Genomic DNA, 243,793 nt, shown 5'->3' on the forward strand with positions numbered 1-243,793 from the left:
CGGTGTAGGCAGGCACAGGGGGAGCTTCTCGGGACAGCCACCACCTGGGATAGGCAGAGGGTCACCTGGGGGTCACTCCTGCGTTGAAGTTCAGTTCCTTCAAGTCCTGGGGGCTGCGGGTGCAGTGTTGGTTCCAGGCGTCGGGTCCCATGTTACAGGCAGTTGCGGTCAGGGGGAGCTTCTGGATTCTCTCTGCAGGCGTCGCTGTGGGGGCTCAGTGGAGTCATCTCTGGTTACTCACGGGCTCGCAGTCGCCGGGGAGTCCTCCCTGAGGTGTTTGTTTTCTGCAGGTCAAGCCGGGGGCGTCAGGTGCAGAGTGTGAAGTCTCACGCTTCCGGCGGGAAACGTGAAGTCTTTGGAAGTTACTTCTTTGTTGCAAAGAAGTTGCAGGTTTTGAACAGGGCAGCTGTTCATGGGAGTTTCTTGGTCCTGTAGTCCAGGGCAGTCCTCTGAGGCTTCAGAGGTCGCTGGTCCCTGTCGGATGCATTGCTGGAGCAGGTTTTCCAAGTCGGAGACAGGCCGGTAGGGCTGGGGCCAAAGTAGTTGTCGTCTTCCTCCTTCTCTGCAGGCTTGTAGGTCAGCAGTCCTTCTTCTTTCTTCAGGTTGTAGTATTCTGATTTCCTGGGTTCTGGGTGCCCCTAAATACTAAATGTAGGGGTGTGTTTAGGTCTGGGAGGGCAGTAGCCAATGGCTACTGTCCTTGAGAGTGGCTACACCCTCCTTGTGCCTCCTCCCTGAGGGGAGGGGGGCACATCCCTATTCCTAGTGGGGGAATCCTCCAAAACCAAGATGGAGGATTTCTAAAGGCAGGGGGTCACCTCAGCTCAGGGCACCTTAGGGGCTGTCCCGACTGGTGGGTGACTCCTCCTTGTTTTTCTCATTATCTCCCCTGGACTTGCCTCCAAAAGTGGGGGCTGTGTCCAGGGGGCGGGCATCTCCACTAGCTGGAGTGCCCTGGGGCATTGTAACACGAAGCTCGAGCCTTTGAGGCTCACTGCTAGGTGTTACAGTTCCTGCAGGGGAGAGGTGTTAAGAATCTCCACCCAGTGTAGGCTTTGTTTCTGGCCTCAGAGAGCACAAAGGCTCTCACCCTAGGGGGTCAGAAACTCATCTCTCAGCAGCAGGCTGGCACAGACCAGTCAGTCCTGCACTGAAGGATTGGGTAAAATACAGGGGGCATCTCTAAGATGCCCTCTGTGTGCATTTTTTAATAAATCCAACACTGGCATCAGTGTGGGTTTGTTATTCTGGGAAGTTTGATACCAAAATTCCCAGTATTCATTGTAGCCATTATGGAGCTGTGGAGTTCGTTTTGACAAACTCCCAGACCATATACTTAATATGGCCACACTGTACTTACAATGTCTAAGAATAGACTTAGACACTGTAGGGGCATATTGCTCATGCAGCTTTGCCCTCACCTGTGGTATAGTGCACTCTGCCTTAGGGCTGTAAGGCCTGCTAGAGGGGTGGCTTACCTATGCCACACGCAGTATTTTGTGGGCATGGCATCCTGAGGGGGATGCCATGTCGACTTTGCATTTTTCTCCCCACCAACACACACAATCTACAATGGTAGTGTGCATGTGTTAGGTGAGGGGTCCCTTAGGGTGGCACAATATATGCTGCAGCCCTTAGGGACCTTCCCTGGTCACAGGGCCCTTGGTACCACTGGTACCTTTTACAAGGGACTTATCTGTGTGCCAGGGGTGTGCCAATTGTGGAAACAATGGCACATTTTAGGTGAAAGAACACTGGTGCTGGGGCCTGGTTAGCAGGGTCCCAGCACACTTCTCAGTCAAGTCAGCATCAGTATCAGGCAAAAAGTGGGGGGTAACTGCAACAGGGAGCCATTTTCCTACACACGTTATGATATCCCTGACTGTACAAGCTCTTTAGAATGTTCCCTTCACTCCACAGGTAGCTGGAATACTTATGCAGTAGGTACGTGGACCTCAGGCAATAGTATTGTGCAGTGGTAGTGGATACTTACATCTTAAGAACTTTGTGTGGAGAGTCCGGTTAGCAATGTACTATCTTAATTGTATTTCCTAATGAAGAAATATATTGTAAGGGGTCAGTTAGGGGTGGGTAGCCTCTCTATTTGGTAGGCAATGGTTGGGGGGGTGGGTAGGCTAAGAGTCCTGAAAGCAAGAAGTCATTGGATTTTCAGTAGAAATGTTGTTATACTGTATATCCGGGGAGGACGGATTGTTTAAAGCCACTAAAGTTCAAGAGGCTTTGTTCGTCTTTGTGGTGGTGTGCGTACTAAAACAGTGGCAAATAGCCAAAGTTTGGGCCTAGTGGCAGATTTTGCAGAAGAGATAGCAGTGGATGCGGCAGTCGGAGCAGAGCATTACTATGTACATTGCTGAGAAATTTAATTTAATAACAAGAAATGTCAGAAGGCTTAGGGGATAAACTAAATGGTATTGAGTACATTCCTTTCCCAAATGACACATACTCCAAATTACATGCATACAAGAGGCGCATTTAGGAGTGGATGAGGCACAAAAATTTCATAGGAAATGGAGGGGACAGCTGTGCCCTTCCTCATATTCCTCATACGCCAGTGGGGTGATTACGTGGGTAGCACCTGGGGTCCTGTTCAAGCTTACTTATAGTGAAGCAGATGTGGAGGGTAGGTATGTCCTACTTCAGGGTGTATTGAACAGGAAAGAGATTATGCTCCTAAATTTGTATGCCTCAAACATTGACGACCGTGGGTTCTTTGCAAGATTGTAGGACTTGCTATTGGACAGTTTAGGGACCCCCATAAGCTGGGCTGGGGACTTCAATTTTGTGCTGGATAAAGAGAGGGTTTGTCATCCATCCATGGGTACGCACCAAGCCCCAGATGATATGAGCATTAAAGAGGGCAATGGAGAATCTGGGGCTTCTAGACGGCTGCTACACCCAGATCGCTGGGTATATACATGTTGTTCTGGAACACATAACACCTACAGCCGACTGGATCATTTTCTGATGGGAGGACTAGACTATGTTCAGATAGAGACGTTACTGCATATGGCAAGATTCCTCTTGGATCACACTCCTATCTTGTTGACTCTGGGTTGGAGGGAGAGGATGAGTGGGGTACATTCCTGGCATATGCCATCAGACTTGGTAACAGACGTAGCCTGCAGATCAGAGTTGGGAACTGCTATAGCAAACTACATGACTACGAATTGGGGAACTATGGATACTAGGACAGTGGAGTGGGAGGCTCTTAAAGCAGTTGTCGGGGGGGGAATGCATAGGTATGATCTGTAGAGCACACAGGAAACTCTTGGAAGAGCTGAAAAAAAAGAGGACCAGTTAGCTGAATTTCAGAGGAAGGAGCCTCCCTCAGCAGAAGTGTGTGGGGTGATCTTAGCGGCTCACAGAGAAATTCATACACTTTGGGATACACTGGACAAAACAGACCTTAAGGCATATCGTCAAATTTTGCATAGGGAAGGCGATAAATCAGACCGACTACTGGCCTGGCTTCTTCAATGGGAGAGGGAGATAACCCCTATCTTGATGTGCGTAATACGTAATGCACAGGGTCAACTCTTGACCCAGAGGCGCAACATCTTATTGGTGTTGCAGGACCATGGAAGGCAGTATTCGAGGCGGGCTGCAGGTTGGTGAGGCCAGACTGAAGGAATTCCTGGCTCGGGTGAGGCTCCCTGGATAACAAGAAGAGGTTGCCCAGGGAATAGAGAAGGACATCTCTCTGGTGAGCACCGCCATAAAAACACTCAATACGTCCAAGGTGCTTGGCAATGATGGTTTCCCGGTGGAGTTTTATAGGGCTTTCGTGCCTACACTGAGGGACAAATTGTTGGAGGTCTACCGAGAGGCAAGGCAGAGGGGTGTCCTTCGGCAGACCATGAGAGAAGGGGTGGTGTGCTTAATGCTGAACTCTGAGGGGGACTAAATGGATCCTACTGCATACAGGGCTCTCGCCACGCTTAATACTCATCTTAAAGTACTCCGTAAGATATTGGCGGGGAGGTTGGCTGGGGTGATTCAGGGATTGTTCAACGAAGACCAGTGTGGCTTTATGCCGACACACAGCACCGCACATATTCTCCAGAGGTTGAAGCATGTGTTACATTTTACGCTAGAGTGGCAAGGTGAGAAGGCCTTGGTCTCTCTAGATCTTGAAAGGGCATTTGACACAGTAGAGTGTGCCTTTATAATGGCAGTGCAGTGGGCCATGGGGTTCGGTCCTATTTTTTGCTCATGGATACGCCTCCTGTACATGACCCCTTCAGTATGCATTAAAGTATGGGGGAGACCTCAGATGCCTTGCCGGTGGGGCGTGGTACCAGACAGGGGTGCCCTCTTTCCCCCCTATTGTTTGCCTTGGCAATTGAGCTACTTGCATTATTACTAAGGGCGGAACTGGCACCATGGGAGATTAAGGTAGGCAATACAACCCATATTGTCTTGCTGTAGGCGCATGACACGCTGATTTATTTACAAACTCTCGGGGTGTCAGTACCTATCCTGATGCAGTCTCTGGGGGATTTTCGTGAGGTCTCCCGACTTTGGATTAACAAGCATAAGTTGCTGCTGTTTCCATTAGGTGACTTGGTGGGGAAACAAAGAAAGCAATTTCCAGATGTGGGGCTTTTCTGGGAGCTAGAGGGCTTTTGATACCTGGGGATCTAGTGAGGTACAACACAGGCAACAAAATGTAGACAGGGTGCTAAAGGGGCTACAGGGCTTAGTTAAATTCTGGAACAGACTCCCACTCTCAGTAATGGGCAGGGTGGCAGTGGCTAAAATGGTTTTCCTCCCTCGTTGCCTATACCTTGTACAAAACTCCCTGTTTCCCTTGGAGGATTGGTTCTCCCGCAAATTGAATAGTCTATTCATTTCTCTAATATGGGCAGACACACGCAGCCGTGTGGCGCAAATAATCTTGAAGAAGGATACGGAGGAGGGGTGATTGGCTGTCCTTGATATACACTTCTACTATTCTGCAGTGCACCTGCAACATGCTGCCAGATGGTTAGCCCCGTCGGAAAACTGGAAAAAGCGCCTGCTGGGGAATGGGTTTGGAGGAGACATGCTGCCCCAACTGTTAATGCAGGGAGGCAGATCAGAGGTCTGGTTCCATACCTGGTTACTCATACGGCCAGTATATCGGAGAAGGTGGTCCACAAGGTCATAAAAAGAGCTCCCTTCAGTAGGATACTGAGTATATCGGATTTGAGGCTTTTCTGGAATATATTCTCCATTATGTCCATGATGCAGTGTTGGAAGGAAAGTTGTGCGGAGGCAGGTGCTTTGTATCCAGGGGACACCGTTATTACCTTTCAGGAAGCACAAGAAACCTTTGGGGTAGGTCCGCACCATTTTGTACATTATGCAAAATTGGAAAGTGTAGCAAGGGAGATCTGGGTGGGCTTCCCTGCGACACCCTGAATCTCTGTGACCCTGGAGGGTCTCCTCGATTGAGGAGAAGGGAGACACTTAATCACTTTCTTCTACAAATCCCCTCAATCTTACATGACAATATGCCGGTATCTTGCATGGAAAACATGGGAGAGAGAAGTGGGTACACTTAGATTGAATTCAGAATGGGTGAGAGCATTGGGCTTAGTCTGTACTGTATCATGTAACAACAGGTTTAAACTTCTGCATTTTCACTATCTACATCGTACATATGTCACTCCACAAAGACTAAATAAAATAGACCCCACTAGGTTGGCCACCTGCCCACGCTGTGGAAAAGCCGAAGTTAATTTTGTGCACATGGCGTGGGATTGCTCGCCAGTCCAGGTTTACTGGGGGCAAGTTGTGACACGTATCGAGTCAGCCATAGGAATGCATGTCCCCTTGACACCACTTGTCTGTCTCCTGGGAGTGATGGCGTGTCCCAGATGATATAGGGTTCACTATAGAATGACCCAATTGGCCTTATTGTTGGCAAAAAGGAGAGTGGCCATAGGCTGGATGAGCACAAGGGTCCCACTGTTTACAGAATGGCTCCGAGACATTTTGGAATGGGGAGTAGCTGAGGAATCTCACATGAAAGTATCATGCACAGTTGAGGGGGCGACTACAGCTATCAAACTCTGGGCTTACTTACTGGGTAGGTTTCCAGAGGATGACATAACATCGGGGAGAGCTCTGAACGGTAGGGCTAATAATCCGTCGGGGCAAGGCCCACTCTCTATTTTTCAATAGCTGTATGGGAAATGCAGTACCCAGGAATTATATAAATGTTATGATGGTTAATGATCTGGACAGTACCAATGACCGGATAATATCCCGAAATATGTTGTTGTTTTTCTCAGTTGACAGACTGCCGTTGCTTGATGTCTTAAATAACTGTATTGGCCTCTGAACAGTAACTGTTAACGATAATAACTGCTAACGATAATATATTATAAATGATGCTGAGACTTGCACTACATGTATATGTTTTTTACTGTTTAAAACTAATAAAAACAGTTTTTTTAAAATGAATAAAGCCAGGATCAACCTGTTGCCTTTATAAGTAGAAGGTTGACCCCCAGAGAAAGTGTTGGTCAGACATTGAGAGGGAGGCCTTTGCTGTAGTCTGGGCCTTGAATAAGCTGAAGTCATACCTGTTTGCCACTCACTTCATTGTTCAGACAGACTACAAGCCCCTCCTATGGCTTTAGCAAATGAAAGGTGAAAATCCCAAACTGTTAAGGTGGTCCATCTCCTTACAGGATATGGACTATACAGCGGAACATACATCTGGGAGTAACCACTCCAATGCAGATGGACTCTCCAGATATTTCCACTTAGACAATGAAGACTCAGCTGGGCAAGGTTAGTCTTATTGTCCGTTTGGGGGAGGGGTTTGTGTAGGAAAGTCATTCTTTTTGGCATGGTTTTTGCCTGATGTCAGTGTGCTTAGACTGTTTTTACTGGGATCCTGCTAACCAGGACCCCAGTGATTGTGCTCTCTCCTCCAAATGTAGTTGCTTTGGTACTTCATACACCCCACAATTGGCATACTAGTGTACCCCTGTAAATCCCTAGTATATGGTACCTAGGTACCCTGGGCATTGGAATACCAGGGGTCCCCCAGGGGCTGCAGAATGTATTATGGCACTCATGAAAGCCTGTGCAAACCATCTGCAGTCCTGCCATTTGCAGCCTACGTGTAAAGGTGCATGCACCCTTTTACTGCTGGTCACTACACCAGCTCACTGTAAGTCACCCCTATGGTAGGCCCTTCCAGCCCAAAGGGCAGGCTACAGATCCCTGTGTGTGTGGGCACCCATGCATGAGCAGCGGTGCCCTTACGTACACCAGTTCCAATCTCCTGGACTTCAGAAGTGCGGGGAAGCCATTTTAGCTATGTACCGGCCACCGGTCACCACCTGTGGCCCAGCCACATAAAGGAAAATCAGAACCTAGGCATTTTTAGTATTAAACATGTCAGAATCATACCCCAATACTGATGCCAGTATTGGTGACATGATTCTATGCACTCTGGGGGCCCCTTAGAGGACCCCCAGTACTGCTCCTACTAGTCTTTTAGGGTCTGCGGGCAGCCCACACTGCATTCCCTGGGGTTCACTATAAACATACCGAAGTTACACCTGACTCCCTCTCAGATGCTCCCTTTCATCAGAGCTGTTCTGAACACAGCGAGTTTGGGCCTATCCTCCTGATCAGCGAGTCCAGAATATTCATGCTCTGATACCAATGTTTCGGCCTGTGTCCTGGATTTCAGTGAGAATGATTTTGAGACTGCTAGGCCTCAGGACCTCCTGCATCCTCCTGGTCACACATGCCAGATGGCATATGTGGGCTCTGCAGTGGGACCTGAAATTCCAGTGGGTGCAGTGTCTGTAGAATCTCTACCACATGGTCCAGATCTCAGAGGGAATAGTGCGAGACCTGCAGTGGCGGCTAACGAACCACAATCCGATCTCAGGCAGATCACTCTTTTTTTCCCTAACCACATCTGACAGTAGTGACAGATGTCACTCCTGGGATGGGAGAGGCGGAGATCAGAGGTGTCTGGTCTCCAGCAGAGTCCGTGCTCCATATCAATCTTTGGGAGCTCTATGCGATCAGGCTGGTATTGAAAGCATTCCTTCCCCTTTAAAGGGAAAGTGGTGCAGATGTTCACAGACAACAACACCGACATGTAGTATTGCAACAAGCAGGGCGGGTGGGGTCGTAGACCCTTTGTTAAGAAGGTCTCTGCCTCTGGACATGGCTGGAACAGCAGAGCATATCCGTGGTGGTTCAACATGTGGCGAGCTCTCTGAACGTCCTCAGCCAACAGTGCCTGGTCAATCACGAATGGTGCCTCCATCCGGAGGTGGCAAAAGGTCTCTTTCAGCAGTTAGGAGAGCCTTGGTTAGATCTGTTCACCTCCGTAAAGAACGCGCAATGTCAGCAGTTTTGGGCATTGGAGTTTCCACTTGCTCTGCGACGCTTTTTATCTCGAGTGAAGCTCAGGCCCATACCACTTCTGCCCAGAGTTCTCAAGAAGATGAGGATGACCGGGCCCAAGTAATTCTTGTGGCTCAGGATTGGGCATGAAGAGTCTAGTATTCAATGCTATTGAGCATGGCCATCAATCTTCTGATCAGACTACCCCTTCGGGAGGATCTTCAGTTGCAGCAGCAAGGGAGGGTTCTCCATTCAAACGTGTCCAGTCTCCGCCTTCTTGCCTGGAGATTGAGCAGCAGCAGTTGACAGCTTTTGACCTTCAGCCCAAAGTCTGTAACATTATCTTGGTAGCCAGGCTTCCCTCCACCAAAATGGTATATGCCTGTCGATTGAACAAAGTTGTGGCATGGTGTAAAGACAAGTCTGTTGACCCCCTCTCTGCCCCTCTTTCTGAAGTCCTTCTGTTGTTCTTTCTTTAGCAGGGCTCTACTCTGGGTGCCCTCAAGGGTTATTTGTGTGCCATCTAGGTTTTCCTGAAATTACCTGACCAACCCTTTTTGTTTAAATTTCTTATTGTTGTATGAGTCCTAAAGGGTCTTACCCATATGTTTCCTCCTTCTCCATTTATAATTCCCCAATGAGATTTTAACTTGTTTCTTACTTTATTGTTGGGTGCTCCCTTCAAGCCCCTTCATAACTGTCCACTTTGGATTCTTACTCTACAGGCAGCCTTCCTGGTCACCATCACTTCTGCTCGCAGAGTGAGGGAGATGCAGGCCCTTTCTTCAAAGCCTCCTTTCATTTCTAGCCATCTTGACAAGGTGTTGCTTCGTACCAGGGCTTTGTTTTTACCTAAAGTGGGCACGTCCTTTCTTGTAGGCCAATCCATCACCTTACCTACTTTTTACGCGCCCCCACGTCCTTCTAAAGAAGAGGACAGACTCCACTGCTTGGACCCAAAAAGAGCGATGGCATTCTAACGTGATCATAGCAGAGAATCCCGGGTGGACAATCAACTGATTGTGGGTTATGTGGGTGTGAAGAAAGGTCGGGCAGTGCATAAGAGAGAACCATCTCCAGGTGGGTTGTTCTCTGCATTAAAATGTACTACTGATTTGCTAAGAAGCAACCCCCGAGGGCTCACTCCACCAGAGCAACAACTGCAACAACTGCAACCACTGCGCTAGCACATGGAGTTCTAGTCCTGGACGTCTGCCAGACAGAAATGTGGGTGTCATTGCACAAATTCACCAAGCACTACTGCCTAGACAGTCAGGTTCGAAGGGATAGGTGCTATGCCTGTTCGGTCCTGCAGGACTTCCTAGTATGATCTTTGTTCGCAGACCCTAATCCGGGTTGGTATTGCATTGGTATCCATTCTAAGGTAAGGAATCTGCAACTAGAAGTCTCTATCAGATGAACAAGTTACTTACCTTCGGTAACAAATTATTTGGTAGAGACATTCTAGCTGCAGAATCCTTACTGACCCACCCATCCACTCTGGTCTGTGAACTGATTTATAGGCACAGGGTCTGCCCTGCCAGGGCACTAGTTCTGGTGTACCGGAGGCAGTGTTCTTCATGGCTTCGCGCTTTGGGTGTGGAAAGTCGTGAAAAGAAACTCATGTCATCGCACACGGGTGGAACCTATATGTGACCCACTACGTCATATTCGGCTACCACAATGCCAACGATGGGTGCAGAGTCGACCGACGCCATCTAACGACGTGCAGGGGTATTGCTCGAAGAAAAATCTCCAGATCCAGACTGATGCCTGGGGGAAATTCTAAGGTAAGGAATCTGCAACTAGAATATGGGGGTCATTCAGACCTTGGCGGACGGCGGAGGCCGTCCGCCAAGGTACCGCCGACAAATGACCGCACCGCGGTCAAAAGACCGCGGCGGCCATTCAAACATTTCCGCTGGGCCGGCGGGCGCTCTCCAAAAGAGCGCCCGCCGGCCCATCGGAAATGCCCCTGCAACGTGGACGCCGGCTCAGAATTGAGCCGGCGTAGTTGCAGGGGTGCGATGGGTGCAGTTGCACCCGTCGCGTATTTCAGTGTCTGCAAAGCAGACACTGAAATACTTTGTGGGGCCCTCTTACGGGGGCCCCTGCAGTGCCCATGCCATTGGCATGGGCACTGCAGGGGCCCCCAGGGGCCCCGCGGCACCCCCTACCGCCATCCTGTTCATGGCGGGTTTCCCGCCATGAACAGGATGGCGGTAGGGGGTGTCTGAATCCCCATGGCGGCGGAGCGCGCTCCGCCGCCATGGAGGATTCAATGGGGCAGCGGTAAACCGGCAGGAGACCGCCGGTTTACCCTTTCTGACCGCGGCTGAACCGCCGCGGTCAGAATGCCCTTGGGAGCACCGCCAGCCTTTTGGCGGTGCTCCCGTGGTCGGTGACCCTGGCGGTCACCGGCCGCCAGGGTCAGAATGACCCCCTATGTCTCTACCAGATAATTGGTACCAAAGGTAAGTAACTTGTTTGACAGGCACAAAAACACAGGTCACATTCAGGGAGGTCGAGACCTGTGACAAGGCAAACAGATCCTCGCCAAAGAAGTATGCCAAAGCTTCACTGGATTGCTATACAGTTGGGTATGATGCAAGTGCATTCATGTTTCTCATTTTTCCATCTGTGTTGCTTTTGATTCTTCACTATGAGAAAAGTAAGAATTGCACAGCTGACTATGAAAAGTAGCTTTGGTGTTCCATCAAGCAAACTAGAAAACAATGAACTGAAGAAAAAAGGAAATGAACCCAAAAATATTTGTCATCAAACCAGACCGAATAGTCTTAAAAATATGAATGATGTGAGTTGTGTCTGAAGCATGAATAATGGTGCGTAATAACTGAGCAAAGTGTATCTGGAATTGAGTCTGTAGAAGTTGATCAATCTCAGATGCAGAACAGGCTGTTTGCAGGTCAGGCATTTCTGTAGCAGGGATTAAAGGGACCTCTTTTTGTGTTAAAAGCACAATGAGCTTATTTCATTTATGAACACATGCCTTTATCATATCTACCTTTGGCCATGAATCACTTTCAAATATTTTTGTCAGAGGGAGGATAAAAGGTAATGCCTCAACACTACTGTTTTAGGTCTCGAGAGTGCATGCGCTGTCTTGGAGAGACTGTTCTATATACTTTGCGGGCTTCACCCAGCCCGTAGGCTTCTCATTTGCAGGCTCCTCGCTCTCAAATTTTTTCTCCTCATTTGACCATGGCATGCATGAATGCATCACGCCTCTTCCTGTGTTTAGCCCTACCCCAGACAATGGACCAATTACTACTTTCCATCCACTACTTCTTTCTTTGTTAAAGAGCACTTCAGATGAGCGCTTGTGTTTTTCAATCGCTCTCAACTCCTCTGTAAACAGGCCTGTAAATCTTGTTTTTATGTTGACTCATTTGCTGTGCGTTCAAAGGCCGAGATCACATGTCATGTTTTCTAAGGGTGTTTGTTTACTTTTCTTTCTCTGATTTCAAAGTGAGTGGGTTATTTTTGTTCATGTCCCGATGTTGCTTGCCCGTTCACCTACCTCCTCCCGCTTTGCTGCTTGAGTCATCCAAACACCCCCTCCCTCATCGCTGCTTGCCTCCTCCTTTCTTGCCCCCTCGGTCCATCATTGTTTGCCCAGTGCAATGAAACTTCCAAATGCCCCAAAGTCTGTTCTTTGAAAACAAAAATAATGCTAGCAGTGACCAGAATAATCATTCAAAGTACAACGTTTGAAATTGGCAGTGTAGACTCTGGGGGTGATTTTAACCTTGGCGGACGGCGGAGGCCGTCCGCCAAGGTACCGCCGCCAAATGACCGCACCGCGGTCAAAAGACCGCGGCGGCCATTCAAACATTTCCTCTGGGCCGGCGGGCGCTCTCCAAAAGAGCGCCCGCCGGCCCAGAGGAAATGCCCCTGCAACGAGGACGCCGGCTCGGCGTAGTTGCAGGGGTGCGACGGGTGCAGTTGCACCCGTCGCGTATTTTAGTGTCTGCAAAGCAGACACTGAAATACTTTTTGGGGCCCTCTTACGGGAGCCCCTGCAGGGCCCATGCCATTGGCATGGGCACTGCAGGGGCCCCTGCAGGGCCCCGCGGCACCCCCTACCGCCATCCTGTTCATGGCGGGTTTCCCGCCATGAACAGGATGGCGGTAGGGGGTGTCTGAATCCTCATGGCGGCGGAGCGCGCTCCGCCGCCATGGAGGATTCACTGGGGCAGCGGGAGACCGCCGGTTTACCCTTTCTGACCGCGGCTGAACCGCTGCGGTCAGAGTGCCCTCGGGAGCACCGCCAGCCTGTTGGCGGTGCTCCTGTGGTCGGTGACCCTGGCGGTCACCGGCCGCCAGGGTCAGAATGACCCCCTCTGTTCGGTATTAATCTCTGCGTCCTTCACAGCTGTGACAGCAGCTCCAGTCTGGATCTACTATGGTTTAATGAAGTGGACTGGGAAGGAGGTTGCCCAAATTCCTCTCCCTCCCCCAGGGTGCATTTTAAATGATAACGCCCATGATCCTGTTAAAGAGGTAGAGAGAGGTGTCCGCTGGATCAAATTGTTTCTTTAATTGGTCAAATTATTCCCAAATCGCTTGCCAGTGACACACTTCTCTCCTACTACCTCCCCCACCCCAGGCCTTAGCAATCTATTAAGAAGCTTGTAGACCTGCGAACCACGTCAATGGCATTCTAACAGAGCGTTCTGGAGGAGATGGGAATCAGGAGGGAGGGAAGGCTCGGTCTACTTAGTTATTCCAATTAGTCATTGTTAAGACCCTGCAGCTAGTGGAGAGCACGCAGTTCCTGCCTGCAGGCTAATTACATCTGCTCCTGGTCATTAAGGAAGACCAGAGTAAAGAACCAGGCTTTTGTGAGACAGAGAAACCGCTTGTCAGATTGGATATCCGTCTTGGGCTGTGTGTTTATTTGGAATTTCTGTAAAGGTCAGGGCTGCTTCAATGGGAGTTATCTGGCCACATTGTTTCTTCAGTTTATGCGCTAAACTGCGGTTCACGGTTTTAGTGCTGCACTGTTTTCAATGGGACTTTCAATATGGGCTCCTCGCGGTTATGAACTAGCTATTAGTCTGGTGTTGTGCTGTGCCAACCATTTATAATGTTAAGTTTAGAATATGTGTGCATTTTGTGAATTATTAAACCGGAACATAGTTCCTAAATTAAAACACTGTGGCACTGGCACCCTTCAGGTTTCTTTCAGTTTTAATTGTGCCTACAGTATACATTGTGGGTGGTGATATCTTTAAATTTAAAATGTGTTTTGAACAGTACACAACATTGGAAAGCGCCTTGCCTTCGCTTTCAGTTACTGCTCCTCATAGTCTTTATCCCCATTCAAGGCGCCGCAGATTTACTGGTGCGGACAAATGACAGTGACTGACGACAAATGCAGGCAAATATTTGCAGTGCAGCTGTATGGCAGTCACTTTAATGAATGAGCAAGTAGTGTGGAGCTCACCACCCCACTCGCCATCCCCACGGCTAAGGTCAGCTAGACATATCACACTATTAGTCTGTTTTTGGTGAAACGCACACACGTTTTTGGTGAACAATACTCCGTACAGTGCTGGAATTGGAAACATTTACTCCATAAATTGGAGATCAAGGTGTGGCAGAGTGAAGAAGTGGAGTCACAAGAGGAAGGGCTTGAAAAGCAAAGTTTGACAGTCATCTTATATATTTATTTAAAAAAAATCTGCTTCTAATAAATTGACGCAAAAACAAATGTGACAGCAAATCTGTTCTAGCTTACTTAATCGGTCACAAAGAGGCTGCATTAACTTTGTGTGCCCAGGAATTGTCTCACATTTTCAGAAACAGTAGCACTGCGGTTATGGTGTGTTTGCGCCCTCCTGTGTTACTTCAGGGAAAAAACTGAAGTGGCTGCCATATGCTTAGGATTTTTTCAAGGACTTTCAACCATGCTGAGCAGCAGCTGTGCTGCTATTTATCTTGCTAAAAGAAATTGACCATGCCACTAGCTCTCTGATTGCAGCGACCTATTGACTTTGCCAGTGCTTGTTTGAAAAAAAAAAATCCTGTTGTCCTACAACATGATTTATTTGTTCAAATTATGCAAGAACCATTTGCTAGAAGAGTATGATATGAAGGAAGCAGGTGTTGTGAGAAGTTTAGAAGCAAGGCCAGGATGCCAAGTGCTAAAAGCTCCATGAATAGTGATAGTCTTAAAGGAGTGAGTGCTGTAATGGATTAGTACATGCCCATTTGCTAAAAAAAAAAACGAAATTGTGTTTAGTACAACAAGTAAATTCAAAAAGAAATTCCCAGGCCTGTTTTAGGATAGTGTTGAGTATGCATTTATAGCAACCAAGAGATGTATGTTTGACAATCATAAAAATGAAAGGCAGTGATTGGCAAGAGTACTTCATGTAAGAGCCACATAAATTGTGGGATATCTTTAGCGGAATAAGGAGTATTTTCTTTCCGCTCACTTGACAGAAGATTATTTGATGATTCTTTTTTGGAGATTGTTCTATCTAGTTGTGAGATTATATTGGAGGAAGAGGGCTGTCTTTTTTTAATACCTCTATTGTAATGTTAGTTTATTAGTAGGTTAATAAAAATCATTACAATAAGGACACTTAAAATACATAGCTTTAAATTTTACCTTCCCCGTCTACAACAAACATTTAACTAAGAACAATGCACAGCTGTAAAAAACAGATTAGCAAAATCATTGATCGGTACTTAATGGCCCTTGTACTTAAGCCGCTCAATGAGGAGGTGGAACAATATGTTCAAAATCTCAGTCAGTATGTCAAGTGTCTTGTGCTTAGGTAACTCAATGGAGTAATGTTACAGTAAGTTCATGGGTAGAATGATAATAACTGGGCCGTTTAAAACACCCAGGAATTTCGGTTAAAAGTCAGTAAGGAAATGTAATGTATTAATCATTACTGAGCATCCATTGTAAAGTGCTTTGTGCTTGAAAGACTCGGCTTATTATCCACAAATTTTGGTCCGAAGCTCGATTAGTCGAGTGAGGGGGTGTAATTTTGCATGTGTTTATCTCATTGGGCGGATGCCACATCTAAAAATGTCAGTAGTCTTATCATAACCTGCACATCCATTCCACACAGGGGTTTGCCAAGCGCTGCCTTGATTGTTCTCACTCGCAGTCGAGTGAAGTATGGTCGCAAACGTTTCCTTCTGAGGGCCAATAGGAACGATCAGAGGCACGTTAAATGCAATAATGATTCAGGGCTGCTTCCACAGCTTCTGCAACAGGCACATTGATCCAGATTCTTCCAGGTTTAGATAGACTTTAGAGGTAAAAACAAAATCTGAATCTTATAAATTTGAGTTGTACCAATTGTTTGAGATTAATAAACAGATAAGGTTGCAGAGATGGTGAGGGAAAGGATGGTAATAGTAGTTGTGCTCTAAATAGCTTTGCGAGTGGATCCAAAGTGCTCCTAACAGAGAGGATCTCAGCCGCTTATTTAGCCAGTATTTTGAGGTGATTTTAATCTATTTTGTTTTTCCACTGGTTCCTCAACAGCAGGATGAGTTAATGCAGGAGAGTGATGTGTATGTGAGTCAATACCCCCTGCTTGTGTCTGGAGGCTATTTTTACAGGTGCCTGCTCTGACCTCCTTCTTTGTTTTGCCTGACAAGCGCTGTGCTCCTGCTGCTCCTCTACCCTAAGCCTTGGGCAGCTCGGTGGCGAGGTCGGTCCCTGGGAATCCCTGCTGAGCGGAGGCTCAGCGGGGAGAACAACAGGGGCGGGTCCACTCACCTGTTAGTCAGCGGGGCTGGTACCGGGGCAGAGTGTCTAAGTTTGGCTTTCTGCTCCCTCTGAAGGCGGTCTCCGGTGCAGCTTGCAGGTAAGCTGGGGCGGGGCAGAACATTATATATTGTATAGGAGAGTTTTCTCTCTGATTGAGGCAGCTTTTCTGGGAGCCAGAAGTTCACAGCCTACCCCAAAGTAGTGTGGTCAGCAACGCCCTCGCACTTGACCACAGAATTGGCCTCAGGCTTGATCTACAGTGAATGGTGGACTGGTTGTCTAAGCATTGTTTCATGCCTTTAGCTGGATCTGACCAAAAAAAAGTGGGCCCTACTTGTTGTTTTTGCTGTTTCGGGATGCACGCTGATAATAATCAGAGACCAAAGCAATGTAGACACACCACCAAAAGCTGCAGAAGAACTCCATCCATAGTGCTAAACAACTGCCACAAACTACAAACAAGCATTTGCAATGCAGTAGGTCTCACATTTGCTTGAGTTCAAGCTATTGGCATTGTAAATTTGTAACAGGACTTTTCTTGCCACATAAATTGGTCAAACCTGCCTCATAATTTTATCTTTTCCTGCCAAATGATTCCAGTGGCTCTGCTTATAACTAGATCACCTCCATTTACCTTCTTCCTCTATCTGCAGCAAAAAATGGAAAAGTTGCCATTTAGAATCCTAGTTTGAATCTGACATGCTAATTCCAATAGAATACCACTTTCACCACCCCACCATCAGAGTTGCTGGCTGGCTAACACAATTCCCACAAAATGACACAAGACAGCCACAGAGGAGAAATAAACTATAAGAGTAACCCAAACATATCAAGATTGTTCAAACAGTCATAGTGTAATAAGGATGTTAAATTGGTCTGAATAATGGTCGTAATTGTAATAAGGAGAAATTATTAAAACATAAAACAATATAATTTAAACCTTTATCAGAAATAAACTTTTGACATTAGACTTTAATGCCCAAAACCGCCCCCAGAAGGCACCATAACAAAAATATAATTTGTTAGAAACATGGTCATGTAGCCATACTGATAGTCCCTAGAGAGCATAACCCCAGGAAAAAAATACAGGAGAAAGTAATGCAGTGTAAGCATATACTTAGCCCCTAGAGGGCGTTTATAGGTGTAACATGTCTACTACAATGATATTGCAAACAAGGCTTTAAAACAAAACTTTTTCCAGCTGTATAACAAAAGTTCTATCCAAGAAAAAGCTTAAACCTAAAAAAACATTGAATGGTGGGAGGGGTTAATATTATTTTGGAGTCCCCATTAACATAGTGTAGGGACCCACAGATGATGTGGTCAATGTTTTGAAAGTGGTCCCATTGCCCTAGGACCACCACAAGCTGGGGTATGAGCAAAAATGTTTTGTAAAAGTAATGCCCTGTAAAGCATTATGAGGCGAGGTTCCTGAGCGCAGTGAATATTGTAGTATCTGCTCTCCCGCTGTGCCGGAAGAGCCGATTTTGCTTTGAGCATTTCTGTTTTACATAAAGCATTTACCAATTTAAAGTGTTTTAAGCGGAGAGCCACAAGAAAAGACTGTGATTAGGTAACTGTGAACCAAGTGACCAGGGCTACAATACCACCGATCAAGTTCAGGCTGTTGTGCCTGTTCGTGTGAGCGTTATGGCCGCCATGCAGCACAAAGAGGAGAGACAAAAAAAAAAGGTTCGCCCACGCTGAAGTATATTGGCAACCGTGCAATAATCCATGTAACAGGGGCAGTCTGCAAGGCATGACAAAAACAGCCTCATGGCGGGACAAATGTAAAGCAATTACCAATGACATCCGGGGATTTTTGAAAGGCAACTCCAAGAACGAATGAAAGAGATGGGCGTGAGATGAGCGTGGTTAAAAGCCCACAGTACTTAAATCAGGTCAAAGCGCTTATGCTCGACCTAAAAAACCCTGGGATCAGTTCAAGCTTAAATACCTTGTCCAGTCAGGAGGGGTCACATATATTGAGTACAGCACTGTTGCCAGAGGTTAGCTGGATTGAAAGGATCTCAGTGAGGTGGAGACAAGGAGCAACTCGAGTGAGCATTCAGCCTTTAAACTGCAATCGATTGTCACCAGTTTAAGTTAATTCAGGAGGTTGTCAACAGGGGGGGATCTCTGCTTAACACCTTCACAATAACTAACCGGTTTACAAAGCAATCCTGTTTGTCTGAAACAGAAAATAATCCGTTCTTGGCTTATCATGATGTCATCAAACTCCATTAATTTGAAGCTCGTACCCAACAGTGATAATGTATACTTGCCTAGGTTAATTGTTGGGGCAGGCATCCTTGAAGCCCCGAAAAACAAATGTATGTTTTAAAATCCCTCTGAAGAGCTATTTAGTATATCAAACACCAATATCTACCCTGGCTGAGGTCCACAGAGCGCCTTACATACCCGATGTCAACCTCTCTGGTTAAATGAGTGATTCAATTTGCGGGAAAGGAGACCCTGAAGAGCCTTTACATAGAGTCATATCGGCTCCATCCTTAAATCAAGAGCAAGATTATGTCCAAACTAAGCCAGTCAATATAGAAACTTTGAATCGTGTAATAAGTGAGCAAAATGAGCCAGCAAGCTCCCAGAACAATTCGAATTTACTAGATGAAATTAATGAAATTATTACGAATCCGACCATTCATCGTTCCCTCTGATAGAGGGAAAGAGAAAGAATCTCAAACTTGATAAACCAAGATCACTCATTGAAAAATGACTGACACACTCCTCCAGTATACCCTGCACGTTCAGCCATGGGCGCAATTTGTTCTTCTTTTACAAACATGGTTGAGGCTTTAGAATTTCAATCAGTGTTTATTGGCGACCACGTTACATTTCTGAAATCAATACAAGAACGTTCAACTATATGGAATCTTAAAGACCCTTGTAGGTGTGGAACAAAACTCACAACACTAATGGAGAGTCGTTCTAATTTGATCAGACACAAACATCATTTACTGTACAACAATCACAGTGTGATGCCGGTAAACAGCTTATACGGGACACGGCCTCCCTGAAAGCAGCTAAACCAAATGTAACATCTTGAGTTTTACTTCACAGTTAAAATTAGATACTGCACAATAAATACTGAGCAGTGCCACTGAACACCATAGATTAGAAGTAATCTCTCCCCAAGAGCACCAAAATGTAGACAATAGCGTGAGTGCAAATCTAATTCACAGAACCTTCCTACTGAACTAAACAGGTGTCAACACCATCCGTGATTGATATATTACACAATGTGGCAGACAGGTTCTTAATTTTGATCAACAAGATTTGCATTCAAAGTCAAATGACTAGTCAATCACTGATCTAGAATAGTGCACCTACTTCATTAAAATCAAGGACGTCAGACCATCTATTACTTTAGCCTACTGTAAAGTCTTTTTTAAATGATTCAATTTCTGAAGCCACTCCAGGGAACAAGATTCCAGGAAAACCAAGGCAATCTGATGGAGACATTTATCCGCAGATTCCTTACTTTTGAGTGTTCTCCAGGTGCAAGCCTGGATCTGGAAAAAAAATTCCCCAGCAGCTCGGCACATCGGAAGAGGGAGTCGCGCAACTCCGTATGCACGTCGTAAACCAGATGTGCCATCAGCGGAGTCCATATAACCCCCTTGCTGATGCACCGACTTAAGTTCCTTCTTTTCCACACATGCAACCCGAATCTGGAAACGGTTTTCGGGCCATTTTCGTCCTATTTCAACGTTTTGGAACATAGTGCTTTTTCCTGTCCATGTCTTCAGCGATCAAACCCTGTGGGTCCTGTGGATGACAAATGTTGGCTACCGACCCCCTCTCGATTTGTATGTGGTGCATGGATGAGCACCATGACGCAGAAGAGTGCGACTCCTGTCGTCAGCTTCGCCCGAAAGCTCTGCAGCAGCATAGTATGAAGCTTCTGGCGACGCGAATGTCAGAACCGTCCAGTACTTCTTGTCGACCACAGTCTCCTTCTCATACTGAGGTTCATTTGCAGCCCCATTCGAGTTATTCTCATGGACGTCATTCTCCATCGACTTCACTTGGTAAGTCACGGTGCAAGCGGTCGAAATCGCAGATGTTGCTGACTTCACGGCGTACGGCATCCCGCCATTCATCGGTTGAGGAGTTGAGGCCCGACTCTAACCCACGTCTCCCTCCCTTTCCAAGGGCCGGGGTACTCTAAACAAGATGTGTGAGTATTACGATTCCCTTAACGCTATTTTTGGGAAATCATCTTCATCTGGAGGGCCTATGGGCCCCAAGGAGGTTCAAAGTACCTTGAATGTGTCCATGCCGGTGGGTTCACCATCAGCTTCAGTCAGGCCTTCAGCTTCAGTTGCTGAAGCCGCAATGGCGCCAGTGCACAGCCCTTCAGAGTTTCCACTTTTGGCACCTGTATGTGATCAGCCGACTCCGGTGTCTCCACTGACAGCGCCAACGTTGCATCCCTTTTCCTGTCTGAAGTCGACATTGATTTTGAGGATTCACCTTCTCGGCACCGGTCAATGTTAGGTACGCCGCCAGTTTGTCCGATTGTCCCTGACCTCCCTCCACAATTGGGGTAGTCCCCTCATGTTTACCCTTCTGAGGGATGTAGTGAAAACGCTGTGGAGGATATAACACAAATTTCACATGTGAATCAGCCTCATATAGCTGACCTAGCTACGACTAGTGGTTTGGACTCTTCCCCAGCCTCAGGCCTACTTTCACTTTCTGGCCTTGCTGACATGCTGAGACTGGTTGCTGTTGTTTTGGATCTAACACTTTCTTCAGTAGAATTAATCTCTGATCCTCTGATTGGCGTTCTCCATCATAGCCAAACAGGAGTTGAGCCAGTGCTTCTTTACAGTGAAAACCCTACATGACATTGTGTTGGTGGCTTGGACTAAGCCTGATACGGGAGCCCCTGTTGATCAGGCTATATTTCATAGTCACTGACCTGCCCCGTGTGATCAGGCTTATCTCCTTAGACATCCTATTCATCGTAGATTGGTGGTACTGACTGCTTTAACCTCCCATGATATTGAGTCTCTCCCACATGTCCCATGTGACAGAGATTCCAGGAGTCTGGACATTTGTTGCAGGCATATTTTTTCCTCCACAAGTTCAGCTTCACGCTTTGTTAATACATGTTGCGTTCTTGGGCGTTTTTCACATTCATTATGGGACTCATTGGCAAGCATCTTGCCTACCCTACCAGATGATCTCCGGAACACTCTTGCCCCTATGATTCAAGATGGCCAGCAAGCAGCAAAATTATTCATTCACTGTGGTATGGATACTACTGATTCTGTGTGTCGGGCCATGGCTTTTTCAGTTGCCCTACGTCACCGTGCCTGGATATGTACCTCCAGATATTCGGAGGCAGTTCAAGCCACATTGGTTGACATGCCTTTTGATGGTGCCCATTTTTGTGGAGCACAGGCTGACTCTGCTTTGAGGTGTTTTCGTGATGATAGGAGTAGAACAGAGAACTAGCTTGGTTCCTCTTTGCCTAGTTAATACCTCCTGTAATGACTTGTAGGGAGTTATTTGTCTTTACTTATTTCACTGAGAAGCCATGGCTTAGCGGTGCCATGAGGGTTTTTCTGTTCTCTGTCTCTTCCAGCATATGGTGGCACCCGGTGGGGTGTTCCTGCATTTGGCAGATGTTATTTTTCCTTAAGTTGATTATTGGGGTGTATATTACCCTGGGACCCTATGGTGCTCTTCATGCCTGATATTTCAAGGCTACTTTCAATATTGATATTACTTGGGTAGAAGTGGTGGCTTTCCACTTCAAGTTTGTCAATGATAGCTTCTTAGCGGGTTATCTCTTTTTTTAATATACCTGATATGAAGGTGATACCGTGTACTTTACTCTGAAGAAGAGCTTGAGCTTAAGAGTTGATACCTTCATGGTATGTACCATACTCTGAGTGGACTATCTGCTTGTATGCCTGGTGAACATTGTATGCATAATATATATATATATATATATATATATATATATATATATATATGTGTATATATATATGTATATATATATGCACAGTTGGGAATCCGTAGCTTGTGGGATATTATAGCTTCATTGGGGGTATGTAGTGGCTCTCTCTGCAAAAAGCTAATTTTCTAACTTTTGAGTTCATGAATTTATAACATCTAGCACCCCTTAAAGGGACCTTGTCATATCAGCTCCATGGGAGTGTCAGTATATTGTTTAATTTTTATTCAAAGCCATTTCTTTATAAGAATTATACATCACTAAGTGTGTGCGTTTACTAAATCATTCTTGTATTGGCAAACAAGGCAGCTGTTGATCTACACTATTTGTTATGTACGTTCTACTTTTACCTATGATATGTTAGTGTCATTTTTCTACTTTTGGTAGATTGGATACATTAGAAGCCAAAAAGTATTAGCTTAGGGCCCTTACAACTTTCCTTGTTTTGGTCTGAAAGGTTTTATTCCAGATAGCCATCACAGATTAATGGATGTTCTACACTTTAGTGTAGACATTAGTATGGTGTCAACATGTTCTTTAAACATTATTCTTTATTTTACCTGGCTTATGTCAGGTTATTATGGGTCTTCATTGAGACGCATCTCTCTGTAGATTCTTTGCACTCTCTTGTATAGAATACTTAATATTATTGACTCTTTAAGAGTTGTTCTGTGCTTTTGCGTTTGCATTTAAGACTTCCTTCTTTTTCGCGAGGGTGATACCTTCTTTAGGGGTACTTTTTCCCTCTATGAATATGTTCATATCTGTTGTGCATGAGGAGGTTAGGTGTTTGCCTCATCTAGGTACAACTGTTTTCATCGTTACCTGACTCTAGTTGTTGTAGGCTGGGTTCACACTTAGAGAAGTGTTGTCATAAGACGGAATATACAAAATCAGATGTATTATTTTTATTTCAGAATCTTGTAAATTTCAATTTTTTTTGTAACTGTCCCCTTTTCTAGTTCATCTGCAGATGGCTCTTATTCATAAGAGTCACAGACTCACCTTGGTTTCCAACGCACTACCAAGGTTTCTTTTTCATATTTGCTGTTTTTTTCACCTTTTTCTTTAAAAAAAAATACACATATATATATATATATATATATATATATATATATATATATATATATATATATATAATTAATAATAATTAAATAAAATAGGCATTTGTTTATTATACTCCTATGTCAGTATGTATATCTTGGGAATATCTTGAAGATATTTTTATCATTTTTAGTTACTTTTCCTGGGGAAAAGTGTGTTTATATGCCAAATGGTCGCTATTGTCTTCATCTTCCTTTTAAAGAGGGTAATCGTATGTTTTCTCTGCAAGAGATAGACATTCTATGTGTGTCTTATAGAGTAGGTCTGGTTAGGATATATCTTTACATGACAAAAGGTGTTGCTCAATGGTATGATATGCTGCTCTCTGTTCCAACAGGGTAGAACATGCAGTTCGGGTCTACACATAAGAAAACAATAGTTTATCTTCATTTGCTCATTTGGCAGTACTGTCCTATGGTCATAGGTAGTGTTTCTTACCAATGTTTTCTTTGTCTTTATGATGTCATTGCTGTGGTCCTTTCCACATTATTGATGGGGTGCTCAGTACGGGTTTGGATCCCATTAAGGGAACACATAGCTTAATATTCATTTTGTTAGTTCACCTATAACATTGTCATATTAGCAGGGATTTTCTTTATGCCATGTTTTTTAATGTTTTATGACTTCTTATCCGTGGTTCCTTTCAAAAGTTTTATGTTGTGAAATATGTTAGGGCTCACCTACGTTATTATGAATGTCTGGCCTTTTTTTAAATTGTTCTAGACCGGTTTTGTTCTAGTGACAGATTTTTAATGATCTAATGATCTTGATCATGGGTGATGCTATCTCCATGCTCTCAACGTTTTTATGACTTTTTCTTACTGAGGTCCTTTACACAGTTATTTTGGTAAAAAGTATGTGATTACTCATAAATATTCTTATGAATGCACGGTCTATTTCTCTTGTACTAGACTGGTTTTCTTCTGGTTAGAGACTCTCAATATTGTTGGGTCGTGTCTGATACATATTTGACATACTAACATAGAGGAGCTTATCCCCATGTTTTTTTTATGTCTTATGGTTTTCTTTACTTGTGGTTCCTTCCATAGGATTTTATGTTGTAGAGTACATTATTACTCACCTAAATTATTATGATTGGCCTTTTTTCTCTTGTTCTAGACTGGTTTTGTTATACTCTGAGACTTTTTTTAAAGGTATCAGTTCGCAGTCCCTCCTCCAGAGAGAGTATGACTTTGGTATCTGATCCTAAAGTAAGGAATCTGCGGCTCAATGTCTATCAGATGAACAAGCTACTTACCTTCGGTGATGCATTATTTATTAGAGATGGGATCTAGCCGCAGATTCCTTAACAACTCTCCCATCCTCCCCGCTCTGGGAACTGAGTCCTCTTTGGTCCCAGAGATTTTGTTATGGAAATCTACACTTTGAGTTAAGAATCTGGTGATCGTTTGACATTCTTTTGTTCCAGCACACTGTTTCAATAGGCAGTTTCTATATGTGGCTCCACATTTTGAGCACAGAAAATAGTCACAGAAGAAACTGACATCGCCGAGGGGGTTATATGGACTTCGCTGACATCAAATCCTGTGGATGATGTTGATACAGAGTCGCGCAATGCCCTCTTCTGATGCGCTATGGGAAAAAAAGTTCCCGGATCCAGGCTCGCGTCTGGGCAAGATTCTAAAGTAAGGAATCTGCGGCTAGATCCTGTCTCTACCAGATAATGCATTACCGAAGGTAAGTAACTTGTCTGTCACAATCAAGATGCAGAAGATTCAAATGAAATACAAAAACCAGTGACAGTAGCCAGGCTTTAGACTTTAAACCACCTTATCACTCAAGAAGGCCAAAGATGTATTACTTACTAAAAGTAATATGATCCTTTCCAGAACTTAGTTCAATGACCTCAACTGACATTTTGCCCGTTCTTTCTTGCTGATAGAAATAGCACTGCTGAATCAACTCAAGCAATCTGGTCAACTGAGAAGATCATGTGCAAGATTTGAGCCAGATGAGCCAGGAAAAAAGAGTTGGGGGAATGGGACTTTCTACTATCACAAGGTGATAAAGCAAAATATCCGCCTATGTTTGCACAGCCGCAGGAAATTTAGTTGAGGAAGAGGAGTGTCAGCCTTAAAACAATAGATACAAGAGAACAACTTACCTAACACCAGCCGTTCATATAAAGATGATCAACTTCAATTCATACAGATTTGCTCATGGAACATCTCTGGTATCACTCGCCACTTGAAAAACTCAAAATGCGAGCTTGATCCTTTCCTAAAGAAGTTCCATGTGACATATCTGCAAGAGACTTGGGAAAATTACAGATTTAGACTATCCAACTTTAAAACCTTTGAGAAAAGTCTCCAAAGGCAAGATTTGGCCGTCCATTTGGAGTAGTACCCACACTAATTGAAAATCAGTTCAAACTTAGCTGCAAAGAGACTGACTAATCAAGTTTTGAACAAAAAGGCGAGTACCTCAAGTAAGGAACAGCTATACATCATAAATATTTATTTACCATCTTCCAGAACTTATCTGGCAAATGTTGTGAAAAGATTGGACGAGCTAGAATTTCTAACTGACCATTATATTGACTTCACATGTATCTTTACAAGAGATTTCAATGAAGACCTTTCTTGAAGTCTTTCTAGAAGTGAACACATCCAACGAAGGACCTGAAAAAGCTTTTCTAATTTCCCCGTCTATGTTTCAAAGAAAAATGCAAAGTCACTGAGATATTCAAACTTCTGAAAACATTTCAACTAACGTTTTCTGATTGATCAGCCTGAAAGAAAGACAGTCATTATGACAAACACACACTCTACTATAGATGTTACCATGATCCATTTCTCATATTTCTATATGTGTGAAAACTACGAAGTTATTTCAGGTTGGGAAAGAAATCACATCCCACAGGCGATTACCCTAAAATACTTGCTTTCATGTTTTCAGACACTACCATTTCTGACAGTCTCTCCTACTGTCACAAGCAACAAGAAGATTGCTTTGAACTTGAGACTATCAGATAAGAAAGCAACATAAGACGTCCGTCCAATGCTTGAAGATTAGCTGAATGAAGTCAGAAAACTCAATGGAATGAATGGCATGTGGAGAGTACTTTGGAGAAAAGAACAACAATTATCATTGACCATTTGTCATCACAAGACATCAGAATAAACCTACAGCCTTGAGGAAGGTGGTTTTATATATCGCCTAGCGAAATATTCATTATGAAAAAGAAATACAGGAGATCCTTAACCCAATTACTCACTTCCCCACCAAGATCTAGCATTCTCATGCCATCAAAAAACTCAAAGCAGCTTACAGAAATTTTGCTAAGAGAATAACAATGATGAAACCGATTTCAAAAATAGGCTGTATTACACAGAATAATTGAAACAAAAGATTCAAAAAAAAAATCTGGCACTTAGTGGGGACAGGGTCATCCTCACATAGGCTGGTCATGGATTATGGCATTTCGTTTGACATATAAGAAACATACCTTATGTCCCATTATGCTAGTCATGATTTCCCAACTTGCACATACATCTGTATGGTCATAAGGGGATGGAATCACACAGATTACCAGAGTAGGCAAGTATTTTGGCCCAATCTGACAAACCCTGGTAGCAGGAGAGTTGCATTTTGACAATCCTTGTTGCGACCTTTTAATATGGCTGTATTTTGTCTGGCCAGCTGAAATTTTATGTTTGTAAATGTGCGATTGTATGCCTAATGATTGCCTTGTGGGAAAGCTTGTGCTTACAGGCTTGAGTTGGTCATGGTGACAAGCCAGTGACAAAGTCTGTAGGCCCCATTGATTCATTGAGAAACGTTTTGTCCGATGAAATGGATGTGATCTGTTTATTATGAAAAGTGTGACAAAGGCAGTAGCCCTGACTTCTTTAGTGGGAAAAGCATTTGTTGAAGCTAGCAGGCCATTAAGGTTGGATATTTATTACATTATGATAATGGCTGTTTGTAACATGGATCCCCACATATTACCATATAAGGCTAGTGGGGGATAGAACATTTTCACTGCAGTAATTCTTGTTAACCATGATTTTATATATTTTGTAGTTTTATGACTGTATGGCTTACAGTTGTATTGCAGGAAAGATTGTGTTCAACACAGTAGGCCTGAGTTGGTTATGGCGGCAAGCCATTGATAAAAGCTTTAGGACTCATTGGCTGACTGGGAAAAATTATGTTCAGATGTTCTGTTTTATTAGGGCAGTACCCTTGATATGGTTAAAATCACTCCATCAAGGAGTTATCTGTGGGGTTATAATGGGTATTAGCCCGTATTTTTTGTCCTATTCCCCTAATGGTCTGTTCTGAGGAGGCGACTCCTGTAGTCACACTTACTTCAAGGAGAATCGCCCGTGAATCACATACCTCACCTCACAGAACAGCCGTTATGAGGGTCCGCTACTACTAAAATAACAGAATATGAAAGGTAGGTCCACCTCTCACATATATTTCACCTTCCTAGGATAAAGTGGGCATAATACCCACTGCAACACCGCAGATAACTCCTTTATGGAGTGATTTTAACCATATCAAGGATACCACCCTAATAAAACAGGACACTGTCCATGGTTTATCCTTAGATATTTTTATTGACATCTGGATCGGAGTTCCTGGTCCAGTTAGATAATTTCTAAAAACTCCCTCAGGATAGCCCCACTTGAGGTTGAGTTCGCCCTGGTAGTATTATCTTAACAGGGTGGGATGAGGTGGCCAATGTTGAAGCATGTCACATTATGTAAGTGAGCCCACCTCATTCATATCTTTGAGATCTCCAGGAATTACAGAATTGGAAGGGATACACCTGGAGCGATGTTGTGAAACACAAATTTTCAGGCGACAGTAGGAGTGCCATGCACTTTCAGGGTTGGTAATATGTGTTGAGGCTAGCATGGTATTCCGTTACACCTCATCTTTACTGGTGAGTCTTTCAGACATTACAGGACTACTGCAGAAACATCTGATTTTCTTTGGGCAGGTGCACCTGCAAGACAGTTACACACTTCTTTTTGTTTTTAAATTATATTGTTGAAAGTGTACATTTTCACATTTAAAGGAAATAGTGCAATCTTTCCCTCCTGTCAGAAATGCAGTTTTGTTGTCGAATACGGAACCACAAGATTTTGTCAAATCCAATTTTTCTGAAGTGAAGTGTGAGTAATCTTCATGCTCTCCTAGAAAGGGACGGCTGCTCTTAGAAGATTGCCCAGAATCCTGGGTGATATATAATTAAACTCAGTGTAGTCCAGGAAAAGCAGACTGGAAAGATCTTTGCACTTAACAGTCGACATCCCCTTACTAAGGCCTGGTTTACCAGGGAACTGGCCACAAAATATTTTAATTAATCGAGGCGCATGAATGGATGTAGTTGGCTTTCAAGACCTTTCATATGTAGGATAGCTGTCCCAAACTGTCAAGTACTGAAGCTTTTCTCAGAATATTTGTGAATCACTGATATCTATAGTAACACATTCTTCATTTGCTTCTGCTGTAAGAGGTTTAGGTAGAGTCTTAGTTTCATACACGTTTGAAAAAAAGTGTTGGTTTGTGAAAGAAAAATGAAAGGAAGAATGAATCTTCCAAGTGGGAGTTAACCTAGGTTGACCAGTAACTGGGCCTAATACTGTAGAAACTCTGAATGGATCCAAAACAAGGAAGTATTTTTGATCTATCAATTGCCATCATTAAACGAATAGTAGACAGCCAAACCTTATCTCATACCTTGTAGTTAAGAGCCTACCTTATATTCCTGTATGTTCTCTTAATGGGTCGGTCGACTTTTCTTGAAAGGTAATGTTAGCATGCCCTGAACCTTTACATATTTTATATTTAAGTCCTGAATGGTTGGAACAGAGGTGTCTGACTTATTTGGAAGCAGATAGATATGAGGACGAGAGCCGTAATTTGCAAAATATGGACTACATACCCTGGTATGATTAGTAGAATTAAGTAAACAAATTTGGCAAAACATAATCAAATCATCATTTTCAGTTGGGCTGTGTAGAATTGATAAAGCAAACAGCAAATGTTCTTCTAAAGTCTTGGTCAGACTCTCCGTTTGCCCATTAATCTGTGGGTGATATCCACAAGCAAGGCTTGATGCATTCTCAGATACTTGTGTAATAAGGACAAAAATAAACCAACGAGACAAATTAAGTACATCTGTCTAAGATAACTTTCTTTGGCAATCCATGCAAACTAACAACTTCAGAAAAAAATTAGACAGTCACTTAGTCTGCAGATGGACGACTAGATAGAGAAACAAAATGAGCCATCTTAGAACATGAATCAGTAACTATGATTATAGTAGAACATCCTTCAGAATCAGGCAGATCGACAATAAAATCAGTTAAAATAAATTCCCAAGTTCGAGCAGGATTTTCCATTGGTTGTCCTTGGCCTTTTGGGCACTGCACACTCTCTTTTGGTTGGGCACATGTATCAGGACTTATTAAACCTTCCTGACATCTTTATGTCTCGATGGCCACCAAAAATGTTCAAGTTACCAGATCTTACATAATTCTTTGGCCAACTTTGAGTCGTGACTAGCTTGTAAGATTGCCAATTGAAGACCAATAGATGGAATAAACAATATCTGGGTGAAAACTAGTGACCTATCACTCTCTTAAAAGCGCTTATTTCTTCTCCATGCATATTTCTTAATATCTTGCGTCTTAGCTCCTACTTGACTTAGAAAAGGTTTTACTTGCGTGATATGGAAATCATCTTTTTACGGCATACGTTCCTTGGTCAGGATGCATTCATGACAGGCAGTCTGCTACAGTATTATATGCTCCAGGTATGAAAGTGATGACAAAATGAAACCGCTGGAAAAAAACAAGGCCATCTACCTTGATGTTTTTATGGCCAGTAGAATATGGAGTTGCCAGGAAAAAATTTCTCAACGCCATGAACACAGCCTTGACAATTAACAATTCCTTTCTTGAGACCGAATAATTTCTCAGACAAAGTTTGTTTCTGGGAATAGTAGGCTACTGATGTTCTTCCTTTTCTGGCTCCTCCTAAAAGAGTGCCGCTCCAACTGCCTGATCAGAAGCATCGGGTTTAATGCTAAATTGCTTTCTGGAACCTTGTCTTGAGCTCCAAAAAAGACTAAAGATGCTTCTTTAAACCTCTTAAAATACAAACCCTTCTTTATCAGATCAGTAATAGGAAGAATTTCAGAAAAGTTCTTAAAAATGTCTGATGTAATTCATTAGTACAATTACACTTTGAGTTTCTTTGACAGAACATGAAACTAGCCATCGAAGAATATTCTAACCTTCTGGTCATCCACAGCAATTAGGCAGAAAAAAGAAACCCTACTGAATCCTGATCAACCAAGGCATTTCAGGTTGAAACTGTAAAATATTTTCCTTTAGGTGCACCAAGATTTCCTATAAATCTGTCATTTTTAGTGGAATCTTTGAAATACATGACTACTGAGTGAAGAAGGAGGTTGGAAAAAAGAGTGTCCATGTACCTTTGAAAATGGAAGGAACAAGGCACAGCTCGAAAGGTATAACCCTATACCCAGGATAACTCAAGAGTGTCGAGAATGCTGTTTTCCATTCATCGCCACTTCTAATTCTTGAAAAGACAATAGGCTCATCTTTAATTGAGGTTAGTAAAAATTGTAGCTTCTTGTGCCGCATCAAGTATATTAGTGATCAGGGGAAGAGGGTAGCGATCCTTAATAGTTGATTCAATCCTTGATAATTAATGCAAGACCACGATTCAGAAGAATTCTTTTTGGGCACAAAACAGAGACACGCCAGCAAGTGATTTGTGAGGAAACTATTAAGTCATTTTTAAATTCTTCTCTAGATATTCTCGAAGAGCATCCCTTTATAACACAACAGCAAACTTCCAAATAGAACCTTTGCATTAAGTTTTAGTTCAGTAGGCAGAGCAGTCACAAATTATATGAGGTGTTAGAGTTTTCTCACCAGATTGTCTAGGAATATTTGGTATTTAGTTGAAATGGAACTTATGTGATCAACAGTGTGATGCGAGTTGGTTGAATAGGTAGTTCAGGCATTGCATCCTTTCTTTCTTGGATACTTAGGCAAGACTGAACATAGAACTCTGAGACCATAAAAAGAGTTTGTGCAGACCAATTTAGGAAAGGATTGTGTTTGAAAAACCAACTTATTACCAGAATCAATGAACACCGAGGAGAAGTGATAAGGTCAATGGGGATTAGCTCCCAATGTTTACATATCTGAAGAACAATAAGTGTGTTTGTTCTGCCTATGGAACTATTAAAACTAGAGTAGCATCAACTCCTTCAAATATCAGTAACACATATTTTATGATTACAAGACTTGATACTGTTTTGCCCAATTCACATCTAGGTAATTTCCAGATGCTGCGCAATCAATTAACACTGGAAGGGCTATGCTCGTGTATTCAATATATTTGACAGCTTGAGCAATAATGAATCCAAAACTTTTCAAAATCTGATTAATTTGAAGCAAGATGAATAAGACTTTCCTTAGACCCTGCACCCTTTCATTGCATCCCAAATGCTGCTTAGGTCTGACTGGACAGTTATCCAACAGGTACCCTTCTAACCACAATATAGCAATGGACCTGGCCTTCTTCTTAACCTTTCCTCTTCAGATAGCAGAGTTCGGGTTACCCCTAACTGCTTAGGCTCTTCATTAGACATTCATGTCAGAGTTTTGAGAGGCAGTAGATTGACAAAAAGATTGGACAATAATTCTACTTCTAAAATGTCCTTTTCATGTCTCAAATCCTCCTTATCGGAGGTTTGTTTTAATTTGTATTGTAGGATATATTAAATCAGATATGGAAACTGGGTGTAACACTTGGTCTAAGAAATCTTTGAGCTCATATTTTAAGCCTTTACAGAAGATGGTAAACAGAGTGGAGTATGTCCAGTCCATTTCACAGGCTGAAGACATGAACTTGGTAACATAGGATTGTAAGACCGAAGTCCTTGATTTAGATTGAGCAATTAGTCTTGAGTAGAGGGTCTATGATCAAGGCTGTCATATGTGCTCTTAAAAGCTTCAAGAAAACCAGCATAATTATCTAGAAGTGAACTACACTGAGCCACAAAGGGTAGTTCCTGCTTGGGCACTTCCAATAGTATTGCTTACTGTGAAACCCACTTTGCTCACTCAGAAGCATAAATGTGAGATTTAAAAGTGAAGTGCACCCTACAAGTTTCCAGAAACTTTGTATTTCTGTAGGTTCCATCAAACATTTGCAGAAGGTACCAAAGCACACATGGAATGAAGTGTTTCCATAAACTCCTTGATAACTAAGTACCCATAGTCACAGGGTCAAGTTGCTCAAATTCATTTGTTTTTTCATACCAATCTTCTGTTATAATAAACATAGTATTCTCCATAGAAATGGCTTACGTGTTTTGTTCATAGGACATTTTCAAGGCTAATGATGCTACAGTTTCAAATGCAAGACTAGTTGAAGAGGCACCATCTGAAAGGTACATCGGGAGTCTTAATATTCAGGGTTAGTTTTGTGTATTTTTCTTCCCAGGACATTATTTCAAAGGCAATTTATTTTTAAATTGTGTTGTCACTTAATTTTAATTGTATATGTGTGTGTGTGTATATGTGTGTGTATATATATATATATATATATATATATATATATATATATATATATATATATATATATATATACCTATATATACACACACATACATACATACATGCATATTTATGTAATTACCTTCTGGAGGTCGCCAGTAGGTTGGTATAGTTAGGACATAGGGGGTCATTCTGACCTCGGCGGTAAAAGGCTCTTACCGCCGGTCAGAAGACCGCCATTCTACCGCCGCGGCCGCGGTAAACCGCCACGGTCATTCTGACCCACAACTGCCAAACCGCCAAAAACCCGACATCCACGGAAGGCCGCCTCATCAGCGGTCAGCGATAAACTGGAGATGACCAAACCTCCACCGTCACGCCAACACAAACACGCCCATGCCATTACGACCCACGAATCCACGCGGCGGTTTTTCAACCGCGGTATTCCATTGGCGGTACACACCGCCGCGCTCAAAATACACACACCCATACAAAACACAGCCACATTAGACAATTCAAAATACACACACCTGAGACACATACACACACCACTCCCACACACCCATCACCATATAAAACACACACCCACATCACCCACAAACCCCCCCAAATCGAAATTCTGAGACAAGGCGCAATACACAGAGAGAGAGCACAGGGAACGCAAACCACAACACACACAGGAACCCAACATCATCACCCACACCACATCCACGCACACATCACCACACACCACATCTCACATCACCACAAACACCACCCCACACCTCATCCACACCACCCCATGGCACCCCAAAGACACCCCAGGTTCTCGGACCAAGAACTCAGGGTCATGGTGGAGGAAATAATTAGGGTAGAGCCCCAGCTCTTCGGCACACAGGTGCAGCACACCACAATAGCCAGGAAGGCGGAGCTATGGCAAAGGATCGTCGACAGGGTCAACGCTGTGGGACAGCATCCCAGAAACCAGGAAGACATCCGAAAGCGCTGGAACGACCTACGGGGGAAGGTGCGGTCGATGGTGTCAAGACACAACATCGCTGTGCAGAAGACTGGCGGCGGACCCCCACCCACTCCACCCGAATTCACAGCATGGGAGCAAGAGGTCTTGAACATCCTGCATCCTGAGGGCCTAGCTGGAGTAGGCGGAGGAATGGACACTGGTAAGTCTAATCTCAACTACTTCACCCCCCCAACCACCAGCATGCCAACCCACACCCCCACCCTCACCCCCAACCCCCAGCACACATCCTCCCTGCCAATGTCTCACCAGCACAACCCACCCAACACAACACCAATCCCTGAATGCCAACACAAACCATGGACACCCATCACCTAAGCATGACCACTGCACATACCCATCCCCCCCCCCACAAACCACCCTCACAACTCCTCCCACAAGGGAATGCCAGCACTGGGGGACAAGGGCACCCACAAATCGCACGCCATGGCACACACAGAAGCAATAACCATACTCTTTTATCCCTGCAGGGCCCGAACGCCAACACACCGGCCAGGAGGGTCCAGATTTGTCCATCCCGCCCCCAGAACAGGCCCCCAGTGATGACAGCAGCTCTGTCGACCTAGAACCTGATGACCAGCCCGGACCATCGGGGACCTCTGGACAGTCGGTTCCCCACACACAGACACAGGCCACAGCAGACCCAACCCCCTCTGGGAATACCAGCACAGCTCCCACCCAGCGGGCCCATGCCTCTGTCTCCAGGACGCGTCAATCAGCGGTGTGTCCGCCACTACAGGGCACCCAGGCTGACCCACCACCCCAACAACAGGGACCTGGGGGCAGTGGTAGTGGGCACACCGTCCAGGGGACAGAGGCCCGGGGAAACAGGGGAACTGGGAGGGCTGCTGTGCGAGAGGGGGTGGACCGGGCCAGGGAACCCACTCTCCAAGAGGCCCTCACCACCATCATGGGAGCATACCACCACTCCCAGGAGACGATGGCGACGGTACTGGCCAGGTTCCAGGAGATCCAGGCACAGCAGGAGGAACGGTACATGGGGTTCAGAGACGAACTCAGGAACATCGGTTCCGCAATGGGGACCATCGTCCTGGCCCTCAACCAGATAGTCACCACATTGCGGGACCATGTGGCACCCCAAAGGGCCCCTGTCACTAGCCCGGACCACGAACAGCCTACCACCTCCGCCGGCGCTAGTGGACAGGAGGCCCCCACACAACGACAGGCCACCAGAACCCCACCTCCTGCTGAAGATCAACCACCCCGCAAGCGGAACCTGAGATCACACAAGAAGACAGAGTAGGATGCCAAGACCCCCGCCAGCATAAGATACCCCCTGATGTCATCCCACTGTCCCACATTGTCACCCTGTCAAACCTTAAACAGCCCCTGCTCCATCCTTCCACAGGCATATGGACTATGCACCTGTGAGACTGAGAACTGGACTCTGCCATGGACATTACTCCACCCCCACCCATCACCGTTTTACTATCATGGACCTGTATGCAGCACTTAAAATAAATCACCAATTGCACTTAAAAAATCAGGAGTCTGCTTGTATTCTTAACAAATGTATTACACATTACGGTGCAATAATGTTCAGTTACATTGTGATGACAACATACCAATGTCAATAAGCATTAGTCCATGGGCAAACAAAGCAGAAGTCACGCTGTGGGTCATACAGCTCTGAAAAGGGAAGGGAAAGTCAAAACTCAGTTAAAAGGAACTGGGGGGAAACACAGAAAGTAGAGATGCAGGAGGCCAGAAGTAAATGTAAAATGGCGTGGGTGATTCTTACCTGTGTGCTACTGAAAATACTGTTGTATAACTGTGTCCCTGTTGTCCGTGTCGTCCCCGTCGTCTTCCTCCTCTTCACTCTCCACAGGCTCCACAGCTGCTACAACACCACCATCTGGACCATCCCCCTGCAGGTAAGGCACCTGGCGTCGCAATGCAAGATTGTGAAGCATACAGCAGGCCACGATGATATGACACACCTTCTTTGGTGAGTACATTAGGGATCCACCTGTCATATGCAGGCACCTAAACCTGGCCTTCAGGACCCCGAAGGTCCGTTCTATAATCCTCCTAGTTCGCCCATGTGCCTCATTGTACCGTTCCTCTGCCCTGGTCCGGGGATTCCTCACTGGGGTCAATAGCCAAGGCAGGTTGGGGTAACCAGAGTCACCTATTAGCCACACACGGTGTCTCTGTAGCTGTTCCATCACATAAGGGATGCTGCTATTTCGCATGACATACGCGTCATGCACTGACCCAGGGAACTTGGCATTTAGATGGGAGATGTACTGGTCAGCCAAACAGACCACCTGGACATTCATCGAATGGTAATTTTTTCTATTTCTGTACACCTGCTCATTGTCTTTTGGGGGTACTAAAGCCACATGGGTACCATCAATGGCACCAATGATGTTGGGGATATGTCCAAGGGCATAGAAATCACCCTTCACAGTGGCCAAATCACCCTCCTCAGGGAAAACAATGTAGCTCCGCATGTATTTCATCAGGGCAGACAACACTCTGGACAAAACCTTAGAAAACATAGGCTGAGACATCCCTGATGACATGGCCACTGTTGTCTGAAAAGACCCACTTGCCAAAAAATGGAGTACTGACAGAAGCTGCACCAGAGGGGGAATTCCTGTGGGTTGGCGGATGGGGGACATCAGGTCTGGCTCCAGCTGGGCACACAGTTCATGTATAGTGGCTCGGTCAAGTCGGTATCGAAGTATAATATGTCGTTCTTCCATTGTCGACAGGTCCACCAGCGGTCGGTACACGGGAGGATTCATCCTTCTCCTCGCAAGTCCCAGCAGACGGTGCCTAGGAAGGACAACATGGAGTACAGAGTCAAGCAACCCAGAGGTACGTTCACCCAGCTTGCACAGTACACGAATCGCTATGCATTGAAAGGCTTGTATGAGTGGCAATGCAAGGCCTAGGCCTGTGTGACGCAGTAGTAATTAAGCCATGTGGGCCCTTGTAATGGCGGCTGCCTGACCTGAGAAGTGTGACAGTGGGATGTGAGGTCAACGAGCTGGTGTGGCACACCGTGGCGGCAGGCGGTCCAAGACCGCAGTGCGAAGGCGCATTGGTTAACATTGCACCCTATGGGTCTCAGGAGCCAATGACGATGTGCGCCGGCGGTCGCGGTACGCACCGCCGCGGGCGTGACCGCCATTTTCTATCTGCCTAATCACTCGAGACCTGATCATCCACAGGAGAGGACCTATACTGCAAGTGCTGCTGTGACCTCGGTCTGGAAGAGACAATGGCTGCTGCGACTGGGGAAAGGGCCCCTGCCTTCACTTCAGAAGAGTTGGAGAAACTTGTGGATGGGGTCCTGCCCCAGTATGCGCTACACTACGGTCCTCCAGACCAACAGGTAAGTACACTGGGTGCACGTTGAATGGGCTATGCTTGGGTTGTGTATGGTGGATGTAAGATGGTGGGGTGGGGAGCGAATGAGGAGTGCAAGGCACGACAGATGAGAGCATGTGCCACATGGCAGGGTTGGGGAGGGGGGGGCAATCACATCAAACATGCAGAAAAATGTTGAAATTTCCTTTCCCACCCTGTACATGTCAAATAGGTCAGTGCCCATCAGAAAGTCGACATTTGGCGTGCCATCGCCAAGGAAGTCCGGTCCCTGGGGGTCCACAACAGACGGGGCACCCACTGCCGAAAGAGGTGGGAGGACATCCGCCGCGGGACCAGGAAGACCGCCGAGTCACTGCTGGGGATGGCCTCCCAACGTAGGAGGGGTGCCAGTCGTATCTTGACCCCCCTGATGTCCCGGATCCTGGCGGTGGCCTACCCGGATTAGGATGGGCGCGTGAGGACATCACAGCAGACACAAGGGGGTGAGTACCAGCACATTCTGCTATCTTTACGCGCAGTGGAGGTGTCTGGGTGGGGGAGGAGGGCTGTGTGTGACATTAGGCCAGGGCGCTTTCTGTAGTGTAGTCCCCTCCTTTAGGCATGGCCCTGTGCCCCCGCGCCCCACCTCTGTAGGGTGCCAAGTACAGCAATCCATGGTCCAGCATCACCCATGTGTGCATTTGTTGTCCATAGACCTGTAGGCCTAGTCACAAGTACTGAGTAGTGTACCCCGATTGCGCGGCATAGGCGCTGGAGGCTCCTGTGTCTGTCCTCTCCGACAACGGTGTTGACAATGCATGCACTCAACCTGTCTTTATTTCTCCCCCCACCCTTTTTCTTTATCTTCTTGTGCATGTGTGCATTAGCATCATCAGGCGGAGGAGAACTGGCATCGGAGCACGAGGGAGCTGCAACTCACAAGGCCCCAGTGGGCCATGCTACAGACACCGAGGTCACCAGTGATACGGAGGGCGAGGGGAGCTCCACAACGGGGACCCGTGGTGACACCAGCGACACTGACACGTCCTCGGAAGGGAGCTCCCTAGCGGTGGCGGCAACATCCGTGCCCCCCGCCTCAACAGGTACAGCCGCCACCCAGCGCACCAGCTCCGCCCTCCCAGCAGCCCCTCAGCCTTTGCTCCGTGCCCGCTCGCCCAAGAAGGCGGGCATCTCCTTCGCCCCAGGCACCTCAGGCCCTGCCCCAGTTACCCCTGCTGCCCTCAGTGAGGAGGTCATTGACCTCCTACAGACCATCATTGTTGGGCAGTCTACCCTTTTGAATGCCATCCAGGGGGTAGAGAGGGAGGTGCATCGGAGCAATGCATAGCTGGAGGGCATTCATTCGGGTCAGGCTGCCCATCAACGATCGTTCAATGCTCTGGCCTCAGCACTGACGGCAGCCATTGTCCCTGTTTCCAGCCTCCCTCTTCTAACTGCCTCCACCGTCTCCCAGTCTCCTGTCCCTCAGCCGATCCCATCCACACCATCAGACCAGCCTGCACACACCTCAACACCCAAGGGCAGCTCATCCAGACATAAGCACCACAGATCCCACAAGCATTCACCCAAGCAACATCCAGATGCAGCCATGGCAACAGTCACTATCACCTCTGTGTCCCCCTCCTCCTCGTCTCCCTCCTCCCTCCCTGTGACGTCTCCACTCACACCTGCATGCACACCACCATCAGCCAGTACTTCCATCACCACCACACCCTCCAGTACAGTCCGCACACGTGCAGTCACTACCCCCACTGCCATTTACACGTCCCCTGTGTCCTCTCCCACTGTGTCTGTCACTCCCTCTTCCAAAACACACAAACGCAGGCAGCCACACACACAACAGCCAACCACCACACGACAGCCTACGTCACAAGCACCTGCACCCATAGACAGCACACCTGACTCTCCTACAACCACATCCTCTCCCTCCACTCCCATACCCACTGCACCTACCCTTCCCATTGCTCCTAAAAACCTTTTCCTCTCCAAACTTGACCTCTTTGCACCACCTGACCCACCCCCTCCATCTGGTAAGAGTCCGAAGAGCACCTCAGCCACCACCAGCCCTGCATCAAGTCTGACCATTGTGCACGGGTTTTGGAGTCCACCCTTTCCCAGCACAGATACATCGGCCAGCAGCAAGGGAACAGCCAGCCCCCCCCTGGAAAGAGAACCCGTAAAACCAAGGCCCACCGCGAGCAGGCTGACACGGCTGCCCCCAAGGAGCAAAGTCGTGGCCCGTCACCTGCCACAACATCAAGGGCAGGCAAGGGCCAGAGAGCCTCATCGAAGGAGGGCAAGGGCAGCAGGGCGGAGAAGTCAGCCAGCAGGGGCGCGGACCAGGAGGGCCCCACAAGCCCCATCCCGGGTGTGACGGAGGACACCCACGGGCCCAGGACTCCGTCACAGGAGGGTCCAGCAACTGCACGGTCGGAGGGCGACTAAGCAGGGAGTCCTGGCCAGGTCTGGCTCCCTTGATAGACAAGAAAGGCACCGCTGAACAGGGCCTCGCCGTGAAGACAGGCACCGCTGAACAGGGCCCCGCCGTGAAGACTGGCACCGCTGAACAGGGCCCTGCAGTGAAGACTGGCACCGCTGAACAGGGCCCCACCGTGAAGACAGGCACCGCTGAACAGGGCCCCGCCGTGAAGACAGGCACCCGCCATCTCAAGCACCGCTCCACTGGGCCGGGCCGTTCCTGTCAAGCACCGCTCCGCTGGGCCCTTCCTGTCAAGCACCGCTCCGCTGGGCCCCGCCGTCTCAAGCACTGCTCCGCTGGGCCCTTCCTGTCAAGCACCGCTCCGCTGGGCCCCGCCGTCTCAAGCACCGCTCCGCTGGGCCCTTCCTGTCAAGCACCGCTCCACTGGGCCCTTCCTGTCAAGCACCGCTCCGCTGGGCCCCGCCGTCTCAAGCACCGTTCCGCTGGGCCCTTCCTGTCAAGCACCACTCCGCTGGGCCCCGCCGTCTCAAGCACCGCTCCGCTGGGCCCTTCCTGTCAAGCACCGCTCCGCTGGGCCCCGCCGTCTCTGCACCGCTCCGCTGGGCCCCGCCGTCTCAAGCACCGCTCCGCTGGGCCCCGCCGTCTCAAGCACCGCTCCGCTGGGCCCTTCCTGTCAAGCTCCGCTGGCCCATTGACAGTGCCGGTTCTGTGTCGAGCTAGTGTTCACGCTGCACTCTGGGCACCCTGCCTCCTCCATGACCAGTGGAGTCTGTAATCCACCTGATGGACTGTGGCTTTGCACTCCCCAGGATGGCACAGTGGGCATGGTGGCCCCTTCGTGGTTCCGGCGTCGTGGACTCCTGTGGCTGAGGTGCCCCCCCTTCCCTTCCCCCTGAGGTGCCTGTAGTTTTGTCATCTGATGCCCCAGCAGTGTTCTCTCCAACGGACTCAGGTCTCCTGTGTGGGCTTTGCCCATGTGTTTGGTAGACATTGGCCCACGGACTGTGGATATTTGACACCCTGAGCAGGACTTATTGACTATGTACATAGCTTTCGCACTGTTCATGATTTTTGCTTTGATATTTGATAACGATAATTTTCCATGACTTCAATGAACCTAATTTATACATAAATTTAAATTAACATTTTATTATGTCTTTGCATTTTTCAGGGGGGTTTGGGGGGTGTCACTCAGTTGTTGCTCTGCATTGGTATGTTGATAGTTGGGGGGGGGCGTATGTGTGTGTGCCCGTAACCTTTCGTCCTCCCCCCTCCCCTGTGTCGTAGGTGCAGTACTCACCGCCGGAGTTCGTACTCGTGGTAGATGAGCAGGTAGACAAGAGCTGGTAGGATGTTTAATTCGGGTTCCATGCTGTCCTCCGTCCTCGTGGAGTGTATAGAGGTGAGCGTTTTCCCGTTCGTAGTCTGTTTCCGCTGTGTTTTTATCGGCGGGGCTCCCGCCCCGGAAAAGGTGGCGGATTGGTGAATTGTGATACTGTGGGCGGTACATTGTCTGCCGCCTGCCTGTTGGCGGTGACCGCCGCGCTGTTTGTCTGTCCCGCTGTGGCGGTCGGAGTGTTAAAGTGGCGGGCTGTGTTGGCGGTTCCCGCAAGGGTCAGAATTCCATTTTTTTGACCGCCAGCCTGTTGGCGGGTTGGCCGCCGCTTTATCACCGACCGCCAGGGTTGGAATGACCGCCATAGTTTCTTTAGAAAAATAGTTTTTTGACTTCCCTATATCTTTGGTGTAACGTAATGAATCTTAACGAAATTTCCCGCAATAAATCAATGCTCGTGTCACCTGCTGTCTGGAAAGTTTCAGGGTGATCTGTCAAGCGACGGCTGAGAAAAGGGGGTGGTGTCAAAACAGGTACGCTGCCAATGTTAATCCCCATAGGGGTATAGGGCTACAGCCCGAACCACTGGACGTAATGACACCTCATTTTGAAGAAAGGTAGCTCTTGGTCCAGGAAGCTCTTGTGTCCAGAAATCATCCTTTTTGTTATTTTGTGTAAATCCATTCAGTAGTTTTTTAAATCCTGGGAGCCGCCACCTCCCTGGGACTTCAATAAAATATAATCCCTGGGACTGCCACCTCCTCTGGGCTTCAACTAAATACAATGCAGAGGGCTGCACCCCTTCCCCCCCACTGGCCTTAGGACCGCCACCTCCCTGGGGCTCTAATCAATTGTAATGCTGGGGTCTGCCTGCTCTCCCCAACCCCGGGAACCGCCACCTCCCCTGGGCTTCAACTAAATACAGTACAGGGGTGGGCTGCCCCCCACAAGCCAGAGGGTCTGCCACCTCCGTGGGGCTCTAATAAAACGTAATGCACAGGGGTGCTCCGCTCCCCCGCTGCCCTGGGGACTGCCACCTCCCCTGGGCTTCAACTAAATACAATGCTGGGGGCAACACAGCTCCCCCGTTGCCCGGGGGACCACCACCTCCCTGGGGCTCTCATCGATTGTAATGCCGGGGCCATAACTCATGCCCTAAAATAACTATAACTTGCACCCTTGCCATGCACTGCTAATTACCCCACAAGTTACGGTACACATGACATCATTGATAATATCAATTATATGTGCAGTAAAAGTTTGGACGAAAAAACTGTGTATGGCGGGGGAGCAAGTTGTAGGTACCTTAGGGCACAAGTTATAGTTACTTGATATAACTCTAACAATAACAGGTGAATTTGTATGTTTAGAATGTGAGCCTAACTATAACATATATATATAAGAATTTATATTGCATCTGACTTACCCTGACTAGGATTGTGGTCCCTACTTGGACAGGGTGCCTACCCCGCCAACTAGGAGCCAATTTCTAACTATATCTAGATCTATATCTATATATATGTAGGAAGTTGGCTCTGTATATACTATCTCAAAGTGAGGGATAGTGTGCACAGAGTCCAAGGGTTCCCCATTGAGGTTGATAGTGGCAAAATTAGATAATACTAATGCTCTATTTTGTGGTTGTGTGGTAGAGCAGTAGGCTTATCAGAAGGTAGTGTTAAGCATTTGTTGTACACACACAGGCAATAAATGAGAACACACACTCAAAGACTTAACACCAGGCCAATAGGTTTTTATATAGAAAAATATTATTTTCTTAATTTATTTTAGAACCACAAGACTCAGAATTCAAGTAAATTGAATTGAATTAAAACAGTAATGTACACAGTTATGGCAATAAGCTATTTTACCATTTATGAGAATATAGATTGGAGAAACAAAGGTCCAGGTTTCAGTCCCAGTCAGTAGCAATGCGCTCTTCTGCACGTCACCCTGAAGAAAACCAATCAGAGAAACCTGCTCCACAGAAGAAGAACCCATGCAATAGATGTTGCACGTGGACCGTTATCTGAAGCAGAGCGAGAAAACAGACGACGCAAAGGCTTGTGTCTTTATTGTGGCAGTGCGGGTCATTTAATTCGAATGTGTCCAATCCGTCCCATCAGACCGTCGGGAAATGCCAACTCCTGTCCCCTGTGAGAAGGAAGGGGACGGGAGGCCTCAAGATACCTTCCATCTGCTCCTCCAGAGAAGAGACCACAGCTCTTTTTATATTTTCAGTAATTCTACAGAGCCCTAACCAGAAAGAACAAATATTCGCGTTATTGGATTGTGGAGCCAGTGGTATGTTCCTAGATGAGAAATGGGCTAAAGATAAAGGAATACCTTGGGCCATATTTATACTTTTTGACGCAAAACTGCGCTATCGCAGTTTTGCGCCAAAAAGATTAGCACCGGCTAACGCCATTCTGAAGCGCCATGCGGGCGCCGTATTTATTGAATGGCGTTAGCCGGCGCTAGCAGACCGGCGATGCCTGGTGTGCGTGGAAAAAAAACACGTACACCAGGCAGCACCGGCGTTGGGGAAAATGGCGTTAGGGCGTCTTAAAATGGGGCAAGTCAGGTAGAGGCAAAAAAATCGCCTCCACCCGATTTGCGCCATTTTTAACGACGCCCAGACGCCATTTACATGACTCCTGTCTTAGTAAAGACAGGAGTCATGCCCCCTTGCCCAATGGCCATGCCCAGGGGACTTATGTCCCCTGGGCATGGTCATTGGGCATTGTGGCATGTAGGGGGGCACAAATCAGGCCCCCCTATGCCAAAAAATAAATAAAAAAAAACAAAAAAATTATACTTACCTGAACTTACCTGAATGTCCCTGGGATGGGTCCCTCCATCCTTGGGTGTCCTCCTGGGGTGGGCAAGGGTGGCAGGGGGGGTCCCTGGGGGCATGGGAGGGCAGCTGTGGGCTCATTTTGAGCCCACAGGTCCCTTAACGCCTGCCCTGACCCAGGCGTTAAAAAGAGGCGCAAATGCGGGGTTTTTTGCCCCGCCCACTACAGGGCGTGATTTTTGCCCGGGAGTATAAATACGACGCATTTGCGTCGCAATCATTTTTTTTAGACGGGAACGCCTACCTTGCATCTCATTAACGCAAGGAAGGCGTTCACGCAAAAAAATGACGCTCATTCCTCATACTTTGGCGCTAGACGCGTCTAACGCCAAAGTATAAATATGGAGTTAGTTTTGCGTCGAATTTGCGTCGAAAAAAACGACGCAAATTCGGCGCAAACGGAGTATAAATATGCCCCCTTGTGTTCCTAAAGAGATCCCTGAACATGTTCAAACAGTGTTCCCAGGGGAATTTCACTTGTGTGTCCATGCTTGAAGCACAAAGGAGATGTGAAACAATACTAAGAATATAAAGATATATAATATTGGAAGGTAGGAGGGGTATTTAAAATTATAAATTTATGGACTAATGCTAACACACTTACTAAATTAGGATGGCTCCCACCTATTGAATAACAGTTAAGAAAATATAATGCACAAGTTTTATGGTTGGCACATATAGATATATTTTGGTGAGTAGACTGAAGAAATATATATATATATAAATAATGTATATTGTTGACAGCCATAGGAAGCCTTGAGGAAGTCGAGGGGAGATATAATCCAGATGAAACACATGTTGGCTTGGCTGGAGTGGAATGGAGAAGAAGCAATAAAGAAGAATATCTGGAATCAATCTGGGACTCATTTTTAATTTTGATTATTACATTTAGGACGGGTGCTTGGTGTAATAACAATTAGGGGAACAATCTTAGGATTTTCATTTTACCAGGTCTGTTTTGGGGAGTTACCTTGAAATAGCACCGTCAATTGGATATAAGAAGGGATTAATGAAAATATTGATATTTACAGTATAAAGGTGAGCGTCAATTCTCCTTCAAACTACCCCATTAGTAGTTTAGTCATGTTCAAACAGTGGATGGCTCTCCTCTAACCTCCGGACCAGTGGTGGATACTACTCCTACCCTTTGCCTGCAATTTGGAAGACGTTGCCTTTGACTTAACATCTTCCCCTAACCATACTGATTCTGGGAATTCCTTGGCTAACACAACATAATCCATATATAGATTGGGAGACACAAACTATTTCACTGTCACCCCACTTTTGTCAATTACACTGCTATTCAACAGATTCCTATTGGTCTCCGATAGGGTCAATTTTCTCTTCCAATGAAGCAAGCAGTACCATTAATATGATTCAAGAAGTACCCAGATGCTATCAAGAATACTCAGACGTGTTCCAGAAACCTCAAAAACCCATTTTGCCTCCACATCGGGATTATGACTGTGCTAATCCTTTGATACCTGGGGAAGTAGTTCTATTCGGAAGAATGTATTTCTTATCTGAGCAGGAAAGGAAAGTACTTAAGGAATACATAGATGAAAACTTGCAAAGTGGATTGATTGTTCCCTCTTCATCACCTGCTGGGGCTCCTCTTTTCTTTGTACCAAAGAAGACTAAAGATCTCCGTCCCTGTATTGACTTTCAAGAGTTGAATAAAATTACCATCAAGGATAGGTATCCCCTACCTCTTATAAAGGATATTTTGGAAGCAGTCCAAGGGGCCACTATATTTACCAAGTTAGATCTGCAGGGTGCCTATCATCTTTTACGAATTAAGGAAGGTGACAAATGGAAGACCCCTTTTTGTACTCTGTTAGGCCATTTTGAATACCGTGTCATGCTTTTGGTCTGACTAATGCACCGTCCATTTTCCAAAGATTTATGGATTCAGTTTCCTCTGATCTTTTTAACAAAAGTGTGGTAATCTATCTAGATAACTTTCTGGTATATTCTCGTTGTCCTGAACACCATACTAAGCATGTTCTTCAGGTACTGGAAATACTCTGACAAAACAATCTGTACTGTAAGCCTGAAAAGTGTGAGTTCAACAAGACTGAGGTTCAATATCTTGGTTTCCGTATCAACCAAGTTGGCATCGCCATGGACCCAGAAAAGGTACAAGCCATACTAGATTGGCCTTCTCCTGCTTCTGTTAAGGAGACACAGTGCTTTCTAGGGCTATCCAATTTCTACAGACAATTTATAAAGGACTTTGCCTAACAACAAGGTCAGATAACCCAGACCATCAAAAAAGAAAGCCTAAAGAAGGGTTTCATTTGGACAGAAGAAGCAGAAAGAGCCTTTCAGAGTCTAAAACGTACCTTTACACAAGCTCCGATATTACGTCATCCTGAAACTACAAAGAAATGTATAGTGGTCACTGATGCATCAGATAGAACTATTGGAGCTGTGTTACTACAAAGACATGACAATGATGGCCTCGAACATCCTGTCTTTTATCTATCCCATGTGTTGTCAGATGCAGAACAAAACTATTCCGTGTTCTAAAGGAAATTACTAGCATTAAAAGCTGCCTGCATAGAATGGAGGCATTTTCTAATGGGTTCACAGGAAACTTTTGAAGTTAGAACAGATCATTGCAATCTACAATGCCTCCGCAGTTTTCAGTGCTGGAATAGTCGGCAAGCCAGATGGGCTTTCTTTTTTAGCCAGTACGATTTTGTAGTAACATACATACCTGGATCCTAAAATGTTGTAGCAGATGCTTTATCCAGCCGATATCCGGAGAGCACAATCACTAATTTTCCACACATCATAGAGCCATGTCAAATAGTGGCAGTCGTTCAATCCTTTCTCGACCGTGTGAAAACAGATTATCAGAATTTACCCATGGAACAATGGAACGCTTTAAGTCCCCACTTACAGAAGCATCAGCAATATTACTATCATAAAAACACCTTATTTTTGCCTACAAGAAGGTGCAAATTGAAACCTTGCAAATGTGTCACGACTCCCCTATTGCTGGACATCGTGGAATTAGGAACACACAGGAACTGCTCCTCCACTCATTTTGATGGCCTATGTTAAAACCTGATGTTGAAACATATGTAAGATCTTGCCCAATAAGTGCCCAAACTAAGACACCACAGACTAAGGCAGCAGGTTTATTGATGCCCTTGCCTGTGCCATCTGTTCCATGGCATATGTTGATCACAGATTTTATATGTTCTTTGCCATCCTCTGCGGGTTATCAGGTCATAATGGTAACGGTTTTACTAAAATGGCTCATTTTTCTTCCCTAAAGAAATTACCCACCGCTAAAGAAATGAGTCAAGTCTTTCTACGAGATATATTTCGATTGCAGTGCCTCCATCAAGTAATCATTTCCAATCGAGGACCGCAATATGTGTCCCGTTTTGGAGAACATTTTGTACGTTTTTACATATTGGGGTGGCTCTATCGTCCGGATTCCATCCTCAGAAAAATGGCCAAAGAGAACGCCTAAATCAAGGATTACAACAATATCTACGCTACTTTTGTAGCAACTCAAAGTAATTGGTCTTCATATCTACCACTGGCTGAATTTTCCTATAATAATACAGTCCATAGTGCAACAAAGTCCACACCTTTTGTTTGTACTTATGGTTTTCACCCTACTGCTTTTCCTACCGTCACTAATAAGGATTCCTCTGTTCCAGCAGTTACCTCAGTTGTTCAAAATCTCCGTCAAGTTTAGGACCTGCTACGTATCAATCTCTTAGCTACAAAACTTTACATGAAGAAGGGAGCTGATACTCTGCGCAGTTCTGCACCATTTTACCAGCCTGGAAACAAGGTCTGGATTTCTTCTATGTTTTTGCCTTTTCGCCTGTGCCAGAATAAGTAAAAAAAAAAACTTTACTATGGACCTTTTAGAATCCTGCATGTATTAAATCCAGTCTCTGTTCGACTTCGTCTACCATTGACTTGGAAGGTTCATCCTGTTTTTCATGTGTCTCAACTCAAACGTTTTATTCCTGATCCCTACAAGAGAAATGCCCATTCTCCTCCTCCTCTTTTAGTTGATGGCCATCCTGAGTATGAAGTACAAGAGATATGTGATTCTCACCTTTTTTGGAATCGTCTCCAATTCTTGATTCACCGGAAGGATACCCCATTAGTGATTGTTCGTGGGAGGAGTCTTCCTCAATCCATGCTCCTCGCTTGGTCCACACATTTTTTTCAGCATTTTCCAGGCAATCAGGGGCTTTGGGGAGGGGACCTACTGTGACACCGCAAAGACAGGCAGCACCCCACTTGCGGGCCAGGGTCAGATCGGTGGTCCACACCTCGGACAGCCGTGTCTGTCGCGGGCCACTTTTCAGGTCACGACCTGTTTTTTGGGCTGCAGCGCAACCTGAAACTTTCCCTTTGGGCTCTGTTTCGCGCTGCGCCCATCTTTTGCCCCCCTAGTTTTTCTTACCTTTCTTTTGCTGTTTTTCGTCTTTTCTTCTTTTTTCTCCATTTCTTTTTGTTTCTTCTTTGGCCATATCTTCTCTTTCCTAGGAGCCTTTGTTTCCCTCTCTGCATGATTTGCTCCCTACTTTTTATACTACAGCTACTTTCCTATTTACTTTAATGTGGCTTTTCCCAATCCAAGATGATGTCTTCAATACTTCCTGCATATCACTTCCTGTTTGTCACTATATAAGCACAGTGGGTCTTCTGTTCCTTGCTTTGCAAACACTACAGTTCTGGTTGTGCTCCTCGCTCCTGTATCCTGTGATTTTGGACATCACCTGCTTTTCCCTGTCTGCAGTTTGTGTCCCAGACTTTTTGTGCCTCACTTTTTCTTTTCTTTAACATCTTTTTCAGGAGTTCCTTGATCTGAGGTTTTTCCCAGGTTCTGTTTTTTTCCTTTGGGACTCATTCTGGAGGTTATGGCCTGCTTGGTGTTCTATTATCAGCAGCACCGTGGCTACTGGAAAGGGTCGCCCCTATCTTGGTCAATCCAGAACAAGCAAGAAACCTGGTGGTGCCCAGAGATTGGCAGATTATAGTGGTAATAAGCATTCAGGTCGTGACACACAACTTCTGTAGTTGTTGGCTGGCCTCAAGGTTTTTGAATGCCTTTTCCATGTATTCAGCCATCCTAGAGCGGAGGCCAAGCACATAGTCCACCACATCTTGTTTAGGCTCATGGAGAGGCCTCTCCCAGCCTTCTTTAACAAGTGCCAGTGGCCCCCTTACAGGATGGCCAAACAGAAGCTCAAAGGGGGAAAACCCTACTCCCTTCTGTGGCACCTCACTGTAAGCGAAAAGCAGGCATGGCAGGAGTACATCCCATCTCCTTTTGGTTTTTTGGGGCAGCCCCATAATCATGCCCTTCAATGTCTTGTTGAATCGCTCAACAAGTTAATTGGTTTGTGGATGGAATGGTGTGGTGAATTTGTAAGTCATCCCACACTCATTCCACCTGTGTTTCAGGTAAGCTGACAGGAAGTTTGTAACTCTGTCAGAAAACACCTCCTTAGGGAAACACACTCTGGTAAAAATACCAATCAGGGCCTTGGCTACTGCAGGGGCAGTAGTAGACCTAGGGGGAATTGCTTCAGGGTATCTGGTAGCAGGATCCACTACTACCAATATGTACTGGTTCCTTGAGGCTGTGGGTAGTTCAAGTGGACCCACAATGTCCACACCAACCCTTTCAAAGGGTACCCCAACCACTGGAAGCAGAATAAGGGGGGCCTTTGGGTGGCCACCTGTCTTTCCACTGGCTTGACAGGTCACGCAGGAGCTATAAAACTCCTTCACTTTCTGGGACTTATTGGGCCAATAACAGTGGTTTTGCTCCACATTTTGGTCTGTCCCAAATGCCCAACTAGGGGGATGTCATGGGCTAAAGTGAGGATGAACTATCTAAACGCCTGAGGCACTACCACTCTCATAGTGGCACCAGATTTGGGGTCTCTGGCTACAGTGTTAAGAGTCTATCCTCCTAATAGACCCTGAGGGAGCCACTGACATCTCCCTTCTCCTGTGTAGCAGCTTGCTGCCTCAGGCCTTAAAGAGTGGGACAGATCCTTTGTCCTTGCCACAGCTATCCCCTTGAAGGTCCCCCTGGGCCCAAGAGCTCTACCTGATAAGGCTCCAGCACCATGGACTCAGTTCTCTCAGGGGATAAGACATCTTCCTGGGAAGAGAGGTCTTGTTTCTTTTGCTGCTCAGGGGCTAGTCCCCCAGTCCTCTTACCTTTTCTCTTGGAAGGTTGGGTCATTATTCCAGGCTCCAAGATTTCTTTTTCACCCTGTGCTCTGCTTTGTGCTCTTGTTTTCACACATACCAGTTCATGGATTCCCGCCATGGCTGCCTGGGTTTTGAGCTCTACCTCAGCCCAAGCTGAGGACTCCAGATCATTCCCTAGCAAGCATCCCACTGGAACTGCAGAAAAGACCACTACCTGTTTCAGGACAATAAGTCCTCCCCATTCTAAAGTCACCATAACCATGGGATGGACTTTAGTCAGATTGTCAGCATTGGTAACTGGATATGTTTGTCCAGCCAAATGCTGTCCTGGGGAATCCAGTTTCCCTGTCACCATGGTGACACTGGCACCTGCATCCCTCAGGGCTTCTACCCTTGTCCCAATAATTAAGAGTTGCTGCCTGTATTTTTGCATGTTAGGTGGCCAGGCAGCCAGTGTGGCTATATCCAACCCACCCTCAGAGACTAGAGTAGCTTCAGTGTGAACCCTGATTTGCTCTGGGCACACTGTTGATCCCACCTGGCGACTGGCTATTCCAGTACTAACTGGAGTAGTGCTAGTTTTCTTGGGACAGGCCATGTCTCCAGTTTGTTGCCCATGCCATTTACAGTTGTGACACCAGGCCTTCTTGGGATCAAAGTTTTTACCCTTATACCCATTTCTGGACTGTGAAGAGGCTCGGGCCCACCCTTGTGAGCATGTTTTTGGGACCCTTGTGAAGACTCTTTGATTTTGTCCTTAGGTGCCTCACCACCCTTCCCCTGGGGAGGCTTTGTGACCCCTTTCTTTTGGTCACCCCCTGTGGAAGTCTTGGTCACCCTAGTCTTGCCCCAATGGTCTGCCTTCGTTCCCAATTCTTGGGGAGAAATTGGACCTAGGTCTACCACATGTTGATGCAACTTGTCATTGAAGCAGTTACTTAACATGTGTTCCTTCATAAACAAATTATAAAGCCCATCATAGTCATGCACTCCACTGCCAGTTATCCACCCCTCTAGTGTTTTCACTGAGTAGTCAACAAAATCAACCAATGACTGGCTCGAGGTTTTGTGAGCCACCTTGAACTTAATTCTATACTCCTCATTGGAGAATCCAAACTCCTAAATCAGGATAGGCTTCATGTGGTCATAGGATTCTGCATCTTTACAAGTGAATGTGAGGAGTCTGTCCCTACACCTACCAGTGAACAGTTCCCAAATGAGAGCTTCCCAGGGAGATCTGTTTAACTTTCTGGCTGCACAGGCCCTCTCAAAGGCTGTGAACCACCTGGTGATATCATCACCCTCTGCATATTTTGAGACAAAACCTTTGGGGATTTTTAGGATGTCAGTATTCTCTCTGACCCTATTTGTATTGCTGCCATCATTAATGGGTGCTAAGCCATTTTTGCTCTCTCCCTTTCTGTAGCCAGGAGTTGTTGCTCCAAAGCTAACCTTTTGGCCATCCTTGCTAAAAAGATGCCCTTTTCATTGAGGCTGTCCTCAGTGTTCCCAGAGGAGCTGGGCTCCCCTGTGGAAAAACCAGATCCAGTGAATACTATCCTTGGAGACAGGGGTCTTGGGACCCTGGTCTCCCTAGTTGGGTGAGGAGGAGAGAGGTCATCCTCCTCATCTCTAACATCTTCCCTGTCTGAGTGGAGTTTTTCCTCCTCAGCAGGGTGGTCCCTGGTGTATTCTGCCAAGAGCTACTAGAGCTTGACCTTGGTAGGGTTGGAACCTGTTTTAATCTTTTTCATCTTACAGAGGGACCTTAACTCTGCCATCCCTAGATGGAGGTAAGGGGTGAGGTTGAGTTCCACAACCATTTCCTCTGAGCTGCTCATTATGTTACTAAAAGTTGGTATTACTTTTTAGAAACGAAAAACTCTTTCTGGTAACTAAATCGTAACTTAAAAATAACTTTTACGTCCAAAAATAGATGCTAAAGGGACTTACCAAGGCCATAGCATGACCCAATTTTTTTAAAAAAATAGGCCAAACTCAAAAATCGGTTTTCTAAAGGCACTTTTGGAAGTTAGTCGTGTGATGAGGTATTGGCTGAGTAGTCCAGCAAATTTAAAGTCATAGACCCCATCGCTGATCCACCAATGTAGGAAGCTGGCTCTGTATATACTATTTTAAAGTGAGATATAGTGTGCACAGAGTTCAGGGGTTCCCCAGGGGCTTAACAGAGGCTAAAGTAGATAATACTAATTCTCTCTTTTGTGGTAGTGTGGTCGAGAAGTTAGGCTTATCAGAGGCAAGTGCAAAGCATTTGTTGTACACACACCGACAATAGAAAAAGCACACACTCAATGACTTAACTCCAGACCAATGGTTTTTATATAGCAAAATTATATTTTATTTATTTTTAGAACCACAAGATTCAGGTTGCAGGTAAGTACTTCAATCGATTCGTATTTCACAGAGGTATTAACAGTACTTTGTTGGAAATCAATAAGTTATACAATGTTTGAAATATTGGCAATAATCTGTTTTAAAAATGACACTGTGCAAATTTTTCAGAATCAGTTCCTGGGGGGAAGAAAAGGGGTCTCCTCGGGAGTCCCTCTGCAGGCATCGTCGTGGAGGGATGGAGAGGCCAACCCAGGGTGGGCACTTGCTCGGAATCGCCTGGGGATCCTCTCTAGCTGGTTGGGCCACTTGGACATGGGCTGTGGGCGTCGGGTGCAGAGTGGTTAGGAATCATGCATTCAGCGTTAGGTTGGAGTCATTAGTTGTTGATTTTTTCTTAGACAGGGCCGCTGTCCACTGGACTTCTTGGGCCTTTTGGGTGCAGAGGTCACTGGTCCCACTGGATGCGTTGCTATTCTTTTGCAGGTTTTTTGAAGCAGGAGACAGGCTGGTAGGGCTGGGGCCAAACCAGTTGTTGTCTTCCTTCTTGTCTGCTGGTCGACAGGAATCTGGTGAGCTGGGTTCAGGGAGGCCCTTAAATCCTAGATTTAGGGGTGTTGTAGGGGTCAGAGGGCAGTAGCAATGGCTACTGTCCCTGAGGGTGGCTACACCCTCCTTGTGCCCACTCCATTTGGGGAGGGGAGCACAACCTTGATCCTATTGGTCCCTGTCCTCCAAACCAAGATGTAGGATTCTGCGGGGGGGTCACCTCAGCTCTGGATACCTTAGGGGTGGTCCTGGCTATGGTGGTCACACCTCCCTGTTTTCCCTAATATTCACACTGGACTTGCTGCCAAAAGAGGGGCTTTGTCTGGGGGTGGGCAACTCCACTAGCTGAAGTGCCTTGGGGCACTGTAATTTGAGGCTTGCCTCTTAAGGCTCACTGCCAGGTGTTACAATTCCTATAGGGGGAGGTGTGAAGCACCTCCACCCAGGACAGGCTTTGTTTCTGACCACCGAGAGCACAAAGGCTCTTATCCCATGTGGTCAGAAACTTGTCTGAAAGTGGCAGGCTGGCACAGACCGGTCAGTCCTGCCCTAGTAGTTGGGCAAACATACGGGGCATCTCTAAGATGCCCTCTATGTTCATTTTTCAATAAATCCCACACTGTCATCAGTGGGGGTTTATTGTGCTGAGAAGTTTGATACCAAACTTCCCATTATTCAGTGAAGCCATTATGGAGCTGTGGAGTTCGTAATGACAAACTCCTACACCATATACTCAATATGGCTACGCTGCACTTACAATGTCCAAGAATGGACTTAGACACTGTAGGGGCACATTGCTCATGCAGCTATGCCCTCACCTGTGGTATAGTGCACCCTGCCTTAGGGCTGAAAGGCCTGCTAGAGGGGTGACTTACCTATGCCACAGGCAGTGGTTTGTGGGCATGGCACCAAACCACGAGAGGGGCGCCATGTCGACTGCCTTTTTCTCCCTACCAGCACACACAAGCTGCAAGGGCAGTGTACATGTGCTTGTTGAGGGGTCTCCTAGGGTGGACATGCATACATGCTGCAGCCCTTGGGAACCTTCCTTGGCCACAGGGCCCTTGGTATCATGGGTACCTTTTACAAGCGACTTAACTGTGTGCTAAGGGTGTGCCAATTGTGGAAACAAAGGTACAGATTTTGGGAAAGAACACTGGTGTTGTGGCCTGGTTAGCTGCAACCCTGCAATCAAAGTTGGCATCAACACTAGGCAAAAAGTGGGGGGGGGGAGAACCATGCCAACAGTGGCACTTCCCTACACAATGGAATCCTTATCAAAAGATAAAGAGGCTGTTATACGTCCATCTGACAAGATTGGTAACGTGGTGGTAATGCCATGTACCTCAGGGAAGCGTCTACATAACTGAATGAACCAGGGTTCTATGAAAGCATTAGTCAGACAGAATAAAAGAACATGATCACAGATATTTGGGATCTGCTGAGCATGTGGAGAGACAAGGGGCTTATTAAGGTAGAGGAATACCAGTACCTTAAGAACAGTCATCCTATACGTCAGTTTCTTTATTTACTACCAAAAATACACAAATCAGTAGAAAATTCACCGGGAAATCCTATAGTGTCATCCGGGGGAATCTATTAGAGAATGCTTCATGATATATAGATTTCTTTCTGAGGCCTTTCGCGAATGCTCTCCCCTCACACATTAAGGACATCAAAGAGTTCTGTCAAAAATCGAAGGAATATTCCGGGAAGAGAACTTCCTCTTAATGACTATAGATGTCATGTCCCTATGTACTTGTATTAATCATGCAGATGGGATCAAAGCCACAGAACATTTCCTTAGGGAAAGGCCTATTTCATTGCTTGCCCCTACTCAGATGTTGTTGAAGATGATGGAGTTTTGCCTGCATAATAACATCTTTATGATTAATGGAGAGCTGTAGAGACAAACCCAGGGGAACTACAATGGGCATATGTTTCACCCCCAGCTGCGCCAATGTGTAAATGGGCTGGTGGGAGCAACAGGAATTCACCTCCCTTGAGTCTGAAGATGACACAGAGGGGATCATTATATGGGTAAAATTTATAGATGACTTCTTCTCGATCTGGAAGGGCAGTAATGAACAAGCTATGGACTTTGTCTGGTGACTGAACATATACAACTACAATCTTGAGTTCTTATGCCACATTAGTGACTCTAATATTGTCAACTTGGATGTTGAGATTGAGGAAGTTGAAGACAAGCTGACATCAAAACGTTTTAGAGAACCCACAGCAGTTAACACTTTACTCCAAGCCCTATGTAGTCACCCAGACCAACTTAAGTGGGGTATTCCCTACCAGGAACTTGTAACAGTGAGATGCAATTTTAGCAGTGAGACTGATTTTCAGACAGAAATGACCTGCATGTTGACCAGATTTGGGGAACATGGGTACCCTAAATGGGTGCTAAAGAGAGCAGTGATGAGGATTAAAACTAAGTCTAGAGAGGACATTATTTTGGCCCCCACTAAACCCACTCCTAATAATGAAAATACCACATGACTAATTATAACCTGCTACAGTACATCTGTGAGTCAGATTTTGACCAAAAATTGAAAAATAATCAAATTTGACAGTCATAATCTCAGTAGCAATAGTCCATTGATCACATATAGAAAGAGTAAACCCCTTAGAGATTACGGGCCAGATGTAGCATGCGTTTTGCATGGTGCAAACTGCGAAAATCGCAGTTTGCACCATGCTAAATGCAGATTGCAATGCTCATTCACAATTTGCGAGTCGGTACCGACTCGCAAATTGTGAATGCGACTCGCAAATAGGAAGGGGTGTTCCCTTCCTATTTGCAACTCGCATCCCTATGCTAAATTGCTTTGTGACCGCGAATGCGGTCGCGAAGCAATTCGCAGTTACCACCAGTGTCACACTGGTGGTAACCCATTCGCAAAAGGACCCCTTCCCCTTTGTGAATGTTGCCAAAAAGGGTTTTTCAGAGCAGGCAGTGGTCCAATGGACCACTGCCTACTCTGAAAAACCGAAACAAAATGGTTTCGTTATTTTTTTTATTTTGCAACTCGTTTTCCTTTAAGGAAAACGGGCTGCAAAATAAAAATAAAAAACTGCTTTATTTAAAAAGTAGTCACAGACATGGAGGTCTGCTGTCTTCAGCAGGCCACCATCCCTGTGAGTGCAGGGACTTGCTATGGGGTCACAAAATGCGACCCACCTCATTAATATTAATGAGGTGGGTCTTTGTGACTCCATAGCGACTCGCAGAAGGTGTCTGAGACACCATTTTGCATATGTCGCACCGAATCGCAATTTCTGAGCCGCAAAATCTAGTTTGCTACATCTGGCCCCTAGTGATGCATAGGCATATCACTAAGGTGACTCTTCAAGGTGAGGTGGGCAGTCAAGATTTCAGGGGCTTCCACATTTGTGGTAAATGTAAAGCATGTTCAAATTCACATAGTCGCAAGGAGTTTATGACAGTCAACAATCAAGTGAGGAGGATCACCCAGTGATACTACTTTTGTAGTTTACATACTGGAATGTCCCTGTGTTCTGAAGTACATGGGCAGTAGTCTCCATCCAGTATGGAAACGCATACTGGAATATAAATGTGTTACTAATAATAGTGACCCACACTACCCGGTGGCTAGACACTTTGAACAGTTGCATTACAGTGATTGGAAGCTTCTGAAATACTATGGTGTTGAGGGTATATGAATAAACCACAGTGGTGGAGACAGGGTACAACAATTGTGGAAGAGAGAATCATGTTGTATCATTGATGTTGACACTAAGGCTCTCAATGGCCTGAACCTTGGTGAGGAACTGTATGTACATCTTAAAAAGAGCTGTTGCTTTTTTAATAGGAAGTATCATATTGCCCTTTGTTTTAAGAGAACTTTTAATTTTAACATATTGTAGCTAATGAGATTTTAATAATTGTTTTTTTACCTCGCTTGTTCCATTTAGGAGGAGTGGATGTGACTTTCTATACCTCACCGCATGATGAGAGATTGTCTCGGCCTCTGCACCCTACCAATCTCTTTCTTAACTTTCCCTCCTAGTTTTTCACAAAGATTGCATTGAGCCTCACCCTCCACCTTACAAGGTTTTTAAAAAGGCTGAAAACACCTCAGTGGCTAACCAGAGTGTGTTTAGGAGACAGCTTAATCTGCTCTGTGGGTTAAACTGTGCTTACAAAGTGTGTGCAGCACCCATTTTTGGGTTGAAAAAGTGATTATTTTAAATGTGCGAAAAGCAGTATTTCAGTGGTTTCAAAATTGTCCCTTACCTGAAAAGTAGAATCTAGCAGCTAGAAATTGTGGATTGTGCATGTCTGTATTCAAGGAGATTCTGAATAAAGCAACACCTCCCTGCCCCTGCCCCAGGAGGGTGAGCTTGGTGATTGGTGCTCTAGCTCCCAGGCAACCTGAGCCCTCCAATCACACCTGCACTGGCTGTTTAAGTGTGTAGAAGGAACCCCAAGACAGCCACCTCTATTTTGTGAGCCCAGCTTCTCTGCGCCCTAAACAAGTGAGCAAGTGTCAAAGAAGGTGGTAAGATCATAGACTTTCTGTGCTTTCTTGTAATTTTTATAAAAAAGTACTTTTTCCCTTCTCGGGTCTGGTTACATATGGCTCTCTGTTTTTCTGCAAAGTTGGTATTTTAAGCTGATATTTTGCCCTACCCGTGTTTGTATGAATTTACATCTTGGTTTTCTGCAAACTTGTTCCTTTTAAACTGCTGTTTCTGTACTGCCTCTGACTGTCTGAATTTACCACTAGTCTATCTGTAAACGTGGTACCATTAAACTGCTGTTTTAGTGCTACCCATGACTGTATGAATTTCCTAGTTAGTTTTCACAGAGATTGCATTAAGCCTCACCTCCCTCCATTACAAGGTTTTTTACACAGGCTAAATACACCTCATTGGTTAACCAGAGGATGTTTAAGAGACTGTTTAATCTGCTTTATGGTTTAAACTGAGCTTGTAAGGTGTAATCAGCACTTGTTTTTGGCTTGAAAATGTGATTAGTTTAAGTGCGCGAAAAGCAGTATATCAGTGGTTTCAAAATTGTCCCTTACTTGAAAAGTAGAATCTGTTAGCTAGAAATTGTGGATTGTGCCTGTCTGTATCCAAGGAGATTCTGAATAGAGGAGCACCTCCCTGCCAACATCCCAGCAGCCTGAGCTTTTTGGTCACTTGTCCCTTATATAGGTTTCTATTGGTTGTAGCATCTGTTGCTGTGATTGGTTGATGGGGCTAGTATTTCTATTGAATTAAGGGTTTAGGGTTACTCTTCTGATAGGCTGTTCAGGCTAGGGTTCTGATTGGCTACAAGGGCTAGGGTTTCCACTGGACTAAGGGTTTATGGTTACAATTCTGATTGGATGTTTGGGCTAGGGTTCTGATTGGCTACTAGGGCTAGGGTTGCCACTGGACTAAGGGTTTAGGGTTACAGTTCTGATTGGCTGCCAGGGCTAGGGTTCTGATTGGTTAGTAGGGATTGGGTTCCTATTGGACTTACGGCTTAGGTTTTGATTGGCTGTTAGGGCTAGGGCTGTAATTGGTTAATAGAGCCAGGTCTCCCATTAGCTGTAGAGTTTAGGGTTAGGAATCTGATTAGTTAGGGTTAGGGCTAGGGTTCATTGGCCAATAGGGCTATTTAAGCCTAGGTTTCAAGGCATCTCAGCCTGGGCTTTGAGGCCAAGAGTTGAGAAGATAAGGGCAGCTGCCTGTTTGCTCCTGTTACGGGCCAGGTCGAGACTAGGGCCAGAGATGCTGCCCAATTTTTCACTTACCAGCTACTACCTTACGCTTTCCACATCCACAAACACCCAAGCACAATATCGGCAAAGGCATTCTACTCATACACCACAAAAAACCTCATACAGATATTTCAATTTCTTAACAACCACTAGAAAACACCACAGACTACACCTATACATAATTCTACTGCAACTACAACACTATGGTACCTTCACGCTCATACAAAACACAACTTTATCCTATACCATTAACAACACAACACAAAGCCATATTATACATCATTTTGATGTATCCAGATACATACTTCCTCTTCATAAAAAAAACACTAGCTGTATCTTTTACTTCCTCCTAACAGACCCCTTTTTTGCATGATGAAACGGATACTCAGCCTCCCATCAAATCATCCACCAACACCCTCCCCCTCTTTTACCAATTACACACAACCATACAATCCTTAAACTCCACTACACCACACATCTTACCTCTTCCAGTGATCAAATCTAACACAAACACTCATAACTCTTGTCCATCCCCTTACACACCACATACACTCTTTATCAAAACACATCACCACCCCTTGTACTTTTCAAATACCACTCTCCAGCAGTAACTGACATACAAATCCTTCACAGAAAACCACTACATCAATATGACCCCTCACTACTACACAAAAACAAAACACACACACACAAGCATATCAAATAACACATACTTTCATAATACTTCCCGTCAAACCCACTCCTGCCCTCATAACTACGCAAATAATACAAATCCTAAACCAACTTCACTCCTAAATTCTCAATCTTCACCAACATCCACCACAACAGAGCAACATTTATTCATCCGCCCCTTATCCAGTGCACAATTTAAAGCCTTAGAATATGAGCCACATGCTCCACCACTACCCCTAACCAAACTCACAATTTTGCATCCATGTCTATTACACAACAAGGCTACTCTACAAAAAGAGCACAACTCCCCATCTCACTCGCAACCACCATCTCCACCACAGACACACACAGTCCCAACGAAATGTCTTCTAAGCCTGCCTCCAGAGGAACACAATATGGAAAAACAACACTATTATGAACCTCATACTGTTAATATCAGCACTAATGACACCTGCTACAAATTCAACATATACTGATCTACAAAACAAAATGCCACCACCACCTAAACAAAATCTTTAAACTGCCTACTCCTAAATGCTCGATCACTCTCTAAAAACAAGCACCACATCTATGACCTACTCACTGACACACAACCTGACTTACTCTTCAAAACTTAAACATGGTTGGGAGATGACATGCCCCCAGTGTTGCATGAAGCCATTCCTCCACACGCACAAAACTGTATAGGCAAAGGAGGAGGTGGACTAGCTGTTATATTCAAACAAAAATAAATCTCAGCAAAACAGATGACATCTCCATACATGGCTGTGAGGCCCTCATCACCAGATGCATCAACTTCCTCCTGTACTTTTTTCCTCCTTTACAGACCACCACCTAGCAATTCAACATTCCCAGACACATTTCTAGACACAGTTTCAAACCTTATAACACTATACTCCAAACTATGCATTCTTGGGGACCAAAAATTTGGTTTGACAAATCCAATATGCCCCATCCAAAAGCTGTCATCACTGGCCTAGTCACATTGAACCTACATCAGATTGTACACAATTCCAAACACATCACTGGACACATCCTAGATGTCATTTTTGCAAACCCAGAACTACTGTTCAAAGCATCACACCAGTCACATGGTCAGGCCTCTATTTGGTAACTTTTAAACGCAACAAATCAACCCATCCAAGACCACCTTACATATGGCCACCTATTGACCATGGAACAAACTCAATTTTGAATACTTAGAAACACAACTAACATCCAACACAAATCTAGACACAATAAATTATGTTCAAAAACTTTACAAGTGGCTACAGGAAGCTTTTGATATCCTCACTCAGAAAAACAAAATAGTACAAAAGACAACAAGCACCTTGGAGAAATACAGAGCTAAAAAAGATAAAACAAAAAATCAGAAGGTTGCAACAAATCTGGCTCAAAACAAACAACATTCAAGACACTTCACCTACTCAAACTCAACAAAATATACAATTCATCAATCAAAAAAGCTAAAAAAAAAACAGAATTCAAAATGCTGTATCTGCAAATAAAGAATCTTATACATTTCTGAATTAATTTTGAAAACCTAAATGCATTGAAGGAACTCATCCTTATTACTCAAGAATTCACAGACAAACTGGTAAATCATTACACTACCAAGGCAGACACATTGGGCTCTTATTTAAAACAAATGAAAACCACCAACCTGTTTCCAAAAATCCCCTGCACGAGTAAGCCAACCCAGCCTCTGAACTCCGTCAAACAAATATCACAAAGTAAATGAATGGATCTGGTCAAAGCAAGCAGGTCCTTCGGCTGCCCATCTGACCCTTGTCCACCACACATCTTCAAAAACATTATTTTATCTACTTTTGCTGCCACACCAGTAAGAATGATCAATAATTCTTTAACTATAAGAATCTTTCCTGAAGACCTTAAAAAGGCATACATATGGCCATTATTAAAGAAAACAAACCTGGACCCACATGACCCCCAACAACTACAGACCGATTACAAATGGACCTTTCCTGGGCAAACTTCGCTCAGATGTCACAATTCACTGACGATAACTCCATACTTTCAGACTATCACACTGGATTCCGCCCTGGAAGAGGCAATGAATCTGCCCTCATCGCCATCTGGGATTGTAGTGTGGTTAGTTTTATGTATACTTTACGCATTAGCTTCAGGCTTTAGGCCTTTGTGCACTTTGCCCTGAATATATTTTATTAATTTGCTGACAGCTTAGAGCCTCTGTGCACTTTGCTCTACATGCTTTTTATCAGGCTTCCTACTGTTATTTTTCAAATAGCCAGTTCTTCGGTATTGTTTTTTATTCATATCACACTGTTTTGCCTACTTCAGCACTGGTGTTCTTCATAACATATTCACTCTGTTCTTCAGTCAAGGATACAGTCTGGTACATTGCCGATAGACGTGGTAGGAGTTTAGATTTGGCATTCCTGCGTAGGGACATTTTGTGATCACGATGACATGTTAGTTATAAAATCACTTCCTTGTCCCAATACATGCGAGAGGGAGATTCTGACCAGAGACCCACAGCTAGATGCTGACTGCCTCGTTGCAGATGCTGAATCAGATCACAGGCCTTTGCTCCGGTATGAGGGCGTATGTCTCCCCGGTGATTCGGAAAGGCAAGCTAGAAGCTTAACATGCTGTGCTCTAATATAGAACAAGCAGAGGGAGAGTAGAAACTGTTAGGAAATATGATAGCTTTATTCTTATGTTTTACTCTCCTGGTGACTATATCAATCCTACTATGTTGTATTGTTCTGGTTATTGCGGCTCACGCCTTATTATCTAAAATACAGTCGTTTTATTAAAACATTATATAAAATTTATACTGTCTTTGTCATTTGTATATGAGATCATATTGTAAATGAGAGAGTTGGTTCGGATCTGAGTGACCACGACTTCCCTGAGAAGTTCCAAAGATGTAATGCGCTCGGCTGCCTAATCATTTCTTCCCCGTGGGAGAAATGAGGCACTGCTAGTTAGCCGGAGCAAAAAACGGATTTAGGGTGACAGAGTTCCTTACACGTGGGTCAGACTCAGTCCCCCACACCGTTATCGATCCTGCTGCCTAGAAATCCAGTAGTCTCATTTAGGATAATGAGAACCCACGCGACATGGCGCCGCCAACGATTGGTCTGGCTCTAATGTTTAGGTCCGACTGACTCTCTCGGTCTCATATATATTTTGACTCCTCGGTTCCGTACGCGGAGACGTCCGTGGGGCTGAGGGTTTCCGCCACCACGGGATAGGTACGTCCTATTGCTTAGTGGTTGGTTGTTCAAGCTTGAACTTTGAAAGGAAAAACCCCGATATTGGTGTGCCTTCTCTGACCTAGAGCTATTTTTTTGCAAATGGCGAATCCTAATGTAGTGAATATAGCAATCAATATGCGTCACCTGCTCACAGGACATCTGATAGCACATGGACTAACAGTCCAGGGGGGTCCAGTCACTTTTGTGGTGGATGCCCATGCAGCCTATAGGACAGAACTTTTTTATTCTTGGGTCGCATTTCCAGCAGTTGATGGGGGTACAAATACTTTTCACGAATACACTGTTGCGAATGCCCCTGTACAAAACAGGGCTTACGCTTATTTAGAGATACCTCTATCTTATCAAGAACACCATAATTGGCTTGATGGAGCCCTCCCACATACAGTAGCACAAGTGAGGTTAGGTCCGTTGAGTAATGATGGTCCGACCTGGCCTTTATTGGCTACTTACACACCATATCCTGCGGTTGCAAATTTGGCAGTGGCTGATGTGCGTCGTTTATATATAGACTTAGCTACAACATACAGAAGACTGGTTCAGTTTGTGATGCAGACATTAAATACTAATGCAGCGCGTGCTGCTCCGGCGCACCCACAAGCAGTGGTTCCGGGAATCAATCCGGCCACTGTACACTCAGTTATGGGCAAGGTACCGGCTAAACGTGAGGAGACTCCATTTTGGCTGGCGCTAAAAATTAATACGCTGGAAGCAGTATTTCCCCATATGGGACCTCAGGATAAACATAGAATTTTGACGATGGGTTTGCCGTATGGGATGGTTCCTCCGGTGGACCTTTGTAATTCCTGGGGCACAGTGTTTGCCGCGCTCTACACTACAGCACACGGTACGCCGACTTTATCTAATTTACCGGACATGCTTAAACAAATTCAAGATGAATATGGGGCTGCCCCTGCCTTAGATTTGGGCATGCAGTTAATGGGCAATTTTGCCGCAGTTTCTTCTATTATTTTGAGTAATCTCAAGGGAGAGGCAGTAGCACTAGCCGTGCGAATGCGTCTTCGGGATGTTCCGCAGATTAATCAAGAGCGGGAACTTCCGCGAATAATAGCTGAGACATATTCTAGTATTGGTCGCGATAGCCTAGGGGCTAGACCGCAGAAACCCCAATTGCAGGGTAAAAATAATAAGGATAATGCTAAGCAACAGCAACCTGAGGGTACAAAAAAGCGCTGGGGAAAGAAACAGCAAACACCTAAAAAAGATGGGGGACAGTCTCCGCAACCGGAGACCCCGCAGAATAGGTATAATCTCAGAAATAGGGATAATTTGAAGACGCCTGATAGATATCAATATACTGATACACGCCAATCTCGTTCCTTTCAGGACTCCTCAGAGAAGAAAAGTGAGAGAGGTGGGCGGTCAGAGCGGAGGACGGAGTACGTGAAACCGAGACAGGATTCACAACGCTCGGCGGAGGTTTCTGTTAAACAAGAAGAGAAACCGCTGCAACAAAAACAGCAATTTAAAAAGAAAAAAGTGGCAGCAGTCTCAGTTAGACATGCCGCTCAAGAAGAGAGTTCTCTTGAGGAACAAGACATGGGTGTTAGCACTGTTAGACAGCGCGGCAGAGGTCACAATAGTTCGCCAGAGTCTTCTAGAGCACCTGGAGGTGAAAGCAACTGATGACTTCATACAAGTCGAAACGGCAGACATGCGAGTCTCTGATCCTGATAGAGTATATCAAGTGACTCTACGATTAGAAGGGGACATTGACCGCATTGTACACGCCATCTTTTGGGACCATGTGGTAAAATCATATGATGTTCTGTTGGCCGAACAGGATTGGCCACCTGACTTTGTTTGCGACTGTCCAGTTGGGGAGGATGTTATTGTACCTTCCTTCTCACCACTTGTTCCGAGAGAGCTAGCGGAGTCCTATGGTAAAACATGGGCTCTAGCACAGGCTCCCGCCCTATATAGAAATAATGTGGGGTGGGATAGACAATCACCTTATCATGTAATTCCAATAAAGGGCACACCTCAGCCACAGCCGCAGTATCCTATTAAATTTGAGGCAAGAGCATCGGTTCGGAAAATTCTTACGCAATTGGAGTACCAGGGTGTAATTGAGCCCTGTGTCTCGCCGATGAATAATCCCTTATTTCCGGTTGCTAAACCGGACCATTCATATAGGATAGTGGTGGATTACAGACATTTGAATAGTCACACACGCACATATGCAATACAGAATTCACATAGCGCAGCGCTTATGAACAATATAGTGCGTAAAAAATAGAAAACAACGTTGGATATCTCGAATGGATTTTTCTGCCAAAATATAGCGCCCGAAAGTCGGGACTATACCAGTTTCAGTGCGTTTGGCTCTCAGAAAGTTTTTTTTGTCATTTGCCTCAGGGGTATAAGAATAGCCCAGGACTGTTTTCGGCTCGTGTGACTGAACTGCTGCACGAGTTGGACCCTGAAGCGTTATCATATGTTGATGACATATATTTGACAGACAATGAGATTCTGCAACATCTAGGGCGCGTATCGCGCATTGTTGTGGGATTTGCTGATATTGGCTATAAGTTTAATTTTAAGAAATCAAAGATTGCCTTCCTCAGCGTCATTTTCCTGGGATATGAGTTATCGAGTGAGGGCAAGAGCCTAGCACCACATTTTTTGGAGAAATGTGCTTTATTGCAGCCTCCTAATACGGTTCGGAAGCTCCAGTCATTGTTGGGGTTTCTGAATTTTGGCAGAACTTACATTCCTGACTATGCTACACGTATAAAACCCTTATACGAACTGATTCGCCCGAATTTTTCGAGTAGATTTTGGACGATTGAGCATACACACATACTGCAAGAGTTACAGACTGATCTCTTAGCAGTTAAACACTTACACACACGGGACAATAAGACACATTTAGTCATAAGGGTAATACCTGGGGCTGTTGGGTTTACGTATGTCACCTTTAATGAGGGTGAGACAGTCCCGATTGCATACAAGTCCCACTTGTATTCTGCTGCAGAACAACGATTTGCACAGACTGAGAAAATACTCACTGCAGTACAGATGGCTGTAATTAAAGAAAGACCGCTTGCCCAGGGCCAACGCATCATTGTCGTTTCCCCGATTCCGGCCTTAGAGGCTGTTACAAAAGCGAGTGTTCCTAATTCGAAAGCTTTACACCCGCGATGGATACAATGGGCTACGTCTTTGACAGCCACTGATGTAGATTACATATTTGACCCTAAACTGCAGACTCAAGAATTTCTTCAATATGAAATAGAGTACCCAGTTCCTGCTGGCACATTGCCTATTGACCAATATCAAGTGGTCATGTATACCGATGGCTCTGCGCAACCAGCGGTTGGGACTAAACAGCAGTATTCTGCTGCATGTGCGGTGGTGAGTGGCACTATGGAGGGGGAAGTGTTCTGCCCCCGACATACTTATACTAAAACCTTGGGAGATTGCACGGCACAGCTGGCTGAGCTCAAAGCTCTATTGTTAGCGTTGGAGCACGCGGATCCGGCGATTTTGACCTTGCTGGTCTGTGACTCCTACTACTGTGTTCAGTCTTTCAATTAATATCTGCACTATTGGAAGTTGAATGGGTTCAGAGATTCTAAAGGCAACACCATTAAACATAAATTGTTGTGGGGTAAGGTTGCGGATCTGAAAGAAACGCTTCCTAAGGTCCATGTTGTGCATACACTTGGACACCAGCGCGTTGGAATACACGTTGCTGGGAATACTTTGGCTGATGAAGCCGCAAAGTCGGCAGTGGCTATCGCCACTGTGGCCGCAGTGACTCGTTCGAGTTCCAAACCAGACACAGAGATTTCGGCTGCCATAAAAGCTACGGCTGATGGCACACCGTTTCCTAAAGGATTTCCTTCTAAATATAGTTGCTGCTTGAGTAATGCGCTAAATGCTGTTGTTAATATTACAGGCATTGGTGTACGTGACATTCCCAATAGAATTGAGAGACCTCGATTAATTTCTGCAGCACATGAGGGGGTGGCATCTGCACATGCTGGTGTGGCTGCCACGATTTCACTTTTACAGGCTCGTTACTGGTGGCCTGGTCTCTATAAAGAGGCGAAGCAGTATGTCCTTTGTTGTGACGTCTGTCAACAAATTAAAGCATCGTCAGCTAGACGCCCGCAGCAGACGCCCCTCCTGATTTCAAACAAACCGTTACAGTGTGTGTACTTGGACCATTGTGGTCCGCTGACACCAGATAGTGCATACAAATATATATTGGTTGCTGTAGATTCGTGCTCCAGAGTTGTGTGGGTATGGCCTCAACGCTCGGCTGACGCTCGGACTGTTATTAAAGATTTGCGCATCTTTGTCGATACATTTGCAGTTGCGGCTTTTCGTTCGGACCAGGGCCCTGCTTTAGCCTCTAAGGCATTCAGGGACACCATGGCTTCGTTGGGGGTCCAACTCCAATTCTCGTCTCCATTTCATCCAGAGGGAAATTCTGTCGTGGAGCGTTTAAATCGTGATTTAAAGCAATCCTTAACTGCCAGGGTTATAGGTACGGGTCGTAGTTGGCTAGCCCCCCTCTATGGAGTACAGAGAGCACTTAATAACTTGCCTAGACGGTCACTGGGCGGGTCGTACTTCATATGAGTGCCTGTTTGGAACACGAATGTATGTTCCTGATCTAGATGGTCCTGGTGTGGAGGCGGCAGTTACGACCTTTGACATAAATGATCGTGTCACTGTTTTGCAGGATTTACAACAATTCTGTGAAGATAACTCTTCTGCAAGTGCTGCCTCCTCAGGAATTAAGGATGAGCCAGTAACACCTACTGGTTGGATACCCAGGATTGGGGATTTAGTGCGTGAAAAGGTCGCAGTAAAGAAAGAATTTGGTCCTTCTTATCGAGCACCTGTCCCTGTGTTAGGGGTGAGCGGCACGAGAACTGTGATTTTACCGCCGCTGCAAGGGGCCAAAGGAAATCGCTTTGTTTCTATTGATAATGTCAAGTTACAACATGTGGCCGATTCTGCACAGCAGACCAAGAGGGACACCCAGTAGTTCCGGCATCCCTCTCACTACTTGGGAAGAAGTCCCGCTGCAGGTGATTTACACCGACGCTGTTTCCTCTCCGAGCTTGGGGAGGGTGGAAGATGATCTTGCGATTGTTCCACAGACAACGATTAATATGGAATCTTTTGATCAAGTTGCTGTACGTTCTACTGATGTTTCTGAACATGTGGTTTATAGCGTGCCTCGGAGAGAGCCTCAATCTGCTTCTTTGTTCACAATTGCACCTTTTGCAAGAACTGCCTCTGGCTGCTTCAACGACGCTGATGAAGCAGTGTCCAGCTCCTCGTCCTCGATGTCTTCTGTCCGAGGTCCACGTAAGCTGCTGAGTTGGCTTAAACGCACATATTTTGTTTTTCCTTGGAACTATTTATGGCTTTTTATGGCTGTAATGACTCTTTTTTATGGTTGGGATTTGTAGTTACTTTTTTTCTAGGGATACATGGTCATTTTCTTCCCGATCGATCTGACATTGAGCACGTGGAGACTGTGTTGAGACCAAATTTTTCGTCTCATATGGTTCGAAGAGACTTGTCCAATGTAAACATTTCTGCAATACCGATTCCGGATGGGATTGTATGGGATAAAGTAATGTTTGATATATATGGTCCCACTGAATTGATTCAAATACCGTATGTCCTCAAGTTATCAATGAATGATATTGTTATACCAGGCATTGTTTCTGATGATTGGGATGTGAAGACAGTAGATTCTATGCTAATAGATTTGCAATATTATACTGTCTATGACGATGAAGATGCTTACCATTTTAGAGATAATCATGGTGACATGTTTTGCTACAACTATTATGGACACCACTTTATTCATAAAGCTAGTAGCCCTAAGTCCATATTTAATTATGTGCAATGGGAACATTGCTCGACTCCTCCACAAGGGAGTTCGAAAACGTATTATGATAAATTTGCATATTTTTCTGGGCATGATCAACGAAATGCTAGGTCTTACTATTTTAAAGTTACTCCGTATTCCAATAAGCAAATGTTACTGACCGATACTAAATTACTGTATTCAAATTTGTTTGTATCTAAACTTTCGGTCGAGGGGTATGAATACTGGTTTAAGACTGTTGACTTGAAAAGTGTTTGGGGTACGAAAAATTGGCAGATGCAAGGCAGGGATACATTATTTAGAGCATGTATTATCCCTGTACAGATGATTTTCCTCAATGACACAGTACAACAGACTAGCTGTTTGGGCTTAGCGACAATTAGAGAGTTGACTTTGCCTACTATACCTGTCCCTTCCAAATTAAACAACTGGCAGCACTATGTGAATGCTACTTTTAGTGAATTTACGCATTGGGTCCAGAATGGTACGCTTAACACTTCATCTTTTCATCCGGGCGGGTGGTTATTATGGCCTGTAGACACTAATCAGTGTCATCAACGTTTTGTCACCTCTTCAGGGGGGTTCAGGACTAGTAGGGCAGACCCTCGTTACATTTCACCAGAACATGCTGATATTATAACTGCGTACAGCGTGGGGAAGCTTTGTCAACAATGGTCGAAGTCATCCATGCTGGATGCAGTTAAGTCACATCTCAAGTTACTGTCTAATGGTACTGATTTACAAGATTTTTTGTCAGGTCCCAAGGTACCACGGAAGAAAAGGTTTTTATATGAAGTTTATAATGAGATTTGGAAACTTTCACAACAGGAGCTGCAGCCCGGTTGAGGCAGATTGATCAAGAAAATCTACTGCAGACTTTGTCTGTTGTTGATAATGGCATGCATACCCTTTCTGACTGTGTTTACACGATTGACAGCATTATTTCCTCTGCTATTGACATTATTAAATCAGACATGTCTTCTTTATATCATGGGCAGAGTCAGACACGGTCCATCATGCAGCTGGGTTGGACTCTTCAGACCTTGAAGGCGGGTCGCGTTCCATGGCAGCACATTCGTGCCAGAGAGATCTTTATCTCCTTTAATTTGACTCGTCAACAACAGTTGATGGCTAAAAAGGAAGCGACATATGTTATGTTGAATATTGAGAAATTGGAGAAACTGCCTTTCACAGTGGCTGAGATTCCGTCAGCTGAGTGGTTGATTCATGGGGTTATTAATTTGCCTATCTCCACTCTGCAATTTACTTCTTGTTTGAAGCACATTCCGGTGGGTAGATATGAACTATTGGGAGACAGTTACATACACGAGGTGTGGGAGCTTCCCTTTCAATACAGATGTGTTAATGGTTTGAGAGAGGTTTTTCTTAGCGGTAGCGAATGCAAAGCTTCTGTCAGCCATTCCATGGTTTGTAAACAGCGGTCCTTGCACGGAGCGTGTAACGCTTCGATTGCTAACTTAGCTTGTTATTTAAAGGGTGTTCCAGTCCCGGTTATTAAAAACACTTTCCAGGTGCTTTCTAACGGCAGTTACGTTGTTCTTAACAGCGAACGCTGCTGTGGCATGCGTGCCGGAATAGTTTACGTTGTCGTTGTCAACAAGGCCATTACGTGCTGCGGAAATGTGTTGTTTCCCCCCACTCAAATTAGGGAGGTAGCGGACATCTGGCCTCATATTGCTACTTCCAAGGTTGATTTCGACAAGTTGAGTCGGCTGAAAGCTTTATTGTTTCAAAAGCATGTGGCCCTTACATCTGCTAGCAAGACCTACGCACTTCAGGTGGCAAGGTCATCGGCGGAGATACAGTCCCTTTTGAATACTAACTTTCCAAGTCACTTCGGTGAACTTGTGGGACGTATATTTAATGCATCCAGCACTGCTGGTATTGCTCATTTTTTCAAAGCTGTTGGTGTTGGTTTCGCTCACACCTTCTCTTCCATATTCGGTTTGATACCTTCGGCTATACACTCTATTTTCTGAAGCATTTTTTGGGGTTTCCCGATTACTTTGGCTTTATTGGCTGGAGTCTTGCTATTGTTGCTATTTTTTCGCAATGGCTGTCCCGCCACGACGAGATCCTATATTGCTGCTCCCGTCAGCGCAGCTGTGTCGTGAACGCATGATGCAGCATTTTGGAGCTACACTCCTGGGACATTTGGAGTGTGACTAGTCTCTGTCATTCAGACCGGTTTTGGATTGTGTGCAACCCGTGTTTCGGTGCCTTTGGTGCTCATTTGAACATGCACTGGCTTTCTGTCTCTCACTGCAGCGCCCTCCAGTGGTCGATCCTGATCTGTTGATGTTCCCGATTAGGGCTCATTCCCAGACTAGTGCACTACGGTTGCGTTTGCTTCGTGAGGCGGTTTATGAGATTCCCTTCCTGGAGGAAGATGGTATTGTCTCTTTCATTGGCACTGCACGGGGTGCCGCCCTGAATGGTTTTGGGGCTTTGGAACACACCTGCTCCATGGTACTTTGTGGCGTGGATCTTCCGATATTAACATATATCGAAGTGGAGGAGCTCCTACGTTCTATTGCTTCTGTCTGACAATTGGATTTTTTTTTTTTTCCTTCGGCAAAATTTACACTATCGCTTTATCGTCACATGTTCCCTAAATTTATGACTTTGTTGTCTTCTTACCTTGTCGAAATATATTGTTTATGTTTGGGGCATGTTTTTATGTTATTGGAACCACTTGCTACTGACAAGAGGAGGGTGTAGTGTGGTTAGTTTTACGTATACTTTACGCATTAGCTTCAGGCTTTAGGCCTTTGTGCACTTTGCCCTGAATATATTTTATTCATTTGCTGACAGCTTAGAGCCTCTGTGCACTTTGCTCTACATGCTTTTTATCAGGCTTCGTACTGTTATTTTTCAAATAGCCAGTTCTACGGTATTGTTTTTTATTCATATCACACTGTTTTGCCTACTTCAGCACTGGTGTTCTTCATAACATATTCACTCTGTTCTTCAGTCAAGGATACAGTCTGGTACATTGCCGATAGACGTGGTAGGAGTTTAGATTTGGCATTCCTGCGTAGGGACATTTTGTGATCACGATGACATGTTAGTTATAAAATCACTTCCTTGTCCCAATACATGCGAGAGGGAGATTCCGACCAGAGACCCACAGCTAGACGCTGACTGCCTTGTTGCAGATGCTGAACCAGATCACAGGCCTTTGCTCAGGTATGAGGGCGTATGTCTCCCCGGTGATTCGGAAAGGCAAGCTAGAAGCTTAACATGCTGTTCTCTAATATAGAACAAGCAGAGGGAGAGTAGAAACTGTTAGGAAATATGATAGCTTTATTCTTATATTTTACTCTCCTGGTGACTATATCAATCCTACTATGTTGTATTGTTCTGGTTATTGCGGCTCACGCCTTATTATCTAAAATACAGTCGTTTTATTAAAACATTATATAAAACTTATACTGTCTTTGTCATTTGTATATGAGATCATATTGTAAATGAGAGAGTTGGTTCGGATCTGAGTGATCACAACTTCCATGAGAAGTTCCAAAGATGTCATGCGCTCGGCTGCCTAATCATTTCTTCCCCGTGGGAGAAATGAGGCACTGCTAGTTAGCCGGAGCAAAAACCGGATTTAGGGTGACAGAGTTCCTTACACGTGGGTCAGACTCAGTCCCCCACACCGTTATCGATCCTGCTGCCTAGAAATCCAGTAGTCTCATTTAGGATAATGAGAGCCCACGCGACAGGATGATCTTAAAAACACAATAGACCGCAATGGAGTTGCACCACTACATCTCCTGGACCTATCAGTTGCCTTTGACACAGTTGACCATGACATCCTAATACAAAGACTCTACGAAGCAGGCATGGAGGGGACTGTTCTCGACTGGATCACATCCTACCTTCAGAACAGAACAAATGTCATCCATTCTCCCCCTTTCTCATCCAAACCCTACTTCACAAAAGCAAGGGTCCCTCACAGCTCAATCATCTCATCAATGCTTTTCAACATCTACTAGATGTCATTACCGGCAATGATCAATGAATTTTAACTCACATGCTACAACTATGCAGATGACACACAAATACTCCTTAAACTGGAATACACCAAAGACATTGGAAACTCACAAATCTTCAATTTCCCCTGAGAAATTGATCTGTGGATGACATGGAGCCATCTCAAACTGAATGCTTCCAACACACAAATACACACAAATGTGGCGACTGGAAACATTATGACCCACTCTGCGCCTGGCCTAATGATCTGGGATCACCTCCAAAAGTATCTAAGGAAGTTCAAAACCTTGGAATTACCATGGACTCCAAGTTAACAATGAATGCTCAAGTGGACAAATTAGCAAGATCAAGCTTCATCACCATGAAACCGCTGCAACGCATCCTTCCCTACCTCGGGTTTCCGCACAAGGTCCAGGCTACTATCTCTCTTGTACTATCTAAACTGGATTACGTCAATAACCTCTACCATGGATCATCTCTATCTACTATGCAAAAACTACAACATATTCAGAACTCGCTGCCAGACTACCCCTACATGTAAAGCACACAAGCTCACATCTTCCCTGCCTTGAAGACCCTACAATGGTTACTGGTTGCCAGAAGATCCATCTTCAAGCTGTTTTGTGTCACCCACAAAGAAATACATGGAACAGGACTGCTTTTCATCAGGAATAAAATCACAAAAAACATTAAAAAATGAAACCTCTGCTCAAGATTGGCACCCGCCTCAAAACACCACCATACAAGAACAAAGCAATAGGTGGTACATCTTTCTCTGTTTAAGCAGCCAAAGTATGGAATTCATTAATCTCAAATATATGATCCATGGATAACTAGCTTATCTTTAGAAGACTACTTTAAGACTTGGCTCTTTCCTACATAAACCACCATACTCAAACAGCAATGTACTGCATATCCCTGTATATGTAAACATTTATAATTAAATTTTATATATATATATTTCAACCGTACCAAACCATAGAAGTTCACCAGTTAAAGTGTTATAGTTAGTTACCTCAAGTAATTATAACTCACTCCCCCGCCATGCACAGTTTTTTCGTCAAAATTTTTACTGCAAATATTACATTGATATTATGAATGATGTTATGAATTTTGACATTTGTGGGGTATTTGGCAGTGTATGGGCGCGAGTTATAGTTACCTTATGGCACGAGTTATAGTTACTTGAGGTAACTCTAACTATAACTGGTGAATTTCTATGGTTTGGTATGTTTAAAATCTGAGCCTAACTATAACATCCCTGTAACCTCTGCATTTCTATGTTTTTTTTTATTCTATTTCATAACTATAACATCCCTGTAACCTTTGGTTTTTTTTCAGTGAATTTATGTTTTTTTAACGTATATTAATTTTAATTACTATACCTTAATCCAACTACCACCGTGCACCAACTCCCTATAAGCACCAAACCTTGCACAGCCATCACCCATGCGCAGGTGAGGTTGCCCGCAAGACTTGGCCTGCAGCCAGACCCTACGGCTAACACTCCCTAACCATGCAAAACTAAAATGTGTGCAGTGCTTTGACCGTGCACGGTGGGAGTTGGCCACGCTCCCTGGGTGTGAGAATAGGTGTGAGAGGGTGTATCTGGGGGTGAGAGTGGCTGTCAAATTGTTTCTTTGGGTGTGAGAGTGTGTACATCAGTTTTTTACTGGGTGCGTCTGTGTGCGTGGGTCTGTGAGGGGGTGCATGAGGGTGTCAGTGGGTCTGTGAGTGGGTGCGTAAGTGTCTAAGTAGGCGAAGCTGATTGAAAGAGAAAAAGAAAGTGAGAGAGAAATAGATAGCTTTTTAAGGCTTTAATATCTCATACTTAGAATTAGATATTTGTGTTCAATTTAGAATACAAAATTTGTTTATCATTCTAAATAAAATATTTTTTTATAAAAAAAAGAAAAGGAAATGAGTCCAACTGGACTCAAACCCCCAAAGCTGAGCGTGAAAGTCTGTGACCTTCACACTTAGCTATGGAGGTTGTGTTAAAAAAATAAAAAAAAGCCCTTTCTGGGCTTTCTGGGACCACGAGGGAGCCTTCAAGGGCTCCCCTATAATATATATATATATATATATATATATATATATATATATATATATATATATATATATATATATATATATAAATATAAAAATAAAAAAAGTATTTTGTAATTAAAAGCTCTTACGGGCTACCTGACACTGCGAGGGAGTCCTCAAGGGCTCCTCCGCAGTCCCAACATATTATTTTATTCAATTATTTTTTTGTTTTAATAAAATGCCTTTTACAGTCTATCTGGCACTGAGGGGGAAACCTTAAGGCTTCCCCCACAGTGCAATTGCTTCAGCAAGCAAGGAGCTGCTTTGTTAGCAGCTCTTTGCTTGCTGAAGCATTTCATCTCTGTCCCCTGACAGACAGATAAAAGCTCTGCTGTTTGACACCAGGACCTGCTTTAAAGGTACCGCTGTCAAGCAGCACAGAGTTTGCTGTGCCTTGGCTGCAGCCAAGCCACAGCAAACAGCTGTGTCCTGGTGGGCACCCTGGGACATAGCAGGAGCCGCCCCTCCGGGTGGCGGTCCCCACGGCCATCAGAGGCTTCACGAGGGGCCATGTGCCCCCCCTGCAATGTTTACATAGCCCCGGGGGAGGCCACATAGTGACCTGCTTTATTTGTTTGAAGATTTGCCCCAGGGGTGGTGGTCCCCGGGGCAGCGAGGGGCCACGCAGCCCCCCTACAAATACAATGCAATTTGCCCTGTGGGGTGGTGGTTCCCAGGGTGTGGGGGGACCACAGGCCCCTGTACATAATATTAGCTCAATGCTCTGGGGAGGTGGTGGTCCCCAGGGCTGCGGGATAGGGCCAGGCACTCCCGTATGTTACATAAAAACCCTGGGGAGGTGGCGGTCCCCAGGGCAGGGGGGAGGCCACAGCTCTCCCTCCGCATACAAAAAAATAAGCCCCGTGGAGGTGGCGGTCCCCGGGGCTTCGGGAGGGGGCCAGGAGATCCCCCATTTTTGTTTTTGTTTTTAAAAAGCCCCCAGGACGTGGCCCACCCGGGGGCTTTAGACTAAAGAAGCGAGGGAGACAACGCTTTGTTTTAAAAAAAAACATTTTACGAGCGGAGTCACAGATCCACAGCGTCTTTGCTCGTAAAATCAAATAAAAAACAAAAGCTTTTTAGCCCTGGGGGAGTTCCCTTGGGACCCCCACCACCAGAGCTAAGGGGTCAGGGTGTTCGTACCCTGGCCCCTTTAAAAAAAAATTCTTTTTTTTTGGATGGCTGACAACACCTCAACGACTTCTGTTGTTTAAGTGTTATCAGCCAGTCAGAACTCTGCACGAGATCGGCAGGGGTCGCAAATCCTTTGTGTCCTTCGATATACAAATTTGTTTTTCCCTTAATTTTTCAAAAATTACTGAACGTAATTACACCAAAAAAAAGCACTTTTTCTGGCCCAGAACCTACCTCCCTGCCAAATTTGGTCAAATTTCGTCCAGTAGTTTTTGCACTATTGCTGTTCAAAATCCCTGTGGAAAAATGAATGGTGAAAATGTGTTTTGGGACCCCCCTTTTTTCTCCCCGCCCCCCCACCCCCTCAGACACATCACCCCGAAAATTTCCAGGCAGCAGCTGACGGGACTGGCAAATGTTTTTGGAAAGTTTCATGAAGATTCGTCAAGCGGTGCCAAAGATATAGGCAAGTAAAAAAAATGCTTTTTATATAGCAACTAGGTCCTAACTATAACTACCTAATGGCAACCGTCACTAGATAATATATTTAGATATGTGTATTTCTTTGTACAAATGTGTATAGTAACTATTTTTATCTCAAAATATATACTTAAGCTTTACACCTGTTTTAACAAATGTATATTTTACTTACAGTTAAATGTACATATGTATGTATAGATGTATGTATGAGTGTTTATATATATATATATATATATATTTACATATATAGATATATATAATAATGTATATGTGTATGTAGGTATAGCTTTTATTTGATCTATCACAGTAGGTAAATATTATCTTAACTATTCATCTACAAGCATTCCACTATTGAAATATTGAGGAAAGGTAAGATAATGTTATCAAAGTATAAAAAATAATTAACTTCAAATAGTGCAACTCTTTAAAGCATGTGTTTATATGATACAACTTAACTCTCAATATAATACATTCCTTACACATATATTCCTTTACTATGTAATCATGTATCTATATATCTATTACTTTGGTCCTCCTGTACAAGAGTGAAAAAAATTATTCTCGAAAGCTTTACTCTCTCACCTTCACCCTATACCTATATCAATCTAGCCTCTATCTCCACTCTGACTCATCCGAAACCCATTCTACTACTATAATCTCTAAAATAACCCTTCCTAGACTCTTCCCTACTCTATCCCCCCGGCTCACCCTAAACCTCAGTTTACTACAAAAATCTCCCAAACAACCCTACTAAATTCTCCCTCATTTATCTCTACTTTAACTCATCCCAAAACACATTTTGCTACTATGATCTTCCGAATCCCTTTCTACAGACTCTTCCTTCCCCATCTCTCCTTTACTCATTCCAAACCTCATCTTGCTACTATGATCTCCCAATTAACTAGGATTTCTCCCTCCTCTAAAACTCCTTTATTCTATTGAATCCAACTAACAGACTCACGTCCTCACTCAAAATAAATCATACCTCCTTATACTAATGAACAAGTTACATACTTTTGGTAACGCATTATCTGGTAGAGACTCTATCTAGCTGCAGATTCCTTACCTTTGAATTCTCTGGTGTCAGCTTCGAATACGGACTTTTTTGCTGAGCAATAATCTGCTCGAGCCGTCGGGTGGTGTCATTTGGATCTGCGTGCGTCGTTCAGCTCTGCGTAGTGTCATTGGAGCTGTCTGTGACGTCACGGTTGCCTACAAAGGCACCACCCCGGCGCGCCTACGCCAGTTCTTTTACCATAAACTTCCACGCCAGAAAAACAGTCATGGATAGAACCAACATTTTGGCTGTGCAAAACTAGGGCCCTGAAAAGCATAATCCCTAACTCTACTAGACATAACCAGAGAGTGGGGAGACATGGGTGGGTGTAGGGAATCTGCAGCTTGATAGTCTCTACTAGATAATGCCTTACTGAAGGTAAGTAACTTGTTCATCTGATAGAGATTTCTAGCTGCAGATTCCTTAACTTTGAATAGATACCCAAGCCATAACCTCCTGGCGGTGGGTTGCGGATACCTCCACTACACTAAAAAGTCCTGTAGGACTGAACGGGCAAAGTGTCCGTCTCTCCGTACCTGATGTCCAGGCAGTAATGTTTTGCAAACTTGTGCAAAGATGCCCATGTTGCCACCTAACAAGTCTCCAGGACTGGAACGCCCTGAGCTAGCACAGTAGTAGCAGCTTTGCCCCTGGTAGAATGAGCCCTCAGGAGGCTGCTTCCTGGCCAATGCGTAGCCGATCTTGATGCAGAGAATGATCCAGAGCGAAATGGTTCGCTTCTGCACTGCCCGACCCTTCTTTGCTCCAATGTACCCCACAAAGAGTTGGTCATCCACCCGGAACTCTTTTGTGTGGTCAAGGCAGAATGACAATGCTCTTTTTGGGTCCAGTCGGTGGAGATGCTCCTCTTCCTTAGAGAGATGCGTTGGAGAAAAGAAGGTGGGCAGAGTGATGTTCTGACCGAGATGAAATTGGGTCACCACCTTGTGGAGGAAAGAGGTACAAGTTCGGAGTACCACCTTGTCTGGATAGTGAAATACAATGGATTTGATGACAGAGCTTGCATCTCACCCTCCTGGCAGATGTTATAGCCACTAAGAAGGCTGTCTTAATATTGAACAGCTGGAGGGGACAGTTGTATAAAGGCTCGAAGGGAGCACACATAAGAAATGTGAGGGCCAGATTTAAGTCCCATTGGAGCATAACTAAGGGTATGGGGGGAACACGTACAAGCCCTTTGAGGAATCTATATACAATGGGGGATTTGAACAGAGAAGGCTGGTCAAGCAGCCGAAGAAATGCTGAAAAGGCAGAAAGATAGCCCTTGAGAGTACCCAAGGCAGAACACTGCTGGGCAAGGGAAAGTATAAAGAGACGCAGAAAGAGGGTCAATAGACCTTTCTGTACAATAATATACAAAGTGTTTCCAACGGCAGGCGTATACCGTTTTAGTGGAGGGACACCTGGTTGTCAAAATAACTTTACAGACTTCAGGAGAAAGGTCAAAAGCCATCAACTTCCGCCGCTCAATCTCCATGCATGAAGCCGCAGAGTTGACAGGTTTGGGTGGAGAACCCTTCCCTGCTGCTGCGACTGAAGATCCTCCCAAAGGGGCAGCTGTATCAGAGGATTGATGCTCATTTTGAGATTCTTGGGCTACCAGACTCTCCGTGCCCAATCCGGAATCACTAGAATGACTTGGGCCCGGACGTTCTTGATCTTCTTGAGAGCTCAGGGCAGGAGTGGTATGGGCAGAAAAGCATACACGAGGCCTGAACTCCACTCGCAACGAAGGCGTTGCCCATCGATTGCCACCTTGGAAACTCCAACATGCAATACTGCTTACATTGCGCTTTCTCTGCGGAGGCGAACAGATCTAACCAAGGCTCTCCCCACTACTGAGAGAGTCCTTGCGCCACCTCCGGATGGAGATACCATTGGTGATCTGCTAGGCATCAACGGCTGAGTTTGACTGCCCTGACGTTCACAGAACCTGCCGGGTGTTGGGCCACCAAGGTTATGCCCTGTTATTCCAGCCATGTCCAGAGACGCAGAGCCTCTTGACAAAGGGTCCACGACCCCACACCGCCCTGCTTGTTGCAGTACCACATTGCAGTGGTGTTGTCCGTGAACACCTGCACTATCTTCCCTTTCACAACGGGAAGAAATGCTTTCAATGCCAGTTGGATCGTCCAGAGCTCCAGTAAGTTGATATGGCTGCCCCATCCCAGAAGTGATGCATCTATCACTACTGTGAGATCTGGCTGGGGGAGGGAGAAAGAGTCTGCCTCTGACCCTGACCCAATCGCAGTTCACTAACCACCACTGCAAGTCTTTTGCAGTTCTCTCTGAGATCTGAACTGTGTCGGTAAGATTTCCCTGATGCTGTGCCAACTGGAACTTCAGGTCCCACTGCAGAGCCCTCATAAGCCATCTTGCATGTTTGACTAACAGGATACAGCAAGCAATGAGTCCCAACAGCCTCAGAGTCTGTCTCACCAAAATCCAGGAAACGTCGGTATCATACCCTGAATATCCTGGACTTGCTGCTCAGGAGGATAAACCTGAAACTGCACTGTGTCCAGAACAGCCCGATTAAAGGGAGCTTTTGAGAGGGAGTCAGGTGTGACTTTGGCACATTTATAGTGAACCCCAGTGAATGCAGGAGGTCCGCCGTAGTCTGAAGGTGGGTGACGAGAGCCCGGGGCGTAGGAGCCTTCAACAGCCAGTCGTCGAGGTAGGGGAAGACTGAAATCCCTAACCTGTGCAGATGAGCTGCTACCACCGCCATCACCTTGGTGAACATCTGAGGGGCACTGGTGAGACCGAAGGGGAGCACAGTAAACTGAAAGTGCTCGTGGCTCACCTTGAACTGCAAGTAACGCCTGTGGGCGGGCAGGATGGGGATGTGAAAATACGCATCCTGCAAGTCCAATGCTACCATCCAGTCTCCTTGGTCTAGGGCAGACAAGAACTGAGCAAGAATGAGCATCTTGAATTTCTCCTTTTTAGAGGAGGAGATTGAAGTCCCTTAAATCGAAGATAGGGCAAAGGCCCTTGTTCTTTTTTGGAATCGGAAAGTAGCCGGAATAACAACCACTGCCTACTTCTGACATAGGGACCCTTTCTATGGCACTCTTGGCCAAGAGAGCCGTACCTTCCTTGCACAGCAAGATTAGATGATCCTCCATCAGCTGTTCTTTCAATGCAGGGATAGAGGGAGGGAAAGACTGGAAGGGGAGGGAATAGCCCTTCTGTATGATCCGCAAGACCCATCTGTCCGATGTAATGGACCGCCAGTGAGGTAGATGAAATTGAATCCTCCCTCCAACTGGACGAATATGGTCTTGCAGAACCATACTAGAAGTTTTTGGGCATTGCAGAAGAGGGAGGCTGCGTGGTGGCCGACCTCTGGCTAGAACCTCTGGGTTTGAAGGTACCACAACCTCGTCTTCGCACTGGATGCTGTGATGATGGAGGTGGGTAGCGTGGTACCCCACCCCTTCTAAAGCCTCGAAAAGGGCGAAAGGCAGACTGCTGGCGAGCAGGCACCGAGAGGCCCATGGATCTGGCCGTAGCTCAAGAGCCCTTAAACCGCTCAAGCCCCTAGTCTGCCTTTTCTCCAAAAAGGCCTGAGCCATCGAAGGGCATGTCCATCAGCTTTGCCTGGACATCCCCCCATAAGCCAGTGGTATAAAGCCAGGCGTGGCGGCGAAGGGCCACTGTTGATAAAATCGCCCTGCCCCGCAAGTTGGTCATGTCCAAGCCACACTGAATCATAAACTTGGCTGCATCTCTACCATCCTTGACAGTCTGAATGAGTGTGTCCTGTACGTCCTCCGGGACCTGGGGCAGCACCTGTGCCACCGTATCCCATAAAGTATGGGAAAAATGGCCCAATAGGCATGAGGTGTTTACGGACCTCAATGCCAGGCTAAAGGAAGAAAACATCATTTTCCCAATTTGGTCCAGCCTCTTTGATTCCCTATCCGGGGAAGCGGAAGGGAAGTTACCATGGGAAGTGGAGGCTTGGACCACCAAGCTCTCTGGGGTGAGGTGTTGGGTGAGGAAACTAGGGTCAGTAGCAGTCGGTCGATGGAGAGGGCCGATTGTCCTATTTACAGGAGCCCCTATGCTGTTATTGGACCATGACCCCTGCAAGACATCAGTAAGGGCTTTGTTGAAGGGTAACATCGGCTCTGATGTAGCAACCCCCGGCTGAAGCACCTCTGCCAGGATGTTAGTCCTGACCGGCCCCATAGGCAACCATAGGTCCAAGACCTCCGCTGCTCTACGCACCACCATGGCATACGACTGTCCCTCCTCCACCAGCATTGAACCTGATGGGGCCCCTGCTGACCCCGTGGGGTCGGTTCACTCAAATACGAGGCGCATGGCTTCGTAAAAGTCTTTAGTTGGAGCGGGGGTCGCTCTGGCTCCCGGATAAGGAGGGAGACGCAAAGTCAGCCCTGGCATCGGCTCCCCGGAACTGTGTTCAGAAAGTCGACGTTCCTATGACTCCTCGTTGGCCGACGGGAGTGGCGAGGTCGAAGTCCACTTGGAATTCTTCTTCTTCTTGTGCCTCTTCCCGAGTGCCCGAGGACCTTGAGTGCAAAGAGGAGGACTTGGGTCTCCTGGAGCGGTCCCGTGACCTCCTCCTCGAGCGGGACCGTGACCTCCTAGGAGTCTCGCCAATCGACGTTGACTGCCGGGCCGCCATGAGCTTCAGAGACTTCTTTCTCAAAGCTTTTGGGGCCACGGCCTGCAGTCGAAGCACAACTTTGCGTGGTGGTCTCTGTCGAGGCACCAGAGGCATACCTGGTGGGGGTCCGTCATGGACACTGCTCGATGGCAGGGGCCACAAGGCTTGAACCCAGTCTTCCTCGATTACATCCTCGCACAGACACGAAAACTCTTTGACAAAAGGGTCGAAAATAGGCCTGCTAAAAAAGGGAGAGGATAGCTCGACCCTGGACCTGCGCTTAACCGGCTTGGAAGGAAAAGAGCTGACATACTTGCACCGGGGTGGTACCTTTATGGGCAACCGTGACGTCACACAAGGCTCCAATGACGCTGACGACGCCACGCGGAGCCGAACGACGCACCTGGATCCGAACGATGCCATCCGACAACGCACGCAGGGTATTACTCAGCAAAAAAATTGGGATTCTAGTAAAGTTTATAGTAATAAATATTAAGTAATTCTTTTTTGTTTTCAAAAATATAATTTAATATTAGGGTATATGCTTTCACATTTTTAAGTTTATAGAAGACTAGAAAGTAGTTTTTAGGGCTCAGGGATGGAAAATGTGTAGGGGTAGTAAGGAGTTTGTAGGGTACATGGCGTTTTTACGGTGCAGGGATGGGTAGTGTACGGAGTAATGAGTAGTTTTAGGTTTCAGGGATGGGTAGTGTATAAGGGTAGTAAGGAGTTTTTAGAATTCAGGGATGAGTGGTGTATGAGGTAATATCGAGTTTTTAGTGCTCATGGAGGGAAAGTGTATAGGGGTTTTAAGGTGTTTTTAAGGCTATATATATATACACATGCCTACCTACTAGCGGTTGCCAGTAGGTACTTATAGTTAGTATCATGTTTCCATAGAAAAAGCGTTTTTTGAATTGCCTATATCTTTGGCGCCGTTTGTCAACCTTAATGAAATAAAAAAAAAAAGTGTTCCAGAGAATCTTGTTGTACATTGGAAGTTTCAGGGTGATCCATCAAACGGGGATCAAGTAAAAGGGGGGGGCTGAAAAAAATGTGTGTTTCCCATTGTAAATCCCATTAGTGATTTTGAATACAACTACAGCCCGAACTGCTGGACGGAATTACACCAAATTTAGCAGAAAGGTAGCTTTTTGTTGTTTGGTGTAAATCCATGCAGTAGTTTGTTCGACATTAAAAGAAAAACAAATATAGATATTTGGAGGCATGAAGGCTTCATGAATATTCCCAATTTTATGCTGTGATCTGATGGGCTGCCAACACTGCAACTAGGAAGTGTTGGCAGCCATCTTGGGCCTCTGCTTCAGCCAAGTCCCAGAAAAAAACGTAAGAAAAAAAAGAAAAGGGGGCAGGGTAAGGACCAGTCGGGCCCCTTAGCTCTTGCGTTGGGGTCCTTATGGCAAAAAAGCATATCTTTTAAAAAGATTGCCAAAAATCACAGTGAAAATTAAAAAAAAAAAATACAAGCTTGGGATCCCGTGCTTATTTTGAATAGATCCCCAAGGAGGGCCAGGTCCCGGGGCAATTTTTTTTTTTAATAGAGGGGGCGCACAGGTGCCCCCCTCCTAAAGTTCATTGAGCCCAGAGGACCACCACCTCCCCGGGGCAATTATGCAAAAATATGAAGTGGGTAAGTGGCCCTCTCTGCACCCAGGGGACCACCACCTCCCCGGGGCAAAATTGTTATTTGCAATGGGGGAGGTTCATACGGCCTTCCCCCACAGCCACCTCCACAGGGCTAAATATCAAATGAATGTGGGGGGCCGTGTGGACTCCAGGGGATGGGGTCCACAGGCCCAAAATCGTCCCAGGAAGGGAGGCCCCCTTTCTCCATTTGTTTTTATGGTGGGCCATAGGGGATGGGGTCCCCAGGGCTGAAACTGGCCCTCAAAAAACAGCTCTCAAGCACTCATGCACACACATCAACTCACAGACCTACAGAGACAGTTACAGACTCACTTATAGACACTCACAGACAGAGACTCATGCACCCACTCACAGACCCACTCTACTCACTCACAGACCCACTCATAGACTCATGTACCCACTCACAGACCCACTCACACACCAACTCACGGACCCATGCAGCTACTCACACACCAACTCAGACCCACTCAGAGACTCATGCACCTACTCATAGACCCACTTAGACACTCATACACCCACTCAGACCCACACTCTCACAGACCCACCTACAGACCCTCTCATAAACTGATGCACCTACTCTCAGACCCAGAGAGACACTCTCATAGCCACTCTCAGTCCCAAAGACACCCTCTCACACCTATTCTCACACCCAGAGAGGTAGGCCGCAGCTAACTCCTGCCACTCAGGGCCAAAGGGCTGCATGCAGCGTGGGGTTGAGTGGTTGGCCGCAGGGTCTGTCCACCTGTCAGGCCCTGCGGCCCACCGCGGCCAAACATGGCCAAAGCCCGTGCACAGCAGTGACTGAATTAACGTACAGTAATGAAAATTACTTTACATTAAAATAACCATAGAAATTCACTGAAAAAACAAGGGTTACAGGGATGTTATAGTTAGGAAATAGAATTTATAAAAAACATACAAATTCACTTAAGTAACCAGGGTTACAGGCACGTTATAGTTAAGCTCACATTTTAAACGTACCAAACCATAGAAATTCACCAGTTAGAGTTAGCACAAGTAACTATAAATTGTGCCCTAAGGTAACTATAACTCGCACCCTCGCCAAATTCTATTTCCTAACTATAAAATCCCTGTAACCTTTGTTTTTTTCAGTAAATATATATATAGATATATATGTGCATGACGAACGAGTTACTTACCTTCGGTAACGACTTTTCTGGTGGATACATTAGCTACCTGTGGATTCCTCACCTAATGAATTCTCCCATGGCGCCAGCATTCGACGGAAATCTTCTTCCTAGTCTCTGCACGTCGACGAGGACGTCACTCTAGCCCACGCGACGCCGTCTGACGTCATACAGGCAATAAGAGGTCCTCGACGACGTGCCGACGTCAGTACCAATCATTTTTTACGTGCATGAGAACAACCAGGCAATGCAATGAAAGAGCAAGGCAACATCCCATAACATTGTAAAATACACAACATTGCATGAATAGCTGTAAATCTTTTATATATATATAACTCTCTCTTTTAAAAAAAATATATATACACATCAAGTATATACACAAAGATATATACATATATAAATATATTATACACAACATCTATTGCACCCTCGAAGACCAAGAGGAGCGCACTCAAGGATTACTTGGTAAGACCAGAAAGGCAACGGGGAGGCGGGTGGGACCGTGAGGAATCCACAGGTAGCTAATGTATCCACCAGAAAAGTCGTTACCGAAGGTAAGTAACTCGTTCTTCTGATGGATACAACTACCTGTGGATTCCTCACCTAATGAATAGAGTCCCAAAGCAGTACCACGCCTGGCGGTGGGTGCCTAAATGGTCAAACCAAGAAATCCTGCAGCACTGACCGTGCAAAATGGCCGTCCCTTCTAACCTCAGAATCCAAACAGTAATGTTTTGCAAAAGTGTGAAGGGACGACCAAGTTGCGGCCTTGCAGATGTCGACCACAGGAACACCTCTGGCCAAGGCCGAAGTGGCCGACTTAGCTCTGGTGGAATGAGCTCTAATGCCCTCAGGAGGATCCTTCTTTGCCAAAGAGTAACAGATTTTAATGCAAAGAACAACCCACCTGGATAGTGTTCTCTTGTGGACTGCCTTTCCTCTCCTCTTGCCCACGTATCCAATAAACAGCTGATCCTCCAGCCTGAAATCCTTTGTTCTATCAATAAAGAAGCTCAACGCCCTCTTTGGGTCCAGACGGTGCAGTCTTTCTTCCTCTTTGGAAGGATGAGGCAGAGGATAGAACTTGGACAAAGTAATTGCCTGAGCCAAATGGAAAGGTGAAACAACCTTCGGGAGGAAAGCAGCCTTGGTCCTCAACACCACCTTATCCCCATAAAAAGTTGTATAAGGGGGCTTTACTGATAAGGCCTGCAACTCACTCACTCTCCTTGCTGATGTTATAGCTATCAGGAAGACTGTTTTTAAAAACAAATACCTTAAGGGGCAAGAATGCATAGGTTCAAAAGGGGACCCCATAAGGAAAGTCAGGACCAAGGACAAATCCCATTGCGGCATAACGAATGGTTTTGGAGGATATTTATTTAGAAGACCTTTCAAGAATCTGATAACAATAGGGGATTTAAATAAAGATGGTTGGTCTGGAAGACATATGAAGGCTGACAAGGCCGATAAATAACCCTTAATGGTAGCCACTGCACAACCTTTCTGCGCTAGAGACAGAGCAAAAGACAAAACGTCCGATAGATGAGCATGTAAGGGATCAATCTGCCTCTCTCCACACCACGCAACAAATTTAGACCATCTATTAGTGTAGATAGATTTAGTGGAGTGTCGCCTGGCCGCTAATATAACATCCACTACCTCAGGCGGGAGAGAGAAAGAACTCAGGTTGCCCCGTTCAATCTCCAGGCATGTAGGTGCAGACTCTGGAGGTTGGGGTGTAAAACCTGCCCCTGCAACAGCGAGAGGAGGTCTGCCCTGAGAGGGAGACGGAGCGGAGGGCACATTGAGAGTTGGAGAAGGTATGAGTACCATACCCTCCTTGGCCAATCCGGAGCTATTAGGATGACTAGAGCCCGGTCCTGGCGAATCTTCCTCAATACTCGAGGAATCAAGGGTATGGGAGGAAACGCGTAAAGCAACTGGCCGCACCAGGTTATTTGAAACGCGTCCCCCAACGCTCCCTGCATCGGATACTGGAGGCTGCAGAATAACGGACAATGCGCGTTCTCTCGAGTGGCAAACAGATCTACCCGAGGAAACCCCCACCTCTGGAAGATTAAACGGACTTGATCTGGATGGAGACGCCACTCGTGGTCTGCCGAGAATTGGCGACTGAGACTGTCCGCACGCACGTTTAAGACTCCGGCCAGATGGTTTGCTATCAAGCAAATCTGATGGTCCTTTGCCCAGGACCATAGTCGAAGAGCATCTCTGCAGAGAAGGTACGACCCCACTCCTCCCTGCTTGTTTATGTACCAAATCGTGGTAGTATTGTCCGTTAGGACCTGTACCGATTGACCACGAAGGGAAGGGAGGAAGGCCTTGAGAGCCAGACGTACAGCCCGTAACTCTAACAGATTGATGTGAAACATCTGTTCCTCTGGAGACCAAAGGCCTTTGATCTCCAGATCCCCCAGATGAGCTCCCCACCCTAGAGTGGAAGCATCCGTTATGACTGTGGCCACTGGTGGCGACTGCTCGAACGGCTTTCCTTGTGAAAGATTGTTGCTTGCAATCCACCACTTCAAATCCACAGCAGCATCTCTGGAGATCTTGACAGTACTCTCTAGATCCCCTTTGTGTTGAGACCACTGCCTTCGGAGGCACCACTGAAGAGCCCTCATGTGCCAGCGAGCATGCGTGACCAACAGAATGCAGGAGGCAAACAGACCGAGCAGACGAAGGACCTTGAGGACTGGAACTACCGCTCCATTTCGAAACATTGGAACCAAATCCTGAATATCTTGAATCCGCTGAGGCGGAGGAAAGGCCCGACCCAATGTTGTATCCAGTACTGCCCCTATGAACAGGAGGCGCTGAGAGGGCTCTAGGTGAGATTTGGGCTCGTTCACCGAAAAACCCAGGTCGAACAACAACTGGGTTGTTGACTGCAGATGATGCGACACAAGCTCCGGGGACTTGGCTTTGATCAACCAGTCGTCCAAGTAAGGGAATACTGCTATCCCCTTCCTTCTGAGTTCTGCCGCAACCACCGACATCACCTTCGTGAAGACTCGAGGTGCTGAAGTAAGACCGAAAGGAAGGACCGCAAACTGATAGTGCGCGATCCCACCACAAACCGGAGATACTTCCTGTGTGACTTGAGTATCGGGATATGAAAGTAAGCATCCTGCAAGTCGACAGACACCATCCAGTCTTCCTTGTTCAACGCCAAAAGCACCTGTGCTAGGGTCAGCATCTTGAACTTTTCCTGCTTGAGGAACCAATTCAAGATCCTCAGGTCCAGGATTGGTCTCAAACGACCATCCTTCTTGGGAATCAGGAAATACCTTGAGTAACATCCTCGACCCCTTTCCTGCTCTGGGACCAACTAAACTGCGCCCTTTGAAAGGAGGGCTTGTACATCCTGTTCTAGCAACAGGAGGTGTTCTTCTGAACAATAAGAAGGGCGGGGCGGGATGAGGGGCGGGAACTCCCGAAAGGGAAGGGTGTAGCCTTTTCCCACAATACTGAGAACCCAAGTGTCCGTTGTAACAGTCTTCCATTTGTTGAGAAAATGCTGTAATCTTCCCCCTACAGGAGAGGAGTGAGTGGGAAATGGTGGAAGCCTAAGGCTGCTTCCCCTGCTGCACCCCGCCAGAGGATGAGGAAGAGGCAGAGTGCTGCTGAGAGGCTCCTCTGGTGCGGACCCTACCTCTCCCTCTAAAAGATCTATAGGGATGGGAAGAGGCAGGTTGCTGATATCTTCCCCGAAAGGAAGAGGAGGAAGAGCCACGCCCAAATCCACGAAACCTCCTGAAAAATCTGGAAGAGGCCGTGGAAGAAGGAGCTTGGAGCCCTAACGACTTAGCCGTGGCCCTGCTCTCCTTAAAACGTTCCAAGGCCGAATCAGCCTTGGCTCCAAACAGTTTGTCCCCATCAAACGGGAGATCCAACAATGTGGACTGTACATCCGCAGAAAAGCCCGAGTTACGGAGCCAGGCCTCCCTCCTTGCCACCACAGTTGTGCCCATTGCTCTGGCCACCGAGTCGGTCGTATCCAGTCCAGTCTGGATAATCTGGGTCGCAGCAGCCTGGGCATTTGAAACAACATCCAAAAGACCCTGGGGAAGCTCTGTAAATGATGAGGAAATGTCATCCATCAGAGCATGAATATACCTCCCCAGGATACAGGTTGCGTTGGTGGCCTTCAATGCCAGACTGCAGGACGAAAAAATCTTCTTGGACTGCGCCTCCAGTTTCTTTGAATCTCTGTCCCCAGGCACCGTCGGGAAAGAACCAGGCGCTGACTTGGAGGAACAGGAGGCCTGCACCACCAAGCTCTCCGGCGTAGGGTGCCTGGACAGAAAACCAGGGTCAGTTGGAGCCGCCCGATACCTCCTGGCCACGGCTCTGTGAACTGCTGGGGAAGATGCCGGCCTCTTCCACACCTCTAACACCGGATCCAGCAGAGCGTCATTAAATGGCAAAAGAGGCTCCGCCGCAGCTGAGGCCGGATGTAGCACCTCTGTTAGAAGGTTTTGTTTTGCCTCCACCACCGGCAAAGGCAGGTCCAAAAAACTAGCTGCCTTCCGTACCACTGCGTGAAAGGAAGCAGCCTCCTCAGTATATTCTCCCGGGGACGAAAGATCCCACTCAGGGGAAGTGTCCAGCCCACTGGCCGACTCCAGACCACGCAGCCCATCACCCGAGTCCTCTAGCTCTCCTTCCTCCAGGGCTCGTTGGTACTCCTGCTCCTCTAATACACGTAGAGCACGTCTCCTCGAATGAAGCCGTTGCTCAATACGCGGAGTCGACAATGCCTCCGCCGAAGTCGAAGATCGGCGCCGATCTTCAGAAGCCACCGACGCCGCGTCCGGCGCCACAGGTAACTTCGGCGCCGACGAAAGAGCAGTCGAAGCAGATGGACCCACCGGAGTCACAGGCCGAAATCCCGACGTCGACGGGATGGAAATCCCCGGGGCCAATCCCTCTGAAGCCACCGGAGCGGCCACCGGCGCCGACACCGGCGCCGAGCCCACGTTCCCAAAAGGGAGAAAGGGCATAAAGGGTGCCGGCCGAAGAGGCGCAGGATCACCCAAAGAAAAGGCCAAAGGCCCAGCCGGAGCACCCCCTGGAGCCATCTGTTGGAAGATGGCATACATCGCATTCAAGAATGCGGAACTATCGGCTCCAGGGGTGGGAAAAGCCGGATACTGGGGTGCCTGTCTCGGAGGCGACCCCGACGCCGGCCTCGACGTCTGCGACGCCGGAGATAACACCTGAGGCTCCAATACCTCAATCACCGACACCTGTCCAGGTGAAGTCGGAGACGCCGGGGAGGGCAACGGCGTCAAAGGATGCAGCGTAACCGTGGGACTGATCTCCCATGTCCTTCGGCGCCGATCCGAAGACCTGGAACGAGTCTCCTTGCTTGAATGACGCCGAGATTCTCTACGGCGCCGGGAGTCTCGATGACGCCGATGTCTTGGCGAAGAAGACTTCTTGTGATGCTTTTCTTTTTTCGATTTCGCCATAAACAGCTTCGCCTCACGTTCCTTGAGGGCCTTTGGATTCATGTGCTGGCATGAATCACAAGTCGAGACGTCGTGGTCGGAGCTCAAACACCAAAGGCAGTCGGAATGAGGATCCGTCACTGACATCTTGCCTCCACACTCACGACAAGGCTTGAATCCAGACTTTCTCTGCGACATTATTACCACAGCGAAAGACTACGCAGCAAAAATACACTGTAACCACAAAAGTAACAGTTGCTCCCTCGAAGATAACCGTTTCGAATGCACGGAAAAAAGGGAACTGACGTCGGCACGTCGTCGAGGACCTCTTATTGCCTGTATGACGTCAGACGGCGTCGCGTGGGCTAGAGTGACGTCCTCGTCGACGTGCAGAGACTAGGAAGAAGATTTCCGTCGAATGCTGGCGCCATGGGAGAATTCATTAGGTGAGGAATCCACAGGTAGTTGTATCCATCAGAAATGCATATATATAAATATATCTCAAAGCAATACCCTTAATATAAATTAAGCAGCAAAGAAAGAAGGGAACTCTAGGTACTTTCCAGGTAGTTTCCAAGTTTTAGGGCGTGAGCAGCTCCTTAATACAACACCTTCAAAACACAAAGGCCCTCATTACAACCCTGGAGGTCGGTGATAAAGCGGCGGTAATAACCGCCAACAGGCCGGCGGTAAAAAAAAATGGAATCACGACCATGGCGGAAACCGCCAACACAGACAGCCACTTTAACACTCTGACGGCCACGGCGGTAGAAACAAACTCAGCGGCGGTAACCATCAACAGTCAGGCGAAAGACAATGTGCCGCCCACACTATTAAAAGGCACCAATCCGCCAGCTTTTCCGGGGCGGTACCAACGCCATCAAAAGCACGGCAGAAACAGTGCACAGAAGGGAAACCACTCACCTCTCGACACCCAACGAGGAACCAGGACGCCATGGAGCCCGAGTTACAGGTCCTGCCCATGTTGATTTACCTCCTCATCTACCAGGAACATCAAAGACGGCGGCGACGACGACGGAGAGTACTGCACCTAGTACACAGGGGAGGGGGAGGAAAAAGAGAGTGACACACACACGCAATACGCAACACCACCACTCCCCACCCACAACAACATACACACACACACATCCAATAACATCACAGATACCCTCTGTCGCCCCCTGGAAGAACGCTAGGACCAAATGAAATGAGTTTAACAAGTGTAATAATCGAACAATCAAATAGCCCAAGGTAACTTTAAATCATCAGTATATACAAATATTTACACAAGTCCGTACACTGTCCCATTAAATGTCCGTGGACCGGTGGTCCCAAAAAGCATGAGCGAAGCCCTCACACGACACCTGCCTCAAAACGGAGAGAACACTGCAGGGGCATCAGGTCGAAAAAAAACAGGCACCTCAGGGGGAAGGGGAGGGGGGGCACCTCAGCCAGATGATGGGACGACGCCACTGCTCCTCGAGGGGGCTCCATGCCCACTGCCTGGTCCTGGGTAGTGCAAAGCCACAGTCTCTCAAGTGGGTGGGTTGCCCACTGCTTGGTCCTGGGGAGTGCAAAGCCACAGTCTCTCAAGTGGGTGGGTGGGTTGCCCACTGCTTGGTCCTAGGGAGTGCAAAGCCACAGTCTCACGAGTGGATGATGTTCTCCACTGGTTATGGAGGGGGCCTGGTGCCCAGAGTGCTTCATCCTGCCAAGGACTGGGTGAGTGGATGCTGTTATCCACTGGTTCTGGAGGGGGCTTGGTGCCCAGAATGCTTCATCCTGCCAAGGACTGGGTGAGTGGATGCTGTTCTCCACTGGTTCTGGAGGGGGCTTGGTGCCCAGAGTGCTTCATCCTGCCAAGGACTGGGTGAGTGGATGCTGTTGTCCACTGGTTCTGGAGGGGGCTTGGTGCCAAGTGATGCAGCACCAGGGGTGTGGCAGTTCCCATTCCCTCACATGGGTGTCTGAGCCACGAGATTTACCGGTAACAGGTAGCATGATACTCCATGGAGGCAGAGCCACACTCCTCCTTGTGACGACTGAGGCTGCAAACTGCTGGTAGTGCCAGTGCTGGTGGTGGTGCCTCATGTAGTGTGTGCAGGGTCCAGGAGGTCTCCTGCAGCCTCGGACGGCTGCCCACTGGGGATGATGCTGGTGACTGTAGTTGAGGCAGCTGCCGTGCAGGTGGCGGTGCAGATGGCAGTTGTTGCAGCGGTGCTCACAGCGGTACAGGTTGCCGGGCTGTCTTGCAAAAGGGGGGACACCAGTCCCTCACCCGGAGGCTCCGTGCCCTGAGGTGACTTCCCTTTGCTCTTGTGTCCCTTCCCCACCTTGGAAGTCGCTGCTGGGACCTTGGCACTGTCCTCTTTGGATCTGGATAAGGCATTGCTGGGTGGCTGGTGCAGCTTTTCTCTTCTGCATGCTGGCCCCTTCTTTACCTTGGCAGTTGGCAGAATAGGGTGGTCCTTGGCTTCACTAGGTGGCACACTGGCAGCCCTGATGGTGTCCCCTTCGATGTTCCCAGACTTGCAGGGACCACACTGGTCGAAGATGTGGTGGCTGAGGGCTGGTCAGGGCTACAGGCAACCTGGCCCTAGGGGAAGGACAGTGGTGGAGGTGTAGGAAAGAGGTCAATGGTAGCCAGGAAAAGTTTTTTAGACACACTGGGACGGGTAGATGGAGGGGGTTTGGGAGTGGAGGAAGAGGTAGTGGTTGTAGGAGGTGTACGTTTGCTGAGTTTGGATTAAGGTGCATGGGTTGGAGGCTGTTGTGGGGTGGATGGCTGTTGAGTGGGTGTTTGCCGGCGTTTGTGTACTTTGGCAGGAGGGCTTACAGACACACTGGGAGAGGACACAGGGGACGTGTGAATGGTAGTAGGGGTGGTGATTGCATGTGAGTGGTGTGTGGTGATGGGCGTGCTGGTGATGGAGGTAGTGGCTGAGGATGTAGTGCATGCAGGTGTGAGTGGAGACGAAACTCGGAGGGAGGTGGAGGACCTGGAGGAGGGGGACACAGTGGTGGCAGTGGATGTTGGTGTGTCTGCATGGGTATGGTGCTTCTGTGAGTGCCTGTGGGATGTGTGGTGCTTATGTTTGCCTAAGCCACTTTTATGTGTTGATGTGTGTGCATGCTGATCTGATGGTGTGCTTGGGATAGGCTGAGGTTGAAGGGATTGGGTAGGGGTAGTAGAGGTTGGAGGGGGAGGCTGGACATAGGGACAATGGCTGCCATCAGTGCTGAGGCCAGAGCCTGAAATGCTCTCTGTTGGGCCGCCACGCCAGAATGAATGCCCTCCATGTATGCATTTGTTTGCTGCAAATGCCTCTCGACACCCGGGATGGCATTCAAAATGGTTGACTGCCCAACAGTGAGGGATCTCAGGAGGTCAATAGCCTCCTCACTGAGGGCAGCAGGGCTGACTGGGGCAGGGCCTGAGGTGCCTGGGGCGAAGGAGATGACCACTCTCCTGGGTGAGCGGGCACGGGAAACACGCTGGGGGGTCTGCTGGGAGGGCGGTGCTGGTAGGGGGGTGGTGGCTGTACCTGGCCCCGTCGTGGAGCTCCCCTCGCCCTCCGTCCCACTGGTGCCTTCCGACTCTGTAAATTCACCCTCCTGGGCCATGTGGGTTACAGCTCCCTCCTGCTCCGGTGCCACTGCTCCGCCAGATGATGCTAATGCACACAAGGACAGGGTGACAAAACAAAAAGGGGGGGAAAGACAGAGGAGACACATGGTCAGTGCTAGCAACACCACTACCGTTGGCGGACACAACACACAGGGAGCAGCCCTATGCACTAGCCCATGCACTAACAGTTCTTAGGAAAATCACCTGCCCATGGGGGACTATGCCTAACCCCATTTGCTGCACACCTGGAACCCACAGGAGGCTGACTAGTTGTAGATTGCCACTACCACTATTGGGGTTGGAGTGCCACAGAGCCTGCCTAACAAGGGACCTACCTGTAGGAAGGTAGCCTCTTTCTAGCCTTGTTACCCCCACTTTTGGCCTGTTTGTGAGTATATGTCAGGGTGTTTTTACTGTCTCACTGGGATCCTGCTAGCGAGGGCCCAGTGCTCATAGTGGAAACCGTATGTTTTCAGTGTGTTTGATATGTGTCACTGGGATCCTGCTAGCCAGGACCCCAGTGCTCATAGGTTTGTGGCCTATATGTGTTCCCTGTGTGGTGCCTAACTGTATCACTGAGGCTCTACTAACCAGAACCTCTGTGTTTATGCTCTCTCTGCTTTTAAAATTGTCACTGCAGGCTAGTGACTAATTTTACCAATTCTTATTGGCACACTGGAACACCCTTATAATTCCCTAGTATATGGTACTGAGGTACCCAGGGTATTGTGGTTCCAGGAGATCCCTATGGGCTGCAGCATTTCTTTTGCCACCCATAGGGAGCTCAGACAATTCTTATACAGGACTGCCACTGCAGCCTGAGTGAAATAATGTCCATGTTATTTCACAGCCATTTTACACTGCACTTAAGTAACTTATAAGTCACCTATATGTCTAACCCTCACTTAGTGAAGGTTAGGTGCGAAGTTACTTAGTGTGAGGGCACCCTGGCACTAGCCAAAGTGCACCCACATTGTTCAGGGCAAATTCCCCGGACTTTGTGAGTGCCACCATTACACGTGTGCACTACATATAGGTCAATACCTACATGTAGCGTCACAATGGTAACTCCGACCATGGCCATGTAACATGTCTAGGATCATGGAATTACCATTCTGGTATTGGGGGAACAATTTCATGCATCCCCGGGTCTCCAGCATAGAGCCAGGGTACTGCCAAACTAACTTCCCGGGGTCTCCACTGCAGCTACTGCTGCTGCCAACCTCTCAGACAGGTTTCTGCCCCCATGGGGCCTGAGCAGCCTGGTCCCAGGAAGGCAGAACAAAGGATTGCACCCTCTCCCTTTGGAAAAAGGTGTGAAGAGCCTGGGAGGAGTAGCCTCTCCTGGCCTCTGGAAATGCTCTGAAGGGCACAGATGGTGCCCTCTCTGCATAAGCCAGTCTACACCGGTTCAGGGATCCCCAGCCCTGCTCTGGGGCAAAACTGGACAAAGGAAAGGGGAGTGACCACTCCCCTGACTAGCACCTCCCAGGGGAGGTGCCCAAAGCTCCTCCAGTGTGTCCCAGACCTCTGCCATCTTGGATGCAGAGGTGTGAGCGCACAATGGACAGCTCTGAGTGGCCAGTGCTAGCAGGTGACGTCAGAGACCCCTCCTGATAGGTGGTTACCTTTCTCAGTAGCCAATCCTCCTCTGTGGGCTATTTAGGGTCCCTCCTGTGGGCATCTCACCAGATAACAAATGCAAGAGCTCACCAGAGTTCCTCTGCACTTCCCTCTTCGACTTCTGCCAAGGATCGACCGTTGACTGCTCCAGGATGCCTGTAATACCGCAACAAAGTAGCAAGACGACTACCAGCAACATTGTAGCGCCTACTCCTGCCGGCTTTCTCAACTGTTTCCTGGTGGTGCATGCTCTGAGGGCTGTCTGCCTTCACCCTGCACTGGAAGCCAAGAAGAAATCTCCTGTGGGTTGACAGAATCTTCCCCCTGCCAACGCAGGCACCAAACGTCTGCATCACCGGTCCTCTGGGTCCCCTCTCATCCTGACGAGCATGGTCCCTGGAACACAGGAGCTGGGTCCAAGTGTCTCCCACAGTCCAGTGGCCCTTCTGTCCAAATTTGGTGGAGGTAAGTCCTTGCCTCCCCACGTCAGACAGTAATCCTGTGTACTGTGTGATCTGCAGCTGCTCTGGCTTCTGTGCACTTTTCCAAGACTTCCTTTGTGCACAGCCTAGCCTGGGTCCCCAGCACTCCGTCCTGCATTGCCCAACTCACTGAGTTGGACTTCGACGTTGTGGGACCCTCCTTTGTGACTCTGAGTCGAACGCAGTCCTCAGATCTTCTAAGTGCCTGTTCCGGCACTTCTGCAGGTGCTGCCTGCTTCTGTGGGGGCTCTCTGAGTTGCTGAGCACCCCCTCTGCCTCCTCCTCCAAGGGGCGACATCCTGGTCCTTCATGGTCCCCAGCAGCACCCAAAATCCTCAACCGCAACTCTTGCAGCTAGCAAGGCTTGTTTGCGGTCTTTCTGCATGGAAAGAACTCTGCATCCTCCAGCATGCCGTGGGACATCTTCTGACCAAAGGAGAAGTTCCTGGCACCTTCCGTTGTTGCAGAATCTTCGGATTCTTCCACCCGGAGGCAGCCCTTTTGTACCTTCATCCGGGGTTTAGTGGGCTCCTGCCCCCCCGGACACTTGCATGACACTTGGACTTGGTCCCCTTCCTTTACAGGTCCTCAGGTCCAGGAATCCGTCTTCAGGGTTTTGCTGGCAGTAGTTGTTCTTGCAGAATCCCCTATCTCGACTAAACTGTCTTTCTGGGGCAGTAGGGTAACTTTACTCCTACTTTTCAGGGTCTTGGGGTGGGATATCTTGGACACCCTTAGTTTTTTCTAACAGTCCCAGCGACCCTCTACAACCTACCATAGGCCTGGGGTCCATTCGTGATTCACATGCCACTTTTGGAGTGTATGGTTTGTGTTTCAACTAGGCCTATTTCTACCTATTGCATCATATTGTGATTCTACATTGTTTGCACTACTTTTCTAATTGTTACTTACCTGATTTTGGTTTGTGTACATATAATTTGTGTATATTACTTACCTCCTAAGTGAAGGTATCCTCTGAGATACTTTTGGCATATTGTCACTAAAATAAAGTACCTTTATTTTTAGTAACTCTGAGCATTGTGTTTTCTTGTGATATAGTGCTATATGATATAAGTGGTATAGTAGGAGCTTTGCATGTCTCCTAGTTCAGCCTAAGCTGCTCTGCTATAGCTACCTCTATCAGCCTAAGCTGCTAGAACACCTCTATTCTACTAATAAGGGATTATTGGACCTGGCACAAGGTGTAAGTACCACAAGGTACCCACTATAAGCCAGGCCAGCCTCCTACACTACCCTACCAAGTTCGCCCTGGCCTAGGGGAACCCACAGCCCACATCCCCCACCCAGACACCTCGTAAAGCGTGCAGAGTCAGCTGAATGAGACTGTACTCACCCCCTTGTGGCTGCTGTGATGCCCTCAAGCGCCCATCCAACTCCGGATATGCCACCGCTAGGATCCGGAACATCAGGGGGGTCATGGTGCGACAGGCACCCCTTCCACGTTGGGAGTCCATCCCCAGCTAGGCCTCCGCCGTCTTCTTGCTCCAGTGGCGCAGGTCCTCCTATTTCTTGTGGCAGTGGGTGCTCCGTCTATGATAGACCCCCAGGGTCCGCACTTCCTAGGCGATGGCATTCCAAATACCCTTCTTCTGGTGGGCGCTGACCTAGAGGAAAGGTAAAGTAAGAATGGAACTTACTCCCCCGTCCTGTTCTTCATACTCATTGGCCACCAGTTCCCACCCATGTCCTGAAACAAATACACTGACCATCATCACATGCAGGCCTCGCCCCCCCCCCCCCACAACATGTATCTTCCATCCAGACCACTCCATACATTCACGTCCCATGCATCATGCTCACAGTTTACTCACCTGGAGGACTGCAGAGTAGCGTGTACTGGGGAAGGACCCCATCGACTAGTCTCCCCAACATCTCCGAACTGAAGGCAAGGGCTCTTTCCCCAGACACTCGGGCCATTTTTGCTTCCAGACTGAGATCACAGCAGCACTTGCAGTGTAGGTCCTCTCCTGTTGAAGGTCAGGTATCAAGTGAGTGAACAGATAGAAAATGGCGGTCACGTCCGCGGTGGTGCGTACCGCCAGCGTACATCGTCATTGGCTCCTAGAACCCATAGGGCCCAATGATAACCAATGCTGAATTGTGCAGCGGTATTCGACCGCCTACTGCGACGCTGCACAACGCCAGCGCAGTTAACTAATTTCCCCTTGTCCCTCCTTACATGTCTGGCATCCGCCATTTCAGGTGGGCATATGGCAGGACACCTAACTGCATCACAGCACATTTGGGGAGGAATACGGGCAGACAGCGCCACACACCGAATAAATCACATTAGTGCAAATCACCATTGTCAAACCTATGTGGTACATGACCCTCTGCTCACCATTCTCCTCCATAGGGCACATCCGCTGGGGCAGATGATGAGATGGAGTCATCCTCCGGTGTACATACCCCTGGTGGACCTGTCGACAATGGAAGACAGACACATCATTATCACCTACAGACTTGATCGTGCCACAATCCAAGAACTGTGTGCCCAATTGGAGCCAGACCTGATGTCAGCTATCCGCCATCCCACAGGTACCCCCCCCCCCTCTAGTGCAGGTCCTGTCAGTGCTCCATTTCCTGGCCAGTGGTTCCTTTCAAACAACAGTGGCCATGGCATCAGGAATGTCACAGCTAATGTTCTCTAACGTGTTGTCCAGAGTGTTATCGGCCCTGCTGAAACACATGCACAGCTACATCGTTTTCCCCCAGGTGGAGGATTTGCCCACAGTGAAAGCTGACTTCTATGCCCTGGGACATATCCCCAAAATCATTGGTGCCATTGAAGGTACACATGTGGTATTTGTCCCCCACTGCAGGAATGAACAGGTGTACAGAAATCGTAAAAGCTACCATTCAATGAATGTGCAGATGGTTTGTTTGGCAGAGTATCCTGGCTCTGTGCATGACGCTTACATTTGGAGGAATGGCAGCATTCCTCATGTGATGGGGCAACTCCAGAGGCACTGTGTGTGGCTAATAGGTGAGCCCAAGGTCCCCACACAGTATGAATAGGTGTCTGGGTATGGGATAGTCCCTAAGGGTTGGTATATGTCTAACAGATATCCCTCAACATATGCAGGTGACTCTGGTTACCCCAACCTGTCATGGCTACTGACCCCAGTGAGGAATGCCAGGACAAGGGCAGAGGAACGCTACAATGAGGCACATGGGTGAACTAGGGGGATTATAGAGCGGACTTTCGGCCTCCTGAAGGCCAGAGTCCGATGCCTCCATCTAACAGGTGGCTCCCTATACTACTCACAGAAGAAGGTGTGCCATATCATCATGGCATGCTGTATGTTGCACAACCTGGCTTTGCGACGCCAGGTGCCTTTTCTGCAGGAGGATGGGCCTGATGTTGGTCTTGTGGCAGCTGTGGAGCCAGCGGACAGTGAGGAAGAGGAGGCAGAAGAGAAAGATATTGACAACCGAAACAACATCATCATGCAGTACTTTCAGTGACACACAAGTAAGAGGCACTGCTCATCATCATATCAGACTACTGTGGGACACTGTATAAGTCTCCCTTATTACCTCTGTGCATGGACCCTGACAGTTCACTTTGGCTTTCATTTTCACAGATCTGGGTACCACATTCTGCCTTCTGCTATGTTCACTACTGCCCAACATCTGTCATACTTTGGTATGTGCAAATTAACATTTACTATGTTATTTGTCAAAGAGGTTATAATAACACATTAGTGAAAGTACAGACTGACTCCAGATTGTTTTGTGATTCAAGGGTGTTTATTTAAGTGCTAATAAGTGGAGGGGCATGTGCAATGGGCTGGGGTGATGGTGGAGGAATATCCATGGTAGAGTCCAGTCTCTTTGGATCACGGGTGCATTGTCCAATGGGGCATAGGAAGTGGAGCAATGGCAGTTCAAGGTGGTCAGGGTGACATAGTGGGACAGAAGGGTGACAATCGGGAGAGTCTTATTTCCTGGCGGGGGTCTTGGCAATGTTCTCTGTCTTGTGCCTGGATCGCAGGGACCGTTTGCGGGGTGGTTCTCCTTCTGCAGGGGGTGGGGTGCTGGTGGCCTGTTGGTCCTGTGGCGGGACCTCCTGTCCACTAGCACCGGCAGATGTGGAGGGCTGTTCATCGTTCGGGCTGGTGTCAGTGGCCCGGTAGTATGCCACTGTCTCCCTCATGGTGTTGGCCATGTCTGCCAGCACCCCTGCAATGGTGACCAGGGTGGTGTTAATGGACTTCAAGTCCTCCCTGATCCCCATGTACTGTTCCTCCTGCAGTCGCTGGGTCTCCTGAAACTTGGCCAGTACCGTTCCCATGGTCTCCTGGGAATGGTGGTATGCTTCCATGATGTTGGAGAGTGCCTCGTGGAGAGTGGGTTCCCTGGGCCTGTCCTTCCCCTGTCGCACAGCAGTCCTCCCAGCTTCCCTGTTGTCCTGTGCCTCTGTCCCCTGAACCATGTGCCCACTGCCACTGACCTCAGGTCCCTGATCGTCCTGTGTTAGTGGGTTTGCCTGGGGTCCCTGTAGTGGTGGACACACTGCTGATTGACCTGTCCTGGGGACAGTGGCATCGGCCCGCTGGGTGGGTACTGTGGTGGTGTTTCTTGAGGGGGGAGATTCAGTGGTGGTTTGGAACTGTGGCATGGGAACCGACTGTCCAGAGGTCCCTGATGGGCCGGGCTGGTCATCTTGATCCAGGCGTGCAGAGCTGCTGTCGTCACTGTGGGCCTCTTCTGTGGGGGGACTGGATACGGCTGGCATCTCCTGTCCGGTGACGTTGGGTAGGGGTCCTGTTGGGGTGTAAATGCATAGTTATTGTATCTGTGTGCACCATCTTGTGCAATTGGTGAGTTTTCCTCTACTCCTGTGCTTGCATTATCGCCTTGTTCCTTGTGTGAGTGGTGATTGTGTGCCCTGACTGAGTCTCTCTACTGGACATGCTTTGGTGATCGGTGTCCATGCAGGTCAGTGATGGGTGTCCATGCATTGTTGTCACATGCAGGCCTTGGTATTGGGATGTGTGGGTTGTGATAGTGGGGTATCTGTGAGGTGTTGGGGTGATGGGTGTGAGGATAGGGGTAGAGGTTTGTGATGGCATGCAGGTAAGGTGTGGGGGATATAATAGTAAAGATATGACTTACCAGAGTCCAGTCCTCCTGCTACTCCTGAGAGGCCCTCAGGATGCATGATCGCCAAGACTTGCTCCTCCCCTGTCGACAATTCTCCACCATAGCTCCATCTTCCTAGCAATGGACGTCTGCAGCACCTGTGATCCGAATAGCTGTGGCTCTACCCGGATGATTTTCTCCACCATGACCCTGAGTTCCTCCTCAGAAAACCTGCGGTGTCTTTGAGGTGCCATGATGTGGTGCGGGTGATGTGTGAGGTGATGGTTGATGTGATGTGTGGAGTGATGTGTTGGGGTGTGTTCTTTGATGTGCGTGGATGGTGTATGAGTGATGGTGTTGTGTGCCTCTGGATGCTGGTGTTGTCTTTGCTTTTCTGTCTCTCTGCTTCTTCCAAAAATGTCATTGTAAGGGGTTGTGGGTAATGTGGGTGTGTGTTTTATAGTGGTGTGAGTGTGTGGCTGTGGTGTGTGTATGTGTATTCAGGTTTGTGTATTTTGATTTGTCCAATGTGGTTGTATTTTGTAAGTGTGTGTGCATTTTGAGCGTGGCGGTGTGTACCGCCAATGGATTACTGCGGTTGAATGACTGCCGCGTTGATTCTTGGGTCATGATAGTGTGGGCGTATTCCTGTTGGTGTAATGGTGTGGATTTTGTTATCGCCAGTTTATCAATGATCTTTGGTGTGGCGGATTTGTGTGGGTGTCTGTATTGTGGAGGATTTCTAAGTGTAGGTCATAATACCTGAAGCGGATTTCAGCCGCAGCCACGGTATGTTGGCGGCCGTCAGCACGGCGGTCAGCAGCCTTTACCGCCAGGGTTGTAATGAGGGCCCAAGTGTTCACTTCAAATGTCTTTTTTTTTTTTGCACAGTTTTAAGCATTGGATTAGCATAGTACCATTCATGCTGAGCTAGAAAAGTAACAAAGGGCCAGATTTATCACCATTTTATAGTCTCTAATTGCAAATCATTGTGAATCACAATTACAGACTCACAAAATGAAATGTACAAATGTGTCTCAGACACATGTAGCGATTCCCAATGGGTCGCAAAGGACCTACCTCATTAATATTCAAGGGGTAGGTCGCAATTTGCGACTCCATTGGGAATGGACGCACTAACAGGGATGGTGGCCTGCTGGGCTCAGCAAACCACCACGTCTGTGACTGTTTTTCAATAAAGCAGTTTTTTTTAAATGGAGCCCGTTTTCCTTAGAGGAAAACGGGATGCATTTCAAAAAGAAAATTGAAAAGTTCTCTTTTCAATTTTCAGAGTAGGCAGTGGCCCGTGGGACCACTACCTGCTCTGAAAAAATATTTTCGCATGCATTCACAGCAAAGCTGAGTCCAGACACAGGGGAGCATTCAGTATAAGTCAAAGAAATACCTTTTTCAGGTTACGAGTAGTGCATAAATTATTAATGATGAGGAAGTAGAGAACTCTGGGCCGTTCCCAATTTTAGGTGGAGAGAAGCTCCTTTAAATAGATCCCTCAACACCACTGACCCTCTAAATGTCTGTTTTTCTGGGAGAGTTTTTAACCACAAAATCAAATACTGGTCACAAACATGTGAAGCACAATTTGTGGCCACTTTTTGCAACCAGTGGCTTAGTACTTATGCCCCATTGTGCCTTCTGCTTTTAGTTCTCTCCTTTTACTCCAGTTGGGGTCTAGTATGTTTTAATAACTACCTGCTTAACAGTTCAAGTCTGCTATTTCTTTCATTTTTCTGATATATTTGTAAATTATTTTGCTTTTTCATGGACAGCTGATGCATGTGAATTTTATTTTATCTCATAGAGAATTTTGTTTTGCTGAATTGTAATTGCCTTTTATACATGTTCGCTCCTAATGTTCTAAATCGTATATACACTTGTAAATTAGTAGTGTCTTGCAAATTTGTTGAACATTTTCATATTTGTTTCATATAATATGATTGTAATGTTGTTAGGGTCAATTAAGCAAAACAAGCAAATGACGTACTATCTATTTTTCATTAAATGCTCACAAATGTTCAATCTTGATGGGGTCAGAATGGCACCTGCTCCAGTATTAAAAATGATCATTGTCCCTGGCAACACATAAGTCTTAAGATACTCCCTGAAACCATGCTAGTGAGTTTCACTGCACAGTTCAGGTAGGAGGCTGTTTCAAATCTTCATTCTGTATGTTTAAATGTGCATGGTAAGATTGCAAAGAATGTATTGTGCCATACATTATCATACATATTAAGTAATAGTCATTTCAGGCCATGGGATAGCTCTATAACAGGTATCAAACTTCCTTAATAGCTTAAAGAGAAATTGAAAGGCAAAGCCCCTTCCCCTCTGGTAAAATGAGCACCATATTTGGCAGTTTTAATTGAAAATCAGAAGCAAACCATAGAAATTCAAAGGCAAAAGGCAGAACTGAATTTACATGTCTTTTAATTTATATTTGTCAAAAAATAAGAATGGGAATCAGAAAAATAACATCGGTTACCACAAACTAAAGAGCCCCAAAATAGGTGAATATTTGCAACAAATAATAACATTTGAGCACATTCTAACTAAAGTTATATATGTCATCTGCACTGCAACGGTCTCAAAGAGCATCCCTTGCCACCACGGTCCTCTCATTTTAAACACTCTTTGTATTTTCACTGTTTTCTCCTGAGAATTATTTTGTTTTGTTTTATTTTTGCAACAAAAAATAGAAAATGTCTAAAAGAACTCTCCAGTGAGTGCGGTGTGTTTATCTTTGCATCAGGAGTGGATATGGACATGTTTATTTATGCCATGCCAGAGCGGACATTAAATAGTTTATTTATGTAATGCTAGTGGACAAACCTCTGACCAAAAATGTTATTGGCAACAGAGAAAGTAATAAACCTATAATGGCATTTATTATTCTAGTGCAGTGGTAAAATGTTATCTCATTGCCAAAGCACAGCCTAACTAGAGCAATCGCTGCCTACTATGTTCCAGGTTAACTAGTTTTGTGAAATTAATGGGGAGAGTATTCTCTCTTTTTTCTCCAGTTTGGAGCAAACAGGTGCGAAGTGTTAACCAGGTTGCAGCCCCAAAAAATGTTGGGAAACATCTGGGCTCACGGTCACAAAACATATTTAAGGAGATCTTTTTTTACTGAACAACTTTAACCCCAAGTGCTCTGATTAAATACTTTTCTAACTTCACACATGAAAAAGAGCATAGCATAACAACTCATTATAATCTGCCTCACCCGAGACATGGCACCTACCCACAGAGGTAACAGCATCTCACATGAAAAATCCTGTTTGTTATTGCACACATAAAGTGGTTTTAAAACCCATTAGTGATATGACATCATTATTGCAAACTGTGTATTTTCAACCCTGGGAAGCCAAATGTTTTCTTTGCATGAAATATAAAAAATACAACTTGGGTAATAAGGAGCAAGAATGTCATCCTAAAGACCTCGTAATGTTAATAAGGCACTCGCTTTTAGCCTTATGTCTTATTAATGCCCAGAGATGACTTTCCAAACTGTGAAGAAGTCTGTGGTCAGTAGAGTGAAAGGGGATGCATCTGTGCTGAGCGAGGCCCGGGGCTGTATACGTGGCCTTTACATGGAATATGTGTGGCATACCTGCAGGAAGCATCAGTACTATTGCATGCCTTAATAGCATGATAGCCTTTATGGGCCATATTGCACGCTTACACTTTATTTATTTCAGAGTTTTAGACAATGTCATGTATCTGATTGTTGGAGGCAGAGTCACAGCCCACAGAAGAAGCTCATGGTGTGCCCATTGTACGGCATAAAGTATTCCATGCAGTACATTTTAAAGATATTACAAGTCGCTATGGAGGTCTGTGACCATATAGAGGAACAAAGCTGAATTCCTTTATAGCGTCATGAACATTCTAAATGGTCTGCAATATCCTTTCAGATTATGGCAGAGAATATGTTATGGCTTAAAATAAATGTTCACACCATCACCTTTCCCACAAATCACTTAAATCCTTTGCGGCTTTCCCCTTCACATGAAAGAGGTAGTACGGTTGTGGACATGAAAAAGAAAAGTGAAATCTATAGTGCAAAAATACATGCACCAAAAAGCAGTAATTTTTGGCAAAAAGATATTAGAATCACTTTAATATATATCAGACTAAAAAAGGACTGTAGCTCATAATGAGCAGTAATATGCAGAGAAATGCCTTCTTACCTGTAAGAACTATGGGGCATATTTACAAGAAACTGGCGCATCAATGCTGATGCACCAGTTTTCTTGTGTCGCCCCTGCACCACATAACGACATCATGGGTGCGCCGTATTTACAATACAGTGCACCATGGCACGTTAGGCCAATAGCGTCAACATTTTTAACGCTATTGTGGTGCTTAGCTGCACTAGCGTCAAAGTATTGACGCTATTGCAGCACAGTGCAAGGCCCATTGAACAAAATGGGTACGTCACTTGAACACCTGCTTTGAGTAGGCGTTAAAAATTATGCCAAAAATGGTGCAGTGAAATCTTGTAGATTTCTCTCTCCATTTTGCGGGCCTCCTAACTCTGGAACGCCCCATTGCATACATTATGCCTGACGCAGGCATAATGTGGCGCAAGGGGTTGCAAGTGGCACAATGCATGCATTGCGCCACTTTGTAAATATGGTGCAGCAAAAAGTGCCTCCTTGAGCCACATTAGCGTAAAACAAATGACACTAGTGTGGTGCACGGAGGTGCTAGGGGCTTATAAGTCTGGCCCTGCGTGTCAAAAATAAACATGTTGACACAAATAACAAATTGTTGCTGGTCACTGTTCATTTTACGAAAACAGATCAGCGCAACAAAAAGCCAGTTCTTGTTTTTGTTGTTTAAACTGCTGCTGTAATTGGGGTCCGTGACCTCCCTCTCACTTTGAAAGCTGGCTTTGGCAGTCCGCATTATAGGATCAATTGAAATACGTTTTTTCAAAAGTTACGTAATTTTCTTATTACAGTAGAAGTGACTAGAGACCTCACTGCTTAACTATAATAAGGAAATTACAGACGTGTTTTTATACTGTGATTGAAGGCTCCCAGGGTAAAGCTGGCCTATGGGGCAATAAAACAATGGCTGACGAGCTAATCTGACCGGTCAGTGTGCGGCCCGATTTTTAGGGTCGAGCCTGCGTTGCATGCGCTCGCGCATGCGTTTCGCAGCGAGACTCTTTTGTATTTAGAAAAGGGCTCGGAGCCCTGTCAACTTCACGTCAGTGTTTTTTATTGGTTCGTGGGCTTCCCTAATAAAATCTGCTTGCTTTCATTAGTCGAAGGCACGCATATGGCATGCCTTTTCCAGTGGCTAGCCTCCTCCAGCGCAGCGACCAAGTACAGAAAACATGCGAGGCTCGCTGTTTTCCATCAGGCTCGTGGACTTTTTTTTCTCTAATTTACGAGCCCGATCTCGCTTGGCAGAAGTCGAGCGCTTTACATACTTGATTTCACTTTTTCGGGTTATGTACATAAATGCACTTTTGCCCGATAGGTGAAAAGTCGGGTTAGGAGTTTACAACGCGATCAGCTCTAACATGAGCAAACGCGAGACCCGTTGCATTGTAAATGCTTGTTGGTTGTTTGTTGACTGGTTTCATGGTCTCTGGGTCGGTTTTTACTGTTAATTTCCCTGATATAAAAAAAAAAACATTTACCGTAGGAAGCGCAAATCTAAGCAGTCTTCCATACCTTGCAAATTACTTATATAGTACGTCTTTACAAATTCAAAACTGCCCCAATTGGAAAACGTGGGCAACATTTGTAGCTATCTAATTTGTTTAAAGGGACCGCTTTTATTTTGGTACCCATGCCTACTTTGTGTCCCAGTCTAACCCTGCAGGTCCCTATGTAGTATATTCTTATATCTATGTAATTCTATCTGTACAGCTGAATATCTGTCAGTAAAAAGGAATCCAAAATTTGAATGATGTCTAAAGGGTCTAGCAATTAAAAGAAAATACTTCATTTGTTGTTCCCTAATCCTGCAACAGTACTAATAAGAATTAAAGATAGTTCCTTGTTAATGTCTAGTTGGATTTTGTGAACTATTGTGCCTTCATTTACCGAAAGAGCATTTATGAAAGGTGTTAGTCAAACATTGATTTCAGGAATCGGGGCATAAGCATTTTAAGGCATTGGAGGTTGGTCAGATCACCAAAAGCCAATTTTGGGGGTGTTGAAATTTGGAGGTTAGACTTCTGTAGAGCAATGACCAGGGATGAACTGGTGTGGAGAGATATTGGAAACACGTTCAACAGGTTGCTGTCTAGAGGTGCAGAGGTACAGTTTACACCCATTCTAGTCGTTTAAAGGCACCTGCCAGCCTAGTATTTACTTATAATCCACTGAACATGTTACCCAACATCGCTTGCACCCATTTATGAATCAACATAACAGTGCAGGTTACTGAGTTGCCAATTTGGCACTTATTAATGAAGGACACAATATACATACATTAAAAAAAGACTACCCACGCTTCTGCATTTAAAGGTACGCGCAGTCACATGGAACATGCTGAATGACATATTAATGAGGCGCTTGGCAGGGCGATGGTCTTTTTCAAAGCACCCACTGCTCATGGCACAGCTGGAGATCATTTCTGTGCTGCAAGTGCAGCATCCAAGGCGTCTGTCACTTCTTGTGGCACTCCACCATCTGCAGTCTTTGAGAAGCAAGAGGGAAAAGGGACATTAGCTGTGAAAAATGGGCTTACTTTAGCACTTGTTGCCTACTGTTTCCTATTTTAGATCAACATTTTTTTTTAAATACCCTTTGCCATTAGCCTGAGAAATCTGGCCACTTAAAAGAGAAACGTGGCAGTCCTCTTTTAGTGCGACAAAATCAGCTTAAGGGCACAGTGATGTCAGTCAAGATGCAAAAGACTCAATCCCAGATTATTAGCGTTATTAATAGCATAAAGTATCATACGTAATGACATACACATTTGTGCAGGAATCAGATGTGAGATGATGATTTGCATATGAATTGTCAAAGTTTCAATGCCAGAGAAACAGTTTTCATAAAACGTGTTATAGTAAGTAATGTGTTGTTCTCCAACACTAGATATTTTATGGAAGGGCGTGTTTTTGTGTAGATTAGCCATCAGTAAGGCTTTTAATTTTGTAGGATTGACGCTATATCATCTGCAAGGACAAGAGGTGCACTTGCCAGTATGCACATGCAGTAATGTTTTCAGAATGTAGGCAGCAAGATATACATCACTGCTATTCATCTGCCTTTCAGAGAGATGTTGCACGCCAGTACTGCCATCACCATGCTTCCATCATTGGAAAACATGGTGACCAACCCTAGAAATGGCCTATTAGCATTATCTTGGCACAATTTAAAGCACAATGCAATTCACCTGGCTATGACCTGAAGGTCAAAGGGGTCATTTGGGCATTGCTAAGATTCACGGGCCTTTGACGGCCCCACACACTCTTCCATGCTATAGCTGGTCACCATGACAATGAAAAATGTCTGTGAAGGGAGAAATTCATGCCAATTTGAACATCCATTCTTGAGTCCAATATCCCTCTTGTTCAGCGTGCTATGTTGTTGGGTGTTGCGATTCTCAACAATTTCACAGATAAACACATGAGATACTTAACATATTGATAGGAGAGCGTCTGCTATCCAGTAGTACCTGGGCACAAGGGTTGGGGGGGTCTCTGGATCACGTGTATACTCAAAGTTGAACAACTGTCACCCATGGGTATTCCTGTATGAAGAATAAGGTTGGTTTTTCAATGAGCAAGAAACGAGGATGAGATGCCAGAGGACGGGGTGAGAGGGGTTCTATACAATAGATGAGGTGGGCTAGGTGTGTCTTGCTCACTGTGCGGTGCTTGCACATGTTGACAGGCTATTAGTGGTACTGGCAGTATGTATCTGTTAGGTAAGTTTGTAAAGTGCTGTTTTCAGCAGTCTAATAGTAAAATATACATTTCACCGGAAATGTCTGGAAATACAATTGATGCATATATAATTTGTGAATCACTACTGGTAAACTCTTGAGCAAAGCCTGTCTCACTTGTCACACCAATACAATAATATTTTCTGAATTATACGTTGTATTGCAAAGCCTCTCTCTCTCATAGGTCCACTATTAAACATGAGTTTTTGGTCCTTCCCGAACTAAGAGCAGAGGGGCCACCGCAAAGCAATCAGCTTAGTTCAACCTAGGGTAAGGTATTAAGGAGTGAAACTGCCATTCAAGCCACACTAGACAAGGCGAGTGTGAGGACTTGGCCTTGAACACCCTGTGGAGGGTTCGTCTTCTAAACCTGACACCTCCTCAGAGGCTTGAGCACCCCATGCCTTCTGAAACTCCTTGGCTTCCCACTCCTGCCCTCTCTTGTTCCTTCCAGTCATCTCCTGCTCTACCACCCCAATACCTCTCCTGTTCCTTTCTTTCTGCCTAATGGCTAGGTGCCTAAATGCTGCTTCTCACAAAACAATATCTCTCTGCCCAGTGGGACGCTTGTTTTTTGGGAAACATTACTTCATCCACAAGACTTATTACTCATTCCCCCTAACTTGCCCCCCCCTTGCTTCTCTTTGGCTCTCTTTTCCATGCTTCCTTTCCTTTACACCCTCACCATCTTCAGTCAAATTCGAGGTGATTTATGTTTCTTAAGAAATAAGTGACATAACATTTGAGAGCACAATCATAAAGCAGGGCCCAATGCCTTATGATTTAGTATTAATAGACTGCGTTACTTTAAAACACATGATTTATAAAAAGGCAATTTTATTCTGGGAAAAGTGCACCATGTAGATACAGTTTTTCATGTAGCATGAATGAACAAGTTACTTGCTTCTGTAATGCTTTTTCTGATCAATATGCTATCTAACCGCAGGTTCCTCACCTTTAGAATATCCCTAGGTGCCAGCCTTGATCTGTAAGATTTAAACAGCAATGCTCCCATGTGTCTGTAGGTGGTGTCTTTTAGTTCTACACAGACTCTGTTTCACCCCAGAAATGACGAAGGAAGATGCATACATGTACCACCCCTGTGTGCTGAAGTCAGTTGCTTTCTTGCCTGTCTGTAACCTCAGACACGCAGCTTAACAATAATTGATTATACCAGCATGCTCATTCCTGGATTGGAACCTTTTTAGATTGGAAAAGAGACTATTCCATTGAATGGGGAGGCAGGAGGGCAGCAAGGCACTTGCTGTTAGATACAGTATCCACCAGAAAGAGTGTTACCAAATGTGAGTAACTAGTTCTTCTGATGACTACACCCAACCGCAGATTCCTCGAATTTAGAATAGATACCAAAGCAGTACCTCCCAAAGTGGTAGGTTTGTGGAATATCTCAGATCAGGAAGTCCTGCAAAACCAAGCAAACAAAATGTCCTTCCTGACAGACCCAGCTAGCAAGGTAGAAAAGCATCATGGACGTGTGCACTGACGCCCACGTCACAGCCTAGCAGATGTCAAGTACGACACTGCGCATCTCAACGCACCGGTAGCTGCCTTGGCTCTGGTGGAATGGGCCCCAAACCCTCTGGAGGCTGCTTCTTGGCCAATGAGTAGCAGGTTTTGATGCAGAGTATTATTCACCTTACACCAAAAGGGGTGCTGTTCCTATAGAAAGGGTGGAAAAGGAAAAAAGAGGCAGGTTGGAATATGAAATGTAATGGGGAACCATTGGAATCAGAGACTGGTACCCTCACATACCCAAATGGCTGTCATGCGCTGCAATGCCCAATGGACCCCACTAGAGGAAGGAGAGATTTTTTTGTAATCCGGCGTAATGATGAATGTGTGTGTGAGGGTATAAAGAGTGTAGGGTGAATTGGGGGAGAAAGAAAGTGGATTAAAACTATCTCAGGTATACTGGATTCATTGTAATGCAATGGTTCCCTGGACAGAGCTAAAACTGAGAAAACAATGATTGCTATCATGTGCCTAAATGTGCGTAGATAGCCTTAGTGTATGTTATTGAAGGGTCGACATGTTTAATGTCTAGAGGTCCTGCCAGATCCGTGGAGTTTCTAAATATTTAGGTTTCTCACTATGAAGGCAAAGGATATATGTGAGTTTCACTTCCAGTTTGTGGCACAAGACTGCATAAAAGACCCCCCCCCCCCCCTCGTTTCTAAGTAAAAAGGCTACATACATCTTGCAGAGTGTGTTTAGGTGACTGCTTAATCTGTTTCTGTGATTTAAATAGTGTTTAGAAACTGTCTGCATCCCCTGTTTTTTGCCTTAAAAAAGCCACATTTCAGACAGCGCAACAAGCAGTATTTCAGTGTTTTTTTAAACAATCCCTCCCTTACCTGGAAAATAGACTCTGCTAGCTTCGAAGTGTGGATTCAGCCTGTCTGTATCCAAGGAGATTCTGAAAAGAGCAGCAGCTGCCTCCTCCCTGCCCACAGGGGCTGGGCTTCAGTTAACTTGCCCCTTATATAAGTTCCTATTGGTTGTTGCATATGGTGTTATGATAGGTTGTTGGGGGCTGGTCTTTCTATTGGTTTAGGGGTTAGAGTTGGGCTTGTGATTGGTGGTAGGGCTGAGATTCTGACTGGTTCCTGGTTCTAGGGCTGGGGTTGTGATTGGTGGTAGGGCTGAGATTCTGACTGGTTCCTGGTTCTAGGGCTGGGGTTGTGATTGGTAGTAGGGCTGAGATTCTGACTGGTTCCTGGTTTTTAGGGTTGGGGTTGTGATTGGTTGTCAGGATTAGGGGTATGATTGGTGATTAGGGCTGGGTCTCCCATTGGTAGTGAGAATCAGGGTTACAAATCTGATTGATTAGGGTTAGGACTAGGTTTCTATTGGCCAGTAGGGCTATTTAAGCCTAGGGCTGAGGATGTCTCAGTTAAGGGCGGAGAGGACAAGGGCAGTTGCCTGTTTGGGCCTGTTCAGGGAACAGGTAGGGCCTGGGGCCAGAAATGCTGCCCAATTCTCTATTGACCTGAAAGGACTTTACTCCCTACACATCAATCAACAGGCAAACACATTATCTGCAAAGACATCCAACTCTTGCATCACAAACTGACTGCGGACAGATTGCAATGTCCCATTATCCAACAAGATACCCCTTATACAACACATATACATATATCCTCCACAACTACAAGTCAAACCCCTTCATTCTCACACCAAACACTACTCTGTCCACTCCCACTCACATAACCTGCCATCTCCCACACAACCCAAAACCACACTATACATTACTTTCAGCCTTCCAGATACACACTCCCTGTTTAGACAAACCAACAACACTACCCTCTGTTTGCTCCACACAGACCACCATTCATCATAACAATCCCCAAACACAGCCTTCCAACACACCATCTACAAACGCCCTTCCCCTCTCTTCACCAATTACACAATTACACACAACCATACAATCCTCACACTCCACTCCACCACACATATTACCTCTTCCACTCATCACAATTAACTCAAACTCCACTGACACACATCCATCCCCTCTTACACACCTCATACATTCATCTCCAAAACACAACACCCCCTGTAAGACTAATTCAACTCACCAGCACTAACTCACATACAAATTCCTCACCGAAAACAACTACATCAATATCCCCTCTCACTATTCCACAAAAACAATACAGACCACTCACATCAGCACAGCAAATCAACACAAACTTTCATTATACTTATTGTCACACCCACTCCCACCCTCATGACTACACAAAGAATGCAAATCCCATCCTATCTTTACCCCTACGTTCTCACTCTTCACAAACACCTACCACAAGCACCCCAACCCAGCAACTTTCATTCACTCGCCTCTCCTCCATTGCACAATTTAGAGCCTTACATCATGATCCACATGCTCCTCCACCACCCCTAACCCATACTCCATCCACACTAAACAGACGCAAACAAAATAAAAAACATGCCACTCTTAACAACTTCGCATCCCCTTGTCTATTACATATTAAGACTACCCTACAAAAAACAGTACACACTTCATGTCTCTCTTAGCCACCAAGTCCACTACCCACACACACAGACCCAACAAAATGCCTCCTAAACCTGCTGGAAGAGGAACACTATATTGAAAAACAGGACTATTGTGACCCTCACACAGTTATCACAACTAACACACCTGCTTCAAGCTCAAATTATACTGCTTACCCTTCTCTTAAGCAAAACAACACCGCCTCTAACACACTTTTTCTAAACTGCCAGCTCATAAATGCTTGGTCACTCTCAAAAAACAAGCACCACATCTACGACCTGCTCACAGACACACAACCTGACTTACTATTCATATCAGAATCATGGTTGGTAGATGACATGGCCCCAGTGTTGCACGAAGCCCTTCCTCCGGACTATCAAACCATCACACAAAACCGTATAGGCAGGAGAGGAGGTGGACTAGTTATTATATTCAAACAGGCAATAAATCGTAATAAAACAGACAACATTTCCATACAAGGTTGTGAAGCCCTCCTCACCAGATGCCACCCTACTCCAACTTCCTCCTGTAGCTTTTGCCTCCTTTACAGACTTCCACCTAACAACTCAACATTCCCTGACGCTTTGCTAGATACAGTCTCAAACCTTATTACATTATACTCAAACCTATGCATTTTTGGGGACCAAAAACATTTGGTTTGACAAACCCAAAATGCCCCATCCAAATGCTATCACCACTGGCCTAGTCGCATTGAACCTACATCAGATTGTACACAATCCTACACACATCACTGGACACATCCTAGATGTCATTTTTGCTAAGACTGAACTATTTACCGTTCATAGCATCATGCCAATCACATTGTCAGACCACCATTTGATAACTTTCCAACATAAAACCCCACAAATCAACACACCCTACAACTACTTACATACATGCACCTATCAACCTTGGAGCAAACTCAATTTTGATGACTTAGAAACACAACTAACAGCCAACACAGATCTAGATACAATTAATTATGTTCCAACACTTTATGAGTGGCTACAGGAAGCTTTTGATATCCTAATACCACTCAGAAAAACTAAACACAACAAAAGAAAACCAACATTTTGGAGAAACACAGAACTTAAAAAGATAAAGCAACAAATCAGAAAGTTGCAGCGGACTTGGCTCAAAACAAACAAGTCAAGACAAACTGCAGCTACACAAACTTAACAGAATATACAAATCATCAATCAAAAAAGCTAAAAAAAAGGTACTACTCAGACAGAATTCAAAATGCTAAATCTGCAACCAAAGAATTTTATACAATTCTCATTGAATTTCGAAAACCTACATGTATGGAAGGAAGTCATCCCACTACTCAAGATTTCACAAACAAACTGGCAACTCATTACACAACCCAGGCAGACACATTGGACTCCTATTTAAAACGGAAGAAAACCATCAGCACCAACCCCTTTCCTAAAATACCCTCTAAGAATAAACCAACCCAGCCTCTACAGTCTTTCAAACAAATATCCCAAGGTGAATTTATGGATTTGGTCAAAGCAAGCAGACCTTCTGGTTGCCCTTCTGACCCTTGTCCACCACACATCTTCAAGAGCATTCTTTTATCTACTTCTGCTGCCACGCCTGTAAGAAGAATCATCAACAACTCTTTAACTATAGGAACTTTTCCTGTAGACCTGAAAAAGGCATACATACGACCATTATTAAAGAAAACATACCTAGACCCGCAAGACCCCAACAACTGCAGACCAATCACAAATGGACCTTTCCTGGGCAAACTGATAGAAAGAGCAGCACACGCCCAGATGTCACAATTCATTGAAGACAATTCTATACTTTCAGACTTCCAAACTGGATTCCGCCCAAGAAGAGGCACTGAATCGGCACTCATAGCAATCTGGGATGATCTTAAAAACACAGATGATCGCAATGGAGTTGGTGCACTGCTTCTCTTGGACCGCTCGGCTGCCTTTGATACGGTTGACCATGAGGCCCTAATTCAAAGACTCCACGAAGCCGGCATGGAAGGGACTGCTCTCGACTGGATTACACCCTACCTTCAAAAAAGATCTAATATCATCTATTCTTCCCCCCCCCTTCTCATCCAAACCCTACCTCACAAAAGCAGGATTCCCCCAAGGATCAATCATCTCACCTTTGCTTTTCAACATCTACATGATATCATTACCAGAACTGATCAATGATTTTCATCTCACATGTTACAACTATGCAGATGATACACAAATACTACTTAAATTAGAATCCCTCAAAAACATTGAAAACTCAGAAATCTTCAGTTGCCTCAGAGCCGTTGATCAGTGGATGACCTCCAGTAAATGCCTCCAAAACAGAAATACTCATATGTGGTGACTGGAAAAGTTATGACCCACTGTGCGCCTGGCCTGATGATCTCGGACCACCTCCTCAATTATCCAAGGAAGTTAAAAACCTTGGAATCACCATGGACTCCAAGTTAACTATGAATGCCCAAGTGGACAAATTAGCATGAACAAGCTTCATCACCTTGAAGACTCTATGACGCATCTTCCTCCACCTCGGATTTCCACACAAGGTGCAAGCTACTATCTTGCTTTTACCATCCAAATTGGATTATACCAATGGCCTCTACCATGGATCATCTCTATCTATTATGAAAAAACCACAACGTATTCAGAACTCCGCTGCCAGGCTACTATTACATGTAAAGCCACAAGCCCACATCTCCCCTGCCTTGAGAGCACTACACTGGTTACCCGTTGCCGGAAGATGCACTTTCAAGCTGCTTTCTATCACCCACAAAGCTATACATAGAACAGGACTGCTTTTTATCAGAAACAACATAACCAAATACATTCAACAAAGAAACCTCCGCTCAAGATTGGCACCCTGCCTTAGAACACCACCATACAAGAAAAGACTATAGGTGGTACATCCTTCTCCGGACAAGCAGCCAAACTATGGAATTCATTACCCCCAACTATAAGAGCCACAGATAATTATCTTGTCTTCAGAAAACGACTCAAGAGTTGGCTCTTTCCTTCATAACCACCATATTCAAACACCTATGGACTGCATATGCCTATGTTGATAAATATTTTTTATCTGATTATGTGTGTATTCTAGTTATATATAGTTCTTTAGAAAATATGTATTGCTACTATGTCATAACAATAAACTACACACACACACTCTTTAAACCTGTTTAACTAATGTATATTTACTCATGGTTTAAACATGTATATGTATGTACATATATGTGTGCATATGTGTGTGTACTCATGTGTGTATGTGTGTGTGGGTGTCTGTGTGTGTTTATATATATATATATATATTTGTGTGTATGTTATTCTATGCTTAACATGTTAATAGGTCATTGCATAACTCCTAGATAAGTTGTTATAATAGATACTTATGAATCCCTGCTCTCATCTTATATCACACTTATCTACCCATCACCATATGGCATGTCTCTATCAATCTATCCTCCATTTCCACTCTGACTCATCTCAAATCCATTCTACTACTTTCATCTCCTAAATAACGCTGCCCAGCTCTTCCCCCACTTCCACATCTAACTCACCCAAACCTCACTTCACTACCATGATCTCCCAAACAACCCTATTATATTCTCCCTCATTTATCTCACCCTGCTACTATGATCTCCCTAACCCTTTCCACAGACTCTTCCCAGTTCCATCTCCCCTTTGCATATCCCAAGCCTAAATCCTATTACCATAAACTCCCAATTAACACTTCTGGATTCTTCCCTCCTCCACCCCTCCATTACTCCAGCCAATCTGGAGTAGCGTGCTACTCGCCGAAAAGTGCTTCGATGCCTCGTCAGGGGTAGTAAGCGCTATATAAATACTATTACAATACAATAGAATATTCAAGCAAAAATATGTCAAATTACAAATGATCCAACGGTTGAAAAATTAAAAATGTACATGACAGAAAAGAGGCAAGGCTGTATTCTCAGAATTGATTTCAGGTCCTAGTGTTTCAATTTAGTTGCAGGCCTTTCTTTTTTTTAACATCTTGCACCAGTTACACATACACCGTATAAACCATCTGTGCAACAATCATATCCTGATTACCCATTAATTCCCTAAGCCCAGAATGAACCTCAGAAGTGAGGGAAAAGAGAGGGGGTCAATACTTGTGAAGCAGCGCTGAACCACATTCTTCTTTCTTTCCTCAGTAGCCTTCACTTTGTATTTGCTATCTAGTGTGACCAATTTAGATTAATGCACTTAGATAACGCCCTCCTGGTTCAGTATCACTTTCTGTTGCACTATGAACAACATTTACTTCTGACTACGACACCTGCACAAGCAGATAAGTAATACATCACTTACGCCCCATTTCCATTTGCCTGGAATTCAGATGTTGGGGGAGGATATCGGACCTGTGTCTCCTGCCCCATACCCTCCATAAATCCAGGAATTAACTGTTAAAGTACACAGAATGGAAGCCTATAACCTAGTGTAGCTCATTTGATATTAGCCCCTCATTTAAAAAAAACAAGACACGGTGCTGCCTCCTTTCTGGCACGCTCAGCCAAAATATGGAATGTCCTTCCAGTTCAGGAACTTAGAAAGTGAATCTGTCTTTCGCAAATCCTTGAAGATGTATCTCTTTAGCCAGTAAACTTTTAATCTACTACGTTTTCAAGGTTGTAGCGCCGGGACACTCTTGAGTAGCTGTTAGTGCTCTACAAGTAACGTCATTCATTCATTCACAGAATGGGAAATAACATGCACTGAGTCCTTTACCAAAGAAAGAATCTAAATTTCAGGATATTTACCTCATACATTTTCGCCCACTCTTAGTAGGATGAAAATGCAAGCTGACACATGGGTTGTTTAACAACGTGCAGAAATGCACCTGGTTAAACCAGACCTGATGTTCCTGTACCCGGTAGGTCTGGGTGAGGAAAACATCATCCCACGGAAAATCAATCAGAATGTTATCACCCTTTCTGGGTACCTCTCCGACTGAGCTCTGAGGGCCTCTGTTTCTTTTTAATACATTTTTACAAATGGCTATGATTCATGCACCACGTACAACTAAACATGCACCTTTCTCAGACCTACAGCTTCCTGTTGCGCACCCATGATTCAGATGGCATAGTTAGTTATTCTTTCATCTCTACAATGCAGAGCATAGCCATAACACTTTTTCAATGAGAGCTCTCCACCTTGGAAACAGGAAATAGCAGCTGACTGAGGCGCTTCAACTCGCTCTTCTTCGACATGATGAGATTTTCCTTCCTGCAGCAAAAAGATACACTAATGAGAACCCATCCGATTTTCTCCGTCCATTGCTTAATATACTTTCTCTCAGGGGTAACAGTGAGCCCTCCCTTGCAATTGTGCGTTTCAAATGTGCAATTTAATAGTATTCCAAGATGGCTACCCTATTCTGATGCCAATCAGCGGCTCCTATTTTAGTGTTTCTTCTACTACTATGGTGTCCATTGCACCCATGTTGCCATACCAACTTGCGTACGTTGAATATATTGTTATTTATTCACAGTGTTAAAAAAGAATTGATACAAAAGCAAAAGAAAATGAATTGACCTCTGACTATCTTCAAAAAGGAGGTGGAACTTTACAGAAAATAAGCTGAATTCTGTGGGTTCAAAAAGACCACCCTCTGCAAGAGGCTACATTTATTATTTTACGAGATTATTTAACATAATAATGTGTATATAGAATTCCACACAAGTTCAATAGTAAATCTTCATGGAGCCTAGGTCTACACTGGTTTACCATCCGAGCCACACAGATGGGTGTCCACTCTGCTCCTTTACTTTGATTGGTGATCATGGGGTCTGGCCCTGTCACTTACTCAAATGGATGATGTGAAAGTAGTAGAGGGGTGCTAGCTTGCTCTGTATACCTGAGGAAGTCTTTCTTCGTGTCCAGCAGACTACGGCTGAAAGCAGCACTCTCCCGAGATCGCTTGTGGTACATGGCCTGGATCTTAATATCTGACTGTTGCAGGCGCCTGAAGCCTCGGTGGATCACGCTGGCGTAAGTTTCAGCGGAATGGGTAGGCTCTGAAAGTTAAGGATAATTGGTGAGGTTGTCTACCGCTAGCCCCTCACCAAGTTTGATTCATCCCTACTTTGTCTACCCGTGCACAACTCCATTTTAGTTAAAATGTGTGCAATTAATTGTGGAGGTGGGCTGGAATTCAATATAATCCCCAGGTGCTTCTGAATTCTTGCAAAGTGGCATTGTGTTAGGTCTCAACTCTGGGCATGGGGCACAGCTAAGGTAAATATAGGAAATGGAAGATTGGTGTATACGTTCACATGTAGGCTTGCTTTATTCTTTGGGAAAGAGCAACTGCTAAGATAAATGTAAGAATTGCCAAATAGGTGTAAAGGAATCATCATATGGCAGGTTAACCTTTAAGTGCGGTAATAGCAATAGTGCTACACAGGCAATATATGAATTTCAAGATTTTTAAAGTGACCAGTCCAACTTGACAACTGATGCATTTCAACTGAACAGTCCGGCTCAATCCCCAGGTGAATGCATAGGCCACATATGGTACCAGAATATTGTAAAACCAAAATATCAAGTGACAGAAATATTATGTCCTAAATACCATTTACAAAAATATTACCTATTAAACTTAATAATAGACAATCTACACCCAATAGGATGATATTTTTGTAAACAAAATATTCCGACATACAACCTGCAGAGCAATTGTCAGATGGTTCTCCACCCTCGGTACCACCCTACCAAGCTTGAATCTATAAAGGATATGAGAGAGGCTTCTGGATCTCTGTCCAAGGGACCAGTCTGTCATAGCCGGCCCTTTGCTGAGCATCCCGCTGCAGTAGATAATGCTGGACCAGTGGGCTGTGGCCTTTCACATTGAAAAGATTGTGTACAAAGTCCGGCCCAGGGCATGCTGGGTGAGACTGAAGCCAGTTGGGAGAAAAAACAGAAAATTAGAGATACTATCAAACAAAGAATGTATCTAGCTGTGCATTCTCTGGGGGACATATTTTACCTCTTTTGGCACCAAAATTGACCGCGACTCAAATAATTTCGGCTGTGGTGGAATTGCTGCCTTCAGTGGAACACCTTTGTCAGTCTGCAACTGGAGTTGTTTCTGTACAGTGCCTGAAAGGAAACTACTTCTAAGTGAGAACACACATTTTGTCCTTCCATGTAAATGTAAGGGGTCATTAAAGGTAACTCCAAGTTACTAATACTGGTGGGCTTAGTCGTGTATTTGAAGGTGAGCGCAAGTGCTCTTAGACATTAGGACGCTCTATTCCCTGTATTAGAGGTAAGGAATCAAATAGCCTAGAGCTGTAGAGTACTTGCGACTGGCAGGGTGGGCCCTGTTATTAAAGGTAGAGGGGGCACAGAGCTCCAGGGCGCTACATACAGGCTGATCCAGACCTAGTGTTAAAGGTAGAGGCTCAAAGGCACTAGCGAAAGACAGTCCAATCCTGGTATTAAAGGTATAGGGTCACAGAACCTTAGTTCACTATAGAAAGACTGCTACCAGAAGAAGGGGGGTATAGCCTTCCAGGTGACAAGAACAAGTAGGTCCAGCCCTGGTATTAGAGGCAGGGCTGTGGGGCTTTGGGTCCAGTCCTTTTATTAACAGTAGGGGACCACAGAGCTGCACATCAATAGGGGCAGATTGGAACAGTTCTGGTAATAAAGGTAAGGAAAACACAGAGCACTAGGTCACTAGATTAGTGCCAGAGAGGCAAGGGAGCACAGATCTATAGAGACCTAAAGGTAGGATTGTCAAGTCATGGTAATATATGTTGAGGGCACAGAGCTCTAGGTCACTGAAGCAGGCGGGCCCAGTCCTGGTACTATAGGTTGAGAGTACAGAGCTCAAGGTCACTGGAGCACGCTGGTCCAGGTGAGTATTTTAATGTAAGGGACAAAAGAGAGTTTGAACTCATGAGGAACAGGCCAATCTAGCACCATTTCTGTATGGGAATATTGAGGACATTGCAAAAGATCTGAGTGTATTCATCAACTCTGCCACCACACACATACCTGGCATGGTGGATGACCTGGACACACCTCGCTCTTCCCTGGAAGGGTCGCTCATTGAGTTAGTAAGGTTGGAGGAATCCTCACTTTGTTTCAGCTCATGTGATAATGAGCTCTGAGAAGTAATAAGAGATCTTATTTCAGTATGACAATTCCTTGACAGCAAACCAGTACTATTTCTATTCTGTTGCTAAAGTTGGAAACATTTCACTAGTTCCCTTGTCATAAGGGGCATCTTCCACACTAACTGATATAAGAAAGTGCTACTACCCACTCTGCAGATTAGTACAATATACCTTTAGCACCATGCCTTAGATATCTTCAATAGCAGAATGGTCGGAGTGCTTCCCAGGAGAGGCAATACCAAAGTATTGTAATACTGTGTTACACCCCATCCACTTTACTGCCGATGATGGAATTATTGCATTTTGCCACAACTGAGCTAAAGCTGCACTAGTATGGTACCTTTTTTAAACAATGAATGTCTTGTACTGACCATTAAGGGATGGTGCTAATATCTGACTTTAGAGTAGGAAACCATATCGCTATAATACATTCACGATATTTTTTGCTATGCCTGCGAATACCTGACACCGAAAATAAATAATTATGTCTCAAGACGAAGCACTATATTGGCACAGTACTTTTTTTCAACAATATATATCCTACACTGCCCTTGTTCACCTGATTAGATGTAAAGAGCGTGGTTTGATTATATTTTTTTCTCAAATTCGTTTTCCAATATTTACCTAAGTATTTTAAGTATTTTATCAGTATATATTCACATTTGTTTTGTATTCCATGAACATTTAAGTTGCACCTAATTTTTAAATATTTATACAAAAAGAGCACTTGTGCTAGGATACATAGGTAGGTTTTTTACACTGTGTTGCCAAGCTGTACGCATCAAGACAATACATTCTCATTATATTTTTGTTCAACTCTGATTTTTATAGCATGTCTATAGAGCATAGACATGTAAGAATCCAAAACCAGAAAATAATACTTTTAATAATACTACTGTGCCCAATGTCTTATTTACAAGGTAATCTTACTGTTAATTTTAGAAATGTTTTTAAATTGTTGATTAATTTTAGATTGGCACAAAATAGTTAGTGTATAATAACAGACTAGTTGATGGTGTGAAATGTGATGGCTGCGTACAATGGAAGCGGAAGTTCTGCACAGCAGTCTAGGGTAGCTGACACGTCCCATCAATATGCAGTGCATCTATTTCTGGGAGTGAGAAGGGAAATAAGTTGTTTCTATGCAACACTGTTGATCCGCCCAGTTCGTGCACGGATCACAAACAAGAGACCACTAAGAATGGTGGTTGCAGAGGAGGTGATGCGGCATAGATGACGAGGCGCAGTTCCTTATGACAAGGCGGGGTCGATGAATCCAGCAGGTTAAGATGCAAGGTGTCGACTTTGTGGTGTCGAGATAACACCACGGGACCACAGGTGCTGCCGCAGAGTCAGATGCCCTGGAAGACAGTGACACAGCACTCTGGACTCTAACGGTGGGGGGACTTAAGAAGTGCTGTGGTAGTGTCGGGCCAGCGTTGTAGGTCTGGGTCATTTCACTCAGCAGAGACCAAGGCTCCAGTGCAGGCAGCTGCGTGTGGTCAGAGAGCGGTGCTAGTTCCGAAATCGTTTTGGAAGTTGATGCACTAGTTTTTTTCTTGTTGCACCATAACTCACTCCCAAGGGGCCAGGAACTGGATTTGGCACAACTTGGCAAGTCCGGACTCTCAGCAAGAGAGTCCAGGTGCTGGCAGGTGAAGTCTTTGATGTCCCTGAGGTTTCTTAACAGGAAGGAAGCTCAATCTAAGCCCTTGGAGAACTTTTGGAAGCAGGATGTAGAAAGCCCTGTCCTTTCACTCCCAGATGCAGCAAGCAGCAGGCCAGCACAACAAAACAACAGACAGAGTGGCAGTCCATCCGACAGCATCCAGCTCTTCTTCCTGGCAGGATTTCCTCAGTCCTGAAGGATTCAAACTATATGGTGTCAGAGGTCCAGTACTTATACTCATTTCTGTCTTTCAAGTAGGCAGACGTCAAAGAGAAGTCTCCAGTCGATTGGGGACTGATTTCTGTGAGGACAGGCACAGACCTATCAAGGTGCGAGTGTCTGCTCCGCCCACCACTCTGACTCCGGTAGAGCTGTCTGCCTGGTGATGGGCCATTGGGATATGCAGGGCACACCTCAACTCCCTTTGTGCATTCACTCTAGACAGTCACACAAACAGCCCAACTGTCATCGTGAGCCAGAAGTGTATTCAGCAGAGAGGCAGAGGCACAGAATGGTTAAGCAAGCCACTTTCTAAAAGTGGCATTTTCAAATTACAATTCAAAAAACAACTTCACCAAAAGATGTATTTTTAAATTGTGAGTTCAGATACCCCAAAGTCCATATCTCTATCTGCTCCCAATGGGAAATTACACTTCAAGGCAATCCTCGTGTTACCCTAAGGGAGAGGTAAGCCTTGCAATAGTGAAAACCAAACGAAGCAGTATTTCACTATCAGGACATGTAAAACACACCAGTACACGTCTTACCTTTTAAATACACTGCACCCTGCCAATGGGGCTGCCTTAGGCCTACTTTGGGGGTGCCTTACATGTAGTAAAAGGGAAGGTTTGAGCCTGGCAAGTGGGTGCACTTGCCAGGTCTAAATGGCAGTTTAAAACTACACACACAGACAGTGCAGTGTCAGGTCTGAGACATGTTTACAGGGCTACTCGTGGGTGGTACAATCAGTGCTGCAGGTCCACTAGTAGCATTTAATTTACAGGTCCTAGGTACATATAGTGCACTTCACTAGGGACTTACTAGTAAATCAAATATGACAATCATGGGTAAACCAATCACCAATACAATTTAGACAGGCAGCAATTGTACTTCAGCATTGGGCAGCAGTAGTAAAGTGCCCCAGAGTCCTAAAGCCCTCTAGAACAAAATTCAGCCCAGGAACAAAAACAGGAGGTCAGAAGCAAAAAGACAGGGGAAACCATGCAAAGAACTGGCAGGTCTAAAATGTCACACCCACCAGCTGAAAGTGGGGAGAAATACACAAGCTCTTGGGACTTCTCATCACTAAGGCAGAAGAACCTGGAAAGACCACCAGCAATGGTATGTTCTGTTCCAGAGCAGTGTTTTTACCATAAAATCCATTCCATGTAAGGAGATGAACCACCTCAACAGTTTAGGATTCTCACCCTTCATCTGTATTAGCCATCTGAGGGGGCTGTGGTCTCTCTGAGCCCGGAAGTGAGTCTGAAACAAATAGGGTCTTAGCTTCTTCAGGTCCCAGACCACAGCAAAAGCTTCCCTTTCTATTGCGCTCCACCTCTGTTCCCTACTAATGAAGGCTACAGGTTGATCTAAGCCTTCTTTGTTTAGCTATGAAAGCACAGCTCACACACCATGCTCTGAGGCATCTGTTTGCACCACAAATTCCTAGGACAATTTAGGAGCTTTGAACATGGGGGCAGTGCACATGGCCTCCTTCAGAGCATCAAAAGCAGTCTGGCACGTCTCTGCCAAGATGACCTGGTGTGGCTGCTTCTTGGAAGTCAGCTCTGTCAAGGGGCAACAATGGTGCCATACTCCTTGACTTTTCTTTTGTAGTATCCGTTGAGGCCTAAAAAGGCCCCTGCCCTATCTGGCACTTACTGATCTTGGTACTGAGGCCTGCACTGTGCAGGGCCCTCGACACTTCCTGGAACTGGTGCATGTGGTCCTCCCAGCTAGAGCTGAAGGCAGCAATGCCGTCTAGGTAGGAGGCACCGACGTTCTCCAACCTAGCCATGACCTTGTTGACCAGCGTCTTGAATCTGGCAGGGGAGTTCTTCTACCCAAAGGGCATAACACGGAACTGATAATGCCCCTCTGTGTTGAGAACACAGACCTCTGTTTTGGTCCCTCAGTCAAGGCAATCTGCCAGTACCCAGATGTTAGATCAAACGTACTGAAGAACTTGGCAGCTCCCAGCCGGTCAATGAGCTCCTCAGCTTTGGGGATGGGGTTCACGTCAGTCTTGGTGACGGCACTGAGCCCACAGTAGTCATCGCAAAACCCCAGTTAAGATGTGACACTGGGTGGAGAATCCTTGGGGCCCAGAACCACTGGGCTGGACCAAGGACTGTTGCAGTGCTCAATGACCCCTAACTCCAACATCTTACAAACTTCCTCTTTGATGCTGTTCCTCACTCTGTCAGTTCACCTATAAGATTTGCGCTTAACAGGCAGGCTGTCCCCAGTGTCAATGTCATGGGTATACCATTGGGTGACTCCAGGGATGAGTGAGAACTTGGAGGTGAACTGTCTCAGTAACTGGCACCAGTCTCTCTGCTGTTCTAGGGTCAGAGTAGGCGAGAGGTTCACATCCTTCACTGATCCATCCTGCTCTTTAGAAGACAGGAGGTCGAGGAGAGGTTCACTCTCTTCTTCCACCCCATCATCCGTGACCAAGAACATGGTCAACTCAGACCTTTCAAAGTGTGGCTTGAGGCAGTTCACGTGTAGGACCCTCAAAGGGTTCCTAAGGGTCTTCATGTCCACCACATAGTTGACATCACTCTTGCAACCTTTCACCTCAAATGGCCCAGACCAACAGTCTTGGAGAGCACAGGGCTCTACCAGTGCCATCACTCACACTTTCTGACCAGGCTGAAACTTAACCAGAGTGGTATTCTGGTCATACCAGCATTTCATGCCCTCTTGGCTAGCTTCCAGTTTCTACTGGGCGAGTTCCTGGAAGTGGGCTGTCTGGTTCCTGAAGGCCAACATGTAACTGAATACATTCTGGGGTGACTTCTTAGGAGGTTGTTCTCAGCCCTCCTTCACCAAACTGAGAGGCCCTCTCACAGGGTGCCCATACAAAAGCTTAAAAGGGCTGAAGCCAACCCCTTCTGCAGCATCTCCCGGTAGGCAAACAACAGGCATGGCAAAAGGACGTCCCACTTACGCCTCATGGGTTCGGAGAGACCCATACTCATGCCCTTCAGGGTACCGTTGAATCTTTTAACCAACCCATTGCTTTGGTGGTGGTAAGGCATGGTGAACTTGTAGGTAACAGCACATGCCTCCCACATGGCTTTCATGCACAACAACATGAAACTGGTACCCCGTCAGATACCACCTCTTAGGGGAAACCCACGTGCGTGAAGATCCCCATAAGTGCCCTGGTCACGGTGGGCACAGTCACTGGCCTCAGAGGGATAGCTTCTGCATACCGGGTGGCATAGTCCAATAAGACCAGGATAAACCTATTGCCCATGAGTGCCTTGGGATCCAGAGGCCCCACAATGTCCATGCCCACCCACTCAAAAGGGGTGCCCACAACAGGAAACAGTTAAAGAATGGCCTTGCACCTCTTCCCAGATTTGTCACTCGCCTGGCAGGTTTGACAAATTCTCCGAAATGCATCTGAGGTCTTCCTCGTTTAGGGCCAATAAAAGTGGTTGTCAAGCCTGTCAAAGGTCTTCTCTTGCTCCAAATGACTTACCAGTGGCACATGATGAGTCAGACCTAGTAGGAAGGCTTTGAAGCACTGGGCTACCACCAGCACACTGGTTGCCAAGGCTCAGCAACCCTAGGCTTACTATACAGTAGATCATTCTAGTAAATCAGGTGAGGTCCAGAGGCGTCACCATGTTCCTGGCCCTCAGCCTGTTTGTGAAGACCCTCAAGAGTGGGGCACTCTTTGTGTGGGCCTGGTGAGACCTCCTTCCTGGTGCCAATGGGTCAGCTCGGGTATGTCCCCCAGTTCAGCCACTTCTACCTTTGTAGGTTTTGGGCACCCCCCTCATGTTCAGCCTCCTCCTGGACCGTGGGAATCTCAGGAGTGGAATTCCCATGGCCCTAACCGCCCCCCTGCTCCTGGCAGGCACTGAGCCACTTTTTCAGGCCCAGGTCCTTCTGTTTGCCCTCTCTGGTGGCCATTGACCATGTGGTCATGCACGCCCACTCTGGCAATCCTAACATTTGGAAGTGCGACCAGAGCTCCACCTCCTTCCAGGCAGTATACTCCAGGTCATTCCCTAGCAGAAAGTCAACAGGCATGGATGGACTCACAACTACCCTCAAGGAACCTGAGCCCCCTCCCCCAAACTCAAAGAGAACCTGAGCTACCAAACATTGGTGCTCACTGTTGTCTACTGCTACAACCTGGTGGACCACACTAGGGACTCCTGCTCCTCAAACAACAGATGACAGCGGACAGTTGTCATGCTGGATCCTATGTCTCTCAGAGCCTCCACCGCCTCTCGTTGATGGTCACCCACTGCCTGTACTTCTTAGTGTTGTCAGGCATGCTGGTTCTCTGGACCACCTCACCCAGGGAGACTAGGGTTAACTCAGCCGGCTCCCCACCACTAACTGGGGCCAACTGCTCCCCAAGCACTATGCTGGCCATCCCTAGTGACTGCCCACTGGTGGGGGGCTGTGCCCACTTGGGACACCTGGGACTCCCTCTGAAATGCACTTTCTGATTACAGGTGAAACACTTTAGGGGTCCCTTCCCTGCAGCAAAAGGAACCAACTCTTCTTTTCAACAGGGGGTTGGTAATCGTTACCCTGGGAACTTGTTTGGGGCCCTTTTGAGAGCTCCTTACGTTGGAGGGGCCCCTATAATTAGAATTAGAATTAGAATTAGAATTAGAACTGAAGTAACTTCCTGGAAAGTCCTATCACATATTAATCAATCACATGGTTCCCTTTCTGTGGAAGGATTTGGTTGACCCCCCTGCCTTTATATAACATGCATGAACTATGAAAGGACATAATTTAAAGACCATACAGCGTTACGATTCGGCCCTGTGGGATGGGATCCCTGGATATTTTTAAGTCTTGGGGAGGAAGGCTGCATGGCCGCCCTCCCCTTTTTAGTTCAATTTGGCTCAGGGAGGTGGGGTCCCGGGAGCTAGTAAGGCTTTGGGAGTGGGCTGCACGCCCTAACTCCCCTATATATATATATATATGTTTTGGCCTGGATTCCCTGCCTGTGCTTTTGGGGGTGATTTGGCCACAGGGCATGGCTGCAGTGTGGGATTGGATGCCTGCGACCAATCCCCCGCTGTTGCATGGCCGAAGGCCGTGCGTGGGGGGAGACTGACTTTACATATGGTAACAAAATACTACTTTACTTTTTTTTTTTTTTTAAACCTGGAAATTCACTGAAAAAGCCAAAGGTGAAAGTTATGTAATAGCTAGGTGAAATGTTCAGTAACACTGTAACGTTTTAAACAGAAAAAACACAGAAATTCACCAGTTATAGTTATCTCAAGAAACTATAACTTGTGCCCTAAGGTAACTATAACTCAAGCCCTCCCCGTGCACTGCTAACTACCCCACATATTACATCTCTCATGACATCTTCTATGCCATCACTGATAACAACACTGCAACATTTATAATTATTGATAATATAACTGTGCATGGCAGGGGCACGAGTTGTAGTTACCTTGGGGCATGGGTTATAGTTAACTGAGATTACTATAACTATAGCTGGTGAATTTCTGTGTTTTTTTTTTGTTTAAAAACGTAACATTGTTACTGTACATTTCACCTATCTATAACATTACTTTAACCTGTGTTTTTTTCAGTGAAAGTGTGTAAAGAAAATATCCTCAGTCATGCTCGTATGGACCCCTGTTCCCTTAGAGAGATGGAGTGCACGACCAGACGAGCACACTGGTCCAACAAATTGACAGTCCTGAAATTAACAGCACTCAGTCCTTCATGATGCATTTCGGCCGAACCGAGCAAGCTGTCGGTTCGGCCGAAACGCATCATGAAGGAGAATAAAATCTTTTCTTGATGATCTTATCTACACCTGAGCGAGTGCTGTTAATTTTGGGAGTGTCAATATATATGTGTGAGTGTGAGTGTGTGTGTGTAATCTTATGCATAGTATTTAGCTTTATATGCATTTATATAGTTATTAAAAGTAAAAATACTGAGCTGGGAAGGATTGAGTGTTATATGAGTGCTGACTTTCCAACCCTTATAACCTCCATGGAGAACCTTGGACTGTCCTGCTGTTATTAACTTGAGAGTCCAGTCCTAAAGATGTGTGCTTAGTTATGATTTTGGAGTGATAGTGGCACTGGGAACTCTGAATACCAGTGGTGAACAACCTCAATTGATACAGTTGAGACACAATATCCCTGGATGTCCTTGAGCCCTCTGCAAAAGGTCGACACAAGGGGTGTCAGCCTAGGTCCAGGAAAGCCAGAACCGTGTTGGATATTTAGGATATCCACAGTAAATACATTTAAATCCAGTTAATCAAACTTGAGCTGAATTACATAGTGGTTATCCTTAAAATTGGGCATCGATCCATTTCTTCTGGACTCACATTGGACATCCCAGGTCTACCCTCGAGTGTACAGCCCAGTGGAAGAGTTATGGTCTCTGAACCTTTCAGCTTTTTCTTAGTTGCAGGAATTCACATGTGACAGTCTCACTTCAGCTCTACCCATTTGTCAAAGACACTGGCTATGTGATAATTTCCAGATTTTTCCCATTGGATAGTGCTTTTGAGGCTAAATTCAAAACCATGAACATTATAAAAGACTGACTCACGTTACGGGCCATCCGCAGCAGGGGGACACACTTCAGTTTATGCCGGCGCATGGAGGGAAAACGGGAGGACACAGATGTGCCTGTGGGATCAAGGCGCAGTAAGGAAATGGAGGAATCTGGAACAAGGAACAAAAGATTCAGAAAGGTTACAACACAATGATAACTGGGTGCAATACTCCAGGTATCATCCACAGAATTGGATATAATACTCTCCAGATCTGGGCACAATACCACAGTGGTGGCTCGATACTTGGAAATAATGCTCCTGATGAAACATTAAGAACTGGAATCAATATCCTTAGCAAGGCTTCCAGAACTGGGTTCTACAATTATGTTCTCGGGAACTTGACACAACCATGCAGACCACACCCACAGAACTAGACACTGTACTATAGATGCAGCATCCACAACAGGGCCCCCTACTTTGAATGAGGTCCCCAAAACGGCCACGATGTAGCATCCAGACCTTGACGCAGCACTTCAGGTATGCTGTTCAGAACTCTACATAATACTGGAGACAAAGCAACTGGACTTGAACACAATACTGCATAAAACACAGAGCTTCGGGTGCAGATAACTGGACTCAGATGATTACATCCACTTCGGTCTCATGCCTGGATGAAACACAGGTGGCTAGCCCTAAGAAGATTCAAGACTGAAATCCTCATTACAGATTCTTCCCCACCCTGTCAGCAGAGATTCTCCTGGCCACCCTTCACCAATCAAATTCAAGATTATCAAGAACCTGAGGGTCACTATCAACAAGAGAGTCTATTTTTAGCAGTCACATCAGTCAATTCCCATCTGCACCTCACTCAGAATATCATTCCTATTCTTTCCATGAAAAATCAGCCATCACCCATAAAGACTGTAATCTTGTCACACTTTGGGTTATCAACAGTTCCTGGTCACAGGACATGAGTTTCCCATCCTTAAATTTCCTTTCACAAATTAATGTTTTGACGTTTGTCGGTCTCATCAGTTCAACTGAACAGAATCAGAACTACAACTCCCAAAAAACACTGATTTGTTAACAGAAAGCCAAATACTAGAAACAAGCTGCCTGGGTGACATGATCTCAAGCTAGTAACACTAGTTGTACCTGGAATAGGTACTGCCTCTCTACTTCCTACATCAATCAGGAATGATAAAAAAAATTAGACTGAACAAACTGAGCAACAGGGCTGCACAGACAGCACTAGCCACTAGGTAATCTGGAATAAATGTACCGTATACCTTTGCTCGCACTTCTCTGGGTACCACCCATCAGTTCGATTCATGTCATTTTGGTCCTGGCAGAAGGAGATTTAAGGATGGTGGAGAGAATTATTTTACTAGGCCCAAAGTCTTTGAACTCTCCACTAATCTGCATAAAGAGAATTTGAGATCATTTCTCCTACAGGTGTGCTGACCCGGAAGCAGTAACGAGAGCTGCAGCCAGGCCGCAGCCGCAGCCCCGAACTGAGCGAGCGAGCACCGCCAGCCATCCGTCAGTCATCCGCGCTCACCCGCGCCGCCTCTGTACCTCTGTGCCCTGCGGGAGTGCCGTGGTGCCGCAGACGGGACGGGACGGGACAGAGAGGAGGGGAGGTAAGGCTGGGCGCCGAAGGAGTGCGTGAGGCAGCGCGAGAGGAGAGGAGAGAAGGTGGAGATGGAGGAGGTTGACGTAGCAACGTGCAGTGTGGTGTGCAGGGGCAAGAGAAGTGTCTGGGTCAGGCTGGTTGGGCCAGGCTGTCACTGTGGACGCGGGGGGTGCTTGAGGCTTGTGGTTGACCACCCATTGCCTCCATCTCCTGGCTTGCCATCCAACTGCCATCAGCATCTGCACCCCTCCCCGCCCACCCAACCCCCTGGTTCCTCCCCCCGGCTTACCCCTCTTGGTTTTGCCCTCCCCATCCACCCTCACCAGCTCTCCCTCCCCTCCTGTCACCACCTTGCGGTTGGGGCCCTAACCCTCACCTATGCTCCGGGAACTTGCCTTGCACCTTGCCGCCTGCGCCCCCTTGGGCCCTAGTGCCCTCAGCTCCTGAGCACCTGACCTCCCGATCCTCCACCCCAGCACCCCCGCCCCAATCAGGCACCCAGTGGCACTGACAAGCAGGCGGGGCCAGGCAGAGGGGAGAGGGTGGCAAGGAGAGTCGGCACTGGCCAGACCCCACTGTGTGCTGGCGACAGGCAAGTGCAGTGACTGTACCCAGTCACCGCAAAGGGTGTGCCCCAGCATCTGCCGAAGTGGGCCTCCCAGGGTGGGTGTGGCTTGCGGACGGCCGGTGAGCCCCACTTGCCTAGTCAGCAACATCAGCATCGAGATCTCCATACTCTTCCTCTACCTCAGCGGAGCCCAGTGCCCTCACGAGTGGAAGTTCAACAGCTGACCATCAATTCATCCATGTCACCACTTCCACTTCCACTACCACAATCACCACCACAATCACGCGGAAACCCACGGGCTCCATAGGAGGAAAAAAAGGGAAGGAAGTGTTGGAAGGAAACCATATGACCATGCGGTCAGGCAAAATAAGAAAGACGCCCCCCACCCAACAAAATCAAAATGGGAAAAAGGAAGAGGAGACCTCAAGCTCCGGATTGCCAACATGAGGCACAGACTGCCTCACTCCTCATTGAGATCGAGTCAGAGCCACTCCAGGGAGGATCAGAAGAGCAACCCACCTCCAGACCTCATGCTGGGCACAGTCTGGAACCGAGAAACAGCCTGGAACAATCCAAAAAACGCCACACCTCCAACTCCCAAACGAAAATCTACACTAAGTTCTCCTTTTTTAAAAACGATAGACCTGTCCTCCTCTCCAAAGGGCAATGACACACAGGGGTTTCAATCACCACTAATCCTGTTGATCCTCACATATACAGCAGACAGCCTGCCATCAAGAAATTACTCTGCAACAACTCTCCAAGCCCAACCCCTGCTCAGCCTCCCGCAGCTAGTACAATCTTGACGCCTTTGGGGCACTCTGCAAACTTCCTCAGGGCAGAGGTGCACGAGGAGCCCAGACTACTCCAGTGAATTCACGGTTGACTTCCCCCCAACAGAGTGCAGCCCACCAAATTTACCTAGGACTCCGTGGACTGAAAGCGGCGCAGCCTGACTTTGTCAACAAGGTGGGACAGCTGCCCACAGACGCTCTGGCCACACCTTCACTGGCCCCTGATGATGCTCGTCTGGAAAGGGCAACAAATGATGGACCTCCGGCCCCCTCCCCTTCATCTTCTTCAGCAAATATGAAAACAGAGGGCCTCAACACAGGGGCCGACGTAGAAACTCTATCCTACCAAAACACTCAAGAGTGGGAAGATATGCTTGTTGCATACTCTCAAGACTCCCCTTCTGCCACTCGACTCATCTCAGAACCCAGCCAGCAGTCTCCAAATGAAGAAGCAAGGAACAACGTGGCCACTCCACTTCTCAGTCAACCGTCTCCTAGTGGCGGTGCAAGGACCAGAGCAAGCACGAACACAAGCGCCACATCAACAACTAGACAGGACCTTGCCTCAAACCGTCTCAATCTGCATACGGATGGCACCTGGGCTTCCCTGCTTAACACCAGGCATGCTCCTAGTTGAAACACTCCACTATCAATTGTACAAAATGGACGTACAGCTAACCCTGCTCAACACCTTGGCAGTATTCGTAGCAGGCATTGATTAGAAATTAAGGGACCTCAAATCCCTCTTCGTGCACTCACATGAAAACTCCATGAGCCTTCCCACAAACTGCTCATGTGGCCCCATAATAGACAAACTAGCCATACTACCTTTGATGCTAACCAACCTCTGTGCATCTCTAAAGATGGGAGCCTCCAGCCAGTCCGCACACTTGCATCCCTCAGCTGCCTTTCCACACAAGTCCTGGGAAAGATTCACTTGGATCCACTCGAGACCACAACCATCGGCCTGGGAACAAAAAGCGATGACAGAGCAAACTGCCCCATCCAGGAGACTCCAGCGATAGCATACTCTTGTAATCTGACCCCAATAGTAACCGTACCCGTACCTTTAAGGGATATACTCTCCACTGGCAGTCCTGGGGACGACAACGCCATGATGAATCTCAATGCCAAGCAAAGACGCACTCAGCGGAGGAGAGGCCGCAACAAGCGATTCGCAGGGAATGGAGCAATCCCAGAAGCAGCCCCCAAACTAACAATACCTGGCATCTGGGCCACCAATGAAGCTATGTCTCCCGGGCCACCTGCCCAAACAACAATCGCTGTGGTCCCATCCTCGAGTTTGGCCACCAAGCAGAAGAATGCTGCCAAAAGCGACAACCCCTGGTCTGTTGAAGGGGCGGGCATCACTGGGGAACTCCAATCTTCATCTTCCGGAAGTCACAGACAATCTACACAAGTAACTTCCCCCAATCCCTCCCCGGCCCAGCTAACGACCTGTCCTCCACAGGCCCTGGGAGCAACTATTATACCTCCTAGCCCTACATATCACGTACAAGTGGGAAACTCTACAACTAGCAGGTCAAACAATTGCTGGAATCTGGAGGATACCCCCCTCCCCCCAGGAATCCTCTGCATCTGCCACAGAAATTCAAAACTTGACCAGATTCCTCAACCACCACCTCACTAATTTTTCATCCTCACTACAAATCCAAGGGATCTGGTGATATCTTGAACAGGGAGAATGTTCTTTGGCTACTTTCACACATTCCCTCCACAGGCGGCCTCAACTCAACTGAGTAGTAAAATTTCTCCACCCAACTAACATCACTGCTCCCGAATCTACTAAAGCCACATGGAAGACAAGCCTAATTGCCCAAACAATCCTAGGAGAAAGCACAACCTTCGAACACTGGGGTATCAGTATTACCACGCACTGTGAGGTTGGCTACCCAACTCCTCAGCTATCACTGGATTCTGCTCTTGAATCAGGCCCCCAGTGCAGGAAACAAGCTCCTTACTCAGGAGCACTCAGTGTTGCTCTCCGATGTTCTCAAGTTCCTCCACAACTTCAAGGGGCAAATCTCGGCCCAACAAATCCATCACGTCAGCCAACATCTTTTCAAACAATAATGATTTAAGGTGGTTTTCAAAAACAATCAACAACTGCAATAGGCAAGGGTGACAAACCTCAAACAAAAAGATGGGCTCTATATTGTCAAAGGAGACCCTCCACATGTGCTCATGGAACTTAAATGGCCTCCTCTCCAAAGCTCTGGACTCCGACTTCATCCAATACATCAGCACTTTTGACATTATACTAATGCAGGAAATCTGGCTGGAAGAACCATTTCACTTGCAGGGCCATATGTGCTTCATCACTCCAGCAACCAGGAAGGCGAAGTATGGACACCCGCAAGGCGGCCTGGCCACTTATGTCTCTTTAGCGCTCTCGGCCAGGGTCACCCCTTTGCACCCCACCTCCTCCTCCTTCAATATTGTGTCAATTGCCGCCACGATGAGTACTCCCACAGCAGAGATAGTTCTCGTAAACACCTACCTTCGCCCCAAACTCAAACTCAGTGACGCCAATAATCTAGTGGCTCTACTCGAGAACTACATAAGCAGCGGCGTCATAACCGACATCATCGTCTCAGGCGACTTCAATTTGCATCTACTAGGATGAAACCACAACTGCCCTTTCAAGCGCTTGGGACCTTCCCATACAAGGGGCCAATAAACACAGCCGTCCCACAAAGATCAGCAGGGCTTTGCTCAATGGCTTAGAATTATTACAGCTAAGAGCCCTGAACGGCAGATTTAGTGAGGACTCGCCTCCGGCAGCATCATATTTTTCAACCACTGCCTCTACCACAATTGACTACACGTTTGTTTCCCTTCCACTATTTACGCAAGTAGCCTCTTTCCAGCTAGGCAACAGGATCGAGAGCGATCACTGCCCACAGGAATTATCCATCATCCTGGGGATAATCAAAATGGAGAAAATTAATACTGCACACATTACCACTTTCACCACAGACTGTAAACGTGCCAAATGTGGGTAATCAAACATTGATCGAGTCATCGAAACAGCTATGGATCTTGCACTCGAACTAGAAACACATGACAGTGAAGTGCAGAAACGGGTACAACTCACAACCAGGCTTAGTGGAATTTTTGCAGAACCAATCACTAACAGGCGACTGCCACCTCCTGCAGCCGTAACTCACCTGGCACAAGCCCACAGGACAGCACTACGAGATGCAAAGAGAAAAATTAATTCCAGTATAAGGCGACTTTGTGGCAGCCCGGGCAATCCAGACCTTCTGACAATCTAGGGCACCACAAACAGGCACTGAAGAAGCTAAAATGGGCTATCAATAGGAGCTGCAGTGAAGACTTGTGGGCCAGGCTACACTCGGATGCAAGGAGTAACACCAGCGCACGCTTCTGGCGTACAATATGCAACCTCACACGTCCACATCATGGTGCCATTACATCGCATATACCAGAAGCCGTCTGGGCCAAACATCTTGGGGTCCATTTCAACAGACTGATATCACTTAGCATGGTCACACAAAGCACGATCTCGCAAGGAAGTCTTCCCCCACAAAGTCCTCACTATAGACTATGCTCACATTACTCACTGACTCGGTCACTATAAAAAAATTAGATAGCCAAGGGCCAGAGAGAAGGGGCCCGGGACCAAATGGCCTCCCACCCGCAGTCTTCAAGCACAATAGTCCCTTCTGGAAAAAGATTCTCGAACGCCTCTACCTGGAAATAGGAAACAGGAATGGTTCTGCAGTCCTGGAAGGGGTCCATAATCTCCCCCATCTTTAAAACGGGAAACAGGACGCTCCCACTTAGCTATCGTCAGATTGCCTTAATTGACAATGACGCAAAGTACTTTGCAGGCCTGTTATTGGATCATCTGCTTGCATGGTCTACTGAAAAGGGAATAATCCCTACGACTCAAACAGAATTCTCCAAACATACCAAAACTATCACGAACATCATGGCCATTGCCCTTTTAACCGACAAAGCTATAACACTGAAACGTCATCTCCATCTATGCTTTGTTGACTTCAAGGCCGCATTTGACCATGTGGACAGGAATCTGCTGTGGAAGAAGCTTGAAACCTGGGGGCTTCCACATCCACTCCTACGCCTGATAATAGCCCTTCACACGGACACATGGGTCCAGATAAAATTGGGCGCAGGCACTCATCTCTCAAGGCGGAGCCCTATTACCAAAGGATTAAAACAGGGCTGTGTTCTGGCCCCTACACTGTTTAATCTATATCTAGCAGATTTAGCGGGTGTACTCACCCTCACATACTCGCACCCTCCAAAAATTGGGGACCTTGAACTACTATGCCTCATGTACGCCAACAACCTCGTACTGATCAGCCACACAGAAATAGGCTTTCAGAGACTACTGAACGCCACTCAGCACTACTCACCCACTAACGCCTTGACAGCAATCTTTACCAAAACACGCACACTGTCAATTAGATCAAAGGCACCCTCGAGAGCCTGGTATTGGGGTGAGACACAACTTGTTCAAACAGACAAGTATAAATATCTTGGAGTCGTTATTGACAAATCGGGGAGCTTCACGCACCAATGGAAAAGCCTAATGGGAAAAAGCCTAGCCATAGAACTATCTCTAAAAAGACTGCAAACCCTCCTGAATGGACCCTCGTACACCCCCCTCTTAAAAGTGCTAAAAGCCAAGCTCCTCCTCACAATAACATACAGGAGTGAAGTATAAAGAGGCAGGGACTCAGATATCTTAAACCATGCAGTCAGCAAGGGTTACCGGACGATCTTTAACATCCCCAGATACACCTCACCTGCCCAACTGAGACTGGAGTTTGGTCTGCTGAACCAATCCCTGGCTCGAAGTGTTGCCTACATAAACTTCTGGAGCAAAGCCCGTGGTGCCTCCCTCGGCACTCTTAACTACCATATGTGGCAAAATCTTGAAGGCAAGAACACTTCCCCGTTCAGAATCCACTTAGATGATTCACTTAAGACCGGGCTCACCGACTTGTGGAGGACCCCAATCCCGCACAAGGTCTTCAAGAAAGCAGCTGGGAAATCACTTAGGCTTCAGTCACTACTGGAGGCCAAAGCAGCCTTCTCACGAAGGTCTCATGGAGGTGCATGGATGACTTTGCACACCTACACGTCCATGACACCACAGTCATACCTAGGCCAGGGCTTCTCGAGACGAACAAAGGACCCATTCTTAAAGTATCAACTAGGTCTCCTACCACTTGCTTTAAATGCGGCCCCCTGGCTTAGGGACGTAACCAACTCTATCTGCCGCCTGTATGTTGAGAACACGGAAGACCTCCTCCATGTCCTCTGCTCATGAAACCATCTTGCACCAGAACGAAAATCCCTACTAAAGATCAAATTTAATGAAAAAGGCATATGGACACGGAAACAAGCAGTGATGGTGTGCTTTGCACCTGGGGACCTGTAGTTGAACTGTGCTTTGGTAAAGTTTCTAATGCAGATGTCACAAAAGCAAGATTTAATTAATCAGCACCACCTCCCGCCTGTGATCCACAGGAGGTTAGCTCACAGCTCAATGCCTGACAATGGACTATAATGGCATCAAGTGATGCTCTACTCACACTGGAGCAAGCAAAATCTTAAGTAGCAACACTCTATTAAGTTTGAAAACGATCTCCTAGGGAGCTCAAATTGAAACGACTGGACGATGTGTATAATCCCTCGATGGATACTTAGTAACATCAGAAATGTATTTTTCTTTTTTTTTTAAGTGTTTATCTCTTTTTTTCATTTTTGTTATGGTTTTAAGTAACCAAACAATAAATCTTACTATACTTTTACTTTTTTTTACCCTACAGGAAGTAGCTGAAGACTTAGGGCCTGATTTGGAACTGAGCAGGCAGGCTTCTTTGTTACAATGGTGATGGATATCCCATCTGCCAAAATCTAAATCACATTCTGTCCAAAGGGATTTAGATTTTGGCAACTTCCATATCCGTTGTGACGGAGTAACCCATCCATTGAGTTCTAAATCAGGCCTTTAATATTCTCAACAGTCTGTTTCCTTTGACATACAGTGGATGCCTGTCTTCCACCATGAAGTTCTGGTTTTAATCAGGATGTTCTCTTGACCGTAATTTCGGACTATGTTCACTCTAAAGCAACCATTTCCCCGTTAAACACAGAGAGCACAAGAGTAAAGATGGCAGTGGCTAGAGTAGAGGCTTGCATTTGAGAGCCTATCAATATGGTTACTTGTTGCAAACAGTATTCCCACAAGTCATAGTCGACGGTGGCCAAAAACAGCTGCAAAACGTTCAGGTATGACTCTACATGTGCATAAGCAAAATAATGACTTGATGTTACACCTAAGCCTAACAAAAACGGAAAAATGCAAAGTTTAGTATCAGCCAATTGTCCTGCTCAGACAGGTAGCCAGGGAGTTTATACTTGTCAGAAAATTGATGGAGGTGCTCTGGGCAGTCTTGAAGTTACCAAGGGAAGGCATCCAGGTCACTACGGTGTTCTTGTAGGGTTATAGAGAGCTCCCTTGGGTACCAAGACAGTTCATGTAGATGGCCAGAGAGCTCAACTCGGTGTCCAGAGTTTGCTTAGATGCCCTGTTTTGTTTATGCAGGAGTACAAGGTTCATGCAAATTCCAAGAGAGTTAGTGTAGGCGCACAAAGAGTCTATGCAGATGTCCAGACAACCTGTGCCCAAAGAATTTGTAAGAGTGCACTGCGTTTGTGCAGGTGCCCACAGGGTTTGTCCAGGGTCCCAGTCAGCTCCAATAGAAGCCCAGAGATTACATTAGTTGCCCAGGAAATACATATAGGTACTCAAAGAGTTGAGATGAGTGCTGGGCGAGGCTGTGCAAGTGCCCAGATAGTTCCTGCAGATGCACATAGAGGCTGTGCAGTTGTGCACCTGCCAGAAGTAAGGCAGGTGCCCAAATAATTTGTGCAAGTGTCAAGAGAGTTCATGAAGGTGCCCAGAGAGTTTATCCTGGTCGTAGACAGTTTATCTGCGCTCCTACAGAGTTCACAAAAGTGCCTATAGAGCTACTGCTGGGGCACAGATAGTTTGTGCAGATGACCATATAATTTATTCAGGTGTCAAAAGAGTTAACGGAGGTGCCCCGAGATTTCTTCAAAAACTGATAAAACAAGAAACATATGATAGAGTTGGATAGTAGTAAACACTGTAATTGGCGGTGCCATTAAGCAATAAATCTAGGTCCTTAAATCCTATGTAAAAACAAGCTCTAATGATTATCCAGAGACCACAGTGTTGACTCACCTTTCCTCTCTTTTTCGTTTTGTATGGTTTGGTCCTCAATCTCTTTCTTCTTATGTTCCAGTGAACTAAAATCCCAAGCATTGGAGATGTCCGAAGAAGTCCGGTGCCCTACAGGGTGAGGACATGGTGCTCAGCGGAAGAAGGTGATCGCAGTGGGACGTTCAAAGGAGAGACAGCGAAAGAGAAAAAGAGAAGAGGAGGGAGTGGAAGACAGACATATAGGTCTATGTGGATAGATGAAGAAGCAGAGGGGAAGGAAATAATGAAGTAAGGCAGGAGGAAGTGAATTACAGTAAAGGTCAGAGAAGATAGAAAGGGTGGAAACGCAAAAGGACAGCAGCGGTAGAAAAATACAGGGAATAATCAGACATGGCAAGAGAAAGAGAGCGCCAAGAGATAAGTATAGATATGAAGAGCACATTACAAAGGCAAGGACCACATAGCCCACCCTCTTCCCATGTTTGTGATAGCAATTGTAAGAAAACTGCATATAGTCCCAATAAGACTTATTTTACAAGCCTATTTCATGACCCATTGTTCTAGATTGACATCCTTGCTAAGATATGCCCACCTGCTACAGCGTTTCTGTGCCCCGAGCTACGAAATGTCTCTGGCATAGTTTTTCTCTCCCTCCACTACACAGTCCATACCAGAGACGTATTTAAATGTTTAACATCTCCATTCTTCCCTACAAATTATACAAATTTAAACACGTGCATCTCTTTGTAAAGTTTCTAATGCAGACTGCTGCCACTAAAACTGGACACAACGCTCCAGATATGGCTGACGACTCAGAGGCCAGCTGTCATTGGATTAGGCCTTCTAACTTGTTTATGGAGCTTGAGGGTAGCACTCAACAAGCTTAGCAGTGTTTCTTATGCTTCTTTGAGTCAGGTTTCTCAAAACGCTACCTCTTAAAATGGACATGATCCTTCAAATGTGTCTTCCAGATCTACTCTATTCTGAAGGTAGCCTCCACCTATGACAAGATACAACTGGTGAAAACTTCAAAAAGGGACATGACACGCAGGGTCTGACACCCGGAATTGGGCTGAATAGTCCGAATCTTACTGTTTTCAACTAAGCTGAGAAATAACGGGAGTTTTTACACAATTTACCTGTGATCCTATGTGTAGAGGTTTGAGCTAACACTGAATTTCTTCTCACATTCACTAAAGGGGCGCCTTGGCTCTCTGGCTCAATTTCTCCGAGTTGTCCCAACTTCCTTACCTGCGATCCACTCCCAGAAGGTATTACAGATCAGAGTCCGGAAATCATCAGAACGGAACTGGAAACTAGAGTCGGGGAAAGACAAGCAAAAGCAGCTGTAGACTGCTTGGCTCATCAGAGAAGGGAAATGCTGCAAGACAAGGGGAAAGAGGTAATGAAAAATACATCCTTAATGCTGCAGCACGTCTGTATGCAAGTGCTGTGGGGGTCTCAAACACATAGAAACAAGCGCACTGGGGACAACTCCTTGTGTGTATGTAGGAGAACTGCAGAAACTGTATAAAAGCACTGAGGGGTACTTCTGTTTGTGTATAGGTACACCAAAGAGACCTCATACATATATGTATAGGAGCACTCAGGAGACTTCTGACATCTGGATACGAGCAGAGGAGACCTTGTGTGAAAAGGAACACTCAGGAAACCGATTATATATGTTTAGAAACGGTGAGGAGACCTTACACATACATACAGCAGAAATTAGGAAAACGTATATATCAGTGTAATAATACTATTAAGGTGCCTTGGTAGGGGGGTGGGGGTGTTACATGTTACGAACCTGACTAGCAATCCGAACATAAGGGAAATATTCCACCCACAAATGTAATTATGAATATGCAATATATATATATCCTTTTGCTAACTCCACATTAATGTTAGTTATCAGTATACTGTACTTGTACATGTTCACATGACCAATAAAAGTTTTTGTTAAAAAAATCAGTATAATAATACTGAGGAGACCTCTTATATATGTGTATAGAAGCACCGAGGAGACCCTGAATAGGTGTGTGTAAAGAAAAAAAATGAGGAAATATGGGTGCATATGGGGCACTGAGGAGACCTTTTGTGTGTGTAGGAGCACTTTGGAGACCTCATATCTGCGTATAGGAACACAGTGGAGACCCCTTATCTGTGTCAAATATGTACACAGGGAAGACTGTATATGTGTATATAGGTGCACTGGGAGACTTTCATTATATGTATATGAGGTTTTTGTTACGTAACTACCTAATTTCATTGAACTTATCTCAGGATGGAACTCGCACTCACCCTCATGAAGGAGTACCAGCTGTGCCATTTGCTGCCTTGGTGAAGGAGGTTCATGTAACTTTCTGCAACTCGATCAAACAACTGAGTCTGTATCTTTTGGTCTGGCTGCAGGAGAGGAGAGTGAAGTAGATGTGCAAAAATGGGAATCAGAATGTTTCCAACATCTTACAAGAAGGCTGTGAATCTTACATTCACCAAGAGGGCCTAGAGTCTTGATGACACACGACAAGCCCAAAAACGTAAACCTCACACAGGTCAACCCAGTTTTTCATTTTGAGGAATACAACCATTCCCACCTCAAATGTAACCTATACATCCCAACATTTGACCTTACACAGGGAGTTAGTGTAGGATCCTCACTCGAGAAGTCCGAGCATCTTCCCTTCACACAGGTGCTAAGTGTCTCATCCACCCATGCAAGCCAAAGAGCCTCTCTCAAGGAAACCACCAACTCTCTCCCTTTTACCTGGTACTTGTTGAGAAAGATCCACCAGAAGCTGTCAAGCAGAATGTGTTGGACAGCTGGGGTGTTGAGAAACTCGAGGAGTCCTTTTGTTGAGAAAAACTACAAGAGGAGAAAAATGAAAAGAGAGAGGAGGGAAAAAGAGAGTTGGCATATATAAATGCATAAAAACACATTAGAGATAAATGAACATGAAATCTACTTTTTGTTTTAGTCCATCATAAAAGTATATAGCCGCCCAACTTGGCTTCTCTCATAAGCAGAAATAGTTGTAGGGAACATTGCTGTCAGTAATGGCCCCTCCTTAAGGGCGAAGGGGACAACCCCTCCCACTTTTTTACAAACATAAAGAGTGTCTGTCAAGCTGAGCAAAGGTCAGCCCCAAAGACACACTTCATGTTTGGGTCAGGCAGCCAGGCGATGTACTGTGCTAAATGTCCTGGTGTCTGGCTGCCTGAACGGAACTTTGCCAGGCTGAAGATTTCACAGCCCCTGTGGATGTGACCTCCTCAGCCCAGCAAAAAGCTTGGAGGTTCTCCCACTAATGGCAATGGGGCACATCACAGATAGGATTTTCTTATTCCTCAGTGTCAGTAAAAGGCTGCTAAGGCTAGAGATGTGAGTCACACATCAGCTATTTCCTTTAGAAATACAGGGCCTGATTTAGAGTTTGGTGGACGAGTTATTCTGTCATAGCATGACAGATATTCCATTCAGCTGATCACACTTGTACTTGTAATACGGCAGCCAGGATACCTGTCACGGTCTGAAACGGGGCATAATACAGGGGAGTTAGTCACCTGTTGGACTCTTGTCGGAAAGGCTTAGAGGCCTCAGGTCCCCCAGCCTTCCAGAGGTGTCACGTGCCAGCTACAGATGTATGTTTTATTAGTGGCTGTACTGGTGCACTAAGGAAAGATTGTTGCTTCAGTGTAGATTAAGCACTCTTCACATCCCTGAAGGCTGTATTTGTTTCCAAAGGGGCGGGCTGCCAGTATTTGCTTGCTGCCACTTCTTTCTGCACACTGCACACGTTTCTACTAAATATATAATTTGGGGCCTAACACCCCGATCTCTAGCCAACAGTACAAACTGCTTTCAAACCAAGCCATTCTGTGAAGAGTATTCTGATGAGTAGAATTAAAAAGAGAAGATCATTCCTGACTGCTTTGGACAAGACAAGCAAAGTTATTGGGTGCAGGCCTTTACGGGCCCTTCCTTCCCACCCTTTAATCATTGTCCAGCAGACATATGGCTTTCCGCTTCATACTGTTCTGCAAGAGTTTTAATTATTTATGGCGTTTTGTATTACACTCTGTATACCTTTGGTTACTTCAGGATCAAAAGGAGACAGGAGTAGAGTCCAATCTGAAGAAGGCGATGAAGGGTAGACTCTGGCTAGTGCCTTAGGTTACAAGTCTAAAAGTTGAAGTTCTGAGATTGGGCCCCTCAGACTCCATTTAGAAAGCACGTTTGAGTACTTCAAATTTTTAGCAATTTTCCGAACCTCGTGTGTTTCAGTTTAGATGTCAGGGAAGGACTTAGAGCATTCCACCATCTCGTCCTTTTACTCCAAAGAATCTGCCTATGTTTTATCCACTTGAAATATCTCACTGTGTAACTATGGCAGTCTAAAGGATAACACTGACCTTTATGATGCTTGAATAGCTATTTACAACAATCAATCCCTCTGTCATCCATGGATCATCTACCCTGGCCCTTTCTCTCCAACACTGGCTTCCTCTTCAGGTCCTGCACCACATGATGGCACATCTTGTCAGGGGCGGCTCAATACCGCTATGTTATTATGATTTTATTTTTCCTGGGAGAAGGGGCGGGCAAGGCTAGAAGTAGGGGGCCAGTGGAGGGCTATGTGCACACAAAGTGTGCATGTCTGCTTGGCCGGCCGTGTTGGACCGGCCAAACAGACATGAGCACTTTGCATGCTCTCTACCCGGCTGTATTGCACAGCCGAGTGGGGAACATGTCCAGGCTCTCATTCCCAGTGTGAGCAGCAAAGCAGGTCGCTCAAACCAGTCACAACACTGCTGTCATGCTGGTAACAGCAGCGTCGTGATTGGCTGGGAGCCTGTGTAGCCGGAAGAGGAAAAGGACGAGAACGGAGTGGAGACGAACGGGTCGCCCCACAGGTATGTTCCTTTTTTTTTCTTGTTTTTATTCATCCCCCAACCCCCCCCAGCCACCCCCGTTGAGTGGCAGCCACCTTTGCTCCTCATGGTCAACACTCTCTAACACTGGTTCATTTTCCTCAGGACATTCACTCCCCACCTCTTGCTCACCTCCTTCAGGTTGCTCACTTACCACATCATCTCACCTCCCTCATGGTGCTTACACCCTACCACCCCATCACCACTCTGTAGCCATTGCTCCCTACCACTGGTTTACTCACCTCAGGGCTCTCGATCTCCAGCACTGGCTCACATGCCAAGGGAACATGATCCCCACCACTGGCTCACCTGCTAAGCACCTTCTGTCTCTGCCACAGGTTCACACTCTTCACTAATGGCTCACTGCCATCTGAGTCCTTGCTGTCTTCTTTCACTGTTCTGCAGTATGTTATCTCTCTCCTGGTATACCCTCCCCACCTCTTCTCTCTCTCACTTTCTTCTACTTATCGAATGTTCGAACACAAACGTTAGTGCCAGCACACAGTGATTTCCATCCCTTTCCAGTTGTCCTCAACCACCTTTATTTCTACCACCCTCAAGCCAACACTCTTCCAAGCCCAGTATCTATAATTCTGAAAATATATATGCAGGAATACCAAGGGGCACATGCATTACATGCCAGACCTTGCAACAACTCCTTCCATGGGCGGCCACCACATTCTCAAGAACTGTGCTCAAGGGCGTTTTATTTGGCAAGGGAGTCGGGCCATCCTTCAAGTACCCAGGGAACCGCTGGATTTCCACCAACATCGGGGGCGTTATCAGTTTCTATGACGAGAAGAAGAAAGGGTCTGAAATTGAAGTGAAGTTAAGCCCAAAGTCCTTGGAGGGGATTACTAACTCCCAAGGAAATGGAATTACATGCATGAAAACATAGGCTATGGATCTAGGTTTTGAGGGAAAAGCCTGGTGTTATGGTCTTACCTTCTTGTGCACTTGCTTTGAGAGAAGGTATTTTGCAGAATCCATCTTCTGCATTGACCTTTCATATTTCTGTGCAAATATCCGCAGCTCCTTTTGATCCCTTTCTAGAAAAGTCAGAACAGATCATTCACAGACAGCCTGAATGCCAGCTTAGACACAATACCAATGTGGAGAGAAAACCTAACAGCCTTTTAACACCTCTGCACAGCTCAGTCTGACAGGCAGAATCTCTTCAGGATCTCATCCATGTGGCTGACTTTTCCCTTGCCCTACAGGCCTTCAATTAGAACTATACTGTTAAATATATATTACTAACCTTGTAGGCCAGTGCGTCTCTGGGTTCCCTGCAATGGAATGTCAGGATCTTGGATAGAGAATAATGATGTTTGGTAGCGAACATCAACAATACAATGTGTGTGACAGGATTTGACCGGCACATGCAATCAGCCAAGATGGGGAGTAAAACCAGAATACATCCAAAAACGACAGAGTCCAATGTGACATTTTCGTAGTCAGAGAAGTACTGGGGCTAGGGATAAAGGAGGATGCGTCATGTACTCGGCGGGAATGTTAGGAACCGTTAATGTGTTATGGACCAGCTCCAGCAGGCGAACTACAGTCTATCAACCATAAACAGCCCATGCCCGCCCTGTAAGTGCCTCTTTTCTTGCCTCTGGTCAGCGCGTGTGCTGTGAGCTTTCTTCTTGTGCATTCACCACCCTTCTTTGGCTCCTGAGTGCGAGTCTCTGATGCAGAGGGATTCACCTCCCCACCTTGTGCCTGGATCATAGTTAAGAAAGAGGTTTGGGTTACTGCTGTGGAACACTGCTTGCTGTATTAGTTTCATTTCATGTTTTGTTTTGCATGCTGTTGTGGGGGATGTACGTTCGCCACGTGTTGTGAAATGATATTTCATTAAAAATGTAAGTAATCTATAAAATACATTTTCAGTGTGATCAATATTTATATATCTCATGATTTTATACATTTTTCCTTAGCTACTTAGTAGAGATAGGATATTTTTAAACTTCTGTTACTCGTTTGATTTTAAATCATAATACATACTAAACTATTTTTTTGCGTATTGAAAATGTAGATGTATTTTCTGTACTTCAATGAACAACAATAAAACAGTAAAAAAATTTTTTAATACAAATTGCTTTGCATATATATGGTTGTGATATACACAATTAACTAACGAAAATTCTAAAAAGACACCACCTCTCTCAAGAAATGGAAGGATATTTCATAAAGCTATAAAATGTATGCATTAATAAAATCCAAGTATAATCCAGCACTTTTTTGGAAAACATTCTTTTAACTTTTTTCCGTAGTCAAGGTCACACATGTACAGCATTTTCAAATACAGCAATGTTCTATACAAAATCTGTGAATAAAAAGTCCCTTCCTCCCCACTCCCAACCTCTCATTCCCCCTCAACATGCGAGGCCAATACCAGCAGAGGCATTAAGCGAAATTCTGGATTCGTTGTCTACAGATCTTGGTTTAATCCTGCTAGGTTCTAGAAGAAGTCCCATATATTGGGCCCAGACCCCCACATCTTGTGATATTTGTGCATTGTGACGGCAGCTTCTGGCTGCATACCTCGGAGTCTAGACTCATGAAATTATCAAGCCCTCTTTTACACTCCTTCAGGTTGTGGGAGGGGGTGTATTGTTTCTCCAATGTTTCATAATATCTCTTTTGGCCACCATTTAGGTGACCCAAAGTTTTATACCTGGTACTGTCTAGATCTGGCTGTAGGTGGAGCAAAACTAGCTTTGGCTCTCTCTGGGTGTGCCAGCCCAACACTTCTCCAAGCGTGAATAGCACTCTGGCCTGAAAGGGGGTCAATGACCCACAAGACCACACTGTGTGTACCAAATCTCCTCCTTCCTCTTGGCACCACAGGCACGTCTATAGTCTTTATTTCGTCCCGTATGTATGGTGTAGATAGTGGATCTTTATGAGCCTAAATTGTGATGCTATGGCAGCTTCTCGTGGTGAGGCAAGGCTTCTCTTCCTTGAACAGGCCCAGATCCGATTCCCTTGCCTCCCACAGATTTGGGAATGTGTCAAAGGTGCTGATCACCAAGGTTCTTTAAATCTGTGAAATCTTATGAGGACCTAGGTCTTCCCCCAGAATTTTGTTCTCCAGAAGACTGGTTAATAGTGTGTGATGCAGTTGGAAGTACCAAAAAGATTGGCTGTGGTGGAGGCCAAATTCCAACTGCAGTGTCTCAAATGATTTCGTAGTGGTGCTCTGCATCACGTCCCCAAACCTGGAGATTCCTATGGTGTCCCAACTGCAAAATTCCCTCAGGCGGGTCACCTGGGGGAGCCGGATACCCTCCCATAATGGAGTCCCCTCTCAGATCTTGTCTTTCCACACTAGGGATTTCACTGTGGCATGCCAGGTTTGTAGCGTAACTATTGTAGCTCGTGGAAGATCTAGTGGTTGTTTACTGCTGTAAAGGAGGTGACAAGCCCTGCATCGCCCAAAGTTCAGGGGCAAATGCTAGGTCGTTCTCAGTGTCATGCCACCATTCATGAAGGATTGTTAATTCTTCTGCTCTATAGTACGGTGCCATATCCTCTGCTGCCATTCCTCCATTGTACGTGGATTTGTAGCATTTGTCCAATGCGATTCTCGCCACTCCATCCTTCCATAAGAATCTCTGCAGAGTCCCTTCCACTTTAATAAAGACATTCTTCGGGAGCAGGTATGGCAAACTCTGCAGCTGATAAAGAATTCAGGGGAGTGAGACCATCTTGAAAATGGTCAATCGGTCTAGGAGTGGTAGGGATAGGGCAGACCAAAATGAAATATCTGCATCTAAGGCATCCAAGAGGGGTTAAAGGTTACTATGCCAGGCCCTCTGAGGGTCTGGGGTGACAGAAACTTCCAGGTATCTGAAATCACCCTCAGCACTTTTAATGCTGCCAGCCCACTTCAGAGCAACCAGTTTGTCCCCAATGGCATATAAGGAGGGCATGGTCTCGTAAGGTGCAGACCCAAAAATTGTCAAATACACGAAGGATTTGCAACAGCTGAGGACCAACCACTGCAGGTCTGCCAAGAAAACCAACACATCATCAGCACAGAGTGTTATTCTATTCTCTAAACCTGTTGCCCATTTGAATCCTCTGGTATGCACATCAACACAAACCCATTGCACCAATCGCTCTATTGCAAGGGCAAAGAGGAGCGGGAAGAGGGTGCATCCCTGTTGGGTTCCCCAGCTGATCATTAAGCCATCTGAAGTGGCTCTCCCAACACTGACATGAGCTCTGAGGTCTGTGTCCAGGATTTTGATATATCAGCAGAAGCTAGGTCCCATATTTTATTTCTTCAGAAGATGAAAGAAATAGTCTCAACTTATCGAATCAAAGGCTTTTTCGAAGTCCACTAGGAACAGTGCCAGCAGGCCTTTTAATGTGTTACTCGTGGCTAGGGCACTGAAAACCAAGCTCATATTGTGCTGAGTCGCATGTCTCAGCATGAAGCCAGATTGATCTTGCAACACAAGTGTGTTCATGACTGTTGTTAGGCGATTTGCCAGGGCCTTCATCAATATCTTGGCTTCAACATTATGTAGGGAATCCAGCACTTTTGATAGATTATTGAAACCATAGTGGGATATAATTCCATAAGTAAATGGGTATACCATGTAAGTTATTCTGAAATAATGATCGGCAAAGATCTCACTAACCTCCATTTTGAAATGAAACAAAATCGGTTTGCATTGCCTGTTTTCCTTGTTCGCCAGTTTTGGCAAGGACCCAGGACTGGTCTAAAGTATGAAGACTGTCTTTATAGGCCGTGCAGTACGAATTGAATCTATGTGGCATATACTGCTCAGATGTGTAAAGTCTAAGGAATTTCAACATTTGGTATCAACACTAAAATAGATGGAAATGGGTCTGGTGTCAGAGGAGGAAGTATATATGAAGCTATCAGTGCTGATAATAAGAAGCTCTTCCTCCAGCCTAAAGAATTTCTTAATATACTTGCAGGGTTCCCCTTGTGTGCAGTAAATACATTTCTAACTTACCCTGGTCAGAAAAACTAGAAAGGGCAGTTGTGTGCGCATTTTGTTATGTACAGATAAAAACGGGAATGCCCTCCCTTGATCCCTGAAGGATACTTCTAACCACCTTCAGTTTAGAAAACTACAGAAAAATTTGTAATTTGACTAATCTTGCAAACTTGTTCACTGATTCTGGTTTAATTTGGTTAGCGCAGGGCAGGACACCCTTCTATGCAATAGAGGGTGTTATAAATATTAATAACACAACACTGCAACTACATAGAACTTTTCTTGGTATAAGATTATCATTATCAATTATCCAAAATTCACAAATTTAATATTGTTCATATTATTGTCATTATTATTATAATTGATTGATACAATGTAAAAATACACCAAGTCTCCATAGTAGCGAATGGGAAATGTATAAAACTGTTAGATATATTGTTTTATAAATGTTAAGAATAATTTCTGCCTAGGTATAGATTAATACAACTATAATGAGATATGACTTAATAGTTTTAATGCACATTGTACGTTATTATTAGTCTTATTCATTGTAATCAGGCATCTCTGTGAATAAATGAGTATTTAAATATTTTGTTTTTTTCTGTTGCTTCTCACCCTCTTGGCGTTTCCAAGTTACAATGTAGAAAATGTCTGCCATGTGTGTTGAAGCATGCAAGTGAGATATTCCCCATACTGCTACGCCAACGTGGCTTTTACTTCCCCCTCACGTTCATGTCAATGCAGCTATTTTAAATCCAAGCCAGTCTGGAAGCTGACGAAAGACTGAAGTAAATGTGTGGTGAAGAAAAGTTTACGCTGAGGCAATTGTGCAGGGGCAATAATTATGCCTTTTACAAGAGAGGAAATCGGTACTGTGTAGTGATAGACATGGTGTATGGGCTAGGTCAAATTGACTCTGGTTTCTTTTAATCCATCAATTGTTAAGGAGAGGCTGGCAGTAGGCCGGGTCTTTGGAAGACTATCTCCCCTGAATGGTTTTGGATGTGTTATAACAATACAATGCATGCCTTTACTACACAGATGCCTTTACCACTTATGATAAGTATAAAAAGGTAAATGAAACCCTAACTCCTAACCTGCCTCTACCACTATCCTTCCCTAGACACTAAAATGACCCTTACCACCCTCTACCACTACCCCTACCTAAACCCCTACTGGACCCTTACCACCCCTAAACCATAAAATAAGATTTACTATCCTTTGTCACTATCCACCCCCAAACCCTACATTTATCCTTACCACCATTACACCATTTCCCAAACACAAACGCTACAATTACCCTTACCACCACTAAACCCTTAAATTACCCTTACCAATTTACCACTACTCATCCCTAAAACTTTGCATATAGTTACACTTACCAAAACTTACCATGTGTGGTAGAGACAAAAAACATACCTATGTGGTGAAAGCATGTATGGTAAAGGTAGCGTTGTAAAGGCTGTTTCCCATTCTGAGGCAACACTAAGCTGTGGGGGATTTCTCCATATCATCTGCAACAATTTTCAAAAGTTATTGTAAGTTTCTTTCCTGTCAGACATTGACAAATCTAGCCCTAATGCCTATGTTGCTATAAAGGGTTTCTGTGTGAACTTCTCTTTTTTTTATGTAAATAGTTAGCGCCTGATTATGAGTTTAGGTGTTAACACCTGGTAAATAACAATATTATGGTGTACGTTATTTATTGGGTGTGGTAAATAACACATATGATGAGTTTGTGTTTAATAACATGCGGATATTGGTGTTTGGCGTACCAAAGTCCGCATGATATGGTAAATAGTGTATGCTTTTCCCCTATTAAATTTCGTTAGGTTTGACCTGCCAAAATGTCATTAAGATTGAGTTAACGCATCCAATAATTATCCAATGTGTTAAATACCTTCAAACGCCTAATTCCAACCCATGTATAAACAGGGATTTACGTATGGGTCAGAATTAATCGGCCCGCTCGTAATCAAGCACTTAATGTTCTTCCTTTGAAAACAATTGGTCTGTCATTTCACACTGAAAGACTCTTGATTCGGTAGAACCACCAGGCTGTCATTTATGGTTTACTTGCAACTTCTGCATGGCCTTTGTTGTAGTGGATGATATGTATTCGTAATTGTCACCACTCACTGGATCGTCACTGTTGCATGTCTTCAGCTGTAACTCCAGAAGGGCGATCTTTTGGTTCACTGTCACCATGGAGCCAATCAGAAACGCTGTGGGAAGTAAGGAGTTAAGGAGCCTGTGACATGACTAACAACAGTTATTGTGATTCTGCCTCCTAGGCTATATACCAGTGTCTTTTTCACTTTCGTCTACTGCCTTAGCAATATGGGTATTTTATTACACTACAGGGCTTTATACATGTATTACACTGCTCATGGGACCTGTTCTTGTAGCTATTGCACTATCCTTAAGAACTTATACTTATGAAACTGCTCCAAGGCTTTGGTCCTGTAGTGATTACACCTCGCTCTCAACTCCTATTCTTGAAGTTATACCACTGTCCCTAGGTTCTGACACCTGTATTTATCACTTTGCCTCGTTTGTTTTTTTCCTGCAGCTATTACACTGCCATCTTGAGCTATGTCTCTTTAGTCATTACATTATCCCATGGTCTTATTCACATTGTCTATATATACCCTTCGCCCGCATCTTCGAGGTTTCACTATAGTGAGAAAGTTTCACAGTCAGGATTTCCTGCGGTCCTTTTCTCATCTCCCACCACTTTCACATTGCCCAAGACCTCAACTCTGTGACAGGATACGAGCTGGGGGCTCCAGCACGCTACGGCGCACTGACTCCCGCAGTCTCTCCTGCGCCAGAGGATTATCCTGCAGATCCTCCTGGTACAGGACCATCGGTGAAGCCAGGCGACTGATAGAGTCCATAGTGACTGGTCTCTGGGGCCTGTCAAGAAGGACACATAACTTTCAGTTAGTATTAATAAATATACAGTATTTGCTCTCATACTTACAAAACCAGTCTCACGGACAAAGAGTTGCACACACTATAAACAGCATACTTTCTCTTTAACCCTCATGTATAAATGACCCATCCTAATCAAATAACAACTTTATCACATGCTTCTCGAAAATCACATTTATCATACTACCTGCTACTCTACCGCCTTCTTATACCTCCACCACACCCCAATTCTAATCAGCTGTGCACCCACACTGTGATATTACATCCCCAACCAAACGAATTTTCATAATGAAAGCCACCAAACCACCCTGTGCACCGCTGGACCTTTTCAGCCGAGGGACCATCACCCAACGTTCTTCTTTACTTTGAGTGAGGGAATAGTATCATGACTGCCTCGAGCCTTCCCCTCTTATGAGTCTTGGAACATCCCCACACTCAATAATAATACATAACATGTTAAACTCGCGCATCAGCAAATATTATTATGTATATACATATATCACTCAAATGACCACAGTAGGAAGCTGGCTCAGTATATACTATATCAAAATGAAATATAGTGTGGACAGAGTCCAGGGGGTCATCAGAGGCTTGACTGAGGCAATAATAGATAATACTAATGCTCTATTTCTGGTAGTGTGGTCGAGCAGTTAGGCTTATCAGAGGGTAGTGTTAAGCATTTGTTGTACAAACACAAGCAATAAAATAAACACACACTCAATGACTTAACTCCAGACCAAGAAGATTTTATATAGAAAAATATGTTTTGTTAATTTATTTCTAGAACTACAAGATTCAGTTTGCAGGTAAGTACATAAAATGTAAGGTACTTACATAGTTCTAATCAGAACTTTGAATGGAATCAACAATGTATACAGTTTTCTTTAAAATGGCAAAAAAAAGCTATTTTAAAAGTAGAAACTGCAATTTTCAACAGTTCCTGGGGGAAAAAAAGATTGTACAGTTTTCCAGGTACGTGTTGAACTTATAGTTCCTGTCTGAGGGTTTTAGGTAGTCCGTCGTGGGGGTTCAAGCTAACCCCATAAACACCCACCACCAGCAACACGGGGCCGGTCAGGTGCAGAGGTCAAAGGCAAGTCCAGTTAACATGGGCTCCTATGAAGATAGGGGGGTACTCGGAATCCGGTCAGCCAGCAGGTAAGTACCCGCAACTCGGAGGGCAGACCAGGGGGTTCAAGAGAGGGCTGAAGGGGCCCCAAATAGGCACCAAACACACACCCTCAGCGGCACCAGGGCAGCCGGGTACAGGGTGCAAACAGGACATTGGGTTTCCAATGGAACTCTATGACGGGGATCCTGGGGTCACGTAGAGGCTGCAGGCGAGGTCCTGGGAGGTGTCTCGGGCACACCAGGGCACACCAGGGGTCAGACAGGCAAGAGGACCGCCTACTGGTCGATGCTGCACAGGGGGTCAGGTTCTCCAAGGCCTGGGGGCTGCGGGTGCAGTGGGTCCTTTAGGCGTCCAATATCTTTGCCCGGAGCTTGCAGTCAGGGAGTCGGAGGGTCCTCTGGATTCTCTCTGCAGGCGTCGTCATGGGGTTTGGAGGGGTCAACCAAAGATGGGCTCTTGCTCCCAATTGCCTGGGGACCCTCTCTTGCTGGATGGACCACCTGGACACGAGCCGTGGGCATCGGGTGCACAGGGGTCAGGACTCACGCATCCGGAGTGAGGTGGGAGTCCTTGGTTGAAAGTTTCTTTTGGACAGGGCCGCTGTCCTCTGAGGTTCTTGGTCCTTTGGGGTGCAGGGCACTCCTCTGGAGTGGTCGGAGGTCGCTGGGCCCGCTGGATGCGTCGCTGTTCTTCTTGCAGGTTCTTTGAAGCAGGAGACATGCCAGTAGGGCTGGGGCCAAAGCAGTTGTCATCTTCCTTCTTCTCTGCTGGGGCTTTCAGCTTAGCAGTCCTTCTTCTCTTTGTAACAGGGAATAAGAAAAGGTCCAGCCAGTTGACTTCCTTAAGTTGCCAAATTGATTGAAGTTGTTGTGAGAGCCCCAACCGGAGGCCTGGACCCTAAACCTCCCAAATGTTAAGGTACTGAGTTTAGTTGATGGTGAGCTCCCACTTTCAAAAATTTAAGATACTGAGCACAATGCTTCAATGTTGATTTATTCGCAGAATCAATAAAAGTTAGTTCCAAAGCTTTTTATTTCAAGTACAAAAAATGGATTTCCTTGAGTTGAAAGAAAAGAAGGAAAGAAATAAATCCCAGAATTGACTGCTTTGTCGTCCAAGCCAAGTTGGTCAAGATTGGAAAAAAGGATGAAGAACAATGTTCGATGGAGGACAACCAACACGTGTTTCACCCCATTAGCGAGTTAGCGGGGGCTTTCTCAAGGCTGTGAAAGATATGTATGGACAGTTATAAGTTACATGTCAGATCTTACCCAAGTGAGAATGCATTCCATGCATATCATGCAGGACATGTTGTGATGCTCATCGTGATATATATAGAAAAAGTGAGATAGTGCCATAGCAGTCTCCCCAGTGTGAACCAAGGATTGGAACCCTACAAAAATATTAGTAGAGTGTAATGATAGATCAGTTTAGAGAGGTCCACTGTTCTTATTCTTGTTGTAGAAGGGAATAAGGTAATAAAAGATAATTAAAATCCTACTGAATAATAAGTGAGAAGAGGAAATTCTATACAAACTGGCACTCTCGTGGTGTAAGTACATGCTAAAGAAAGAAAATTATGAACAGGTGCTATTATAAAGTCAAGTTGTGTGAAAAGGAATAAAACTTGTGATATATACACATTTCTGAAACAAAGAATAACGTTACCCAATTCAAAGCATAGTAACAGACTTCAGACATCAATGGTCTCAATTGTCAGTGCAAATCTGAACATAAGAACCAAGTGGTAAAAACACACTTGTATAACCAATAAATACAATACAGAAAACAAAGATGACAACTTCCCTTAAAAAATATTTGGAAAGTGATCGAATCCCCCGGGGATTACGTATTCTGATCTTTCCACCTACAGACACCACCTCCCAAGAAAGTCTTCAGAAGTGGGAGGCTAACTTAAAAATGGCCTCGATGAATATGATTCACCAACTCATTGATATCTCGCAGGAACAGTACGAACGTCACAAACAAGAAGTTGACCAACTAACACAACGGATAGATGATGCCAACTGGGGCGACATCATAACTAAGAATTATGCCATCCTTAACAATATAATTGATAACTATGAGGCAGATATCATCCAGAGGAAGAATCGAAAATGTAGACGTGACCTTTGGGATTACCAGCAGGGGAGGGTGTATACCTTCAGTAAAAAATATGATCATGTCCAAGACTCTAATTTATCGTTGGACACTACAAGTTGTCCAGATAGTATTACTTCCTCAGAAGTTGAAACTTCTGACAATTCAGACAGAGATTCTAGCATTAGACCCAAGGTAAATTTTTTAGAGGAGGCAAGGCGCTTTCGCCTTGGATCTCTTCAAGAATCGCGGCCAAAACCACCAGATATTACAACGGCCACACCAGGTACTTCTGGCATACAGACAAGGGCACGCAGCTAGAATCTCCGGCCCCCAAACTCGATGACCAACTAGTTGTCAATCTTTCAGATTACTCTCTCTCTCCACTTGAACTCCATATTCTCAATAAAGGTCTATCCTTTTGTCTGACTAATTCTTGGAACATAACGCAAACCAAAATTGACTTTTTTAAGTTTATACGTAAGCTCAAACTTAAATCTTTTTTTTCGACACCTACTTCTTCTTCTCTTCAGCCCGCTTCCTTACCCCCTTCACAAGATCTCTCTGTTCGGGACCTTGAAGGAATTGGGCTACTGTGTAATCTGGCTAATGTTTCTGAACCTGATATCTCTCTCTGCTCACTAGCTGAACATTTGGAGCTGAACAATAATCAGTACTACCCCTCGGGTATGAGACCTAAATCTACTTTCACTCCCACCTTACCAGCAGGGAATTCTATTGATGTATTTGCACAAGTAGTTTTGAAAGATCTAGACAAAGAACACAAAAGCTATTGTAAAAAGCGCAAATTTGTCCCCCACAATATTACTAACCAACAAATATCAGCACTGACTAAGTTAAGAATGAATCCTAACATCATCATCAAGGAAGCAGACAAAGGGGGAAATATTGTCATTCCAAATACCTCAGATTATCTCTCTGAGGCTTATCGCCAACTTAACAATGTCCAGTGTTATAAACGCTTAGATTCGAACCCAACAGTACACATACAACAGCAACTTTCGGTTCTTTTGGATCATTGGCTTTCTCGCCAAGTCATCTCACACCAAGAACGTACAGCTCTTTTTCTTTCCCACCCGACTGTTCCTACTTTATATCTATTGCCCAAAATTCACAAAAAAGATTTTCCCCCTAAAGGTAGACCTATAATATCAGGAGTTAATTCCATCTGTTCCAAATTAGGGACTCTAATTGATCAAGTTCTTCAGCCTTTCATGATCAATTTACCTTCTTATGTAAGAGACACGAAAGATATCATCTGCAAACTTCAAGATATTGATTGGCAATCTGATTATCTTTTAGTAACAATAGATATCGTCAGCCTTTATACTTCTATCAAACACCAGGACGGCATAGATGCTGTCAGACAAGCACTTTCGACTAAACCAGTGTCATTCACCACTCATAATAGTATGATACTGAACATGTTACAGTTCTGCCTAGAAAATAACTATTTCCTCTTTGATGGTCAGTTCTACCTACAACTACAGGGTACGGCGATGGGGGCGAAATTTGCGCCCCCCTATGCCTGTATACTAATGGGAGCAGTAGAACGAGAGTGGCTATGGAGTGATCAAAATGAATGCTTCTCCCACAATATCATCTTCTGGGGGCGCTATATCGATGACATTCTGTTGATTTGGCAAGGACAAAGAACTCTCTTAACACAATTCCTGCAATCTCTGGTTCCAAACAAATGGGACATTGACATTACATATAACATCTCTGATTCACAGGTTGAGTACCTAGATTTACTGATCTATGTGGAACAAGCTAGATTACAGACACGCTTTTTTAGAAAATCTACAGCGGCGAACGCAATTTTACATGCCTCCAGCTGTCACCCTTCAAGTATTATTAAAAACATTCCACAAGGTGAATATAGACGAGCAAGAGTCAACTGCACCAACTCTAGAGATTATGACCTGTTCTCCTCACAAATAACGGAGAGACTGTTGAATAGGGGATACAATCACAAGTTACTGCACTTGTCCATCGGTAAATTGGGTCAAATGGACCGGATTAAGATGATTAATTCATCACCACGACGGAAAGAGGATACTACTATCCGCTTTATTACCCAGTTTCATAATGGTCACTATCTAATACGGAAACAGCTTCGTAAGCATTGGCATCTTATCAGCAGCAACACCTCTATTCAAAAGTACATTACACAACAACCAAGAATGGGTTTTCGTCGGGCTCCTAATCTTCGAGATACACTTTGTCCTTCCTTTTTTCAACAAAAAGCCTCTGATCCTTATTTTTCTAAACCTAAAGGTTTCTTTACCTGTACCAAGTGTTCAATATGTAAACTGGGACTTAACAGAACAACTACCCTATACATCAATAATAACAAACTTGTGATCAAGGATTTCATCAATTGTGAAAGTAGAAATGTGGTCTATCTGATTGTATGCCCATGCCACAAGGTTTATATTGGCAGTACGATCCGTCCTCTAAAACTTCGCATCCAAGAAAATTTTCGGAACATTCTCAAATTGGAGACTCAGGCGCCCCTAGTGGATCACTATAAAACATTTCATCATAATGAACGGCGCTTTGAATTCAGTGGTATACGTCGTCTTACGTCATCCCCACGGGGCGGGAACCTACAATTACGCCTCCGCCAGGAAGAAAGCAGGATGATTATCCAATACGACACAGTGAACAATGGCCTGAACCAAGATCATGAATGGCACTATTGGCTTTTGTAAAAACTTGTCTTTGCTTAAACTATTGTACTGCACTATTTGCTTTGCTGTATCAATTTTTTGACACCCGTAGACTTATTACTATTCCTCTTCTCTTCTTTTTGCTTGTTTTTACTTTTCAACTGTTGGCTTTGCTTATGAGTCTAAACCAGCTTCTTTTTTATTGATTGGCTATTTTAACTAATTTCTCCATTTACTTCTTTTTCCTTTTCTACTTGGATTATTTGCATTTGAGAATTCATTTGGGAAAACATTTTTGTTTCTCAGTTAATATGATTTTTAGCATTATCTTTATTATTTTCTGTTATATTTCTTTCTCTTGACTATTTCTATGCCCTTTTTCTTTTTCTTTCTCCCATTTAATTTCTTAAGCTCTCTGTTTTTCCTGAGTTCTGTCTTTAACATCTATTATGGGTCCAACTCTTTCAATTATATTATTTTTCTACTAACTACCTTTTTTCTACTATTACTACCATTATCTATCTCCTTTGCAAATGCCTAATATGGCCCTTTTGTCACTTTTGAAGCTTAGTACATTGCCTTAAATATTCTTCTTTCAATTTTGCCTCCCACTATTCCATTACGACTAGTGCAGCTGCTGCCCCGGCAATATCCAATATGGCCGCCGTTGTTTTTTGGTGTGTGTTGGTTACTTGTTGTCCCTTCTCTGTTTCGATACCTCCGAAACAGAGAAGGTACACTTGATCACGCCTATCAAACTGCAGTGAGAACGCGCCTGCAGCGTTTGTACGCGGGACCTATCGGCGATTTTTCGCCGTTTTCTTCATGCGCTTATTGCGCTTTCAGGTACCACTGTTTATTTCATTTATGATTTATGGTGAGTTTAAGACTCACGCTCTTCGGCCTAAAATAACTTTTTTCATAAAAATCCCCATTAATGCCTTTGGCTCTTTTACATGGCATGAATGGCACTATAGGTATAAACAAGGTCTTGTGGCTCTGTTGATTACTTGTACCATTCTTATTTTACCCCTTATTGTGATGCCTCTTTACTGATTTGATTGGGGTATATATCTCACTTTATTTGAGTGAACTTAGAATTTCTGTGTTAACGAAGCTTCCTTTTTTCTTTGGGGGATTTAAATAGGCTCATGACAATAATGGGCTTTGTTTGATTATGTCAGAGGAGGGTAGTTGCTTTCCCCAAGAATTGAAAAGTTGTCATCTTTGTTTTCTGTATTGTATTTATTGGTTATACAAGTGTGTTTTTACCACTTGGTTCTTATGTTCAGATTTGCACCGACAATTGAGACCATTGATGTCTGAAGTCTGTTACTATGCTTTGAATTGGGTAACGTTATTCTTTGTTTCAGAAATGTGTATATATCACAAGTTTTATTCCTTTTCACACAACTTGACTTTATAATAGCACTTGTTCATAATTTTCTTTCTTTAGCATGTACTTACACCACGAGAGTGCCAGTTTGTATAGAATTTCCTCTTCTCACTTATTATTCAGTAGGATTTTAATTATCTTTTATTACCTTATTCCCTTCTACAACAAGAATAAGAACAGTGGACCTCTCTAAACTGATCTATCATTACACTCTACTAATATTTTTGTAGGGTTCCAATCCTTGGTTCACACTGGGGAGACTGCTATGGCACTATCTCACTTTTTCTATATATATCACGATGAGCAGCACAACATGTCCTGCATGATATGCATGGAATGCATTCTCACTTGGGTAAGATCCGACATGTAACTTATAACTGTCCATACATATCTTTCACAGCCTTGAGAAAGCCCCCGCTAACTCGCTAATGGGGTGAAACACGTGTTGGCTGTCCTCCATCGAACATTGTTCTTCATCCTTTTTTCCAATCTTGACCAACTTGGCTTGGACGACAAAGCAGTCAATTCTGGGATTTATTTCTTTCCTTCTTTTCTTTCAACTCAAGGAAATCCATTTTTTGTACTTGAAATAAAAAGCTTTGGAACTAACTTTTATTGATTCTGTGAATAAATCAACATTGAAGCATTGTGCTCAGTATCTTAAATTTTTGAAAGTGGGAGCTCACCATCAACTAAACTCAGTACCTTCTTCTCTTTGTAGGTCGCCAGCAATCTGGTGAGCTGGGTTCAGGGAGGCCCTTAAATCCTAGATTTGGGTGTGTGTTAGGGGTCAGAGGGCAGTAGCCAATGGCTACTGTCCCTGAGGGTGGCTATACCCTCCTTGTGCCCACTCCCTTTGGGGAGGGGGGGGGGCACATTCCTATCCCTATTGGTCCCTGTTCTCCAAAACAAGATGGAGGATTCTTCAGGGAGGAGTTCACCTCAGCTCTGGACACCTTAGGGGTGGTCCTTGCTGGGATGGTCACTCCTCCCTGTTTTCCCTAACGTTCCCGCCAGGCTTGCTGCCAAAAGTGGGGCCTTGTCCGGGGGCGGGCATCTCCACTAGCTGGAGTGCCCTGGGGCACTGTAACCCAAGGCTTGAGCCTTTGAGGCTCACCGCCAGGTGTTACAGTTCCTGCAGGGGGAGGTGTGATGTACCTCCACCCAGGACAGGCTTTGTTTCTGGCCACAGAGTGCACAAAGGCACTCCTCCTATGTGGTCAGAAACTCATCTGAAAGTGGCAGGCTGGCACAGACTGATCAGTCCTACACTAGCAGTTGGGCTAACATATAGGGGGGCATCTCTAAGATGCCCTCTGTGTGCATGTTTTAATAAATCCCACACTGGCATCAGTGTGGGTTTACTGTGCTGAGCAGTTTGATACCAAACTTCCCAGTATTCAGTGAAGCTATTAGGGTGCTGTGGAGTTCGTAATGACAGACTTCCAGGCCATGTAATTAATATGGCTACACTGCACTTATAACGTCTAAGAATGGACTCAGACTCTGGAGGGGCATATTGCTCATGCAGCTATGCCCTCACCTGTAGTATAGTGCACCCTGCCTTAGGGCTGTAAGGCCTCCTAGAGGTGTGACTTACGATGCCACAGGCAGTGGTTTGTGGGCATGGCACCCTGAGAGGGGTGCCATGTCGACTTTGCCTTTTTCTCCCCACCAGCACACGCAAGCTGCAAGGCAGTGTGCATAGGCTGAGGGCGGGGTCCCCCAGGGTGGCATATAAAGCATGCTGCAGCCCTCAGAGATCTTCCCTGGCCACAGGGCCCTTGGTATATGTAGGAGGCTGGCCTGGCTTATAGTGGGTACCTTGTGGTACTTACACCCTGTGCCAGGTCCAGTTATCCCTTTTTTAGTAGAATAGAGGTGTTTCTAGCAGCTTAGGCTGATAGAAGGTAGCTATGGCAAAGCAGGTTAGGCTGAACTAGGAGACATGCAAAGCTCCTACTATACTACTTATATCATATAGAACAATATCATAAGAAAACACAATACTCAGAGTTACTAAAAATAAAGGTACTTTATTTTTATGACAATATGCCAAAAGTATCTCAGTGAGTACCCTCAGTTATAAGGTAAGTAATATACACAAGTTATTTGTACACAAACCCAAAACAGGTAAGTAATAGTAAGAAAAGTAATGCAAACAGTGTAGAATTACAATAGGATGCAACAGGTGAACATAGGTCTAGGGGCAACACAAACCATATACTCCAAAAGTGGAATGCGAATCACGAATGGACCCCAGACCTATGGGAGCTTGTAGAGGGTCGCTGGGACTGTAAGAAAACAGTCAGGGTGTACAAGATACCCTACCCCAAGACCCTGAAAAGTAGGAGTAAAGTACACCTACTACCCCAAAAGGACACAATAGTCGTGATAGGGGGATTCTGCAAGAACCACAATCACCAGCAAGGCACTGAAGACGGATTCCTGGACCTGAGGACCTGCAAGGCAAGGGGACCAAGACCAAGAGTCACAATAGTGTCCAGGTGCGCAGGAAACCCCAGATGAAGGTGCAAGAAGGCTGCCTCCGGATGGAAGAAGCCTAGGATTCTGCAACAATGAAAAGGGCTAGGAACTTCTCCTTTGGAAGGAAGATGTCTCACGGCGTGCTGGAGGTTGCAGAAGTGTTTCCACGCAGAAATACCGCAAACAAGCCATGCTAGCTGCCAGGGTCGCAGTAGAGGTTTTTGGGTGCTGCTGGGGACCAGGAAGGACCAGGATGTCAACCCTTGGAGGAGGAGACAGAGGGGGCGCTCAGCAACTCTGAGAGCCCCCACAGAAGCAGGCAGCACCCGCAGAAGTACCGGAGCAGGCACTTAGAAGATTTGTGAACCAGAGCTGGCTCAGAGTCACAAAGGAGGGTCCCACGACGTCGGAGTCCAACTCAGAGGGTTGAGCACTACAGGACGGAGTGCTGGGGACCCAGGCTAGGCTGTTGTAGGAGGCTGGCCTGGCTTGTAGTGGGTACCAAGGGGTACTTACACTCTGTACCTGGTCCAGTTATTCCTTATTAGTGTAGAAGAGGTGTTTCTAGCAGCTTAGGCTGATAGAAGGTAGCTATAGCAGAACAGCTTAGGCTGAACTAGGAGACATGCAAAGCTCCTACTATACCACTGGTGTCATATGCACAATATCATAAGAAAACACAATACACAGATATACTAAAAATAAAGGTACTTTATTTTTATGATAATATGCCAAAAGTATCTCAGTGAGTACCCTCAGTATGAGGATAGCAAATATACACAAGATATATGTACACAATACCAAAAAATATGCAGTAATAGCAATAGAAAGCAATGCAAGCAATGTACAGTCACAATAGATTGCAATGAGAGCACATGGGTATAGGGGCAACACAAACCATATACTCCAAAAGTGGAATGCGAACCACGAATGGACACCAAACCTATGTGAGCTTGTAGAGGGTCGCTGGGACTGTAAGAAAGCAGTGAGGGTTAGAAAAATAGCCCACCCCAAGACCCTGAAAGGTAGGTGTAAAGTGCACCTATAACCCCCAGAGAGCACAGAAGTCGTGATAGGGGGTTTCTGCAAGGAAGACCAACACCAGCAAAGCAACAACAGTGGATTTCAGGACCTGAGTACCTGTGAAACAAGGGGACCAAGTCCAAGAGTCGCGACAATGTCGAGAGTGGGCAGATGCCCAGGAAATGCCAGCTGAGGGTGCAAAGAAGCTGCCACCGGATGGTAGAAGCTGTGGATTCTGCAAGAACGAAGAGGACTAGGAACTTCCCCTTTGGAGGATGGATGTCCCACGTCGTGAAGAAGCTTGCAGATGTGTTCCCATGCAGAAAGACCGCAAACAAGCCTTGCTAGCTGCAAGGGTCGCAGTTAGAGTTTTTGGATGCTGCTGTGGCCCAGGAGGGACCAGGATGTCGCCACTTGGATGAGGAGACAGAGGGGGCGCCCAGCAAGTCAGAGAGCCCTCACAGAAGCAGGCACCCGCAGAAGTACCGGAACAGGCACTTGGAAGAGGAGTGAACCGCAGTCCACCCGAAGTCAGAAAAGGGAGTCCCACGACGCCGGAGGACAACTCAGAAGGTTGTGCACTGCAGGTTAGAGTGTCGGGGACCCAGGCTTGGCTGTGCACAAAGGAAATCCTAGAAAAGTGCGCAGGAGCTGGAGCAGCTGCAAATCACGCGGTACCCAGCAATGCAGTCTAGCGTGGGGAGGCAAGGACTTACCTCCACCAAACTTGGACTGAAGAGTCACTGGACTGTGGGAGTCACTTTGACAGAGTTGCTGAGTTCCAGGGACCACGCTCGTCGTGTTGAGAGGGGACCCAGAGGACCGGTGATGCAGTCTTTTGTTGCCTGCGGTTGCAGGAGGAAGATTCCGTCAACCCACAGGAGATTTCTTCAGAGCTCCTGGTGCAAGAAGGAGGCAGGCTACCCCCAGAGCATGCACCACCAGGAAACAGGCGAGAAAGCCGGCAGGATGAAGCGATACAAGGTTGCAGTAGTTGTCTTTGCTACTTTGTTGCGGTTTTGCAGGCGTCCTGAGCAGTCAGCGGTCGATCCTTTGGCAGGAGGTGAAGAGAGAGATGCAGAGGAACTCTGGTGAGCTCTTGCATTCGGTATCTGAAGTATTCCCCAAAGCAGAGACCCTAAATAGACAGAAAAGGAGGTTTGGCTACCTAGGAAGGAGGATAGGCTAGTAAGAAAGGTAAGAGCCTATCAGGAGTCTCTGACGTCACCTGATGGCACTGGCCACTCAGAGCAGTCCAGTGTGCCAGCAACACCTCTGTTTCCAAGATGGCAGAGGTCTGGAGCACACAGGTCAGGGGAGTGGTCACTCCCCTTTCCTTTGTCCAGTTTCGCGCCAGAGCAGGGCTGGGGGATCCTTGAACCGGTGTAGACTGGCTTATGCAGAGAGGGGCACCATCAGTGCCCATCAAAGCATTTCCAGAGGCTGGGGGAGGCTACTCCTCCCCAGCCCTGACACCTTTTTCCAAAGGGAGAGGGTGTAACACCCTCTCTCTGAGGAAGTCCTTTGTTCTGCCTTCCTGGGCCAGGCCTGGCTGGACCCCAGGAGGGCAGAAACCTGTCTGAGGGGTTGGCAGCAGCAGCAGCTGCAGTGAAACCCCGGGAAAGGTAGTTTGGCAGTACCCGGGTCTGTGCTAGAGACTCGGGGGATCATGGAATTGTCTCCCCAATGCCAGAATGGCATTGGGGTGACAATTCCGTGATCTTAGACATGTTACATGGCCATGTTCGGAGTTACCATTGTGACGCTATACATAGGTAGTGACCTATGTATAGTGCACACGTGAAATGGTGTCCCCGCACTCACAAAGTCCGGGAAATTTGCCCTGAACGATGTGGGGGCACCTTGGCTAGTGCCAGGGTGCCCACACACTAAGTAACTTTGTACCCAACCTTCACTAGGTGAAGGTTAGACATATAGGTGACTTATAAGTTACTTAAGTGCAGTGGTAAATGGCTGTGAAATAACGTGGACGTTATTTCACTCAGGCTGCACTGGCAGGCCTGTGTAAGAATTGTCAGAGCTCCCTATGGGTGGCAAAAGAAATACTGCAGCCCATAGGGATCTCCTGGAACCCCAATACCCTGGGTACCTCAGTACCATATACTAGGGAATTATAAGGGTTTTCCAGTATGCCAATGTGAATTGGTGAAATTGGTCACTAGCCTGTTAGTGACAATTTAGAAAGTAGAGAGAGCATAACCACTGAGGTTCTGGTTAGCAGAGCCTCAGTGAGACAGTTAGGCATCACACAGGGAACACATACATATAGGTCACAAACTTATGAGCACTGGGGTCCTGGCTAGCAGGGTCCCAGTGACACATAAACATACTGAAAACATAGGGTTTTCACTATGAGCACTGGGCCCTGGCTAGCAGGATCCCAGTGAGACAGTGAAAACACCCTGACATATACTCACAAACAGGCCAAAAGTGGGGATAACAAGGCTAGAAAGAGGCTACTTTCTCACAGCTGTGCACAAGGGAATCCTTGGAGATGTGCACAGAAGCCGGAGCAGCTGCAAATCACGCAGTATACAGGTTTGCAGTCTAGCTTGGGAGGCAAGGACTTACCTCCACCAAACTTGGACTGAAGGATCACTGGACTGTGGGAGTCACTTGGATATAGCGCCTGTGTTCCAGGGACCACGCTCGTCAGGATGAGAGGGGACCCAGAGGACCGGTGATGCAGTGTTTTTGTGCCTGTGTTAGCAGGGGGAAGATTCCGTCGACCCACAGGAGATTTCTTCTTGGCTTACAGTGCAGGGTGAAGGCAGACAGCCCCCAGAGCATGCACCACCAGCAAACAGTCAAGAAAGCCGGCAGGTTGAGGCGCTACAATGTTGCTGGTAGTCATCTTGCTACTTTGATGCGGTTTTGCAGGCATCCTGGAGCAGTCAGCGGTCGATCCTTGGCAGAAGTCGAAGAGGGAAGTGCAGAGGAACTCTGGTGAGCTCTTCCATTCATTATCTGAAGAATACACCAGAGGAGAGACCCTAAATAGCCAGAAAAGGAGGTTTGGCTACCAAGAAAGGAGGATTGGCTACCAAGAGAGGTAAGAGCCTATCAGAGGGGGTCTCTGATGTCACCCGCTGGCACTGGCCACTCAGAGCAGTCCAGTGTGCCCCCAACACCTCTGAATCCAAGATGGCAGAGGTCTGGGACACACTGGAGGAGCTCTGGGCACCTCCCCTGGGAGGTACTGGTCAGGGGAGTGGTCACTCTCCTTTCCTTTGTCCAGTTTCGCGCCAGAGCAGGGCTGGGGGATCCCTGAACCGGTGTAGACTGGCTTATGCAGAGATGGGCACCATCTGTGCCCATCAAAGCATTTCCAGAGGCTGGGGGAGGCTACTCCTCCCCAGCCCTTCACACCTATTTCCGATGGAGAGGGTGTAACACCCTCTCTCAGAGGAAATCCTTTGTTCTGCCTTCCTGGGCCGGGGCTGCCCAGACCCCAGGAGGGCAGAACCCTGTCTGAGGGGTTGGCAGCAGCTGCAGTGGAAACCCCGGAAAGGCAGTTTGGCAGTACCCGGGTTCTGTGCTAGAGACCTGGGGGATCATGCAATTGTCCCCCCAATACCAGAATGGTATTGGGGTGACAATTCCATGATCTTAGACATGTTACATGGCCATGTTCGGAGTTACCATTGTGACGCTATACATAGGTAGTGACCTATGTATAGTGCACGCGTGTAATGGTGTCCCCGCACTCACAAAGTTCAGGGAATTTGCCCTGAACGATGTGGGGGCACCTTGGCTAGTGCCAGGGTGCCCACACACTAAGGGGGTCATTCTGACCCTGGCGGTCTTTGACCGCCAGGGCGGAGGACCGCGGGAGCACCGCCGACAGGCCGGCGGTGCTCCAATGGGGATTCCGACCGCGGCGGTAAAGCCGCGGTCGGACCGGCACCACTGGCGGGGTCCCGCCAGTGTACCGCGGCCCCATTGAATCCTCCGCGGCCGCGCAGCTTGCTGCACCGCCGCGGGGATTCCGACCCCCCCTACCGCCATCCAGATCCCGGCGGTCGGACCGCCGAGATCCGGATGGCGGTAGGGGGGGTCGCGGGGCCCCTGGGGGCCCCTGCAGTGCCCATGCCACTGGCATGGGCATTGCAGGGGCCCCCGTAAGAGGGCCCCTACATGTATTTCACTGTCTGCTGCGCAGACAGTGAAATACGCGACGGGTGCAACTGCACCCGTCGCACGGCTTCCACTCCGCCGGCTCGATTCCGAGCCGGCTTCATCGTGGAAGCCTCTTTCCCGCTGGGCTGGCTGGCGGTCTGAAGGCGACCGCCCGCCAGCCCAGCGGGAAAGTCAGAATTACCGCCGCGGTCTTTCGACCGCGGAACGGTAACCTGACGGCGGGACTTTGGCGGGCGGCCTCCGCCGCCCGCCAAGGTCAGAATGAGGGCCTAAGTAACTTGGCACCCAACCGTCACCAAGTGAGGGTTAGACATATAGGTGACTTATAAGTTACTTATGTGCAGTGAAAAATGGCTGTGAAATAACATGGATGTTATTTCACTCAGGCTGCAGTGGCAGGCCTGTGTAAGAATTGTCTGAGCTCCCTGTGGGTGGCAAAAGAAATGCTGCAGCCCATAGGGATCTCCTGGAACCCCAATACCCTGGGTACCTAAGTACCATATACAAGGGAATTATATGGGTGTACCAGTGTGCTAATGAGAATTGGTAAATTCAGTCACTAGCCTGCAGTGACAAAATTAGAAAGCAGAGAGAGCATAAACACTGAGGTTCTGGTTAGCAGAGCCTCAGTGATACAGTTAGGCACCACACAGCGAACACATACAGGGCACATACTATGAGCACTGGGGTCCTGCCTGGCAGGATCCCCGTGACACAAGGGCTAAAACAACCATACATACAGTGAAATTGGGGGTAACATGCCAGGCAAGATGGTACTTTCCTACAGTACATGGGTACGTTTTACAAGGGACTTAACTGGGTGCCAGGGCTGTGCCAATTGTGGAAACAAAGGTACAGCTTTGGGAAAGAACACTGGTGCTGGAGCCTGGTTAGCAGGGTCCCAGCACACTTTCAATCAAAGTTTGCATCAACACTAGGCAAAAAGTAGGGGAGTAACCATGCCAACAGTGGCACTTTCCTACACAACCCCCCACCCCCAAATGAAAGAGGATGAGACTAACCTTTCCTAAAGTAAGTCTTCATGGTCTAAGTGAAAGAATCTGTAAAGTCCATCTGCATTGGCATGGGCAGTCCCAGGTCTGTGTTCCACTACATAATCCATTCCCTGTAGGGATACAGACCACCTCAAAAGTTGTGGGTTCTCACCTTTCATTTGCATAAGACATCTGAGAGGTCTGTGGTCAGTTTGAACAACAAAGTGAGTGCCAAACAAGTATGGCCTCAGCTTTTTCAGGGACCAAACAACAGCAAATGCCTCCCTCTCAATAGCACTCCAACGCTGCTCCTTGGGGAGTAATTTCCTGCTAATAAAAGCAACAGTCTGGTCAAGGCCCTCATCATTGGTTTGGGTCAGGACTGCTCCTTTCCCACGTTCAGAGGCATCTGTCTGCACAATGAATTGCTTCAAAGGCCTTTTGACAGTCTAAGGTCCAGTTAACTTTCTTGGGCATTTTCTTGGAGGCAAGTTCTGTGAGGGAAGTCACTATGGATCCATATACCTTCACAAACCTCCTGTAGTATCCAGTCAAGCCAGGGAATGCCCTGAATTGAGTCTGGGTTTTTGGAGGTTCCCAGTCCAGGATTTTCTGGATCTTGGGCTGTAGAGGTTGCACTTGGCCTCCACCTACCAGGTGGCCCAAGTATACAACTGTGCACTGCTCTATCTCACATTTAGATGCTTTGATAGATAGGGCTGCTGCTTGCAAGGCCTGCAAAACCTTCCCCAGGTAGACCAGGTGATCCTGCCAGCTGGAGCTAAAGGCTGCAATATCATCTAGATATGCTGCACTAAAGGACTCCAAACCAGCAAGGACTTGATTCACCAACCTTTGGAAGGTGGCAGGGGCATTTTATAAGCTAAAAGGGCATAATAGTGAACTGATAATGCCCATCAGTTGTAGAGATTGCTTTCTTTTCTTTGGCTCCAGGTGCCATCCTAATTTGCCAGAACCCTGCTGTTAAGTCAAAGGTACTTAGGAATTTGGCTGCACCTAACTTGTCAGTTAGTTCATCTGCTCTGGGTATGGGGTGTGCATCTGTCTTGGTGACAGAATTGAGTCTTCATTTCTCTCATTCCATCTTTGGTGTGAGGTTTGGGGACTAAGACCACTGAGCTAGCCCAGGGACTGTCAGAGTACTCTACTACCCCTAATTCCACCATCTTGTGGACTTCCACTTTGATGCTCTCTTTGACTTGGTCAGACTGACTGTAAATGTTGTTCTTGACAGGTAAACTGTCTCCTGTTTTCACATCATGGGTACACAGGTGTGTCTGACCAGGGGTCAAAGAGAAGAGCTCAATATACTGCAGTAGGACTTGCCTGCGGTCAGCTTGCTGTTGGGCAGGGAGAGTGTCTGAATAGGCAATTCCATCTACTGATCCATCCTTAGGGTCTGTTGAGAGGAGGTCAGGGAGAGGTTCACTCTCTGCTTCCTGATCCTCATCAGTAACCATCAGCATGGTTAAGTCTGCCCTATCATTGTACAGCGTCAGATGGTTAACATGGATCACCCTCTTCGGTGTCCTGCTAGTGCCCAGGTCCACTAAGTAAGTGACCTGGCTTTTTTTCTCTAGGACTAGGTAAGGGCCACTCCATCTGTCCTAAAGTACCCTGGGAGCCACAGGCTCCAGAACCCAGACTTTCTGCCCTGGCTGGAACTCAACCATTGCAGTCTTTTGGTCATACCACAACTTCTGGAGTTGTTGGCTGGCCTCAAGGTTCTTGGATGCCTTTTCCATGTACTCTGCCATCCTTGAGCGGAGGCCTAGTACATAGTCCACTACATTTTGTTTAGGCTCATTGAGAGGTCTCTCCTAGCATTCTTTAACAAGTGCCAGTTGTCTCCTTACAGGATGGCCAAACAGAAGCTCAAAGGTGGAAAACCTTACTTCCTTCTCAGACACCTCTCTGTAGGCGAAAAGCAAGCATGGCAGGAGGACATCCCATCTTCTTTTGAGTTTTTCAGGGAGTCCCATGATCATGCCGTTCAATGTCTTGTTGAATCTCTCAACAAGTCCATTGGTTTGTGGATGGTAGGGAGTGTGGTGAACTTATCAGTCACCCCACACTCATTCCACATGTGTTTCAGGTAAGCTGACATGAAGTTTGTATCTCTGTCAGAAACCACCTCCTTAGGGAAACCCACTCTGGTAAAAATACCAATTAAAGCTTTGGCTACTGCAGGGGCAGTAGTTGACCTAAGGGCAATTGCTTCAGGGTATCTGGTAGCATGATCCACTACTACCAGTATGTATTGCTCCCCTGAGGCTGTGGGAGGTTCAAGTGGACCCACAATGTCCACACCAACCCTCTCAAAGGGCACCCCACCACTGGAAGTGGAATGAGGGGGGCCTTTGGGTGGCCGCCTGTCTTGCCACTAGCTTGACAGGTGACACAGGAGCTACAAAACTCCCTTACTTTCTGGGACATGTTGGGCCAATAGAAATGGTTCACAAGTTTGTCCCATGTCTTGGTCTGTCCCAAATGCCCAGCTAGGGAGATGTCATGGGCCAAGATAGGATAAAATCTCTAAACTCATGAGGCACTACCACTCTCCTAGTGGCACCAGGTTTGGGATCTCTAGCCTCAGTGTAAAATAGTCCATTCTTCCAATAGACCCTGTGGGAGCCAATGACATCTCCTTTCTCCTGTTCAGCAACTTGCTGTCTCAGGCCTTGAAGAGAAGGACAAGTATTTTGTCCCTGGCACAGGCGTTCCCTTGAGGGTCCCCCTGGGCCCAAGAGTTCCACCTGGTAGGGTTCCAGCTCCATGGACTCAGTTCCCTCAGAAGAGAAGACATCTTCCTGAGAAGAGAGGTCTTTCTTCTTTTGCTGTTCAGGGGCTGGTCCCCAGTCCTCTTACCTTTTCACTTGGAAGGTTGGGCAATTATTCCAGGCTCCAACACTTCTTTTTCACCCTGTGCTCGGCTATGTGCTCTAGTTTTCACACACACCAGTTCAGGGATCCCCAGCATGGCTGCATCGGTTTTGAGTTATACCTTAGCCCATGCTGAAGACTTCAAATCATTCCCTAGCAAACATTCTTCTGGGATTGCAGAAGAGACCACCACTTGTTTCATGCCAGTAACCCCTTCCCATTCTAAAGTCACCACAGCCATGGGGTGGACTTTAGTAACATTGGTAACTGGATAAGTTCGTCCAGCCAAATACTGTCCGGGGGAAACCAGTTTTTCTGTCACCATGGTGACACTGGCACATGTATCCCTCAGGGCTTCTACCTTTGTCCCATTTATCAAGAGCTGCTGCCTGTATTTTTGCATGTTACGCAGCGAGGCAACTAGTGCAGCTATATCCACCCCACCCTCAGAGACTAATGTAGCTTCAGGGTGAATCCTGATTTGCTCTGGGTACACTGTTGATGCCACCTGGAGACTGGCTATTCCAGTGCTAACTGGAGTAGAGGTAGTGGGATGTTTCTTGGGACAGGCCATGTCTCCAGTTTGGTGTCCATGCTGTTTACAGTTGTGACACAAGGCCTTCTTGGGATCAAAGTTGTTACCCTTGTACCCATTTGTGGACTGAGAAGAGGCTTGGGCCCACCCTCCTGAGCAGGTGTTTGGGGCCCTTGAGAAGACTCTTTAGTTTTGTCCTTGGATGTCTCATCACCCTTCCCCTAGGGAGGCTTTGTGAACCCTTTCTTTTGGTTACCCCCTGTGGAAGTCTTGGTCATCCTCGCCTTGACCCAATGGTCTGCCTTCTTTCCCAATTCTTTGGGAGAAATTGGACAGACGTAGGTCTACCAAATGTTGATGCAACTTGTCATTGAAGCAGTTACTTAACAGGTGATCCTTCATAAAGAAATTATAAAGCCCATCATAGTCATCCACTCCACTGCCAGTTATCCAACCATCTAGTGTTTTCACTGAGTAGTCAACAAAATCAACCCAGGTCACCTCAAGGTTTTGTGAGCCACCTTGAACCTAATTCTATACTCCTCAGGAGTGAATCCAAAGGCCTCAATCAGGGTAGCCTTCATGAGGTCATAGGGTTCTGCATCTTTACCAGAGAGTATGAGGAGTCTATCCCTACACTTATTAGCAAACATTTCCCAAAGGAGAGCTCTCCAGTGAAATCTGTTTAATTTTCTAGTTGCAGAAGCCCTCTCAAAAGCTGTGAACCACTTGGTGATATCATCACCCTCTTCATATTTTGAGACAATCCCTTTGGTGATTTTTAGGATATCAGTATTCTCTATGACCCTATTTAAGTTACTGCCACCATTTATGGGTGCTAAACCCATTTCTGCTATCTCCCTTTCTATAGCTAGGAGTTGTTCCTACAAAGCTAACCTTTTTGGCATCCTTGCTAAAAGGATGTCCTCTTCTTTGAGGCCTCCCTCAATGTTACCAGAGGAACTGGACTCTCCTGTGGAAGATCCAGATCCAGTGAGTTCTATCCTTGGAGACAAGGGTCTGGGGACCATGGTTTCCCTAGTTAGGGGAGGAGGGGGAGATCACCCCCTCATCTCTAACATATTCCCCTTCTAAGTGGAGTTCTTCCTCCTCAGTTGGGTGGTCCCGGTGTACTCTGCCAAGAGATCCTCAAGCTTGACCTTAGTAGGGTTAGAACCAGTTCTAATCTTTTTCAGCCTACAGAGTGACCTTAGCTCTTCCATCCCTAGATGGAGGTAAGGAGTGAGGTTGAGTTCCATCACTATTTCCTCTAAGCTTATTTTAAACTTAAAAAGAGATGCTAAAAGGACCTTAACCAAGGCCCTAGCATGACTTTTAAAAATTTAGAAAAAATTGTCAAATTCAAAAGTCAGTTTTCTAAAAGCAATTTTGGAATTTAGTCGTTTGATCAGGTATTGGCTGAGTAGTTCAGCAAATGCAAAGTCGTAGACCCCACCGCTGATCCACCAATGTAAGAAGCTGGCTCTGTATATACTATATCAAAATGAGATATAGGGCCTGATTACAACTTTGGCGGAGGGGGTTAATCCGTCCCAAATGTGATGGATATCCCGCCCGCTGTATTACAAGTTCCATAGGATATAATGGACTCGTAATACGGCGGGCGGGATATCCATCACATTTGGGACGGATTAACCCCCTCCGCCAAAGTTGTAATCAGGCGCATAGCATGCACATAGTCCAGGGGTTCCCCGGAGGCTTGACAGAGGCAATAATAGATAATACTAATGCTCTTTTTGTGGTAGTGTGGTCGAGCAGTTAGGCTTATCAGAGGGTAGTGTTAAGCATTTGTTGTAAATACACAAGCAATAAAAGAAACACACACTCAATGGCTTAACTCCAGACCAATAGGGTTTTATATAGAAAAATATGTTTTGTTAATTTCAGTCAGTCAAATAACTTTATTCGGCAATTGCCATAAAAGTGGAAACCAAAACACATTTACCGATCTATAAATAATATAATATAAAACAAAATAAAACTTAAAAACCATTACTAAAAACACCGCATGAGCATCCAATCTGAAACCCCTTGACATAGACAAATAAATATACTAGACATGATTAAAATCACAAAATCAGAAAAGTACAAATATTAGCTTAAAATGATAAACTATACGTACATTAAAAAAAATAAAAAAAATAGAGTAGGCCTTTTCCTAATACTTAAAGAAGCTGTAACAAAGTCTAATACATGGTGACAAATTTGGATATCTGGCAATCTCTGAAGATATAATAGAGCTTCCTTATAGTGAATGGGTCTAAGAAGACGTAAAGTGGGTAAAATAAAAGCCCCTCTAGGAGCAGCATATAAAGGGCAAAAAAGAAAAAAGTGCAAGGTACTCTGGGTTGATTTGGAGTCACAGGGACAAAGTGGTAAGTCCTTTTTCCAAAAACATAGTTCGGGGAAAGTTACCTTAAAATGAATTAGATTAAGTCTAAAAAGTGTTAAAAGAGAAATTATTCTAAAACTTGAAAACCAAGTCAAATAGGGTTCAAGGCATGGAACAGTCACAATCCGAGAGTAGGAATCAAAAGATTTCAATTTCAGGGAACTATAAAATCTCAGCTCTGATATATGCTCGGAGTAAGTAGACTTCAAGACAGACCTAGAGTTTGTAGTTAACAAATGGGGTTCATCAAACATGTATCTAAGCCCTAGGTTCTCAAAAGAGTTTCGCAGAAACATAAGCCAGGGAATCCTATTTGAATTTTCCAATTGTAGACAATCAGAAATACAGTCTTGGACCAATCTCGCCATAGGGTTTGACCAACATCTAATCCAGAGCAGTAGGGGAGCCATAAAGACCCTATCCTCCAAAAAGCACTGACCAAGTTCTTCATGGCAGATTATGTTTGCGATGCATCTTGGGACCAACAGTAATCTGCGCAGGAATTTATTTTCAACACTCTGGAGAGACGGTATTTTATTATAGCCCCAGACGCCTGCCCCATAAAGGACTGATGCAGTGCACTTAGAATTGTAAAGAGTTTTCATCTGTGCAGGGGGTCTATGACCTAGTTTATTTGAAAAGCGAAAGATCGCTTCATTATTCCTTATCAACTGTTGGAGCTTAAAATTAATGTGTGTCTTCCAGGACAAAGAAGAACTCATGTACATGCCTAGATAACAAAATTCTTTGACTTTATTAAGAGTACGCCCTCCCATAGTAAATTGTTTAGACTTTGTGTTACGTGGGCCACAAGTCATAACGAAAGTCTTGGGGTAATTTACTTTCAGATCAAGGTTCAACATAAAATTAAAAAATGTATCCAGTAGTCCCTGTAAACCATTTGCAGTACGAGCAATTAAAACTGCATCATCAGCATATAATAAAACTGGAAGTAGTCTCTGGCCCATCTTCGGTACGTCCTTTGCATGTTTTACCAGTGAATCATAGAGCCCATTTATGTATATCAGAAAAAGAAAAGGGGCTAAGATACATCCCTGACTTACACCCCTAGATGACGGGATGGGGGAGGTTCTCTGCCCATGTGAGCCGGCCTGAACAGAAATCGTTAAGTCTGTGTGTAGGCGTTTAATAAGCTCCAATAGAGCCGGATCACAGCATAAGACTTCCAAAATTTGCCATAACTTTGACCTATTAACCATATCAAAGGCACTGGTTAGATCAATGAAAGCCATATGAATACTGTAGACTCTTTTTTGACTATCACATATTTACTGAGTATCATCTGCAAGTTTAAGACTTGCTCAACTGTGCCTACACCGGGTCTGAAACCAAATTGAATAGGAGATAAAATCTGGGCCTCGGTCACCCAATCTTCTAAACGGGACAAGATCACGCTACCTAAAACCTTTGCCGTCGAATCGATAAGAGAAATTGGTCTGTAACAAGAAGGATCTTGTCTGTTTCCTTTTTTGAAGATGGGGACAATAATAGCCGATTTCCATGAGAGGGGCACGTTACTGTTTACCACACTATTCAACACATTTGTAACTAACGGACCCCAAAGATCAATTTCTGAATTAAAAAGATCAGCGGGAACCCCATCGAGGCCAGGAGCCTTTCCCTGCCTTGATCTGTCAATAGCACTTTTGACCTCGTGGAGATCAAAAATAATATTTGGGGCCTTAGTATTAGAGTCTAAAATAAAATGTGCAGAAGGATTAACTGTTACATGCGGATTCTCATAAGTTCCTGAACAGAAGACTTTCCTAAAATGAGTTACCCAGACGTCCTCAGCGATAAGACAGTCATTGGCCAAAGAGTTGTTGTCAGAAAAGTAAGAGTGATTTATCACTTTCCAGAATTTAGAAGTATCCTTCTGCTCAGATGCAGCCAAAAGTTCGCCCCAGGCCCTAGACCTAATTTCTGATTTCCGTTTATCAAGGGCAGCCTTATAATCGTCTCTAGCTAATTTAACTAGTTGACGGGAGAGAGGAACTGCTTTAAGAGCGTCTTTGAGTTTTTTATGGGCGGATGAGCACGCAGGATCGAACCATCTGTGGGCCACCGGCCCCTTCGCGGGCCTGTCCACCGCCAGGGCGCGTGAAATGTCAGTGCTTAAAGATTCAAATTCACGCACTATGCGGTCAGGATCTAACTGCTGGGACAAACACATATGAATCGAGTCAGAGCTACTTCTTACAATATCCTGGTTAAAAAATGTTGGATCTATTTTGTCCCATTTTATACGTATGCCACAATTTGGATTATAAACCGTAGCAGCGCTCAAGCTTTTATTCTTGGATGCCTGGATAATTTTTAGGTCCAATATAATGCTAAGGGGGTTATGATCGCTCGCACAATGAAGCGTAATCTTAAAATCTTGAATTACGTAAAAATCAGAGGAGCCGATAAGTATAAAGTCGATAATACTCCCCCTCAAATTCCCTGTAAAGGTTGGTATATTACAGGCGTCGGGGGCCAATTTCTCAGTGACATGAACCAGATCAAATTTACAAGTAAAAAGGTTTAAGGCATCTCCTTCAATAGTATGATTAAAATGAATTACTGACTCTCTGCCCTCAGCAGGAAAGGCACACAAGTCCATGTGTTCTTTGCTACACAGAGGAGTATTAAAATCGCCCACCCATAGAATAATTAGATCACTATTCTGCAAAACATGTGAAGAATCTATGAGGTCCGTTACCTCTTCCAAATGACCCATAAGAAGGCCCCGAGGAATGTTATTGTAAAAATTTTAAATTAGGATATCCTTTTGTCCACTAATAGAGACTAAGACAACCATAAAATAAAGGGAAGACCAGATTAAGGACACATTTAAAAGCGGAAGATGTACAGAAACAAGAACTAAAAGGCCGCCGCTAGCTCTCCCCATTTGGGAGGTTAATGCAGGCTGACACAGAGAGGTGAAACCGTTCAGAAGGAACGTATCTTTGGACCAAGTCTCCTGTAGGCAAATTATATCGTAAGAGGAAATAAAGCTCTTCCAGTCCGAATTATCAATTTTGGATCGCAGCCCTGCTATGTTCCAGCTAAGCAGGGTTAATGGTCTAGACACAGGACATGACATTAGAACTTTGGTATTTATAGGAACTTGCAGATCCATTACAGGCTTTCCTGTGTCCCAGGTACATTCAACGTGGACGATCCCAACCTTCGGTCTCTCCATGTTAGAAGAACAGGGGTGGATCACCGTCAGTCAATCGTTCTCGTCAAGGTGACTAAGAGTCGAGAACCGATTGCTAGAGGGTACATTAACCTGTAAATGAAAACTTTCTGGGTCTGGTCTGTGAATACTTGAATTAATGACAATGCGATTTGGTAGGAGCACAGGGTCGTAAAAATTACACAGGGGATGTATTTGAATCCTGTTAATTGACATATTACAGTGGTCCAAATTGGTCAAAAAATAGTTTACTGAACGAGGATTAGCAAAATTTAAAACAACATAGTCTCCCTCCTCCAATCCCTTTGAATATCCTACCCTCCTCACTCTTCGGGCCATAAGAATCTTATTGTTATGAAAAAAATTAGGTTTGAAATTGGAGTTCAACCAGTGACCAGCTTTTCTAATTAGGGAGTGGGTATCTTCTTGTTTGGAGCACTCCAGAGGAGGAACGTTTGAGAGAACCAAAACGTACGGATTGCAGTCAGGTGGTAAATGTAAAAAGTCTGCATGGTTAGTAAGTTTATTTGGACCTTTATCTTGCAACCTAGAGGAATAGACTTCCCTTGTCGGCCCTAATGCAGGGTTGTCAACGAGAGTTCCTTGACCAGAGACGGCTTGTGGATCAAGCGCAGGATTACTTACTCCTTGGGGTACCAAAGTAGAGGGAGGAGTGGATTGATAGGCTGGTTCAGGGCTATGATGTATTCCTGTACTTAATGGACCTGGTTTTAAAAAACTAGATAAAAACCTGGTCACGTCATTACAAAAGCAATCAAGCTTCCTAGTGATCAAAGTGGTAATTTTTGCCTCTAGAGTTGCGCAAAAGGATTTGAGTGTCAAGTCAATAATACTAGAACGGTCTTCAGGAGCATCCTTACTCAGAGGGCATTCAGGGGAGGAAACCAGGGAGATTGGGGGTTGGTCACTTTGGGCCGGGAGGGTAGGTAGTTTCTTTTTGGAGCCCAAGGCCTTTTTTGTATTTTTGGGCTTTTTCCCGGCTCTCCTCTTCTTCAAGGGAGGAGAATCGGCCCGAGAACAAGAGCTTTCAAGAGGAGGAATAACTAATAGGGGAGAAGAATTGATTCGGTCGGTAGTGGGAAGTATATCGTCGCCCAACTGTCTGGTATTCAGAGGCAAGATCGGTGATGAAGGACCAGTTCTTGGAAAGGTGGAAATGTGGACGATAGGTTCCAAAGGGGGGTGTTGTACAGTACTTTGGACAGCCCCAATCCTTTCTTCTACATGTTCAAGTTCAGATTCGATGGCCCCCATCACAGAAGATAAATAACTAGTAATGGAGGACTGAAGGGAGCTGGGCCCACCTTCCCCCTTTTGAACATTAATCTTTCTTTTCCCCATATTTAATAATGGGCTCACACAGTACCTGACACAGCACCCAGATGAAGTTACCACTGGTGGAAGGAGTAGACATTAGGGGGGGGGCCCAGCCCAGCCTCTTCCGGTCGATGACGGGCGAAGGACGGGCTCGCCCTTGGCCCGGGCGCCGCCCGCGCGCATCCAGCGAAGCGGGAGCGCTGAGAGTAATTTAAAGGGCTCCTGCCCACAGGTGTTCTTTCCGCCTCCTCCGGCCCCCAAACAGACGCTGACGGCGCGCTTCCCGCGAAGCAGGAGCGCTGAGAGTAATTTAAAGGGCTCCTGCCCACAGGTGTTCTTTCCGCCTCCTCCGGCCCCCAAACAGACGCTGACGGCGTGTTAATTTATTTCTAGAACTACAAGATTCAGTTTGCAGGTAAGTACATAAAATGTAAGGTACCTACATGGTTATAATCAGAACTTTGAATGGAATCAACAATGTATACAGTTTTCTTTAAAATGACAAAAAAGCTATTTTATAAGTGGAGACTGCAATTTTCAACAGTTCCTGGGGGAAGAAAAGATTGTACGATTTTACAGGTAAGTACTGAACTTACAGTTCCTGTCTCCGGGTTTTAGGTAGTCCATTGTTGGGGGTTCACGCTAACTCCAAACACCCACCACTAGCAAGATGGGGCCGGTCGGGTGCAGAGGTCAAAGGAGAGCCCAGTTAACGTGGGCTCCTATGGAGATGGGGGGGGTACTCGAAATCCGGTCAGACAGCAGGTAAGTACCAGCGACTCAGATGGCAGACCAGGGGGGTTCAAGAGAAGACTGGAGGGGCCCCAAATAGGCACCAAACATACACTCTCAGCGGCACCAGGGTAGGCAGGAGCAGGGTGCAAACAGGGCATCGGTTTCCTGATACAACTCTATGAGGAGAACCTGGGGGTCACTTAGAGGCTGCAGGCGAGGTCCGGGGGGGAGGGGGTGGTCTCCGGCACACCACGTGTCGGACAGGGAAGAGGGCCGCCTGCTGGTCGATACTGCACCGGGGGTCAGGTTCTCCAAGGCCTGGGGGCTGCGGGTGCAGTGGGTCCTTTAGGCGTCAGATATCTTTGTCCAGAGCTCGTGGTCGGGGGGTGTGGGGCTCCTCTGGATTGTCTCTGCAGGTGTCGTCATGGGGGTTAGGAGGGGTCAACTCAGGGTGGGCTCTTGCTCCCAATGCCTGGGGGACCTTTCTTGCTGGGTGGACAACCTTGACACGGGCCCTGAGTGTCGGGTGCACAGGGGTCAGGAGTCACGTATTCGGAGTGAAATGGGAGTCCTTGGTTCAAAGTTTCTTTTGGACAGGGTCGCTGTTCTCGGGATGCAGGGCAGTCCTCTGGAGTGGTCAGAGATCGCTGGGCCTGCTGGATGCGTCGCTGTTCTTCTCACAGGTTCTTTAAAGCAGGAGATAGGCTGGTAGGGGTGGGGCCAAAATAGTTGTTGTCTTCCTTCTTCTCTGTTGGGGTTTTTAGCTTAGCAGTCCTTCTTCTCTTTGTAGGTCGCCAGGAATTTGGTGAACTGGGTTCAGGGAGGCCCTTAAATCCTAGATTTAGGGGTGTGTTAGGGGTCAGAGGGCAGTAGCCAATGGCTACTGTCCCTGAGGGTGGTTTCACCCTCCTTGTGCCCACTCCCTTTGGGGAGGGGGGTGCATTCCTATTCCTAATGGTCCCTGTTCTCCAAAACAAGATGGAGGATTCTGCAGGGAGGGGGTCACTTCAGCTCTGGACACCTTAGGGGTGGTCACTCCTCCCTGTTTTCCCTAATTTTCCCACCGGACTTGCCACCAAATGTGGGGCCTTGTCCGGGGGATGGGCCTCTCCACTAGCTGGAGAGCCCCGGGGCACTGTAACCCAAGGCTTGAGCCTTTGAGGCTCACCACCAGGTTTTACAGTTCCTGCAGGGGGAGGTGTGAAGCACCTCCACCCAGGACAGGCTTTGTTTCTGACCACAGAGTGCACAAAGGCACTCACCCCATGTGGTCAGAAGCTTGTCTGAAAGTGGCAGGCTGACACAGACTGGTCAGTCCTACACTAGCAGTTGGGCTAACATACAGGGGGCATCTCTAAGATGTTCTCTGGGTGCATGTTTCACTAAACCCCACACTGGCATCATTGTGCTGAGGAGTTTGATACCACACTTCCCAGTGTTCAGTGAAGCCATTATGGTGCTGTGGAGTTCGTAATGACAAACTCACAGACCCTATACTTAATATGGCTACACTGCACTTACAATGTCTAAGAATGGGCTTCAACACTGTAGGGGCATATTTCTCATGCAGCTATGCCCTCACCTGTGGTGTAGTGAACCTTGCCTTGGGGCTTGTAAGGCCTGCTAGAGAGGTGACTTACCTATGCCACATGCAGTGGTTTGTGGGCATGGCACCCCGAGAAGGGTGCCATGTAGCCTTTGCCTTTTTCGCCCCACCAGCACACACAAGCTGCAAGGCAGTGTGCATGGGCTGAGTGAGGGGTCCCCCAGGGTGGCATTATACATGCTGCAGCCCTTAGAGACCTTCCCTAGCCACAGGGCCCTTGGTGCCAGGGGTACCTTTTACAAGGGACTTAACTGTGTTCCAGGGCTGTGCCAATTGTGGAAACAAAGGTACAGTTTTAGGGAAAGAACACTGGTGCTGGGGCCTGGTTAGCAGGGTCCCAGCACACTTTCAATGAAAGATGGCATCAACACTAGGCAAAAAAAGGGGGGGTAACCATGCCAACAGTGGCACTTTCCTACAGCCACAGTTGCAAACTGAGTTATAGATCTGGTTCTAGCTTGCAAAACCACTGAAATTCACCAGCTAGGATTATCAAGGCATGAAACACATGCCTTAACTTGCGCAGGTTACCTAGTTGGCTCTTCTTTTTGTTTATGTGCATTGACAAATTGGTGTTTTGAGCATGGTGGTTGGTGCAACAATGCTGTGCATTGTGTGTGTTGATAACCTTAATTTGCGAATTTCAGTTTTTTGTGCTTGAGCCGGAACTATAACTCAATTTTTAACTGTGTTTTTTAAGTGACTTTAATTGTTTTTTATGATGCATGTCATTTCCAAACCATGCCATGCACAGTGACGACTGAGCACACAGCCTGCCCACAGGCAAGGCCCTGCAACCAATCCCCTCCCATCAGTCATTCCTTGGCCATGTGCAGCAGTTAGGTGTGGGGCCTGGCCTGCGGCTACATTCTGCACCCAATCCCCTGCCAGCAGCCAACACCTATGGCACAAAACCTTCGACCCAGACAGCAGGGGTTGGGCAGAGGATGCGCCCAACTGCCTGCCTTGAACAAACACCAGCAGTGCGCAGCCTTAGACCGAGGGCACTGGGGGCTCCTCAAGACCTGGCTCTTCGAGCAGTAGCAGTCTCCACCCCCTCCCCCCCTCAGCGCCTTGGAACCCTAACGGGTAAGTAGCGCACTCTATAAATGTCTGTGATTGATTGATTGATTGAAGGGTGTTGTGCCTCCCATCAGCCAAACCCCGATTTGTCCTAGACGACAGGCCAAGCCTTGCCTCAACTTCTTGCCATCTACCCATCATGCAACCACCCCGCCGGTTCCACAGCAGGCCAGAACCTGGGCCCAACCCCCTGCCATCAGCCAACCACCGCTGTGTATGTCACCAGTGTGTCGTTATGGTTCAGCCACACTTTCCATTGAGAAGGTATTTATTTGATTGGCCTACAACTTTATACCACAGAGAAGGATCTGAACCAAATGTGGCAGTGGCTTGGCAGAGTCAGCTCAGGTCCAGCATTGAACTTTTGATCAGATTCGTTCAGGGAAAAAATAGAAGTGTTTTTCCATTAGGTTATGTAGGAAATTTTGTTCGCACCTAAAGCCAGGCGCGCTGGACAGACCTTCACGAAGCTTAGCTGACCGATTTCACCGATTTCCAAGTTTTGTGGATATCAGTTCTAGAGACAAAAGTTATGGGCCAATTAAAAAAAAAAAAAACCTTTTCAATTAAAAGTCTGACTGCAACATAACTACACAGTGACTATTGCCAATGTGTATGAATTATTCTGTTACAGGAAATCAACAAACAAATAGTACCTCTGAATCCTGTCTTGAAGCAAGCTCAAATAGCTCAAAACTCGCCTCCTCTGCTAAAAAATAATAAATTAAATACTTTACTGTAGATATGGGCTGGTCCTATATCTCTCGGAATACTTAAAGAAGGAGAACGACTTTTCTGTGATAAAGAAGAGAGAGGTGCTACCTCCACCAAAAAGCTTCGCCATAGAGTGGCCTTTCACTGATGTGAGGGGGGCCGTGGTGTGGGGTGGGGGGGGAGGCACCCTCTTCTAGAATATTTTGTGAAGATGATATCCATTCTCTTCGATGGCTAGTCGTGCAATACAGCTCCAAGTAATGCTTTGTCAAAGAAGCTTATAATTTTCTTGGCAGAGGCTTCTCGGGAACCACATAAGTCTAGCTGCAGAGTACAGAAGCTGGACATTCTTTAAGAAGAGCACACTTTGCTAAACTGGAAATAGGAACTACATTTCACAGGATGCGTAAAAACAAGAAATGGACTACTCGGTTGGGGATACTGCAGGTCCCGTGAACGCTTTGTTTCCGAGTAGTGCTCGCTTCCCTTTTACACCCAACCCAATACACTTTACCATTTGTCCATAAGCACACTTACAATCTGCTGTCTACGGCGCCTCGCGGCCCCCCCATTCCTCGTAGATGAATGGATTCTCCCGCTGCTGCTCCCGCGGCATACTCTGACGCGGTCGCCATAGTGACGGACGCCAGACGACACTATCTTGCCCATTGGTGGTAGGGAGTGTACTTAATAGCGTTGGCAGTTTCTCTTGCAAGCATCGTAAATAAACTGTATATTCTCGGTAGACAGGGGTTGGAGGGCTCTAGAAGTTCTCTGATCGGCCTCCCACGATACAGATAATCCCTCTTACCTCTCCCATTTGGTATCCCCCAAGGTTGGGCCCTGCAGTACGCACGCTCCTAGGCTGTGGCGCATGCGTCGTGTGGGACAGTGTAATCCAGCTAATTAAAGAGACAGAGGACAAGCAAGGTAAGAGATGGGGAGGTTTTAGAAAGAAGCCGAAAGTGGAACACTGCAGCTTGTTGCGTTTAGCAGAGGGGTGGCAGACCTAACTAAAGGAGAGGGACAATAAATATAATTGTATTTATATAGCGCCCCTACTATCCCTGACAAGGCATCGAAGCGCTTTTCGGCTTGTAGCACGCTACTACGGAACCCAAAAGGATTGCTCGCTTCTGTTATGCGCCCATAAATCCGTGCGTCCCTATGTTTATTACGTTAGCCCTGTCAGATGTCCAGTTGTTTATTTATTCATGCAGTATTATAGAACGCGGGCTTTTCCCAAAGATGTGCACTTTGCTGTAGTGCCAAGTAAGCAGCATAGATTACCTAGTCAAAAGAATGCTTAGCATTAAGAGCACAGGTGCAAAGCTGGGAAGGTGCCAAATAATTTGAGGTAAAACAGAAGGTTGATACGGATGATTAAAGCAGACAATCCGGGGCTTCTTCCAAATCCCTCCTTTAACAATGACAATGAGTTTTATTGTGTGATTACTGAAAATCATTTCAAATGTGTGCATTCGAGATACATGGTGGGTTAAAAGAGATATAGTTCGTGATATAGAGTGCTAGCAACTATTACGGTCCGTGATAAATACCAACAATAAACCAAGACACTGTTTAAAACCCTTGATTAGTGCAAAGTGTTAAGCAGTGGGCTACTAAAGCTGTTGACCATTTTTTCCCTTAACAAGAAGCGTGAGTGAGATATACATTTCCCAATAGAATTTGGTGTAAAGCACGTTTCCCACTCCCCTCCTGGTGAAAATGATGTTTAGCTGTACGGATAGTTAGCGGCGTCATTTGGGAGTCATGTAGTGCCTTTGCCAGAAGTGCTTCCATGTCCAATTCATGTGAACAGATATATAATTGCTTTTTTTAATTGCAGATTAGGTGCTTGTGCAAATAATACCGTTTGTGTCCCAGTTATCCATAGCAAGTTGCAGGCTTTCTCTTGCCGCGGTAAGCTTTGTGCAACAAGGGTTATTGGCTGTTGTGAAAATAGTTTTTATGAGTATCTTCATAGTGTTAGCGGCAGTTATCTGAAATAAATATTTTGCCAGGACGGCCATGCTTTCAAGCTTTTGCTGAACGAGGCCGAATTCCAACCCGATCAATGTGTTCCTTGTATGGGAGGGAAGGTGAATCAATTTCTTGTTGGCTGTGCCATGTATCTCTTCGAGTTTGGTCGCCAACATTCCGGGAAAATGCTTGCTGTGCGTTAATTGGCCGAGGGTTTTTGCCTGAGTCACCCTCCTTATAGCCATGGTCGCTGGGCTGTCAAGAGTAATATTTGACTTGCAGAGTGTGTACGTTATCATCTTCCCTTTTTTTTCATTTTTTTGTAGATGCACTGTTGGTTTTCCGGTTTTGCACAGGAATGCTCCCAGGTAGTTATAATATTTTACGCAATCCAGCCTCTGTGACGCCACCCACCATCTCATAGACCTTTTTTTTTTGGATATTGTCTGGGGATCTCTATTTTGGTTTTTATTTACGCTGACTACAAGCTCATTCTTAAGGTTGTATGTGTTCAGAGCGTTGAGGCCTGCTAGCACGCTCAGTCCTTAGTAAGTAAACTTACAAGGGGACTCGTATAGGTTGATGAACCTTTTGAATCGCATGGAGTATCCTAGTCATACAGTGATCACTGAACCAATAACCAACAACAAGAAATCAATATCAAACATTTAAAACCATCACTCATGGAAAAGGTTAACAACGTTTTATTCCCTATTGATTACAATTCTAGGTGATCTGTTAGTTCAAAGTTTATTCAATCACTTCTTTATTAATTCATCAGTTAGAAGACTCTGGGGGTCATTCCGACCCTGGCGGCCGGCGGTATGTTGGCGGTAACACCGCCAACAGGCTGGCGGTGTTCCGCCAGAAATTCTGACCGTGGTGGAAAAGCCACGGTCATACCGCCGGCCCCTCCACTTTCCCACCAGGCTTCCGCCTGGCGGGCATAATCCCCAGGGCAGCGGTGCAAGCACCGCTGCCCTGGGGATTATGAGTCCCAGACCGCCCGCCTGTCCGTGGCGGTAAACACCGCCATTGAAAGGCTGGCGGAAAGGGGACTGGGAGTGCCCCTGGGGGCCCCTGCACTGCCCATGCACTTGGCATGGGCAGTGCAGGGGCCCCCAGGCATAGCCCCATCGTGCATTTCTGAAATGCGCGACGGGTGCTACTGCACCCGCTGCACATCAACATTGCCGCCGGCTCTATTACGAGCCGGCGGCAATGTTGATGTGCCATTTCCGCTGGGCCAGCGGACGGTAACGCTGTTACCGTCCGCTGGCCCAGCGGAAATGTCGGAATAGGGAGGCATGAATACCGCCGGCAATGGCGGTATTCTGTCTCCCCCGACCTCGGCGGTCTGGAGAAAAGACCGCCGAGGTCGGAATGACCACCATTATCTCTTAGAAAAAAAAACATATGCGACCCAGCAACAACATAAGCTGTGAATATCAGCATTAACAATGTAATTCAGCAATAAAGTTAGTCAGTGATTTGTCACTGTCCACGTCACCCCTAACAGCCTACCTAACCAAGATTAGCAATCGCATGGGAGTCTTCATGCAAAAACAATTTAGAGAAAAACATTAATTTGGAAACATCTACCTAAGAGAGAATTTCTATAAAAACAACGCAGTTGGTGCCTAGACGAAAAGGCACATAAGTAGTCAGTCACATTTTAATAGCTACCTATCCAGGATGGATCAGCAACAAGTCCGTCTTCGTCCCCAGGTCATCAATGGTCAGCTACGGATCAGGCTCACAGAGTATAAGCCCAATGGTCAGCACCTCGGACAGCGTCTCCTGACGTCATCAACTTTCTCATCGCAGTTCTGATTCTACACCCCTTGACATGACTTTTTGTTAGGGTCTCCCAGTCCATCCCACTAATTGCTAATTGGTCAGTCCGTCAGAAGTTATGACTCTAACCCAGAGGTCTTCAAACTGGGGGCGGGCCCCCCTAGGGCGACCTCAAGTGATCACAGGGGGGGCGCCAGACTCTGGCCAAAACATAACAGGCCTTTGTTTTAAGCAGAAGCATGTTATTGCATCTTTAAAAAGATAACAGTACTTAACTGCAATATTTAAATAGGTCTAGACATATTTAAACATTGCCATCTTTATACAATAATTGTGCAAAATTCTGAGGAGGGGGCCTTATGATTTTTATTTTTCAGCTGGGGTGGGCGTGGCATTAAAAAGTTTGGAGACCTCTGCTCTAACCTATAGTTCTTGTTGATCAAATCTCTAATTTTGAATATACATCCCATAAATCTGATTGGTTCTTCTTGCGATGAGAACATCATCCGGCTCTTCAGGTAACAAAATTGTTGCATATAAGTCTTTAGTCATTGCCTCTATTGTTCAAGTCCTGGGAAAGGACATTTAGCCTACACTACACATAATTGTATCAAATTGTCTTAATTATCTCATGCCCGTTGGTACATTGCAGAATGTTCCACCTAAGCAGTCTGAACTTTGAACAGTTCAATCAATCAAACAATTTATATCAATCAAACAATTTATAAAGCGTGCTACTCACCCGTTAGACGCGGGGGGGACTATTGGTCAAAAAGCCATGTCTTGAGGCGTTTTCTGAAGGCCAGGAGGTCTTGGGTCTGGCGTAGTTGGAGCGGCAGGGAGTTCCAGGTCTTGGCGGCGAGGTAAGAGAAGGATCTTCCTCCAGTGGTGGTGCAGTGAATGCGGGCGGTGGAGGCGAGGGCGAGGCTGCCGGAGCGGAGCTGGCGGACGGGGGTGTGGAATGTGAGTCTGTCGTTGAGGTAGGCCGGACCTGTGTTGTGGAGGGCTTTGTGTGCGTGGGTGAGTAGTTTGAAGGTGATCCTCTTTGATACGGGTAGCCATTGTAGCTCTCTGAGATGGGCTGAGATGTGGTTGCGGCGTGGGACGTCAAGGATGAGTCGGTGGAGGCATTCTGGATACGTTGCATTTTCTTTTGTAGTTTGGCCGTGGTTCCTGCATATCGCGTTGCCGAAGTCCAGTCTGCTGCTGACTAGGGCGTGGGGGACTGTTTTTCTGGTTTCAACAGGAATCCACTTGAATATCTTGCGGAGGGTGTTATAGCAGGAAGAGGAGACTGCGTAGACCTGTTGAGACATGCTGAGGGCTGAGTCAAGGATGATTCGCAGGTTCCGTACTTGGGTGGTGGGTGTGGGGGCAGCTCAGAGGGAGGTAGGCCACCAGCAGTCGTTCCAGGCGGAGAGGTTGCTGCCAAGGATGAGGACCTCTGTTTTGCCTGTGTTTAGCTTGAGGCGGCTTCAAGGTCTCTCCTTCCAGTTACCAGTCCTCGCAAAGCTTTCCGAATTCTCCACGTTATGAGCAAACAAGGCCCAGCGAATCCAGGCATTTAGTCCGGATAATTTAAGAATATGAATTAGCATTAAACATAGGTTATACACTCAGTTATGATATATTAATACATTTGTTATTCCTTTTTCATTATTTTGCATCTGTTAATACACATGGTGACCATTCTCCGAAGGGCACATTTTCAATTATACACATTATTTTCTAATATTAATTTTTCTATGCATTTTTCTCATTAATAATCACACATTAATCATTAGCAATTTCTTTAATTAACATATCTACTCCATCAGTCCCTCCTTTGATGACTAAATGTGTCATCACACCTTTCTTGTCAATTCTTTACAGATTTGTCTCAGATGTATTTTGCCTTCTTCTTGAATTTTCCCTGTACATTTGTCTCCTAGGTGGTTCTTCCCTCCTCTGATCATTCTTGGATTTTCTTAATTTTATTTTCTGCCATAATGTGCATGTACCCCATAATCCTAATATGGAAACAATCACAATTCATATTCCCTGGACAATTTTCCATAATACCCCATTGCAAATTTGACTAAACCAATTTCCCACAGAGGCAAATCCATTTCCAACCTTTTCCCAAACCCCTTCTTCCTTCAGTTCTTTCAAATCCTTGCTTGAATTAGTTAAGTTAGTAAGTAAGTCTCTTATCTCCTTATCATTGTCAGGTATGTACGAGCAACAATGCCTGGCATTAATCATTTTACAGACTCCGCCGTCTTTCGCCAAAATTATGTCTAAAGCAAGCCTATTTTGAAGCGTCATAGCTCTATCCGCGCAGCCAATTCAGTATTGCCCCTGTAAAGTTTGTCAGCATATTATCCACAATAGTAGACAATTTTCATATCTTGTTTGCATTCAAAATAACTCCTACAGAAGGAATTATTGCACCAAAAATATCCCCTACAGTTTCAGAAGAGGTTTCCCTCCTCTGTCGTTTATGATGTAATTCAGTCACTTTCGGTATCTTCTTTAGGTCATCTCTCTGCTATATCTTAGGGAAAACTATCCCTAAATAGCATGTCCCATATCATCCTCCAGGAAGACGGTAATAAGCATTAAGTCCACAGATATAATAAATTCCAGGAATCACAGGGTCCGCACCATTCAGCATAAAAGTCAATTTACTCTGAAACAAAAACACATGCCTACATTCTCTCGTTCCCACAAACAGAGTGTCAGTGCGCAACTCTTAGCTATATATACAAAGCTTGCCTACGTGAAATGCATCTAAGGCTAATCTCCCTTGTGTTTTAATAGCTGTGTAAGCATAATCATTTTTGTAAGTCCTTTTCTCCAGTCCTTTCTCTAATTTCTCCTTCAATGCCTTCCTTGTATCGTCGGTATGCCCTATAAAGCTTTTTTCTAGCAGAGTTAATAAGCAAGTTAAATTGTTACGGTGAGCATAAACAGTTTCAAATGTCAGTGTTGGTTCAAAAAATCCCCTAACTAATACTGTATCATGCTCCTTAGCTATTTTACTCAAATATTTAATGATGGGTACAAAAGAAAATACTAGATCATGATTTGAATAGAAATATTGAATATACTCTTGGTTATAGAATCTGGTTAGTAGCAGACTACACTTTATGCCATAAGTTAAAGGCAGGCTATGGTACGTAACCCCTTCTTCCACAGAGGAAGGAATTTGCGTACACACAAGACAATTCTGTGCATCCATTGTTTCCACATACTCACTCAACATCAGATAGAAAACATTAGAAGAAAGCTCTCCTCGTGCTTTAGTATAGTCATGCAAATATTTGTCATCTAGCTTAAACCTTTCTAACGCTGTTAGTGTAGTAGTCTCAAGAACAGGAGCGATAGCAGCTTCTTTCATCTCATGAATAGACACACCCACAGTCATTATTATAAACATTATTCCACACATAATTGCCACTCCAACATTCAAATATCTGCAATATCTAATATTTTTAACACAATTATTTAACTCAGCCTTGATCTGTAAAGAATCAGAAAGTAGAAATAGCTCTTAGATAAGTTGCAACATAAAAAATAAAAAATTGAAAAATCAAAAATATGCTTCTTTCTCGTAATTCAATTTCACACACAGTAACCCTTTTTCTCCTTTGCCAAAATCGGTTAGCAGCTTGTCACATCAGGTTTTCGAATGTCATATCAGGTTATCAATGTCTTTTCCGGGTTTAATTAAACACTCTCTATTTATTCTTCTTCAGATTAGCTCAACAACTCATTCAATTGATTCCCTTCAGATTGCATCAAAGTACTGATTCAGAACTTCTCTGTCAAAGCAAAAGGACATAAACTCGTTTTGCCATTCACTTGTTCCTGCATATGCCCACTCAGGACTTGCAAATCTTCGACTAGCTACACTTTTCCTTTTCAACCTTCGTTCTCCAGCTAATCTCCTTCACTTAGTTCATCTTTTCTTGTAGTGCCTACTTCTTCTTCTCTTGGCTCATTTATGACCAATTCCTCCTTCTTTCCAATTTGCGATTCAGGCCAATTGTCTCCTTTCCTTGATCCTTCTGTCAGTATTCTCTTTAAGATTGGACTCTATCTACTGTGTTTTCTCTTGACGGACCTGCAACGGGTTCAGGAGGAGTCGGACCACTTTGGCTTTGATAAGTCTCAACTCTATCCCCCTCTTGATCTGGCACTTGCTCTGTTTGTGCTTCAGCACTGCCTATTACTGGGAGAATCCCTCCTGTGCTTGGTTCTCCAGTTGTCTCGGTTGAGTTAGACTCTTGCTCACCCTCTTGTATTTCCGCACCTTTGTCTCTCACAGGGGTGATTGACCCTTCTTCCACCAGCTCTGGGTCAATTTCAGGTTCAACTTGTTCCGGTTCTGGCTCAGGAAGAGCCACTTGTTTCACTGCTGATGGTGCTCTCAACAACACATCTTCATGATCTTGCGGACTCACTACTCTCTTGGTATGGCTCGCATGTATCCAGTTAGGTAGTCCTGCACACTTCACAGCTGTCGTAGTTGTCAACACCACTTGATATGGGCCCTTTCAACGCGGCTCTAGGCAAGTCTTTCGAACATGCTTTTTGATGACGACCCAATCTCCAGCTCTCAGATTGTGACCTGGATCATGGATGGGTGGCAGGGTAACAGCCTGCACCTGCTGAGAGAAAGATCGAACCACATCAGCCAGACCTTTGCAGTAGTCCAACACCATATCATCTGTAATATTGACAAGAGCATTTGCTCGACTTGCTGGAAACCTCATTGCTCTGCCCGTGAGAATCTCATGGGGTGACAGTCCTGTCTTTCTGTCGGGTATATTTCGCATCGACATCAACACCAAAGGTAATGCATCCAGCCATTTCAGATTTGTTGCAGCACACATTTTGGCAATTCTTGATTTCAGTGTACCATTCATTTGTTCTAAAAGTCCTGATGCTTCTGCTTGATAACTGCAATGCAGCTTCTGCTCAGTGTTTAATGCTGCACATAAGAGTTGGATCACTTCGTTAATGAAGTGTGTTCCCCTATCTGATTCTAAAGAGATCGGAAATCTGAACCTTGGTATTAAATCGCTAAGCAACAGCTGTGCAACTTTGAGACTATCATTTCTACGTGTGGGGTATGCTTCAATCCAATGACTAAACACACACACAATCACCAACGTACTTCAATCCACCACATGCAGGCATCTCAAAGAAATCCAGTTGCATTCTGCTGAATGGTCCTCCTGCTCTTCCAGTGTGGCTCAAATTCACCACTGTCCCTTTTCCCACATTTAGTTGCTGACAGATTACACACCGATGACATACTGCCTCTGCTGCTTGTCTTAACTTTGGGTTAAACCAATCAACTTTGAACAATCTAACCATGGCATCCCTTTCAATATGTACTTGGCCATGATAAAATCTGGCTATCTGAGTCAACAAACTAACTGTCAGTACCATCTGACTCTCCTCAGAAACCCAGATCTCATCAGGTCTTTGAACGCACTTGAACTTCACCCAAAGCTTTTTCTCTTCCTTGTCTGCATTTTCCTGAAATGTTTTCAATTCTTCTAGTGTATCAATTATTTTCAAGGCAAAACTTGCACAATTGGTTTCTTCTTCAGGCATTAGTTCCCACTTGTCTTTAAACGATATACAGTTCAATGCGCAAAACCTTGGGACCTGATCTGCATAGCCATTTCCTAAGGAAATGTAATCCTGTGTCTTTTGGTGTGCACTGCATTTTACCACAGCAATTTCTTCAGGTAACTGAATTGCGTACAACAATTATTTTATCCGGTCGCCATTTCTTACTGGAGTTCCAGTCGAGGTCATAAAACCTCGCTGCGACCATAACTGGCCAAAATCATGAACAATTCCAAATCCATATTGACTATCAGTATAGATTGTGGCTCTTAATCTTGCAGAGACGTAGCAAGCCCTAGTAAGAGCTACTAGTTCTGCCACTTGTGCAGAATATACTCCTGGAAGCCAAGAAGCTTCTATTGTGCCTGTAATTGTGCATACAGCATATCCTGCTCTCAATGTGCCTGTTCCATCTCTGAGACACAAACCATCAACAAAGACAATTTGGTCATTTTCCTCTAAACGCGTGTCTCTAATGTCAGGCCTCGGTTTGTACATAGCTCAGTTACCTCAAGGCAATCATGTTCAATATCTTCCTCCTTTTCAGTTTCAACAGTGTCACTTGGAAGTAATGTTGCTGGATTCAGCACTGTGTATCTTTTCAATGTTACATTTGGAGCACCCAATATGCTCGTCTCATACTTTGTCAGTCTGGCTCCCGTCAAATATTGTGTTTTTGTCCTTGTCAGTAAAATCTCAACAGAAATGTGCTACCATTACCGTCAAAGGGTATCCCATGACTACCCCTCACATTGGGGAAGACTTTGACCAATTGCGTCTACTGTGCACAGACAACCTGGTAAAGCTGCTGCAACCGGGTCCAAGGTAGCTGAAAAATAAGCTTCTGGGTGATAAGCATCTCCATGGACCTGTGTCAAGACAGGCAAAGAACAAGCATCACGTTCATGTCAAACAATGTGAAAGGCTTTGTGTAATCAGGCATTCCCAACGCTGTAGCTCTGCACAAACTCTCTCTCAATTCAGTGAATGCTTTCATCTGGTCCTCATCTAGGGTAATGTGATCTGTAACTCCCTTATATGTCAGCTGCTGTAAGAGTTTGGCAATTTCAGAAAAAAATTGGGAATCCACTGTCTACAATACCCAACCATTCCCAGAAACATTCTGACATCTCACTCTGAAGTCGGGGATTTCTCTGCAGTATCATGACAATTCTCTCCCTGGAAATTCTCCTTAATCCCTTTTCTATCTGATGTCCCAAATATTTCAGTGACTTTTGGCAATACTATATTTTCACAGGTGAGACTTTATGTCCAAACTCTCCCAAATGATTCAACAGGGAAATTGAGTCATGTTTACACTTGTCTCTTGTTCTGGATGCAATTAGCAAGCCATCAATGTACTGTATCAGAGACGATTGGCATGGCAATTCCAGCGACTCCAGATTATTTTTCAGGATCTGATTAAACAGTGATGGTGACTCCGTATACCCTAGTGGAAGCCTGCACCAGCTGTAGACTCTGTCTAGGAATTTGAAATTAAAAAGAAACTGACTATCCTCATGAAGAGGCACAGAAAAGAAAGATTGTGACAGATCTACTACTGTGAACCACTCTGCATCACAAGGAATCTGAAACAGTATCACTGCTAGATTGGGCACTATCGGACAACACTTAACCACCATGTCATTCACTTTTCGCAAGTCCTGCACAACTCGTACTTTCCCACATGGCTTTTTCAAAACTATTATCAGTGAATTACATGGGCTGCTCAACACTTCTTTCAAAACTCCTTGTTTCACAAAGTCTCCGATTATTTGTGCCACTTTCATTAAAACATCCAATGCCATGTTATACTGTGGAAGCTGCTGGAACGCTACATTTGGCTTCAAAGTGATTTTAATCATCTCCATTCCCTTAATTAGACCTACCTCCTTTCCTGACAGATCCCAGACTTCTTCCTTCACAGTTCCCTGTAAATCCACATGCAATTCTTTCGCGGTGAACATTGGGAAAAGTTCAATCAATGGGTATTCTTCGTAGGCATTGTTAACTATCATTGCAGTTGCCTGCTCTTCTTCATCATCACTATTTGTCTGGACCTCTATCCCTGTGTCTGAACAATTGATGGAACATTTGGTCTTGCACAGTAAGTCTATACCCAATAAGGATACATGACTTGAGTCACACACCACAAATCTATGCATTCCCAAATAATTTCCAATTTCGACCTGCACTGGTTCTGTGATTGGATTTGTCAACTGTCTGTTCTCCACTCCCACAACTTGTACTGTTCTGCCTGAAAGAGGTAAATTAGGGACTTCTATGCTTCTTACTGTAGAGCGTGTCGCTCCTGTATCAACCAAGAATGAGACCTTGTAACCCATTACCTTTCCCTTTACAAAAGGCCCTCTCTGATCTACTTCTAAGGATGTAGCAAGCATTCAGGCTCCTTCATCTGAACTATCACTCATCCATTCTTTGTTTATTTCATCCTCACTGTAAAATGGAAACTGATGCACTGTGTTATTATTACTGTCTTGTCTTTGACCTGTGACCTGCTGAGTAAGCATCACCTGTTGCTGCTCCATCAGGGCTTAAGGTATTTGCATTTGCTGTCTAGGTACCATGGGTACCTGCTGCTGTATTGGCTGTAATAGAGCAAATTGTGCACGCGGCACCAGCATTTGCTGCACCGGTAGGAAATTTTGTCCTCGATTATGAGTATTAGGAATAAATTCTTTCATTCTTGGGACTTTCACAGTTTGAAATGTACTGACGTCACCTTGCTGAACCGTACCATCCTGCACCATCAACGGACACTCCCGCTTCCAGTGTCCCACGTTTCCGCACAAATGACACGGTAATATCTTTTTCATTCCCTGCATGTCATTCTGAATAACCACAGTCCCTAAATCCGGACCACGCATCATGTCCGTTCCACACCCTCTACCCCTCACTTGAGGTTGGAACATAACAGCTCTCTGTTGCGGCGGTATAGGCGGTACTAAAGTTCCCTGCACTCCTGTTTGAGCTGCCTTGATTTCCATCACCATCGCTTTTTCTTTCAACTTTTTCTGTTTGAATTCAATATCATCACTACAGTACTTCGCATATTGCAACACCTCATCAATGGGCTTTGCTTGCCAGCAAATCAAATGATTTTTAATCATCTGCCCTACTTCTGGTCTCAGACCTTCGACAAACCTGAACACAAAATGCAACATGTCTTTCGGCTCAATTGCCTCCTTACCACTGTATTCCTTGAATACTTTCAACAATCTTTTATAGTAGGTATGTATTGATTCTTTAGACTCTTGGACCGTTCTATCAATCCGCTGCCAATCAATGTTTTTGGGAGAAATCCATGTCTTCAGGAACTCAGTCACCTTATAATAATTTTTCATTACCTCAGGTGAAGGTGCACCTGTTACTTTATCCCTTTCCGGCTCACTTGTTGGCCAATCCACAGCCCTCTTACCCTCGACCCACAAATCTGTCGGCACCACTATCTCCAATAAAGTGTTCAAGTCTTCCCACAAACATTTGGAAAGCTTCACACATCTCTCTGTCTGTTGATACCACTCAACCGGCTTCTCTCTCATTTTTGGATAATCATTTGTGAATGATAATATGTCACTCCTATGCCACGGGACATGAACAAACTGCCCTCTTGGGATTTCTCTCATGGGAAGCATTTTGACTGATTCCCCTTTGTCAACACCTTCCGCCCCTTCTTGGGAATCCCATTTTCGTTTATCTTTTTTCATTGTCCATCTACCTTCCCACTTCTCTAATGCTCCCCAAATATGTGCACTCTGCAGTAATTCTCTCAAGTGTGCCTTCTTTCCTGCTGATCTCATGTGTTCAAAATCCTTTGCTTCAAAATCTAATCTGTAGCTGCATTTCAAATGCTTTGTTTTCTGAATGTCAATGTCATGTTTTTCTGCTAACTCTGCCAATTTCTGATGTATTTTACTCACTCCTCTTGTAATCTTTAGGCATAAGTACCCCAGCTCTTCTTCTGTGTAAGATTCTAATCTGTTCACCCCCATTGTTCCCTCAACTAATTCAGTGGCTTCTATATTTAACCTTACACGATTGATCTGATCCTCGCCCTTGGATGCATTCTGAGGAGTGTTTAGACTGTCTAACCATTCACTTAATTGCTGAGCTGACAATCCCTGTAATGAAATGTTATTTGCATTTGGTACTGGTAGCTGCTCTACCACTGCACCTGAAGTTTGCGGTGTCAGAAGTCTCAAACTCTGACTCGCCTTCGGGCCATTCACTGCATCTGGAAGTGCTACAAGTGGACTAAGATCCATTAGAGGTCTAGATCCATTGAAAGTTTGTCCTGCAGATGACATCATCTGTGCAGGTTCATTCACTCCCCTCCTTACGAGGCTCTGTGACATTTCATTCTGCTCCCCGCATCTGATTTCTTCTGTGCAAATAAGGGTACAGCTGGACCAACATTAATTGGTAGCGATATTGTATCTGGAGCTGCCCTAGCACTTGCACCTTGCGGGAATGTTACCCCCATTGCCTGAATCATATCTGGTGTGATATCTGATTGTGTTCCTGTCAGTGGTGTAAACTTCGGTAGACCCTGTGCTTGAGCTAAAGGCAATAACATAGGTGTCGGATCTGTCTGTATCAGCATTGGCTTTGGAAGCACTTGCTCCCTCTGCACCATGATGTTCGAGACTGTCCCAAGAATTGGTACATCTGGATAAATTCTCTGCACTGAAGGTTGATGTATCTGTGCTTGAACTACAGTAATAGTTCCTACATTAGGTGTACTCTGTACTACCCCTGGTATCTATCCGCCTTCTGCCTGTACAGCTCCCTCGTTTCCCTGGGCTTGTGCCGTATCAGCTGTAGGGGCAGTAGCATTAGTGCCTGGACCCCCTGCATAGGTTGTTGAAGGTGCAGGTCTATCTCTCAACAACTGCGTAATGAGATCCTCAACATCAGAATCATCATCATCTACATCATCTACATAGGATTTTCTCTTTTTCTTTTTCCCTCCACTCTCGTCCTCTTTGGCACTATCTTCCTTCTCTGCCTCATCCTCCTCCGCAATAGCAGGGAACAATGTAACCTCCTGTAGTGTCGCCATTCTCCATCTCTTTTACTCCCAATCCCATCTAGCTTCAGCTAAAGACTTTTCTACGTGCTTCATCCCCCTCTTGAACTTCATCTCTTGTTGCTGTCTGGCCACTAGCTCCCAAATCGCTAAAGCTTTAAACTGCGCTGGTCTCGGTAATGGCTTCATATCATACAATGACATTCGCAATTGATCTTCTCAAATTAAATGTTCCATGCTCTTGAAATGCTAAAGACCCTTGATTTTTAGCTAACTTGCACCATTGCTTCAACCACAGACACGGTGCCACACTTTGCTCCGCCATCACAATATAAGCCGGAGAATCCTCTGGTGGAGTCGGCTCCCCCACTGATGCCTTAATGTAGTTATCGCCCTTCATTGCACTGTTAAATGCCTTGAAAAACTTCATTTTGCCTGTTTTGTCTGCTTTTAATTCAATAATGAAATGACCTTTACTCCCAAGATTCCCTTCACCTGCTTAATCAACCAATTGCCTCTTACAGACGGCTGCCAATCCGGTTGCGGCTCTTCTTACTAACCAACCTATCCCAGAGCGGCACACTCTGACGTTACACCGCTGTGTGGGCTGACAAAGTCTTGCGGCTCGTGCTCCTGAACTCAATTCACACAACTGATGCAAATTATTGAGAGCACTTACCAAAACCCAATAACTAAAATAGACCTGCTGGTTTACTACAGGAAAGGATACAATCGCTTTAGAGACCTTACAGATTTTCACCAATGGCTCTTTTTGGCTCATATAGCTATTCCTCTTTCTAAGTCTCCCACATTCGCAGCAAAATTCGACGCGCAAATTTTACTCTCAACTGATCAGTGGGTCTGTTCTGGTGCACATAGAACTCGCCAAATCTCAGTCGAAATCTCTTTTACCCACTTATCGCACACACTGACTTGTTGACCACACCCATTCAACCTACTAAACCAGACAGATTACAACATATAACCAAGTGTCCCCTACACTTGTCAATATACTCCGGAGTCTTAGACCATGCAGGGTCCGTACATCATCAGCAACCACGTGGACAATTATTGAGCACAAAGCGCCACACACATGTGAAGTTCGACGACTTCCCTACTCTCATACTATGGCGTACGCACACTCCTACTAACCTCAACTGGAGCACGCAGACTCCCTACTATACCTCACATACCTCACAATTCACCTGCGATTTCCTTAAGCCTGTGCAAGCGCAACCTGCCACTTTCGTACTATCTCAACAACACACCGAGAACATACCCAACTTTACTAGCAGGATCTGAGAAAGTCATTTCTGGGTTTAAGGAGACATCATCTTTGCTACCAGTGCCATTTCAGAAAAACAAAATTCAAACCTCATAAAATGCGAACAACTAACCCTCACTTAAACTACTACCATAACCAGTAATCACCACATAACTAGTTCCCCAAGGAAAATAACCATCAAGCTGCTACCAAAAACTGCTAGCGCGCCCGGCCCTTAGTATGTAAACTTACAAGGGGACGAGTATAGGTCGATTAACCTTTTGAATCGCATGGAGTATCCTAGTCATGCAGTGATCACTGAACCAATAACCAACAACAATAAATCAATATCAAACACTTAAGAAACCAAAAAGAAAACCATACTAATCAGAAATAACCATCACTCATGGAAAAGGTTAACAAGTTTTATTCCCTATTGATTACAATTCTAGGTCATCTGTTAGTTCAAAGTTTATTCAATCAATTCTTTATTAATTCATCAGTTATAAGACATTATCTCTTAGAAAAAAAAAACGTATGCGACCAAGCAACAACATAAGCTATGAATATCAGCATTAACAATGTAATTCAGCAATAAAGTTTGTCAGTCGTTTGTCACTGTCCACGTCACCCCGAACAGCCTATCTAACCAAGATTAGCATTAGCATGGGGTTCTTCATGCGAAAACAATTTAGAGAAAAACATTAATTTGGAAACATCTACCTAAGGGAGAATTTCTATAAAAACAGCACAGTTGGTACCTTGAAGAAAAGGCACAAAATTAGTCAGTCACATTTTCCTAGCTACCTATCCAGGATGGATCAGCAACAAGTCAGTCTTCATCCCCAGGTCATCAATGGTCAGCTACGGATCAGGCTCACAGAGTATAAGCCCAGTGGTCAGCCCCTCGGACAGCGTCTCCTGACATCATCAACTTTCTCCTTGCAGTTCTGATTCTACACCCCTTGTCATGACTTTTTATTAGGGTCCCGAGTCCATCCCACTAATTGCTAATTGGTCAGTCCGTCGGAAGTTATGACTCTAACCTTTAGTTTTTGTTTGCCAAATCTCTAATTTTGAATATGCTTTTCATCCCATAAACCTGATCGGTGGTTCTTGCGATGAGAACATCATCCGGCTCTTCAGGTAACAAAATTGTTGCATATAAGTCTTTAGTCATTGCCTCTATTGTTCAAGTCCTCGGAAAGAACATTTAGCCTACACTACACATAATTGTATCAAATTGTCTTCATCATCTCCTGTCTGTTGGTACATTGCAGAATGTCCCAGCTAAACCGTCTGAACTCTCAACAGTTCAAAGTACCAGTCCTTGCAAAGCTTTCCGAAGTCTCCACGTTATGAGCAAGCAAGGCCCAGCGAAACCAGGCCTTTAGTCCGGCTAATTTAAGAATATGAATTAACATAAAACATAGGTTATACACTCAGTTATGGTATATTAATACATTTTGTTATTCCTTTTCCATTATTTTGCATCTGTTAATACACATGGTGACCATTCTCCGTGGGCACATTTTCAATTATACACATTATTTTCTAACATTAATTTTTCTATGCATTTTTCTCATTAATAATCACACATTAATCATTAGCAATTTCTTTAATTAACATATCTGCTCCCTCAGGCCTTTTTGTATGCGGATTTTTGTATGATCCAACAGTACTAAGTCATCAGCTTAGTGCATGAGTTGGATTTTCCTGGCTCCAATTCTTGTGGTGAGTAAGGCTGCACTGAATAGGGCCGGGCTCAAGTCAGCTGTGTATAGATTAAATAAAAGCAGGGCCAGAACACAGCCCTGTTTTAGCCATCAATCTGTGGAGATTTTTGGTAGTGGCAGTCTCCCCCATGAGTTTCGCCCTCTCCTAGGAGGTTGTGGTGTAAAGGGACATGATGGCATGCAATAATTTAGGGCAGATATTCCATCTTTCTAGTTTTTGCCAGAGGATATTCCAGATGTCACTGTACAAAGCTGCAGAATAGTTGATGATACAGGCAAAGACCGGGGGAGATGTATAGGTTACTGCTTGATGGGCTAAATATGAGAGGGCAACAATGTTGTGCACAGTTGACCCGCACACTCAAAACCTTGTTTGGTAGAAGGGTAATAGGCCCACAGCGGAGGCCTGATTTGCTAGCTCCTGCAGTAGTGTGCTGGCGTAGGCTTTGCCTTCTATATCCAGCAATGCTATCAGATGATAGTTTCTTGGGTTAGTATTGGAGCCTTTCTTGAAGGTAGGTTTGCTCAATGCTAGCTGTTCCGTTGATGGCAGATTCTTTTCTACGTCATTTTCTTCTGCAGTCCTCTGGAGTTGTTTTTTTTGGGGGGCAGGGATTGTTCTGGCACTCGGTGTAAAGGAATTCGAGGTACGATCCAATCACCTGCTTGGTTACTGTTCCCTCTATAGAAGTCCCCATGGCATAGGGTGTTAAGGTATTGGCATTATTATAGCTGATTATTAACAGCTATCAAATAAAAAATGTTGATCCACTTGGCCTCCTGTTCTCCATACCAGATGCTTATGGCTCTTGAATGCTATCCATAGCTGCTCCTTTGAGGAAGTAGTTTTCATTTTCCTATGCACCCTTTGTTTTGTCCTTAAGCACTGTGTGCTTTTTTTAAATCTCTGTGGATGGACCTAGCATATACATTCAGTTGTTTTTTACTGTGATTAAAGATTTCCCCTGAAGGAGTACATTTAGATCCGATGTCAGCCTGGACCAGCTCTTGATGATAACTGCTTTTTGGTGTATTTGAGGCCGCCCTTCCCAGCTTGCTTTCCAACTTTTGGAACTTCCCTATGGACATTGTTGACTATTTGATCCTCCTCAGGAGTTTGTAGTGCTCTTTGCCATTACTATTTCCTAGTGTACTTAAGGGATTGCAGGTTGTAGCTGATACGTCTAGGCCGGCCAGAAAGGCAGCATGATCACTCTCATTTCGTTGGATCACTTCATAGCTAATAATGAGTTTGCTTAAAACCTGACTCAGGAAGACATAATCAATGGATTGTTCTTTTTAGCTATGGAGTGAGCTGACTCAAGATTGTATGTCTCCAGGGAGATACTAAATCTTACTGAGTCACCAGATGCCTTGAGACTTGCGTCATCTTCTCTCAAAAGATGCATGTTGAAATCGCCCGCTAAGATGATTTCCAAGCCTGGGTGCTATGTTAGTAATTTTTCCAGGTGACAGGTCCACTGGTCCAGTTTTTCTGGGATACCCATTCCATGGACATTGAAGTAGACATTGATGATTAGTGTGGATAGGTGGCCGACAAGGCCTGTAACCTTTAAAGAGGCCTACTTGGAGCATTCCAGAGGTTCTACTTAGATCCAAGAAAGTCAGATTTTTTAAAAGTGTTTGAGGTAAGTAGAGATCCCTCCTGAGGGCCTTCGGAACTAGTGTGTTTTTTGGCATACTTTTTAAATTCGGCATAGCTGGGTTGCAGCATTGGTGTTAGTGCCCATGTCTCCTGTAGGCAGACAATGTCTGCTCTTTCTAGTAGTTCAAGCGCCGCTATGCTCTGGAGGGTCTTGGTGATTCTGGCCAAGTTCCTTGTCAGAATATTGATTGTGTTAGTTCGGCTTGCTGTGCTTTGATCAATCATGCACATTATGCTAGGAATGTCTCAGGTTCTTTTGGGCCAGAGTCACACCAACCCAACCCCAATAGTCGGAGTCTGGTGTGTAATAGGGCGCAGTGCTATGGTTGCTGGTTACTTGCAGAGCCCCATCCTGACTGCCTAGCCTGCACTGGATGGTGAAGTTCTCAAAGCTGGAAGGGGTCTCACCCCTCTTTGTCCCTTTTAGAATGCCCTTCTTGGGGCTGCTTTTAGGCTGGACCCATAGAGTATGCTGGTATTTTTTTTTGTCCGTTTACCGTACTTGTATTCCCCATTCTGTGAACTGTCCCTTATAATTAAACACCTTTATGGGTGTGTTGCCATCGCCCCATGTTACGATGGTCAGCTCCTTCCCTCTGTCCGGAATGATGGCATCAAACTATACCTGGGTATGTCTTTGCTGGTGATATGTGACAATGATGGTATGTACTGCAACAGCATTAGAACATTAGCTGTATTAAGGATGTCCGTGTAGCGTCTAGATGTGTACTGCAGGGTGAATATTGTCTTTTGGGCGAAGCAGCCTTCTGCCATGTCATGAGTAGGTATTGGACACGTTTCACGATGAACCTCTGTTTGAGGTAGTTGGAATGGTGGTGTGCTTAAAGAGTCCCTGCTGTGACTTCTCCGGGGCAGTATGTTTGAGCTTGTGGAAGGGTTTCTAATGTCATTTTTTCAGTGTCCCTTGTACCTGGTGGATACAAGTTCCATTCTCTCACATCAGTTTCATCAGTTGCAGATTATTTCTGGTGCTTTGCTGGCCTCCTGGACTCTGTCATGGTGGTTCTTATGTATTCTGGATCCTGGTTTTGGGTGGAATTTGCCAGGTGTCTGCTGGTCGAATGTATCCCTGGTAGAGCAGCTGGCTGGCTGTTCGTTGTTGACCCAGTGCTGCTGCCCCTGTCATGAAGTGTACTACTTAAGTGAGGGCATCCCTGCCTAAGATGCCATGACTGGGCAGCCTGCCTGTGTGCTGCGTGAGACATGACTTGTCTCAGTGGGGCTGATGTATCCCAAAGTGATCGTAGGTCGAGGTGGCCATTGGTATGACCCTGCACAGCCTATGAATAAGTCAGCTGATTTCATGATGTGAGAGACGAAGTTGCTTCCTTTGGCACTGGAGCAGAGTGTCTGCTTGCCTGACCCTAGGTGGCCTGAAAGTAGGTCGGCTGATTTGTTGATATAAGAGCTGTAGTTACTTCCTTTGGCGAGGCCAGGTGTTGCAGCCCTTTTTGAAATACTGGATACAGTGGTAAGGTGGATCCGGTGTTTGTTGGCAGATGATTTTTCTTTACCTGCGGTTTCCTTGCAGGCTTTATCCTATGTTTTCACAAGACCTCTCTCATAGTCTGATTTTTCCTACTTCTGATGTTTTCTTAGATGTTTCTTTGCTCTTTGGGTGAGAGGTGTTGTTAGGGGAAGGGTGAGGGGGGGGGGGCACTTGCCTTGTTGTGGACCTGCACTACATTTTCTGTGGTGAGCACCTTGTCTCTGTCTCTCGCTACCGGATGTATGTGGGGCACCGCACTTGGATTGATGTTGAGGCTCTGTGGAGCAGATTGGCTGACGATTTCTCCGCTTTATCCACTTGTGTGGTTGTTTGATTTTTTTGAGTGAGCTACTGTTAGCATAGGCCCTGTGCCCGCCTTGTATACGCCACCCGTGTTGACCCCTGTGTTGTGCGAGCCAAATCGATTGTTATTTATGGCTTTCAGTTCTGCGACTAATGTGGCTAGTACCGATTGAAGCAAAGTCAGTTTGTCCACAACAACAGACCATAGTCAGTCCGGGTCACCATTTGCAAGAGAGTGGGGGAGCACACCCAAGCTGCAAGCCGCACCCATACCGAGGCGGGCTGCTTCCGCAGACTACAGGGCTTGACCTAGGCAATGGAAGCTACCCCACAGCACCACCCTAATTTGCGCACTATATAGCGTTGACTGCATCTGTGTGGCGCCATTAGGGTCCCCCTCCCCCCACTCACCTATGGCCAGGGAAGGCCTTGAAAGCACCTCTCCAAACTCTTTTTGTATCCTTTTATCTCCTTTATTTTTATCTCCTTAGGGGTGTGGGTCCTGCCTGGCAGTCACTTGCAGTTGCTTTGCCTGGGCCTTCCTTGACTAGGCTAAACACCTAGGGCCCAAGTTCAGTCACCTGAGTCCGGGCGTTGAGGAGGCCAGGGTGCAGGGGAAGGTGGCTGGTGGCAGGCAGGACCAGCCGCTCTTTTGTGCTTTCAGTTGTATGAAGCAAGCTAGTTGCTGGGAGCGGGAGCGTGCAGGGTGCTTTGAGCTTCGGCAGTGGACTGGGGTAATCAAGCTCCACGGCTGCGCTCCGACTCGACACGGCTCAGCCCTGCCGCGCTGCTCCTCTCCCCATGCCCCCACAACGCTGGAGCCTGTCCGTCTAGCACAGAGGTCTTCAAACTGGGGGGCGGGCCCCCCTAGGGGGGGCCTGAAGTGATCCCAGGGGGGGCCCCAGATTCTGGCCAAAATAAATATTATACAGATAACAGGCCTTTATTTTAAGCAGGAGGATGTTATTGCAGTTTTAAAAAGGTAACAGTACCTAACTGCAATGTTTAAATAGGTTTAGACATATTTAAACATTGCCATGTTTATAAAATAATTGTGAAAAATTCTGAGGGGGGCCCAATGATTTTTATTTTTCAACTGGGGGGGCGCAGCATTACATAGTTTGGAGACCTCTGCTCTAGCACTTGTCAAGACACTGGAATCCTGGAAGCAGCCTCACGGATCCAGCAGCTGGCAGCAGCTCCCGTCGCAAACCTCCCCTCTTAGGTTTCAAGGCCCTCTGCCTCTCACGCAGGAATGTTGCGACTAGAAGGGCACATATTGGCGTACAGTCCCCAGTGTACATCTTGCACATGGATTACACAGTCGACATTATTGAGTGTCAGAATGAACGTTTGTACAGTGTTATATATATTATATTGTCACAATAAGGCATGCAGCTATCGGATATTAAGACAGCTGATTATTAATTAAGGCCTGACCACTGCACACAACATTGTAGAAATATGACGCTAAAAAGCAGATGAAGTAATAATACAAGACAGATGGGCCGAGGCGCTCACTGAGAGTGTTCAGCCGGCTGATTATGACACATCCCACAGCAAAAGGAATTGAGCAGAAGGAGCCCAGGAATGTGGCAGGGGTAGCTGATGCCCTTTATGGTTCTGAGTCTACAGGGCCTACTTCTTCCCTGTCAGTGAATCTATTGGATGCCAACAATCACAGTTGTAGTGAGGCCATAGAGAGAAAGGCCATTTTTAGACCTTCTTTGGGGCGAATAACTAACTTTTATCTGAAGGTGGATAATTTGCCCAACCCCCCCCACCCCCCCTCTCCCCCACACACAGCAGATCGCTGGGCTAGCGGGGTTAGAGGCGCAAGCAACGATACAGGGACATGTCCCAGAGGATGTTGGAAAAGAGCCTTATGGTGGAAGTCCAGAGGGAATTAGTGAAATGAGAGTTGATGGAGATGCTGAAACTGTTCTGTCTGGATCCACCGTGCCAGTGCTCACGTGTGAACAAACCCATAAGAGGTTATGTGCTACACACAAGATCCAACAAAGTTTGATGGATATTTTAGAGGAAGCAAAGGAATCTGCGGCTCTGTCCCAGAGAAAGACGGAAGAAGAGACCCTGTTCTATAGCTGCCCGAATAGAGAGTCAATGGTGCCAAGTTATTACCTGGGAGATGGTAAGCGAAAAGGGAAAAGTGACTATTTGAGTGAAAACTCCCTTATGTTCCTCAATTATACACTCCCAGGTGTACCCTGTAGCCAAGTAGTTTTTAAGAACAAGGCAAGTGCAAGAAGAGCTGGATCCTGTGAACTGCTTGATGTTCCATCAACAACAGATGACAGTTCAGATGAAGTGCGGATGGAGGCCGTGCTTGTTATCAAATCTGCCAATTGCATTATTATCTCTAGTGGGGGGGCTCTGCCTGGATGACTCCATACTCCAGATCATCCCTGCTAGTCAGTACCTGAGGGGCACCCCCATACCCTCGGAGTCTCCACAAGGTTTTTTCATTTCTAAGGCCATGGCTGCACTAAATATTGTTTTATCATCAATCCTTAAATTGATCGAGAAAGTTCTTGGGAAAAATGACCACAATGAGTCACTTTTAACTATGATATTACAGGCCCTAGTCCCAGATGGAAGGAAGCAGGATGTATTCCCTCAGTCCCCCCCAGCGAGATGGCTACAGTAGGACTACATTTCCAATATTTAAAAGGATCACTGTTAAGACACAAACTCAAATACAAACTCCAATACAAACTGAGATCCAAATGCAAACTGATGCCACTATAGTCACTCCTTGTGTTGATGACACAGTTGTGGAGAGAGTGATGGGGCTGTGGGAGTGGGGGGGGGGAGGGTTGACAGACCATAGGTGAGCACGAGGTTAGTAGCCTTGAAAACTCTATTGCTACTACCAAATCTAAGTAAGTATCGATCAGCAGTGTGGAGTCCGAAGTGAGAACCTCTGGGCTGGAAGGAAAATCCTCAAGCAAAGTAGGCATAGGACTGAGTGTGGGCATCAGGAAGAACGGAAATGCAGGGGAAGAGGGTTACACCATTCCCAGTATAGTCTTTAAAGTGGTTGTGCTCCAACTCCGAGGGACGTGCAGGCATTGTATTTCCGACCACTAGCCCCAAGGATTTGCCAGTAGAGGAGAATGTAGATGTTTGTAATTGTCCCTCTATCGCTGGTTGATGCCCCATGGCAGGACAGAAGAAGCTGGGACGAAGCAGGGGTTTCCGAAACTACCCAAACATCCTACTATAAGGACAACCAAAGTTTGGGAGGTCCAACTGAAGAGGCAACGTGTTCAGAACACCCTAGAATGGCAAGGATGTCTGGGGGAAAAAAGGCTTTAGGAAGAGTGCAGCTGCAAGGAAGTGTGCAAGTAGGGCAGTTAAGGTCCATAGTCCTCCACCTTGCCTCCAGGATATAGTGGCAGCCCAAATCGGGCATGGAGGTGCATGCACTGCTAAGGAACCGGAGGTGTCTTCTAGTCTCAATCCTGATGCTTTACTATTTATCGCACCTCCAGTGACTAGACACAGAAATAGTGTAGAAGACCCTGACCCGCTTTACTACCGTACTGCTGCTTCTGTTGGCATCTTTTCTGCAAGAAGGAACCGTGGACCTTTTTCCTGATGCCGGGTTAAACAACCTTTAAATGGATCAAGGTTGCTAGCTCTTTTTTATGCTGTCCCAGGGCTGAGAGTTCATTCTTCCAGCGATGTGAGATTAGTGAAACTGGGGAGCAAACAACAGTGGTATGACCGAAGCGGAAGATGTGCCCATCCTACTGTTCACTCAGATGGCCTTGCTGCTTCTTGTCCCTCTGCTGTAGTCAAATTTGTGCTGCCTGGTATAATGAGTCATTCTCAGGCATATAGATTGCTCTCATACAATGGGGGTCAATGTGCTGCCGTGCCCTGATATTATCCAAGAGGAAACTGGCCTGGACGAGCGGTACAGGAGTAATATAGGCATGTTAAGCACTGGCAGCCTGCACGGATATGGACCTGCAGTTATGTGAACAATGAGGGGGTCCTCGATTGATGGCAATAGAATGCGTGAGACTGACCATCACTACCAGCAAAAACAATAGGCAGGATTCCCAATTGTGGCGAGAAGAAACTTGGGAACAATTGTAAAGAAGGATTTCTCCCCCTTTTCTGCCATTTCCCCTGAATATGCTGCTTCTAAACCTTTCCCTTGTGATAGCTTTGAGGGGGAATGCATACAATTTTTTTCGTGGAACATAGCAGTTCTCGCTACCAAAATGGAGGATAATGACTGGTTAGAATGTGTTAGCTCACATGATATTTGTTGCTTCCAAGAAACCTGGGCCCTTGGTAAAATTTGGGTAAATGGGTTTTTAGGGGTTGACACATTAGCTGCCCATTCTAGGAAGGGGCAGCCATCTAGTGGTCTTTCAGTATGGGTTTTGTGTAAGCTAAATTGTAAAGTTGACTTGCTATCTTTGTCGCTTTCTGCTAGGCCTGGGGAAGGTATGGGGGTGGGGGTTTGATATACTGGATGTATAAATGCCGCCAGGCTGGTCCCTGTAGGTCCAGGCACTCTGGAATGACTGTTCTGTATACATTGGAAGTGTCAAGCAAGATGCAATAGATGATGAATCGGTGAAGGAGGGTAAAGGAGGCAGGAATCTGATGTTGATCTGTGGAGATTTTAATACACAACCCTGCAATGCCATCAATAATAATGAAATCTTGATGGAAGATCACAGCCTAGGGATCCCTGAGTCAGCTATATGCCATTTTAAGTCCACAAGAAAGGCTGAGGTATTCACTGATTTCTTGTTAAATTACCAACTCCGCTTTGCTAACGGCCGCACCAAGTCGGATGGTGCTGCCAAGGCAACCTTTGGTAATGGGAGAAGTTTTTCAGTTATTGATTATGTAATTGTTGATCACAACCATGTCAAGAATGGACTCCCAGGCTTCCACATTAACAGAGTGGAGAGTGATCATAACCTACTTCTCTTAGTATGAGGATGAGTGTCATGGGGAAAGAAAGCGAGACAAGGCGGGCTGTGGGGAATTATGAGTGTGAGATTGTGCCGTCTAATTGCAGAAGGAGAATAAAGTGGGATGGTGAAAAGTATTTGCAGGAACTTCCGAAACTTGAACATATAGTGGCCAACTATGGGCCACCTATTTTAGATGGTCTGACCACTGATAGTACCTTGATCCTCACCATGTATGACAAGATGATAAGCGAGTCGAGGGCCTTCTGGTCTAAGCCTGCAGCGTCTAAGGTAGTTGGTATTAACAGAGGGGGGCAGCTGGGGGAGACAGGTTGGAATGATGAGGAGTGTGCGAAGATGAGTAGAGATGTTTCTTATGCCCTAGCATGGTGCCGTGATAGCTGTGCTAGCGAAGATAAATTTATAGAGTGTAGAAAAGACTACAAGTGGCTCTATGGGCAGAATTGAGGGAGGCAGCAGCCGAGAATAATTCCAAGAAATTCTGGGAATTGGTAACTAGGGTGGGGAAGGGGATGGTAAATTCTCTAGAAATCTGTATAGGTCCATCTGTTTGGGTTCACCATTTTAGTACCTTATATAGTGCTGCTTTAGTTGACCCCTTGGATTCTATGTTGATGCAAGATGCCCTGCGTCCTCCTGTCCTAATGTAGTAGACATAATTCCAGAAATAATAAGAGCACTGGGTGCTATGAAGAAGCACAAGGCTCCTGGCCCTGATTCGGTGACCATGGATCTTTATTGCAAGCACCCTATGTTTGGGCTAATGTCCTCACTAAAGTGTTCAATGCAGCCCTCGGGGTGGGGGAAATGCTGTATGCTTTTGTCCTGGCGATCTGCCATTATTGTCCTGATTTACAAGAAGGACGATTGAGGCTGCCTTGCTAACTATCATCCGATCTCCCTCCTTGATGGAGCTGGGAATGTTTTGGGGAAATTCTTGTCCAACCACTTGCTGGGATAGGCTGATGCCCAGGATCTTTTGATAGAAGTGCAAGCTAGCTTATGATCCCGTGTAGGAACTATTGATCAGGTTATTCACCTCTATATGATTTGACAAAATTTACAGTAATTAGGAGGTCCTTGCTGTATCTGGTCATTATAGACCTAAAAACAGCCTTCTTTTCAGTGGATAGGGGCAAACTATGGAGGTCATTTCTGGGCACAGGGGTTGATGCTTCCCCAGTTAAAGCTATAGCGGCACTGCATTCGGGTAATGCGGCCAGAGTGAGATACAAGGCGGGTGGGGAGTGTACAGACTCTTTCCAGGTTTAAAAGGGTGTCTGGCAAGGTTGTGTTTTGGAGCCATTACTTTTTAGCCTCTTCTTGAATGATTTGGTAGATTATCTCCTAGAAGAGCAGCTAGATGTTCCTTTTAAAGCCGATAGGAAGGTCCCAATATTACTTTTTGCGGATGACGTGGTGCTTTTAGCTCGTACAGAAAATGCAACCCACAAGCTACTTGGTCGCTTAGCAAAGTATTTAGAGGAAAAATCCTTGACCATCAACTGTAGGAAGACTATGAGTATGGCCCTGCAGCCATCTCTTAGCCTTAGACAAAAACTGGTGATTGATGGTGAACCAATTGATATCACCAAGGATTTTGATTACCTGGGTGTACGGTTTTTGGATGACCTAAATTGGGACAGCCATGTACGGAAGGTGGCTATAGTCTCAAAGCAAGCTGCTGGGGCAATACTGAAGTTTAGGCACAAGGCTGGCACACAAGTATCAGTACTATCTTGGAAATTGACGCCCCAAAGGCAGCAGCCCCAGCGCTCTATGTGGCAGAGCTTTGGGGATACGTGAACACCAGTGTGCCGCAAATAGCTGAGAATAATTTTCTAAGATCCTTGCTGGGGTTAAGGCCGGGAATCCCCGTGAAGGCCCTTTTTGCAGAGCTTAGTCTGGTGCCAGTATCAGAACTATCAGCCTTAAGGCCATTATTATACTGGGTAAGGCAGTAGTATATTTGGAAATCCTTGAAGAGGTCACCTCAAGTTCCAGACTTTGGGGGGGGGGGTGTTCCTGGGGGGGGTCATGTTAAGAAGGTCTTAGGAAACCATCATCTAGAGGCTTTGTGAGTGAAACACAGCAGAGTCAGGCAGGACACAGCGGGGGCTAGGTAAAGGACTGGTACTAGATAAGAAGAGTATGAGAGAAGGCCTCTTTTTGCATGGTTAGTCCCCACTTTTTGCCTGATGTTGATGTATCCTATAAGTAGTAGTGCCCAGGGCCCCTGCTAACCAGGTTCCCTGGGCCAGAGCTCTTTCCCTAAATCTGTTGTGATGCTTGGCACAATTGTATACACTCTTAAATGTCACTGTAAGTCCCTAGTAAATGGGTACACCCGTACCCACGGCATGGGATATTAGGGGTATGCCCCTGAGGGCAGCAGCACTGATTGTGCCATCCTGTAGAGCCCTGCACCCAGCACTGCCATTGCAGGCTGAATGTTCAGGGTCAAACCTAAAAAGACAAATTCGACATGGCACACTCCCAGTGTGCCCTGTCCACCTTACACTGCATATGTTATGGGTAAGTCACCCCTCTGGCAGGCTTTTAAGCTCTAAGGCAGGGTGCACCATACTATATCTGAGGGCATAGTTTCATGAGCAGTATGCCTCCATTGTGTCCTTGCCAAACCTGGGACATAGTGAGTGACCAGAGCAGCCATTTTAAGTATATGTACTGGACACTGGTCAAACACGAGTTTCCAAGCTACTTGATGGCCACTCTGCACCCTGGGTTGTTTGGTATGAAACTAAACTGGTACCAGTATTGGATTTACCCCTAAATGTACAAAGGAGTCACCTTTAGAGGTATCCCCTGCAAAAGCTAACCTAACTGGCATGGTTGCTGACTGGTTCCATCCAGCATGCCACGTCCAGACAGCCGATACACAACCCTTGGGGGAGAGCCCTGTCTCTCTGGTTTCTGAGACAATGCCCTTCCTGGGTGGAGGAGCTAACACCCCCCTCCCTCCGGAATATGCATTCCCCTGATGGTGATCTTCAAAGGGCTACTGCCCTTGAAATTTGAGCCCCCAGGCCTGTTGCTAGCAGCAGATGGCTTCCCCCTTTGCCAACCCCCACTTTTGGTGTGAGATAAGACGGGAAACCACAAGGGCAGGAGGAGGGGGTCTCACTGAGCATGCACCACCCTTAGGGGCTTGCAGGCAAAATGGACCCTCTGTTTCATTTTCCTCCATGTTAGATGGCCACTACTAGGTTCCCCCTAAAACGCCCACTAAATTCCTTATTTAGTGGGCTCACCTAGACCAAGAAATCGGATTCATCAGGAAGAAAAGACAGCACCAAAAAACCTGACAGCATGAGAACCAGAGGCCCTGCTGCACCAGAAGAGGCTCCAAGACCCCTGCTTGCTGCACCAGAGTCCCGACAATCGCTGCTGCGGAGGAGCTGACCACTGGACTGACCTCAAAAGACCCAGAGGACCTCCAGGCTTCACAAATAGCCCGACATCGCTCTCCTGAGTGGAGGCACCACTCAGGAATCAAAAGAAACCAGTAAGAACCAGCAAACCGGTAAGGGTCACTTCACCGACTGGCCGATATCTCCGCAACTGGAATTCACAGCCGGACCTGACGACAGACCGACAGCCCGGACAAGACCTACAAGTGTGCTAACTTTGGTGGCACTGCGCCCTCCTGTGGCCGAGTCATGCCAGTACCCCAGGTACTGGTCAGTGCACGTCGGACTACAGCAAAAACAGCTTTCCCAGAGCTGCAACTGAACCAGGAGGAAGCCCCTGTAGAGGGACTTCAAGAACACCCCAAACCACCCACCAGAGTGCCCTCGTCTTCCTGCAAGGCCCACCAGCTCCAAAGAGCTCCAGTGCGCACAGCCTCCAAGACCTCCAACTCGCCCTGCATCGCGGAACCAGCTGTGTGCCACGTGACCCTAACCCTTTGCGACCTCCACAGCCCAAAGGGTCCCTAAGGCACCACCTTTAAACCTGCAAACCACCTCCTTTTCCATGTGGTCCCTCCAAGTGGTCCTGTGCCTGTGCCAAGAGTCTTTCCAGCACTGCTCCTGCGGGAACTGGGAGCCACTTGAGATTCTCCAGCTGGCATGGGGTGCCCACCATTCTCATCGACCATCCTGCAAAAGAAGACTGGTAACTAGTTGTTAAATACTGTACCAAGGAATCCCAAAGCTGTTCAAGGCGTTTGGAACCCTCATTCAGGTTGTGGGTCGGATTTTCCATCCCCAGGAGAGGCCACAGGCGCAAATACCAGTGAGCTATGTCTAGGGGGCATTCTTCTGTAATTCTGCAATTGTGGTTTTTGCTGCTCCCGGACAATTCTATATGATAATCTCGTACCCTGTAGCTTGGCACTGCATTTTGATGGTGGAAACAACAAAAAAAACAAATGGCAATGATTCCGAAAGAGGCTATCCCAAAATAGTCCGCATCCCATAGAAGATTTTCCTCCAGAAAGGTTTAGGTTTGAGACAGTCCCACCATATATGAGGCAAAATTCTCCCCAAGCCACAGTTCCTCCAACAGAACAAGCTGACTTGTATAAAATCAATGAAGCCTGGGAAGACAGACATTCCAATCAAGAATGTTTTTAGTGGGCCTCCGTTCTCTAAACACTTATGTTGGCTTGTTGAGATCTGTCTAGACCCATGCCCATTGAGTATCTGAGTTCTTTCCCAAACCAGTGTCCCAGTTCTTTTTGTGAGGATCAGCTGTGGTTATAGTTACTAGTAATAGGAAGAGTGTAGATTTGGCTCCCTCCAACCCCAGTGGCTGTTCTTATGAACTGTTCTGTGGAGGTAAATTCTTGTGTCACTGCTGACACTATTAAAGGCTGTAGAACCCAGTGGCAAATCTGTGATTTATGTAATCTCTCTTCACTCAAGCGAAATTGCCTCTTAAAGTCATTGAAATATTTAAATGTGCCATTGTGAAACATATCACTTGCCATGAGGCAATCATCTTCTCGCCTAGTATAAAAAGGTCCCAGCCTTCATGCTGGTGTAAAATTGGGATTAAAGTGGATCAGAGTGTACAGCGAGGGATATGATGTCAAACCCATTTACCTATTCACTTCATCCCAGATCACCAGGCTCATGTTCATTGGTGCACTATGATAAACATTGGGTGGACTATCCTGTCTGGGATTCCATATCAGGTCCCATCGAGAGGAGCCCGCTACAGCCCTGTCAATGTATAGCCAGATTTTCGAGAATTACCAAGAGCTCCAGTCGCCTAGCACAAGCAGCTGTGCTGCTCTGTAGTATATATGTTGGTCGTGGAGAGTCAGCCCATCTTTCTTCCTGGATCTGCACAGTATTTTATATGCAATCCTCAGTCTACTGTTTCCCTAGCTTTATTTCAAAATCATGCTTGTAAAGTTCATAAAGAAGCTGAGGGATGATCTGCACATGCAAAGTGTTGTGAAAGCTGGGGAGGATTATTATTTTAATGGAGTTTATATTATTAATCCAGGAGCCTTATAGGGTCGTACAGAGATTGAGGTCTCCCCATACCTCTGTCAACTAGGATACAAGGTTGGCCCTGTACAGCTTGAATACATTTGATGTAATCTACACCCCAGTTAGGCGATGAATCTTGTGGTCCACAGAAAGCTTGTTAGTTCTTAGTTCGCTAGTCTCCCTTTGGGGAAGGCTCATATTTGAAATCACAGACTTGTGTATCAATCTTAAACCTGCCACTTGCTCTGTGGCCTCTATCAGAGTCCGTGATCTAGGGTAGAATCTCAAGGGATCCGATAAGGAAAGGAGCACATTGTCCGCAAAGAGCATTATGTTATGTTCGTCCTTGCCAAATGTTAAACCCACTATCCCACCATCCTCTATGTGGTTCACAAACTATCCTGTAGTCCGGGCAAAGAGGACAGGAGACAGCGTGCAATGCTAGCGAGTGCCTCTTTCCATTTTAAATTACTTGGAACTCCCCCCATTAAGTGTCACACTCCGCACTTGATAACCTGCCCTTGCTTATTTTATAAAGTTTGGACTTCGCCCCACCCTCCCAAGCACCCATGCCAAGAACTGCTTGTCTACCTAATTAAGCATTAACATGATCGCTGGGATATCTTCCTTCATGACTTTCTCCACTTGGTGGACCAACCCACTGATATTGTCATGTGTTTGATGAATCCTGATTGGGTGTATGACCATTGGAAGCACCCTGTCCAGTCACATGGCTAAGATATTCATAAAAATCTTTGTATCTACATTTAAAAGTGCAGTCAGTCTGTACGATGAGCACTTTGGGATCTTGCCCTTGTTTGTGAATCATTGACAAAGTGGCTTCAGTCATCGTGGGTGTCATACTATCTGTTTTCGAAAAAGAGTTTGAGTTTTGTTGAAATAGGTGCCTGCATTCCAGTGAAAGCCTTGTAAAACTACCCAGGCCTGAGGTTGATGACTTTCAAGGCCAGCTTATTTTCAGTGTCAGATACGGGGATATCTAATTGAGTTGTCAGATCTGGAGTAATCTTTGCCATTTTACAGGATTTCTAAATATTCATCTTGAAGAGATCCTGTGTCCTGCAGAATAGAGTGTGGCATAATGATTATGAGATGCTTTCAACTTCCCCTCCTCTTTTGTAACATTTTCTCCATCACAGGGAGTATTTCTTTAACAAATCCCTGTCCCTGACTGATTCTGAGAAGGCAAGACAAATGGGACCACACTTTATTTACCGCTGTGTAATAGAAGTGTTTCAGTCTCAGCAGGGATTATTCTGCTTTATTCATGTGTAAAAACAGGCGTAGGTGACCTTTGAGTTAAGTTTACATAAGAGGCAATATGATGGAGATGCTTTGTATTTTGTTTCACCTGCTTTAATCTCTGACTCCAGACCCCATGTGTGACCTTGTTGTCGAAGTAGTCTTAATGTGAGAGCGAAATTCCTCTGTTAGGCGGCGTCCTTCATTTAGGAAGGCAGGAAAGGTCCAATAGCCCTGGCTCCTTAACCTTTCTTACAAGGCTATGTTCAGTGAAAGTGGTGCATGATCTGATATTAATATCACACCTGTCTCAGAATGGGAGCTTATTGCTAGCACTGGGGTACTAACAAAAATGTAATCTAATTTTAAATATGTTCTATGGACATGGGAGAAAAAGGGATTCTCTTGTGAATTGCCATGTTGCTCTCTGCAAATTTCCACAAGCCACAGCTCCCCAAGTTTGTGTTCAAGCACCCTAGAGAAGTCACCCAGTCAGGGCAGTCAATGCAGTTCTATGTTCCTTAAGGTGCCATACTGCATTAAGTTCACCTAGTGATATATATCACCCTCCACAAACTGTGCAAGATAATTGCCCTTCACTAGTTTAACTTCTCCCCGGTCCCACGGTGTTTGGGACTTTTGGAGATCTTATAAGTTGGGGTCTCAAGGCCTGAGTCTTGCATTCACCTACTCATGTGCCCGGCCTTTTTTGCTCTTATGATCACCTTTGCATTCTTAGGTGGCTGCTCTGGAGAGGCTAATGCGTTATTGGCCTGACGAGGGCTTGAGCGTGTGCCCGGGGATACCTGAAAGATGATGGCCACTTGCTCCTGCACCATACCCTGTCTGCCTCTGACTTCCTCTGGTCTATTTCTTCACTGTCACTATTAATCGAAAATGGAAGTCACAACATAATTAGCCTGAGCTATATGACACCATGTTGGCAACGGGTCATAATAACTTGCATATTAACTCTAACAGTGCAGATGAGTACACAGCACCCTTAGTTATTCTCCCATATGTAATAGTCTCATGCACAAGCTCTCAAATTGTTATAAATGCCCCATTGCTGGCAGGTCTTTGTCACATTGTTTTGAGAGAAAGTTCTTGGGGATGGTGGCTTTGGAGAGGTTCAAAAGGTGTTTCCATAAGGATGGTTGGTTCATTGCCTCTGTACTATTCCTTGATAAGTATATAAGATAATTGGTCTATTACTGTAATTCTTATTACAAGTCTAAATGTCACTGCAAATTCTGTTACACAGTGCATGATATGATCTGGAAACTCTTATTACATGCTTACTATAAAACTAATACAAATATTTTATTTAAAAAGAAAAGAATGAAAGATGATGGGTACAGAGCTCTGCCTATAGCAAAGCAAATTTTCTGGGGCATCAACGCAAAGGAGCTTTTTAAGGTCTAGATCTTGTAACTACAGGCCTCCTTGGACACTAGTGGCAGATACTGGCACTATGACAAATCATAGTTTGGCCACCTCACTCCTTGCCATCCAGGACCTATTTACTGTCCTTGGCTTATAACCCATAAATCATAGCTATTAGGGCCCATATTAAAAATAGGGGGTACTTCCCTGTTTGCACCACAGCGCACCTTTTAACAGGTGTGTCAGGCGCAAACATATAAAGTGCACCCTGTTATGATAAATGCACTCCCATTAGGGCAGCTGAGAACGCGTGCTGTCCAGGGGTCGATCATTTAGTGAAATAGAAGCCACTGCTTCAAAGCTGCTCTGTATTTCTCTATGCGGGTGGCAACCCGCCTGCACTTTGAAGAGGAGAGAGAGATCTCCCTGCAGGCAGAGCAGGGAGTGACTGCATCTGGCTGCAGGGGTATGTCTTGGGGGTGTCCATGTTACTCCTTTTTCCCCTCCACTTTTTTGTGGCGCACTGTGAGAGTGCTTCCTGAGGACCTGTTTGCGTCTATATAATGATGCAGGAGCAGAGTCTGAGAGATTCCCTCTTTTGCATGGGGATACGCCCCCAGGCAAAAGAGGAAACGTCCTCTCGTGATAGCGCTGGTGCTACATGTGCACCATTGCTATCAGTATTACAGAAAGTGTGAGAGAAGTGTTTGCGCCTCTTCTATATTACCGTTGTGCCCCGGGCATACACAGTTTGCACCCACTCCTGTTGCAACAGCGTCAGCTGTGCTTTTTAGGCTGAGCGCACAAGTGCTTTGACCTGTTGTAAATATTGTGGGCTTTTAACCACGCCCATTGCACCCCTATCACTTTCACTCGTCCCTTGGTGCCTTTCGAAAATCTTTTGTTATCATAGGTAAATGCTTTACGTTTGTCCCTCCTAGGGGCGGTTTTGATACCACCTTGCAGACTCCCCCTGTAACATGGATAATTGCACGATTGCTGATACGTTTGACTGTGAGCTACCATCTTTTCCCTTTTGTGGCTCTCCTTCCCCGCATGCTCATGGCGCTTTGAATCGACTCGCCTATCTCAACTGTTTCACTTTTCATTTCAATTTATGTGGCAGGAAAAGTCCTGTTAGAAATTTACAGCGCTAATAGCGCTAATTCTAGAAAATGTGAGACCGATTGCATTGCCAATGCTTCTTTAATTATGTAAAAAAAAGCAGGCCATGGCTACAATACCCACAATGCTTTAGTGTGGCATTTCAAAGATCAAGGCCAGAAGCACCGTATGTGCTGACATGGAGTGAGGTGGTCACCATGGACAGAGATTGCCTTTGTACAGTATACTTCCTATATAAATTCGAAATAAATATGTACATACGTTCACAAGAATGCGTTGTGGCAGTCTCGTCTGTATCCCTTCTTTCACATAGTATTCTACTTACCTGGTGCACGGGCATCTTCTTGCATGACTTTGGTTGCTGAAAGTACACCCGGACCTTTAGTGCCATGAGTCTTAAGCTGTTGGTGATTGGTAATAGAGGAGCAGACTTGGCCATTGTTGGGATGGCGGAGTGGAGTGGGTGGTTTATTTTTCATAGGATCCTTAGGGCAGGGAAGTACGTTGCCCTGTCTTTTGTGCATGTTTCAGTTTAATGACGAATAGCTAGCAGGCCACGGTTGGCAAGATGGTTTTCAGGCAGTCCAGGTGTTAAATAAGTCAGTTTTATGTTTAAGAAACAACCTGCCTCAATTAAAATAAGATTTTCTTTTAGTTGGGGAGACTCTGTATGAAAATAGTTGCTGTTTATTAGAAGAATCGCTATATGAAAAAGAACCATATGTAGAACACATGCATAAATGGATTGTATGTGTGCTCAAACAAACCATCAGTCCACCTCATGATTGTGTTCCTCAGAATGCCTTATAAGAGCTAATGTGGTAGAGTTATAGCTCCATACATGCACTGTGAGAAGGATTTGGACTACATCTCGCAGTATGTATGTGTGAGTCAGCTCCCAGCATGCAACGGTGGAAAGGAGAACTATAGTTCCCAGAATATAGTTGAGGCTACACTTACCGGATTGGATCCGGAGACCTCACCTGCCATTATCATCCAAGTGGATATCAGCTTGGTCTTCACGTTGTTTGGTAAAGTGCTGTGAACGTACTCCTGAATGCAATTCTTGAGCTCTCATATTGTGACTCTTGGTTCATGGCCTTGGTTTTATTCTGTTTTGTTGTATAATTATCCCTTGGTTAGTTAGTAAGTCTGCAACATTTCAGAGTCTGTGACATTCAAGATACCCCACCATCTGTTATCCACAGGCTTCGTGTCCGGTGTTTCTGGGGACAGTCACTTGAGCTTTAGCTGTACGGTACAACTTTTCCAAAACCCTGCACCATGCCGCTCTTTGGAAACAACTTTAGTCCAAAGAAAACACCTCCCCGGAAGTCTGCATCACTCTCCAACCTACACACGGTAAGTCCTAAACACTGTCCTATGGGCAATAGTTTCTCTTTTCTCCCATTCATTCTCCCCCCACACCCACCCTTCTAATTCATCTCACTTTTCTCACTACCTGCTTACCCTAAACATTTGCTGCATAAAATAAAAAATCTGGAGTTGTAATATTTTTATGAACAAAGGTCAGAAATGGTTGGATGTGTCTAACATGCTTTAGCAAAGCCAAAAAGTCTGGTGTTGGCTGCTAACCTTTTGACTTAGTGCTTATTCTGTTTGTGAATGTTTTTCGTATGACGACACGTGACACACAAGAAGCCCGGAAGCAGTGCTGGGGAACCTACCAGGCCCTTGCTTAAGTAAAAAAAAAAAATTGTCTAAAAGCCAAAAGACATTTTTAATGTCAAAGCTCAGAATGCACCAGAAGTCCCTGGCACTCAGTGGAACTACTTACTGTGCGGATGTGCCCATTGTGCAAGAGCAGAGTGCTGTCATCCAGAGTTAGGTAAGCCGACGGCTGAAGTTGGCTGATCGGTGTCACATGTTGTGGTGGGAGAAGCAAAATTTGAATGACACTACAGCAGACAATAGATAAAGAAAGCAGACTGGAAGCCACTGTATGTAAGTATGTATAGTCTATATATTTTGTTTATATTAAAAACGAGAGGTCTGGGCTAACTAGACCTAACAAAAATAGTAACCCTAACTTCTTTATATGGATTGTATGTTGTGAAATAACTTTTTTTATCCTGTTAGTCTTTTCTCCACATCAGATAATAATGGACGGATTTGTGAATCTTAAGTCTGTTTAAAGTTCATGAAATCCCTGTGGTGTGTCTGGAGCAGCAGTTCATTGCCTGGTACTCATTTTAGATCCACTAGCATGCCAGGGAAATTTAGCAGTATGGATTCGTAATGGAGGTGCTGCTGCGATCAATGTATGGATTGACCGTGCCTAGTGAACCTTTGTAAATCATGTGTCCTGGGCTTCTCTAAGGTATGGTGTATGCAGATAACTCCAATAAGGCCAAAGATGGATTTGGCCCCCAAAATGGTCCCATAGTCTTATAGCAGTAGGTGTAAATCAACACTACTGGCTAGGGAGGGCAGTTGCAGACAGTGAACCCAGAGAGTGACCCTTACCCTATCTGAAAGTGTCCTAACTTCCATGCTGATCATTTAACAATAGAACATGATTTGGAGTCACCACTGAGCAGAGCGGGATTACCAGGAAGATCATATCTCCTCCTAGCACTCGCTCAATGATGCATGAGGCTTCTTTTCTTTTCTGTGGTTGTCTGAATCTGGATTTATTTCGGCATTTCTGTTAGCTTACAGTGTTTTAGAGCACTTTGAAGCTGCTTGAAGGGGGTGGCCATAGTTGCACTATATGATACACGTGTACAAACAAAAGGACTTTAATTACTATAACCTGAAGACCTAGTTTAAACACAAAAGTATATCTAAATACAAATAAAAAAGGATAAAGAAAGGAATGTAAACAGCATAGGCAAAGTAAATTATTATCCCACCTGCCCTGGCACTGAAGTGCATTTGATTTTAGGTGGAAATGCACATGATGAAGGAAATGCCGCCAGTCACAAGTGCAAGAGAACCTTTGACTGAAATGGGTAAACCCATTACCCATTCTCTTAGCTGTATGGGGCGGAAGTAAAATGTGAATGACGGTTTGTTATATTAAAGGCTAAGTTATGTAGTGATTCATAAAGATTTATTAGTGTGAATAAATAAGAACCAATACATACAAAGCCTCATAACAAAGTGCTGTTGGGAACCAACAAGCGGACATTTAGAACATTTATGTGGGTCTATGGGCACAACCAAGCAAAGATGGGAAAGAGGGGCGGGCGAAGGGAAGAGAGAGGAGTAGGATATAACATTCATCCAGAATAGAACAACAACAAAAAATCATAGATGATTCTCCAGGGCGGAGACCTGGTCCTTGCAAACCTTTTCCAGCAAAAGAATCATTACACTCAAAATCATTCTTAAGTTTTTACGTACCACATCGTTCTCCATAAATTCCTCTTCTCCAAGTTTAGGCCTTCTTTGGTTGTGGCTTAATCTTTCTACTGTGGCAGAAGGAACTATCATAAGAGTGGGTCTCTGGTTAATATGTGTTTTATTTATTTGACCCTTTTAACATTCCAACACTTACCATATTGGCAGAATGTTCTTATTGAGTTAAACAATTCGGTAGAGGATGGGAACATTTGGAACTCACTATTTTCTGTTTAAGGTGGTCTCCAGATCCTGACGAATTCACCCACAGCGAAATTGGGCTTTTAAAAAAAATAATTTGGTATTATCAAAGCGTTCCTTAGTGCAAGTCGGTTGAGACTGTATATGCCTCCTGACTTCAAGGATGTTCATTTTGGAAACATGGCATTTACCCTGAGACAGCTCACCGTTGAGCCTCCATGGACATACGTCAGAGGTGGGGAGTTTCCCTCTCAATAGGCTGGTATCTGTGGCACTATTGGGGGATATACTGTAAGTCCACAATCTGTCACAGAGAGCTACAGAAAACAGAGTGACCTTGGCAGGCTAGGTGTATACTGTCCTTAACTTGTTCAATCTGCTTATTGCACTGTGAGTCATAAAGGGCAGTCCTCAAGTTGGTTATACCATGAAGACTAATTAAATCTGTCATTTTGATGGAAGTAAGTTTCACCTCATTATCTGTAAAAATCATTCCAGGAAAGCCCTCCTTCCTTCCTTCCTTGAGGAGTTCTAGAATTTTGGAAGTGCTTGCTCTGTCAACAAACTTTACCTCTGGTCATTTAGTAAGATAACCAATAAGGACGAGAGCATACCACATCCCCAACTTTGCCACATGGATTCAGACCAGTGAACTGATTATGAAGGGGGTACATGATGGTTCCAGATTTGTGTTGCAGGACATGTAAAATCTCTGACGCAACGATCAGCATCCGTGGCCATTCAGCGCCACCAGAAATGCATCCTACAGAAACCATTAAGGCTGAAATCCTTGTGTGTCCTCTCTGGCAACAAGAAAGAATGTTTAAGTGAAGGAAGGGACACATACTTTATTGCAAAAGACAGATCCATTCACTACACTCACTTGGGCAAAGGAATGTATAGGTCCACCTAGTGATTTAAGGAGGGCAATATTCCAGCACGTATTTCTTCACTAAACCCAATCCATCGTCCTTATATACCTTGACCCACCACAGTTCATCATCTATGCAACCAATTTGGAGTGTGCAAACGTCACTCCAATTCACCACAATATCGATTTCCCAACACCCTTTGCATTAGTGTTCTACATTCTGACATGGCATGTGAGATAAAAAGTCTATTGGTTGATTGTTCCTTCCAAGGCTTAATAAGCTTCAATACACTGCTACTGTAGCTTGGAGCTCAGTCTAGCAATCCGTGCAGTGGACATTAAGCTTCCCCATAGCGACAAAATGCGGACAGGGTAATTTCTTTCCTCAGATGAAATGATTGATGGCTCAAACAAAAGACAAATGTTCCCACTCGATGACAGCATATCTCCACTCTATTGAGGTGAGATTCCTGGAACAAAAGGCTACTTACTACACATTCTTCACTCCCATGTTTTTGGGAGAAGACCGCTCCTAAGCCATATGAGCTGCCATCCACTGAGATGGTGCATTGCATTCTAGATAAAATAGTTTTAAAATTTGGGCTGTTGTGATCTTATGCTTCACAGCTATAAAGGCTTCTTGCTGAACATGTCCCCAAACAAAACTTTGACCTGTTCTCGTAATTTGTACAAAGGTTCCACAAGGGTTGCAAAGTTTTCCCCAAAATTGGAGTAGTATTCACGCATGACATATATACCTCTTTGTCGTTTGGTGGTGGTGCATTCTGCATAGCCTTACCCAAGGATGATTTTGACACTTAAACCATGTACTGATAATTGAGTGTCTTAAGTACTCCAAAGGCTTTTTGAATAACCTACATTTTTCAGGAGACAAAGTCAGATCTTTCATCACCAACCTTGAGCAAACTTTATGCAGAACAGCACAATGCTGTTCTTTATTTTTGATGAAAACCAAAACGTCATCTTGGAAGCATTTGCCATTTTTGTCTAAGGGCCTGATTTAGAGTTTGGTGGAGGGGGTTATTCCGTAAATATAGCATATGGAGATTGTAATACGGCAGACGGGATATCCGTCACATTTTTGATGGAGTAACCTGTCCGCTAATCAGGCCCCAAGCCTTTGGAGAGGTGAAACATGGCAAGCTGAAATACAAATGCAGCTGACTCTAGGCCAAACAGCATCCTACAGTATGGAACATCCTAAAATATTTGAACAGTCAAGGCGACGTGAGGAAGTCTGTGAGAGACTTCTCTGCAACTTCAACCTGACGATAAGCTTGTCTGAGGTCAAGGGTGGCAAATACTATGACACCATTCAGGTGTGCAAGGATGTCATTTATTCTAGGAAAAGGATGGCTGTTGATGACAGCTGAAGCGTTCAATGCACGAAGATCAACACAGAGAAGCAAGCTGTCTTCTTTTTGCCAAGACTGTGGGAGAGACCAATTAGACCATTAGTTTTCTGCAATGATCTTACCTTTCTTGAGCTCGTCTAGCAATTTTTGTACATCACCCACCAGAGAAAGAGGCACACCTCTTCCCTTTTGCTTGACTTTATTGGTTACTTCTCGGATCTTAATGCAGTGAACACAACCTTTGAGCTTGTCCACATTGTTATTGATGATGTTTATTATCAAGACGCACCCTGGAGAAGTAACCTAATCTAACACAGTTGCTGCACTCGCAGTAGAGCTCTGGACATCCTTTGAATCAGGCCACGTGGTTGCTGTTGCCAAATCAGATGTGGGCAGTTCTAGTCTCATGCTTCTTGCTTTGTCTTGGTTGTCTCATTTTTACATTAGACATAGTTATGTATATTTTCAGTTTGTCCTTCATTTATCTCTTCAATATGACACAGATTGTTCATAAGCCTTCAGCGTTTTAATGACCTTTTCCATTGTGGGGTCACTTAGTACCCATAGTCTTCTACTTGTGGTGTTGACCATGAGTTGGTCTCTTAGCATTGCGTCATTTGACTCTCCAAAGTTGCATGTAGTAGATAGGCTTGTAGGGACAGTCAACACATTTTCAAAAGTCTCACTGTCCTTTTGTCACCTAGTGTAGAAATAGTATCTTTGTAAAATGCAGGTTTGAAGTAACTATGTAGTCTCAACATTGCCTTTTCATAGTCATTGTATGCCTCCTCATCCTCTGGAGACTCAATTTTGGTAATAGTCCTGAAAATCTCCTGCCCTTGTGAGCACAAGCAATTTAGTAAAATAAATTTTCTATGATCTATAGGCATTTTATTAGTGTCAGTAGCAACAAGGTATATTATGAAATCCTCATTCCATCACTTCCATAGAATAGGAGTGAGGTTCTCCTTGGCACTGCTGAACTGTGGTAGTTCAAATTGCATTTTGGATGGAAGGTAGAACAGAATTTCCAGATAATTGATGACAGCAAGGGTCCAGGCAGGTTTCTCACCCCCAGCAGAGTAACACACAGCGTCACCTGAGTGGAATGGCTCTGCTACGAAGTATGCATGGAACATCCATGAGAGATGGAAACCAAATGTGGCCCAGGGGGCAGACTGAAGCAGTGAGATAGCGAAGAATGGGGCAGCTTCTGAATGTCATGCCAAGCAAGGATCAGATCATTAGATGCACCACGGACTCAGGAAGCATAAAAGAAATCCAAAGGTATAGAGGGTCACAGAGTGTGTTTGGCTCTGTACTACGATGGCAGCCCTCATTGGGGCTAATGCATCCTGTCCTCATCACCAAATGTAGCCTGTATAAACTAAAAGGCACAGGGCCTCATGTACTAAAATGCAATTTTTTAAATGCAGCCCGTTTCCTAAATAGGAAATGGCATGCATTTAAAAATTAAAAAATAAATGATTTACAAACTTTTTTTAATTAGTAAGCAGCGGTCTTGTGGCTTTCAATAAAGCATTCTTTTTAATGCAGCCCGTTTTCCTAAATGGGGAATGGCATGCATTTAAAAATAAAATAAAAAATGATTTACAAACAATTTTTTTATTAGTAAGCAGCAGTCATGGTATTTTTTTTTAAACATTCACAAAAGAGAAGGGGTCATTTGGGGACCTCTTCCCATTTGTGAGTGGGTGCAACATCCTTTGAGGTGGTGGTAAAATATTAATGTTTTGTGGCCGGACTTCGGTCAAAAACATTAATACATACCTTCCACATCTTGGTATTTGGAAGGGAAATCCTTAACGTGCCTCTTCCTTCCAAATACTGATTATTATTATTTTTTTAAACCTTTTCCAAATCATTAAATGATCTTTGTACAGTTAAAGGGTTTTAGCATTCACAGATCCTCTGGTTTACCAAATATGACAGCAAATACTAAAACTGGTAGTACATGAGCCCTATAGTTCTTAATAAAATGTTTTGGTGTTAATAAATTACAACCAATACACACACACAGCCTCATCTTGAAATGCAGTTCGAAACTATCAAATAGACCATTAGGTTGTTTTGTGAGGATAGAGCCAGTTGAACAGACCAGTGAATGTATAGTTCTTCTGTTTCTGTTTATATGGATGTTTTTGCTCTGATTGGTGACCAATGACTCGTTGCTGGGTGCACATGCACGGTCCAGCGCAGCTTGCTGAATCGGTGGGTCAGCATCCTCAGGTCTGTCAGTTGGGCCTGAAGTTGAAAAGCCCTAAAGCCATGAAGACTGACTTGAAATTGAATGGCCAGCCCACTGCAGAAGTATCGAAGGATCCATCACAAAGGCTGAGAGAGATCAAGAGTGACGTGAAGGTGTGAGAGGGAGGAGGCAGTTGGCAGTCCAGGAAAGAGGTGGGGAGACCTTGTGTTTGTCCTTGCCTACATACACTTCTGAGCGCTCATTGTGTCTGCTGTCTTCCTCTGTGCACCCCCTGTAGCCTTTGAGGAGGGGACCAGAATCAAGACGTTTTTGGGGTGATGGAGCAGCCGTCACGGCAAAAGTATTGTACACCAGCTAAACTGTTGGCAAGCTGCCAGAGCCATTCCCCATGCTGCCTCCCACGTCCCTCCCACGTGCCTCTGTGTGCTAGCCAATACCCATTATGCTCACTAGTACACGTTTGCGGATCTTCACATGTCTTCTAGGGGTTGGCTACGCGCAGCCGCCAGAAGGCGTAATATGGAACCCATTCTGACCGTTACACTTCACATCCTTTTCATTGCCATGCCAAGCAACGCATAACCTAAGATTTGAGCCGTATGACACCTCACTGATCACAGTGCTAGCGTATAAATTGTTCCAATATTTCCACTCCTTAGCAGCACTGAATGAGCTGTGTAAGAATGTAGTACTATGAAGACAGTGAGAGAGTTTGAGTGGGTCACACTGCGGGTAATCAATAAGGTGAAATGTAGATTTTCCTAGTAATTTATGACGGAAAGTCTTAATTTTATTAAAGACACGGAGGCGAGTATTATGCTTCTCGATCTTGCTTTATTTTGAATAGCAGCAGTCAAGAAACTACACTTCCCATGAGGCTGGAGTAAAAAAGCAGCCAATGGGAAAGAGAAACGTATCGGCATTGGAACCAATAACAATGCTTGAACACGGTATAAACAATACACTTGACTGTGACCAGCCCTCTTTCTTGATGCGAGAGGCTAGTTTGTGTGAGAAAATAACGGGATAATAGAAACAATTATGGCAACTGCCAACATGAGAGAGCAAAGTTCTTGGCAAAAGTTCATCCAGAATTTAAGTAGTGGAAAGAAATGGTGCGATGATCGGATTTTGCTGCGGTCTTGAGTTGGAAGGTTGGTCCAGCTTGGTGGTGTTGAGAGCTTGTTCCGGGAATCAGGAAGGATTCTGAGGCTGGCTTGTTGTTGCTATGGGAGGGAAGAATCAACAAAATTAGTGAATTTGAGGTGGGATAATACTCGCCTCTGTGTCTTTAATAAAATTAAGACTTTCCGTCATAAATTACTAGGAAAATCTACATTTTATGGCAAGACCGGAGGCTCTTATTATGCTTTTTTAAAGCATGTTAACTATTATAGAAGTTGCTGTATGAATAGGTTTACAATAAAAAGTTCTGAAAACATAATCATTGGACCAGTCAGCCGATCTCAGAATGTCTTCGAGTCTGGAACCTACCCAAAAAGCTTTGGAGGCCATGGCACCCCTGGAGGAGTGGGCGCCAAATACAGAGGTGTCTATACCTGCTAAAGTCATGACCCAACGTACCCATCTGGCAAGAGTAGCGGATGAAACGGGCTTGTGGGGTTTGCGAAAAGAGATAAGGAGTTGGGATGAAGACGTTCTGAGATTGGCTGTGCGATCTTCATATATTTTGAGACACTGTCCTACACATAGTTTGGGTTGATTGGGGAAATAAGGATAGAACACTGAACGTATATTGGTTTTAGTACGTTTGTTAATAGTAAATAAAACACCTGTGGGGGAGAATTGTCTGGATGAAATATCCAGTGCTTTAACATCTGAAATACGTTTAATGGAGATTAAACAAAGTAACATTGTTAATTTAGCTGAAAGCATTTTCAGAGAAAGATCTGCATTATCCTGCCAGGAAATAAATAAATTTAAGACAACATTGACATCCCATAACTTAGAATACTTAGATAATGGAGGAAAAGAGAATTTTACTCCCTTCAGAAGTCGGCATACCAAGGGATGTTCTCCAATCGGTTTTCCGGCAATGTGAGAGTGTTGAAGGGAAATAGCTGATCTATAAAGGTTAATTGTCCTGTAGGATTTGCCTGTGCCAGCTTGTGCAGCAAGGAAGTTTATGATATAATTTATATCGGTTGAAAGGGGATCGATATTCCTTCCCAGACACCAGCTTGACCAAAGAGACCAAGCGGATTTGTATGCCTTTCTGGTGCCGGGAGCCCATGCGTTGTTAATGAAGCTTGAAGCTTCCGTCGAAATTGGAATGGGAGGTTGGGGATACCTGAAACCTTCCAGGCCGATAGGAAAAGGGAATTGTTGAGGATGAGAGGGTGAGGTAAACCGGAGGGATTCCGGAGGAGGGAAGGAAAAACTGGAAGGAGAACTGGAAAGTCGATAGTTAATTCGAGGAGAGGGGGAAACCACACTTGAGATTGCCAAAATGGAGCTATTAAGATTAGAGAGGCTTTTTGTCGCCTGACCTGAGCGAGCACTCTGGTAATCATTAGAAAAGGGGGAAAGGCATAATTGAGCGTGAATGACCAGTCCTGGAGGAAAGCGTCGGAAGACAGGGCTGAGGGATCCGGACGCCAACTGAAAAACAGAGGAAGTTGTGTGTTCAGGCGGGACGCAAATAAGTCTATTTTGAAGGGACCCCATTTGTGCAGAAGAGATTGGAAAACTGAGGGATGGAGTTTCCAGTCGCTGGCATCTCTGAGATAGCGGGAGTGCCAGTCTGCGACATTGTTGAGAGAACCGGGGAGGTATTCTGCTAACAGGGAAATTTTGTTGTGGAGACAGTAATCCCAGAGACTTTTTGCCAGATCTGCTAGGATTTTTGATCTGGTGCCTCCTAGGTGGTTGATGTAGCGGACAGCTGACACATTGTCCATGCGGAGGAGGATGGTACACTGGACTCTGTCTCTTGCGAGGCTTTTGATTGCAAAGGAGCCCGCAAGCATCTCTAAATAATTGATATGCAATTTGGACTCCTCTGAAGACCAGAAACCTCCAGTCGAGATTGTGCCACATCGTGCGCCCCAGCCCGTCAGACTTGCATCTGATTCTAACACAAGATCTGGGGCTGATGGAAATATAGTCTTGCCGTTCCAGGCGTCTAAATGGTCTATCCACCATTGAAGTTCTAGGCGGGACTCGTGGTCGAGAGTGATGGACTCTGAGTAGGAGAGACCTCTTCTGAGGTGTCGGATTTTTAGTCTCTGGAGTGCCCGGTAGTGGAGGGGTCCGGGGAAGATGGCTTGTATCGAGGAGGCGAGGAGTCCTACGACTCTGGCTAGGGATCTGAGGGAGATTTGGGAACTCCGGAGGAGTTTCAGAATTTCTGATTTTGTGGATTTTACCTTTTGTTGTGGAAGTTGGAGGATGGCTGCGGAGGAATCGATTATGAAACCCAGAAACTCTATCCTTTTTGAAGGAATAGATATGGATTTTTCTTTGTTGACTAGGAAGCCCAATTGGGCTAGGAGGGAGCAAGTTATTTGTAGGTGACTTTGTAGGGAGAGACGGTCCTGATGCATTAACAGAATGTCGTCCAGGTAGATGAGTAATCTGACTCCCAGGGACCTGAGGTGTGTTGTGATCGGTTTCATTAGTTTTGTGAAGCACCAAGGTGCGGAAGAGAGGCCGAATGGGAGAGAGGAGAAATGGTAAGTTTGTCCCTGCCATTGGAATTGGAGACATTTTCTGTGAGATATGTGTACAGGAACGGATAGATATGCGTCTTGGAGATCTAGACGGACCATGTAATCTTGTGGGAGAAGAATGTCTCTTAAGTGAATGATGGTTTCCATTTTGAAATGTCTGTATACAACAAATTGATTGAAATTTCTTAAGTTGATGACTGGTCTCGGTTTTTTGTTTTTCTTTTGGACTAGGAAGAGGGTACTGAAGAAACCGGAAGGATCCGGACGGGAAATCTGAATGGCTTGTTTGTGTAGAAGTAATTGGATTTCTGATGAAATTAGGGACGACATTTCTGAAGAGAAGAAAAGAGGGGGGGGAAAGGACCGTTGGTGTGGGACTGTATAGAGTTTTATGGTGTAGCCTTGAACTGTGCTGAGTATCCATGGATCTGAGGTGATCTCTTTCCATTTTTCTATGAAATGACGTAGGCGCCCTCCTACAGGAGGAAGGCCATAATTGGGGCTTACCTTGTTGGTAATTGAATCTGGCGCCGCGATGTCCACGACCTCGGTAGCCTCTGCCGCGTTGGGGATAGAACTGGGGTTTGTATGATTGTGAATCGTACATGGAATTGTAGGTGTTATAGGCGTTGAAGGAGCCTCTAGACCCTTGTGGTCGGGCGGGGCGGCCGGTAAAGCGGCTCCTGCCTGTACCGGCCTTGCCAAAAACCCGTTGGTGGAACACCTTTTTTATTGATTGTTGTGCCTTATCTATAGAGGCGAAAGTGGAGACAAACTTTCCCAGGTCTTTTATGAAAGAATTTCCAAATAGGAGACCATCCGCTTTGACACCAGGGTCGATGAAAGCTAGATTGGCTAGCTTAGGGTCCAATTTGAGCAGGAGACCTTTCCGTCTTTCATGAATAATGGCCGAATTGGCGTTGCCTAAGAGGCAGAAGGCTCTTTGGATCCAAAGAGATAATTCTGTCGGGTCAATGTCCGTATCTTCTAATTTGGCTGATTCTGCCATGTCAAAGATTCTGGCCAAAGGACCGACCAGGTCCAAGAGTTTGTCTTGGCAGTTGCACCAGGCCTTATCGACGCCCTTACGGGGATCTTTGCTAAATTTGGAAAAGAAAGTAAGGAGGGATTGGTCAATGGACGGGGTAGCGGTAATGTTGGAAGAAAGTGAAGGTCTAGGGCATTCTGATCTTAATTTGGACCTAGTGGGTTTGTCTAGGGGAAGTCTCAGTCTGGAGGAGATATAATCAGACACATGGGAGGAGGGTAACCATTCGGTAGAATTGGGGTGTTGGATAAAAGAAGGATTGAACATGGGGTTACCGTCTGGGTCTAGAACTTGTTTGGCTGTGAAGGTATTTGTGGTTGACTCAAGTTTTGTTCTCTTGGTGGGGGGGGAGGACTGAGTCTGGGAACCCCAGATATCGGGGTCGTCATCTGGGTCGTCTAAATCGCCCATTTCGTCATCTGTGTCTGAAATATGGGAAATGGTGATTTTCTGTGGCGTAGCAGATATATGTTTGGTCTTTTCAGAGCATTTTAATCTAGGGTTCCCCTCCTTGGAAGGAGGCCTTGGAGGAGACTTGTCCTCAATCTGGGGTGAAGAAGTTTCACCAGTCAAGCTAACGCCATCTGTTTTCTGTGTAGACAAATCCTTAATTTTTCTCTTTCTGCATTCCCCCGCAGAATGGGCCAGTAAGGATTTGGAAACCATATCCTGTATAGAGGATTGAAGGTTTTTTGTCATTTTGCCCATTGAATTTTTAATGGCTTTATCCACAGAATCACTAATAAAATTATCAAGGTCCTGGTTAAAAGATTCGTCCTCAATAAGGGAATTGTCAGTCATATTGAGAAAACAGGTACTGATAGGGTTAATGGGAAAAATGTAGGGGCAAGACCTGGTAGAACACACCCACCGGGGTGTTACCGTTGTAAAAGGCACAGACGGGAGCTTGAAATCGAGCTGAGAGGCTGAATTCGGGCCGTGTGGGAAGAAACGAAGTATTTCAGCCTACGCGCGCGTCGTGAGAGAAAGACCGGAGCTCTTGTGAAGAGAAAGGTGACAGTTGGAACGTTCGCGTTCCTGGAGGCCGGCGCGAGGTGGGGGGGGGGCGGAATAAGAACACCTCGGGCGAGTATTTCTGGTAGAACAGAATTAAATAAATTTCATGCAAAATAGTACATTGTAAGAAAATAACGCGCAGTTAAGAAAATGTGAAGAAAATTTTGGAACACTTATCTTGACTGTGAGCAGCAAGAAAGAGGGCTGGTCACAGTCAAGTGTATTGTTTATACCGTGTTCAAGCATTGTTATTGGTTCCAATGCCGATACGTTTCTCTTTCCCATTGGCTGCTTTTTTACTCCAGCCTCATGGGAAGTGTAGTTTCTTGACTGCTGCTATTCAAAATAAAGCAAGATCGAGAAGCATAATAAGAGCCTCCGGTCTTGCCATAAAATTAAGAGACTTAAGACAGACATAAGCCCATAATGGAGTTTTAGACCATACAAATTCATCCACCAATGCTCTCTGTCTGGTATCTTCATGCTTCTAACAGGGGAGTCAATGTTACAACCAGTTGTCAAAGTGCTCAGGTGCCAATCCTGGCCCAACAGGTTGCTGTACCAAAGACCCCAGGCAACATTACAGGCAGTTCTCCTAACTGTATACAGAGGTAGCTGTTCGGACTGTCAGTGATGAATGTAAAGCAAATGTGCGTTCTGCATCACTGTGGATTCGGTGGGACAAAGCCCCTGAACTAGCATAGGACAAGGTTGGTGCAGGTCAAGATTTGGAGAGACCTCACATTGATGTCCTCTCAAGAAGCCAGTCAAATTCCGGAAATCTTTGAGCAAAGCAGTAGATGAAGAAGGCTGGAGGCATGCAAGGCGAAATAGGCGAAAGGGTCTCAAAATAGCAAACACAAAATAAAATATAGGTCCATTCTGATATCCAATCCTTATCTAATAGTGCCCCTACATTGAATATATCATCTGAGTCTGAAATGGCAAACATCTGGAGTCCAGGGAGGCATTTAATGCAAGGTGATGCTGCTCAACCTTTCCTGCCCCCCAATCTCACACGCATTTCTGGAACGGAAGAGCATGAAAGCATAGGCAGTAAAAAGGGCCCCTTAAACGCCTGTGCAAGGAATAGGAACAGATGCACTCTTAAGTTGAATGGATGGCCAGGGCTGAGAGGGAGAACCCTTAGAGTTACAGAGCAGCAAAGGAGCCTGATAGCCATAGTAGAGGTGACAATGTCAGCAAAAGTGAAAGGGACACATCCCACGAGCCATAAACTAGTGACAGAGTTAAGTCTCCAAAACTAGGTTTATCCAGTACACCTCTCAACAGAGAGTAAAAAAGCCACACTCAGCCAGGAAGGACACAAGTCTCTTTTTCTCTCCCACCCTCGTTTAGTGGAACCTCCATGACTACTCAGAAAACCTGCTGCTTTGATAAGGCTTTGGAAATGGAGTTGCTAATCCCTGAGAAGATGGGATCTCTGGACTAAAACTCTTCCTACAGAATGAATGATGCTAAAAAAAAAATAACTAGAGTCTGGCTGTCACCAGAAACCCAGAAAACACTACCCTTTTCTTTGATTTCCTCTCTGGAGTTTAAAATCATCTATGCCACTGAACACCGAAAAACAAATGTAGTCCTTAGTTAACGAGACAAGGAATCATATTTTTATTATGAAGATGCCTAATATGATAAAATGGGAGCCTTCTGGTCCCCTCAAATGTTTTATCATGGCTAAGGGATAATGTTGAACCTAGATACGTGTGGTCAAGCACATGACATTTGGGATCAGGATTTGCGTTGTTGATTGGGACCAATCATCTGATTGCATCATCATAGAGCGTGAAGATAGTATCTTACCATGTTCCCTGAGAAGAAGCTGGAATGGTCAATCTTACTCTCTAAAATAAAGTTGTTGTTATGATCAATGACAGTCTTCAATCATAACTGTTTTGATTCTGTCCAGAGTTGGCTGCTGTCTTGCGTAATACACTTTAAACACCCTTTCCTTATATTTTGAGGAATAAAATGGAAAGTAAATGAAATGCTACTACACATGTTTGACTGCTACAGATGTTTTATCAACTTACAACAGTCTTTTTCCTTGAAGTTAAACATTTTGTACAACCTCGTTGTACATTGTAATGTATTATTTCTCCTGATTTGTCTGTGCATGAAAGGCTGCCAGAGAAAAGTGTTTAATAAACTTCGTGTGTATTTTTTTTTTTTTTAATTACGAGAGGCAGGGGCTGTCTTTAGGCCAAACTTAAATATGGGTAATATTTTTTCATAGATGTACAGTTCAAAGCAATGCAATAGTTCATACAAAAAAGTGAGGTTTTGGAAAGCCAGTTGCTTTATACACAGTCAGCCCCCTATTTTCTGCTCCTTCAAGGGGATTTTTGGGTTATGTCCATGCACTCCTATATAGCATGGCTGTTTGATGCTGAGGCTTTTTAATCATGCTCCATTCTGCTTCCTGTGCACCCCCTTGGAATTCTTGTCGCATGGGCACCTAAAGTGCAATGATTGTAAGATGTGGCGAGGGGCTTGAAAACGTGGCTATCAGCTGACCCTATGTCGTTATGGCTGCAATTTCCAGCTTGCTGTTTCAGATAGCGGCACCAAGCATGCTGGAACTTGTAGTTTCACTTTTCCCATTATGCATATTGTTTGATATGTACCTCCATGTAGCGCTGCTGTCTGAAAAAAACAGGACGGACTCCTCGCCACATAACGACCTGGGCTAGTTAACTATTATGATGCTCTTGCTCTGTTATATCCTTCACTCCTCTTTGTTAGTTTGTCATAAAGAAAGAGACTCCATTAACTTTGGGCTCACAGAGACTTGGATAAAAGGTAAGATTTGGAAATCAGTACCCTGCAAACTAATATTTAATGGAAAGGACAGTTCACTCTGGGTATGTCACACACTTTGGCCTAGGGGCCACTGACCTTTCTTCTTCCTGCTTCCCTTCCTCATATTACCAAACTGATTTGGTCTCTGTGTATGAGAGAAAAGTTACTCTGACCAAATTGCATCATGGTCTTCCCCACAAATATTTCCAGATTTCCGAAAGAAGTAGGGTGACAACTTCCATGAGGTCTTTACAGAGGCTGTTTCTACCCTGGAATTTTGTGCGTTAGGCTAACGCATTGTGGGTGTTGTAGTCTAGTTCTGTTTCCACTAAACTAGTTAGACACGAGAGTCCAGCGAGGACACTCTACAAACTCCAACTAGGAAACCAGAAATGGGGGTTAGGTGGGTGATAGAAACTCAAGATGTCACATTTGTGTTTCCTTCTTTAACCTGCCCTCGATCCGTGCTCATGCTCTTCTTGTTGGCCCCTATACACATTTTTCCTAGGTTGCCCCAGTTGCTGACTCTGAGTGTTAGTCTGTGTCTAGTCCTGTAGAAGACAGCGCAGTTGGGAGACTGGGTCTTTCTTGCAAGGACAGAGAGAAAGACTACACTAAGAAAATGCACAGAGACAACTGATGATGTGATTACTTTAGGCAGCTACTAGAACGTAACCTCAATGCAGGGGCTGCTGAGTACATAACAGCAGAATTTCAAGCATTCAATGGTATTGTATCTCCCTGGTTAACACTTTGCCAGAGTGCCTAGGCTGCAATAGTGTATGCTTGGTCCTCACCATATAAGTTCTCTCTGTATGAAAGAGGCAGATCAGTGCTCAGGGAAGTCTACCTGATACTGTTTCAAAACAGCAAGACTGTATTTTTCCTATGTTTTTTTAATTTTATTGCTCTAATCTCGCTTTTTACAAAGAGTTGATGGCACTTTGAGGATGCAGAATCCTTCTACCTTTGACAGATTAAAAAACCTTGAATAATTTGTCATTTTGGTTGTGCAGTGAATTTAAGCATTTCTTTTCTCTCCCCTCTCATCTTGTGCTCTCCACTGTTTCCCTCTAACGTCCTTTCTTCCTTCATTCTCTTCTTGTATATTGCTATTCCCTATCTCAATTCTACTTTTCTCCCTTCTCCTACTTCACTCTCTTTTTTCTCTTCCTGTTCCATCTCATCTATGTTCTCTTCTGTATTCATCATGTCCCTCATCTATCCTTTCCCCTTTCCTTGTCTCGCTTTCTCCCCATTTCCCCTTTCCTTGTGCTCCTTTTGTTGATTTTTCAGTTGGATCGTAGTGTGAAAGAGATAGAGCTGGGATTGGAATACGGCCCTCCAAATATGAACATCGCAGGGCAGATCCTGAAGTTTGAAAACGGGCAATGGATAGCAGGTATGGTCTACTAAGCAATATAAAGGTGGATAGTCTGCACAGACCTGGCAAAATAGTTTAGCTAAATCCATATCTCCTGAATTGCATGGGGCTTGGGGGAGATTGGTATGGCATCAGACTGCGACCACTTTCACCGGGGTTAAGGAGAGGCACTTTCAGGACAGAATATGTACATTTTTTAAACCTTGCAGAGGAGGAGGTTAATGTAGCATGTTATAATTTTTTATTCCGTTTTTGTATAAGCTCTGCTGGGCAGAGATTACGCTGCACAGCAAAAGAGCTTTTATTTTTTCAGTCCATCCGTTAGCATTGACGGCTTACTATACCTGTGGTAAACAGACTAACATCTTCTATAGGGGCGTGAAATATTGAGAGGTGGGATAGATAGCATGTTTCACTGCTTGTAGAAGAAAAATCTATGTTTGCACCACATTTTCTCCAAAAATTAAGTAGTCCTCTAAAATAGCTTCTTTACTTTTACTGGTGACAAACAGATTGATTAAAAAGAGTCCAGGTTAAGGGCACAGTAGAAATTCTTCTCCATATTTCCTTTTGTGCATCTTCCACATGAGTGTGCAGCGGAAGTGTACATTGGCACATAACTCACCATATAAAATCCCTGATGCAATCCTTACACGGGTTGATGTGTTGGGCCGCACATTGTTGTGGGCAGGAGGGCAGCTTGAAGTTGCCTTGCGCACCCTTCTGAGGTTTGATTGTGGGGGAGGATGGCTCTCCTGCACATCCGGAAATACTACGGGTGGCTTATGTCTGTGTAGGTAATCGCTGGGCCTATGCCCCCTTAGATGGCCAAGTGTTTCAATTGGACTGACAGGCCCTGGAAAACAGAAGCTACCCCCACTGGTTATGCAGTGGTAAACCGAAATGGGTAATGGGTCCAGCTACAGAAATGGTGGTTTGGACCTGGAGGAAACTAACTAAGGAGATGGGATGGGGTGATAGACTGTCCCCGAGAATACCACTGGGGGAAGGACCTAGGCTCCCAAGAGTAGCAGCCCTGACTGTTTTTCAGGGGTGGGATAAAATGGGCATTTCAACTCTAGCAGAGGTCCGGGATGCTAACTGGGTGGTCAGATCTCTCACTTGCGGACAACATTTCAGATGCCTGTTGTGCAGTGGTTGAAATATGCTAAACTGCGAGCTGCCTTTCTCTGCACTGTTCCCCAGATTCAGAGACCCAAGAAGACTCACCGTAGGAAATGTGTTTACCAGACAAACCTGTGGGGGAAAAGTTAATCTCCTTAACATACGGGACCCTGATGAGAAACACACACCCTCCCCTGGGCTGTCTGCGGGATAGATGGGCAAGGAATTTTGGAGACCTGGATGAGGATGAATGGCAGGATGCATTAATGTTCCCAGAGGAGGTGGCCATTCTAGCAGCTCTCTATCTGATCCAGTTCAGAATCCTGCACAGAGTCTATTATACTCACACACTGCTTTATAGGCTGGGCAGAACTGTTAACCCAGATTGTTTTAGGGGATGTGGGCAGGAGGATACATTCTATCACACGCTTTGGAACTGCCCTGAACTTGGAAGCTTAAGGTAAGCAGTTAGGGGTACATTGGAAGATGCAATGGGAATACCTTTGGAGCTCCAGCCTGGGCTTACACTGCTAGGAATATGGGGACAGAGCAACCACACACACTATCACAACCTCCTGGTGAACTTAGGTTGTCTGGTGGCAAAAACAGATATAGCTAGGAAATGGGGCTCTGGAACTCCTCCCCGACAACAGGTTTGGGTGGCTGGCATGGAACATTGTAGGGTGATGGAAAGGGAAATTTATTGTAGTAGAGGATTTGACAAGAAATACGAGGAAATCTGGGGAGGTTGGCTTTCTAGCATTGATTGATTGGTGAGATTTACCAGATGGGAATGTAGTGTCTTTTTTTCTTCTTCTGACATGTAACTTGTCCGATAGACATTGGCAGGTGTTATGGGTTTGGTCCGGTGATGTTCTGAGCACTTTTGGAGGCTGCTGCAACATGATGGAATGGAGCTGCCTTCTTCTTGTTTTCTGAATAAATGTGATGCATACAGTGGAGATTTTGGGCGAGGGGAGCTTACACTGTGTTATGGGTATTTCTTTACCTTGCATATATACCAAAAAAAAAATTCTCCAAAAAGTGTACATTGGCATTTTATAAATGCTGTTTTATTTCCTCCACTTTTAAAATATTTTGTCACATGTAGGAACTCCTTTGTGTACACCCTGTGATAAAATACGGGTATTTGGAAAAAAAATTAACATCTGTTTACACCATTGTGGGACTAGCTTTTGGTGGATAAATGGGAGGCAAAACTCCTGGCCCTGCCCTCTTTTCTCATAACAGATATGTCTTGCCCTAAACGTATGAGTACAGCCACCGTCTTGTACAGTTTGATTGTGAAACTCCACAGCTGTTGATTTGGTTATCGAGAAGTGGAATTTTGTATTGTAGTTTTAAAACACCCTGTTCTGCAGCTTCATCAAATGCTTCCCCTAGTCTTGTAATAAAAAATGCCTAGAGCGGCCTTCACCTCCACTTCACGGTGTCCGGTCCTACGTCTGTGTTACAGTCAGTTCTTCCAAATGCTAACTATGCTAGAGCTTTTCGTGAGAGGCTTTGGCTGCAAACAAAAGGATGGAGAATTACCCAGATGTAGAGAGTTCCATGAAGTCTGGGTTGCTTAGCACTGTTGCAATTTTCCCATTGTCTTGGATTTCTTTCTCATTGGCTTCAGCTAATTCCGGAGTACCTTCTGCATTTATTAAGGCGAGAGGAATCTTAATAATACTGATCTCTTAAATTTTAAGATTCTTTTAGTACATGTTCGAAAATATGGCAAAAATGGATCTCTCCTGACCAGTCTTGCTGAACATGCACACCTTCTTTTTGAAAATCCTCCCTGTAGCAAAGGGGATAGAACCCAGTACTGAAGATTTTCGGGGGCAGAACATTTCTTTACCCTATGTGTAAAAAATGCAAGAATCTTTTAAACAGAATGCCTAATATAGCAATGTCCTGCACACAGGCAAAATTGGTCATTCATTATAAGTGACACTGTTCAGTCTAAATTTGCAAAGTTTTTTGCTTTTGCCTACACATGATGCCTCTGAGCTTGGCACTAAGGAGAACCCTTTTTTTTTTGTTGAACGTTTGTCTCCTAAACAGAATTATGGTAGTGCAGAGATTATGTTAAAAAATGCAGGTACCTTCCTCGAGTCTCTGAAGATCAGACGTGTGCTGACCTAAATAAAATTTGTTAGGTTTCTCAAACATCCAATAATGCTGTTGGCACTGTCAATTTAGTGTCTACGCAGTACTCCAGAAAGGTCTGTAAGACTAGAGTAGAACAACTTACATGTCCCGCGAAAGCCTCATGTGTGACTAACTGCTCCTGTCCCATTACCTTTTTAGAGGCAGATTGGCTTGGTGAGAAATGCTCCTGGTAAGGCCAGCACTTGCTGGCTGTGGACGTGTCAAAGGGGTTTCACAAGCAGGGCCAAACAGTGACGAGGGGCACATGGGTGTTCAAAAGAACCCCTAGCGATCATTAGGGTCTGCTACCTGAATCTTTGCACTGATAGTTTCTCAAAATAACCTAATTGCTAAGTAGAGCCAGTGCAATCGATTCAAGGAAAAATGAATGCCCCTCCTGACAGTGCAAGTATACCACATGCACGGAATTAGCTATTCGGGCTTGCTTTGCCATCATCCAATGAGGCTGCTTATGTTTAATTTTCAATATTTTTCTTGTGTTGATTAGAGTCTGGGGGTACAGGAGCACAGAAGGAAGTGCAACGCCTCCGAAAACGGAACCAGCAGCTGGAGGAGGAGAACAACCTGCTGAGGCTGAAGGTGGAGGTTCTGTTGGACATGGTGAGGGCACAGCGGTGAGATCTAAGAAATAGCTCTGCTGTCTGTAAATGATCTTCGAAACTTAGGGATCAGTTCTTGTGCACTAACTTGTGAGATGTGCATAACTTTGGTAGTGGCTGTGCTGTCAGTAGATATGCGATATGTATAATCTGAAAAAATTCTCCTGTGTGAACTCTGGATATAAGAAATCTATATACACAAGGGATAGTTCTGTAACATCTGTGTACTAAAAAGTATATATGTGTGCTGTTGACCCATGGAGATCTCTATACCTTAAAGGGTACCTCAGCTGTCCCAGCCTGTAAAATATGTAAAACCTAATATATCTGAAGTCTGAACCTCTGTGATCTATGTAGCCTTAAGGATAGTTCTGCTATTAAACCCTGTAAGATGTCTACAAAGCCTTGCTGAGGAACTTTCTAAGATCAGACACCATATGAGGTGTCTGATGACCATGCTGCCTAAGCCTGTATGATTTCTGTAACATGCCATGATACTTAATAGTGTTGCTGTCTTAGCCTCTGAGGTCTTTTCATTTGGGTGATAGTTATGTTGCTCAATGTAAGAGCCTGTATTATCTGTTTAATTCAAGGGATAATTGCTCACTAGATTTTGATCTTTGTAGGTTGAGCGTAAGAGTTCAACCTTGTGTATACTTTTAGTTTACTTCTTATGGCTTAAAGCAATTTCATTTGTTGATTGCAGTGTCCTTTAAAAATTCTTACTCGCTAGTGGTCAGTTCTGCCTTTTTCTCCCTCCTTTGTCTGTTTCAGAGCAGTAACCAACTACTGTATTATTCCACTTTGGTTTCTTTATCTGTTGCTGTGACGGACTACTTTTGTCATTTCTTGGTTGCTCACTTTTCACTGTGGGTGTTTTAGGCTGGTAGCTGCCTCCGTTTTATTGCAGCATTCCGTTCCTCCCGCCTCCTCCCATGTTGCTGACATTTGTTTTGGGTCTATTCCAGTGCTGTCCTTGTTTACCTCTGGCTCCTAAAATAAACATATTTTACAAAAGAAACACCCAGTGCCTAAACATGTAGCTCACTGCTCATAAATGCAACAATATGCCCTTTCTCGTAGAATGTTGCGAAACCTAGAAGCAATGATGTGAAACTTGCAGATCCTCATCTGGAGTCTCTCTCCAGGCCACCTCCGTGCCAGCCCTCAGAGACATCCACACACAGGGCATTGCTTATCTCCTTTATTGAGGCCATAAATCTTCTCAGGCTGCTCTGCTATTGTTAACTTCATTAGAGGTTTGTTGAAATGCAGGGCAAAAATACTTGCAAGACTTTTCATTCTGTTAACATAAAAAGAAAAATACTTTTCCAGCCTTATGTTCCAGTTTCTTTTCAGACGTTTAAACAACTTGAGGTAGTGCATTCATCTTCTCGTCTTTGTGATTTCTGATGTCGGTAGCCGCCAGTGACTATGAAAACCTGGCATGAAAAGACAAAATTATGAGGCAGGGTTAAGCAAGTTATATTGCAAGAAAAGCCCAGTTCTGAATTTACAATACCAATAGCTCTAACTCAAGAAAATGCGAGAACTATTGGAGAAGTGTGGCTCAATGGTTAGAGCGGCAGACCCTGAAGCAGAGATCTGGCTCAAGACCAGGGTTCAAGTCCCGCTTCGGCAGGTCTTGGGCTCAATTCCCCTTGACCAGATAATTCTCGCCTCGGTGCCTAATCTAATTCATGGGTCCCACTCTGCAACTCTGGGCAATAGCTTGCTTAATCTCCACAACGGCCCCAACAGCGCTTGGATGCCTGGCTTCACCCTGGGGGTGCTCAGGAGTGGGCGCCTCACAGGGAAAAGCCAGGAGGGGTTCCATAGCGGTATGAGTACAGCGCCTTGAGACCCTAACGGTGAGTAGTGCGCTATACAAGTGCTAATTTACATTTTTACATTTACATTGCATTGCAAATGCTTGTTTTCTTTGTAATCTGATAGATGGATTTGTTGTATTAGAGTGCAAAACAGTTCAGAGAAGTGATGTGCTATTGGCTCCATCTGGTTAAAGAAATCTTCACAGTTTGCTTATAGAAGTTGACTATTAAAATACATTTTATTTTCCATGGCCATCATTAACCATCTCTGATACTTGATTCTTGTTTTCAGCTCACTGAAACAACAGCGGAGTCTCACCTGATGGAGAAAGAGCTGAATGACCTTAAGAACCTTGGTAGAAGGAGAAAGTGAAATGAACTGGTGGTGCTTGCTAAGAAAAGGCCATGGTGCAAACAGAAGTTAAAGGAATGGGACTGTTCTAGACCAAGCTTAGATTTCCCAGCCTTAAATGATGATTTAGAAGTGTCACTATACGTGGACAGATAATGTAGGACAAATCTCTTGGTGATCGCCCCATTTTTATAGGCACAAAACCAAAATAGCCTCCTGTTTCCAAGGGATTGTAACACAGATGGTGCAGCCTCTGCTAAATAGTATCTGTAAGGCAGCCATATTGAGATTTCAAAATGGAAGACTCACGATAAGACATCGCAATGAATCTGTTCTTGTAAATAAGGGGGCTTGTTGACTGGTACGCTGAGAACATTTCCACCAAATGCATTTCATGCAGTACATGTTCTGCAGCTATGGGGCACAATTGTCCCCCTTTTTTTATCCAATATATTTAAAGTCATGGTACGTTCTGAACAACTTATCTTTAGAGGCCTCGAACCTCCTCCTGGTACTTGGGTTCAACCAAAATTGTTGTTTGTCACTAGTTGGTACTTGAATTGAGACATTCTGTACACGTCTTCTGTCCAGCATTTTGAGTATTCCTTTGGTCTGGCTGAAGCTGGATCCACCAGTGCTGGGGGGTGAAAAATATTTTATATCAAAGTGTGTGTGTCTTTTTACATAGAGGTTTATTTAATTAAACACAATGTTGTAGAATTTCTTCGTTCTCTGCGATTGTGACTCCTTACATTTATGGGCGCTGCTTCTCTTGACCTAGTTAGTGTGAAAAAATGTGTGAATAACAATAATAGTTCAACGGAAAATCGTGAATGTGAAGAAAAGAGTGGGCAGGACTGTAGAGATATATTCTTAGAAAATTAATCTCTTCTTTTAGGGTGGGAAGAGCCCTGGTGAGATTATTTTATTTTCAATAATGGAGTTCCTTTTTTGACAATTTTTTAGCCCCACTAACTCTGCTAATGTCATGAAAATGAGAGCACAGAGTTTTGTAGCTCCCACTTGGTTTCAAAATACTGCAGGGGTTACATCATAATTTGCGACAAAATCAACAAATATAAAATTGATTCTAAAAATACTGTAGTTTTCTGCGCACTCCAGGTCTCTATGGAGGCATCACTTAACTGTTGATAAAATTCCAGTTGGACATCTTATGGTATGGTCAAGCTGCAAAGACATAAATATTACTTATGCAAAATAATGTGCTAATGTCGCCCAGGCACGGATAATCCTCCACTGACTGCTG

The 243,793-nt window shown here is 45.4% G+C and overlaps 2 protein-coding genes and 1 long non-coding RNA gene across 4 annotated transcripts; 1 reads left to right on the plus strand and 2 right to left on the minus strand.

Annotated features, from left to right (window-relative positions):
- Positions 1 to 103,529: 103,529 nt before the first annotated feature.
- LOC138292611 (uncharacterized) lies at positions 103,530 to 119,483 on the minus strand. Its single transcript, XR_011202736.1, has 3 exons — positions 118,941 to 119,483; positions 118,237 to 118,309; positions 103,530 to 107,776 (listed from the first exon to the last, which is right to left on the minus strand). It is a non-coding gene; the product is annotated as an uncharacterized lncRNA (long non-coding RNA).
- A 325-nt stretch (positions 119,484 to 119,808) lies between these two features.
- On the minus strand, positions 119,809 to 183,978 carry FAM227A (family with sequence similarity 227 member A). The gene is made up of 14 exons (XM_069233160.1): positions 183,806 to 183,978; positions 152,585 to 152,727; positions 151,948 to 152,033; positions 146,440 to 146,548; positions 145,769 to 145,872; positions 145,469 to 145,612; positions 142,659 to 142,757; positions 142,193 to 142,297; positions 141,143 to 141,272; positions 139,913 to 140,020; positions 129,677 to 129,792; positions 121,088 to 121,199; positions 120,072 to 120,184; positions 119,809 to 119,979 (listed from the first exon to the last, which is right to left on the minus strand). The coding sequence occupies exons 1-14, from the start codon at positions 183,901 to 183,903 to the stop codon at positions 119,809 to 119,811; spliced, it is 1,638 nt and encodes a 545-aa protein (XP_069089261.1). The 5' UTR covers positions 183,904 to 183,978.
- Positions 183,979 to 184,073: 95 nt separating this feature from the next.
- On the plus strand, positions 184,074 to 243,250 carry CBY1 (chibby 1, beta catenin antagonist). Of its 2 annotated transcripts, none has more exons than XM_069231317.1 (5): positions 184,074 to 184,198; positions 219,638 to 219,791; positions 236,350 to 236,455; positions 240,231 to 240,343; positions 242,467 to 243,250. In XM_069231317.1, exons 2-5 carry the CDS (start codon positions 219,714 to 219,716, stop codon positions 242,545 to 242,547), a joined length of 378 nt encoding a protein of 125 aa, XP_069087418.1. In that variant the 5' UTR covers positions 184,074 to 184,198; positions 219,638 to 219,713; the 3' UTR covers positions 242,548 to 243,250. The 2 variants fall into 2 exon arrangements, with proteins under 2 accessions (XP_069087418.1, XP_069087419.1); XM_069231318.1 differs by lacking the exon at positions 184,074 to 184,198 and adding an exon at positions 185,583 to 185,619.
- Positions 243,251 to 243,793: the final 543 nt, after the last annotated feature.

This window comes from Pleurodeles waltl, chromosome 4_2, assembly GCF_031143425.1.
Source record: "Pleurodeles waltl isolate 20211129_DDA chromosome 4_2, aPleWal1.hap1.20221129, whole genome shotgun sequence".
Classification (NCBI taxonomy): domain Eukaryota; kingdom Metazoa; phylum Chordata; class Amphibia; order Caudata; family Salamandridae; genus Pleurodeles; species Pleurodeles waltl.

Excerpts from the sequence above, each read along its gene's own strand:
- FAM227A (XM_069233160.1), bottom strand. The coding sequence starts at position 183,903 with ATGGCGACCGCGTCAGAGTATGCCGCGGGAGCAGCAGCGGGAGAATCC. Across the intron at positions 145,613-145,768 it reads CAAAGCAAGTGCACAAGAAG|AAACTGATAACGCCCCCGAT; the intron begins GTAAGACCATAA and ends TTCTCGTCATAG. Across the intron at positions 129,793-139,912 it reads AAACGAAAAAGAGAGGAAAG|ATTCCTCCATTTCCTTACTG; the intron begins GTGAGTCAACAC and ends TCCTTGTTCCAG.
- CBY1 (XM_069231317.1), top strand. The coding sequence starts at position 219,714 with ATGCCGCTCTTTGGAAACAACTTTAGTCCAAAGAAAACACCTCCCCGG. Across the intron at positions 236,456-240,230 it reads AAACGGGCAATGGATAGCAG|AGTCTGGGGGTACAGGAGCA; the intron begins GTATGGTCTACT and ends TGTGTTGATTAG. Across the intron at positions 240,344-242,466 it reads TGGAGGTTCTGTTGGACATG|CTCACTGAAACAACAGCGGA; the intron begins GTGAGGGCACAG and ends TCTTGTTTTCAG.